The sequence below is a fragment of the Microtus oregoni genome, unplaced genomic scaffold, assembly GCF_018167655.1.
Source record: "Microtus oregoni isolate MIOR12 unplaced genomic scaffold, Mior012 000002F_ref0000024, whole genome shotgun sequence".
Taxonomy (NCBI): domain Eukaryota; kingdom Metazoa; phylum Chordata; class Mammalia; order Rodentia; family Cricetidae; genus Microtus; species Microtus oregoni.
This window is the reverse complement of record NW_024543061.1, coordinates 73,777,638-74,025,096: the sequence shown is the minus strand read 5'-3', so window position 1 is coordinate 74,025,096 and position 247,459 is coordinate 73,777,638. Positions and strand designations below refer to the sequence as shown.

The following is a 247,459-nucleotide window of genomic DNA, read 5'->3' as shown; positions in this document are numbered from 1 at the left end:
AGGCCTTCTGCCTCCGGTGCCACAAGAAAGAAGAGGGAAAAGAGAAAGGAAGGAAGAAAGAAAAGAATACCAATAAGGCCATAAAAACTCGGTAAAGGGAAGGAGGTCTGATGAAGGAGTATCCAGAAATCTGTGACGCAGCCTCAGATAAATACTCGCTGAGCAGAGCCCAAACTGACAGACGAGAGGAAACACAGGATGTCCTGTCAGTCTGTGTCAAGAAGAGGGAACCTCGGTGGAGGAATGGCTCCCAGCAGGTCCTCCCGCTGCCGCCACCCAAGTTCGGGATACAGGCAGATGCCACCAAGTCCAGGTTAATGTTTTCCTACAGTGTCTCCTCAGATGGAACACCTGCAATTCCTTTGGGGGAAGAAAAGCACGCATTCCCTCTTCCTTCCTTCCTCACCTCCTGCTGGACCCCCACAGAGAGGCTCTGTGGGCCTGGATGCCTGAAGCCTGGCTGCTGCTGCAAAGCCTTTTCCAGGGATGCCTTGCACAGAAAGGTGCTCACCTTCCTCCATCTGCCTGCTCTCCATTCCCTTCCCTCTCCTTCCTTCAGTCTACCCCTGGCCTTTGGTGGCTCTCGTTCTGCTGGGCTAAAAGAGCACAGGTGTCTAAACACAGCCGGGATGATCCTTCTTTCTGAGGCTCAGCTAGCTGCTGAAGCAGCTGTTACCGGGAGGGAAAGGAGGCTCCCTTACAATGGTTGTGGGTGTGGGTGTGGTTGTGCATGCCTTTAATCCCAGCACTTGAGAGGTGCAGGCTGGAGAATCAGGATTTCAAAGTCATCTTTAGCGATATAGCCAGTTTGAGGCTAGCCTGGGCTACATGAGACCTTGCCTCAAAAAAGACTCTTCCCATTAACTGAAAAATTAAAAATCACTCAGCTGTTTCCTAACTTTCATTGAAGATTAAAAAAATTGACGCAAATTTGGCATGAATACAATCTAGAAATATCAGTCTTTTTAAAAAAGGTCTACCAAAGAGCTGTGTGTGTGTATTCTCTCTCTCTCTCTGTGTGTGTGTGTGTGTGTGTGTGTATCTCAGCTGATAGAGTGATTGCTTTACATGTACAAAACCCTGAGTTCAATTTTCACAATTCCAGCACTGCATAAACTCAGGTGGTGGTCTAGGCCTATACTTCCAGTATTCTGGAGGCAGAGGCAAGAGGATCAAGAGTTCAAGGGCAGCTATAGCTACCTATGGAATTTGAGGCCCCTGGCTATAAGAGACCCTGTCTCAAAGAAAACAAAACAACAAAAACCAAAAAACAAAAGAGAAAGATAGCCATGAAGTCCATTGTGTTAATGTCTGCGTAATGTGAGACTCCGTAAGTAGGCTTTCCATTTGTTTTGTTGTTTGTTTTCTAGACAGGCTACCTCACTGTGTGGTCTGAGCTAGTACTCAGCTTGTTTTCTCAGTCCCCTGCTTGACTCCATGATGTGTTTTTCCTATGTTGCTGGGCATCAGGCCCGTGGCTTTGGGGAGCAAGGTTCACGCTCTACTAGTGAGCCCTTCCCTATTCTACCTTAGGAACCGTGTTACTGAGCATCATGGATTTGGGTGTCCAGGGTCCATCCGCAAAGGCTGCTCATGGTTTCTCTTTCTCTGGCCTGTCTTTAGAGAGTGGACAGTCTGTACTGTGTGTTAAGATGTTAAAATGTTCGTGGTTTACATAATGAATTTGTACATTGTTCAAGCCATGACAGAGAGGAGAAAGGAAAGAAGGAAAATGAAAAAAAAAATTCTGATTGAGGAGAGGAAGGGGGTGGAATGAGATTAAGCGAGGAGGCGAAGGGAACAAAAATTAACCTTATCAGAGAAACCATGAACAAGAGAACAGTGCAGTATTCTCCACTTGGGAATGCTGTGTCTATTGAGATACAAGTCTGGCCCTCCAACAACAGCGTGTTATTGCTGCTGATACGGTAATCTTCGGAGGTGCGGGAGGAGAAGTGGGTGGGTCATGTGACATTCATGAAATGCTTGAGGTGAAATCACTGCTGAAGTATTAGTCATGTTTTGTTTGGTGTGCGGTTCCCCGCCCAATTTACTTGACAGAGAAGTTTTCCTCTGCGTTTGCTGTTTCCTAAAAGTTTAGCTTGTTTTCAACAATGTTTTAAAATATTCCATCTCAAAGGTTTGCTGCTGTTATAAAGATGCTTGGCAACGTGCCTTGCCCCGTTTTGGCCTACTCGAACAAAAATGCCTACATTTCCATACATACATACCTACTTAACTCTGCCTTGACTAGATGATCTGGACCACATTCAGAGTGAGCAACTATTTTGGCCTCTAGCTTTCAGAAAGAACTAAAAGGATAGGAGGAAAGAGAGAAAGCAAGCGGTGGGGGAGAGAGGGAGGCTGACAAGAACAGGGAGTATTATCACCTCTGCGCTGTGATCCCAGGACTCAGGAAGCTAAGGCAGGTTTGCCACAAATTTGAGGTCAGCCTGGGCTACGTAATGAATTTAAGGCCCATTTGAGAGTTAATATATATTGAAATTCTGTGCCAAAAGCCAGGTATAGAAAATAGTATGTACCTATAATCCCAGCACACGGTTGGCCCCAGAGAGATCAGGCTAGTATTGTTTACAGAGCTAGTTCCAGGCCAGTCAAGGCTACAAACAAGGGAGTGGCTCAAAAAACAAAACAGGAGCTGGAGAGGTGGCTCAGTGGGTAAAGTGTTTGCCGAGCACGATAGGGCCTGAGTTTGGATCCCAGCACCCATATAAAAGCCGGGTACAGCTGGGCGGGGCTGTTACCCCAGTGCTGGTGTGTTAGGGTCACTATTGCTGTGCGGAAACACCATGACCAAAGCAACACGGGGGGAAAGGGATTGTTTCACTCACACTTCCAGACAGTGAGGACAGGAGGCACACAGGACCGGAACCTGGAGGCAGGGCTGATTCAGAGGCCATCGAGGTCCTGCTTACTGGCTTGCTCCTCACGGCTGGCTCAGCTTGGCTTTTTGTTTGTTTGTTTCTTTGTTTTTTCTTCCGAGAACTCACTTTGTAGACCAGGCTGGCCTACAATTGCTTCTGCCTGGCTAGTGCTGAAATTAAAGGCGTGCACCACCACGCCCAGCTTGGCCTGATTTGTTATAGAACTCAGAACCACCAGTGTAGGCTTGGCACTGTCCACAGTGGGTTGGACCCTCCCCCGTTGATCACTAATTAAGAGAATGCATTACAGCTGATCTCATGGAGGCTTTTTCTCATTTGGGGCTTCCTTTTCCCTGGTGACTCTAACTTATGTCAATTTGACATAAAACTAGCCAGTATAGGTGGTTAGGCAGGGAATGACAGAATCCAGAGGCCCACTGGGCCACCAGCCTAACCAAAATGGCATGCTCCTGGCACAGTGAGAGAGCCTGTCTCAAAAATAGAGATCAATTGAGGAAGACAACTGGCGTTGACTTCTGACCTCCACACGTATCTATCCCCCAACAAGAAATAAATATACTATGTGTTTTTCAAAACCCTAAAAAATAAAGCCCAGAAGATTTAAAACAATCTGCTGACCTAAAGGGAAACTGAGAGCCTACCACCAGCATAGAAACAAGGAAGAGAAAACGAAGCTCAAAGAACTAAAACCTCCCCCACCCAAACCTTCTTTCACCTCTTCCTCTTCAGTGTTGTGCTAAAGCTTTGCCTCAGACTGAAGGTCTTGCTGTGTAGCCCTCTCTGCCTTAAACTGGTTCGTGGCAATTGCTCTTAAGCCAGCCTCCTCAGTGAGCCACTGTACCCGACTTATGACCTCTATGACCAGCTGTGGAATAATCCCCGTGTACACTGTAAAGATTCGTCACTCGGATTGGTTTAATAAAACACTGACTGGCCAGTAGCCAGGCAGGACGTATAGGCGAGGTGACCAGACTAAGGATGCTGGGAAGGAGAAGGGTGGAGTCAAGAGTTGCTAGCCAGATGCAGAGGGAGCAGAAGATGAATGTGCTATGCTAATAAAGGTACCACTGCAGAGTGTAAATAAGGAATAGGGATTGATTTAAAATGTAAGAGTAGGGAGGCAGGGGTGTAGCTCAATTGATAGAGTTCTTGCCTAGCATGCTGGAGGCCCTGAGTTCAAGCCCTCTCTACTTAAAAGCCAAGTGTAATGCACACGTGTATCCCCTCCCCACAAAATAAAAAAAAAAAAGGATTGAAAATGTAAGAGTTAGCGAGTAACAAGCCTGAGCTATTGGCAGGGCATCTATAAATACTATTAAGTCTCTAAGTGTTTATTCAGCAACTGGTGGGTGGGAGAGAAACGTCCGATTACGACTACCCCCTTTCTACTGGAAATACTGCTGTTTTTTATTAGCCATTATCCCCCACCCAGTAGAAAAAAAAAATAAAACATGCCCTTATTTGAAGAAACAATAGACCACTCATTTAGGTAACAAGCAACTGTTCAAAACTTTCTACTCTGTAAGAGAAGGCTCACCAGCCACTGCTGTTACTATCTGCACTACAACAGGAGTGTGTTTTCCCCACCTTATCATCTCCCTGCCTTAATACAGACTTTCGTGAGGGAGAAAGGATGAACACATGGTTTGGAAGACGGGGTAGATCGGAGAGTTCCAATGGAGTCAGAGTGGTTTGAAGTCAGTGAGCAGAAACTGGATACCTGTTGGGATGACGATGGGGATAGCAGACTGCTGACACAGTTCTGAGGGCCTGACACAGAGTGTGGGGGAGGGGCACATTCTATCTCATGGACTCACACCTGAAGCTGTGTAAGCCTAGTGCAGCCTCGCTCACAGTTCACAGCTGTTTCAGAATGCAGCTGCTGTCCGCCACACTGCTGCTGAGGTCAACCGAGTGTAAAGGGGTATCGGACAAGGGACAGCCAGATCTTATACCTTTAAAAAATATTTATTTTATGTGTAGGGGCATTTATTCCTCATGTTTGAATGTGTATCACGCGCATGCCCAGTACTCATGGAGGACAGAAGAGGGCATTAGATCCCCTGGAACCTGAGTCACCATGTTGGTGCTGAGAAATGAACCTGGGTCCTCCGCAAGAGCAGCAAGTGCTCTTAACCTCTGAGCCATTTCTCCAGCTCTGGATCTCAGAATTTAAAAAGTGAAGGGGTAGGACTCCTGGCAATTCAGAACGAAGTGTGCTTCCTTCCTGGAAGATTTGGAAGAGCGATAGAGAAGCCACTTCTTACTTTAGAAGAGGCCCACCTCTCCCAGTTAGAATGTCCATCATCAAGGAAACAATGACCACACATGCTGTCCAGGGTGTGCTGCTGGTGGAAGAACACCATTCGCTGTGGTGGGAGTTTTAACATGGGCACCACTGTGGAAATCAGTACGAAGTTCCTTGAAACACTGAAAAAGGAGCTACTACTTTGCTTATGTGTTGGGACTCTGTCACCATACCACAGAAGATACTCATGCAGCCATGTTTATAGACATACTACTTACAACAGCCAAGAAAGTGGGAACAGCCTAGAGTCCTGCCAGCAGACAGGTGGGTAAAGAAAATGTGATATATATGCAGAATGGGATTTTATGTAACCACGAGTTTAAATGAAACCATAGCATCTGCAGGAAACTGGATGCAAGTGGAAATGACATTAAGCTAAATGAGCCAAACAAATACTGTTGTCGAATATTATTTTAACTGAGCAAAGATGTGCTACCTTTGTTTATGCTGCGAACATGACTTTAACTATGTGAAGGTGTGTTACATTTGTTTCTGCTGCCTTTGTTAATGACATAAAGATGTGTTTCACTTGTTTGCCTTGTGTTTGTTTAATTATGTAAAGATGTGCTGCATCTGGTTCACCTTGCCTGCACAAGGCCCCTGATTGGTCTAATAATAAGCTGACTGGCCAATAGCTAGGTAGTAGAGGGATAGGCAGGGCTGGTGGGCAAAGAGAATCAGCAGGAGGAGAAATCTAGGCTCAAGAGAGAAGCGGGAGAGAATAAGGGAGAAGAGAGGGACACACCCAGGGCCAGAAAACAGGCTGCCACCAGCCAGCCAGACACAAGAAGCAGTGAAAGTAAGATATATGGAAGGGAAGAAAGGCAAAAGGCCCAGAGGCAAAACATAGATGAAGAATAACAGGTTAAGTTATAAGAGCTAGTGGGACAAGCACAAGAGAAGGCTGAGCATTCGTAACTAATAATTCTCTGTGCCATGATTTGGGAGCTGGTTGGTGGCCCAAAAGAAGTCTGGTACAAAATACCACTTTTTTTTCTCATATGTAGAAAGCAAATTTGTGTGCATGTATGTGCGTGTGTGCGCGCATGCATGTGTGTGAGTATGTTTATAATTGAGTACATCACAAAACTGCGAAGGGGAGTGCTGGAGAGATGGCTCAGAGGTTAAGATCACCAGTGGCTCTTCCATAGGACCCAGGTTCAATTCCCACTACCCATGTGGTGGCTCACAACTGTCTGTGAGTCCAGTTCCAGGGGATCCAATGCCGCCTTCTGGCTTTTTCTGGCCTCTGTAGGCACTGTGGTGGACAGATACAATTGCAGGCAAATGCCCATACACATGAAAATAAAATTAAAAATTTAAGATTTATTAAAAAGAAACAGCTAGAAAGGGGATCATGAAAGGTGAGAAAAAGATCTTTAGGGAGAAATGAAAGGATACCTGGATATGTGGGACAGGAAGCACAGGAAGCAGACAGGAGAACAAGGGAACAGCCCAAGGGGAGGAGCCAGATGGAGGAGCCAGTGAGGGAGAGGAATGGTGGGAAAGGAGTCACGTGTGTTGATGATGAAGATGCTAACCTAAATTAGTTCTTTTTTTTAATTTTTTTTAAAATTTTTTTATTTTTTATTTTTTGGTTTTTCGAGACAGGGTTTCTCTGTGGTTTTGGAGCCTGTCCTGGAACTAGCTCTGTAGACCAGGCTGGTCTCGAACTCACAGAGATCCGCCTGCCTCTGCCTCCCAAGTGCTGGGATTAAAGGCGTGCGCCACCACCACCCGGCCCCAAATTAGTTCTTGTTTTTAACTTTTACTTGTGTTTGTGTGCACGCCATGTGCTTGCAGAGGCCAGAAGAAGGTGCTAGATCATCTGAGCAACTCAAAATTGTCTGGCATGGGTTCAGGGAACTGAACTCAGGGGAAAAGCAGTATTTATTCTTGATGAGCCATTTCTTCATATCCCCCCATAGGGCTTTTTTTTTTAAGAGGTAGCTCCAACTCTTCCAACCTTTGATCTTTCTCCCTTCTCCCTTCTTTTCTTGAGACAGGGTTTCATGTAGCCCTGGCTATCCTGGAATTCGTTATGTAGCTGAAGATGAGCTTGAACTTGTGATTCACCTGCCTCGATGTCCTGTGTGATGGAATAAGAAGGTGTGTGCCACTATGCCTGCTGGGTTGTGCTAGGGACACTGACCCAGGCCTTCATGAATGCTAGGCAAACACTTTACTAACTGGGCCGTGCCGCTGCTCAGCGCCTCCATTTTTGAGGGGAAAAATGTAAATTAAAATGTACTACTGGAGTCTGGTGTGGTAGCTCACATCTGGACTTCCAGCACTTGGAAGTCTGAGGCAGGAGGATTACCCAGAGTTGAAGATAGTTGATGCTATGGTCTGAGACAGAGTCTCAAAAACAAACAAGCAAACAAAAACAATGAAAGTTGGTTGTGGCGGTGCACACCTTTAGTCCTAACACTCAGGAGGCAGAGGCAGGCAGATCTCTGTGAGTACCAGCCCAGCTTGGTTCAAATAATACATTCTGATCTCCCAGCAAGACCCGAGATTAACAGGGAGACCGTCTCGAACAAAACCAATTTTTTTCATTGTCTGGAGGAATAGTTCAGTGCTTAAGAATGCTTCCTGCTACTCCAGATAACTGGAGGTCAGCTCCCAACACCCTGGTCAAGGGGCTCATAATCACCTGTGACTCTAGAGCCAGGGGTCCTGATGCCCTCTGCTGGCCTCTGAAGGCACTTGCACACATAACATATGTTCATAAAAACACACACCTGAATTTAATTTTTAAAAAATCTTTAAAAAATTTACTACTGAGATCCTGTAGACACAGTTATGACCATAAATATGATTTCACAGGGCCACAGGCAGCGTTTAGAAGGATTTGAGTTCCAACAATATGTCCCGACTCAGATTCTAGCAGCATTTCATAACAGTGCGAATATTTGGATTTTTCTCCTGGAGACCACGCATTATTCACACATCATGTTTTGTTTTTCTCTTGTGGGCACAAACCAAGGGCTTGAATTTGCCGAGCATGTGATTTGCCCCTGGGTTAGATCCCCAGCCACAGATTTCTTCTTTAGGCATATTTTTCATTTCTTTAACTTAAAAGAAAGGTTTCTCTTGTCTATATCAAATTTCCATGCTAGGGATGGGTGTGGGGGCATGGACCTGTAAGCCTCGCACTCAGGAGCCCAAGCAGGAAGACTGCAACCATTTCAAGGCTATAATGGCAAAACAAATCACCAGGTATGTTACCACACCTGCACCGGCCAGAAGGGTGAGCTTAAGGTTAGCCTTGGCCAGCCTGGACTTCATGAGACCCTATTTGAAAAATATTTCCATGCTAGTATATCTCTTCAAATAGCATATATTCTTCAAATCCTTCTGATTTCTAGGAATATCCCCAAATACTTGAGTCAATTTGAAGGTATTTACTATCTGTCTTCTCTGGTTGATTCAATGATATATGGCTTCCAGGTATTGCCCAAAATTGTTGTGTTAGTATTGTCTCTTTGAAATTGTATTGCTACCTGGGACCTCACTTTTCTAATACACAACGTTTTTTTTTTGTTTGTTTGTTTTTTTTTTTTTTTTTTTTTTAGTTTTTCGAGGCAGGGTTTCTTTGTAGCTTTGGAGCCTGTCCTGGCACTAGCTCTTGTAGACCAGGCTGGCCTAGAACTCACAGAGATCTGCCTGTCTCTGCCTCCGGAGTGCTGGGATTAAAGGCGTGCGCCACCACCGCCCGGCATCTGATACACAACTTTTATTTATTTGTTTGTTTGAGCAAGTTCTTACTGTGCAGGCTAAACTGACGTAAAACTCCTGAGTCTGATTGTGTGATTCATCCCCTCTGGCCTAGCACAAAATTTCTGTCACCATGAATAGTCGTCTGTTAGAGGGCATCTTTAAGTGTTGGTATAACTCGTTCAGGTGTCAGGTTTGCTTCTGTCATTAAGAAAGTCATCCAAATCACTAACGATTACTTTTGCTTGCTATGTGAAACAGCACTTTACAAACTATGCATTCCAAGATGATCTCAAACCGGTTTCAAATGGCACCCTTTCATGCTTACTTTGTAATCCAGCCCATGTTAAATTCTCTCCTCACTGTGGATGGCTTTTCCAGACTCAGTCTTCCGGGTCCAAGGTGACTGGTCTTGCTCTGCAAAGGTCTCTCTAGTGGGAAGGTCTTAGTGCTGAAGATATAACACACATTGGTTGCAGGAGATGGAGAAATCAATCTGGATCGGACCTGAAAACCTGCTCCCCACTGACCGGTTTTTACAGTACTGTGCAGCCCACTTTTTTTTTGCAGTGGGCAGCGCCCAGCGGCTATGGCACTCATGAACTCAAACCGGCTGTGCTTACAGGCCAAGCCTCGCGTGAGATCAAGTCAGTCAACATTCCAGCACGGAGGGGAGAGGAGTTCATTCTGCTCTCCCATAGCTGAGGAACTGCTGGCAATGGATGGGTGTAGTCGATGGGGGTAGGGGTGGTCACGTTTCTGAAGGAGTGTGTGTATTGTTAGGTTACCCATGCTCCAGTGGATGGCTCCACAATCAACTGCATGCAGGCAGCACTAGCTGGGTTCAGTGGGCTCTAAAAAGAGCAGGGCGTGAAGGTAGGAGGAGAAAGTATGAGGGGAACCCAAGGGGAGTGGTGAGGAGGGTTTTGTTTCTCAGTAGCTTTGGAGCTGGTCCTGGAATTTGCTCTTGTAGATCAGGCTGGCCTCGAATTCACTCTGCTGCATCTCTCTGTGTGACGGACGAGTCACAGTTTTGCTTGTCTGTTTTGTATTTGTAGTGCTGGGGGTTAAGAGGAGCCTTGCATATGCGAGGCAAGCCTTTCCAACAGAGCCACATCCTCCGCCCCTTTTTGCTTCTGTTCTAATCTGAGTGGGATGAATAATTTCTCTCTTCGTTTTTGTTTCGTTTCGTTTTTTTGATACTGTGTAGCCCTGGCTGTCCTGGAACTCTCTCTATAGACCAGGCTGGCCTTGAACTCACAGAGATCCACTTGCCTCTGCCTCCTGTGTTCTGGGATTAAAGGCATGCATCACCATGGCCCACCAGTCTCTGTTTTACACCTGACCTGACATCATCACGGCCATCATCATTGTCATTTTGTTATTAGTGCATGTGTGCACATGATGCCACAGTGTGCATGTGGAGATTGGAGGGCAGCAACATTGTGGGGTTGAACCTCTTCCACCTTAATGTGGGTTCTGGGGGTCACACTCAGGCTGTCAGTTTTCTGTGGCAAGTGTTTTACTGGCTGAGCCACCTTTCTGCCTGACCTGGTATTTTCCTAGAGCGGAACTTTCTGCTAGGACTTTTTGGACAAGTGACCACTGTGCTCTACCTTGTGGACAGCATGTACTTTCTATAGCCACTAAGCTTTATTCCTCTTTGCTCTTTAGTTGCTCAGATAATCCCCATGTTTAGTAGTATTATCAGAACTGAGGGTTGATGTAGTTAGTTCTGTTATGGAACTCATTTCATAATGCAACATGGGATTGTTTTTTTTTTCTTTTGGGAACAGAGTTTCATGTAAGTCCCAGCTGACCTTGAACCTGTTATGTATCTGAGGATGACTTCAGACTCCTGATTCTTTGTTTCTGCCTCCTAAGTATTGGGACAGTAAGTCCGCTAACACAGCACCGAGCTTAGCATAAGAACGTTTAAGCGTGGGGTTTGTTGATCTCTGTTCTTACACACACAGATGAGGTCCAACAACCTGCTTCTCACCTTCCTGCCCAGTTATGGCTTCCAGAGGATAGATGGTACCTCCCTTTCTCATACCTCCCTGCCCTAGTCTGTGCCACACTGTGGGTCTGTCCCACGCAAGATGGAAGCGTGGACTAGCTACCCTTGGTTTACTTGTCCAGTCATGTCACATGTTTCTGCCCCACCAACTTCCCTGTTTGTATCTCTCAATTTGGACTATGGCTCTCCTGCCAGCCCAGGTCCTCTACTCCCTTATGCTCAGGTGTGAGAGAAGTTTCACTGGATACCTGCAGGGTATCTGGGTCCCCAGCCAGCCCAAGACAGTTCTCTTGTTTCCACAGGTGCTATTGCTAAGCTCAGAGGTCATTTGGGGGAGTTAGGGGGAGGCTGATGACAGAATTAGACTTTCCTGGGTGCCTTTCAAGGGAGCTGTCTCCCCAGCTTCTCCTTTGCAGTGTCTCTAGCAGACAGGTGTCCCCTTCATTGGTAGTAAATTCCCGGGTATTTTTACCCAGCACTCCATAAACAAAATGACAATGTTATTGGAGATGTCATGCAACCAGGCATATGAGTAATTGTCCCCATTAATCATTTTGCCAAAGAAAACAAGTTGCCATCCAAGCCTGTTTGGAGAGATGCTCGCTATGTGAAGTAAGAAAGTTCAGGCATTTGCCTAAGAGCTCCGTGTCAAGACTGGAATGATGGATAGAGAGCCAGTGCTCTGGTGTGTCTGAAAGTAAACCCTCCCCTGTGCAAGCCGGTGCCAGCTGTGTAGTCCACACGGAACAAGTCTCTACAGGAATCCCAATGCCAAAGCCATGGAGAGTGAGGCCCTTCTACAGGGCCTGGGGTTGTACCCAGTGTGTGGCTGTATCAAGAAACATCAGCACTACAAAGATATCCTTCCAGGTCAGGCAAAATGGCTCAGGGAATAGAGGTGCTTGCTGCCAAGCTTGGTGACCCAAGTTGGCTCTCTCTGACCTTCAAGAAGGAAAGAACAGACTCCCACAAGTTGTCTCCCATTTTTCATATGTGCACTGGACACAACACACACACACACACACACACACACACACACACACACACACCACATTTAGAGAGAGAGGAGAGAAGAAGGAAGGGAGCATACATACGCATATACACCCTCTCCGGTAAAACTAAACACCAAACCGGATCTCTACCCTCAAGGAGCTGTAGTGAAGATTTACAGGTTTGCTTACATCTTATAAATGAGTATTTAATGAGTAACTGCAGGGTAGCGTGGTAGGTTGGATAATACAGGTATAAATGAAATAGAGAGGAATCATGGCAAGTCTCTTGAAAGTCAGATCTTATAAAAGGAGCACATGCTTTTTCAGCAGGCAAGGCACAGCAGCGTGAAGTCGAGGGTGAGCGTGCAGACAGGTGGGTTTGGGTGCAGCATGGACATCTGGGAGGTAAGAACAGTCAAGAGCTAAGGGCGAACAAGGAGTCATGTGACAGGTGATGGAGCACTTTAAATGGCACGCTTAAAAGACTGGACTTGATTTGAAGGCAATGGGGACCACTGAGGATTTGAACACGAGAGTGACGGTGGAATCAGTTCTTTCACACGTCCTTAGCAGTTCCTTGTTTTACTTAGGGCAATTTTATTGTGTTAGACCATTTATATGATGGTATAGCATACAGAAACAAACACTACAGGGCAAGGGCCTGGTATATACTAACCACTCTATAACCTGTGGTGAGATTTTGTTCATGACCTAACAAAGCTTGCCTGAAGACCAGAGTGCAGAGATAGCCACACTAGTTAGCCATAGAGGCCAGGCAGTGGTGGCACACACCTTTAATCCTAGCCCTCAGGAGACAGAGGCAGATGGATCTCTGGGCTACATGAAATTGATCAGTCTAAAAGAGAAACAGAGCCAAGCGGTGGTGGCTCACACCTTTAATCCCAGTATTTGGGAGTCACCCGCCTTTAATCCCAGCACTAAGGAGGTGGAGACAGGAAGGGATATGGCTGGGCAGAGAGAGGAATATAAGGCAGGAGGAGACAGGAGCTCTTTGCAGTCAGTCTGAGGATAGGATTGCTCCTTTGGTCTGAGCATTGCTAGGGGTAAGAACTCTAGTGGCTGGCTGCTCTGCTTCTCTGATCCTTCAGCTTTGACCCCCGATAACTGACTCCAAGTTTTTATTATTAAGACCAAATTGAATTAGTGCTACAATAACCCATGCCTGTGCAGGAACTATGACGTTAAGTCTCTCACCTATGATCAGTGACTTACTTCCCTGCCAGGTGCTTTCTGTCACACTGGAGCAATGAGGAACAAAGCAACCACTGAGACATCTCCCCAGATGACCAGTATAGCTACACGACAGTGCCCAGCTTGTTTTCAGATGCTTGCTTAGCTCCCCCTTCATCCCCAATATAATCCACACTACCTTAATGTCCCTGACAGGTGACAATAGCTGTGTGTTTGTGTCTTTGTGATGGGAGGAAAATCTAGGGCCTTGTGCATGCTGGACAAAAGCACACTATCACTGAGCTATATTCCATTCATTTTTTGGGGGGCGGTGAGAGCAGGGTCTCCAGGATGCCCTTAAATTCATATGTGGCAGACTGACCTTGGGATCTTGATACCCCAAATCTGCTTGCCAAAGACTAGGGTGACAGGCAACAGCACACCCCACTATGTGCTGCTTCTAACTTCTTATTAGTCAATAATATATATTAGATACTATTCTGTATCTGTTGGCTAGGACACCATATCTTCCCTTTTGGCTTTCAGGATTCTTGCTTTACTTCATGTTTTATTAATACAGACATGGAGAACTTTAATGACACAGCTCTCCATTCCTGTGTGAATTTGTAAGATAGAGTCCTAGCGGAAGAACTTTTAGATCTCTCTCTCTTACACACACACACACACACACACACACACACACACACACACACGCACACCTCAATGCTGCAAATTTGCTGTTTTCCTTTACTGAGGTTTATTATCTCATGTGTGTAAGTGTTTTGCTTGCATGAATGTAAGTATGCCCCGTGGTACCTGGTGCCCTCGGTGGTCAGAGGAGGGCATCAGTTCCCCTTAGACTGGAGTTACAGAGGACTGTCAGCTCCCATGTAGGTGCTGGGAGTTGAACCTGGGTCCTCGACAAGAGCATTAAGTGTAAGCCAGGCATCGTGGTGTATGCCTTTTATACTTGGGAGGTAAAGGCAGCTGGATCTCTGAGTTTGAGGCCAGCCTGGTCTACATAATGAGTTACAGAACAGCCAGAGCTATGTACTGAGACCTTGTCTCAGAAAAAAAAAAAAATCAAGGGTTTTAAATAATTGAGCCTACTCTGCAGCCTGTTGTTTTCCTCCGAATTTATCACAAGTAGCTGTTCTCTCACCAATATTTGCACATGTGCTCACACGCTTATCAATGTGTTTGTGGAGGGGTATTCCTTTGTTTGTGATGGGGCCTTGAGTAGCTCAGGTTGGCTTTGTAGCCGAAGTTGGCTTGCGGTATTTTTGCCTATCCCTCCCAAGTGTGCTACGTTGCAGGCCTGCGCCACCATGCCTGCTTTCTGTGGTACTGAGGATGGAGCCCAGGCCTTTGTGCACGCTAGGCTAGCATGCCAACTCTACCACTCAGCTACATCTTCAACCCAGAAATTTCTATTTTTAAATCATATTTATTAGCAATTCCTCTGTGATTATTGACTGTTATGTTACAATCAGAGAAAGCTTTCTCTGTGACAAGATATATACACAAAGACTATATGCAAATTCATTGTTTTATTTCAATAACGTTATAATTTCACTTTTATATTTAAGTCTTTTCACCACATTTATTTATTTATTTATTTTGAGATATGGTTTTGCTATTTACCTTAGGCTGGCCTTGAACTCCCGATGTAGCCTAGGTTGCCTTGAAGTTGTAGCAATCCTCCTGCCAAGTCTTCTGAGTGCAGAATCACGGCTATATATATATGTGCCATCATGCCCTGCCCCGGGATTTTTCTTTTTATCAAAGAGAAAAATACAGACTCGTTATTCTTTTGATTTTAAGATTTTATCATAACAACACACAGCGAATGTTTTTCCTCCTGACCTGAAATGTTTCATTGCAGCGTCAGGGTACTGAACCTGGTGCTCTGTGCATACTAGGCAAGTGTTGTGCTGCTGGGTTGCTCAGCAGCCCTGGAATGTTCCTTTGATTATAAACTAATTTTATTGGTATGTGGGTTCATTTGTGGACTGTCTCTCTCTTTCCATCGATATGCCCTGTCTGCTTTTGCTTGTAAAGCTGTCTTAATTAGTGTGGTTTTAGGAGATATTTTGAAATCTGATGGGAGTGATTTCCTTTCATCATTCTCCTCTTGTTTATATTTCCAGATGGTCTATATTCAAGCTCTGATATAAAATTTAATTGTACGCTTGTTTGATCAGGGTTACAATGGCCAGTAAGACAATTTCATGACTCAGAATGGCCAGCGCCATTTTGGTTGTTGTTTCCATTCCCGATATTGCAGTGTAAACATTCCTAATGAGTCTTTTAGCCATTCCTGTTTTTCCGATTTGTTCACAATTATTAGAAGTCCTTGTGCTTCCTCAAAGTAAATGACTGGCTGCAAACCACTGGACAATATTCTCAGGTTGACTTGTCTACCACCGGGCATCCTCTAAGCTTCCTAGAGCAAGCAGCAGGATGCCTATTTAATATGGATATGAAGACTGACATCTGTTGTCCTTCTCATTCCATAATCCCAGCAGTTGTAGGGCTCTGCGGGCCATCTCTGTTCACTGTTTCTCCCAAACACTATACTATCTCCCATCTATGTATGTGATTCAAAGATGCAATTTTTCAGCCTCGCGAGAAAGGGAGGTTTGCCAAAAGGTACCAAGGAAAACACTTAGAGCCTTAATAACTGTAGATACTTTGGCTAAATTCTAATCTTTGTGTGGTTTGTCATAGACTGAATCCACCGTCTGCCTTGGCCTCTTCACTGAAGTCCCCAGGCATTCTGAAAGCCTCCTGGAACGTGTGAACGCAGCGATGAAAAGACAGAAAATTCACAGTGATTAAAAGCAGAAGGAAATGACCAGGAGCTAGTTGCCAAGCTCTGTCCTTCTTTATCCTCATCCATCCCACCGTGGTCCCCTCCAGACATCAGGCTAAAGGTTCAGTCTTCTCCGTGGACCTTGCCGAGAGAATGCTTCCCTTGGACTTTGGGTTCCTAACTCTTCATTTCGGGGCTTAAGGTAAGTGCGCTTGTCTTTGGTTCTTTTAGCTTACTCCAGGTGAGTGCTATTTATTTTAACTGCTAACCGCTGGGAAGGTGGAGGAAGAGGAGCTGCTAGATTCATGATGAGACACGGCAAGATGTCCAGAGCCAGGCGTGGCGCTACAGCCCTTTACCTCTAGCATTGGAAGAGGTAGGAAGGTTGCTATGGTTTTGAGTTCAGCCCGTTTACATACCAAGTCCATTGCCCCCCTCCCCTTATGGTTTTTGTCAAGATACGGTTTCTCTGTGTAGCCCTGGATGTCCTAGACTTCTCTCTGTAGACCAGGCTGGCCACTAACTCACAGAAATCTGCCTGCCTCTGCCTCCCAAGCACTGGGGTTAAAATTGTGCACCGCCACCACCACCCAGCACATACCAAGTTCCTGATCATCCAGGCTACACGGGGAAAAACTGCCCCAAAGAAGTAGTTATGTGCTAGAGATAAGGTTCGGCAGTTAAGAGGAGGCCATTTCCCCAGAAGGCACAGGTTTGATTCCCAGGATCCACGTGTAACTCACTACTGTTTGTAATTACAGTTTCAGGGGATCTGATGCTTTCTGACCTCCATGGGCACCAGGCATGCAAGCAGTGCTTAGACACACAAGCAGGCAAAACACCCAGAAATAATTCTTTTTTTTTTAAGATTTGTATTTTTATTTATTTTTTAATTTTTTTTCCTTTTTTTTTCAATTCCTGTCTTTTTATTTATTCATACACAACTACTTGTCTTCCGGCTTGTTGAAGCAGTAAGTCAGACAGCACTTGCCACAATAATGTCTGTCAAAGTGACTGGCCATGAAAACTCCAGCACCACATTCATCAGAAGGACACTCCTGACGAAGACAGCTAATTTTGCCATTTTCATCCACCTTATAGTACTTCAGTACAGCCAGCTTCACCTTCTTCCTCTTATGCTTGTTTTTCTTGGGGGTGGTGTAAGACTTCTTCTTCCTTTTCTTAGCACCACCACGAAGTCTCAACACCAGATGAAGGGTGGACTCCTTTTGGATGTTGTAGTCAGACAAAGTACGGCCATCTTCCAGCTGCTTGCCAGCGAAGATCAGCCTCTGCTGATCAGGAGGAATTCCTTCCTTATCCTGGATCTTGGCCTTGACATTTTCTATAGTGTCCGAGGGTTCAACCTTGAGCGTGATGGTTTTCCCCGTAAGGGTCTTCACGAAAATCTGCATCCTGGCGGCGCTGCCACCACAGATGGCGGATCGGAAAAGCTTTTTTTCCTTTTTTTATTACTTAAAATCCAAATTCCCACTCCCTCCCCTCCTCCCAGTCAGTCTCTTCCCTCTCCCTCCACAGACCTTTCCTCCACCCCCTCCAACCATGCACCCCGCCTTGTGGAAAGTCCAAGGCCTTCCCTACTGCCTCTAGGTTGAGCAAGGTTTATATCCAAAGAGAATAGGATCCCATGAAGCCGGTACATGCAGTAGAGACACATCCCAGTGTCACTATCAGTGGCCTCTTAGTCTGCCCCAGCTGTCAACCCCCTTCAGGGGGGCTTGGTTGATCCCATGCTCATTTACTCCCAGTCCAGTTGGAGTTGGTGAGCTCCCATTAGCTCAAGCAAACTGTCTCAGTGGATGACCCCGTCATGGTCTTGAATTCCTTGCTCACACTCTCACTCCCTCCACTCTTCCATTGGATCTTGGGAGCTCAGTCCAGTGCTCCGATGTGGGTCTCTGCCTCTGTTCCCCGTCTGTTGTTGGACGAAGGTTCTATGGTGACATTTAAGATGATCATCAGTTTGACTAGAGGGTAAGGTCAGTTCAGACAGCCTCTCCTCTATCACTTAGGGTCTCGGCTGGGTTCATCCCTGTGGGTTCTTGGGCATTTTTCTAGAGCCATATTTCTTGCTAACTCCATAATGGCTCCCTCAATCAAGATGTCTCTTTCCTTGCTCTCATCTCTGTCCTTCCTCCATCTCGACTATCCTATTCCCTCGAGTTCTCCTCCACCCTCCTTTACCCCCCCCCCTCTACCTCCTACCCCCCTGCTCTCAAATTTTTGTCTGATTCCAATTTCCAGGTGGGTCTATATATCAGAAACAATTCTTTAAAAGATGTTTTTAAGTGGTATGATGGTTTCTATGACCGCAAGCTGTGGTTTCGTTCAGAAATGACCGCTTCCCTGGCTGCATGCCTGAGAGAGGTTCCTGGACCGGGCGAGGAAATGTACTAAACCATCTGTGGACTGGGATCTGTATGAACTCTGGAAAGTTGGTAGCAGCCGTGCTGAATCTAAAATGTGACTGACATAGGCACAAAGGTGGAGGAAAGGGACCAGACGCCATGGCCTTCCAGGGAAAGGGAGGGGCATGAGCACGGGCTTGCAGAAACAGTGCTGTAGTTTTTCATCATTACCTGCCAAGGAGTAGGTGTCAGAGGTAATGCTGAAGAAGTAGGTCCTAGGGGTCCTGGTTACCAGGATCAAATACTTGGAGTCTAGCCTAAAAATACTTGACAGAATTTTAAGCTGATGGATGATGGGTGGGAACCAGCGGGGCCCATATATAAATTTGTAATGGTGGCCCTACTGAAGGGACTATAAAGCAAACTTGAAAGTAATCTAGTTCATGAAAACTGTAAGGTTCTTGTCCTCTGTAGACCACTAAAGGATCCAGCATACTTATCACTAGTGATAAGAAGCTGCCTCCATCCACTGCTGAAATTGGTTCCCATACAGTTGGGGCTTTGTATCAGAAGGGATGGTCCCCAGGAGCACCACAGGGGATCATTTTACGGGAACTGAGGCTGGCAGTAGGGAGATGGTAAATGAATGCCGTTGTCCAGGTCAGTAATGAGAGCATCTTGAACTAGGTTAGCAGGGTAGCTGTTACTGAAGACAATCTCCGCACGCACGTTTGCTTGAAGAGACAGAATGACTTAAAGGGCCAGCAATGAAAACATGTGATCTGGAAAGGAGCCCAAGTGAGCGGGTACTCCCCTAGCAAGTTCTGAAACTTGTCATGTTTTCATGCTGAGGCCATGATTTTTTTCTTTAAAAAATATTTATTATTTTATGTGTATAGGTGTTTTGCCTGCATGTATGTAAGTGTTCTGCATTTGTGCCTGCGCCCTTGGAGGCCAAAAGATGGCTCTGGATACCATGGAACTGGAGTTATAAATGATCGTAGGTCAACACAAGGGTACTGGGAATTGAACCCCAGTGTTTTGTAAGAGTATTAAGTTCTCTTCTGCCACTTCCATGACAAGATTCTTTTGGTTTTTTGAACAGGGTTTCTCTGTATGTAGCTTTGGAGCCTGTCCTGGAACTAGCTCTTGTAGACCAGGCTGGCCTCGAACTCACAGAGATCCACCTGCCTCTGCCTCCCGAGTGCTGGGATTAAAGGCGTGCGCCACCACCGCCCAGCCATGACAAGATTTTTAATTCCTTCCTTTTAAATTTTTTTTCTCATTTTGTTTTCTTTATTTTTTTCTCTTGAACATTGCTTTATTTGGGGGAGGGGTGCAGGGGCAGAAGGCAGATGTAAAGGAACGGGAAACGGCGCAATCAAGATAGATGATGTGGAAAAACACATAGAATAAATAAATTAGTTAAAAAAGAATATTGAGTGCTCTTAACTGAAGAACTATCCCTTTGGCCTTCTCTTTGCTTTCTTAAGACTATTGTTATTATTTATGTATATGTGTGTGTCTGTATACCTCAAGTGTGCAAGTGTCTCAGGAAGACAGGGAAGGTGTTGAGTCCTTGGAGCTGGAGGGACACAGGCAATTGTGAGTGCCGGAGGTGGGTGCTGGGAGCTGTGCTTGGGTCCTCTGGAAGCTGAACAAGTGCTCTTAAGCAGGAAGCCACTTCTCCAGTCCCTTATGAATGATTCTTAAAGCCCGCTTTACTCTGAGTCTGCAGGGTCAGCAGGGCCAGTGTGTGTCTGAGGATGAGGAACACGTTAGTTATAGGATCTTCCACTAGTGTGAAAGAGCTCTCTTACCACAGCAGGACAATCCTAGACTCTCCCTCCCTCCCACTTGCCTTTCTTCCCTTTCTTCTCTCCATGACTCATAAGTTCTGTACCTACATCATGGCCCAATGGTTCTCCTAGGGGACCCGGACTAAGACATAAGAGTGAGTGAGCTTTTGGCTTCTAGAGTCACAATAACTTGGTGAGAAACAAACTCGATCTACCTTAGGTATGTGAACTAAATCAAGCAAGAAATTTGACGTGTAATATAGTACTCAGGCTAGCGATGTGGCTCGGTTGGTAGAGTTTACTCGGCATGCACGAAGCTGTGGCTTCGATCCCCAGCACTACATAAACTAGGGATGGCGGTGCATGACTATAATTTCAGCGTTTGGGAGGTAGAAGCAGGAGGATCAGAGGTTAAAGGGCATCCTTGACTACATAGGCTAGCCTGGAGATACATGAGAACTTGTCTCAAACAAACAGCAAACAAACAAGAAACCAGTCACTCTTGGGCTGAAGGAATAGTTGAGGGTAGAATATTTGAATATTTGGTCCCTAGCATGAATGGGACGTTGTGTTTAATTCCTTTTAAAATCAAGACAGTTGTGAGGATTAAAGTTTATAAAGTGTCTTCACAGCATCGTAAGACCTTGATAAATGTTAGCCATTCTTACTAGATATGAAGAATGAAGAAGCAGGACTCAGAATTAAGTGTCAAGCTGCTTGCATTATATAAAATTATCATAAATATTTTAAATTTTAATTGTCCTTTTGTGCGTAGCAGATTTCCTTGTGGTATAAAGAGATTCGGAAATCCCTTCTTTCCTACTTCTGAAATTCTTGGCTTCTCCAGGTTTTATGATCATTGGAAAATACACTATTAACTTATATATCAAGAGATATACATACATAAACCTCCCAGGGCTGGAGAGATGGCTCAGTTGGTAAGGTGCTTGGTGTACAAGCCAGAGGTCCTGAGTTTGACTCCCAGTACCTATGCAGGAAAGCTTGGCATGGAACCAGGCACCTGTAAGTTTAGTGCTGGCAGGGTACAAACGGAAGGGTCCCTGGGGCTTGTTGGCCATCATTCTAGTAAAACTGGTGGCTCCTTGTTCAATGAGAGACCAAAAAATAAAGAGGGAAGTGATAAAGGAAGATTAATGTTGACTTCTGACCTCCACACACACGTGTGCACGCAGGCTCGCCCCCCCCCCACTACAAATTCTGGAGTTCTACAAGGTAGCTCTTTTTTTAAAATTATTTATTTATTATGTATATAATATTCTGTCTGTGTGTATGCCTGCACGCCAGAAGAGGGCACCAGACCCCATTACAGATGGTTGTGAGCCACCACGTGGTTGCTGGGAATTGAACTCAGGACCTTTGGAAGAGCAGGCAATGCTCTTAACCTCTGAGCCATTTCTCCAGCCCAAGGTAGCTCTTTATTACACTATTTCAGTCATTCCTAGTCCTGCAGAAATATTCTTCTGTACTATGCAAGAAAGACCTGTTATTTTTGAGCTTTGTCATATAAAAAGAAAATCAGTCACCCTTAAAAACCTAGGTGAATGGAAGCCTACGTTAAATTGTTTTTATAAGCAAAGCCTTATTTAGAATAGTTTAGATGTAAAAGAAATAAACACTGAAGAGGCAGGGTGGGGCGGGGGTGGGGAGATGACCCAGAGGTTAGGAACACTGCCTACTTTACAGTGGAGTCCAGGTAAACCCCCAGCACTCACATTCTGGCTCACAATCCCTAACTCCAGTCTGGGAGATCGGATCTCTTCTTCTGGCCTCCATGGGCAATGTACAAACACCATACAGACATCCATGCAGGCCAGACACCGATACACATAAAATAAAAATAAAAACTTTGGAAAGTATGGTTTAGCTACTAAACACGAGTTCTCAGGCATTCTGTAAAGTATACACTACAAAAGATTTTCTCTCTTCTCAAAAAATGTTAGTAAAATGAAGATGTTCCAAATTAAAACTCTGGACAGAAATATGGAGTTAAAACTAACAAAATGGAATTCGAAAGGCAAACTATAAGTTGAACAAAAATTTAAGAAATTTATTGGGATGGAAAAAAATTTGATCCAAGCAGTGGTTTATATGAAAAATATTATGGGTTTTAGGTTAACCACAGCTCCACCAGAGCCAATGGTGCAATTTTAGCTTGTAGAAAAATGAGTGTACTCTATTCTAATAACGAGAAACTTACTTTCCAGTTCTGCTATGTTCGGGCTATGTTAGGTGATTTCCAAATTCTTTTTTTTTTTTTTTTCCGAGACAGGGTTTCTTTGTGTAACAGTCCTGGAAGTTGCTTTGTAGACAAGGCTGGCCTCGAACTCACAGAGATCTGCCTGCCTCTCCCTCCCGAGTGCTGGGATTAAAGCGTGCACCACCACTGCTGAATTCTTTTCAGAAGTGTGATTCTCTGACCTAGAAGTTCTAGGCCTGCAGGAGGCAGGAGAACTGTTCGAAGCTGGAGTACAGCCTGACCTATATAACCTGGGCTGCATGACTGTGTGACTTTATACTCTTGGGGAAGGGAGGGCCTGTTTGTGTGGTGCCCCGACCTCGGATCCCTGTTCCGAGCAAGGTGATGGGACAGCCTTTCCTACATCCATTCCATACCATGTGGGACTTCACACAGGACTATTTTTCTTGAGTGAGGAGCTGGAGCAACCAGTTTCCCCTAAAGTTTGCCTGATAAATACATTTCTGATGAGCTGGCCTGCCATTCTGCTGTCTTGCGACAGCTCTGCAGGGCCCATCCCAAGCTGCCTGCCTGCCTGCTGACATTTGGTAATCAAGGATTTCAGTGCAAGGCATCAAGGTCAATGAGAGACAATGGGGCCTCAATGAAGCCACAAGAAGGATGAGGGCAGACATGGATACGGGTTTTGTCCACAGTGTAAAAGACTGGCTGACATGGCTTTGTGGGCCTCCTCACCAACAAGGGCCGTTTCCTTTCCATTTTAAGCTATAAACTGGCATTTCCAGACATTATAAACATCTTGTAAGAAAAAGACTGTAAAAGAGAACTAATCTTTGGGGAAAAATTCAGTAAAAATAGAATTCCAAACTGTTTATTCAGGACCTTTGTCTAGTGGACAAAGATTTGGAGGGTGGGTCACAAAGTATAGGGTCGTTCCCTGTGAGCAGGGGCAAGCCCGTTAACAACCCTGGGCCCCATTTCCTTTCTTTAGGATGAGGAGGACCCCACCTTGCTACTTCTAAGATGGGAGGAGCACACTAAGGTTGGTGGAGGACCCCTGATTAGGAGCGAGTTATATGGACAGTGAGAGAAGAACTGGTTATAGGCTTTGAGGTGACCTCGGTGACGTCAGTCAGAGGGCGGGCCCTAGACCCTCACAGCACGTGCCCGGAAGACAAGAAGCAGGAGCTGAAATCACTTCGGCAAGTCCCTTCTAGGTGTTGGCGGAACTGCTGAGTCTCACTTTCTTAATCTTGCCAGGCAAAAGAGGTCACAGAGGGTGGGGCACTGGCCAGTGTTTCATATTCTTAATGCTCTGGGAAACAGTGGACCGGGAGCAGAAACACCAGGAGTTTAGGAGGTTGTTTATTTTATTTTATTTTTGAGAAGGAGTCTTACACTTGTGATCCCCCTGCCTCAGTCTCACGTTCTGGGATCTCAGGTGAGTACCACCACATGCAGTTTCACAGAGACAGTCTTTGTAGCAAGTTATTCACCACTGAGGGCCCTCTTTGCTTTCCAGATTAAAAACCCACAGGACTCGAGGACGTCAGAGTCACAGGTACTTTTATACCCACTCAACTGTTATTATGGTCATCACCTTTCCTTAGGAAGGAAAAACATTTTAAAATTTATCTCATGTAGCATAGGTTGGCCCCATATGTGACATATAGCCAAGGCTGGCCCGGAACTCCTGATCCTCCTGCCTTTGCCTCCCAAAGACTGGAATTACAGATGTGCAAAACCATACCTGGGGGAAGGAAAGGTCTTTAACAGAAAGGACAAGCGAAGAAAAATTGAAGCGTTCATAGAGGTTTTCAGGGAATATATAGGTACTTAGATTTGGGGAGATATTTCTTAGGGGTGCAGTTCAGTGTAGAGCCCTCGGGATGGTCCGTCCTCGTGATGATGTGCACTGTTCACGCCCTTATGGGAATGAGTTCCTCATCTTTCTGTAGGACCTGTCCAAGAAGCTAGGCTTGGCTCCTCTAGGAAATACCCTAGATTACCAGAAACGACAGGAAGTTATGCAGCAGTCGTCTCTACCATTGCTTTCATTTTCATCTCTGGCTCTGACCGCTCTTTTTCATCTCGTGTTTTGCTCTGTTTTTGTTCTGTGTTGATTTCTGGCTCATTCCAATTTCTGTTTGTTGTTTTTTTGTTTGTTTTGTTTTGTTTTTATTACCTTTTAGACAGGATCTCACGTCACTCAGGCTGGCCTCAAACTTGCTATGTAGAAAAGATTGGCCTTGAATTCTTTATGGGCATGGATGTTTTGCCTTCACGTGTGTCTGTGCACCAGGTGTGCTCAGTGCCCTTGGAGGCAAGCCAAGGACATTGGGTCCCCTGGAACTGGAGTGATAGATGATTGTCAGCTGCCATGTTTGTGCTGGTGGCAATCAAACTTGGATCCTCTGGAAGAAGGACCAGGTTTTAACTACTAGGCCATCTCTTCAGCCCTACCATTGATTCTTGATGCTTCCATCTCCCCAGATCCTGGATTATAGGCATTAGCTGAAATGACCAGTGTATGCCAGGGATAGAACCCGGGGCTTGGTGGATGCTAGGCAAGTGTTCTACCAAACGAACTGCAGCCTCAGGCCCTCATACCAACCTTTACTCGGCTGCTTTTTCACAAGCCTTTGGAGAGCATTTTCCGGTCAACTGTGATCGACAGCTGCTCTCTAGCTTTTGCTGTCTACCTGCTCTCCAAAGCCTAATAAACCTGTATCTCTGAACTACCTACTGATTAGTCCTTTAGGTCATTGTCTTACAAAACAGATTGTAACATGGTTTTTATTTAATTTTGTTTTATGTGCATTGGTGTTTTGTCTGCATTGTGTCTGTAGGAGGCTGCAGATCCCTTGGAACTGTAGTTAGACAGTTGTGAGCTGCCATGTGGGGGCTGGGAATTAACCCCGGCTCCTCTGCAAGAGCAGCCAGTGCTCTTAACCGCTGAGCCACCATCTCTCCAACCCCAGGTGTAACATGTTTAAAAACAATTTCTTGTCACAAACGAGGTTGCTGTCTTTGTCAGTAACCCACTGAATCATTTAGACCCAAAGTCGTCTTTGGTCTCCCTTTAACTCTCAGCCAGTCAGCCCCAAAGACAATCAGATTTTCCTTCACAGTTTGGTCTTGTTTCTGTTCCTCCTTCTTGCCCATTTCCACACACATACCCCCTCTCACGTCAACTAGTGTTCTATCTATCCCTTCCCTCATTTGATTTCCTGTGACCTATTTTGATCTTGTTTCTGTCTTTCCCTCTTCTTTGCCCATTTCTACATATTTACCACCTATGAGATTATCTGGTGTCTTGTTTGTCCTTTCCCGAGTCCATTTCCTATGACCAGCGAGGAGAGACCTAGACTCATGTGATAGATATCCTCATTATATCTGCTCAGACTCTGACGTTCTTCTCTGTTCTTGCTCTTCTTGAGCTGTCAAACTTTTCCATAGTTTGATCCTATCCTGACAATACCTCTACCGGGTGGCTACATTGTAATGGAAAGTTTAATGGGGTTGGAACAGAGCTGCTTTCAAATGGTAGCCCTGTATCCAATGGAATGACCATGAGTAATTGGTTGACTGCTGGTGTCTTGGATCCTCATTTGTCAAACGAGGATAACGACGCCGATGTCACAGAGAACTTAATGAGGATTTAATGAGATAATATGTGTGGAGGCAGTCTAGCATTGTGCTCAGAAACCCATGTTTGAAGTGACTCACTTGGCTTACTCCCAGATTTTTCCAGTTACTAATTATGTGACCCAGAGCAAATCCCTTGACCTCTTTGGACTTCTCTTTTCCTTTGTAAAATAGATTCTGATAGTGCAGGCATGAAAGGTCTGTATTGAGCATGGGAAATCTAATATCTGCGAAGTGCTTCACATAGTATCTGGTACACTGTAAACCTTAACAGGTTAGACTGTTGTTACTTTGTGGCAAGAGACCCAGTCTAATTCATGGAATATAATCAGCACTTAGAAGCTTACTGTGTTTTAACGAATGAGAAAAAAAAATTGATACAAGGTCTTATGTAGCCCATCCTGGCCCCAAACTCCCTCTGTAGCCAAGATTGACTTTGAACTTCTGATTCTCCGGCCGGCACCTTCCGATTGCTGGGATTACAGAGATGGCCACGGCATGCTTAGTGCATGTTGGTACTTTGGGATGATCTAGGGCTTCGTGCATGCTAAGCAAACACTACCTCCCTAGTCCCTGATTAGTCTCACTTTCAGGACCGTTCCCACAAGCTCGTGCTAAGTACAGCTTCACACCACGCTCCCCCGAGACAGGCTGATGACCTCCATTTTTCAGGCATGGACATTCCATTGTTCTTGCCTCCAGTTGTGGCTTTCCTCATCTTTAGAATGTCATAAACTCTCTTCTCTGACTATCCAGATTCTTCCAGTTCTATAATGCGAATCCCAATTCTTGTCTCCATGAAACTTCCTCAGTACTTGTAGGCACGCCGAGATTTCACTTGATTCAACCGCTTTTTCTTTTTCTCCTCTCTTCTTTCTTCTTTCTCTCCCTCCCTCTCTCCTTCCCTCCCTCCCTTTCTTCCTTCCTTCCTCCCTCCCTCTCTCCTTCCTTCCTTTCTCTCTCCTTCCTTCCTTCCTTCCTTCCTCATCTGCCCTCCTCTCTCCTTTTTCTCCTTTCCTTCGTTCCTTCTTTCATATTTATTTTGGCCAGTCTTGCTATATAGTTCAGGCTTGCCTCAAACTTGCCATCCTCCTGCCTCAGCCTCCTAAATGCTGGGAATGCAACATTAGCCACCACATTGGGCTTTCATTACTCTTAATTTAGCACTTGATGGTAAACTCTGGTGGATCCACCTAGCTACTGCTTCCCGTGTGTTGGTTTGTGGTCAAATAATTTGGACAATATTTTTTAACCTAGGATTGTTTCAGAATACACACTGAACATATGGTGACTAATTTATGTCGCATCATCTTTTGGGATCAGATTCCCATATTATATTTAGGGTAGGATTTGGTGCTTAGTTTTCTAAAGGAGGGGTTCAGAATTTTGGAATATTTTTTCATACCCAGGATCTTATCAATGGATTGGCATATGAGAGCGCATAGATGCAGAATATTTTAGCTAAGTAGTTCCTTCTACATAAGTCAAGGGCCAGGAGCCTCTGAGTCAATGGGTTGACTTCCTTGAGCCTAGGCAGTGCAGGTGGGGAGTCAGAGACTGACCCTTGCTCCTACAAACAGGGAAGTGCTCCATTGAAATCTGGCTCTTGCCACAACAGGCTTTTTCTCAAACAGTTTCTCAAGCTCCTTGCACCTTGACACAACATTTGCCCTATTGAGAAACTGGTTCTGCACGAAACTTCCCATGGCTCGAAGCAAGTAACCATGACGGTGTTTGCATACCAGTGGGGTTTTACCCTCCCATAAGTGCCAATAAAGATGAAGTGGCGTTTAGATGACGTGATAGAAGGACAGCACCGCAGCTGGCAGAGCCCAGAATGTTTGAACTGTGTGAGAGGTTCAGGCCAGGATTTCACAACACAGAGAAGGCCAAGAGAGCCCAGCCCACAATGTAAGGTGAACAGCACTCTTTGTCCCCGTTCTCATGGTTTTCCTTAGCCTCCTTCCATCTCCCCTTTCTCTGTACTCATGGAGTACCTGTTATCTGAACCATCCAGCTCAGTATTGTATTATACACGTATTTTTTTCAAGGTAGCTGTGCTTCTCAGCTAGCTGTAATTTCCCCAAGGACACAAACTATGTCCTATACTTCTTTGCTGCCTGAAAAAGCCTCATAATGTAGTTTAACTAGAGGACACAATAAAATAGCATCAATAAATGTTGCTTGATTTGTTTTTTGAAATGAACATTCATTTCAAAAAAGGTCCACAAAAAGCAGGAACCAGAAGTTTTTCTTTAAATTTGTATGTATGTTGCTGTATACATGTATCTTGAGACAGGGTCTCACTCTATAGCCCAGGCTGACTTAAAACTCACTATGTAGCCTGGCCTGCCTCAACTGAAGAGGAATGCTTTGTGCTTCAGCCTCCTGAGTGCAGGGTATAACATGTTGGGTCCAGCTTGTTGGGGTTTCTTTCCTTCCCAGTTCCTGCAGCCATTTAGCCCCAAAGAAAATACACAGAGAGTCTACATTAGGTTATAAACTGATTGGCCCATTAGCTCAGGCTTCTTATTAGCTCTTGTAGCTTATATTAACCCATTATCCTTATCTATGTTAGCCACATGGCTCGGTAGCTTTCTCAGCGGGGTAGATCACATCATGCTTCTTCCGTGGTCTGGGCAGGAGTGAGAGGAATGGGCTTCCTCCTTCCTAGAATTCTCCTGTTCTCATTGTCCTGCCTCTACTCCCTGTCTGGTTGACCCACCTATACTTCCTGCCTGGCCAATCAGCGTTTATTTAAAACATGATTGACAGAATACAGACAATTCTCCCACACTACTTCCCACTCTTTAAAAAAAAAAAAGAAAAGAAAAAGAAAATATTCACAGTCCATGTTTTGGGAATGTGGGCATAGTTTTCCAGGTTACTTCCTGCTGGTTGGGGGTGCTGATAATCTTATGGGGACCTAAAGAAAATTTAGAGTTATGATCAAGTCCTGACTGGAGTATCCTGTGAGGCTTGATCATCTCAGGCAGCATCTTGAATCTGTTCTGGATGTAGAACTCAGACATCCAGGCCATCTGTTCCTATTGGAGATTTCTCAGGTCTTCCTTGATCAAACCTGATTTTTCTTAACTCACAATGAATCCACAGCCTCTCATTTCCCTTGGAAACAAAAGCAAAATCTCTTCTCCAAAGTAACATATCTTTTGACTTTAATTTTGATGTCAAGTATTTTCAAAATACTTATCTTGGATTAATTCAGCAGTATTTATAAGCAAATATTTTTTTAGCAGCTGTTGCTCCTTCCTCAGCATTCAAACAATTCAAAGAGAGCATAATAACATACAGTATCAAGATTCTCTATGTATTTTCCATCTTTATGTGGCTTTATTTTAACCTCTATTTCTTTTATTTTACTTTTAACTTTTGGCTTTTTGAGACAGGTTCTCTGTGTATCTTTGTCCTGGAACTCCCTCTATAGACCAGGCTGTCCTTGAACTCACAAAGATCCACTTGCCTCTGCCTTCCAAGGTCTGCCACCCCACCTTGAATTCACAGAGGTCTCTCTGCCTCTGCCTCCTAGGCATGGGATTAAAGGTGTGTGCTACCACACCTTGAAGTCACAGAGGTCAGTTTACCTCAGTCTCCCAAATGTTGGGATTAAAGGTGTATACTACCACACCCAACTACTCTTTTTCTTTTTTTTTACTTTAAGAACTTTAACCTTTAGCCTGCATATATTTTTAACACAGTGTAAACTATTTAGAGGTATTCGAATCTTTCTTTATTGTATATCTCCCCCTTTTTCTGACCACGTGAGCCTTTAATTTGCTAAGCAGTATGGGTAGGATTAAAGCCGTGGCTTTGAATGCTGGATCCAGCCCATTCCTTAGCTTTATGAAATTTCAGCCTCATGGCAGAGGTACTGGCTGTAGCCATGTTTATCACCACAACTCTATGGCATTTTAAGGTCCCTGCTGGCAAGCAAGCTGCAGCAGTGTCTCTACAAACCACACTCAAATGCTCTGTAGTTGGATCACCTGCCTAAAAGAGTCAGAGTTTGCCCTGGCAGGACAGCCCAGAAAGCCGGCATTTTACAACAGTGCAGCTTTTTTCCTGCTACAGCTGAGGACCAAAAGCATGTATTCAGCTTTTCATCAACACCATTTAAGTGTTTCATGGCAGGACCTTTTAATGGAGCTGTAAGGTTTTACATCTAAAGCTGAGTCAGGAAGCCTCTCTTAAATGAGAGCACTTGCCTCTAGCAAGCAGAGCATACCCTAGAAATTGCTGCTACCAAGAAGCCATGCTTTACTCTATTCTTTTCTTCCCAGAATTACTTCCTAAGCTCTATCAGGCTTTATGTGGATGCAGTTATCCATGTGGGTGCCATTCTGTAACATTCAAATGCATTGGGTGCTATTCTGTAACATGGGGGCCTGCTTGTTGGGTTCTCTGTCCTGTCCAGTCCCCCAGCCATTTAGTCCCAGAGAAAATCACACAGAGAGTCTGCATACGCCATGATTCTCCTGCCCGAGATGGACCCTGGTTAGACTCATGCCGGTAAGCCACAGTCAAGTGGCAATACACATTAATGGAAATGGGTTAATCAAGATGTGAGAGTTAGCCAATAAGAGGCTAGAGCTAATGGCCAGGCAGTAATTTAATTAATACAATTTCCATGTGATTATTTCAGGTGTAAGCTAGCCAGGCAGCGGGAAGCAGCCCGCCCTCCTTACTACAGCAGGGGTCACAGGCCTGAAGCACCCATCCTTACTGTAGTGGGAACAATAGCAGCAGTGTCCTTTTATAGAGACGGAGAATCAAAATGTACAGGTAACTGCTATGCTTTCCTAGGTAGGAGAAAAAGAGGTCCCTTTCCAACCACAAAGGCCACACATACAGTCAGAACTTGAGGCTCTCAGAGACTGTCTAACTCAAGTCCCTTAGTAGCTGGAAGCAAGTAAGAGTAGCTGACAGGGGTGGATAAGCTGCATATGGGTTTCATTTGGGTTGGGAGCTATGGCTCCTGTTCAGAGCCTATTCTGAAGAGTTCAATTCTTCCAGTTTAAAGTGAGCCTAACACAAATGACGCATTTGAATTGCTGTGGGTGTTGAGTGACATTAACAGTGCTGGGTCATATAGCTGCTTGATGCTTGTTGACTGTCTCCTGCCCTTTGATCTCGTGCTGAGCCAGCTGCCCGGCCACCAGAGAACTGGATCAGTTTTAACACATTTCCACTGGCAGTTTGTCTAAAATGGTCTTGAGTGCATCCGTGTAACTGGAGCAAAGGAACTCAAAAGATAGAAATACTGACTTCTATAGTGAAACCCAAAGGCATCAATGTTCTCTGTTAACTACAAGGGTGTGAATCCTTCACGTTCCTAAAATAGTGTTCAAGGCCTTTTACCTCCCCCTGCCCTTTGTTTTGAGGGGGGACCCACCTCTGATGTATTTACATGAACTGCCTTGCAACCTGATATTTTTCACCTGTCTGAGGACAGCCTCTGCTGTTCATTAATCAATCACTGAAGCTGAGCTGAAAACATTACTCTGAGGGGCTGTTGAAAGAAACGTGCTGTAATGGTAAAGACCATGGCTCATTTTTGTAGGGCAGTTTAGTGCAGAAGCAACATCATCATTTGTGAAAATGAATGGCCGTCTTCTCCTTTCTGGACAAGGTCTACTGGGATCACTGTTTCTTTAGAGATCTGAAGTTAAAGTTCATTGTGTTTGGTTGCAAAAATTTTGGTGTAAAGCTGTGGGTAGACTTTTTCACTGGGTCCACCAGTCAGCTCTGTCCCACCTGCTGGCTCCCAAATAACCACACAGATAATATAATTAATTATTATTAATTATGAATGCTTGTGCAATAGTTTAGGCTTGTTGCTAAGTAGCTCTTATGACTTAAATTAACCTGTGTTTTTTAATCTATGTTCTATCACGTGGTGGCACCTTTTTTCAGCATGGCACACGCTGCCTCTGGCTCGTGAGACTCAGGACTCCACTCTTCTTCCCAGCATCCTCTCAGGTTGGCTCTCCCACCTACCTTCTTCCTGCCTAGCTACTGGACAGTCAGCCTTTTGTTAAACCAATCAGAAGGTGTCTTAGCAAAGATACATCTTCAGAGTGTACAAGAAAGTTATTCCACAACATGAAGCAGAATCAGGTTACCTCAGGAAAAAAAAACTCATGAAAGAGTATAAAAATTTTCAAATTAGAATAGAGTGTTCATCATTTGATTAATCAGGACTTCCAAAGGCAGAGGGACAAAGCAGGGGCAAACTTTCCTGGAATTTTCTTTGTGGAGGGTATAGGAAGTAGAGCACAGGCCTAGCAAGATGCTGATATTCTGATCTTCAGGCACTGGACTATGTTAGGTGATAAGGAAGGAGATTGACAGTTACGAAGGGAATTTCAGTGTCTAATTGCTGGGGAGATTGGGAAAGTGCTTGCTTTGCCTTGCAAGAATGAGAACCGGAGTTTGGATACTAGCATGGGTACAAGCCCATGAGATGATCAGTGGTGGAATTCACAAGCTTGATGGTCTGAGTGCAATCTTTGGAACCTATGGTGATAAGAGAGACCAGTCCTGGAAGTTAACCTTTGACCTCAACTTACTAAACATGTCATTGGAGGGAGGTGCACAAGTACACACTTGCTGTACACATGAGCACAACAAACTAAACCAAACTTGCTGGTCATATGCATCTGTAAGTCCAGTACTGGGGAGGTGGTGACAGGCAGATCCCAAGACCTTGTTGGCCAGCCAGCTTAATTGAACTGGTAAGTTTCAGGTCCAGTGAGAGACCCTGTCTCCTCACATAGGGTGGAGAGTAATTAAGGAAGCCACCATTGTTGACTTCTTGACTGAAAAAGTATATGAACATGCATACACTCACAGGGATACACACACACACACACACACACACACACACACACAGAGAGAGAGAGAGAGAGAGAGAGAGAGAGAGAGAGAGAGAGAACTAATTAGTAGAATAATTTGGATTTTCCAGGTAGACCAATAAAATAACAAGAGCCCTTAACATAGTGATTCTCAACCCTCCTAATGTCGTAACCCTTTAATACAGTCCCTCATGTTGTGATGACCCCAACCACAAATATACTTTCATTGCTACTCATAATTATAATTTTGTTACTGTTATAAATCATAACGCTAATATCTGTGTCTTCCGATGGTCGTAGGCGACCCCGTGGATAGATAATTCAGTCCCCAGAGGGGCTGAGATCCAGAGGTTGAGAACCACTGCCTTCAAAGAACTGAATAAAAGAGAAGCCTGGACCTGGAGTTAAAGGCAGAACATGGCACTGTCCTCTGAATGAGCAGTAAGTACTCTCAACCACTGCTAAATCTTATTCTTAACTCGTCATCTGTTGTCAACATCTGTAATAACAGTAACAGCTAATTTTATTTACTTATTTTTAGACAGGGTTTCTCTGTGTGTCTCTGGTTGTCCTGGAAATCACTCTGTAGTCCAGGCTGGCCTTGAACTCAGAGATCTACCCGTTTCTCTCTCCTGCGTGCTGGGATTACAGGCCTGTGCCATCATTGCCCAATTTAACAGCTAATATTTAGTAAGAATGCATTCTTGTGATTTTGCTTATCATTTTGCATGTCATCCATTTAATCCTCTCATATTTACTACTCTATTTATTAGATGAGGTTTGGGGGCCTACGCAAATTGTTAAAGCTGAGATTTTTCGTTACTCATCTTCATGACTTTCCGGAGTATGTATCATCAAGTCCTTTCAGCTCTCTCTCTGTACTGTGTCCTGGGTTTGTCCCTTTCTTTCCATGTCCATTGCCACGGTATCAGTCTTATTTCTTTTTGACTTATGCCTGAGTTGTTGCTATAGTCCAACATGGCGTCCCTTTCTTCATAATTCCCTTTAGGTTCTCTAATGTGCTTTGATCAGACTAAAGTAACTCAGATTCTGCTTTTACCCAGCCATCTCGACATTCACACTTTTAAGATGGAGACACTCAAATGTTCCTAGAAATCATCTTTGGATAGTGTGACAATAGAACTATTTTCTACAGAAATTAAAAAAACAGTATATTAAGAGGAAAAGGAGAAAAATGTTATAATACATGTTGAAGTTGCAGGACAAGATACATGATTAAAAATAAAAATGACTGGCCGGGCGGTGGTGGCGCACGCCTTTAATCCTAGCACTCAGGAGGCAGAGGCAGGCGGATCTCTGTGAGTTCGAGACCAGCCTGGTCTACAGAGCTAGTTCCAGGACAGGCTCCAAAGCCACAGAGAAACCCTGTCTCGAAAAAAAAATAAATAAAAATAAAAAAAAATAAAAATGACTGTAGTCCGTAAATGTTTAGCTCAAAGTTGCTTTGCTTCAGTCTCAGGAAGTTAATGTTAGTAATAGGACCATCTCAAAGAAGCAGCTCCATTTGAGAGACAAAGTTTTGCATAAACAATGAGTTCCTTGGGGCTGAAGAGATGGCTCAGCAGTTAAGAGCACTGGTTGCACTTGCAGAGGACCCAGGCTCAGTTCCCAGCACCCACAAGGAGGCCCACAATCATCCGTAATTTTAGTTTCAGGGGATCTGATGCCCTCTTCTGATCTATGGGTACACCAGCCATGTAGGTGGTGCACACTTATACATGCCGGCAGGCACTCTCACACATTAAAAAATCCTTAAAAGACAAATTACTTAGTGTTTTACACATGTTTGCAAACTTTATTATGAATATTATAACAACAAATGACCATGTTAAATAATTAAACGAAAAGCAAGATATCATGAAAGAATGCTAATAATGTATGTTGATAGGTGGTTATAGTAATCATTTCTAATGTGGACAATCATTAATCCATGACACTTGAATATATATATTTGTCAATTTTGCATCAATAAAGTTGGATGAGGGGATAGAAAACACACCACTAAAAGATGTAACAATGAAGATGTTTTATCTTTTTTTTCTCAAGTAACCATTGAATGAGGTGATCCCTGTCCCCATCTTGAAACAGAATCTTGATTTGTAGCTCAGGTTGGCTTCAACCTTATTACAACTCTCTTGCCTCAGTCTACTGAATGCTGAGAGTATAGATAAAGGCCACAGAGCAGCCAAGAAAGTGCTGGAAGCCAGACTAATATATGAGTGCTTGTCCAATGAATCTCCAGATGAGGCAAACGTCCACGGGGAGAGTCTCACTCGGCCAGAACCAGTGGACTTCGGGACAGCACAGAATACTGTTGGGACCGTGTGACCTGCATGCTCTTGTCTCTTGTGATGCTGGTGATTTGGGGAGTGGTTTTAGTGTCATTTTGTCAATTATGCACGGCAGAGACTTGATCATTCCTGGAAACCCAATTTTTTTTTTCTCAGATATTTTCCCCTAACATTCTTTGGGAGCCGATGCGTCTCAGGTTTCTTGTCTGGGGATGCCAGCTGTCTCTGCAGACCCCGCGGAGCTGTTCTGATTACGTGCTGACAGCACTGGAGGCAGATCACCCCTCTTCCTGTCAATATGTTTTGAATGGTGTTGTTGTTCTTGAGAATGTGTGTCTGTGTCAATCAATCATCTTTTAGTTTTGTAAAGTCAGGATGGACCTGGCTTGATACTTGGCCAAGCTAGCAAAATGATGTAAAAGTAGGGAAAAACATAGGTGACGTATTTGTTCTTTTAGGAGGTTAAAGTTTGGAGGATGGAAAAATGTGCTTGTTTTTGATGTATAAATACAGATGGCTGGAGCTCCCAGGGGCGGTCACTTGTGTGAAACTCATCTGGTGATTGGACACTTCATTTCTTCATGCCCACGCCCCTTTCCCATCTCAGGACCTGAACCCAGGCTGTGGCTAGGCTGAGGCGAAAAAGATTTTTACTTTCTTCTTTACACTGCGTATAATCTTCTTTCTACAATGTATGTGTACAGTTTTATAATGAAAATCAATTTATCTATATAGTTTTACGATAAAAACTTCCTATCATTTCCAGCTTCGTATTCTTTGGCTGGGTCCTAATGTAATCTAGCTCACAACCATTTTTCAGACTGTTGAGTGTTCGCTTTCAACACATGTTCCCTCCGTGTCTCTGACGGTACTTGCTTTCTCTTCCTGGAATGAGCTTCCTCATTCTCTTTACCCCAGTTCAGTCTGAGGGTCGCCATCTAGGTCGGTTCCATAGGCGGCTTTCCTAAGGCGGAAGGAACCAGAATGTGGTGGTTACCACATTTGGCGCTGTACTTGGTACAGGATTTAAAGCTCACAGTAACTCAGAGAGCCCGGTGCTAACTACCTTCTCCACTTCCCCCAAGTCACCCTGGAATTTGTAGCTGGCTGCTTCCCCTCCCCCAGCCTCTGCTGCTTCCATTTGAGTTTCAAGAAGTGTATTCTAAGAGAAGCAATGCTGCTGCTGTGTTATGTGGAACTCACAGTCTGGATTTTATCTTCTCAGCAAATGGTCTCACGGGGAAACTTGAGTTTTAACACCACCTTCTTATTTATCACTTACGCGTCCTCAAATAAGCCCCTTAGTTTGCCCAGTCTTAGGGTCTTCCTCTGTAAAATCAGCAACCCGGAGTAGTGACATGGGCCTGTGATCCCAGTGTTTGGGGGAGTACTAACCGGATGATTACAAGTTCGAGGCCAGCCTAGGTTATATGAGTCTGAGGCTAACCTGGGCTACAAAGCCAGAACTCTTCCCATAAATAAACAAAATAAAAATACACAGGAGCCGGGTGGTGGTGGCACACACCTTTTAATCCCAGCATAGGCAGGTGGATCTCTGTGAGTTTGAGGCCAGCCTGGTCTACAAGAGCTAGTTCCAGGACAGGCTCCAAAGCTACAGAGAAACTCCGTCTTGAAAAACTGAAAAAAAAAAAAAAAAAAAAAAAAAAAAAGAAATAAAATAACACTCAACTCTTATGGCTGTTATAAGGGTTGACAAGCCAGTGTAAGCCAGGTGTGGTGGCACACACCTGTAGTTCCAGTACTTGGGAGGTGAGATCATAAACACAGAGGGGGAAAAAGATTTTTTCTGCACTTTATATAAATACATATGATGTTAAAAAATTTATTTATTTTTATTGTTTATTCCACTTGCCAGAAATGCCTTTGACAAGAACCCCAAATCTGGATTGCACATAATACTGAAAATAAAGTTTGGGAGGCCAGTCCTGGTGACTCACGTTTGTAATCCCAACACACTGAAGACAGAGATAGCAGCATCAATGAATTCCAGGCCAGTTTGGGCTATAGAGTGAGAGTCTGTCTCAAAGACAACACAAAACAAAAAACAACCCCAAAACCATGATTGCTGAGGTGGCTCAGCAGGTAAAGGTGTTTGCACCAAGCTTGATGACCCGAATTTGACCAATACGTCCCACACTGTAGGCGACAAGTGATTTTGGCAAGTTGTTCTCTAACCTTTACCACGACACACTTCTGTTATATAAATAAATGTAAAAGCAAACAAACACACGTACACAACCCCACAGGAGCAAGGACAAACATGCCGGGTGTGGAGACCAGAAGACAGATGGAAATCAGAAGCCCCCTCTTTCCTTGTGGGTCCCAGGTTGGAACTCAGGTCAACAGGGTTTTTTTTTCTTACCTACTGAGCCGCCGTGCTGGTGCAGCCACAGCTTCCTGGATGCCAGAATCACCTGTGTACCACACACTGGCCGGGCCAGAACATTAGGAGAAGGACACCTCAACAAAAGATGGGGCTCTTTATGAAGCTCAAGCTAGTTAAAACTCTGAAAATCCACCTGTTTTGACTTTGTTTTTAAACAGGTATAGGTCATAGCTTTCCATATTTAATTCCAACTAAATATTCTGGTGCTCCTATTTTATGCTAAGAACAGCACTAAACAGGCATGTACAGAGGTGAGATATTTATGTTATCAGATTGGAAGATTTTGGAGCCCCTCTTTTGCTGGTACCCTAAGAGTTGGAGTTCTTTGTTGGCCTTTGGGGAATCCAGCACTGAGTCCTCTAAGTGCTGAGCATTGTTTTAGTTTAAGCTTGTTAACTCTTTCTGGAAGAACTGATATCTTCACTATACTTATAAAAATACTACTGTACTGGTTCTTCCTTCCAATCAGGTTAAATAGTTTTCATGAAAATTTTATAATTCGAGCTTACAGCTTATAGACTTTTTTCTCTACATTTTGTTAACTTATGCTTTAAAAGTTCATATTCTTTGCTGGACATTGTGGCCTATGCTTACAGTTCCATTCACATGGAGGCTCTGGAGTTCAAGGTCATTTTCAGTTTGAGGTTAGTCTCTGGTACTTGAGTCTCTGATTTCAATACAACAACAACCAATAGGTTAATGTTCTTTGGTGCAACTGTAAAGCACTATGTTGTGAGGAGCTGCGGGTTGCATTCCGCCACCTACCTCCCGCCACCAGCTAGCTTTACCCAAAATAACAACACACAAATTGTATTCTTTTAAACACCGCCTAGCCCATTAGTTTCAACCTCTTAACCCATTTCTATTAATCTATGCAGCACCACGAGGTGCGCTTACCAGGAAAGATTCAGCATGTCTGTCCTGGTGGCTGGCTGCATTGCGTCTGCCCTGGAGAGAGCTGCATGGCGTCTGTCCGAGGCGTCTTACCTCACTTCCTCTTCCTCCCAGCATTCTGTTCTGTTTACTCCACCCACCTATGTTTTAACCTATGAGGGCCAAGCAGTTTCTTTATTTTTTAACCAATGACCTTCCTCCATCAGCACTAAAAATGTTTTTCTTCTTCTTCTTCTTCTTCTTCTTCTTCTTCTTCTTCTTCTTCTCTCTTTCTCTCTCTCTCTGTGTATGTGCACGCACGTGTGTGTTCAGTGAGGGAAGAGAGATGGAAAAATTCAGTAAAGTAAATTTGCTCAATGGTTTTTCTTTACCCTGCTGGTCTAGTGTTTATCCTAACATTCAAGTGCTTCTATTACGTACTTCTGAATATCTTTAACTTGACCTCATATCTAATTGCTAAAACCCAAGTCTCTTATTATGGGGAGGGTCTACTCCTTTGTCACCTGAACACGCATTATTCATTTCATTTCCAGTTCCACTTTCATGGAAGCCATGGTGGCTCATACCTATAATCCAGTGCTTAGGCAGCTGAGGCAGGAGGATGGCTTTAGTCTGAGATCAAACTGGGATATACAGTGAGTTCCATATCAGCCCCGGCTACAGAGGGAGAACTGTCTTAGAAGGCAATAAATAAATAAACAGATAGTCTTTTCACTGAGTCTTTTTGTTGTTGTTGTTACAAACTAATCCTTAATTATTCTCTAAGGAGGTGTGAACTGTTCCTGAGATGCCTCCCCCTAAAAAAGCCACAGCTGGACCTGGTGGTGTACCCTTCTAATCCTAACACTCTGGAGGCAGAGGCAGGTAGACCTCTTTGAGTTCAGGGTCAGCCTGGTCGACAGAGTGAATTCTAGGAACATAGTGAGACCCTGTCTCTGTCCCACCCTCCCAGACACCCTTACATATCTCAACTCTTTTTTCAATTATTATTATTACGAATATGATTATTATTCTTTAAGACTAAAATGTTGGCATGGCTGGCCTGGAAATCCATATGTAGACCAGGCTGGACTTGAACTCAGATCTGCTGGTCTCTTCTAGTCGAGGATGAGATTAAAGTCCTGCATCCCCACGCCAGGCTTTATTTTTATTTTTCAGAAATGACCTCATTATGTAGTTAGTCTAGGTTGCCTCCACTTTCTGACCTTTGAACTCTTTGTTTTAACCGCTATCTTATTCCACTTAATCATTAATTCAGCCTTAGCTTTAATCCATGTCTTATCTCCTGGTTACGTCATAGCCAGAGACGATGCCCCCAGCATGGCTCCCACAGCAGCACACACAGGGAAAGCACGATGCCCCCAGCATGGCTCCCACAGCAGCACACACAGGGAAAGCACGATGCCCCCAGCATGGCTCCCACAGCAGCACACACAGGGAAAGCACGATGCCCCCAGCATGGCTCCCACAGCACACACAGGGAAAGCACGATGCCCCCAGCATGGCTCCCACAGCAGCACACACAGGGAAAGCACGATGCCCCCAGCATGGCTCCCACAGCAGCACACACAGGGAAAGCACGATGCCCCCAGCATGGCTCCCACAGCAGCACACACAGGGAAAGCACGATGCCCCCAGCATGGCTCCCACAGCACACACAGGGAAAGCACGATGCCCCCAGCATGGCTCCCACAGCACACACAGGGAAAGCACGATGCCCCCAGCATGGCTCCCACAGCACACACAGGGAAAGCATTATAATTTAATTGCATGAGTGAAGTAAGAGGCAGTAACTTTGGCGATGTGACAGTCACGGCAGAGTTTTAGGAGCTTTGGCATGCACCATCCAGTTCTTCTGACTCTTTAACCAGGGGAGAGCCACACCCCGCGCCTCTGTTCCTTCTTTCCAATAAACCCCAACACCTCTGGCTACCGGGGCTGAGGATGCAGAACCTCTTCAACTACTCCAGACTCTAAACACTGCCTTTTAGGTGGTCAACGGGTCGGCTCAGTGAAGCTGCAGTACCACGTCCTGCCACCAGATGACAGAGCTGCCGGACACGCCCCCTCTCCTCAAGCCTGCCAGAGGTCAAAGGCACCCACCCCCTCCTCTAAACTGTACGGACAGCTTCAAGTCTTCTGCTGCCCTCGCCTCCAAATGGGCTCCCTTTCCTCCCTTGGAAGATGAACTCAAAGTACCCAGAGGCACACTCCGTAATGGTTACCTTAAGTGATTAATGATTGCCAGTCCTAACGGATGCACCTTTGTTGCAGGGTTTCAAAGCAGAAGAGTTCTAACAGAACGGTATAATCTTTCTAATCCACTTTAGACTGCTCCTTAGTTCTTTTGCCAATTAAAAAAAGCCCCCCCTAGGCAGTGCCCACATCGATGTACCTCAACATACTGCCTTGAGAAGGGCTAGAGTCCCTGCTTCAGCAACCGCAAAAGGCATGTTTGGAGGGGTAAATTCTTCTTACTTAGGACTGGCCCACGGGGCCGTCCACTCGAAGTGTGCTTTTTCATCATTAATCTCATCTTCGTTATGTGATAGCCACGTGAGGCTTCCGTAGAAGCAGCACCTTCGTGCGCAAATGCTAAAAGAACACGGGAATAAAGCTTCGATTGTCTGAGTCAGCGGCTGAGATTCCTGGGTTGTCGCCACCTCGGGTCTCCAGTTTTCCGAAGTATGTAGTGTTTCAAAACAAAGCTACTTTGAAGAGGGGGGGAAACCACGAGAGACTTGGGAGTGAAGCCAGCTAGGTCTCGCATCTCTGGGAGAAAGTGAACTCTGCTGTGACTTAAATAAAGATGATGGTGTACTACCGATGTAGGAAATAGTTTAGGTGTATGGGGGGTTTGCCTGCACGCGTGTCCGTGCACCAAGTGCCCGCTCGGTGTCCATGGAGGCCAGTAGAGGGCATCGCATCCCCTGGAACTGAAGTCACAGATGGTTGTGTGCTGCCACGTGGGCGCTAGGAACGAGAAGTCACCTTTCAAGTTTTTATTACATTTTATTAATTTGGGGGTAGGGTGGGCTGGGGTGGCATAAGTGTTCTGAGGTCACCCTTCAAAGGCGCTTCTGTCCACGCGTTGAGCCATCTCGAGGGCCAGCAGAAAAGATTTACCGTAAAAAGAGCCTTCCCTTTCAAGGACGAAGGCGTAGGCAAATGTCTGCCAACACGTGTGCGTGCAGTTTTCCTTAAAGTACCTGCGACTTCCCTCTCAAGAGAAGAGCCCTGGATTTTGGATTCCAGAACCTTCTTACCAAGCGACGGCCCCAGATTCGGATCATCGTGATTTCGTTGCACGAGCGTGGGGGGTTTAGGGAGCGACCCCCGCGCGAGCGGGCGGACTGCGGACCCGCGCTCGAGGGCCGCGAACCCGGAGCGACGAGAAGCGCGCACGCGCGCGCGCAGCAAGCAGCCGAGACCGCGGGCGAGCGACCTGCGCGCGCCGCCGGGCTCTGCCTCGGAGCGGACGGTCGGTCGGTCGGTCGGGAACGTGACCCGCGCCCTCCGCCCGGAGCCTCCCGAGAGGCCGCCTCGCGGGGACGAGCGCTGAGGGGCGGGCGACGCGTGGCCCCGCCTGGCGCCCCCGCCCCCCGCCCTGCCCTCGCCTGTCTCCTCCTTTCCCCCCGGGCTCCGCTGAGTTCATTCACTGGGATTGGTTTCAAGTGACGCCATCTCTTTATTTTTAAACCAATGACCTCATCCGCGCTTGAAGTTTCCTGACCAGCGACTCTTTCTCTCTCCCCAACCCCCACCCTGCCCCCCCTGTCCCCTCCTGCGGGTATCACCGTTTGGGGGGCTTCCATCCCATTTTCCACCATTTATTCTCCCCCTCTCCGCTTTTTCCCGCGCGGACCCCCAACTTTACCTCCTCAACTCCTTCATCCCTGTCGACATTTTTTTTTTCCTTTCCCTTCTTCTCTCCTTTTCGGGGGGCGGTGGAAGAGAAAGTGAAGAAAAGTTGCAAACGCCCGGGCTCTCGCTAAGCTCTCCTCCCACCCCTCAGAGTGGAAGCCGCGGCGGCGAGGAGGACGCGCGAGCGACGGCCGAGCGGGCGACGCGGTGACAACGCTCGCTGCCCTCCGAGCGAGCCTGGAGCCTGGCGGCCCCTCAAGTAAGTGTGCGCGGCGGGCCGCGGGCTGGCGGGGAGACGCGTCCGCACCTCGTGCCGGCTGCTCCCTGCGGCCCGGAGCCCCGAGCCTTGGCGGCGGCGGCGACGAGGGGTGTGTAGGCCGCGCTGGGGGTCGGGCCGAGCCGCGCGCCGGGACGCACGGGCGCTCGGGGTCCCCCGCACCCCAGCCTGGGCGAGCCGGGTCGGGTCGAGCTGCCGGGCGCGGGGCACGGACACCTGGGCGGGCGAAGCTGCTCACTTCCAGACTGTTACACAACACGCCTGCCAAGTGGGGCCCCGGCCTGTTTCCATGATCCTAGATTCACCTTGGGTGGAGGCGGCCAGGCCACCTGGGGAGTGACGGTGGCGCTTCCTCAACCCCCCCCCCAATAAAAACCCACCCCCCAAATCTCAAGTTTCATTCTGGGACTCCCGTCGTGCTGGGGGGAAACGGTGGTGCAGCGGTGACTACTTTATTTACAGTAGCTGTAAAATGTGAGACAATAACAGTAATAATAAAAAAAGAAAACAAAAATGGGGAGACAACGGACGGTCTGTGGATCGTGTCTTTTCACGTAAGAAAAATCATTCTGGGGGACGTGTATGCAAACTTTTTAAGAGCGGGTGCTGGCTTCGTTTCCTACAGAAAGCTGATAATAAACTCGGGGAAAGTACAAGGAGATCTTAAAATGAATGGCTACTGCCGAATTCGAAAGAACTTTCTTAAGCGTCTGTTGCAAAGCTCCTTGGTGTTTTGAAGTCCTGGGTGTCTCAGATTGTTGGGAGAACGCACACCTCTAATCAGCCCGTGATTAGAGAGGAAAAACCTGTTGCATAATCGCATTTGCTGTGGGGTTGGCTGTGCCTTCCCCTGGAACCAAGAGGGAGTGAGTTGAGAGTTTTAAAACGTCGGAAGTTTTTATTTACCCAGTGCTCTGGCTGCCACTTTGCTTTAAAAGATTGTAAGTAAATACTGTGCTCTTAGAACGGAATCAAACCTATCAAACCTGTTTTGAAAATGATCAAGTATGTTTCTTGTCTGTGTGTGTGTGTGTGTGTGTGCGCGCGCGCGTGTGCGTGAGCGTGTATGCATGTGTGCGTTTGTAAGTGTAATTTGCCATCCATAAAAGACTTTCTAACCATTTGGGAAATAGACTGTCGGGAAAAAGTCTCCTGAGCCACCAGTTGACAACTGCTTCCTCAAAAGACCTACATCTTTTCATCTCCCTTGCGAAGAGACTTTTAAAGGTAAAATTTCAAGAGAAGGATTTTTAAAAGCCTAACAGTTAAGCTAATTGCTTTTTAAATTACTTGACAATCACATATATTGCTGAGCACAGTTTGGGAGGCTGTAATTAAGGTTTGTAGAATTCTGTATTTGGTGAAAGCCAGCAACGTGGAGAAGTAAATTGAAAACTGAAGTATTTGTGGCTTTGTGTGTTTTAGTCAAACTGTGATTAGGCACTGCAAAAGGGTTTTGTCTGTGTTTTAAGAATAATTTATTGTGTTTGAAGACGATTCGGGAAGTTGCTATTTCTTGTTAACATTTACCATCTCGTACCAATTCAGGCTGATTAACTGCAACTTGAATTAGTTTTTAGGTGCAGTAATTTGTGTTTATCAGAGTTCCACGAGGAGAGAAAATTAGAAATAACTTTAGAGTTTTAGTAATTAGTGAATAAGTTGCTGTTTAATAAGTATAAAGTGTTGGTAACGATATTTACAGTTTTCCTGTTTTGTCTTGGTTTAGTCTCTGGTATGTCAGCAACTCCAATGAAATACGTGACTTAAAGATGTGTTGATTTTTACTTCAGTGTTTCAGGTGGTAAATTATAATAGACAGGGCCAGGAATAGAGGTGCACAGTCTCCCAGCTCCCCTACTCTGTTCAGTTTGGAAGCTCTTGTCCTTTGGTTAAGGTTGATGAATGTAATTGAGTACCTATAAAATTTAAATGTTAATATGAAATTAACCAGAGAACCCCCTGGTCTGCTTGGTCAAAGATTTATTTATAGTGATTGAGAAGGGGGCAAAAAGGAAGAGCCTGTAACCTCTTCCCCACCCCCTTATTCCACATTAAAAATTTATTTCTGGAATGGAAAAGAGGAGGCTGAGGCCAGCAGGTTCAGAGCAGGTACGGACTAGAGTCAGGTGAGGTCCCACATTACCCCCACCTTAAAAAAAAAAAAAGTAGGTGGGCTTTGGCTAGAGTTAAGAGAAGGGCAGGAATGGTGTTAGGGTTTTAAAATATGGTTTTTTTCTATACCTGCCTGAATTAGGAAATTGAATTTCATAGGATTTTCATTATATGGATTTTATGTATTGAAGAAGCCAGTTTATATAAATATTCATTGTTAAGCCTTTTCTATTTTCAACCAATCATAAAGCCCTGCCAAATACAACTTGTTATAATTTAGCAGTGTATTTTATCCTGGAGTCTCATGTGTTCCTGGAATTTCCAACAGACAGTTTTCTGTTGTGTCTTACCTGGATCGACTTCAGTGCTGTTTAAATGCTTTGAGTTCTCAAACAGAAGATACCATGACTTGAAGTAGATTAATATAGGGAAATCTCACCTGGATTAAAATCCCCCCAAAAGATAACCAAGGGTTATAGAAAACGAGTTTTATGACATATTTAAACAGATTGAACATGGTAAAAGGGCGTCATAGGAAACACTTGGTGCTTTGCTGGCTCTACAGCGGTAGCTGCATCAGATGTAGAAGTGAGACTGATATCTGCCATCATAAAAGAAAAATTTTACTAGTGTTGGCTTAAGCAAAATCATAACGTAAATCTTGCCCAAAGCGATATATATTTCAAAGCCAGACGTCATTTCCCCCTGATGACTTGTGTAATCTGTTATTTTTATACATTTCTTTCATTCACACAGATAGATGGTTGGCCTTGTGAAGGGAGGGAGAGTCGTGAAGGCTGGCAGAAGGTAAAGAAGCAGGGTTACACTTTAAGAAGAGGGTCATTCTCTTACACAGACTGATGGAGATAGGAGGGTAGAAATTTAATCAAATGTATGACCGGAGAAAACAAGAGGGTTTCAAAAGAAGAATCTGCGGCAGATTACTGAGGACAGGCACACACAAAAATAAAAGCTTGCCAGGGTATGACCAGCATAGGAGGAAATGGGATGCATCTTGGCATGAGAGGAAAGAGGCATAAGTGGAAAAATACCCCTTGATACTTTAACAACAAGAAGATGTCACCTCCTTCCTGATTGGTATTAGTTAATTACGTAGGTCTCATGTTATCACAAAGTCAGGTTTTTTTTTTGTTACATTAAAAAAATACAATCTAGGGGTGAGGGAATAGATTATTATGATTACACAGCTCTATGAAAACATAAAACTTAATTCCCAGAGATACATTTAAAGTAGAAGGACCCACTACAGTTTTATGGCCCATTTTGAACTGGGAGAGGTAAATCATAAAATGTTGACGTTATTAAGTGAATTTCCAAATAAACTTACATGCAAATTTATTAAAAGCATGCTATTTATTTTGTTTAGTCATTTAATTTTGAGGCAGCTTTGTAGCTATGGCTGGCCTGGAATTCACTGTTTAGATCTGGCTGACCTCACACTCAGAGACATCTGTCAGCCTCTGCCTCCAGAGTGCTGGATTTAAGGTGTGCACTGCTGTGTCCCTGGATAAGACACCCTTATTTACATGGATACCCAGGTCTTTTCCCTTAAGGAGAGAAAGGTTATAAGAATGCTACGGTGCACTGTGCATGCGCGCACACACACACGTGTTCATGCATGTAGAGGGAAAATGTTCTCAGACAGTTGGTAAGGACCACATTCACTGTGTAAGGAGAAAAGAGATTGGAAGGTTCAGAGATAATAGAATTTGACGCTGATGTTAACAGGTGGCCATGTGTGTACTGTGTGCTCAGGAAGGGAATAGAGGGATTGAGGACTAACTGTTCATCATCTGCTTATTCAGCAAATTTATGACTGAATTCTGTGAACTGAAAATAAGGCTTTGCCCTTGTGAAACTTATGTCTGATAGAGGAAGACAGTAGGACAGCAATAAGACCTTCCAGGTGCCTGGCAATAAAACAAAGATTAAGGAAGTCCCGAGTTACTCTTCTGTTACCCTTTTAATCAGTTAGTTTATTTATTCAGACTGATTCCCTGTGTTGATAACCTTGAACTTCTGATCTTTCCACCCCCACTTCCCAAGAGCTGGGATTACAGGCCTTCACCATCCATCCCTCCCTGGGTGGTGCTAGGCTTCAAACAAGCTAGGCAAACACTCCACCAATTGAGGTGTATGTTTATCTCATCCACAGTTATTTTGAGTAATTTATTTTGATTATGATATTATAATGATTTTTTTGAGAGGTTCTCGTATAGCTTAGGGTGGTCTAAAACTCAGTATGAAGCTGGGATGGCCTTGAACTTGTGATCCTGCTGCCTGTACCTTTGAAGTACTGGGATTACACGTGTTGTCCCCATAGGTTTCCTTCCCCTCTCTTTTAAAAAAGATAATGTCAAAATGCTATAGCCCAGGCTAGCTTGAAGCTCAATATGTAACCCAGGCTGGTCTTGAAGCTGGCTTTGAACTCACGGCAATTCTCCCTCAGCCTCTGGAATACTGGGATCATAGGCACAAGCCCACCACATCACTGCATTTTGCCTAAGCATTCTATAAGAAACATATTGCATCTCCTTTCCTACTTTTTTACAACTTTAAAATTTGGGTAAAGAATTGAAATTGAGATAAAGAATTGAAATAAAGATTATAACGTATCCCTCTCTTTTTAAAAGAAAGTTTATTTTTATGTGTATGTGTGTGCATTTGTGTGAATGTACGCTGTGTGTACAGGTGACTGAAGAGGCCAGAAGAGGGCCTTAGGTTCCCAGGAGCTGTAGTTCGGAGTTGGAGTTACATTAGGGGGGGCTGTAAGCCGTGAGCCATGGGTGCTGGGAACTGATCTCCAATCCCCTGCAAGAGCAGAACATACCCTTAATTATGGAACCATGTCTCTAGCTCTCCGTAAAGTGTTTCTACTGTGTATCTCTCTGAAGAAGAATATGTTTCAAAAGTTACTCTGTGTGTACTTAACCAGTGTTTCTCAATGTCATGTTCGGGCACATTATAGATAAGTGTTTGAAAGAAATTTTTATGGCAAGAAGGGGAAAATTTTTATTTTAGACAGGTTCTCATTGTGTCATTTTGGCTGGTCTGACCTGGAACTTGTTTTGTAATCCAGGCTGTTCTCAAACTTGCAGCCGTCCTCTGACCCCTGCCTCTCTACTGCTGGGCTTGTAGGTATAAGCTGCCACACTAGGCAAGTGTTTTTTTGATTTTTCTCTTGAATTACTTCAGTTAGAAAAGATTTGTGGAAATAAATGCTGGGGATCTGTAGTTTGTGTGAGCAAAGTTAACCTGAGATAGCCTATTGGGTAAAGGCCTGGTGGTTCCAAATACATGTAAACCTGGCAACCTGAGTTAGATAGATCCCCAGAGCCCACGGAAAGGTGGAAGGAGGGAGCCCACTCCACAAAGTTGTCCCCTGATCTCCATGCACACCATGACATGCAAACCTGAACTTTGTGCGCGCGCGCACACACACACACCAGTTAAAACAACTAACCTGACTTGCTGCCTTGAAAATATTTACCTAGTATCTCTGTATGATAGTGGTAGTTGATTGGTACAGTTTATAGGAAAAAGGTTCACCATATATGTTTGAAAAAGCAAGGTAATTAATTTTAAATATCTCCACTTCCCCCTTTAACATTTATGAGGGATACATGTCGAGAGATACATGCTACTTGTCTACATTATTTATCTATTTTTGTAACAGGCTTTCTTTTGGGCCACCAACCAGCTCCCAATTATGGTACAGAGACTTAATATTAATTCTGAATGCTGGGCCTTATCTTATGCTTGCCCCACTAGCTTGTAACTGAATTTAACCTGTTTCTCATCCTCTACATTTTGCCTCAAGCTTTTTACCTTTCATTTTTTCTGTATGTCCTACTTTTCTGCTTCTTCTGTGTCTGTCTGGCTGACGGCTGCCTGGCTAGCCCTTGGCACCTCCCACTCTTCTCCCGCGTTCTATTTATTTCTCCTGTTTATTCCCTCTGCTCACCAGCCCCGCTTATCCCTCTGCTGCCTAGCTATTCTGTTCAGCTTCTTATTAGACCAATCAGGTGCCTTAGGCAGGCAAGGTAAAACAAATGTAACACATCTTTACTTATTAAAGAAATGCAGCGTAAACAAATGCAGCACAGCTCTCCATAGAGTAATGTCCCGCAGCATGTTTTGTTCTGTATCTTCAGTCCTGGGCATTGAGCCTGGGTCGTCTTGCATACCAGTGAAGCACTCTACCAACTGAGCAACATTCCAGGCCTTGTGTGTATTAGTCTTTTTAAATAGAGAACTCACAGCCCAGGATAGTACCTAGCACTGTAATCTTTATAAACACTTGCTGACTCCATTGAATTTTTGCCTTGTTGCTGACCTGACCTCCTCCTTTCTGAAATGGCTGATGGTTGACTGTTGTCACCTTTCAATTGTCTCACCGAGCAGCCGAGTCCTCTAGTCTCTCCTCGGAATGTTCGTGTGTATGTCACATGGTGACCTAGTTTATAGTGTGCGATTCTTGTTTTTGTGACTTGGTTGGTGGAAGAGCACGCTCAGGAAGATAGTTCTTAGCTTTGTGAACTGCATATGATCTATGAAACATGGACACGGTATGGTTCCCTTTTCTGTCATAGCTAGCTCTAGTTAAAAATGTTGACTCATTTAAAAAACAGCTGATAAGACTGCTACACTGATGCACAAATCAACCAAAATCAAAGACTTTATGAGACATTTAGGAAACTTGGCCCTAGAATTCTATATGGTATCATTATGTTAAACTGTGGTCAGTTAAAGGTAAATCTAGAAGTATATACATGATTCTTGTTTTGAAAATTTCAAGATAGGCACAACTGCAAGTATAGATAAATGAAACAATTTAATATTGTTGAAGCTTGGTAATGTGTGCTTTGGAGTTTATTCTTTTCCATCTATTTGCATGTATTGGAAATACACATAATAATGTGTTGAAGTATATATTACCAATTATCACTGCGGAGAATAAAATATAATAAAATTAAATGTTTTGGGCCTTACTTGAGAATCCCAGGTATGGACTGACCATTATCCATCATCTTGGCCAGTATTTAATAAAAATTGCTTCAAATTTGGCTCAAAACAAACAAAAAAAGATGTTTTAGCATTTGAAATAATTGGAAAATGGGGAAATTTTTATAGAAAGATAAGACTTTGGCATCTTGCAGGAATATCTTATAGTTTATAGTATTGCTTTGACATATTGTGATTTTTATTAGGAATTTTCTATTTTGTAGATGAGGAAACTAAGGCCTTGGAGACAGACACCGAGTACTCTAGTTAAATCATAAAGTAAGAAGTATTGCTAGAATTGGAGTTAATATTTTGATATTTTGTATATGTATAAATACAAAGACGATTTTTTCTGGAGTATTATAATTTATTTTATTTGTTTGTTTTGTTTTACATCCCATTTTTAGACTTCCCTCCCTCCTTTTTTTCCATCCCTTCCTCCCTTCTGCCCCGCCCCCCTCAACCCACCCTTCCTCTGTATTTGCTCAGAAAGGGGTGGGTCTCCAGTGGGTTTCAGCACAGCATGGCCTGTCAAGCTGCCGTATGACCAAGCACCTCCCACTGTGTTCAGGCTGGACAAGGCAATCCAGCATGAGGAATAGGTTCCCAAGAGCCAGTCAAAGCACAGGGGACAGACAGCCCTGCTCTCTTTGCTGGGAATCTCACATATTGACCAAGCTACACAACTGTCACATATATGCAAGGGACTTAGGTTGGTCCCATGCAGGCTCCCTGTTGTTGGTTCAGACTCTGTGAGTTCCTATGAACTGGGGTAGTGGTTTCTGTGGGTTTTTCTGCAATATCCCTGATGCCCTCTGGCACCTCCTCCCTCTCATTGGCAGTATTCCCCTAGTAGGGCCCAGTATTGGGCCATGGGTCTCTGAATCTGCCTCCGTCAGTGACTGGGTGAAGGCTCTTCAATGACAACTGTGATAGTCACCAATCCTATCACAGGGGATGGCCAGTTCAGGCTGTGCTTCCACTGCTGCCTGGAGTCTCAGCTGAGGCAGGCCATCCTTGTAAACTTGTAAACAAGGTTTTCCTTGCCTCAGACAACTCTGCAGAGCCCTCTTTCCAGTCACCTCGCTCAGCACTGCCCCCTCCAGGCTCATTTCAATCCTTCATGTTCCCATGCCCACCCTCCCTAGTCCAACTAGGGAATCTCCTCTATTTCCCCTTCCCAGGGAAATCCATACCGTCCCCCATTGGGCCTGCCTTGTTACCTAGCCTCTCTAGGTCTGTGGATTGTAGTATGGTTATCTGATACTTTTCAGTTAATATCCCCTTACAAGTGACCATGTTTTTAAAAATCTGATATTTGTCACGGAATATTAGTTTAACTATGTAAAGGTGTGTTACATTTGTTTAATTATGTAAAGGTGTGTTGCTGTTTTACTTTGCCTGCCTAAGGTACCTGATTGGTCTAATAGAAGGCTGAATGGCCAGTGGCTAGGCAGTAGAGGGATAGGCGGTGCTGGTGGTTAGAGGGAATAAATAGGAGGAGAAATCTAGGCTGGAGGGGAGAACGAGAGGGAAATGCCAGGCAGCCACTAGCCAGACAGACAGAGTAGAATGTACAGAGTGAAAGAGAGATCAAAAGCCCTGAGGCAAAATGTAGAGAAGCAGGTTGATTTAAGTTATAGTGGGACAAGCATGAGATAAGGCATTAATATAAGCATTTATAACTGATATTAAGTCTCTGTGTCATGGTTTAGGAGTTGGTTGGTTGCCCAAAAGAAAGCTTATTACAGATCTTTTTTGTTTGTTTGTTTGTTTTTTTTTTTTTTCAAAACAGCATTTCTCTGCTTGGTTGTCCTGGAACTCGCTTTGTAGACTAGGCTGGCCTCAGACTCAACAGAGATTCTCCTGCCTCTGCTTCCTGAGTGCTGGGATCAAAGGCGTGCGCTACCACTGCCCAGCACAAAGACTGTTTTAAAGACAGGGGTCTGCTTTGTAGTGCAGGTTGGCCTCGAGCCTGTGATTGACTGCTGCTTGTTTCTCTTGTGTGCTGGGATTATAGGTGCATGTGCCTCCATGCCCAACTCAGTACTCTGTTGTTTTCTTTTTGGGGAGGGGCAGTATGGTGCTATAAACCAGTGTCTTAAGACACTTTTATACTCTTAAAAATTGAGTACTACTAGTATCTTTTGTGAACTATGATAGGAAATTAAAATATTTAAAATATTTATTTACTTAATACTAACGGTTAACATTAAAATGATGTGAAAACTAAATTTTGTTTCCAAATCTAGTGGAAAATGTAGTATTATTTTTCATTTTGCTATTTAATGTACTGACTGACAGAATAGAATATAGAATGGCTCAGTTTGCATAACTATAACTTCTGAATTCAGTGTCTGACTTGCTGTTTTCGTTAAGAGTATAAAGACAAGCAGGCTACACTCAAATACACAGTTGAAAAAGATGGACTGTTTGTCTTTTTAATAAATATGGATATTAAAGATTAGCTGGATTGTTGAATCTGAGATGACATGGATTTTTTTGTATTCTGTAATATTAAATATCTATTAGTTGAGCTTGTGATTCTTGTTAATTTTTGATCGCTGTCTCATTTTGTAATATGCATGGTCATTTGGAAGGTAACGATTGCTGAGTTTTACTGACTGGTCACTCAGAATTCACATTCGATTATGCAGTATTAAACAAGCTTCACTCCTCAATATGAAATTGGAAGGAGTTGGGATCTTGGTAGTGAATTTATTTCCCAGAATTCTGAACTTTATTATTGGCTATCAGTATTGTCGGTTTTGGAGAGGCTTCACTTCATTCATTTTGGAAAAAATGAATTACTCTAGCTGTCTGCGAGTTACCCTTTTAAATCAGAATGGAATTCTTTGAGAAATACTCAAAGCTCACTTTCCCAAGTGTTTTCCCTGAAGACAGCATTGTACTTAGGTGTGCAGTGGAAGTGCTCTGTGTTCTCATTTCAGTACGCAAAACTTTAAGGTGCACTGTGCCTGTATGTACCCTTACACATGTTCATACTCATTTTATGTGCATTGTTGTTTCTGCCTGTATGTATGTCTGTGTGAGGGCGTCAGATCTTGGAGTTAGAGACAGTTGTTAGCTGCCACATGGAAGCTGGGAATGGAACCTGGGTCCTCTGGAAGAGCAGTCAGTGCTTTTAATCACTGAACTGTCTCTCCAGCCCCATACTTATTTTTTATCCATATTTAAATTAGTCATTTCTCTTGAGTGACAGGAGGGTGGAGAGGATCACATCCTTTAGTGTTTCTTGTTCTGTTCAACTGAGAGGGAGGCTGTTGATTTTAATTTTTCCAAGAACCCTGAGGGATAACTGAAAACAGACATTACAAAGAGGAAATTATGAGCTAAGAGTGGATATTCATATCTCTTACTTACTCTGCTCTACTCCTGGGTTGTGGTCAGAGAGTGGACTACGTATTGAAGGAAAGGGCTAGTGGAAGACTGCAGGGTATGCAGGGTACTGGATTGGGACACAACAGTACAGGAATGGGTGTAGCGAGAGTCAAAGATAAACATCAAAACAGGTTAAAAGTTGACTGACTAGTGTTAATTTCTTACCAGCACTCAAATTCTGTCATATCCCATGTATTCAGTAACAGCTGGGAACTCAGCAGTGTCATGAGTGGGAAGAGGTTGAAGAGTTAGGCTACAGTCGTCTGTGTCTGCAAATATGAACTGGGCAAAGTTGGAGGATCCAAACTCAATGAAACTTTAATGCTTTACTTTTTCTTAATACTAAGTTAAGACTAAAGAAGATGGGAGTTTAGTTCAGGTAGATACCATTGATCTATTTGTATTTATGTGGTGCTGTTCCTAAAAAGGATTGGAAATGGCAGAAGGAAAAACCAAGCCAATACTCAAGGCCAAATAGGATTCTGAGTATCATTTTCATCCTAGAGTATTTCCATTGATGGTGTTTATTTAATGAAGTCATATAGTCAAGCCACCACCATTGCAAAGTAATTAAATTGATCTCCTGTAAGGAGCAGTATATTCCTACATTATTATTATTATTATTTCTTCTTCTTCATCCTCCTCCTTCTCCAGTTGCATGTTGTATAAACAGAATATATTTTATATATGGGTGAGATTAGGCAGGAAGAGCATGGCATGCCACAGGGGAAAATGTTTTTAATTCAAGTCTACCTTCAGCCGTATGTTCAGAGACTCAAACCACAATATATTTATACTTGACTTCAGCATTCAGAGTTCAGTCAAGGTCTCAGCATCTATCAACTGCTTAGCAGTGTCATCAAGCTCCCTAGTTCTCTCCCGTCCTTGTCTCTATCATCTTTCCATGCTTCCTTAGCATTCTGACACTTGTTGCTACCTGGTCACAAAATGGCTGCTTTAGTTTAGACTTCACATCCCTGTTCAAAGCAGGAAGGAGGAAGAGAATACAGCTAGTGGTCCTTTCTATTGTACCTGCCTAATCAGGCTCTTTAGCCTCGTGTAGTTGGCACATGCCTGTAATCCCGCACTTGGGAGGCAGAAGTAGGAGGATTGCAAATTCAAAGACGGTATAGTTTATACAGTGAGTTCTAGGCCAGCCTGTGCTATATTGAAACGAAACCAAAACCAAACCATACTAAAACAAAATGTCTCATAGAAGCTCTTGTCTGATTTCCTCTCCAGTCTCATTTGCTTGAATTGTTTTACAGGATTGCCCCCACTCACAAGAGAGATGTTGACAGTGGATGTTGAGTAAGGGAGGCGAGTAGCTTGATGTCATTGTGTATCATCTGGCTGAGACAGCTAGTCTTCAGCTTTGATGGGACTTGGTTAGCATTTTGCGGGGAGGGAAGGTCTGCTGAGTAGTTAACTGTGTGTCTGCTGCAGTCAGGCACAAAGGAGAGGAGTGGCTACCTGTTACTGTCTGTAGTCTGGAGACTGTTCTAGTGCCCTCTTAAAACACGGCATCCCTTTTCTTTCCTTACTTCAAGGACGATTGTACAGGCTTCTATTCCAGTTAGTTGTAGAGCTAAGTTAGAGGCACTTGGGCATTGATTTTTCTCAACTCGAAAACAGAACATTGTATTTGATAATCTGAGGTAACTTTTAATATGTTTGTTTTTTTATTATTGTGTGGGTGTGTGTTGGTGTCAATGTGTGTTTTTGTTAGAGTCTGTGTGTGTGCCTGTTTCCCTGTGGAGATGGTCCTCTCCTTCCACCCTGAGCTCTGGGGACCAGAAATCTTTTCCTTCTACTACAGCTCTTTCAGCAGTGTGTGCTTAGCTCGGGCCCGTGTGGTAGGCACCTTTACTAGTGGAGCCGTCTTTTTTGTTTCTTCTGACCACTTAGGATTTTCCTCAGAAGAATGGACAGGACTTGAGAGAGTATGGTACTGTGTGGTCATCTTGACTGCTGGGTGACATCCCCAACAAAGGATGGTAAAGAAGACTGAAGTTCTTTAAAGTTGTTTTAGCTTTTGATAGTTGTTCATTACTTTTCTAAATTTTCCTTGAAAATTAAAAAGTAATTAAACGTAGAAATTAATTTTGTGACGTGTTGCATGCTATTGCAAGTGCTGTACCACTAAGCTATAACTCAGCCTCTATGTCTTTATTTTAGGAAAGGTACGTGTGTCTAGTCTATACATATCTTCAGTTCAGACTTCTAAGGAAATGTCTTCTGGTATTTTAGGCACTGTTGTGGGAAACCTGGTCCACTCTGGCCTTCTGTTGCCCATTTGTTATTTGATGATAGCATTCACGCTGCATGTTTGCTTGGACAGGGTAAAAGAGCAGCTACTGACAGGTGGTCCCTCTGCATTGTATTAAAGACTGCACCTCAGGTATCATGAAGTGCTTCTATTTCATAGACTAAAATCTGGTTCTTCACATGGAGTTTTGTCAAAAGTTGTATTAACTCAGATACACAATGAGTTGAAAGTCTTATTCTCAATTCTAGTATGTTGTGAAACACTGTGCTGTTTCTGAGTGTTTGTTAAAATAAGCACCAAACAACTAATCATATACTTAAACCAAGTCTATAGATGCACATTTTCCTTATGCTTGTGCCTTTCTTTTTGTGGTGTTGAGGATTGTTCCCAGAACCTTCCAACATAAGCCTGTGTTCTTCCAGTGTGCTTTATCTCATCCATACTCTTCCTCTTCCCCCTTCCTCTTTCTCCTCTTTTTCTTCTTTTCTTTTGTGGAGACATGATCTCTGTGTGTAAGTCTGTCCAGCTTTGAACTACTAAGTCACAGGAGTGTGTTACCAGGGATTCTTCTGCCTCAGCATCCTGAGTAGCTGTAATTCCAGGCAAATACTACGTCTGGTTCCCTGATATATTTTGTTTGTGATTAATTGGTATTGGGAAAACTTTAGCATGTGTGCCATTAACTTAAATATTTAAGAACCAAAAAATTTTGCAATTTGAGTTACATTTTTCAGAATAAGCTGTATATTTACTTAACGACTGCTTTAGATGGTGTGAGGAGGTTCTAACTCCATCACTACCTAGTTTCTAAATGCTGCCTAGAAACTACTGATGAATAACCTTTAAGTGTGTGATTAAAGCAACAATTTACATTTTTGCCCATAAATGATTTTAAGAATCTAATTAATGTGAATATTCATAAAGTTGATATTTACAGCTTCTTAGTTTTTAATAGCAACAAAAGTCATATATTGTGGAAAATCCCATTCTCTCAACTTCCCCTGCAGCCCCTGTGAATGACAGACTCAATTTTTTTGTGTGGCAAATACATGGTCATCCTCCCTACATGGTAAGTTCTAGACCAGCTTGAACCAGCCTGAACTACACGAGACACTCTCTTAAGAAACAAGACACTCTGACTGTAGCCACTAACAGCTTATGTGTGTGGGGGAAAGGACTTACTCTTTGCTCTTATTGATTGAAAATGTGTTTATGCTGTTACAAATAGAAGAGCAATGAACATAGCTCATGTCTCTATGAATAGAGACACACAAGTGTCTCTGTGGTAGGCTGTGCCCCAAGAGTGGTATAGCAGCATGTCATGTATTTTGATCAAGTCTGTCCCCAAATCACTCCCCTCCAATCCCTCCTGTATCCTCACCACCAACCACTATTTCCTCCTAATTTCATGTGTTTTTTTCTCTCTCTTTTTTAAGCTACAGAGTCAATGCTGGCAGTATGGGTTTGGGTGTAGGACTATCTGCTAGAGTGTGAGTAGCTTCTGAAGGGCCACATCGCAGATTCCCTCTCTTCCAGCAGCCACCATTGCCATGTATTACTAGATTCTTGTACATTTTTAGATCTCCAACGCTGTTACTGACATTCTGTTCTAGGCTTCATATCTGACTAAGGAACTCTGTAGAACTTTCTCCACCATTATTTCATGCTAGGGTTTGTGGTGTGTACCTTTAATTAGAGCCGTGCTTCTCCACCTTACTAGTGCTATGACCCATTTAATACAGCTCTCATGTTGTCATGACCCAACCATAGCATTATTTTCATTTTGCTTTTTCTTTTTAAAGATTTATTTATTATGTATACAACATTCTGCCTCCATGTGTGCCCACACGCCAGAGGAGGGCACCGGATCTCAGTACAGATGGTTGTGAGCCACCATGTGGTTGCTGGGAATTGAACTCAGGACCTTTGGAAGAGCAGCCAGTGCTCTTAACCTCTGAGCCACCTCTCCAGCCATAGCATTATTTTCATTGGTATTTCATAACTGTAATTTTGCTGCTGTTATGAATCGTAATGTAAATGTCTGATGTGTGACCCCTGTGAAAGTGTCATTCACCAAGTTGAGATTCTGAGTTATAGAGATACTTGTTAGGAAGGCACACACCCAAACATTTTTGGCACCGTGAAGTAGTCTGTAGACTAAAAAGCCTGAGGTCTTGACAGTCAGCTACTTTCCTATCTACTATTACAGGCTGACCAACTCTCAACAGCTTAGACCATTTGCCTACCTTATTAAGCCTTTCAATAAAGTAAACTCATTTTCATAAGAGTTCTGTTATTTTTCCTCCTTTATGGTTATGCCTCGAGGCAGACATTGCTGCCTAGAAATAACATTATTTTAATCTTGTAAGATAACAATTAGTTGTAAGACTTGGTGATGTCTTTTTTCCCCTCTGTGTTTGTAGTTGTGTTAGGGTATGACAACTGTGTATCTTGTCTGAGGAAAACAACTATCCTTTTTTCCCCTCTTTAGGTCGCTCACCAATAAGACTGAAAAAATCTGACTGCCTCCTAAAGGTGGATTGTGCTAACTGATTTCTTGTAGAAAGCAGGAGGCCTTCAGGGATAAGGCAAAGATAATTATCTCCAAAGTTAATAACTTCTTTCTGATCAGTGATGTTCTCAGTCCCCCGTGCTTCTTTTGCCTGGTTTGTGTAGTACTTTAAGGAGCTGAAGGAGGAGAATCTCATGGACTCTGCTTCCAGGCATTGTCTCTGGTCTTATTTTTTCTTCATTTCTACTCCCTTCACCCCCAAGATAGAGTTTCTCTGTGTAGCTCTGGCTGTCCTGGAACTCGCTCTGTAGACCAGGACAGCACTGAACTCAGATTAGCCTGCTCCTGCTTCCCCGATGCCATCTCTCAGTTTCATTTCCACTTTTAATGGTGTCATAATAGTTCTACATATATATTTCATTCCTCCTGTGGATTAAGAAGTCATGTCCTCCAACAGTGCTTGAGGAAAAAGCTTTGCACAACATAAATGCTCAAAAATTATTGGACTCGTGAGTGAACCTTGTGTCAGATCCACCGTGTGAGGGAAGCAGTGGACTGAGCATTTCCTAGTGTGAATTGTGTTGTATGTTACAGGTATGCTATGAGTGAAAACTGACAGGAAGGGTAGGGATGCCCCGTAATGTAATGTAGACCGGCTGCCTGGCGGCTCAAATACTGGTTTTCTTCATCATGGTAACTGGATCAGATCAGAGGGAGGAATTCCGAGGGCCTCCATGGCCCCGTGAAGGTAATGGGCTCACAGTACTGGGATATTTCTGAGGGGAGTAAATCTCTAATTTGAATTCTTACAGTGAGCGCTGTGGTGCCTCTTTCCAACTTTTGAAAACATTTCGTTGTTACATCTGTATCTAATATATAGTGAAGAAAGACTGGGAACTATATCACTTCAAGCAGCCCCAGCGTATTCTTACCACCTTTGCTCAGTAGAATACTGTGCGTCCCTCTTTTCTTGAAATTACAGAGGTGTGATGCTGGCAAACTTGGTGTCTTACATAAACATCTTTTCAGAACTTTAGAACACATTATAATAGACCAAGACCAGGTGAATCACAGTCTGACACAGGTTGTGGAATTTCTTACTGATCCTTCTTAAGTCCTGTTTTCCAAAACACAATAGGTAGTGGTTCTCATTTTTCAGAGATTGTGACTTACAGGTCTAAGGCTCGGGATATTTTAGAGTGTCCAGGTAATTTTAATATTCAGCCAGCATTTAGAACTACTGACTGTTGGGGAATATTATTTTCAGGTGTGCGACTTTTGTCTATGCTGCATTTGTTTAACTCTGTGAAGCTGTGTTACTGTGCCTGTCTAAAACAACTGATGGTGCTAATAAAGAGATGAACGGCCATTAGCACGGCAGGAGCAAGGATAGGCGGAGCCGGCAGGCAGGGAGCATAAATAGAAAGGAGAACTGAGCAAAAAGAGGAGCAAGAGATAGGAGAGGAGGACATTGGGCCAGCCACATAGCAAGCATGGAGTAAGAAGGGAAAGAAAGGCATACAAAAATAGAGAGAGATAAAAGCCCAGAGGCAAAAGGTAGTTGGGAAAATTTAAGTTAAGAAAAGCTGGCAAGAAACAAGCCAAGCCTAAGGCCATGCATAACTAAAATTAAGCCTCTGTGTGTGATTTATTTGGGAGCTGAGTGGCAGGCCATCCAAAAAGCCAAAAGAGTAAAAAATCCACAACAACTGACTAGTTAAAATACTCTTTTGTTGTTTCTATAATTATTCCCTCTTTTAGAAAATATTACAACTTATAAAATACTTTTTTAAAAAACACACTTTAATTTTTTTGTATTCTCACAGTGACCTGATACATGTGGTTTAAATAAGAATTCCCCACCCCCACCCATAGGCTCATATATTTGGTGGTCTGTTTAGGACAGATTAGGAGGTGTAGCCTTATTGGAGGAGATTTGTCACTAGGGTTGGGCTTTGAGGTTTCAAAAGCCTATGTCAGGTCTATGTTCACTCTCTGCTGCTGCTCCAGCGCCATGCTGTCCTTGCCTGTCGCCATGCTCCCTGCCACACTGGAATGGACTAGCCCTCTAAGATTGTAAGCACACCTCCAGTTAAACTTCCTGTGTAAACTGCCCTGGTCATGGTGTCACCTCACAGTAACACCAGAGAAGCAGGAATGCTTTTGCTTCTGAAGTTCTTCAGTATGTGTGCCATGTGCCACCTGCTCCCCCCACCCCATTGTGGAATAGAATATTCGTTTATGTAAGGATGTGTTGCTGTTTCACCTCTCCTGCCTAAGGTACCTGATTGGTCTAATAAAAAGCGAAATGGCCAATAGCTAGGCAGAGGAGGGATAGGCAGGGCTGGTGGACAGAGAGAAAAGGGAGCCAGGCCCCGGGCAGCCAGGGACCAGCCAGACACAGAGGAAGCAGGATAGACAGTTCATAGATGAGATCGCCGAGCTTCAGGGCAGCACATAGAGTAATAAAAGATGAATAAAAATGGGTTAATTTAAGTTAAAAGAGTTAGACAGGAACAAGCCTAAGATAAGGCTGAGCTTTCATAATTAATAATAAGTCTCCTTTGGGGTCTGGCTATCCAAAAAAACGCCTGTTATGCCCCACCCTCCAGGATAGCCCAGGAATAGCCTTAAATTTACATTGTAGCTGAGAATGACCTTGGATTTCTTATACTCCTGCCCAAACCTCTTGAAGGCTGGGGTTACTAACAGTCATACACCACTATGCCTGGCTTATTCTGTCAGCATTTTAATTTCAAATCTAATTTTGTACATTTATGTCCTTAAGGCGAGAAAGACAAAATCTGTACATTTTACCAACTGAATCAATGTGAACATTGAAAGGCCAAAGATATACTTGACAGTATTTTTGCCTGATCCTATGGACCTCTAGTGACATTTTTAATAATATGAATTCACATTTGCATTGTAGACTCAAGAATTAATCTCCAGATGTAAGACTGGATGGGTAGTTTTACCAAGTTCCCAAGTAATTCTTGTGGCTGGATGGAAGTAGGAAATATGTTATAAATTGAACATACATGGTACCCAATTAATGAAAACATTTGTACTCCTAACCATGTGCTGTTTTCCTTAGGGTTTTGCAGATTAGCAAAGTTCTAACCCCAGCACTGCTCAACATTCATTGTATTGTGCTTAAAATACCTTTGCTGTAACTTAGTGCTATGTGATACTTAAATGTGTTACTAGCAAATGATGTTTCTTTTGAACCTAATTGGTAGTTGACACAGGATTAAACAGTAAAACTGAAAATTATTCTTGAGGTCTTATTATGTCATTCACTACATATCAGATGAGATGGTGAAATCAGGTATTTTAGTGTAAAACCCTAACAGTTTCATGAAACCTATAATCTGCTTTATACCAAATTTCCCTTATGCCTTTCCTCCTAATTTTACATATGGAAAAAGAAACATTGCCCCATACCTGTCTACTTGCTTTGCTTTGTGTGTAATACACCTTTGCTAGAGAAACACTCTGAAAGGAGGATTTATTTTGGTTAGGGTTTCAGTCAGTGCTTGGTTGGCCTTTGCCTTGACATGAGGAAGAAAACATGGTGGTTGACAGGTATGGTGAAAGAGGGTGCTCATGTCATGACAGCCAGAAAGCCCGGAGACAGGAAAAGGACACGAACAAGTTTGTATCTTTCCAGGGCTTCTCAGTGGCACGTTTTCTCCACCACTTCCCAATAGTGTCATCTTATTATGAAAGTGTTCATGTCCAGTTATCCCCCCCTCACCCCAGAAAGGGTCTTAGTGTGCTTAGCTCTGAACTTGTGGCTATCCTCCTATCTTTGACCTCTGAGTGCTTGAGCTGTCATTTGTTGTTGCTGTTGAGACAGTCTCAGTTAGATCAGGTTGCTGTCCAAGTCACTATGTAGCCAAGAATGGACTCGAACTTCTAATGACTCTGCTGCTTCTACCTGACAAACGGGGGATCTGCCAATCACTTTTCAGTGATCACATCCATCAGCTTCAGACCAAGTCTTTGCGGGCAAAAGGGGCAGGGAGAGGGAGACTTCATTTTTAAATCGTGGCACATGAGTACTCATGAAGTTTGTAGCATTATTGACATAGAAATTTGTAATTAGGCAATTTTTTAGACTATCTCTTTACCATTGAATGAATCCCATGGCAATGCAATAAAACTGATTTTGGATAATGATTGATGAAGAATAACATTACTTATTTTATTGAGAAAATAGAACACAGTTCTTTAGTTTTTGTATCTTTCTTCCTTTGAACATTCTTAACATCACATGAATTAAGAGTAACAAAAAATTCAGGGCCTGAAGATGAAACTCTGTGTGTGTGTGTGTGTGTGTGTGTGTGTGTGTGTAAGAGAGAGAGAGAGAGAAAGAGAGGGGGAGGGAGGGAGAGACGGAGGGAGGGAGAGTGGGTATATAGTGTGTATTTACTTGACTTACAGAAGAGAATTGTTATGCCAGAATTTAGTTTCATCTTTTTTTTTTTAAACCAGTGTCTTTAATATAGCTTAGGGTAGCCTTGAACTCAAGATCCTTCTGCTTCAGTCTTCTGATTGCTGGGATTTATAGATGTGTAATACCACCATGCCCAACTTATTTTAACCTCTTTTAAATGCCCAGTTCATTTTATTTGTAAACAGAAATTGAATCTGGAAATAATGCTCATTTAGTTTTATAATAGCTCATCTGAAGCAGGGTCAGATTAGGGTACCAAGATCTCACAGATCTGTAACTTAACGAAGGTGTGCTTTAGTACCAGGCACAGTGCCTTGGAATTAGATCGTCAGCATTCTCTCAGTGTTTTCCTTTCTTGTCAGGCTGAGCCTCTTCTTACTCATCTAAATCATGGGGGCTGTATCTACGTCTCCTTGCTTCAGATTTCTGTTCTGTCCATTGTTACCAAGTGAAACTCTTCCAGGTATGTTTTCACTTTATATTTCATACAGTCTATAGTGGCTTTTATGGCATATGCCTTCCAGGCTTCCAGGATGCTTAACCAGCTAACCCCTTCCACCTTAACTTATTTTGTTGTGCACTGATACAGTCTTTGCTTTATAGCTGTTTGTTTGTTTGTTTGGTTGGTTTTTCAAGACAAGGTTTCTCTGTGAACAGTCCTGACTGTCATGGAACTCACTCTCTAGACCAGGCTGACCTTGAACTCAGAGACATCCACCTGCCTCTGCCTCTTTGAGTGCTGGGATTAAAGGTGTGTGCCACCACCACCTGGCTTGTAACTAATTGATTCTAATTGGTTTTAACAGTAAAAGCCTAGAGTCAGATATTAGGAGGTGAAAACCGAAAGATCAGAGAAGCAGGGTAGCCAGGCACTAGTTCTTATCTCTACGAAATCCTCAGACTGAATGCCGTTTCTAAGAAACCTCAGCCTGAATCCTGAGCTGTCCCTTCTCACCTTGTATTTCTCCCTCTGCTCAGCCATATCACCGCCCTAGTGCTGGAGTTAAAAGTGTGAACCACCATTGCTTGGCTTGTCTCTGTTTCTCTTTCAGACTGATTCAATTTTGTATAGCCCAGGGTAGCCTTGAACTCACAGAGATTTGTCTTCCTCTCCTGAGTTTGGGAGTAAAGGTGTGTGCTATCATTACTGACCTCTATGGCTAACTTGTGCGGCTAGCTCAGCACTCTGATCTTCAGGCAAGCTTTGTTTGTTAAAGCACAAACAAAATATCACCATAGTACTCCAGCCAGGAAAATCTGTTTGTGTCTCCCTTTGTGTTCATACATTTATTCCATTTGGAACTTTCTTCCTCATCTCTCTCTGGGTTCATGTCCCAATTTTCCTCCTGAAAGTCATCTTGAAAGTAAGATTTTTCTAGGAAGGCTTTCTTTTTTTATATTTGTTCAAAATGTCATTTCAGCTATAACTAATTATTTTATACTTACAAGAGATTAGCTGTCTCTTTTGCTTTTCCCACAATGCCTTTTATTACTGTAAGATAAGCCAGTGCTGACATTGATGTTTTTCAGCTGGAAATTGAAACTTGAGCAGTATTTGCTGTATATGGCATGTCTGAACCTAACGTCACCTCTGGGTTATAGAGGGCAGGGCCATCTTGCTGTGTGAAGATGACTGATGACCTCTTAGAAAGACAATTACCTGAAGAATAGAAAGCGGAAATGACATCCTCTCAGGCTTGCATTGTAGGATAGGTGTTTTCTGGACAGTCTCCCCCCCCCCCCAACTCTGCAGATATTTTCTGTGGTATATAACCTGGTATATATAAAATATGTTTTATTTTTTTAAATTGTATTGCTAGACTTGTATAGGAGTCAAGCTACATGGCTTGCAATGAGCACCTTGTGTTCTGGCCTTCTTGTTTCTCTGATTCCTTCTGGGTCAGGTTGTGCTCAGCTGAAACTAGTGGCTTATGAGAGGTTGGAGGGTCAGGCGGCTGGCAGGGCCATAGGTGCCATCACACCCTCGATGAAGCTGGTTTTGTCCGTGCATGCTCATATTTTAATAGATTGTAAACTAATCTGTGTATTGTTATTTTCTACGTATCCAGCTGTGGAAGCCTCGAGAATCTTCCTCTGAGGTTTAGGTTGAGGCCTGGCCTTGGTATCTAGATCGTCACAGTATTTCAGGGCTGATGAAAGCGGAAGACGGGGAGTTAATTTGTGGAGCCAGCGATGTATGCTGAAATTTTTTTAACCTCCTCTTTAAAATAACACTTTATTTTAAAAAATGTTTTATAGTAATAAAGATTTTAAGTGTTTTAGAACACCAGACCCATTGGTGACTATGTCAGAATAGTCTGAACAGTTGTGCTTACTTGATATAATAGCAACATAGCAAAGGCGTTGGCACCCCCCCCCCAAAAAAAAAAAACCCGAAATACCACCACAGAAAATGAATTAATGGTAAGAGTTTAACCTGAATGCTAGAGGCTCAGTTATAATAGTGAAGAGAGAGCAAGGGAGATAAGAGGAGACGACAGCTTCGTAGAACAAAGGAGAGACAGGGAAATGAGTTAGATGAGAGGCTGAAACCATCCCAGGGAAAAGCTGCACAGTGAAGAGGACGGAGTGGACAGTAGCCAAGAGGTCAGGCAGCATCCCTGGCTTTGCAAGTGTTTGGTCTCTGCTTCCGCTGTTCTGCCATTCTCTGCCCAGGCCCTGACCCTGTCACTCCATGGTTCGCTCCCTGGTGGCATAGCTTTCTTATGCCATTAAATTCTCAGTACCTACTGTATGCGTGTGTGCATGCGTGCGTACGGTGTGTGGACAGATGCAGTGATGTTAGAATTAGTATAGCCTAGGCTCCTGCAGGGGGTAAACAATGTTGCTAACCATCTTTCTGGGCTACATGGCAGAGAAGTGGAAATAGTTATTGCAGATCAAGCCTTGGGAGTCCCTATCCATAAAAGGGATGATTTGGAACAATTTCTCTGCTGGTTGTGGACCCATTGCCCCAGAGTTATCCTTTTAATGTGAGGATATAAATTGTGACATTTTTTTACATGACTTGGGTGATCAGAGCATCCCTGGCACCTTCCTGTTCTGGCTCTTTCTAGATCATAAGACGCTCACAGTGGTGTCTTTCTGTTGTTAGTGAAGTCATGTCAGATGTTACTCTACAGAGTGTACTAACACGGCTTGGGAAAGTGCAGTGGCATGTTCTGGGTGGCCACTGAGCATTTTGGTAAAGCTGAAATGAGGAACAAGGTCTTCTGAGTCCTGTCCAATTTTTTTTTCTTTAAAAAACAATACATCATGAAATCTCATTTTTATTTATTTTTTCTAAGCTCCTAGGATTAGTTTTGTTTGGAAGCTGCAAAGAAACTGAGCTGGCCTGAGTTGTGGGTGCTTGGCACAGAAACTTAGAGAAGGAAGCGTGTGTGTGTGTGTGTGTGTGTGTGTGTGTGTGAACAGTTTTATAGCTCCTGCTTTCCCTGAGTGGAGCTGAGCAAGGGGCCAGCAGTTACCCCTGGGCCTGGCTGGCCTCCCATTTTTGAGGCTCCAGAATTATTTTTAGCCCCAGGGCCTTGGAAGCAGGTGTGGTCTGTGCTTGAAGGCCATGCCTGGAATGTGTTCGAGCCTTGTTGTGCTTGTCTACTTAGGAGCTGACAATGGTGACCTAAGCCTACTGCTTTAGTTTGCCAGGAGAATTTGCACCTTTTTGGTGAGGAATGAAAAGTCATACTCTATTACATTTGTGATTTGTTTAAGCAGCTTTGCTTTGGAAACTTTTAACACTCGAAATACATTTTAAGAGTATTAGTACTTTATTAAAAGTATACCCCAACTGATTGATGTGCTTTATAATTCAAGTTTCTAGTCACAAGTATTTGCTTTAACCTTTAGTTTTCTGGGCAGCCGAGATAAAACTCAGTGCTGTAGACAGAGTTTACATTCATAAGGTTCAGGCCCTAGCAAACACACTTGTGCACACACAAACACTTGCACATATACAAACATACACACTAAAGTTTAGTTTTCACATTTATTTAGACTTTTAAAAGATTTTGTGAGTATGTGCATGTGTGTGTGTGTTTGTATATTGTTTCTTGAGATCCTTGAGCATGTTGGGCAAATACTATACCTACAAAAAAGTTCTTTTCTGAAGCTACAGCTAGGCTTTTACCCCTTGAGGGCTAACATCAACTTTCATATATTGTGTTAGTTCATCTTCCAGTTTGTCCACTCATCACCAACTTTTTTTTTTTTAAGTCAGTCTTGCTAAGAAATATAGCAAGGTAGGTGTGTGTGTGTGTGTGTGTAATGTCATTTGCTAATGCTTTCCTTTTTTTTTTTTTTTTTAAGGCAAGTTCATGTATATCTAGAATGGCCTCAAACTCCCTTCATAGCCAAGGATGACTTTTGAGTACCTAATTCTCCTGTCTCTACCGTCTAAGTGCTGGACTCGAAGGCATGTGCCAACATACTACATTTCATGGCTTGCTCCTAGGGCTGCTGACACTCTCTGAGAAGTTAAATTATGACCTTTCTTCTGTTAGACTACTTCTAGGTTATCCACGTTTGCCCTGACTTAGCACATGGTGGCAATTTAGCTTTTCCGTCAGCGAAGCATGCCTGTCTTTCTCACAGTGGATTTTGTTATGGTGAATTGGCCAAAGGTGCTGCATACCCATAGAGATTCTGAAGTTACTGTGACCAACCCCTTGAATACCAGTTCTTGAGTTACTTGATCCATCCTTTGACAAGAAGGACATCTTGAAAACATTTCTATTTTAGTGAAGAGATTTTTAAAAGTTTTTCTTATATAGATTTTTCATATGTCTATCCTGCTTAGTGTCTGTTAAATTTTACTCCATTCCTTGTCAAAAACAACAAGAAGAAAAACCAGAAACAAAAACCCCTCAAGACTCTGACTATATATAAACATTTGTGTTCTTAGAAGCTGTGTACTGTGCAAACTTGCAATCTTTCTCGTACAGTTTCTTTATTTCTTGGCTAAGACATACATTAATTTAGGAACCGCAGCGCCTTCCTTTTCGGTACTAAAGGAAGAAAATGCTTTCAGTTTCTTTAGTATGTGTGTGGATTCACCTACATACATTCTTGTATATATTTCACACTAAAGTTGAAATCTTATTTCTCTGGAAATGTGTCATTTCCAGTAAATACAGCCATAGTTTTGAAGAAAGACTGAGTATCTGCTATATCTTTTATTAGAATTTGCCTAATTCAGGATTATTTTGGTCAGTGTCTTCATTATTTTCAATTAAGCTTTTGGTGCAGAGCTGCAGTCTTCCAGGTATCCTCTTAACTTGCTTTCTCACCTCCTTCATGATTTTATTTTGGTGATCCCTTCGGAGGAAGGCTCTGGTCGGCCTGAGCCTCTTCTAGCATCTCTCCCCTCTTACCTCTGCTTTAGTTTTTCTCCATAGACTTCCCACTACCATATATTTTATTTTGCTTATTATATGTACCTCCTAGAATTTGCATTTTAAATTCCCTCCCAAAGGCTCATCTATTAATGACTTAGTCTCCAAGTCATATTTTTGGGAGGTAGTAGAACCATTCGGATGTAAGATCTTGGTGGGAAAATTTTAGGTTACAAGAAGCATGCCTTCAAAAGGGATTGTGGGGCCCCAGCTTCTTTTTGCATGCAGGTTTGCTGTGTGGGAAGTTTGCCTAACTTCACATTCTTGCCCATTGCTATTTGACATGCCCACAAGAAGTACCCAGAGCAATGGATCTGCTCAATTTTGGACGGGAGTTTCCAAAACTCTAAGCCAGATAGCTTTTTTAGGAACTGGAGAAATGGTACAGTCGGTAAACCACTTGCTATGCAAGCAGAGGACCTGAGATCAACACTCAGGACCCACATAAAATGCTGGATATATTGTCGCCAGACATTATGCAGACTGAGAGACCTTGCAACACTCAGCTCTAAATGGGATGTCTCCGTCAAATCCCTCCCACCTCCTACCCCCCAGCCCCTGCAGCAGAGGAGGTAAAAAGAGCCTAAGAGCCATAGGGGATGGAGGACACCAAGGAAACAAAGTCTTTTAAATCAGCACAAGCACAGCTCCTATGGGCTCAGGCCTGCACAGGTCTTTAGCGGGTCCTCTGTGCATGTGTTACAGCTTCCAGTGTTTACGGGATTCCTGAGTGTGGGAATGTGAGTAGGTTTCTGAATCTTGTATTTGCTTTTTGTTTTTTGGGGCAGTGTTTCTTTGTGTACCTTGGTTGTCCTGGAACTAGCCCTGTAGACCAGGTTAGCTTTGACCTTACAGAAACCCACCGGCCTCTCCAACTTCAATGTGATAGTTTTTGTTTTATCTTTTTCTTTTTCTTTTTTTAATGAATGAGTGAATGAAAATCTAGCCACTAGGGTAAAATTTAACAACTAAATAGTCACTTATCCCTGCTGGGAGAGGGAAAAATCAGTTTTCTTTAATAGAGTGACACTAGGTATATCAACCACTCCAGGACAGACCTCATGTTCAGGGGTTGATAAGGAAACATATAAGGAATTCCACAGTGGTTGTTTTGTGTGTGTGTGTGTGTGTGTGTGTGTGTGCGCGTGTGCGTTTTTATTTACCTACAATTTGGTAGGATTTTTTGTGTGTGTGTGTGTGTGTGGTGATTTTGGGGGATTTTGTTATATTAGGTTTTGTTTTGAGAAAGAACTTAAAGTTGGGTAGGTGGGGGGAGAGTATCTGGAATGAGTTGGGGGAGGGGAAGAATATGATCAAAATATATTTAAACTTAAAGATTGTTTTAAACAATAATAATAAATATTGGGAAAGATGGTACTTATAATCCCAGCTCTGGGACGGCAAAGACAGGAAGATCCCTGGGGTTTCTGGTTGGCCAGTCTATCCTAATTTACAAGCCTTAAGTTGCAGTGAGAGCCCCTGTTTCAAAAAAACAAAGTGAATAGCATCTGATGAATGGCACCTAAAGTTGACCCCTGGCACATAAGCATGGACATGCATATAAATACACAATATTTTCTTTTAATAAGTTAATTGTTTTAGTAGGTTTTTTTTAGTCGTTTGGTTTTGGTTTTTCGAGATGGGTTCTCTATAATAACAGCTCTGACTGTGCTGGAATTCACTCTAGACCAGGCTGGCCATGAATTCACAGAGATCTGCCTGCCTCTGCCTCCCAAGTGCTGGGATTAAAGGTGTGTGCCACCCAGCCAGATTTTCTTAGAGTAATGGAAAAATGACTAATTCAGCACCCCAGTACTAAATTCTAAGATGGCAAGAATTTTTTACTAGCATAATATATAACTAGATAATCCATTTACATTTATAATTTGTAACGAACAGTTATCATTTATTGCTACATTTCCAGCAGTATCTGGCACATTTTAGGTGTCCAGTAATCACTAACTGACTTGTTTACAACCTGTCCGGGAGATGCTAAGGAGGACCAGGATGTACACATTAGTCTCCTTTGACTCTAACTTGTAAATCTCTCCTCACCACCAGCTTACCTCTATCATGAAAAGCCTTCCAGAACATTTTCTGTGCTCCCAGAGTAAACCTTTTCCTCTTGCCTGGTGGCTCCCTCCTAGGAATCCTTGCATTCCCTTTCCCAGATGACCACCCCATATCCAGGCTCCCCTTCTAGTGGGCAGGACCTTAAGTTTTCAGAGTGCTAGGAGGAAGCATGAGCTGTGGGTGCAGGAGCATGGGTGATGGAGGAAAGGGGAAGGTAGTGTGGGAAGGATCAGGGCTCAGGTGGGTCAGGGAACACAGGTCAGCTAAGCAAACAGGAAACAATGCTGAGAAGGAAGACATAAGCTCCTGCTGAGCCAGTCCCGAGAGTATGCTGCTCCTGGCTAGCAGAAACTCCTTAAGGCTCCTCAGATCTGGTTATGTCTCAAAGGAGAGTTAATCTTTGAAAGTGAGCTGCTGTTCCACCTCCTCTGTGGTTCTCCGGGAACAACGTGAAAACAGCCTGAATGTGGTGACCGCTTTTAGCAGTGCTGCCTGACAGTGGGAGGCTAGGCTTTACTGTGCTTTTGTCTCCATATCTTCGCTGGTTGTCTAGGTAGAGCTGCTTCAAGCAGTCTCTTCTGATACACTGTCGCGTGTCAGTGTTTGTCTTCTGGTGAAAATGTGGACAAAACATGTTCAAGGCTGTTTTGGTTAGGGTGGGTTTTTTTTTTTTTTTTTGGTTTTTTTCGAGACAGGGTTTCTCTGTGGTTTTGAAGCCCGTCCTGGAACTAGCTCTGTAGACCAGGCTGGCCTTGAACTCACAGAGATCCGCCTGCCTCTGCCTCCCGAGTGCTGGGATTAAAGGTGTGCTGTTACTAGCATCCCTTTAGAACTCCCCTAAAAGTCTCTTTTATTTTGTAGTCTGTTTCGTCGATTTTTATTGGTGGGGGAGAGGAAATTAAGTCTAGTTTAATAGACTTCTCACCTGATTCTAACCTCCCATGACTTGCTGAGAATTTGAAGTTGAACTCTAGTCCCACAAACAAGACTGAATCTTTTTCTTCAAGAATAGGTCTTGGAAGCACCATTTGGGCATAGGGATGCTCTCCCTTCCTTGAGCATTTCCCTTTGTAAAGGAAATACTTAAAATGTACGTTTGAATGTAGAGCAAGAACCCAATTGCTCTGCCTTCTAACACTTTCCAGATGCCATTTTGAAATGTTTGTGGGGCCTCCTTTCTTACCCTGCTTGTCTTAGGCCATGTGGGTGAGTTCAAGGCAGCAGTACCCAGTAGCAGACCTTATTGTCATCACGAGTAGAAGGAAAAGGGGAATTTTTTGTAATTTTATGTGCAGTTGTGTTTTGCCTGCATATGTGTGTAAGAGAGCCAGAAGAACTGGAGTTAGATAGTTGTGAGCTGCCATGTAAGTCCTGGAAATTGAATCCGGGTCCTTCGAAAGAGCATTCAGTGCTCTTAACCATTGAGCATCTCTCTAGCACCTGGAACTTTCTAGTTTTGCAGTTGCTTATGTCCTCATTTGACTGACCTTGGAATCATGGTTGTGTTATTGGAAAGTTTAAGAGAAAAATGCTTCATCTAAGAAAATGTTTAATAGACTCATTTAATAATAATCTGGGGGTGGGGAGGTCCTAGCAAGATCTGGGGCTACAGAGCTACAACCTCTCTGGAGGTTGAGGCAGGAGAATTGCAAGGTCAAGACTGCCTAGGCTACAGAGCAAGTTCAAGACTAGTGTAGAAAACTTTACAAGATCCCCTAAAAATAGAAAGTTAAAAAAAACCAAAACAACAACAACAACAAAAAACCCAAACAAACAAAGCAAAACTAACCAGAATAGGATAATACAGCTGAGGTGAAGATGCTTACCTAGTGCACATGAGGACCCTGGGTTAAATCCCTAGAACTGGGGTGGGGGTGGGAGAGTCTAGTTGTATACACTGCTGGCTGCATGTACTGAGGAAAGTCAACTCAAATGTCTTCCTCTTAATTACGTTAAAGGCAAATAGTTGGTGCTTTTTAAAAATTAATCTTTATATTGTTCCTTTAATAAAATAAACTTTTTTTTTTTTTTTTGCGGGCGGGGGAGAGTAGTCTGAATTGGGTTATGAGGCCTGTGCCTCACCTCAGCCATTGAACTCGCGCCGCAGGCCATGAGTCTGTTCCAAGCTCAGGCGAGAGGGGCATACGCCTGCCATGGGGGTGCGGGCCTCTCCTGCCCAGTCTGCCCGCGCGCGGAGCCCTGCTCTCTGGGAACTCACCTCCCCGCTCGGGGAGGGCCGGGTTAGGGCCACGGGGTCCCCAGTCTCAGACCCTCCCAGGGGCCGGGGAGTGACGAGCACCCAGCGCGTGGCCCCACCGATGACCTTCCTCTGCCCTATAAACTCCACTTTTCCACCTTACAGTGCTCACTCACAACAAAGTCAGTAGTATGTTTGACTGATGTATTTCAGAGTTATTTATAGAGTAAATTTTGATGGATCTAAACATTAAATATATTACATAAAACTACTAAAGTTATAAATTTAAGGGGTAAGTTATTCAGTGTTTGATGTTAGCTGTCACAGCATAAATTATTTGATGAAATGTAAATTATACTAGGAACGGTATTTCTTAATCTTTTAATCTTTGTGTACATGTATGATGTGTGTGTTGGTGTATCTGAGTATGGTGCACATGCCACCACGACACGTCAGCTGTCGGAGGATGGCCTCAGGTGTGGATTCTTGCCTTTCAGACTGTGATCTCTCTTTTTTTTTTTTTTTTTTTTTTTTTTTTTTTTTGGTTTTTCGAGACAGGGTTTCTCTGTGGCTTTGGAGCCTGTCCTGGAACTAGCTCTGTAGACCAGGCTGGTCTCGAACTCACAGAGATCCGCCTGCCTCTGCCTCCCGAGTGCTGGGATTAAAGGCGTGCGCCACCATCGCCCGGCCAGACTGTGATCTCTTGTTCACGATTGCATACATCAGATTTCTGGTCTGTTATTTTCTGAGGATTCTCCTGTGTTTGCCTCCATCCTATTGAAGGGGCAGTGGGATTACAGTACCTGTTTGGTGTTATGTAGGTGCTGTGGTTCTGAACTCAGGTCCTCATTCTTGTACAGGAAGCGCTTTACCCACTGAGCTATTTCCTCAGCCTACAAAAAGGTCAGTTTGCCTGCCTGCTTTCTCCCGTCCTCCTCTTTCTTTTTTCTCTTTGCTTCTCCTTTTTGATATGAGTGTTTTGCCTGAATGCATGTGTGCATACAATGTGCTTGCCTGGTGTCCACAAAGGTCAGAAGTAGTTGTTGACTTCCTTGCAACTTTGAGCTGCCTTGTGGATGCTGGGAGCTGAACTCAGGTCCCCTACAAGAGCAGCAAATGCTCTTAACCATGACATCACTTCTCCAGGACCAAAACATAGTTGTCTTTAGTTGTTAGGTACCTAGATACAGAGCTAATTGAACAGATATAGTTCTAGGGGAAAGAGGGCATTGTCTTTTAAGTTTGTTATCTACATATTTCGTTAGATTTCTGAAATGGTATATATAGAAGACTTATGGGTATATTGATTGGTTCAGTTTCTAATGAGATGAAATGTTTTATTTTTTTATTAGTCTTGTGAATGAAAAAAAGCAAGATATAAAAGCTATAGTCGGTGAACTATCTGAACAAAGGAGAAAAAAATAACATTTTTGTTTTTTGTGTTTATTTTTAAAAAATCTTAGGAAGAACAGTGGTCTCCAGTTATGTGTTTTTAAAAAAAAAACAGATAAGAAGCATCTACAACGTAACACATTTAATAAACTTCAGAATAGTGTTAGAAGTTTCAATATTGTGACAATTTGTAACACTATCATCAAGATCCAACTTGTAGACATGTTATGCGTGCAATTTTAGATTTTTCAACCATTTAAATATATATGAAAAATAGAAGGAACTAAAAACTTTAAAATTTGGCTAAGTAGTAGGTTATAAGAATTTAGACTCAGCCGGAGGCTTCTTTGATGTCTGTGGTCAATGTTACTTGAAGGTTATGTGAATGTCTGTGGTCTGTGCTGCCGCCTGAAACCATGTTGGTGTTTGAAGGGCCGTGCTGCCAATAAGGCCGTGTCTGGGTCCGTGGTTCTGCTGCAGCTGGGGTTCATGTTGATGTCTGTGGCCTGTGTTACCACTGAAAGCTTGGCGGATGTCTGTTTTCTGTGTTGCCACCTGAAGCCATGTTGATGTCTATGGGCTGGGTTATCACTGGGGACCATATTGGTGTCTATGGCCTGTGTTGCCTAGGAGGCCATGTTGATGCCTTTGGCCTGTGCTGCCACCAAGGGTTATGCTGGTGTCAATGGCCTGTGCTGTGCTCACCAGAGACCGTGTTGAGGTTCGTAGCACATGCTGGCACTGGAGACCATGTGGATGTCATGGTCCATGCTATTGCCGAAAACCATGTGTAAGTGCATGATCTGTGTTCCTGCTGACTGTAAAGGGCAAAGAAACTACTTTTGTAATATTGACTACAGACTCACAGTTGAGAAAGAGGGACATAGAAGGCTTCTGTGACAACCCCTATCCTCCCTCACCTCCAAAAAGTTAACAGCCTAGATCGAAAACCATCGAAGAGAGCTCTTAAAATTAGTGATCAGGATGCTGGAGTATAGCTCCAAAATTGACGGCTTTTGGGGGGGTACAGGTGGGGAAGGATCTGACCACGGGGAGTTTGACCATGAGTGAGTATATTGTAGAACAAATTGGACTTTTTTTTTCTTCTTCTTTTTTGGGGCGGGGTCACAAGGGTGGAGAGTTTAAAAAAAAATAAACGAAAAGAATTTATGCTCGTGTGATTCAGTTTAAGAATATTTATTCCTTGAACTTTGAGTAGAAATTTTGAGGAGGACTGTCAAGATGGCTTATCCAATAGAAGCATTTGCTGTACAAGAAGCCTAACAACCTGAGCTTCAGACTCCAGACCCTCATGCAATGGGAGGAGAGAGCCAACTCCAAAGGTTGCCCTCTGACCTCTGCATGCTAATTGTGGCATAGTCACAGACACATCAGACATGTCACCCACAGACATGAGACAGAGAATGAGGAAGTTTGGAGGTGAAGTTAGTTGGATTGTTTTGCAAACAATGAACTATTTGCTTGCCCTTTTTAAATCCCATATTAAGCAAAAAAAAAAAAAAAGTCTGAAAACAAAGCCACCACAAATATACCTCTGATCTCAGGGTATTGGCATTCTTCAACAATAGTTGAAGAGAAATTTTAATTTCTGGATAAGCAGGTGTACTCTATCCACAGATATACCCAGCCTGAGGGGTTGAAGCAGACTGTGAGTATTTCGTTAAAATTTTCTATTGATAAAGAAAAGAGGTTAAGATCATCGATACCTCACTCTCTCCGGCCCTTTGTCAGGCTTCTGTCACATATTCAAGTTAGGACTACAGAAAATCAGATCTGGGTATAAAGGGACAAGAGAACTCCAGCTGACTTCGGCCCAGTACTAAATGTGTACAAATGTACTTCACTCTCGTTCCTGTGCTTAAGTTATATCCCGTGTTAGAGTGACTGAGCAGAGAAAGATCCTTTCTTGGTCAGGACAAGAGTCTTTCTGTATCTGCAGGAGCCAGCTAGGGCCATTTCATGCCTGAAGAACTGTCTGCTGAAGGGGAGCAAAGACGAGCATTTTCTGATTCAGCTTGTGCGTGTTTGCTATCTTCTCTTTTTGTCTCAATCTCCTAACCCAGATCCCTGCTGTGTCTCATCCTGATTTTATCACTGAGAGGAGCCAACCACACTCAGAGACCCAGTGCTGTGGGTGGAATCAGCTTGCTCTTGTTCTCAGATTTCTGCTTTCTGTGTTCTCTGGGCACCTTGTGCACAAGTCACATCATTCTTCCCCAGTCCAGAGAGAAAACTGGGTAACCCAGCAGTAGAAGCTCTGGTTTGAAAGTCAGACATCCTCAGTGTAGGGACTTTGGTTGATCTGTGTCACTGAGCAATCAGGACTGTATTCAGTCCTGTGGACGTGTTGGGTACTTTGCAAAAGTTTGTTGATTGCCAAGACAAATTTCTTGCTTTAGCTTCTTCAGCTGAACTTAGAGGTGACTCTCATTCCTCACTGACATAAAAGTGTATTGAAAATAAATATAATAAAATTAATTGAAGTGAAAGTTGCAGGTTAGTAGACAAGAGATGGACTTACAATATACTAAATGTAGGATTTGTAAAATAAGATTTCTCAGGGACCTCTTTGTCAGGCTCTGTGAGAAAGGACTGTAGGAGAGTGGGATTCTGTTTTCATCACTCAGTGATGTCTCTTTTAAAAGAAAATACTTATGTGTATCGATGTTTTGCCTACATGTGTGTCTGTGCACCACGTGTGCGCCTGGTGCTTGAGAACGTGCCAGAAGAAGGTCTTGGATGCCCTGGGAGTAGAGTTAGAGATGGGCTCTGTGAGAGCTGCTAGAGTTCTCAGTACTGAACTGTGTCTCTAGCCTTCTTGATTCCAGACACGAGTGAGCTTTGTTCACCAGTGCTGCCTCCCGCGTCTGAGACAGAGACTAACTACAGAGCCCAGACTGGCCTGAAATTCAAAATTCCTTCTTTTTCAGCCCCTTGAGTCCTAGCATTAAAGATAGGTGCTGTCATGCCCAGCTTCACCAGTGCTTCCTTCTGGAGTGCAGTTTTCCTCCTCCCTCTTTCTGATGATGGTCCCTTTCATTTATGAATCTTAGATAAATTAGGCAGTTGTGAAGAAAAAAGAGTCACTGCTGCATCTGCATTTCATAGAAGCTACAAACCCAGTACATTCCAGGCCACTTCTCTTTATAGCCTGGTCTCTTTTTCTCCATGCCCCAAGCTTGAAATTTTTTTTTTTTTTGTTTTCCCAAGCTTGAAATTTAAGTTTAAAATGAGAGAATATGACCTTAAGATGTTTGAAATCTCTACCATCTTGTTCTGAAATCAGGTAATCAAATATTTATATATAATCTTAAATTGTCCTTGGAACAAGAAAGGTTTTACTTATTATTAAAGTTAAATCGAGCATCTTATCTACAAGAAGAGTGGAAGTAAGAAATTAATATGAGCCATTTTCACCAAATGCTCATCTCTAATGACTGCTAACAGCGAATGTCTCCTTCTAGACAGAGAATATTTCATGTAAAGAAAATGGACCAGGCCGGGCGGTGGTGGTGCACGCCTTTAATCCCAGCACTCGGGAGGCAGAGGCAGGCGGATCTCTGGGAGTTCGAGGCCAGCTTGGCCTATAAGAGCTAGTTCCAGGACAGGCACCAAAGCTACAGAGAAACCCTGTCTCGAAAAAACCAATAAACAAACAAACAAACAAACAAATAAATAAATAAAAGGAATAAAGAAAAAAATGGATCAGGAGAGATACAAATCTCAGAATATGAAAGCCTAGGACCTGACCCACTAAACCTCACTTAGTGTTACTTAGGAAATGGTTCCTTACAAGACTTTGATGAGATAGGGGAAGCATTTTAAAGGCTCTGCCTGCTATCTTCAAGTTCTAGGTTAAGGGGCTTAGTTAGGGTTTCTGTTGCTCTGAAGAGACACCGTGACCACAGCAACTTGTAGAAAGGAAAACATTTAGTTCCGGCTTGCTTACAGTTTCAGAGGTTCAGTCCATTGTCATCCTGGTGGGACATGGCATCATGAAGGCAGACATGGTTCTGGAGAAGAATTCTACATCTTGATCTGCAGGCAACTGTGACACACTGGGTGTAACTTGAGACCTCAAAGCCCACCCCCCACAGTGATACACCTCCTAGTAGTGCCACTCCCTATGGGGGTCATTTTCTTTCTAACCACCACGTGTGTGTGTGTGTGTGTGTGTGTGTGTGTGTGTGTGTGAGAGAGAGAGAGAGAGAGAGAGAGAGAGAGAGAGAGAGAGAGAGAGAGATTTTCTAAGGCTAGAAGTCAATGGTTCTCCTGAGAATGAGGTATGAAAACTGAAGGGGAAGTCTATGACAGGTCAACAAATTTGAGATGGAGAGATGGGCTTGGGAAGAGATAGGCCAGGGCTATGGCTGTGAAACCAACTGCCGTAAAGCTGTGTACATCACAGGCCTTCTGCAGTGATGTACACATCAGTCATTTTTTTTTTTTTTAAATCCCTTTCTTCTTAAAGGGTAGCTGAAATTTTTGGAGCCTTGCTTTCTGACCCTTCTCGAGGGGCTACTGTTTGCACCTGTCCACTCAGCACAGGAATTCTTAAGCCAGGAGAAAAATTTTTTTTTCTTCTAATAATATGGAATTGCTAACCTAAATCTTTGCTGTTGCTCTGTGCAGGTTTTTTGTTTTTGTTTTTAGACATACGTAAGTAAAATGCAAGAAAACCATTTGGAATAGTAATACTTTGACCTGCCTTTTTTTAGCCCTTTAGTTTCATACAAATCATTTAGTTTGGGATCTCAGGTGATTATAATTATGAATGCTATGTATTGTTTTCTTGAAGTTTTTATATTTTGAGGTTAAAACTGAATTAATAGTATACTCTCTTTTCCCTCTTGAAACTTTGTCTACTTGATCTTTTTGTTTGTTCAAATGAAGCATGCATTAAGTATGGAATTAGATTAATGAAGTAAATATTATGAGTCACAACTCTCTAATCTGATACTCATTCTTATTTTTCTGACCCCGTGTTTTGTGTTCTCTTTCTTTCTCTCTTCATATAGGTTGTCAGTCCAGTGTGAAGCTGCGGAGTGAGGGAGCAAAGGTAAAGGATGATGTAATGCCCTGGCTGCCCTAAAGCATCTTTTGTTGTGGATGGTTATTCCCGTCATCTCTTTATGAATCAAATGTGAGGGGCTGCTTTGTGGAAGGAGTCCTGTGCAAGAGCGCATCGACAGGAAAGAGAGACATTCAGCTGGAGGGCTCTTGCTGAAATGGGTTTAACTCTGTGTTGCCAGTCACCACTAGCCTGACCTCATACATTCTTAACAATGGAGTGGCTGAGCCTTTGAGCACACCACCATTACATCATTGGGGCAAATTAAAGAACGAGGTGGGAAAAGAGGACTTATTGTTGTCATGGCCCATGAGATGATTGGAACTCAAATTGTTACTGAGAGCTTGGTGGCTCTGCTGGAAAGTGGAACGGAAAAAGTGCTGCTAATTGATAGCCGGCCATTTGTGGAGTACAATACATCCCACATTTTGGAAGCCATTAATATCAACTGCTCCAAGCTGATGAAGCGAAGGTTGCAACAGGACAAAGTATTAATTACAGAACTTATCCAGCATTCTGCAAAACAGAAGGTAAATTCTTTTATGACTTTTTAAATTAAATGGACATACTGAGGAAATAATTTCAATTGAAGCTTCATTTTTAGTACAAAAAGTAATTTGAGGAAATTTTGATTTCTTTTTAGATGTTAGCAATCTTGCAATACTTAAAAATAAATTAACAATCGCACTGTCACATTAAGAATATTTTAAACTAAGTCAGGCATTGTGACTTATGCCTATATGTAATCCTGACATGGGAGGTTGATGGGGAGGATTGCCACAAGTTCAAGGCAAGGTTGGGCTACATAGTAAAATCCTGTCTCAAAAATGTCAGGGGAAGACAAAATAATATTTTACATGATAGTTAATTTATTGTAATTTGGACATATACTGTATTTATTTGTATATTAATGTCTCAATGAAATCAATTTAAACAACATTTTGTCTTTCTCTAAATCCACTGACAGTCATTCTTTTCATGTGCTCTGAAAGTAAGAACTAATAATTAGAAGTGGAATTAACATTCATATGTGGTAAAACTGGTTGAGGCATTATGTTTGGGAAATTATTATTCTTGGAATAATAAAGTATTGTGCATACATGGGCTGTTCCTCCCCCTCCCCTTTTGTTTTTCTAAACAAAGTTTTATATGGCTCAGGTTGTTCTCAAAGTTGCTATATGGCTAAGGATGGCCTTGAACTCCTGATAAGTGCATCTTTTAATGAACAGCATCTTCTATCACATAGGTTTTTTTTCTTGTTACCTAGGAACCGTGTGCGTGCGTGTGCGTGTGTGCGTGTGTGCGTGTGTGTGTGTGTGTGTGTGTGTGTGTGTGTGTGAGTGATGTGCACGCACATCATGGAGGTCAGAAGAAAACCTTGGGTATTATCCTGGGAAATGTAATCTACCTCCTTTTGAGATGAAATTTCCTCCTAGCTTGGAATTCAGCAGTTTAGGCTAGACTGGTAGATCCCAGTGATTGAACTCGGATCGCCAGACTCCTATAGTAGCTATTTTAACAAACCTCCCTCCCTCCCTCCCTCCCTCCCTCCCTCCCTCCCTCCTTTTCTTCCTTCCTTCTTTCCTTCATTTTTTTTTTAAAGAGACAGGGTTAAAAAGAGAGAGACAGAGAGACAGGGTTTCTCAGTAGCTTTGGAGCTTTGGAACTCTGTAGACCAGGGTGGCCTCAAACTCACAGAGATTCACCTACCTCTGCCTCCCGAGTGCTGGGATTAAAGGCATGCACCACCACTGCCTGGTTTAACATGTTTCTTTAGGTGAAGGATTGTTATTTTTATTTTGCAAATTATAGCATTTGTCAACTTTACCCTTTTACCAAATTTTCAGCACATCATAAAAGTGGCATCAATTTTGCCTTTGGAAAAAATAATTTTTACAAGCACTTAACTGCTTCTGTGGTAATTATATCCAGTAAATTAATTGAATCTAATTTTTATTCAAGTTATTAATTGAAAACAAGTCATTAATTGTTTCAAAATCAGTAAAATGTGAGCTTTTACAAAGCCAGTGGCTTGTTAGATTATTTTTCTCAAACCATCCCTTACCCCCTAATCCCTCTTTGAGACAGTCACAAGAAGTCCAAACTGGCTTTGAATTTGTGTTAGGTGAGCATGTCCTTGTCTCCTGATTCTTCCTTTCACCTTCCTAGTGCTGGAACTGAAGGCTCACACCTTCCTTCTTAACAAGCTTCCCATTTGCATTTTAGGTTGACATTGATTACAACCAGAAGGTGGTAGTTTATGACCAGAGTTCCCAAGATGTTGCCTCTCTGTCATCAGACTGCTTTCTCACTGTCCTCCTGGGTAAACTGGAGAAGAGCTTCAGCTCTGTCCATCTGCTTGCAGGTGAGTGGGTGCAGCCGAAAGGACCTGCTGGCCTTTGTTGTTGTGTGACAGCGGTACCACAACTGGTGTGTAAGGTGAACTACGGCTTTTGATGAATGGTTCCATTGATCTTAGATACTGTTATTTCTCCACATTAAATTAGTCAGTGGTGTTTTACTTTGTTTTTTTGTTTGATTTTGATGCAGGGTCTCACTTTGTAGCCCAGGTTGCCCTCAAGATTGAAGTAGGTAGTTCTCTGCCTCAGCTTCCTAGTACTGGAATTACAGGTGTGAGCCATCACCCTGGCTCAGAGTAATCTGGCCAGCGTAAATTCCTCTTGGCATTTTATTAGCTGGAAATGTCACATAAGGCCAGCTCAGAGCCACTTGCTTTTGTCTGATGATTTTATGTGTCCCTACTGTGTAAGAACACTGAGTGATCTACATCTCGGCTCCTGTGAATTCTCTCCCTGTGGCCAGAGCCACAGCCTTACAGTGTCAAACACTTGAAAAAGACTCCAGAGACTTCTTGGGTATATGAATAATAAAATCAGGAACAAATTGTGCAGATTGTTTCTTCAAATTATTATGTAGATTTTAAAAAACTTATTTACTTATGTATTTGTGTATGTGTGTGATTTTTGGTTTTTTTTTTATGCTTAGAAAAAGGTTTTAATATATAAATGCCAAGCAACTGGGTCATTTTGTAAGGCACATGGGAAGGACTGCTCTCCCCAAGAAAGAGCAGCGTGGCAGGTGCATCTCATGGAATTAGAACAAAACTGTTCATCCTTGGCTTACTTGTTGCAGACTGGCTCTCCCTGGGGCTTGTAGAAGATCAGAGTGCAAAGCTAAACCACTAGTTAGCCATAGAAGCCAGGCAGTGGTGGCACATACCTTTAATCCCTGCACTCCAGAGACAGAGGTAGAGGAACCTCTGTGAGTTCAAGGCCAGAATTGAATCTGCCTAAAAGAGAAACAGAACTCACAAAAAGGTGATTCCAACACTAGGGAGGTGGAGACAGGAGTGATATGTCTGGGCAGAGAGAGGACTATAATATGGGAGGAGACAGGAGCTCAGATGCAGTCTGAGGATTCAGTCCGAGATGCCGTCTGAGGATTTTTAGAGACAGCAGCAGTCTGAGGATTCCTAGAGACAGGGTCACCCCTTTGGTCTGAGCATTGGTAGAGGTGAGAACTCTCTAGTTGTTGGCTTCTCTGCTTCTCTGATCCTTCAGCTTTTACCCCCTTAATATCCTACTCTGTATTCTTATTATTAAGAACAATTAGAATTTATGCTACAGGGGCAGGCACACAGAATGGTAAATACAGTTGACCAATGTGTAGGACCTTAACATAAAGCTGCTACCAGACAGATTCCAGCCATAATACCCACGAGGTTTTTTTTTGTTTTTTTTAATGTGACCTGAGAAAAGATATAGGTATTGTCATTTTCCACCTTTGGTGTTTATTGGAAGGAGGATAGAGTGAGCTTGATTAGTTATTGGTGATTAGATTAGGTCAGTTGTTGGTGTATGAATTGTTTTTAAATTTAACACTGTGAAATTCCATACAGATTTAGATAAAATCTCCGGTTCTGTCACACATTTTTGCTTCAGTTCTCTACGAGCAAGGATAGTTTTTGTTTGTTAGTTTTTGTTTTGTTTGCCTTTTCCCCCCTCAGGTCATCTCTAACCACATCTTATATTTATGCTTTGATTCTCTCGGGTCTCTATGAATGGTAGTTCTATGACTACAGTTTCTGATATTTTGCCTGTCTCTGTTTATAGATGTGTGTAATGCTTAGCAGATGTTCTAGCACTGAGCCTAATCAACCTCTGCCCTTTCACCCATCTTGACAGGCACTTTTTAAAGGGGTATATAAGAGCGCTAGCTGTAACAACTGTTCAAATTCAACTAAGGGTATATTTGGTACTCATTTCGAGTTTTTGTAGCCACCGTGATGGACTTTACCTCAGAGGGCTCTTAGTGAGTGCAAGGTTTCTTGTGATCTCGCTTCACTAACCCATGAAATGAGAGGATCACTCATGTTGGACAAGCACAGTATTTACTGAACCATACCCCTAGTCCCAGTCTTTAAAGAGTTGGTCTGTCAGGACATCCACCCTGCCCTTTTGAAACATTTTCCCTGTGGGAGTTCTGACCTGACAGCTTGGTCAACAGATAGCCATTCTGTGGATGTGTTCACAGTGAGTTTCTGGGTAGATGTCTTACGGGCCTTTATTTATTCCCTTTGCTGAAGAGCATCCCTTTGTTTTGTGAAAAGGTTATCAGTCATGTGTGACTTTGGGAGAGGTTCTCACTGGGTTACAAGGGAGAATGAGGGTTCAGTCTAGGTAGCTGGACCAACTGTATGACAGACCGAGTCAGAACACCTCGTTCCCATTTCATGTAAGAAACTTTGCCTAGATGTGTGGAGTGCTAGGTGAATGGGAAGAGAGTGTCGGTCGGGTCAGGTGGGATTAGAAGTCGCTGAAGGTAGAGCAAGCAGGATGCAGCTGCTCTGCTCTGTACTGGATCCAGTGCTCATTTCTGCTGTTTGATCTGTCGAAATAAAACTCAGGCTTGTGAGGAAGAGAGTACAAACAAGCCATTTCAGTGTTTGACGACACCTTTACTCTAAACCTTAGATATTGACAGAAGGAAGGGCTGAAAGGAAGAAAGCAAGACTGGACGAGTAAAAGCAGAGTCAGGGTCGTCTGATGGGCTTGGTGCCAAGGCTAGCACTGCCTCCTAGGTTTCTGACATCTTTATCGACACAGTCCATGAAGCTGAGAAAAAAAGGGGCTATGTTTTTACTCTGCCACTCGTGGCTGAATGTCTGTAAAAAGTCATTTAGCTGGACTTACAGGTTTTTTTTTTCTTTTCCAGCTATCAAAAAATAGATGCTTCACTTTGAGAATATTTTTGTGAGAATCAGATAGTGCATGTGAAATCTGTTTCCGTAGTCTTTTTGAAGACTGTCACCATTTCAAACTAGAAGACAATAATAATCAGTTGCTAACATTGACTTATGGATCAGCTATTTTTGGTTTTGTTAACCTTAAGAAAACTTTAAAAAACAAACTTTTTTCTTGGCTTTTACTTACCCACTGTTGATCACTTTATCATCTTAGTCTTTTTGTCCTTGTCCTTGTCTAAGTGCTAGATTTATTTCACAGAACTTAAATAAATATAGGAGAAAAGCTCCTTTAACTCTGCTAACATATATGCAGAAATGAATTAATTTGATAACAAGTAGGTTAAAAGATAATCTACAGATAAACAATACTATTCTGTTTCTTTTCTCCCAGCTTTTTTTTTTTTGTTAGTCTTGAGATATACCCACATCTGCATCTCTTGATCCTCCTGCCTCCACTTCATATCCTACCCACATGTGCTACCCCAGCCTGCGTGTGGCACTCAGTCTTCTTGCCCAGCCTCTGGAGTGTTGGAATTATGGGTGGTGTAGCCGTGCCCGGCTCTCTTTCCCCACTGAGTAGATGCAGAAGGGCAGCTTTGCTGTAGTGCAGTGGTAGCGTTTGTGCTTCACGTGTAAGGTCCCCGGTTGACTCTCATCATCCCCTTGTTTCTAGAAGGAATGGTGGAGAGGATAGGCCCATGCACTCGCTACCTTTCCTCTCCCCTCCCCTCCTCCTCATCTACCCCTCCCCTTCTCCTCATAGAAGTCAAGCATAGGGCAAATTCTGAACCACTCAGCTATATCCCTAACTCATTTCTGTCCTGTGATGAGTGACAGGATAACTGTACAGCAGATAAAACTCACAGATGAATCACAGACTTCTGCTCTTTCACATGCAAGGGAGTGGCTCAGTGACCTGAGTTTTCAATTTCTCACCATTGCCTAAGGCTCATACCTACAAGTATTTCCAGAATCTTTTAGAGTTTTCTTAAGTCTAGATTGAGAATCAAGAGTGCTTTCTCTGTCTCTCTCTCTCTGTGTCTGTCTGTCTCTCTGTCTCTATCTCTTTTTGAAACAGGCCTTTCTATGTAGTGCTGGTGGTCCTGGAATATCTAGACCAGGCTGGCCTCGGACTCACAGAGATGGTCCTGCCTCTGCCTCCCGAGTGCTGGGATTAAAGGTGTGCGCCACTACTGCCCTGCTGTATATTGAGTCTTTATGTATTTTAAATGGGTCTAGAGTGATTTAATAGCTTTGTTAATAAATGTTAAGTTTCTGTTTTACAGAATTACTGCACTTCCCAAGGAAAGCATAATAGAAATAACTTTTTTCTTGTTATAGAGTTGCTATTTGTGCTACTATTATTAATTCTATTATCTAGTATGACGTCTCTTCACTTTGAAAATGAAATAACATTTTCAGTCATTCCACACCAAAACTTGTAGCATCTGGTAAAAGATTAAAATAAATATATTTCAATAAAAGCACTCCAGTTATTCAGAATTGGTTATTATTTGTCAGAAACCAAACAAAAAACCAAAAAAAAAAAATTGAAGTGACTGAGAGTCACAGAAAATAGAAAAAACATTTACATATACAATGGAATTATTTAGCCTTACAAAGCAAAGGGCTGGGGGTTACAGCTCAATGGTAGAATATTTGCCCAACATAGTTGTTGCTCTGGGATCAAGCTCAGGATTGGGGAAAGAAAACTCACGCTATTTTCTGTACCATGAACCAGTAAAGAAAAATGCCGAGTGATCAGCTAGGTACAGAGGAGCAGTGCCGCACCAGCCGCACTCACATACTGAGTCTGGGACAGAGAGGGTTGAAGTCAGGCGTGGTGGCCTGTGCTTGTTGTCATACCTCTTGGGAAGTGGAAGCAGAAGTGTGAGGAGTTTAGGTGATCAATCCTTGGCTTATATCAACCCTGCTTAAAAACACAAACATAAACAAAGCAAAAAGGAAACAGTTGAACGGGTGCTGATTAAATGATCTGAGCTATTGAGTAGGTTTCTAGAGGTTGCAACTTGGTGAGTATAGTGAATAATATACTTGAAATCTGCTAAGAGAATAGGATGTGTTAATATTATAGCCACAAAAATGATAGTATATAAACTATGGTAATATTTTAAAATTTGTATCAAATGATTACTTATAAAAATATAAGTTTTACTTGCCAGTTATACTTAAGCAAATTAGACAAAAAAGAATCACTATTGCCTACTAGTTGCCATGGATTTGCCTGGTGCTTTCTGAATCTTAGTTTGCATGAAATTATTTAAATTAGATTGTCTTTCTGCATTTGTTATCTGCTGGTGTGTTTGTCACTTCCTAGCTACCAATGACTAAGACATAATGCCTGAGAGCATGCCTTTTGATAAATCGGGCTACAGAGCCAACTAAAGTTGTTACTTGTTTCCTCATGCTGACATTTTCACAAGCCAAACAAAAGTATCCTGGAAAACAACAGTGACATCATCTACTTTCACCCCACTTTTGCCAGTTATGTGCTCTGGAGAGATGCCAGGTCTAGGTATATTTAACTTTTTTACTACGAGCCTTCAGAATTTGATGGGCACATTTGTGGTTGTGCCCTGCACCTGGCTCTAGGGAAGGGGCCACTGGGAGAGCAAAGGCTTGTCCCTGTCCTTGAGAGTTTCCTGGCTAATTTGGGGAAACATTTAAATAGAATAAAACAAAGGGAAGCACGTGGTTATGTGCTGTGTGATATGGTGATAAGAGACAGTTCAGTGTGAAGTCTGTAGAAGTAGGGGAAGATAGGGCTGGAGAGAATGGCTCAGTGGTTAAGAGTACTGACTGCTCTTCCATAGGACCTGGGTTCAATTCCCAGCACGTGGCAGCTTACAACTGTCTGCAACTCCAGTTCCAAGGGATTCAGTACCCTCACACAAACTTACACACAGGCAAAACACCAATAAAATAAAAATAAATCTTTAAAAAAATGAAACTAGGGGAAGATTTAGTTACGGCAATGCAATTTTGTTGAACTTTGAAAACTGAGTAATATTTGAGTGCGGAAGTTCCTTCCGATTCAGTGGGGGGAAGTGCAGTATGCTAGCTCATTGGTAAAAACTCCTGCTACACAAACCTGGTGACCTGAATTCAATTTCCAGAACCCACATAAAAGTAAAAGGGAGAGCTAATCCCAAGGAGTTGTTCTTTGGCCTCCATATGTGTGCCATGACACACTCCCCTTCTGCAAATAACACATTATTTTAAAGCCTGGAGATACAGCTCAGGCTAGCACAGTGCTTGCCTAGTGTTCCTGAAGCTCTGGATTTAATCCTCAGTACCACAAAACGTGGGTGTGGTGGCACAAACCTGTAGAAGGCTGACGCAGAAGAATTGTGAGGTCAAGGCCACGTTAGGCTAACTCGAGGTTTAGAAACAAAACAACTTTCAGGAATGAAGATAGATTTAGAGGATTAATGAGGAGACTGGTGTGGATTTTTTCTGCAAAGGGGAATGGGAATTGAGATGAGTTGAGGTTAGTTATACAAGCTCTTTCAACATAAGAGTTCGTTTCAATGCGGTGGGCATTGTGAATGGTCATGCCTGTCATCTCTCAATCATCAGGCCTGACTTCTATCTGTAAGAAGTCTTAATCCTCTATGTCGGGGATACTCTAGGAGCCTCTAACTGGCTTTATATCCTATTTTGCCATATTCCAGCCCATTATGCACAGTTGGAGCCAAAGTTAAATGTACTTTATTGCTAGATTGTTTCACTTTCAGTTTAATAGTGCCAGCAATATTAGGATAGACTATAGAATCCTTAACTAACAGTGTCTGACATCCGTCGCCTCTCTGACTTAGCTAAGCCACATTCTCTCTTCACTTTCTTTTCTCTCCTGTTTCCTTCCCCCTCCTCCCTCTCTTCTCTCCTCTATGCTCTGCTCCCCTCTTCTGTATCATCCCTTCCTCCCTCCCCCTGACCCTTTCTTCCTCTTCCCCCCTCCCTTTTTAGACCATCAGTCTTCATTCCTTATGGCCTCTGGACCTCCACAGAAACCTTTTTCTTTTCTGTTTCAGGGTCTCTTTCCACTTAATCTAGGTGTCTCCTATAGTCAATGTAATTTTAAACCTTCTCCTGGTTACAGGTACAGTTGGTTACCACAGTTTTTTGGCTACCAAACACAATTAATTAAGAGTTCATCTTAATATTTGGTTAGAATTTGTCTCACTAAGTTGTGAACTCCAGAAATGGCCTCTGTCTTGGTCCACTGGCTCCTTTGCTTAGCACTCTGTCTAGATCACAGCACCTGCTCATTGAAAGATTTTAATTTTGTTTGTATGCTCGTTGTTTTCTTTCTTTCTTTTCTTTTCTTTTTTGAGACCTATACACTCTATGTAACACTGGCTGTCTTGAAACCCTTTGTAAACCAGTCTGGCTTCAAATTCACGAGAGATCCACCTGCCTCAGCCGCCCAAATATTGAGATCAAAGGTGTGCACCACACACCAGGATCTGGAATGATTTTTTTCTAACGTAAACATGTGTGGTTTTTATTGTTGCTTGGGTTATTGAATAGGGATCATTTTCTTCCTTTGCTGTTTTTTAAAGTCTCCTATGAAATTGTGAAGTTGGTCAAAGAGGACAGGGTTTTGTTGTTTGCACTACTGGAGACTGAACCTAGGGCCTAATGCATAGTAGGCAAATGCCCTGTCACTGAGCTGTACCCCCAGCTATTACCTTTTTACTTTTGAGACAGGGTCTCACTAAATTGTCCAGGCTGGCCTTGAGTCAGCAATCTTCCAGACTCAGATTCTAAATAACTAGTCTATCAGGCCTACTCCACCAGACCGAGCAGAGTGCGTAGGTGGCCTTGGTGGTCAAGAGGTGTGAGCTGCACACAGAAAGGCGCTGAGAGGACTGCCTGTGCGCTGAGCACTGATGACTGGTGCTAACAGTTGGATTTGAGGGGACCCTTCTCTGGAGAGGAGACTTAGGCTTGCCTTTTATCTTGACACTTCCAGCAGCCCCCTCATCCTCCTTGGGGTGTGATTGTAACCGCTGTCCTAAAGGTTTTGTAAGGTGTTATGCCCTTGATTTCCTGAGCCATAAAGATAGACTGGGCCACTTAGGATGTCTGAGAAAATTGGCTTGCTGTGTCTTTGTAAAAGTTCCCTGGGTAAAGACATGAGGCTACAGTGTTGCTTTTGGCTGACCAAAATGGCAGTCACTAGATGTACCTTTTTCCCTTTAGGACCGGAAAATTATTTTCTTGTTCTGTGCCTTTTTTCTCATCTGAGAGTCTCTGGGACATTGTCATCTACAAATAGGAAACAGGCTTTTTGCCCCACCCATGCCAGCTTAACTTTTGTCTTTGAATGGAATCAGGAAATCCTTTTTGAATACTAAAAATATACAAAACTTGTGTCCATCAACAGTTATTCATTGTAACAAAAAAGGATTCAATAAACATTTGCTGATTTCTAATTATATGCTAGGCACTTTGTTAAATGGTGAAGTGATTATAAGAATGTTATTCACAATGGATTATAGATCACAACGCACACACACAAATTCAGTTACCAGGTTAGTCATAACTCTGCCCGATAGCCAGTATGAGTTTTATAGTTTCTAAGAACGTATGAAGTGAGCATTGACTTGACAGAGCCCATCCAAATAGGCATATGTAAGATGGCGATAGGGGCGGTAGCCTAAATATTAGACTGGGATTAGGTTGTTTGCCACATATTTTAGATTTTAGGAATAGTTAGGGAATAACATCAAAACATTATTTTGTAATTTTTATCTGGCAGCAGAGTAGAAATAGATTACAAAAAAGGAGAGATGAATTTGAGGGAGTTCTGAGTTTATTCAAGTATGAGGCATATGCAGTTTTAAACTTTGTAGTGTGGTAGAGCGGAAGAGAGAGACATTCTGTAGAATTACCGTTGGTATCCTCAGGTGACTGGGGAGTGGAGCAAGCACTAACTGGATACTGAAGTCAGGAGGGAGATTTGGCTTTGAACTTATATTTAGGTAGCCATAGATCCTTTTATTGAAGTGATCAAAGGAGGTTGAAATGTAAGCTTGGAGGTTAGGGCATTAAGCCTAAAAGTTCAAGCTAAGAACTCTGCATTCCAGGTAACAAATGAACATATGATTCCCCTTCCCTGCTGTTGGAAGCAGAGTCCCCCCAAATCTGTGGACTCCGCTGTTGTCTTCTCATCCTAATTGTACTGGAGGATGGGACAGTTTTCCCTGTGAACTTGGTTCTCCTATTTATAGAACTTGTTGATTTTTACAGTGAGATGATGGATTTGGGTTGTCTTATTTTTGATTATTTTTGTTTCATTATTAAAAACTTTAAAGATTTATTTTATGTGTATGGGTGTTTTGCCTTCACATATATCTATATTCCTGGTACCCTCAGAGGCCAGAAGAGGGTGTCACATTCCTTTGAAGCTGGAGTTAAAGATGGTTGTGAACAGCCAGGTGGGTGCTGGGAGTTGAACCTGGCTCCTTTCCAGCCCGTGCCGTACTCTTTTCAAAGATCTTTGCTTATTTGAGGCATTTGTTAGAAACCCTGGAGGTGTGTATTTAAGAGAAGTTGTTTCTAGGTCCAACTGTGCATTGACTGACAGGCCAATGTTCAGTAAACTAGCTGCCACTCTGCATTTTCTGGGAACTGAAATCACACTCTCAATATGACTAGAGTATATTATATGCACGTGTATAGAGAGCATATGCATCCCATTATTTTATAAGATGAATATATGCTAAGCCCAACAAGAGCAAACCTAGACTAGTAACATCTCTAGAGGTGACGAGTGCTTCAGTTTCCTCCTACATCCTAAAATAATCAAACAGGGATTCTGCTCATGTCACAGAAAGGTCTGCCTATGGGATCATCAGGCTAGAAAACTGTCTTAAAATAATAAAAATGAAGTATATGAAAATTATTTAAAATTAAAGTTAAATTTGCTTATTATATTTGGAAAAAATGTTTTCTAGAAAGTAAATTTTCTTATAAATGCCATTTCTGCACGTAGACTTCATTCAGAATATGGAGTGGGTGGTTCTTTTTAATTCTGCCTCCCATGTTAGGCAACTCTATCGGTTAAAGCTCCGGTGACTTCTTGTCTGTTTGGATGAAAGCGCTCTTTCTCCCTATAGAGAATTAGCCTTAAAGTAGTTGACATCGTATTTAGTTTGGTTAAAGGGACATGGCTTGATTTTTAGAATTCGAGACTTAGAAAAATTGTGAAGCTAGATATGCTTATATATTCATAGTTATAATCTCAGGACTTGGGATGCAAATGCAAATTTTAGGTCAGAATGGTCCCTATGGTGAATTTTAGAACTATATTATTACCCAGTATGATCCTGTCTCAAAAATAAAATAAAAACTAATTAATTAAAAATGAAATGTTACTGAGTTATAGTGAAGTGTTACTTTTGTTAATTATGTAATTTTTTTGCTTTTAGACCATAACTTTTATAGCTGATTACAAATGAGCCAAGAAAGAGAAGTAATTGGAATTGCTTAGTGGAATTCTTTTGCATCTTATTTTATTTTGCATGGCATATTTCCTCCCACCATAATGTAATGGCACCTCACAGTGATTTTTTTTTTGTTTTTTTTTTGTTTTTTTTTTTTTTAGCAGAAAATAATACCTTTGATTGGTGTTATAAAGGAGGTGCCCTCAGAGAAGAACTTTCTCTTGGCTGAATGAGAACACAGTGGCATATAAGTGATACATGCCTTTGAAACTATACCAGATGTTTTCTCTGTCCAAAATAATACGTTCTTATTTCTATATATGCATTCTTTTGGTTGACTGGTGAAAGATTAACTAACAGCACCCTTGTAGTGTGTCTGTTATTCTCTCCCTCTCCATTTCTCTCCAAACCAGAAGCCTCTGACTGCCACGGGGACTAGTGCTTTTCTGAAGCTCAGCTGTGTGTCAGGGAAATACATGGGCGTTACTGCCATCTCAGGTTTTCTGCATTCCCAGGTGAACAGCATAGAATGTAGGGAGCAGAGTAGTATCAGTGAGACCGTCCATGATGACTCTTAAAATACCGAGAGTTTTAAGTATGGTTTTTCACAGGGAAAAGTTTAACAAAATGCTGATATGGGTATTATAATACACAAACATTGATTGCTTAGGACAGCGAGCCTTGTGGCAAGGTCAGATAGTTCTCTGCTTTTAGTTTGTATCTGGCAGCCCTTTGGAATAAAATGTACATAAATATGCTGTGTATGCCTTTCTCTTGATGTAGATATTGTTTGCAAGAGAATCTTTGAAAGGAAAGGGGACAGTTTAGATAATTTGAAACTTGGTTGCTGATGAGGCTACAGACAGCATGGGAAGTTTCAGGGTAGCTCAGCGTCTCATCCGTTGTTAATCAATGAAATGAAACTGGAGTCGCTAGAACATACCAGTGACTGAGTGGTCGGTGGGTGGAAAACACTCGGTGAAGGCGGGAGTCAGCCAGCAGAATGGATGCCGTCACAGATAAAGAGCAGGGAAATGTATTCTTTGACAGATGGAGGAGTTTCTGGAAGTTTGGAACATTTCAAGCCAGACTGAGCATTAAATGATGTTCCAATTTCATTGAAAACTATTAAATATTTCAAAGTTTGGCTATTAGTGTTTGTACTAGTTGAAATATTAGTTGAAAATACCCAACAAAAGTATGTTTATTTAGCAACAAAGTCTTACTATGTAGCCTTGGTTGGATGGAACTTGCTGTGTTGACCTAGCTGGCCTGAACTCAGCCGCCTGCTTCTGCCCCTGTGCTGGCATGTATTAAAGGTGTGCACCACCTCGCAGGGCTTCTCTGGTTTTATAGAGCATTTTACCATGTATTGTTGGTTTGGCGTTTTTGTTTTGAGGTTGAATAGTGGTTTCTGTCATTTAATTCCTTGCCATGGAATTTTCTAGAACCAACCATACTTTTGAGGTGCATTGAAGTTAAAGTGACTTAGGGTCCCTGTACTAATTAATGGTACAGCTGGACCCTGAACAGCTAGGCTGACTGACTTAATATGATTGAAAGTTGTTTTTGGAGGATGCAGAAGTGTGTCCCTCTGAAAGACAGCCTGTGGAAGCTAAGACAAAGCTTTTGCTTAACTGTCAGCTTGTGAATCTGATCATGAACAAACCATGGTGTCTTGATGTTTTAGCTAGTTACTTGTGAACTTTATTATGGATTCCATGTGAGTTGTTGTACATGACTATCCCCTAAGCCATGTTGCCACTATCTTCAGAAGTTTATTGGGTCACTTTGCCAAAGATCATCTTAGCTGGGCTTCTTGATGGTTGACATTCCCTTGTAGAAGTAGGGGGTAGGCAGGGTCATGGGACCTTCTTTTGAGTATCCCTCTACCCCTTACAAGCAGTTCACACAATTCTGTTTTAATTGCTTGTGGCTTCTGGGTCCTGGGAAGGGCTAGAGTATATAGTTTGAGAACTAGGGGAAGGGATATGAGGGGAGTATTCCATCATACAAACCTTCCAGTGTGGCTGCCTTAGGGTCCATAACCCCTCACCCATTGCTTTGTAAGAAAGCCTAATAATAGACATCGTTTACATCTCCCCCAACAGTTGTATTTAGTAAGTCTCTTATCTCTGGTCATATTAGATATACTTCTCTTTCTTCTCTCTTAGTGAAACTTCTGCGACACATATTACACACACACAGAGACACACCCTTACACCCTCTCTTTGGGGAAAATAAGACTTTTCATCAGTTTGGGGAAGGGCTATACCCACTGTTGGACTCGCTCTGAGAACTAGCCAATGAGAGTTGTAAGCTTGGAACACCATAGGTAACAGTAAGGCTGTCCCTACACACAAGTTAGAGGATTTACGAAGTAAACTCATTCCATAGCTCAGCTAATTACCACAGAATGTAATTCTGAGCCTCTGTGTTCTTGTATGCAAATAGGAATAGTGATGACATTTATTTCATAGCATATGATAAAGATTAAGACAATACCTGTAGAGCTAAGCATGTAGGCCACACCTGTAATCTCAGTACTGCTTGTCATAGTTTTTGTTCTGTATATTCTGTTGTTATTTTTCAGTCTGATTATTTACAAATTTAAAGTGTAAGTCAAGAGGTGGTTTTTGGATTTTCATTCTCTAAAAATATTTTACTGGAATGTGGTTTTGTTGTCTTAAATGACTGAAGTAGGATGCTTAAGAGAAATCCTACACTAGCTCAGAATTGAGAATAATAGATGGTTGTTTGTTTAGGGGTAGACTCACAAATCAGAATCCTCTTCTGGACCAGAGAACAGCAACCGAATTCTGCAGCCAGAAAAGAGGCCAGCTTTACATCAGCATAAATAGTGTAAGAGGCTACTCCCCAGTGGCCGGGTAACTTAGAGGCTACTGGCTGTAGGATTTCCTACAGCAAATGACAGACTTCCTATGAACTGTCTTGGAGCCAGAGATTACTCCAAAACAATTCTTAGGTTAAACAACAACATATAGATAGTAAAATTTTATCATACAATTAATTATAATCAAAATAGTGCCTGCCTGTCAGTTGGCATAAACTGAAGAAAGGAAAGTGACAGCCTTTACTGTGCTGCTGTAGACCCACCCGCAGGGCCCTACCTTACAGAAATCCATCTAAACAGTGGACAGCATGGCCCGTGCTGCCTGCCTCGGAGACCATTCGCGGCTACACTTAGATGGAGGCAGTTCCAGCCTAGCGTTTACTTGTATAGAATGCCACCATCGGCTAAAGATTTTAGAGGGATTTCCATGCTTAAATCAGTTTGGAAAAGCTTATTTGTCTTAAGTAAATTAAGACATTTTCTTTGGAGGTAATATGTTTGGAGTCCTTATTGTGCTATAGGAGCTGTGACTCTCTCAGGGAGATACGTGCAGTGTTTTACTTTCTGGACAAGTCCTGTCTGTCAGCTTCTTTCAGGACGCCAGTGCTCTGACATACCCTGGGGAAATGTAACCTTAGATTCTAAGGCTTAGAGGCTCTGCCTTCTCACTGTGTGTCTTAGGCAGATCCTAAGGAGGTGCCAGGGTCGAGGATGGTTGCTGTCGTGGAGTAATAACCACGGATACCTGCTTGAGTGCTTGCTGTGTGCCACACGCAATACTGCAAGTGAGCTAAGTTAATACTTTTAGATGAGGAAACTCGGAGTTGGATTCAGTAACCTTAACCACATCAGACATCTAGAATGTGCTGGGCCTGGAGTGAACCTGAGTTTAGGGGCTCGTATTCTTGCTTTCCCTGCTGTGTGTGTGTGTATGGTGCAGGGCAGATCTGAGGGTTCATTGTACAGAGTAATTTGAATTTCTGCAGCCAATCTGATCTGATCCACCAGTTTAGTTTAAGACCTTTCAATTTCTCATGTGTAAGAATAGCTTTAAAATTACAGTTACTTAGACTGGAGATAGGAATGTTGACTTATTTTTGCTATGGCTTAATTGCTTTGCAAATTCTGTTGTCTCTCACTGGTCCTGGACCCTGGACCCTGGATTGCACATAAGTAGAAACAGGGTCCAGCTGGATTATGCTTGAGCTGAGCAAGTATTTCCCATAATTCTAATCTTCAAGGTTCCTGAGTTGAGATATTAAGAAGTAAGGGTTTGGGTAGTAAGGAATTTATCAGAAACAGTTTGGTTCCTGTGTTTTAATTTGGATAGGAGTGTTTACTTAAATTGGAAACCCCTGTGAAGACCTTGCTCACATTTGCCCTCTTCAGAGGAGTCCACGGATTTTTCTCTTTTGAACTGTGGCCAGACTCTGACACTTCATGAAGGCCATAGGCAGTTCATTAGAAATAGACACCTGGGACCACAGCACCGGCACTGGTGAGGTGGCCTAGTGGGGTAAGGCTTTGCTGGCAAACCTGATAACCCGAGTCCCATTCCCGGAGCTCACGTGGTAGAAAAAGAGAACTGACTCCAGCAAGCTGTCCTCTGGCCTTCGTACCATCCCCCTAAACACACACACACACACTGACACATACACACACACTCACACACATACACTGACACACACTGACACACACACACACTCACTAAATAAATATGTTTTTTTTTTTTTTAAAAAAACCTGGCGGGGGGATGAGGGACAACCCCAAGTTCTAAATCTGAACCCAGGACTCTTGCCACGGGAATTCATATACTATAGATGATCTAGGCTCTGTCAACATTTGTTTTAGTGCTTAGGAAAATGAACAGTAGTGATGATGGAGCCTTGACTGCCTGCAGAACTGTAATGACTTGTTATAAAGATAAGTTTTAAGGTTAAGAAAACTGTCCAGGCAAGGGTGACCCAGGTTGGAGGAGAGGAGCTCAGGGCCATCCGCAGCCACATCCTGACTGACTGAAGCAAACAGGCTTACTCACAACCTTGTCTGTTTTGTTTGTTTTTTGAGATGGGGTTTCTCTGTGTAGCCTGGGATGATCTGGAACTCACTCTATAGACCATTCTGGTCTCAAACTCAACAGAGATCCGTCTGCCTCTCCCTTCCCCCAGTGCTGGATAAAAGGCGGGTGCCACCACTGCCTGGCTCATGACCTTGTCTTATCCCACCACCACTACTACCCAGAATCCTGGAAGAATTTACAGCATTATTTTTACTCTAAACGAGTAACACTCAATTTATCACTTTTTAAAATACCCATTTGTTTGCTATTGTGAATAATTATTTTTGACTTCTTTGCTATTGACTTAAAATCCTTAATGTCCCATAGATAACATTTTTTATGGAGAGAGAGAGGGGATCACATGTCATAGAGTATGTGAGGATTAAGAGACTGTCTAAGGAAGGCAGTGATTATCTTCAGGGCCCTTGGAACTTGCCCGTCCATACTACAGCCTTATAAGCTGGAGTCAGCGCTGGATTCTACACCAGTTTTAGCATCAGCAGCTGTAGGAAGGATGCCCATAGGCAGTGTTACCTGCTTGGGTCTGTTTTAAATGGTTTTAGTCAAGTAGTTCCAGAAGGCTGGTTTATTTTACATTGTACATGGCATAATCATACAATGTTTATTCTTAGGTGGGTTTGCTGAGTTCTCTCGTTGTTTCCCTGGCCTCTGTGAAGGAAAATCCACTCTAGTCCCTACCTGCATATCTCAGCCTTGCTTACCTGTTGCCAACATTGGGCCAACTCGAATTCTTCCCAATCTCTATCTTGGCTGCCAACGAGATGTCCTCAACAAGGTGGGTGCTTCCAAACGCCTTTCTGTATGTGTCTGTTGGTAGCAGCTGGAGAAGCAGCGGTGGAACATTCTGTGATCCCAGAGAGGAGGAGCACTGTTAGTGTGCTGGCGACGAGCTCCCTCCCACAGGGGTCGCATTATCTTTCTAGTATTGCTTTGGTATTACTTATTGCCATAGAACACCCAAACTGTTGCTGTTTGTTTTCCTCATAGGTCCAAGAAACTTGAAATAAGATTTCTTTCTTTCTTTCTTTCTTTCTTTCTTTCTTTCTTTCTTTCTTTTTTTTTCATACCATTAGCTTTGTCTTCTTGGGCTGGTAGTTTTTGTATTACTGTAATTGGGTGTCCTACACTTACAATGCATTCAGGTCAGGCCTGGATTGAGGAAGGTCCTCATGGTGACAGCTGGCAGCAGAATGGGGAGAGATGATCAAAAATGCCAAGGACAGAGACTCAGAAGTGTGCTCTGTCAGTTCCGCTGTGTTTGAAGCTGGCTGGAACAATTTGCAGAGAGATGATTATGGATTCTTGCTGAAAAGCTGTGGATAGCACTGAATAGGCATAACCTGTAGAAACGCAGATTGGATGGAGGCTTCTGTGCTAATGCACAAACACAACAATAGTAGAACTATGATCTGATTCTGCAGCTTACATGCTCTTAAGCAGGAATGCTAAAAAATAAAAGTTCTCTTCCTGTTTGGAAAAGAGAATTTTCTCTAAAAATGTCTTAATTTACGGTGTTACTAATTGAAGAAGCATGTGGCGATCTGAATGCAGCTCTTGGTGATCTGAGAACGCTGCCTGATGAAGGCAGCGGTTACCCTTAGTGTCTTCTGGAGTGATGGGAACCGTCAGACTGGCTGGAAAGGACATAGTGGTCTTCTTAGCAAATAGAAAACAAATGTTTTAGGAGGAAAAATATTGTCTTTGTGCATCGGTGAGGCATTTTCACTGTTTTTACAGCACAGCCCCTGCTTCTGTAGGATTTGCCTCCACAGTGTGTTATTAATATTTTTGCTTTTTACTGAGATCTGCCTACTTGAGATTTGACAGTTTATGTATGAACAGAACCCCTCTGGTGGGGTCACAGTGCCTTTGAGCATGTGGCTTACTATTAATCCTGTTTTACAGATTAGTAAACTGTGTTACAGAAAGCAAAATTAATTTTCTAAAGTTACATGTGTTCCTATAGCAAAGCTAGAGATGTTTGGCTTCTTTAATCCAGGTTAAAAACAATTAAAACACTAGTTAAGGTTTCTGTTTATTCTTGGTAAACCTTAACCAGTTAGTACAAATAGTTACAGAACATTGTATTATTTATTTTTGACAATGACACATTGAGTTTTCTCTGTTCCGTTTTCACCCTAACAACTGGGTGAGGACTCATGGGGTGAAGGCAGTCAGCCCAGAACCTGGATTGAGAATCGGGAAATGCACAGCTTTCTGGTGTCACTTGCTGCATGGACTTCTAGGTGTGCAGTAAACAGAGAATGTAGAGTCTTTGTGGGTGGAGAATGGACTTAGAGAAGTTTATGGGACAATAGTTTCAGCAGAAGTCACTATGGAAGACTGTCACTAAGGTGTGGAAGAGAGAGAGCTGAAGACGCATTGGAAAGCTGAGCAACTTCGAAACACTGGACAGGAATTTGTTTTTGACTATGAGGTTCATTGTTGACAAGAATTTTTGAGCTGAAGATTTTAGAGATTTAGTTAGCCACTTTTATTTTGCTAGGTGAGAAAATTGTTATTCCAGAAGTGTTAAATGAACTCACAACATGACCCCGTTTTGGTTTTAGTTGTTTAAGTTTCATTTTTCTTAGGGTCCATAAGCCCTGGTTAGTCTTGAGCTTTTTTAGCTGAGGCTGGCTTTCAATTTCTGATCCTCTTGCTACTACCTTCAGAAGGCTGGGATTACAGATACATGGCACAGATTTACTCTTTCATAAGCATCATTGTCTTAATTAGGGTTTTTATTGCTGAGAAGAGACACCATGGCCATGGCAACTCTTATAAAGGAAAACTTTTAATTGGGTGGCTTACAGTGCCTAGGTTTAGTCCATTGTCATGATGGTGTGCAGGCAGACATGGTGCTGGAGAGGCAGCTGAGAGTTCTACAGCTTACACAGGCAACAGGAAGTGGTCTGTCTCACTGGCCGTGGCTTGAGCATGTGTGTTGGGGTTAGGGAGATAGCTTGATCAGTAAAGTGCATGCAGCACATTTATGAGGATTTGAATTCCATCCCCACCACCTATGTTAAAAATGGAGTACTGGTCTGTGTTTATAATTCCTGCATGGAGGAGGTGCAGACAATTAGATCCCTGGAGTCCACTGTGCAGCCAGCTTAGTCTTCTCAGCAAGCCCTAGGTCCTGCTAAGTAAGAGACCCTACCTAAAAAAATAAAGTGGATTGCTATTGAGGAGTAACACTTAAGGTTGACCTCTGGCTTCCACATGCGCATGTGAGCATGCTTATATACACACAAACATATGCACAGTACACGCATGTGTGCACACGCATTCATGTGAATATGCATATGCACACACAAAATAAAATGCCACCAAAATATGTTAAAAGCACAGCTATTTTCTTAGGAGGCTCATAGTTAATATAATGGAGGGAGTATAATGCAATGCTAAGTTGTTGAAGATAAGTTGACCCCAAATTTCAATTACATGCTACTATATTTAAAGTGCTTGGCTCCTAGGAATAATGGTTTACATCTGTAATCCCAACATGCACCAGCCTGAGCTATATAGTGAGGTCTTCAAGCTCTGACTGTTTACATTGTTGTGTTTAATCCACATAGGATTGGGATGTAGCCTGGCCCCAAATTGTTAAGTCATTCACCCAAGATCTTGTCATGGGCTTCAGTGGCAGAGATCTTAGCTGTTTTCTGGAAAATGGAATTCTCTGTATCAGGCTGTACAGAAGGACTGGCAAATCCCATCAGTCTTTGGGATCATACTTGAGTTCTGTCTCCTTCTGGTTTTTTTTTTTTTTTAACAACCAATTCTTCATCAGTGATTTTCAGTAAAAATATAATACAAGTCACATGCATAATTTAAAATATTCTAGTAGCTTTATTTAAAACGTTGACTACAATTTAGAGTTAATTTTAATTAAGTCATTCACTTAAGTCAATATTTTAATAGTCAGTATAAAAATGTGTTTTATGTTCTTTTCATTGTATTAAGTTTTCGAGGTCTGCCATGTGTTTTATACTTTACAGCTCAGTTTGGCGTGGCCACACTTTAGACGGTAAGAGCTATATGAAGCCTCAGATATCTTAGTGGACATTAAGGTCCAACTGCTCGCATGAACTAGTTACTTCTCACATTCTAGAGGTGTGCCGTCTGTTGAAAACCATGAGAACTCACTGGCTGCAAAGGATCCTTTTTCTTTCCCTTACACTGTACTGTTTGTTTCTTATAATCTGTTCTCTTGTTCTCTGGTCTTTACAGTTGAAATGAGAAGCGTTGATTGTACTGTATTAAAGTCATTGCTGATGCCTTTTTCTTATCTGGACTGAGAGAAGTTTGAGATTCTCCGCTATTTGAATGATTATTTTTCTTTTCTCTTATAACTCTGGAACCTTGTGTGTGCTGGGCATGTGTTCTGCCGCGGAGCTGGTTGTCCAGCCCTCAAGTTCTTTGATTAGTTTCCTCCTTTATCCCATAAAAGTAAAAGAGTGCTGATAAAATTACCTACTGTGAGTAGCCTAAAACTGTTGTGTCTGGAGCGACCCACTGTCAGTAAAGTATCTGCCATCAGCGTGTGTGTGTGTGTGTGTGTGTGTGTGTGTGTGTGTGTGTTCTGTTTGTTTGTTTTCTGAGACAGTATCTCTCTATGTAACAACTCTGACTGTGCTGGAACTCTATAGACCAGGCTGACCTTGAACTCAGAGATCCCTCTGCCTCTGTCTCCCAGGTGCTGGGATTAAAGACTTGCTGTTACCTGGCTTGCTGCTTTATGTGGTGCTTTTTGTTTTATTGTGGCCTTTTAACATGCAAAATTGATTTTTCCCACACTGTTTTCTTATGCTCCTGGTAGGACTTGTGCTGACGTATTTCTTTTGTGGAGGTGCTGGTTAATAGCCTGTACACAGCATTGTCAAGGGCTGATTTGGGGGATTCTCAGAGAACGGTGTGAAGATGACCAGATTATCACTAAGAATATTGTAGGTCCTTGTGTAGAACACCATGCAGTGTTCATTCTGGCTGTTTAGAGGAGAACAATAATTCACACGACCCGGCAACGCAGCCTGACTTGCAGTGCTGAAGCAGCACACACGGTGGCTGAGAGACAGCTTTGGGTAGAAACAGTTTTCATGTCAGTTCTCCACCTAGCCACTCTGTCACGTTGAGTTGCTAACCCTTGGTTTCTTCCCCTGAAAACTGATAATTTCCAACTCTAGTCCCCATGTAATGCTCAGATGAAATGGTGGGGGCACATGCAGTGAGTGGTCTGAGAAAGGGTGGGGGAGGAGGAGGTAGAACTTGAGGTCAATGTTGAATGCAAATTGACTTCAGAAAAATTAAAGTAACATTAATCAGAGGTGTAATGCCTGTATGACTCAGTGAGATCTTCTGCTCTCAGACTAGCTGAACATAAAGAACTTGTGTGTGTAGGGAGACAGTCTTAGTAAGGCCATCTTTTCATCAGTATCCATAAGACTCCATGATCTTATGAACAGATTATAGACTTAGTCCTAACTATAGAGAGAGTGTATTTCTTACTCTAGGACATAAACTTTTTTTTTTATTGAGAAAAGGAAAAAAAAACAAGTTTCCGCCTCCTCCCAGCCTCCCACCCATCTCCCCCTCCTCTCACCCTTCTCCCCTTCCCCCCACTCCTCTCCCCCTCCCTCTCCAGTCCAAAGAGCAGTCAAGGTTCCCTGCCCTGTGGAAAGTCCAAGGTCCTCCCCCCTCCATCCATATCTAGGAAGGTGAACATCCAAACTGGCTAGGCTCCCACAAAGCCAGCACATTAAGTAGGATCAAGACGCCGTGCCATTGTCCTTGGCTTCTCATCAGCCCTCATTGTCCGCCATGTTCAGAGAGTCCGGTTTTATCCCATGCTTTTTCAGTCACAGTCCAGCTGGCCTTGGTGAGCTCCCAATAGATCAGCCCCACTGTCTCAGTGGGTGAGTGCACCCCTTGTGGTCCCGACTTCTTTGCTCATGTTCTCCCTCCTTCTGCTCCTCATTGGGACCTTGGGAGCTCAGTCCAGTGCTCCTGTGTGGGTCTCTGTCTCTATCTCCATCCATCACCAGATGAAGGTTCTATGGTGATATGCAAGATATTCGTCAGTATTGCTATAGGATAGGGTCATTTCAGGTTCCCTATCCTCAGCTGCCCCAGGAACTAACTGGGGACATTGCCTTGGGCTCCTGGGAGCCACTCTAGGTTCAAGTCTCTTGCCAACCCTAAGGTGGCTTTCTTAACTAAGAATTGTGCTTCCGTGCTCCCCTATCCAACCTTCCTTTATCCCAATCATCCTTTTTCCCCAAGTTCCCCCCATCCTCCCCTTCTCCCTTTTTTCTCCCCATCTCCCCTTACCCCCATCCCACCCCACCCCCAAGATCCCAATTTTCTCCCCAGCAATTTTGTCTACTTCCCATAGCCAAGAGGATAACTATATGTTTTTCCTTGGGTTCACCTTCTTACTTAGCTTCTTTAGGTTCACCAATTGTAGTCTCCGTGACCCTTATTTATGGCTAGAAACCAATTATGAGTGAGTACATCTCATGTTCATCTTTTTGGGTCTGGGTTACCTCACTCAGTATAGTGTTTTCTATTTCCATCCATTTGCATGCAAAATTCGAGAAGTCATTGTTTTTTACAGCGTAGTACTCTAATGTGTATATATTCCACACTTTCTTCATCCATTCTTCCATTGAAGGGCATCTAGGTTGTTTCCAGGTTCTGGCTATTACAAATAATACTGCTATGAACATAGTTGAACAAATGCTCTTGTCATATGATAGGGCATCTCTTGGGTATATTCCCAGGAGTGGTATTGCTGGGTCCAGGGGTAGGTTGATTCCGAATTTCCTGAGAAACCGAAACACAGATTTCCAAAGTGGTTGCACAAGATTGCATTCCCACCAGCAATGGATGAGGGTACCCCTTCCTCCACAGCCTCTCCAGCAAAGGCTATCATTGGAGTTTTTGATTTTAGCCATTCTGACAGGTGTAAGATGATATCGCAAAGTTGTTTTGATTTTCATTTCCCTGATCACTAAGGAGGTTGAGCATGACCTTAAGTGTCTTTTGGTCATTTGAACTTCTTCTGTTGAGAATTCTCTGTTCAGTTCAGTGCCCCATTTTTTAATTGGGTTAATTAGCATTTTAAAGTCTAGTTTCCTGAGTTCTCTATATATTTTGGAGATCAGACCTGTCCACTCTCGCCTTACCTCTTCAATATAGTGCTTGAAGTTCTAGCAATAGCAATAAGACAACATAAGGGGATCAAGGGGATTCGAATTGGAAAGGAAGAAGTGAAACTTTCGTTATTTGCAGATGATATGATAGTGTACATAAGCGACCCCAAAAACTCCACCAAAGAACTTTTACAGCTGATAAACACCTTTAGTAATGTGGCAGGATACAAGATCAACTCCAAAAAATCAGTTCCCTCTTATACACAAAGGATATGGAAGCAGAGAGGGAAATCAGAGAAGCTTCACCTTTCACGATAGCCACAAACAGCATAAAATATCTTGGGGTAACTCTAACCAAGGAAGTGAAAGATCTGTTTGACAAGAACTTTAAGGCATTGAAGAAAGAAATTGAGGAGGATACCAGAAAATGGAAGGACCTCCCTTGCTCTTGGATTGGGAGGATCAACATAGTAAAAATGGCAATTCTACCAAAGGCAATTTATAGATTCAATGCAATCCCCATCAAGGTCCCAACAAAATTCTTCACAGATCTTGAGAGGACAATAATCAACTTTATATGGAAAAACAAAAAACCCAGGATAGCCAAAACAGTCCTATACAATAAAGGATCTTCTGGAGGCATTACCATCCCTGACTTCAAACTCTATTACAGAGCTACAGTGATGAAAACAGTGTGGTACTGGCATAAAAACAGAGAAGTCGACCAATGGAATCGTATAGAAGACCCGAATTTTAACCCACAAACCTATGAACACCTCATTTTCAATAAAGGAGCTAAAAGTATACAATGGAAGAAAGAAAGCATCTTCAACAAATGGTGCTGGCATAACTGGATGTCAACCTGTAGAAGAATGAAAATAGACCCATATCTATCACCATGCACAAAACTCAAGTCCAAATGGATTAAAGACCTCAATATCAGTCCGAGCACACTGAACCTGATAGAAGAGAAAGTGGGAAGTACCCTACAACAGATGGGCACAGGAGATTGCTTCCTATGTATAACCCCAGCAGCACAGACATTAAGGGCAACATTGAATAAATGGGACCTACTAAAACTGAGAAGCTTCTGTAAAGCAAAGGACACTGTCACTAAGACAAAAAGGCAACCTGCTGACTGGGAGAAGATCTAGGAGATAAACTTTTAAATGAAATAAAAAGTGTGACGTGCCAAGAGTTGATAGTGCAGGCAGGCAACCCCTGCACTCTAGAGGCAGGAGAGCTGCCAATCAAGGCCAGCCTGGGGGATACAGAACATTCCAGGCCAGCGCAGGCTACCTGCTGTGTATAGCAAGACCTTGTCTCAAAGAAGTAAGTTAATGGAAATTACAATAACAGAATTAAACATTCTCTTTTGACTCATAAATATGACTATCTTTGTTTTGTTTTGAGGTAGAGTCCTGCTATGGAATCCTGACTGACCTGGTACTTACTATGTAGACCAGGTGGTTCATGAACTCAGAGAGATCTGTAACACCACACCTGGCCATAAATATTATTTTTGGACATATTTAATTATGCGTTAACCATTGTTTAAGTTCATGGTTTTACTCTGCAGGAGAACCCTTTCCTAGAGCTGACCTGCTTTATTCAGTTTAATGCCAATTAAGAGGAAGTAAAATTTGAATTAACCAGGTGGTGGTGGTACACACCTTTAATCCCAGCAGAGGCAGAGGCAGGTGGATCTCTATGAGTTCAAGGCCAATCTGGTCTATAGAGTAAGTTCCAGGACAGCCAGAGCTACATTAAGAAACCCTGTCTTGAAAAACCAAAAAAAAAAAAAAAAAAAAAAAAAGGAAAAAAAAGGAAAAGTTTGAATTCATGGAAAATTTACATTACATGCTTTTTGGGTAATTTATATATAAAATTTGATATGTCACATAACTTACATTCTACCTATAAGAAAGGAGGGGGTCTCATTATGGAGCCCAGACTGGCCTTGAACTTGTGATCTTTCTTGCTTTAGCCTGCTGAGTGCTGGGATTACAGGCATGTGCTACTATGCCCAGTTACAAGCTGTTTTAAAAATAGGATAAAGCGATGTAATATTTAGTGAGACTTTATGTCACACACTGTATGTCCTCATACTGTTGCCTTCATTATGAAATTCTCACCACCAGCCTTAATTAACAGGACGAAATTAAAGCTGAGGGAGGACAGGGAATCAACCCAGGACATTGTGGGACTGAAAATGTGCTGGGCTATGCTCTGGGTGTGCGGGACTCATTGATTATTCCATGCCACACTATCTATGAATTGTTTCTAATAAGTCTTGTGTTCATCAGCCTTCTTATTATGGCATTTGGTAAAATTCTTTTTACTTAACAGTAAGTGGGGTGGATTATGGGGTAGCTGAGACAAGTTTCTGCCATGTAGCTCTGGCTGTCCAGGAGCATGACATACCTAGATGTCTTTTCATTTTAAGTTTTGCTTTGTTCTTGAGATTGCATCCTAGTCTCTAGGCCACTAAATCCTGGAACTGACTATCTAGCTCAGGATAGCCTCAGACTTGATGTAATCCTCCTGCTTTAGCCTCTGAGGGCTAAAATTGCAGACATGAGTTGATGCATAGTAGCATTAAGACTCCTTAGTTTGACTTTAAGACATCCTATGACCTGACTGTAATTTTGCAGCTCTTCTGATCTCTTCTCTGCTTATCTTCTCAGCTTCAGAATGGACTGCAGCCAGTGCTTCTGGACACTGCTGCACTTTTGTCTTTGTTTCTTTTCTGCATTCCACTCACAGTAACTGTACAATTACCCCTCTGTATCTTTGGGTTCCATGTCTATGATGGATTTAACCAATTCCAGATTAAAAATATGCAAAAACTTACATGTGTACTGAACCTATACAAACTTCGCATCTGTCTTTCCTCCTGAAACAATGTAGTATTGCATATGCTTACATAGTGTTTACACAAGAGGATATACGCAAAAGCTGTGAATTTTTTTTAATAAAGAGATTGGACATCCAGTAATTTTATTATCTTTGTAGGTATGAAACAGTTTCCTTGGGTACTGTAGAAATGCTGTGTCTCTGTCCAAGCTTCAAATGAAGGCTGGCGTTCTCACTGAGGGTCCTTTCAGAATCCTTCCTTTTGGGTTCACTCCAGTGCTACTCTTCTGCTCTGCCATGTACACCAGACTCCTCTTGGTGTTGATATCTGTGCAACTCTGTCAGCTGTCTGCCTTATACATTGTTCATCTCTCAGTAGACGGCCTGCTCTTCATGCCCCATAACATGCTTAAAGAGCACCTTGATGCTTGATGAGCCCCTGTATGATTATTCTTCAAATACTTATAACTTTATATGTAAACAGTTGCAACCTGATGCAGGCAATTTAACTTGTCCTTAAAAACTACTTCAGCACAGCTGCTAAAATGTTTTTTTCCCATGTTGTTAATTTACTCAGAAGCCCCCCATTTTTTCTAAATAAATATGGGAATCCCAGGTAAAACAGTTACTCTTAAGTTATAAAATGATTGGATCATAGTTTAATCACATTTTATTATGCCTTCCCAAATGAACATGTTTTAGAAACATCTATGGAGATTCTTCATCAAAAGATACTAATAAAGTAGTTACTAGATCATAATTTTAGTCATTTTAAAGATATGTTAAAGATCAATGGTTCATTGATCATTTGTGAGTCTCTATTGTTTGGCAGATAGTATTCTCAGTACTAGGGATACATCTGTAAAGAGAATAGACAGTAAGTGGAGCATATAGATAAATTATATAGTGCAATCCATTATTTATTACCTGTGTGTTATGGTGATAAGTGCTTATGGAGATAAGTACCCTGACCGAATTAGGGTAAGAGGTTGGGATTATCTGTGTAGTATGGTTTTTAATGAAAAGGGCTTGGAAGCTTAAATTTATCTCACTGAGATAACTTTAAACAAATACCTGAAAGAGGTCAAAGAGCAAATCATCTGGCTATCTAGAGAAGAGGGACGCAGGCAGAAGAAGCTACTAGGAAGAGAGCAGAGTGAATTGGATCAGAGGCTAACAAGTAGACTAGAGTAGCTGGAACAGCGTGAGCATGGGAGGCTTGGCCAGAGAGGAAGACTGGGAGGGTGCAGGGCAGGACTGTGCATTAAGGCCTTGTAAAGATTTCCTCTGGGAGAAACAGGGCAAGATATTATGACATCACTTTAGAGCCAGTGTTGGAAGATAGGTTGTGTGACCTACAGGACAGAAGCAAAATGGCCATAAAGCAGGCCTGGTAGTCTGATAATAGTTGGAATCAAGTTGGTAACAGGAATGACAAGTGGTTGGATTCTGGCTAGATTTGAAGGCAAAGCTGAGAGTTTTCTGGTAGACCAGATGGCAGAAGTGAGTGAGTGTGTGTGTGTGTGTGTGTGTGTGTGTTGTGTGTCTGATGTCAAGGAGACATGGGATGCAGCTGGCAAGTGCAGGAAGGGTGCAGGATGGACACACCAAGTTTGTGATGCCTGCTAAACTTCCAGGTGGACATACTGAGTAGCCGAGTGGGGTTTGAATTCAGAATGAGGTCTTTGAAAGAGGAGGTATACATTTCAGAGTCATTAGCATGTGGCCAGTTTTTAGTATCATAAAAATAAGATTAAGAAAATCTAAGTGGAGAAGTAGATTAAGCCATAGGGCAATTAGCACTGAAAGTATTCAACCAAGTGTTCTTAGCAATAAATACTGAAGAAGGGAAGAAATGGAGACTAGTCCAGGAAGCAAGTGAATGGTCCTACCCAGAAAGAGGGTCTAATTCAGTGTGCCCGATGGTGCTGTAGGTCAAGAAAGGTGAAAGCTAAGGATTGGCTATTGGATAGGGTAACATGGAGATCAAGGGTAACATATGATCTGCATCTTGTGGAGGGGTGGGAAAGCCTGTGGGATAAATGGGTGCAAGACATAATAGACAGAAAGGAATGGAGATACCGGCATAAGCAACTCTTCCAAGGAATTCTGCTAAAAAGAAGAGCTTAAGACAAAGAGCTATTTTAAAGATGGGAGAAATGCTTTGATTGTTAGTAGAGGAGATCATCCCAGACAGTAGAAAACCGATGTAGGAGAAAAGCCAGCAATTACTAGAGTCACATCCTTGAATAAGAAAAAATTGAATTTACTTAGCAAGTAGAGGGACTGACAGCTGCTGGGAAGATAGACTAGACAGATGTGTGGCTAGTAGAGGTACCTGTGGTGGATGAAATCCATGTAGCAGGAAAACAAGATCTCCCATCAACTAAGAGTAAGTAAGGGTGAGCAGAAATCGAAGTTTTGAGGGGAAGGGACATGATGGAATGGCATGAGAGGGGACAGCACATGACGGGAAACCTTGATTGCTGAGGAGTCGGAATCAAAAGTGAAAGCAGATGATGTTGCCGAGGTTTTTCCATAGCCGCGTTAGGCGACATGAGCACACATTCAGATTCAGTGGAGGATGAATGATAACTAGTAATTAGAGTTGGCAAGCATGAGAAGTGATAGGGCGAAGGAACTGGGATAGAAGCAAGGGGGTGGCTGCAGCAGTTGCCTCTGGAGTGCAAGGTGGACAAGGGAGGCAGCTTCCATGGGGACGAAGAACAGAAGAACAGGGACCTGCATAGGATCATCAGAGGGAAGAGCATGTGAGCAAACAGAAGAGAGTTCCGGAGTGGGCTGCAGGCAGTGGGAGTTTCGTAAACTTTGTAGCTATTACCCGGCAGGCTGGAGGCCCTGAGGGTAAGCAGTGAAGGGGAGTCCAAAGAACGCAAGCACCATGACGTCAGGGATTGAAGACCAGAGCTTTATCTTATCATTGGAAGGGCACTGTTAGCACTAGTTCAAAGTCCAAGCTAAATATTTAACAGTGTAAGATGACTAGTCTAGAAGCTTAAAGATTGTGCTATTTAATTACAGAACAGAGTAATTATTCAGTTATATATATTTTATATAATGTGACAAAATAAAATGAAAATTATATAAATGTATCTAATTTATGACAAAGGCATTAGCACCCACTTATGAGGAATAACAATCATTTCACAAAATACTTATTCTTCATAAATGTACTTTTAAGTTATATCACTAAAACTTACAGTAAATGTCCTTTCTGAGAACCTAGATTTGGTTCCTAGCACCTATGTGGGCAACTCACAGATGCCTCTAACTCCAGTTCCAGGGGAGCCGACGCCCTTTTCTGGTCTCTGTGGGCACTGCATGCAGGTTGCATCTATAAACCCACATAAAAAAATAAGAAAGTTTAAATTAATATACCCTATCAGCCACTTATATGCACATTCATCAAAATATAAAAGAAACATTAGTAAAGCGAACAACTAATCGAGTTGTATTGAACTCCTAAAATGTATCTGGCTAGCGTCAGAGATCCTGTGTCAAATCTGTGTGCCCTCAGTCTAGCCGTGGCTCTCCCTGCAGCACCCTTGACACTAGAGTCTGATTAGTGTGCTTACCAGAAGCCAGCCGTCTGCCTCAGGCCTGTTTGGGCCAGTGTGCTTGTTGTTGTAATTATGTGCATTACTGATGAAGTGAGGGCGAGGGAAGAGACTTGTCTCTGAATGACCGAAGTAAACTAGGTGGGAATGAGGCAGCTGTATGTTTGGAGGCAGTCCTAATGGAGAGGTCTGTACTGACGTTGTTTCCTAAGTTCTTTCTTTCTTTTACTATGTATTTATTGTTTTTTAGTTTGGTAATAGGAATAAACCCAGAGCCTCATGTATGCTAGGCAACTTGTGCTACCACCGAGCTACATCTCCAGCCTGTGGTTGTGTTTCCTGTGGTTTTCCTAAACCCTACTCCTCTAAGGAGAGAACTTGCACTAGAAATTAGTGAATTCATGCGCATTTGCTTTACTAATTGTTTTTAGCCCAGGCTGACTTGGGGTTCTTTTTACCTATGTCGTAGTAGGTTTCATGAAGACATTTTCATTCAAATGTATCGTGTACTGTGGTCGAAACATTTTTGTCCACTGTCCTGCATAATTATTTCTCTTACTTTTCCCAGATAGCCCTGTTCTTACTTTATGCTATATATAATAATTTAATATGTAATTTTAGACTAGAAGTCACATTTCATCATTAATGATTTTCTTCTTTAACTGACATTCCCACTGATGTGGTAGCTACAAATCTATAGACAAAGGTGCCCATGGAATTTAACTTAGTAGTCAAATTGCATTTTCATCTTATGTGGCATGTTAGTATTTTGTTCGCCTTTTTGTTTTAAAAATTGACCTTACGTTTAGCAAGTTCTTATTCCCTAAGGAATGTTCAGCAGCAGCTGGTGATAGTTTTGTGGGAGGGGTGGGTTGCATGCTGTGAGTGGAGGCCAGAAGGTCAACTCTGGGGTTGTTCTTGGGGGAGCTGTCTACCTTGCTTTCCGAGACAAGTCGCTCATTGTCCTAGCCTGTAGGCTAGGGTGGTAGGCCAGTGAGCCTCAGGGATTTGGCGGCCTCTGTTTCCCCAGCACTAAGATTAAAGAAAGGTGCCACAACACTTAGTTTGTGGGTTTCTGGGGTTGTTGCTTTATTGTTCAGGCTAATTTGCTCTAAAAGGAACTTAAGTTTTGCATATTATGGGACTAAAAGGATAGTTTCTGGAGTGAGTGTGTTTGAATTTAAATCTGTGTATAACAGGCAAGACCAGCGTGTGGAGGTGAGACCTGGGATATGTTCTACAACCTCTAGCTTCAGTTTTCTCATCTGTAATGGGGACAGTACTAGCACATACCACACAGAAAGTGTGAGGATCCAGTAAACTCATAAATGTTCAGTACAGTGCCTGGCATATAGTAGGTATTAGCTTCTTAATATTTAAGATGCTATCTTTTTAATATGTACTACATATCACAGTGTTCTATTAATAGTCCTCTAATAAAGGTCATCAGTATTTTTGAATATAGGCTAAATTGTCATTTCTGTAAAGTGTGGCTGTCAGGCTGCATGTCAGGCCCCTTGCCATATTGTGTGGTCATCAGGGACTTGTAGCGTGTTTTGTCCCTAACATTGCCTGTTGCATTGGGACTGTTATAGTAAGCACACTGCACCCTTTCTAAAAGTCTGTGTCTTCATTATTGAGTTGGTAGGTAGAGCACTCTGTTTTCCTTAGCTTCTTTAAAAAAATTTAGGCCAGGTGGTGTACACCTTTAATCCCAGCACTTGGAAGGCAGAGACAGGTGGGTCTCAGCAAGTTTGAGGCCAGCCTGGTCTACAAAGTGAGTTCCACGACAGCCAAGAGTGTTATACAGAGAAACCCTGTCTTGAAAAACCAAGAAAAAAATAGATTCATTTATCTTTACGTATGTGAGAGTTTTGGCTGCATGTACAGATAAGTACCACGTGCATGCTCAGTGCCCATGGAGTTCAGAAGAAGGGTCAGAGCTCCTGGAACTGGAGTTATAGATGATTGTGAACCATCATGTGGGTGCTGGGAACAGAACCTCAGCTCAGCAAAAACAAGCACTTTTAATTGCTGAGCCACCTCTCCAGTCCCCTCATTCTGCTTTTTTTTTTTGTTGTTGTTGTTGTTTTGATTTTCGAGACAGGGTTTCTCCATAGCTTTTTTTGGTTCCTGTCCTGGAACTAGCTCTTCTAGACCAGGCTGGCCTCGAACTCACAGAGATCCACCTGCCTCTGCCTCCCGGGTGTTGGGATTAAAGGTGTGCGCCACCACCACCCGGCCTCATTCTGCTTTTTAACATAATGTAACTTAGTAATACTATTGGTAAAGAAGAGAAAAAAGTATTGCCTGCTTCCTCAAAAACATTACTAAGAAAAGCCTCAGTCCTTACCAGGGACATACGGGCCTGTTGTGAGTCACATGGTACTTAGTGTATCTGTGGGTCACCTGGAGGCAAACGGGTGTGCTCTGCCTCAAACTCTGAAGAGAAGAGGTTGTCATGAACACCACTAAGATCTTCATGGTCTGATCTTAGCTTCACCAGAGCAGATGAGCCCATCAGGGAGCCTTGTGCCCTGGTGTAAAGAAGGGGTTCGTCAATTCAAGAGGGCCACATAAGTCAAAAGGTGTTTCTTGGTGTTATCTCAGAAATGAGAAAGGGTTGCACAGACAATCTGTATCCTTTGTACAAAATAAAATACACTTGCTATGCCAAGTGTGTAAAATGAGTAGAGAGATCCCACAAGTTTCAGGAAACTACCATTAGTCTTTAAAGTAGTTGGAAAAGTATAAAAATGGTGGTATTCCAAGAAAAAGAATGACCAGAGTTGCTTAGCCTAATATTCCAGGCTTAGATGTCCTGAGAGGCCGCATGGGGAGACTCATCAGGTGGGGCTTCAGCTAGCCTAGTCATTGGATCTGTGGTAGATAATGTTTATTACATAACAAATTCGTTATCAGTGCAATTACGCAAGGAAAACAAAACCAGTTCAAGGACCTTACTCATTGTCTTACTGTTTGATGGGGGAGACAAGAATTAACTGTTATCCTGGTTTTCACCCAGGCAGCCGGGGTTCAACTCCCGATGTGGGAACCAAAAAAAAAAAAGAATTAACTGTTAATATAACATACAATGCTGGGTTGGTATAATGGTGTGAACCCAGCACTTTAGAAGGTCAGAACCTGGAATAGTTAATTGTGTGTCCATGAGAAGGAATTCATAAAGTCAGGCTGAGTAGGGAAAGTGGGAAGAAAGCCACCAGGAGGACGGGAGTAGAGCCTCCTAAACACGGAGGGAGGGTGGATCTCATGCCCGGCTCTCGGGCTGTGTGCATCAGGAGCACTTAGCCTACTCTTAGTTGTAAAGAAAGATTAGCGGAGTATGATTGCATGCACCTGTAGTCCCAGATACATTAGAGGCTGAGGCAGGAGAATCATTTTGGGTCTGGAGTTTGAGGCCAGGCTGGGATGCACAGCAAGACACTGTCTCAACAAGAGAAGAAAAAAAATTGCCCTAGTTGTTGAATATGGTTTGAAAGGAAAATGCACCCCAGATATCAGGAGCGCCCTGGTGGCTTTCTACAGAGTCATATTGAAGACTCGCTGAGTGGTGGATGGGAAGAGAGGATGAATAGAGGAAGTCATACCAAAGGGATTTGGTAGGCCTTAGAGAGAGGACTGCTGAACTTGCCTAAAGGTGAGATGGTCTTTCGGGGTTCCTGATTCATGAAAGAGTCTGCGAGACATTCTGCAGGACACAGCAGAAAGTGACTGAACTGTCTTTGAAATTTCCTGCTTCATGGAAAAGTCTTCTGGATACTATGGGCCTGAAGGCTGAAGATAGATGCCCCAACGGTACAGAGGAACTTTGGGTGACTGTCCAGGCAGTGAGATGTCTCTGTCATTTCTAGAGTTTTGGAAGTTGCTTACTTCTTGTTTACTTAGGTAATACTATATCCTTCTGGAGTCTTTGATGGAGTTGACAAATGGTTATAGTATAGTTTTCCTTAGTTATGATAAAAGATAAAATAGATATAAATATTGTAACTGTAATTCTCGCTTTATAACTGTTTTGCTATATGTAATTTTACTCTATTAAAATGAAAGCCCTCTTTTTTGTTTAAACAGAAAAAGGGGAAATGATGGAGGAGGGTCATCTGTCTATTTGTTACTTTCATTGGTTGATAAAGAAACTGCCTTGGCTTTTTGATAGGGCAGGATTTAGATATGTGGAGTATACAGAACAGAATGCTGGGAGAAAGAAAGCATAGTTGGTCACACGCCATGGAGCCAGCTACCAGGTCAGATATGCTGAATCTTTTCCCGGTAAGCCACTACCTCGTGGTGCCACACAGATTATTAGAAATGGGTTAGTCAGTATGTGAGAATTAGCCAATAAGAGGCTGAAACTAATGGGCCAAACAGTGTTTGAATGAATACAATTTGTGTGTTGTTATTTTGGGTGTAAAGCTAACCATGTGGGAGCTGGGCGGGACGAAAAGCAGGCCTGCTCACCTCATCACTACAGTAGGCCATTGGAATTGGGATTAGATTAAGAGAAAGGAAAAGGAGCCGTGTGATATTTTCTTGCCAACTGGCTGGGTGGATGTTCTCAATGTGTCATTTTCATCAGTGTTGGGATGAGAGAGGAAACAGGAGTTCAGGACAAAAAAGGGAGAAGGGTATTGTGTTTAGTTTCTGGGATTTGAATGGGAAAGGCCTATGGGACATCCCAATATCTAGTAGATGTGAACTCACTTAAATAGATGTAGCCTTCAAAAAGATTGTTTAAACCAAGCAACAAGAATGCCCAGGCCTGGGTCTTGGAGAACACCCAGCCTGGTCCGTGTGGGAAAAGGGCTGTATATGTTGTTTCCTGTGTTCTCTGTCTTCCTCTTCTCTCTAGCAATGGAGACAACTGAGGTTCACTGTATTGATCTCGTGTAGTTGCTCCTCAGACATACTATTTTAAATGACTTTTATTATTTTCACTTTCAACTTTAAATGCGTATGTAAAACAGACATTTCTTTCCCATCCATCAATTCCCAAGTAACCACTCACAGGCTTAATATGACTTATAAATGCTTGGCCAATAGCTCAGGCTTATTATTACCTAACTCTCCCCCCCCCCCATTTTTTTGGTTTTTCGGACAGGGTTTCTCTGTGGCTTTGGAGCCTGCCTGGAACTAGCTCTTGTAGACCAGGCTGGCCTTGAACTCACAGAGATCTGCCTGTCTCTGCCTCCCAAGTGCTGGAATTAAAGGCGTGCACCACCACCACCCGGCTTACTAACCCATATTAAATTAACCCATATTCCTTATTTACGCTCTGCCATGTGGTGGTACCTTTTTTAGCATGGCACGTTCATTTCCTGCTCCCTATGCATCTGGCTGGTGACCCCTGACTCTGCTCTTCTCCTTCCCAGCATCCTTAGTTTGGTCACCCCACTTAAACTTCCTGCCTGGCTACTGGCCAATCAGTGTTTTATTAAACCAATTTGAATGACAAATCTTTACAGTGTACAGGGGATTATTTCATAGCATATGTAAATGTCACTTCATTGGATTTTGGGGTTTTACTATGTGAGTAATTCTTGCAAAGAAACTGGTAATATTTGTCATAGTATTAAACATTAATCTTCCAAAATGATTCTTAGTACAATTAGTCCCTTTCTTTAATTGCTCTTTCCCTCTACAGGAACTGATGCAACAGAATGGGATTGGCTACGTGTTAAATGCCAGCAATACATGTCCAAAGCCTGACTTCATTCCTGAATCTCACTTCCTGAGAGTGCCTGTGAATGACAGCTTTTGTGAAAAAATTCTGCCCTGGTTGGACAAGTCTGTGGATTTCATAGGTATGTAGCTGAAGACCAGGGGACACGCCCTTCGAGTCATAGTGTCACGGGTAGGGATAGCTACCCCTCCCCTTTTGCCTCTTTTAGAGATTTCAAGTCTGAAAACAGTATATGATGTCACTTCCACATTTAGTGGTCAAGGGGACATGTGCCATGCCGTTGGCCTTGTGACCTACTAGCTGACTTTTAACAGCACCAAGGTTAAGCCTTGCAGGATCTGTGATTATGCGTTGCAAGTTCTTAAAAATAAGTTAAGCTTTCAGAGCTAACTCACCCTTCCACTTTGCAAATCTTTTGAAAACGTTTGATAAATCTGGCTGACTTTCCCTCTTACTTGGTGTTGTGTTTTCCCTGGGTAAAGTCAGGTCCTGTGAAAATACCCTGTTAGGTATGAAGTCCTTTTATTTGTTAGGTTTCCTGAGTCTCAGGTCATGCGTGGATAGTTTCAAGTAGTTTTTGGTGCAGTGAAATTCCAGCACATACTGTCACGCGCACGGACAGAAGCTATTCTGTACCATACAGTTCACACTAAAATGATCATAAAGAAAATTCGCCAGACTAATACTTTTTCATTGCACCTCTGAGAAGTATATGCAGCATACTATTCCATTTGTTGTCCTTAAGAAGAAACCAGCTGTGATTAATGTTCCCACTGCATGTCGTGTTGATTCAGAGACATGTTTCAAGCTCCTGCTCAACCCCACCCCCACCAAGTCCTTGATTCTGCACTGAGGCAACATAGAGAGTTGATTAAAAGGATGTACTTTGGCGCCAAACTAAGAGCCCTTCCTCCCCGGTTATCAGTTAAGTGATTGTGTGTACCTAACTTAAAACTCTCACATGCCTGGTTCCTGAAGTAGAGGCTGAAGGTCGTGGACCTTCATAGGGATAATGTAAGGACCAAAGCAATGATCTGTATGCCCCAAACCTTTACAGAAGACTTGGCTCAGAGTCAGCTCTGAAGAAATGTTTGTACTTTTCCTTTTCTGCCCTTGCTTCTTCCAACACAGGCTCCCGCTGTGTGTGAGGCTGGCCTCAGACTTTGGGCCCAGGCACTCATCCCAGGTTGCTGGGGCTGCGGGCACAGGTTGCCCTCTCTGACTAACGAACATTTTAGAGATCGCCAGGAGCAGTTCTTTTCCCCATCTGTAGGTCTGTGCTGTCACCTCCCCGGCCATCGCTTCCCTCTGTGAGCTGGGACTCCTCAGTGCTCCCTTAGTTAACTTTCCAGCCCTCTCCCTCTGTCTTGATTATTTGTTGTTGGAGACAAAGGTTTCTGTACTTTTCTGTTTAAGCCTAAACATTGTTCTTGGGTTTCTGTAGTACTAACTTGCTGTTATTTCCAGCTTCACCATCTCTGTCTTCATATTCCCCACTTCATAACTTGTAGAGGCTCCTTCATTTCCTACACAAAAATATGTCTCTTAGCCTAATGTTCCCAAGACTGCCCCCCCCCCCCAATGTTCCCACCTTTGCAGCCAGCTCCAGCTATTTCTTGGAGGGCTTGTGAGTGTCAGCCTGGGTAGGCTGCTTCCTGAGCACCCTGCTCAGGACTGATAGGGCTTTCCTGTGCACGGTTCCTTTCCCCTCTTGTCCAAGTCTTTGTGTGTGACTTCCACTTGGAGACTCGGGTTACACTCAGTCTGTCAAGACTATGTGAAATGAATCCATTCTAGAATAAGCACTTTTATGTTTAATTTTTAAAAATCAGATGAGCCAGGCAGTATTTGTTCGTGCCTTTAATCCCAGCACTTGGAAGGCAGAGACAGGTGGATCTCTGTGAGTTCAAGGCCAGAGCGAGTTCTAGGACAGGCTCCAAAGCTACACAGAGAAACCTTGTCTCGAGAAACAAAAAAGAAAAAAATTATTGTGGCTGTAAACCCAGCATGAGCATAATAGAAAAAGTTGGAGGGGAGAGGGAAACCCATCATCCACATTGCAATGTGTGTTACTGTCAGGTTTCCAAAAAACATTTGTTTACTTACTTGTATGTATTGAGTCTAGCGTGTGTGTCACCCAGCAGACCTGTCACATGAGCGTGTGTGGGGTCAGAGGACAGTCTAGGGTCAGCTCTCACCTTCTGCTTGGAGGCAGCATCTCTTCTGTTCTGTGGCTTCACTGGTACTCAGGCTGTTGCCTGTATGGCTGTCAGTTTTACCTCTTTGCAACCTCCTTCAAAATTTTTAATTTTTTTGTTATTTGCGAATGTGATGCATGAGTGTGGGCACACGTGTGCCACCGCAGAGGACAGCTTTGGGGCGTGGGTTCTTTCCCCCCACCGTAGATTTCAGGGATTGAACTCAGGCTGTTAGGCTTATGCATCCAGCACTTTTACTTGCTGAGCCTTCCTGCCATTTCCCCCATTTTTTAAAAAAAAAAAAAATCTTTTAAAAAATATGTCAGTATTAACTGCTTGTGTAATATTGCTAGTTTTGAACCATTGAGGAGTGTGAGAACAGGACCATTATAGGTTCTTATAGTCTAGTTTTTATAATCATTATTTAAAATTTTTATTTTAGATCTATATTTATCCTTTTGCATGTTTTTGTTGCATGTGTGTATGTGCTTGGTGCCTGAGGTGGTCAGAAGAGGACTCACACAACTGCAGTGTGGATGCTGGGAGCCAAACCCCAGTCCTCAGCAAGAGCAACAAGTACTCTTCACCACTGAGCCACTCTCCAGCCCAGATCATTATTAGCATAATAGAAAATACACTCAACAGTAAGAAAGCTGAAACCGATGGTTTTAGTGTGTGCTGGGAGTGGAATTTGGAGCTTTAAACATGGTGGGCAGTGGTCTGCACTGCATTTCCCCCGTAGTGCTTCCAGGCCGGGGTGTGGAGCAGCGTCCAGCTAGGGACTGGGATGAGTGTAGACACATTTTATACCTTGAGATAGAAAAAAGGGGGAAGAACCAAATTACAAGAAAAGTACAGTGGCTGTGGCAGAAAATCGGAATTGCCATTAGGTGTAAACCGTAGCTTTGAGTTTACATCCCACGGGAAAGAAAGAACATGGAGTAGAAGATAAATGTGTTGCTAATACAACAGGATTTATATGCAGGCCATGTGTTATTTATGTCAGCCTGGTTCTGTGTGTCAGTGTGGGTCGTGTTCATTTGTTCTTGTATGGCTTCCTTTTCTAGCAGGGACACTGCTTGTTGCTTACTCTTAAATGATAATGAATATACATATACATATTTATTATATATATGAATTATATATATGAACGAGTATATAATGAATAATAAATCGCATCTACTAGACGTCTGTATCACAGGCTGCAAGGCTGAACCAGCTTTATATTCATTAGCCAGTGCAGGTTCCTTGTGTTCTTATAATTTTAAGAATTTCAACCTCGCTGCCAGTGGTGGTGGCTCACACATTTAATTCCAGCACTTGGGATGCAGAGGCAGGCAGATCTTTGGGTTCAAAGCCAGTCTGGTTTACAGAGCAAGTTCCAGACTATCCGGAGAAAAATCCGTCTCAAAAATTAACCTCAACATTGACTAATAAATGGAAAGGGAAGGATTTGGCTCCATGGCTGAGCACATGTGTAGTTGTTCAGAACAGAATCAGTCATGGCAGTTGCTTCCAGGCCATTTGGGATACTGTCATCTGCTCCTACATGTAAGCTTTTAAAGCTCCTCATCAGCAAAGAGGGCAGCACCGGGTGCATCCCCTGGCTTTGCTTCTAATGGTATCCACGAGTCTCTCTAACGTGTTCTGGGGGATTAAGATGATGCAATATGTTAGTAACTCCTGCTTCCTATTAGTGAGCTCTGGTCCAGCATACACATGAGTTTTGAGTTAATAAATAGCTGGGGAGATAGCTCTGCCTGTTAAAGTGCTTGCTGTGCAAGCGTGAGGACCTGAGTTTGATGTCCAGAGCCCACAGAAAGATGATGGGCACCGTGTATTTGCCTGTAATGCAGTACTGGGGAGCAGAGACAGAAGAACGCCCCGAGGCTTGCTGGCTAGCCAGCCACCTACCCTAACCTACTTGGTGAGTTCCAGACCCGTGAAATAGTGTCTGAAAACCATACATACACCTGTGCTCCTTTTTACACCTGAGGAATGGTAGCTGCGGTTGATGTCTTCCACTCTGTATTCTTACACACATACATACATACATTCTCTGTACACACACATGCATTCTGCATGGTAAATGCTCTGAAATAAGAACCAAGCAATCTGAGGTAGTAACTCATTGCTTATTAGTAATGCTTTGGGATCTTAATGGCAAGAGAACTGCCTTTCTTCTAATAAGCAGCACTAACAGATAACTAGGAGGCTCCGTACGTGAGCCCTGCTTTGAAGTTTCAGGTGAAATCACTGACGGTAACATTCAGGGTAATGCTTAGTATAAGATTTCCTTACTGAAGGAATTCCTAGTGACCTTTCTTAAATTTGCTCCCATAGAGAAAGCAAAAGCTTCCAATGGCTGTGTGCTGATACATTGCTTAGCTGGAATCTCTCGCTCTGCCACCATTGCTATTGCCTACATCATGAAGAGGATGGACATGTCTCTAGATGAGGCTTACAGGTAAGGGCAGAAACATGGCTTATGGAACATGCTTTTCGTTTTCCCTGAAACAGGAAGACCCGTGAAGGCGACTGAGTAGATGAAGGCAGACCAAGATGATTCTGGTCACAGGTCCTTGGTGGCCATGGCCTTACAGAGATGGAGAAAGAGTGTGGTTTAGGGCGGGGTGGCGCAGGCCTTTAATCCCAGTACTCGGGAGGCAGAGGCAGGCGGATCTCTGTAAGTTCGAGACCAGCCTGGTCTACAAGAGCTAGTTCCAGGACAGGCTCCAAAACCACAGAGAAACCCTGTCTCGAAAAACCAAAAAAAAAAAAAAAAAAAAAAAAAGAGTGTGGTTTAGCTGTCGTTCTCTCTAGCCATATGTTCACCCTCAGCTGCCTTTTAGTAACAATAGGTCAGTAAAGTGTATTCCCTTCCCTTGTTAGAGAAGCATGGCCTTTTCTGATTGGTAAGTGGGGAAAGTGTCTCTTGCACAGTGCCCACCAGTGTTCTGCTTGACCGTACTTCCTAGATGAAAAAGTCTGATGCACTCATTTATAAAATCTGAATAAAACTTCCTGTCCTGTCTAACTGGCCAGATTTTATAGGTAGTATCTGATTAGGCTGCTTCTGTTATTTCAATGGGAAAAGCAAGAAGTGGCAGGACTGTGAGAACAGGCGAGTCTGAGTTCACCCGCCCTGTTGGCAAGAAGTAATTGGTTTTCATATGAAAAACAAGAATATAGATGTGCCCTGCTGGCTTATTTTAATATTTGAGTTTCTCAAACTATAAATTCTAGAACGAAGTGAGCTGCTTAGACAGTCTTTCTTGCTGATCACTGAAGGGATGGGTCCGCTTTTGGCACCAGCTCTCTCCAGTTAGTTAGGTCTCTGTCCCTGTCATCTTTCTGTCTTGGCTGAAGCCAGGTGGGAAGGCCCACACCCTCATATTACAGTTTATTATTTGAGTTTTTATGTCTTGATGAATTTTTAACATGGTGGTCACAAAAATGGGCCCAGGCATTAGACAGTCCAGGCTTTGAGTCCCGCCCCATCACATCCAGCTGCGTTCACTTTGGGACTTTGTGGCTATCTAGATAGGCAGGTTAAAGACGGAATACGGCAGCACAGCAGTAGTATTTAGCACCCAGAGGTCAGTTTGTAGCCTATTGTTCTGTCATTCTGAATATAAAAAGAACTGTAGAATTGAGTGCTGTGATGCTTTGCCATCTGGTGCCATCTCTGGGAGATGTGTGTATAACGGGGCAGAGTTGAGCAAACAGTCCTCTTATCCACTGCACTGGAAGCCTTGGCTTCTTAGAAATAAGGAACCTGGAGGCTGCCCACTGGCACACATCCTACCACCCACATGGCTCCCCGAGTAAGGTATCTCACCTTGGTCCTAAACTTGTAAATGAACCCGATTCCAAAGCACTGGGAAGGTGTAGTAACGCCTCACTTTCTCTTAGTGCCCTCAAGACAAAGTGCAGTTGTAATATTCAGGGGTTTTGCTTTGTCCTCTCTGTAGATTTGTGAAAGAAAAAAGACCTACCATATCGCCGAACTTTAATTTTCTGGGCCAACTCATGGATTACGAGAAGACTATTAAGCAGACTGGAATGTCAGGGCCAAAGAGCAAACTCAAGCTGCTGCACCTGGACAAATCCAGCGAGTCTGCAGCCTCGGAGGGCGGACGGAAGAGTGCGCTGTCTCTCAGTCCACCCTGTGTCAGCTCTACCTCAGAGGCATCAGGGCAAAGGCTTGTGCATCCTGCCAGTGTGCCCAGCTTACAGCCGTCACTCTTAGAGGACAGCCCCCTGGTACAGGCGTTCAGCGGGCTGCAGCTGTCCTCAGAGAAGCTGGAAGACAGCAATAAGCTCAAGCGCTCCTTCTCTCTTGATATCAAGTGTGTTTCGTATTCGGCCAGTGTGGCAGCATCTTCTCATGGCTTCTCGTCAGAGGATGCTGTGGAGTACTACAGGCCTTCTGCCACACTGGATGGGACCAGCAAGCTTTGCCAGTTCTCCCCCGTACAGGAGGTATCAGAGCAGACTCCAGAAACCAGCCCAGATAAGGAGGAGGCCCACGTTCCCAAGCAGCCCCAACCCACCAGGCCTTCAGAGAGCCAGAGCAAGCGATTACACTCAGTGAGAACCAGCAGTAGTGGGACCACCCAGAGGTCCTTCTTCTCACCACTGCATCGGAGTGGGAGTGTTGAGGACAATTACCACACCAACTTTCTTTTCGGCCTTTCCACCAGCCAGCAACACCTCACCAAGTCTGCTGCAGGGCACGGTCTCAAGGGCTGGCACTCAGATATTCTGGCGCCCCAGTCCTCTGCCCCCTCCCTGCCCAGCAGCTGGTATTTTGCCACAGAGCCCTCACACTTCTACTCCGCTTCTGCCGTCTACGGAGGCAACACCGGTTACTCTGCCTACAGCTGTAGCCAGCTGCCCACGTGCACTGACCAAGTCTATTCTGTTCGCAGGCGGCAGAAGCCCAGCGACAGAGCTGACTCGAGACGCAGCTGGCACGAAGAGAGCCCCTTTGAAAAGCAGTTTAAACGCAGAAGCTGCCAGATGGAATTGGGAGAGAGCATCATGTCAGAGAACAGGTCGAGGGAGGAGCTAGGCAAAGTGGGCAGTCAGTCTAGCTTCTCAGGCAGCATGGAGATGATTGAGGTCTCCTGAGAAGAAGACCCTTCTGGTGACGTTTTGTTTTGTTTCCTGTTCACAAAAAAATATTCCCTGTAAATCTGAAATATGTATATGTATATACATATATATTTTTGGAATATAGAGCTACGGTGTAAAAGCAAAAGATGGATCAACACAGTTATTCTCTCAGCACCTGCACTGAGAGCAGCTAATTCTCTCAGAAGAGTGGAAGGGTAGATGTTAGAATTCCCCCAGCCAGGAGAAGAGATTTTGTTCAGTGAATTGCACATCTTGTTCCTACAAAAGCGAGGGTTTTTGTTTTTGATGTTAGAGGGCAAAATCCCTCCTATTTTCATGTGCAACAGAGATCTTCAGAACTCACCTCTGTCCGGGCCCTTCCCTGTGCACCTTAGCGCTGAGACTGAGCCAGCTGTGGGTCGGGGGAAAGACCCTCTTAGGGACAGACCCTAGTGGTAAGTCCAAGAGCAATGATCCTGTCCAAAGCTGAGTCATAAATTCAAGCTTGATTGGCAGCTGAAGGACACGGGCATCATTCTGCTGGATGAACTATTAGGAGCCCTGCCCAGATCTACTCAAGCAATCCAGTACCTCAGACAGGACATTTGGGGCCATCACCACTACCATGTCTAGGAGCCCATTTTCTAGGCATTGTGAATAAATAACTTATCACTTTCCAGACAAATTCATACCATTTGTGCACAAAATCCCAGTGTGCCTGGATGGGCAGCTGCCATTGTACTCTTCTTCTCAGCTTCAGAAGAGGGGAAACCAACTAGAGTTCAGCATAGCTAGAGACTGCGCAGTCAGGTAGCTTAGAGACTTAAGCCAGGGATGGGACAGCAAACATTTGATTATAATAATCAAAGAATTATCTAAAGTGGGGTTGTTAATCCTTAAATCGACCACAGACTTGGGTTAGAGATAAATGTGAATCACTGGGCTGGTTAGCAGAGTGACAGCGCCCTCGGGTCCTCAGCCAGAACAGATGCTTTTCAGTTCTGTCTCATGGCACACAGGAAGATTCGAGAAGGTAAAACTTGAAGCAGGAAACAAATTTCCTTGGTGTCTTTTTTTCCTGTGGTATGCAATAAGGGTACTATTTCTAGAATCATCTTAGACTTCCAGACTTACCATGGGCTTTGGCAAGCAAGACCTATTCAGAATAAAACATACTACAAAAGTCACAAAGGGGTTGTTGGATTTTGTTTAGTTGTGAATGCAGGAGAGCTGTGTTCAAAAGCTGTCCCAGCAGGCTAAGGAAGGGCCATGTCAGATGGAGGACCACGGTTGTTTCTCAGTCTCTGGCGGACAATCACCGTGTGGACGTAATCCTGGCAGCGGAGAACAGAAGGTAGTAAGAACAAGTGTGCACATGATCGTGCCTATCTGCCTTTCAGCTCCCTGGCTTGTGTTTTATCTTCCAGAGTACAGTCCTTCTCAAGGCCTTAATTCACGTCAGCAGGGTATGGGTGGGGCAGGTACGGTCATTGTTCTTTACTGTAAGTGTAGCAGGGGCTGACTCACGTCTCAGGTTTTTCTCTGTTTGTGAAATGGACAGTCCTTTGACTAGGATGTGACTTAATGTTTCCTGTAGTGATTGTTAAAACCAGCATAGAATGACATGGTTCGAAGCTGATGGGCTTGATCAGGAGGATTATAGTCCTCATGGACGTCCTGTACAGATAAGCTGTGTCTGGACACAGACGAAGGCAGAACACTGCACGGGGAACAGGTTGCCACTCTGTGGAGGTTCAGTTCAGCAATCTGTGTTTTTGATATACATCAAAATCTCTTATGTAATCAGAAGTTCTCAATGCTTCACAGTAAACTTCAATACACACACTAAATGCGTAAGAGCCCACCCTCTTAAAATCTGCTCACGCTGGTAAGACATCATTTAAACATGAAAGCAGCAGCTCCATCATTCCGTGTCTGGGTGGTGCGCTGCCTCTGCCATGTCGTGTAGGGCTCCCTGGGCCGTGGTCCCTTCTGTAGTGACACCTCTGCCATGTCGTGTAGGGCTCTCTGGGCCATGGTCCCTCCTGTAGTGACACCTCTGCCATGTCGTGTAGGGCTCTCTGGGCCATGGTCCCTCCTGTAGTGACACCTCTGCCATGTCATGTAGGGCTCTCTGGGCCATGGTCCCTTCCGTGTAGTGACACCTCTGCCATGTTGTGTAGGGCTCTCTGGGCCATGGTCCCTTCTGTGTAGTGACACCTCTGCCATGTCGTGTAGGGCTCTCTGGGCCATGGTCCCTTCTATGTAGTGACACCTCTGCCATGTCGTGTAGGGCTCTCTGGGCCATGGTCCCTTCTATGTAGTGACACCTCTGCCATGTCGTGTAGGGCTCTCTGGGCCATGGTCCCTTCCGTGTAGTGACACCTCTGCCATGTCGTGTAGGGCTCTCTGGGCCATGGTCCCTTCTATGTAGTGACACCTCTGCCATGTCGTGTAGGGCTCTCTGGGCCATGGTCCCTTCTGTGTAGTGACACCTCTGCCATGTCGTGTAGGGCTCTCTGGGCCGTGGTCCCTTCTGTGTAGTGACACCTCTGCCATGTCGTGTAGGGCTCTCTGGGCCATGGTCCCTTCTGTGTAGTGACACCTCTGCCATGTCGTGTAGGGCTCTCTGGGCCGTGGTCCCTTCTGTGTAATGACACCTCTGCCATGTCGTGTAGGGCTCTCTGGGCCATGGTCCCTTCCGTGTAGTGACACCTCTGCCATGTCGTGTAGGGCTCTCTGGGCCATGGTCCCTTCTATGTAGTGACACCTCTGCCATGTCGTGTAGGGCTCTCTGGGCCATGGTCCCTTCTATGTAGTGACAGTCCTTCTCTACAGCGGTCAGTCTTCACCACTAATGTCATTTTACCCGATGTTGGGGTCACAACTGCTGCACTGAAAGGGCTGCCTCTGCGGCGCACTGTGGGTGGTGTGGTGTTGGCTCTCGTGAGCACAGGGAAGCCTGGAGTCTTCTGCAGATGCAGAGCAGTGACTTTAATGAGCAAAACTAGACTCTGAGAAATGCTGGAACTGTTGAGACCGTGTGCAAAGTCAGAGTGGAAAGACTGTATAAATGTGTAATATGAATATAGTGTTGTGTGGAGTAAGGCAAGCTGCTGAATGGTTCGGTTGTGCATTTCTCATTTTGATGTCATGTATGTTAATATGATGAAATAAAATTGAAACTGGTACCTGTTTATACATAAGTGTGAGAAGCAACCTCTCCTTGCAGGTCTTACCTTGATGGGAGCCATCCTATTTGTTACAAAAGAAGGGGGTCACAGCACCACAGATGAGAGGTTAGCCTTTTAAAATGGAAGTGGCGGGTGATACATCACATGGAACTGTTTGCCAAGTGCACACTGTAGAACCTTCTTACCTGCCTGATTTCAGGGTATACAAGTACAGCATAGGAAGGAAAAGACAGGTGCCTGCATGGACGTTAGCACAAACAGGATTCTGTAGTCCTTCAAGGACAGACACACTGAGGAAGGGTAGCTCTTACACGGTCCTGGGAGGCTGGGATGAGGCTCATGTGGGACAGCGCTGACTTTGATCCCTAGCACCACATAAACCAGACATGGTACACAGTGGATCCCAGCAGCAACTTCAGAGTTTATGGTTATCCTTGGCCACACAGTGGGTTAGGAGGCTGGTCTGTACTTCATGATACACTGTCTCAACAACAAAAATTTGTTCTCCATCCTATATATGCCTCAATGACTTCTACTTAGATATTTAATCATATGAGAAGCTTAGCCTAACCAGTTTAAAAGTACACACTAGCCGGGCAGTGGTGTCGCATGCCTTTAATCCCAGCACTTGGGAGGCAGAGGCAGGCGGAGAAATGCTGTTCAATACAAGGCAGACAGAATGGGTATAAAGAAAATCGTTAGCCAGTGAAATGGCTCAGTGGGTAAAGGTGTTTGCCATGCAAACCTGGCAACCTGATTTCAAGATTCCCCAGAACCCATGTCAAGATACAAGAGAAGAACCAGTGCCACCGTTCTGTGAACTAACACACACACACACCATGGAGAGTCCAGGCCATCCAGGACCACACAGAGACTTTGTTGCTGGGAATGGAGCCCGGCTGCAGAGTGCCTAACTAGCATGTGCAAGGCCCTGGGTTTGATTCCCTAGCACTTGAACCAAAGAAACCACAAAACCCAAACAAAATGGAACCATTCTTCTGTTCTAGCCTATGGTGTTCCTGAAACTGATTTCATCAAATATTTACTCTGTAGGTATCTAGGTTCACGGTATATTCTATATTCTGAGGCGTTAACTTGAAAAGGTAAGAAATCAGACATGCATCGAAGCACATATATATGATTACTAATGATACAACCTTGAGGGAAACAAAGACATGTCCTAGGGTTGAGCTGCTGTGATGAAACACTATGCCCAAAAGCAGCTTGGGGAGGAAAGGGCTTATTGGGCTTACAGTTGCATATTACAGTCCATCATGGAAGGAAGTCGGGTAGGAACTCAGGCAGGGCAGGAACATGGAGTCAGGAGCTGATGCAGGGGCCATAGAGGATGCTGCTTACTCGCTTGCCCTCCACAGCCCGCTCTCTTATAGAACCCAGGATTACCAGCCTAGGGGTGGCACTGCCCACAGTGAGCTGGACTCTTTCACATCAGCCCAGAAAATTACTTCAGATTTGCCCATGGGCTAATCTATTGGGAACATTTTCTCAATTGAAGTACCCTCTTCGCAAATATTCTGGCTTGTGTCAAGTTGACTTAAAAGTAGCCAGCAAAAAGTGAAACCTACAATGCCCTAAGAGTATAACGTGTGTGTGTGTGTTTGTGGATATTGAGGCTGTCCTTGAATTCACAGTGATCCTCCTGCTTCAGCCTTCCAAGCATTGAGCCTAGACGTGTGCGCCACAGGCCTCATTAGTACTGGCTTTAATGCCACTCCACAAGTATGAAAACATCTGCACATAGAACAAGAGGTGAAGGCCAGCTTCAGTTGCCTTTCACTGTAATAAAGAATCTGCAGTCAGTGTTCTGTTTGTCCCTAAATACAGGTAAGTGCATCACAGGGAAGCAAAGCAGGATCTTAGAGGCAGGGTGGAGCCCTGGTTTAAAAAGCAAGGAGGAAGGGAAAGAGGGAGGGACACCCCATGCAGGGAGCTCACAGTCTAAACAGGTAAAGATGCTCTCCAGGTGCTGGGTGTCTGTTATCCTAGCACTTAGGGAAAGAGACTGGTGTAGTGATAAGAGCAGTGGGGCTGCGTCCCCGGCACTTTATACCTGAAATAATTACACGGAAACTGTATTTTTTAAACACTGCTTGGCCCATTAGTTCCAGCCTCTTATTGGCTAGCTCTTACATATTGATCTAACCCATTTCTAATAATTTGTGTAGCTCACGAGGTGGCTTACCAGGGAAGACCTTAACTTGCGTCTGTATGGAGTGGGAGAACCATGGCGACTCTCTGAATCTGCTTTTTCCAGAATTCTGTTCTGTCTACTCCGCCTACCTAATTTTCTGTGCTATTAAAGGGCCAAGGCAGTCTCTTTATTTAACCAATGAAATTAACACAAAACAGAAGACTATCCCCCATCAGACTGGACCATCAGAAAGTTGAGATCCTCAGCTACATAGCGAGTTCAAGGCCAGCAGCGTGGCTTCCGTGAAACTCTATCTCAAGAACCAAAACAAACAACTAGAGTCAAGTATCATAGACTTCACAGTGGATGGGAAGTGAGAGATTGTTCTCTCAAGGGCATGCTTGCCAATGACCAGACTTCCTTCCACCAGGCCCCATCTCCTAGGTCCCCCTCTTCCCAACAGCACCATTTTCTGGGGACTGACTGGGCTTTTCGCATTCATGGACCTTTGAGGGACATTAGCTCCAAACTATAGTATTGAGGCTCAGGGAAATAAAAATGGCTTACCAAAAAATTAAACTTCCATCCAGGGCTCTCTGACAACTCCAGGCTATTTCTTCATTTCCACAAAAACCTGTACTGGCCACATAGGATAGCAGTCATCCAAGAGACATAGCATGAGGATGTTTTGATACATCACTCGCCTTCCCAGATTAACTTGGAAAAGGACCCCAGAAACCCTCGGCAGCTTCTCCTCACACAGGAGCTTTCATCCAGGTGCAAGGATGCTCTGAAGAAGCCAACACTCCCCGGGCTGGAGCAGATCCCAGTAGCCGTGTAGAAGACGGAAGGGGGCACCCTCTTCCAAATCTCACGGAACTTTGCTGGTGGCCAGCCTCACCCTAAAGGAGACCAGAAGGGGCTTCTAGAAAATAGTTCAGCGCCGGGCGGTGGTGGCGCATGCCTTTAATCCCAGCACTCGGGAGGCAGAGGCAGGCGGATCTCTGTGAGTTCGAGACCAGCCTGGTCTACAAGAGCTAGTTCCAGGACAGGCTCCAAAACCACAGAGAAACTCTGTCTCGAAAAACCAAAAAAAAAAAAAAAAAGAAAAAAAAAAGAAAATAGTTCAGCTTAGCCAAGCTCACACCACCTTCCCCACCCCACAGCAACACGTTAAACTAGGAGGATCCCCAACACAAGCTCTAGCCTCGCCCTAATTTCTTGAAGAAAGTGAGCTGGCTGCTGCAGCTTCTTTCATCCCCGACCCTTCTGCCATGAAATGAGGAGATGGCCGGAGCGCGCAGCCCTCGGGCTGAGTCTGCGCTGCACTTCAGGGTTCACTACGCAAAGTCAAATTGATGGCAGCAACGGAAGCCTGCACTGTACACACAGCTCCGAACGATTAGCCCTTCTTTCTTTGAAGGCTTAGGAGAATCTCTGCATAGAGCTGGGTTCTAAATATTCCAGAAACTCAGGGAAAAACAATGGTGGAGGTGACTGAGAAGAAGCCCCCAGTCCATGTGCACCTCCTGCAGGACTCTGCAGCTTTCTGCCCATCTGAAACTTTGAGAAAAGGAAAAAACTATTTCTGAGGACAACTCGGGCTTCATTTAGCTACATCACATATTAAAATGCTTTGTGGAAATAATATTAAAGCAGTATGAAAAAATCAAAAATAGAATGAAACGCTATGGGAGAAAAGATCAGTGGAAAAAGAGCAAACTTAGTTTGGAACTCCAGTCTCAGTTATCTGACATCTGAGCATGCCCAGGAGACAGAAGGCAAAGCACTGGAAACACTGGCGGGATTATTCGATGCAGGCTGCCATTCCTTCACCCAGGGCACGCTCTAGAACCATCTCAGGGTATTTAGTAGGATTTATGCTACAGAACATCTGCTTTACATTGTAACTCCTGGGAATTGCTCTAGAAATGGCTAAAGCTCCAGTCATGAGAAGAAATATGTACAGACCACCTTCACTGGGGGCTCAACACCCAGCTCGCTGCTGCAGCTCCCCAAAGCTCTCTCAGCCCACCTCACCTCCTTCCACATGAGGGATGAAGACATCAGCCCCTTCCAGACTACGACCCAGAGGCTACCCTGGAAGTGGTAGGTCCTGTCTGGGTTCTTCCAGCTCCAAACAAATGGACAATCTTTATGTATTCAGTCATCTGGAACATACTAGACATACTGGGAATGGTGAAGTCTGTAACCTTGGCACTATGGACACAGAGGCAGGAAGTGGCCACAAGCTCAGCCTGGCCTAGGAGTGAATTCCAGGCCAGCTACAAGTATACAATCATGCTTCCTCTGCCATTCAACTGTCTTATGCCCTACATTTTAGTTGGGGTTTTAAAAACATTATAAATTAGTATCTGATCAAGAACCAGGATTTTTGTGGGCCTGGTTAGATGGCTCATTGAGTAAAGATGCTTGTCATGCAAGCCAAGAGACCTGAGTTCGATCCCCAGAGCCCACATAAAGGTGGAAGGAGAGCTCCACAAATTTGTCTTCTGACCTCCAAGCATGCACTGTGACAATCCATACACAACACATCATATATACAATCACAATAATAATAAAATTAAAAATAAAAAAGATTACAATCAGATCAAGTTTAGCTGTTACACAATAAATTAAGCAGATTAATTTTAATCTTATAAAAACACTGAAGGCTCTTCTGGCTCCTGATACTCTGGGTCCTGGAGGAATACAGGGAGCAAGGTAGTGGCTGCAGGCTCCAGCCCCATCTCTCCAGACCCCAGCTCTTCTCTTCAGGCCTGTCCCGCATTCATTCCACTCCTCCTTCCCTTGGCCTTTCTTCCTTGAACTCCTAAGATGGGCAGAAGTTCTTTTCTCACCTTCATGATCCACAGCAGACAGTGGAAGGCAGAGGCTAGGTAGCCCAACATGTCCCTGGAGCATCAGCGGAGCTCAGCGGGTCTCTGGGTACGATCAGATGTTGGTGCAGACCTTGTTATGGAGGCCGAGGTCTGCCCGCGGTCACAGAAGGCTGAACTCCGTATGGGAGAGCAGCTCTAACAGACGACAACTTCATGAGTGGGTGAAGGGCGCCTTCAGTTTCCAGCGGCCCACAGGAGGGGCAGGTACCTGGAAACAGGCAGTGTTCCGGGAGGGGGAAAGGACACTGCCAGACAGCTCCCTGATGTGATGGCAGCTGTCGTGGGGACAGAAACTAGACTTAGATCTTATATTTACGACCACAACCCAGAGAAGCAGGAGTCTCCCGGGTGCCAAGGAGAACACAGTTTCTTAACGCTTTCTCCAGTTTCATTGCAGGAGCTAGTCTATATACACTTTTAATTAAAAAATCTGAGCAAAATAAAAATAACTCTGGAGGCAATGTTCTTTAAAGAACTCATAGGAATTCAGCTGTCCCAACTTCGGGAATCAAGAACGACCACCTGGGAAAGTCGGGTGTCGGTCAACCGCATCTAAGCAAACACTAGGGCCCGGCGAGGCTGGAGGAGCTGCGGCCAGGGGGGCAGGTGCCTGCTAGTGCCGCTCCCGCTCAGGCCGCATGCTGAAGGGCTCCAGGCGCTCAGTCTCGGGCAGCATGCTGTTCAGCCTCTCCATCAGTGGCACCGTCTGGTCGATGCCCATCTGGATGCGGCGCAGTATGGCCGACATCTCGTTAACCTTCTGGATCTGCTCTGCATACTTGGCGTATCTTTTCTGGCGCTCCTGCATGAAGCAAAAGAGGGTTTCCACGGACAGATCCATCTGTAGGAGGCAAACAGAAGCAAAGACACACATTATACCCTGTTTAGCAAGTGTCTAGATTAACGGTTTTTCAACCTGTGGGCGCGACTCTTGCAGGGGTCGCATATCAGCTATTTAAATAGCAATATCATCACAGTTATGAAATAGAAACAAAAATAATTTTACGATTGGGGGTCCCCACGACTTGAGGAACCGTATTAAAGGGTCGCAGCATTAGGAAGGCTGAGAACCAGTGCTCTAGCACAGCAGTGAGCCAGTAAGAGCTGCGTTTTCAATACTCCTATGCCACTCTGTGTACCCGAGTGCTGGTCATGGATGTGCCCGGCAGCCATTTTGTGTGTACCCGAGTGCTGGTCATGGATGTGCCCGGCAGCCATTTTGTGTGTACCTGAGTCTGGACATGGATGTAACTGGTGCTTATTTCACTGGCATACCACATGGCCATGACCAGGCAATGGGGGGTTTCTATCTGCTAAAGTATTAGGGACAACTTCATAATGGCTGAAGCATTGCACTGTGCTCAGTGGGTGACCGAGATGGTGGAAGGTGAGAACTGACCCCGAGGTGTCCTCTGACCTCCACAGGCACACTCTGGCCCGTTTGCACATGGGTGAGGCTGTGTACACCCAGAGGAAATAAAACATAATTAGTGATCAAGAAAAAAAACTGTGTAGTTTTCTTCTTGCAGAGAAGGGGACAGAAGGTATAGGTTCCAGCAGCTCACTCGACCAAGGCAGTCAGCTCCTCCATTTGGTGCCTACACTCAGGATGCTCGTTTGTTTTCAATTGTGTGTACTGGGGTGTTCCTTGTGCCGTGCTGCGCTTGTGGGGGTCAGAGCACAACTTGGGGAGTACAGGTTCTCCTCTTCCACCACGAGGGTCCCAGGAATCAAACTCAGGTTATCAGGCTTGGCTGTAAGCACCTTTACCCACTCAGCCATCTCACTGGCCCCAGGATTCTTTCACAGAGAGAAATCTCAACAAGGAATGAGTAAGACAGACTCCCAAATATCCCAGGACGGGTCTCAATAGTCCTCAAGATGGTCACTGCCTCTGACACTAGTCAGCTTCCTCTAGAGTTCCACCCGGACACCCAGCCTTCCCAGTGGCTCTCAACCCTCTTAATGCTGTGACCCTTTAATACAGTTCCTCATGCTTGACCCCAACCGTAATAAAACTGTTTTCATTGCTACTTTGTAACTGTAATTTTGCTGCGATGTAAACATCTGTTTCCTGATTGTCTTGGGTGACTCCTGTTAAAGGGCCGGCCCCCAAGGTGGTGACCCACAGGTCGAGAACCTATGCTAGATGCTTTGTCTCTGCTTTACAGAGAACTCTCAGAGAGAGAGAGAGAGAGAGAGAGAGAGAGAGAGAGAGAGAGAGAGAGAAGGAAGAAGAAGAAGAAGAAGAAGAAGAAGAAGAAGAAGAGAAGAAGAAGAAGAAGAAGAAGAAGAAGAAGAAGAAGGAGAAAAGGAGGAAGGGAGGGAAGGAGGGAGGAAAAAAGAGTTAATTGCAAAACAGACTCAGATAGGTCTCTGGGAGAAAAAGGCTTCATCCTCTCAGGAAAGGACAGCCCTGTGCCTGTCACTGCCCACCAGGACCATCAAATGGGACAAGCTGAGGACCGGAAGAGTGACACCAATGAGCCTCGCTCTACCCTGAACAGGGCCAGAGAGGTGATTCACAGGTGCTGAGCGCTAAGGCTCAGATCCAAGCACCCACATGGCAGCTCACACCCACCTCATACTCCCATCCCAGGGAGTTTTCTGACCACTAAGGGCCACTGCACCTGTGTGGTGCACACAGATACACTCAAACACAGTCATACACATAATAAAAGCAACTTTTAATAAAGTTTCAAAGGTAACATTTTAAACTACTAGGAAAAAGCTTGCAGAATATGGCTATGAAGAGAACTTTGCATAGCAGTACAATGTGCATTTTAAGTTAAGTGTATTACAGAAAAAGTTTAGCCAAGCACATACCTTTACTAGAGAGTTCCAGAACAAACAGGGTTACATAGTAAGACCCTATCTCTAAACAAAAAGCAAAGGAAACAACAAAAAACCCTAAGAGTTTATAAAGTAAAAGCCCTCTAGTAAGCTAAAACTAATGTATTGAGGAAACTTTTTTTTCGGGGGGGGGGGGATTTCAAGACAGGGTTTCTCTGTAGCTTTGGAGCCTGTCCTGGAACTTGCTCTCTAGACCAGACTGGTCTCCACCGGTCTCTGCCTCCTGAGCGCTGGAATTAGAGGCGTGCACCAGCTCTGCCTGGCGAGGAGACATTTTCTATAAGGCAGTGTGACCTGTGTCCAGTGTAGTCAGGTAGAGTAGCTTCCTCAGCGCTCACTGGGCACCCTGCTCTCTAGCTCTATTGCTGCATTGTTGATGTTTGGCTTTGTGGAAGTGAGCAGACCCTTGCCACAGTGTCTCCAGCTGACATCCAGCCCCAGAACATGCTGTGCAGGCTGCAGCCGAGGACTCACAGGCACTGCCCACAGCCTGAGTGTGTTGCGGCTCCACCATACAGCGGTACATGCTCGCACTTCACATGCCATGAGGAAATTCCCTAACACAGTTCTTAGACCATCTATCTGTCATTAAATGCCACACCTGTCTTTACAAAGTTGTGGGAAAGAAAATAGTGCACACAGATATCCAACACAGGATTTTTCAAAACCTGGTCTTCATCTCTCTTCCTCCCAGAACGTTTTAGTGAAGCTGTGATCAGTCAGGGGAAAACTTTAGGGGAAGTCACAGCTCCTAGGCCAGGACACAAAGTGCTAACTATACCTCTAGACCACGTGGAGGACCAGAGCACCACGTCAGAGCCTGAACACTCTCTGGAATGCCCCTTCCTCAGCTGCAGAGATATCAGCTGGAGGTAAGGGAGGGCATCTCTTGTGCTTTATACGCCTGCACCCCTCTACAGGGACCCCACATCTACAAATGACCCCTCTCTTGACCAAACCCTTACAAGATGCTCATCTCACTCCAAACTTCTGAACACTACGCTCACTCCTCCTGCCCCTCTCTTCCTATTTACTCCCTTCTGCCTCCAGCATGAAGCACAGAATGCCTGACCACGTCGAGCCTCTGAGAAAGGTTTTCACAAAAATGGGAGATCCAAGCCAGGCCTGAAGAATGCCAATCCTTCTACTTTTCTACAGTGAAATGGGGTGGGGCATTATTAGGACCTCTTCAGTGATTTTCCAATGTTCAGGAGACAAAGAGGAGCTGGTGGGAGGGGAAGAACAAAACAAATCCACCTGAATGGGAACTCAGTGTCAAAGTTATGTACCTTAAGAGGACGGGCACATGAACTCCCTAGCTTTTAGGAAGCACTGTACCAGTTGCTCAATGCTCCTAAGGGCTGGCCACTGGGCCTGCCAAGATGTCCCAAAATAAACCTCTTGGGAGGGGCAGTGGTAGTGGGAAGGGATAACCAGCACAGCTCATGCAACTGCTCATACTGTAGAACTTTCTCCAGTTATCACGGAATACCTTGCTAGGAGATCCTCTGCTCTCCATCCTTGATACAACCACAGAGACAGACAGATGAAGTCAGATATAGGAGGTGACCTGAATTGATCCCCCCAGGCTCCTATGGGTCATGGCAAAAGTGCTTGGCAATCAACTCATTGATCCTGACACGCATGAAGCTCAGTGGTTTTCCAGGCAACTTGTAAAGCATTTGTGAGGATGCACACACTTGCAAATATGGCCCCATATCCAGCAGGTCATGTAGATACTGCAGGGGAGGTGACACTTCTGGGGGTGAACAATGCACATGCCATTGCACATCAGTTACTCTTGCTACATGCCATGCGCCATGCTGGCTCCCAAGGACAGAGACACTCAAATCCCAAACTCCTTCCCTTGACACCATTGCTGTGTACATTAACATGACTTTACTCTTCCAGGAAACACAGGCAGGCCCAGAAAGAGAAAAGTGGCAAGTTACTAGGTTATGGGAACTTCTAGAAGAAGCCCTAACTTTTTAAATAAACAATTTGATTTTCTAATAAATAGTGAAGAGCTTGTGTTTTAAAACCCTTCCTCCTATGGTCACATGCCTGTGTCCTGGTCTGTTCTGGTGGATGTATCAGGCACAGCAGCCTTGAGTAATGTTTCTCAGCTCAGCTGGTAGTGAGCTGCTCCCTGTCTGCTTAGTTCCTCCATCCTCTCTGCTGCAGCTGAGGGAGAACATGTGAGTCATGCCCATGGCTTGGCAGAGAGGGAAGCTACAAGAAGCCCAAGCCATGGGGCTTCTGTGGTTAAGAGCCACTGTGCTAGGCCAGGGAGAAACAATTATTGTTGCATAAGCCTCTGCGATACTAACACCACAAAGAGATAACGCTGCCCTCAAGATCTCACCATTCAGTAAGCCCCCTCTTCAAACTTTGTCCCCCATCACCACATGCTGTCTCTGACAGCAGAATGTTTCAAAAGGCTACTCTGTACAACATGGTATGTGCATACCCCACACATAAATAAAAAAATAAATATAAAACAAGAAATGAAAAAAGCAATGCACACACAAAGAAAATATTCACAACATATATATTTGAGAGATTTGTATCTAGAAAAACAATTAGTATTGTCAATTTGTATTAAGAAAACCCATCGCCGGGCAGTGGTGGCTCACGCCTTTAATCCCAGCACTCGGGAGGCAAAGGCAGGCGGATCTCTGGGAGTTCGAGGCCAGCCTGGTCTACAAGAGCTAGTTCCAGGACAGGTTCCAAAGCTACAGAGAAACCCTGTCTCGAAAAACCAAAAAAAAAAAAAAAAAAAAAAAAAAAAGAAAACCCATCAAGTTCTATCAGGACACCAGGGACATTCTGCACAGACACATGAAAGGTGCCTGGTGTGGGAGGTCCTTCTGTCTATGTGTTGCTTTTGTTGGTTAATGAATAAAGAAACTGCTTTTGCCTATAGCAAGGCAGAGCTTAGCTAGATGGGGAAAACTAAACTGAATGCTGGGAGAAAGAAGGCCACTGCCAGAGACAGACACTGGAACTGGATAGAACTTTATCTGGTAAGTGTAGTGAAGAGGCAAGCAGGCCTGCTTTTCATCCTGCCTGGCTCCTGCACGGCTAGCTTAGCCCTGGAAATAATAACACGGAAACTGTTATTCATTTAAACACTGCCTGGCCCATTATCTTCAGTCCCTTATTGGCTAACTATCAAATATTGATCTAACCCATTTCTAATATCTGTATAGCACCACAACCTTACCGGGAAAAATTCAGCATGTCTGACCTGGCAGCTGGCTCCATGACGTCTGCCTCACTGCCTTCTTCCTCCCAGCATTCTGTTCTGTCTTCCCCGCCTACCTATGTTCTGACCTATCAGGCCAAGCCGTTTTCTTTATTAATTAACCAATGAAAGTAACAGATAGATAGAAGACCCACCTACATCCGGTAAGCCACAGCCATATGGTGATACACAGATTAATGGAGATGTGTATTAATGGAGATTAAATTAAGATGTGATGGAGGAGGGTCATCTTTCTATCTGTTGTTTCATTGGTTAATTAATAAAGAAAACTGCTTGGCCTTTAATAGGATAGAAAATTAGGTAGGCGGAGTAGACAGACAGAATGCTGGAAGAAAGAAGCCGAGTCAGGCAGTCACCATGATTCTCCCACTCCAGACAGACGCAGGTTAAGATCTTTCCTGGTAAGCCAGCTTGTGGTGCTACACAGAATATTAGAAATGGGTTAGATCAATATGTAAGAGCTAGCCAATAAGAGGTTAAAACTAATGGGCCAAGCAGTGTTTAAAAGAATACAGTTTCCGTGTAATTATTTCGGGTATAAAGCTAGACGCTCTTACTACAACAAAGATGTAACAGTTTACAGATACACAATAAAGACAGATTCAGATAAAAAAAAGGACCTCTAAATGGGTCACAGTGTTGGATAAATATATATGTAGACCTGGGAGAGAGAGGAAAAATACTATAAAAGGAAGTAAATTGTTTTAAAAAATAAAGCAAAGTCTTTCAAGAGACAGAGTAAACTTGTAGAAGAAGTAATAGGAATAAAGAAAAATAAGCCATGTAAAGATGGAATATACACAGAGAGTCCGGATTATATACATTGTTGTATTTTCTTTGAATTTTTTGACTGTGAAGTAGCTAATTAACAAACATATATAATTTAAAGGTATCTTGTCTTCAAAATTTGTGTCTAAGGATATGTTGTTTTAGAAAAGAGGTTCTGCTTTTGTTTCCACAGAGGATGAGAACCTGTGTAATCTTTCCAGACTAATATGGTTTGATGGACCAAGATCCCCTGAAAGGCCAATGAACACCCCTGAAAAATTACTTCACCCAACAAAAAGCAGAAAGCATTTGGAGAGAACTATGCCCAAATTCCCTAAATGACTGTTTATAAATGTTTGATTATATTTAAAGGGGGGGGGGACACACTATAGAGATTTGCATTGGTATGGATCTTGCTTTCTTGATACAAAGTTAAAGTCCATTTTGTTATATGTATATTTTAGCTCTTAATTAAGGTATTGTTTTGTGCAGCTCATTTAAAAATGTAATGTATAATTAAGAAATATAGGTTAATAGTCATCTATAATAATCAAGCTTGTAGTCTTGTTAGATTTTCTAGATGTATAAAGGTATATTTCATATGGATAGTTATTCTTCAAACCTCTCAAAGACTACTGAATATGGCATTTAAAATGTTTTAATAACTTAAGACTTTCATAAAAATGAGACGCATCTGTTCCTGGCAGCACCAATTACTTCAAGAGGAAGATGGGCATCGAAGAGGTTCCTTATAGAGTTTGCTAGCCATTTGGGTAAGAAACTGCTCTTGCCTGGACTGCTTGATGTTATGCTGTATGAACTGGACATGCGGGACCCATGGAGAGATGACTGCTGAACTTGCCTAAAGGTGAGATGGTCCTTCAGGGTTCCTGCTTCATGAAAGAGTCTGCCAGACATTCTGCAGGACACAGCAGAAAGTGACTGAACTGTCTTTGAAATTTCCTGCTTCATGGAAAAGTCTGAAAGATACTATGGGCTTGTAGGCTGAAGATGTATGCCCCAGTGGTACAGAAGAACTCTGGGTGACTGTCCAGGTAGTGAGATGTCTCTATCAATTCGAGAGTTTTGGAAGTTGCTTACAATGCATTTCCTGTTTACTTAGGTAATATTACATCCTTCTGGAGTCTTTGATGGAGCTGAATAATAGATAGTAATAATATAGTTTTCCTTAGTTATGATAAAAGATAAAGTAGATATAAATACTGTAACTGTAATTCTTGCTTGATACTTGTTTTCTATATGTAATTTTAGTATGTTAAATTAAAACCTTCCTTTTAGACAGAAAAGGGGAAATGGTGTGGGAAGTCTTTCTATGTATGTGTTGCTTTTATTGGTTAATGAATAAAGAAACTGCTTTGGCTCATAGCAAGGCAGAACTTAGCTAGGCTGGGAAAACTAAACTAAATGCTGGGAGAAAGAAGGCGAAGTCAGTGATGTAATGATCATTCTGCCTTGTTAAGAGACAAGCCATGCCCATTCCCTCCCCTGTCTGCTGAGACAGGCTGATCTTCAGCTTCTAGCCTGAGTTCTCTCTCTTTTCTGGCTCCCTCTTGGAGAGGCAGCTTCGGTCTTTCCTCTCTCTCTCTCTCTCTCTCTGCCCTTCTTCTCCCCTTCTCCCTTCCCTTCCATAACCACTAAATAAATATCCAACCTCACTCTGCATGGTGTGCCTATCTGTCTGTCTCTCACCTGCTGCTGCCACATAGCTCGCCGCAGGGGACGCTGCCAGGGACCAGCCACCTTCAGAGACCTGCCACATGGTCTCATGCACCATCCCTGCCTGGGATTGGCTGCTCTTGGGACCCCCTGCCCACTGCCTGCTGCTGCTGGGGATCCTGCAAGCAAGCTACTCAGGGGTCCACAGCAATTTCTAATAATCCATTACGAGTGAGGTGCCATGTAGTTGCCACCAGAGACAGATGCTGGATGGAACTTTTTCCGGTAAGCCACAGTCATATGGTGATACACAGATTAATGGAGATGGGTTAAATTAAGATGTAACAGTTAATAAGAAGCTATAGCTAATGGGCCAAGCAGTGATTTAATTAATACAGTTTTTGTGTGGTTATTTTGGGAGTGTGGGCAGCTGGGAAATGAACAAGCTGCCTTATACAACAGGTGCCCTGAAACTTAGGTGACCACAGTGGAGCCTGAGCAGAGCAGCCCTGGAGGGAAAGACAAATAATACCTGACTCCAAGACGTACTGTGAAACTACAGAAGTCAAAACAGACACATTGACCAATGGACTGAACACAGCCCAGAAATAAAATCCACATGTTTACAGCACTAAGAATACACATTAAAAAGAATAGTCAGCCTAGGCACTCATCAAGAGATGAGTGGTTCTTTCCATCCATCCAGAGAGTTTGTTCAGCTAGAAGAATGAATAATAGGAGAATAGAATTATGTCATCTGCTAGGAGAATTGATAGAACTGGAGACTGTCATTGTACGCAAAATAAGCCTGGCTCAGATGTTGCATGGTTTCTCACATATGAAGAATCTAGATGATTTTCTTTGTGCTATACCACTATTTAACTTTATATAGTTTTTATACCACTAAAAACTTCACGAAGCTGTTACCAAACTAAAATACGACATTCAGGGTAAGCTGAATCTGTGTTCCCAGGCCACAGTCGCAAATTTTTGGCTTCAGAATAAACTATCTTATTCTCTGAGGTGAGAGCTGTGTTTTTATATGATCATAAAATAAGTCACTAAGGAGTGTGCCTCTGTTTTGTTAAACATCAAGTGAACCTGGGGTGGGGGGAGGCAAAGCAGCAGGGAGCCAGTGAAGACACTGGAATGGGTCATTGGCCTGGAGGGAAGACCCAGGGACTGCCTGGAATAGCTCCCATCCCTTCAGGGGAGCTAGGGGAAAGAGGCTAAGAAGAGCCAGCGGGCACAGGGTGGGCATGTTTAGGAAAGAGGCCCAGCCAGATGCTATCATGCAGCTGTATTAAGTGAGCCCTGGGAGCCCTGCCACAATGAGGACAGCAAAAAGCTATGCTCGGTTTACATCTTGTTGCTTTTATGTGTTTATGATGTGTGTGTGTTTGAGTGGCTTGTGCCACGAGGTATGTGTGGTTAGTGGACAACCTCAGGCATCAATCCTCACCTTCCACTTGGTTTGAGAGTCTTTGTTTTCCTTCTGGGTACACCAGGCTAGGTGACTTATGAGCCTCTAGGTCTCCCCTGCCTCTTCCTCCCATCTCACCTAGAAGTGCTGGAACTACGCACTACCATACCTGGCTTATCTGAATTTTTGGGATTAGCACTCAGGTCCTCTGCTCAATTTTCAAATCACTCTGCAGACCCTGGGGCTTCCAGGCTCATGACTGTCCTTTGTCTCTGAGTAGTTCCTCCTGTCAAATGTACAGTGGCCACTGATGGTTCCTGTGTCCACTGGGCTCACACATCCAGCCTCAGAAGGGGCCTGCTCCAGTGGTGCTGTTCCTCACTGGGCTGAGATTCCCAATGGTTCACCTCCCACACCTGGACAGAGCTCGACTCTGAGTAGGTCAGCCTTCCAGAGCCTGCAGGTGGCCTATGCAGACACAAGAAAGTTTTTCCAAGTTCCAAGCTAGGGCTTCGGAGCATGGAATGATGAGAGAAGTAACCACAGGAACAATACAATGATCAGGAGGCCAAGGAGCCATTCCAATGTGACATGCAGACATACAGCACCTGTGTCTAAAGACTGGGTTCACATACGGCCGATTACCTTTGGAGGCTTCAGTTACTTAACAGCTCTGAACCTCAGCTTCTTAATTCCTCAACTGGAGATAGTAAAAGTGCCTTCCCTAAGGGTGGATATGAGGATTACAGGACAGAAGGTAGGCAATGTCTATAAGAGGCAGAAAACAGGCTTTGTAACAATCATGTGAACTGAAACAGGAATCCATGCTGTGGGATAATGCTCTTGTACACTCTAAAGATTTGCCACTCATATTGGTTTAATAAAATGCTGATTGGCCAGTAGCTAGGCAGGAAGTATAGGTGGGGTGACCAGACTAGGAGAATTCTGGGAAGAGGAAAGGCAGAGAGAGTCAGTTACCAGCCAGACACAAAGGAAGCAAGATGAAAATACTGTACTAAGAAAAGGTACCAAGCCATGTAGCTAGACATAGACAAGAATTATGGATTAATTTAAGTTGTAAGAGCTAGTTAATAATAAGCCTGAGCTAATAGGCCATTTTATAATTAATATAAACCTCTGTGTGTTTCTTTGGGACTGAACAGCTGTGGGACCAAGCAGAACAGAAACTTCCATCTACAAATACAGTCCAGAAATCTCTTCAAGACCGAAAAGCATCCTTACAGGGAAAGTGATGTGCAACTGAAGTGTGCAGACCCTGTTGCAAAGACGGAGGTGTGTGTGTCTCATCTCCAAAGGCCAGAGCCATTCTCAGGCCTTGGATCACAATACAGTTTCCCACTGTGGGTCTCCCCAGACTTAGTCTTTGGTATGAACTTCTGACCTATAAAATCTTACAACTTGTTCCCCTCCAAGTTTCCCAACAGAACTAAACTATCACACACTACCAAGGACCCCAAGATCTAGTTACCAAAAAGGCCTTCCTGTCCTTTATTTGTTATCAGTTTGTAGTACCAGGGATGGGACCCTTGACCAATACTGGGCATATGCTCTGGCCTTGGCCTCAAGTCTTTTTAGTTGCTGTCTTCAGCTATGAGTATAAGCAACTCTTACAACTGCTTAGTCAGACCCAATATGATAACAATAAAAACATGTAAGTATGCATAAGTACATATGTTTTTAGAAATATTTTATCAGTACCAGGAATTGAACCCAGAGCCTTATTCATGCTATGCAAACCTGAGCCATATCCCCAGCCCTTTATAAGACATTCTGAAAACATGCCAGCCACAGGGGCACACACCTTAATCCCAGCACTAGAGAGGCAGAGGCAGGCAGGTGTCTGAGTCCAAAACCAGCCAGTGATATAGTGAAAGCCCAAAATAAAAGCAAGCAAACAGCTTCCTTTTTTCTCCAATACGTAAGTAAAAAGGAAATGTGAGCTGGATATTGTATTATACAATGTAGTCTCAGCACTGAAAAGATAGGAAGATTGGCCAAGCTCAGGAGACTGAGGCTAACCTAGCAACATAGCAAAACCTTATATTAAAACAAAAAAACCCTTATGGACTCAACTAAGAAAATATACAAAATTGTTTGTTTTTTTCATCCTTTAAAAGTAATGCTTTAAGAAGTAATGTTCAGCTTTTAATGTGATGTCCCTGTTAACTTCAGCTTCAAGGTCAGTTGTGACTTGATCTCAAGAGGGAGCTCAACTTCTCTGCACATAAATCCATTTCCCAAGGAGAACACATTAGGAATATGGCTTTAGGGAGCAACAGGCCATGGTGGACAAGACCAGCAGCTTCCTGTCATCTTTCCAGTCTCACCTCTATCCCAGCTTTATCCCTCTCCAGATGGCTAATGCAAGAACATTCAGGGATACATGACTCTGCTTGCTTCCTGAAGAGCTAAGTAGGAAAATGACAATCACTCCCTTAACAAATTCTGAGGTCATTAACAGCCTATTGAGACTTGACTGTGACCAGATTTGTCTATTTGGCCCTGGGCACTGTCAACACAAAACAGCTTTTACCTCAGAGTTTGTTCTGGAGCCAAATATGAGTGATTGTGGCCTGAGAACAGTGTTCTACTGTGGTCGTCATCTCATGAAATTTTTATAGTTAAAGGTAACAAAAAATTCTAAGTTGCTGTGGGACAATGGTCTTGTACCCGGTAAAGATTTGTCACTTGTATTGGTTTAATAAAATGCTGTTTGGCCAGTAGCCAGGCAGGAAGTATAGGCGGGACAATGAGAATAGGAATTCTGGGAAGAGGAAAGGCTCAGACTGTAGTCATCACCCTGACACAGAGGACACAAGATGAGAATGCCTCACTGATAAAAGGTACCAAGCCATGTGGCTAACACAGACAAGACAGGTTAAAATGTTGAGCAGAGAGCTATCCGTAGTCAGCAGTTTAATTCCCAGGAAAAGAGATGAGGAGACCAAAATATGTATAAATGTGTAAGTTTATACATCAGTGCTCACAGCTCCGTTCATCACAGAAGGCAGACACAGAAATAACCCGTGTTCATCAGTGTAGGAAGGGAGAGTCAAAAAAAAGAGATTATATCCATAGAGCAGAGTACCATTTGGACATGGAGTCAAATGAAGTGTAAAACTGTGACTTGGATAAACTTCAGAAGTGTCACATTACGTGAAAGAACATGACACACGCGGTCCTATATGGCATTCCTTTCACATGTAAGGCCCCACGTGGGCATCTATAGAGAAGGACAGTAGGCGCGTTGCCAGGCGGCAGGGCAGTGAGAGTAGGAGTGGCAGTGTGTGCCCCTTTCTGGGTAGGGCAAGTGTTCTGGAATTGGCTACGTTCATTATGTAATCTTCCACTCACACTAAAGACCATGGAAGTGTGCCCTGTAAACAAGTAATAGACTCAGATGTGAGTCTTAAGAAATAAACAAACCTGCTGGGTGGCAGTGGTGCACACCTTTAATCCAAGCACTTGGGAAGCCGAGGCAGGCGGATGTATGTGAGTTTGAGGCCAGCCTGGTCTACAAGAGTTAGTTCCGGGACAGTCCCTAAAGCTACAGAGATACCCTGTCTCAAAAAAAGCAAAAAAGAAAAGAAAAAAGAAAGAAAGAAGAGAAAGAAATGAACCCAACACCTGAACTTCCCTCCACACCTGTAATAGCACTAGGATCCCTCGAGGCTATTCTGGAGTCTGACTTAGACTGGGAGCCTATGCTAACACTGGACTCTACGTGGCCACTTGCAAAGGATCAGAGTCCACAATGATGAAACCTGTTTGACAGTCCTAAACTAACACTGTCCAGTGGCCCTCAAACAAACTGCTGCAGACAAGAAAAAGATTACAAACCCAAGGTGGACACTCAGGCCACAAGAGCAACCATCCAAGGTAAAAGTTGCATGTCCAGCCCATGCTTTACTGTGACAGCACCAAGCCACAATGAAGAACCCGAAGCACCCACCGCTCAGCATCCCTTCCTTCTTGTTCTGAAAGTGACTCATATTGGCCACATTCTTCTTTTATTTTTTAATAAAAACCAAATATCAAAGGAGTACAGCATAACATCCTGACTATATGACACAGTGAGAGGATTCTGGCAGGCAGGCTATTTCTGTTACGCTCCTGACTGGAGACACCGTCAATGTCTCCATTCTACACCCTGGGTGATTAGGTTCCTTAGCCGGCGTCCATCCACTGCCTGTCTCCACTTCAGGGAATAGGCAAGCCTGCTGTCACTCAGAGCCAGTGCACTCTGGCCTGTCACCATTCTTCACTCCTGTCACACTTCCACTTCATGACGTCTTGTGGGGATACGGACAATCAAAAGGCTGGAGTAGGTCAGGCTCAACCCAGAACCTTTCAGGGCCACCTAAGTGTTCTCTGGCCTCTTCCGTTCCCACAGAAGACTCAGCATTCTCCGCAGGAGTCTTTTCTGGAAGACTCTCTCTTGCACAATTGACAAAGGATAGATGTTTTCATTAATTATACCACAGGCTGAATGGCACCAGTTACCACATACTGGTATTCTGAAGTGAGCCTGTTTCCCCAGTAGGAGAGTTCTGAAGAAAACAGTTCTGAACAGGCTACAACAACAGCTTTCAGAATAAACTCCAGCCATTTGTGCTCATGTGTATCCTTTTACTCTGGGAATAAGACAACAAAACCCCATCCCAGTAAACCGCAGTTGACTTGATATAGAGAAAACAAAACACACAGTTGGAACTGCGTCTTTTGGTAATCCCCAAACTGACTTGGAAGGTGGAATCCAGTATACAGTGCTCACTGGTTCACGCATTTTTCTAACAACCGTGATAAGGTCCTCCGCAAGTCAGAGCTACTGTCCCCTGAGTATCTGCTAACCACTCTAGATGCCTTACTTTCATGTCCCATGACAATCCTCAAGGGAACTATAATTTTTCTGCTAAAGATGGTAAACTGGGGATTCTGGGAAGACAAAAATGTGCCCAAGGTCACCCAGCTCCATCAGCAGAGACTTCTCCAATAGACACTTCCACTTAACTTTTGCTCCTCTTTTCTACAGAAACCATTAATTCAAATGTAAGCTGATTTTGATTAAATCAATACCACACCGAATGAGGTTTGTGATGCCTCTTCAAAACCCATAATGGATGGATTTTTCCAGTAGAACAAGAAAACACTGGGCTTCTAATATAAATACCAGCATTAACTTTTTAACAAACACAAGCAATACATTACCAGATCTGAGGTGGATATTTACAAAGCAAATCTGAGTGGATACTGCAGACGTGGCTAGCCTCTCTTTATACACTGCACACTGACAGCCATTCCACCTCCTAGACCTCAGGGGCCTCATGGCAAAGCATAGCAGAGTTGAGAGTCCTGCAAGATGTCACAACCCTGCCCTTCCTCTTAAAGAAGAAGCCTGCTCTAGGGCAGCAGCCCCTTGTCTTATGTCCACAGTTGGTATGGACAACCAGCACCCAACTCCAGATCTCCTGACTTCAAAAGCCACCATGGCATAGTTTGAGTTAAGTGCACATAAGCAGCCTGCTGGCTACATTTTCTTTTCCATAATTCATTCTGCCTTGCCACTGAAATATAATTGTACAGGATCTAAAACTAAGTTTCTCAGGACACCATTTTTAGCCATAAGGGAAACAAAATCTATTGTTAAATAAGGTCAAAATCCAAACAACACTCTCAACAATTGAACATCTCTGCATTTGTTAAGAAAAGGAAGGCACTCAGGTGAGCCAAGGTCTGTAGTCAGAAAGCTGCTGGCTGAGCAGAGCTCTGGCCACTTCCTTCTGCATTACGTAAACCTTCTCCTTGGGCTCCCCAATGCCCTGCCACTTCCTGTTGCGCAAGGACAAACAATGGGCAGACTGTTGCCAATGTTTCCATTAATTACACCACAGGCCGGGTGGCATTGATTACCGCATACTGGACATTTTGAAATGACCCCATTTCCTTTGTTCAAATATTCTACCCAAGTGTTTCAGTAATGAATACAGTTTACTCATGTCTTTCAGAGAATGAAGAGATACCAGCAGCTGGGGAATCCAAATGGCATCATCATTCTGTTCTGGTCATTATTTTATGCTCTCCTTATGATGGCTTCTCTTCTGCATTATGTCTTGCTAAGAAAGAAATCTCAAAACCTTAATCAGTCAGTTCCCCCAAACAAAACATGTTAAAAATCAGGCAGATCGTGCCCCCAGCCTGGGCTTTAAAAGGTATAAACAGCAGCAATAAAGGAAAACGTGTGGGGCAAGACAGGTCAGACAGACAGCCGACCGGCAGAAGCTGTGGGCTCAGAGCAAGTCTCAGAGTCTCACACCATACTACGATTCTCAGCTTGAGGCCGTAAGTCTGAGACCCTGGGGGTGGGGGGCTGTTGCTAAATCCTGAGAGTCAAAGGCCAGAGAGGGAATTGGTGAAGGCCATCAGACAGATGAAGACCCCCACACATGCAGAGTTGTCATTCTAGAACTCCTTGCTCCAATGTCTCTGATGAAAAGAAAGTAGAAGTCTGTATGAGTTAAGCAACACTCTGGTGTGTTGACACCTGTGCTGACGTCTATCCAGTGACGAACTGGATTAGCTAAGTGCTCCGTGGTCTCTTCTAGGGCTCTCACAGTCTGAGCACTGCCCTGTGACCACAGTAGACTTCAGATGTGCTAGAGATAAGAACCTCACTAAACTCCTCCACCATCAACCTGAAGAATGAACTTGAGTGTTCAACATGGGATGGTGGTCACAGACTAAGGATTTCACATGCTTCCCAGCAGCAAAGAGCATCTTACAGTAAACTGGATGGCTGCTCATGACCTGGGAGCCTGATGAGTCCAGAGGCCCATATAATTCCCCACTCAGTGTAGGTAACTATGCTACGTTACTGTGAAACTTGATCCAGGAAACATTTTCCCCACCCTAGGGAACAGACAAGGGAAACTAGGATGGCTTCCTATGGTTAGGCTGCTGGCCTGATGGAGGGCAGGTGCCGCAGAGAGGTGGGACATTGGTTATTCAAGCAGAATGGATATAGCAGAAGCCACAGAACTGAATTTGGTAGACTTTGGAGACCTTGATTATGACCATTACACATGAGATGGAAGGCAGGCATGTATCTGACTACAGAGAATCCAAGTCTTAGCGAAATAAAAAGGAAAGAAGTGCATGGCTGTGGTATTCTGGGCTATGGGAAGAAGCCCTCATGGAGGCCACACTCTAATTTCTATGGAATACCATTCTGCACTCCATCTCCACGTGCTCCACTGCATTTGAGGTAAATAAGCTTTACTCCAGAAATTATATTTTTGTTTTCAGAGCTCTTTTAGGGTCCTTTGGTCTGATCTGGCTGTCAGCATACCAAATGGGCAATTCCAAGCAATGATTTAGTCCGCCCTTAGACAGCGAAAAGCTCTCCTGACCAGTGTGCAAAGTGGGAACTGTAGAGTCCCACCAAAATGTCAACCAAGCCTTAGGGTATCAGCGTGCAGTCTGTTAGCATGGGCAGAAGCAAATCAACTGCTGCCCCAAGCTTTGGAGCCAAGTCCTGAAGAAATCCTTTAGGAATCTTCGAGGTCGGGAAGAAGTAGGAGATGCCTTATTGGGGGCGGGGATAGGTCTGCGAGGGTCCTTCAGCAATAAAGGAGACTTCAGAATGTACAGGTCGGTGCCGCAGTGAAAAGACCAGCAAGGAGAAGACCCCTGGGCATTGATTGACATTGGTCAACAAATTTGGTGACTTTCAAGTAGAGATAGTTCCAGGTCTTCTGATGCTCTCTTGTATTAGCTAGGAGGTCTAAAAGAGGTTTCCTTCCAGGAAGGCCTGCCCAGGCCCCTGTGTCTATAACTTGTAGCCCACTGACAGGGCACGGCTTCCCTTTACCTTATTTAGTAATTGGTAACCTTCATCTCTTTACACGCCATCTACTTTGCGCCCCCTCCCCCTTTTCTACTTTTCTTATCGTCCGTTTCTCCACTGGAGTAGAAGATCTAGGAAGGGTTTTTCCTGTGTGTTTAGTCCTAATTTCTTGATATCTACAACAGAGCCCCGGTGCAGAGCTTCCAGTTCTTTCACCTAGGGCGTGGAGAACGGGACGTGTACAGAGTTCCGAGCACACTCTTCGTGACCTAGTTTGCTTTCTGCTGCGGTGATTAAAACACTGACAGAAACCAACTCAGAAAGGCAAGGGTTGATTTAACTTACTTTCCGTGTCACAGCCCACTACTGAGTGATGCTAGAGCAGAAATTCAAGCAAGGACCTGGAGGCAGCTGAAGCAGAAACCATGAAGGAACACTAATTAGACCCTTGCTCTCCATGGCTTGCTCAGCCTTTCTCATATATCCCAGGATCACTGCCAGGGGTGGTGTCACTCACAGAGCTACGTCCTTCCACATGGATCATTAATCAAGGAAATGCCCCCCAAAGGCTACCCAAAGGTGGAGGTAAATCGTCAGTTAAGGCTCCCTCTTCTCAAGTGACTAGTTCATGTCAATTTGACAAAAACTAAAACAGCACATTGGTAAGGAAGAAAAAAAAATCCGTACATAGGGAGTCAGAACTCAGACGGCTGATACACTTGAAAGAAAAAAAAGTGTTCAGAGATAGGAGAGGTGAGTGACACATGTTTAAGATGACAACTTTGTAAAACAGAAAATACAGATAGGGAGGAAGAATCATTAAGAATCCCATCACTAACATGCAATGTAATCAATTAGCTGTCATGTGCCCTTTCTGATCTTTAAGAGTACTGAACACAGTTGAAGTCATGTTGAATGTACAGTTCTATGTCTTGGTTTTGTTCAGTGATCTTTAAGAACATAGTGGTTCCCCAAACAACTGTCTCACTCCCAGTAGGACTTAAAGCCTGTGGCGTTTACCATGTGACCTGACACTTTGAGGCTCAAGCTTTGCTACACATATGCTGTAGGAGTAGAAGCCCAAAGATGACACAGATGCTCCGCCTATGGATCGGAGTTGAGTCTAGCCATGAGCACACACCCATTCCCAGGCTCCTATGGATCTGGCCACATAATTGAGTTCGAGCCAGCGTTCTGTGAAACTGGTAGGTTCAGCCCATAAGACACTCCCAATCTTTTCCAGTCAGATGCTGTGGAGATCACAAAGTCACAAATGTAAGGAATCTAATAACCTGAACTCAACAGAGAGCCATCTGCTAACAAGACGGTTTTACTCAGAACAGTGGCACAAGCTATAATACTTCTGTATCATCTGAAGGTTACACAGGCCAAGAGTACAGCTGCAGCCTGGCCTACTAGCCCTAACACAACTCTCACAACTGTTATTTTTCCATGACAGAATTAAAAAGCCTATCAATTGATAGGATGAAGTAACTGAAGACTCTAGGAAGCTGTTCATTTAACAAGCACTCATTGTTTACTACAAGCCAGGCATTATTTTAGGCCCTGCAGCAGTGAGTCAGCTTTCCATTACTATAAAAAACAAACCCTGATATAACCAGATTAGATGTTTATACTAGTCTTTAAATTTGTGCCACAGTAACTTGAAAGACAGGAAGCATAGAATTTTCTGGAAATGCTGTTTCCTGCAGCAAAGCTGGCATATTAGAGCTTGCAAGAGAGGACAACTCCTCACTCTGGCCATAAAGGAAGAGATTAACACTACACAGGGTAGGGTTTCTTTGGAGGGTTTGGCATCCATGAACAATCTGGGGATTTTTTTCTGGGTGGCTCTGCCACCTCCCAACAGTGTGACCCTGGGAACCCATTTGGGCCTTTGGTTGACATATTAGATCTAAACTATCATAGCACTAATGTTCAAATTTACTAACATTCCTTATTATTTTAAATGTAGGACATGGAAGATTTTGTTTTGTTTTGTTTTTCAAGACAGGGTTTCTCTGTGTAATAGCCCTGGCTGTCCTAGAACTCCTTCTGTAGACTAGGATAACCTCGAACTCACAGAGATCCACCTGCCCCTGTCTCCCAAGTGCTGGAATTAAAGGCATGTGCCACCACCGCCCAATCTGGGAAGATCTTTTTAAAGCTCCAGTTCTGTTTCTATAAACTATGTGTCCTTAATACTACCTATGCACTAACTTACAGACTATAGGCATTCTCTGGGGTTCCTTACAGGGGAAGGCTACCACCAAAGCCTCTAATACTGCCAGTCTGTGAAAGAAGGAGACAGAGACTCTGGAATCTGGTATATGTGGCTAACACCAGGAGAGCTGACAGTAAGTAGGGCTGCTCACACAAGCTCAGAAGTCAGTGTCCGGAATGTAAAGGGAGTTAAATCTCAGGAGCAGGAGCAGTCAAATAACCAGGCTGTACTCGTGCCTAGCCAAAAAACACAAGCCTACATTTCCAACAGGCAAGTAATAAATTCGACTCGGCCCTCTTCCAGGATTTCTGTGTCTTGGCAGGGCAGGGATGGTAGAATGGAGCATGGAGCCAGGCCTGAGGAAGCACTGTGCAGCATGCCTTACCGCCAGAACTGGAGTGCACCCAATCTCCCATCCACATTTCCTGCTGCCCAAGGAACCAGCTGTAATTCCTACTGCAAAGAAAGGCTGTTCAGAGGAGAGGTTGGGGGGGGGGGGGGCGGAGATAACTACACTGTACAGTCTCAACCTGGAATTTATATCAGAATAATGTGTGAGACAGAAAAAAATTGTGGACTTTTCTGGAAATTCTTTGTCTCAGTATTTAGACAAAAGGAAGTCAGCCATCTAGCCCTTTCAGCCTATTTTATAATTTCAGGTCAAGAAAGCAGAAACGGAGGCCAGAACATGTTCGAAGCAGGGACAGGAATCAGAATGTTATCTGCAGAAGGTTCGGTCTGCAGTGGCAGGCAGAGCTGCCTGGCCAGCCAGTAGTTCACACTACTCAGACTGTAAGATGAAGGCACAGCGAGTGAACATTAGTGCCAGCGTAGACGAGGGCTCTCTGCACCATGGGAACCACTCCTACTTGTGATCAGTCTTTACCTGCAAGGGCACACAGAGCAGCACATAGTACAGAGCTCACACTGCAAGTATCTACATCCAGGTCTATATTACAGGAGGACACCCCTGCAGGCTCCCCTTACCCTGCCCCCATACCCTATATTCTAGGTGTAGACCCAGAAACAGTAGCTCTGATTAGTACATATTTCTTCACACTTCAATTGTCCATGGTGTAAAAAAGAAAAGAGCAACTAAAAGTGAAACGACAGGTTCCAAACAAGGAGAATATAAGTATGTGTTTCTCTTAGATGATATTTGTACTCAAAGTACTTCAGATTTTGGAGTTTTTGGTTTTTTTATTTGGAATATTTGCTCATCCCCAAACTAGCAATCTGAAATTGTAAGTGTTCCCAAACCTAATACTGTTTGCTTCTCAGGTCAATGCTCAAGAAGTTCCATATTTTGGAGCATCTTGGATTGAGATAGTGGATAGGATGCTCACCTCATAGGAGAAAGAGTGGAAAAGAATAACAGCAATCAGAAGATCCATCAGTCAGTAATGAGCTTGCCATGCAGACAAGAGGCCCAAGTCTGACCCCAACCCACATTCTAAAAAAGCTGGGAGTGGTGATGTATGCTTGTCCTGCCGCACTAGTGATCCCTGGGGTTTGCTGGCCAAACACCCTAGCCTAACCAGGGAGGTCCAGACCCTGTCTCAAAAAACAAGTTAAACACCTGAGGTTGACTTCCGGCTTCTGCACACTTGCATGCATACATGTACACATATAAACATACAATTAAGCTTTTAATATCACTTTAGTCATTAATTAATAGAAAAGTCTTGGGCAAGTCCTAAGTAAACTTTAAGGACTGAGGTTTCTTGATCTGTGCAGTGAGTTAGAAACTTCAGAGTCTGTTTCCAATCTATATAATCATGTGGCTTGAGCAGGGACTGCAACTCTTTCTTCACCAAAACCCCTTCCAATGCTTCTCAGCATTTTATGTTAATGGGACATATTAATGCCAACACACCTAAGAATTAAAAACACAGGCACTATCAGAATCAGACCGGGGTTTATTCTTAAGTCTTTAAACAAGAACATAATAGCATCTTAACTGCAACAAAATATGCCTAGTAGCTTTATTCTGGGTAAAAAGCTATGAAAATTGTCCAGGGACAGCAGCTAAAGTAGAAATGTGACCAAATCACAACCCAAATCAGTGTGACAGGAGAAGCTCCATTATCTCAGTTGCATCTTCTGCCACTTGCCTCCTCCCTAGTTCCTCATTGTTATTAAACATTCCTTCCCTGAGAGAGACAGAAACAGTAAAAAGCATCTACTCCTCCTCCTAACATCCTAAGGACAAATCTGGATATGACTCCACTAGTTCACCCTGGGGAACCAATGAGCTCACCAGGCTTCCTTACGGAGAGCGGAGAGCGTGGGTGAAGGGTTAAAGGCAAAACCATAAGTGGCCTTAAGGCGTGGCTTCCCCAAGGTTGCATAGGTGGATCCCGCTCTCCTTGTCATTCCCCACCTATATCCTTTAGCCCCACCCTCAAGGCATGTACAGTTAATGCAGAATTGATTGCATGTGCATGGTTGAGAGACGTGGCAGGATACTCAGGTGAGGGGCCCATGACCCTCTCCACTCCCTCCTTTTATGAGGGCAGAAAAATACAGTCAACAGGCACAGCTGTGATGGTCTTTTGCAAGCAGGCCCACCAGAATGCCCAAAGATGTGGCAGCTTTGGCCGGAAGGTACAGTCTTGTTCAATCCCAACCCCAAAGAAAAACACACTAGTTGGTAAGCAATCACCTTCTCTTTTGCCTTTCAGTAAACCCGAATTTCAAAGATAGATGTAGCTTAAAATGTAAAGTGTTTGTCACCTTCCATCTTTAACGAAATGACAAGATACCAAGCAAACCTCCAAAGGTGATCAGAAGTGATGTGTCCATTGCTTAGAAGCCAAAGACAACTATTTTACCAGCATCTATTTCTACATCTCCAGAAGACCCAAGCTTCCTAGGGAGTGAATTAGTTTTCTATTCCTAAGCATTACTAGAATCAGACTAAAAAGATAAGTTAACTACAAACATTACAAAAGTCACATATTTCTGGCATTAAATAAATCACTCAGGGTTTGTGGGAAAAAAAAAACCACAGTTCTCAGAAAATATCTGCCTTGTTTCTATCACATGGGTTGTTGAGGGCAGGGTTCTAAATGGGCCAGTACTTAGTCTGCTACTAGGATCAAGAAACTTCACATGAAGCCGGGCGGTGGTGGCACACGCCTTTAATCCCAGCACTCGGGAGGCAGAGGCAGGCGGATCTCTGTGAGTTCGAGACCAGCCTGGTCTACAAGAGCTAGTTCCAGGACAGGCTCCAAAACCACAGAGAAACCCTGTCTCAAAAAAACCACAAAAAAAAAAAAGAAAAAAGAAACTTCACATGAACCAATTCATGGCAAGGTCAGGCTTTCTCTGTCACCACACGTACTGAAGACAACGGCTGACACTGTAGTATTGACTGACTGTACTGCAGGCCCAATTCTAAGCATGGTACCTCAGGTAACTCAGTTAACCTCCTCCAACCTGTCTGAGGCAGGTACTGTTCTTATATCTCTGAACAGACCAGGAGACTGAGGCTTTTAAGGATTGAGTAAACCAGTCTAAACCAGTCTGAGGCTACACAACTCCTTGCTGTGTGGCTCTAGTGTTCACAGAACTATTATGTGAAATGGCTCACAAACGCAAACACCAGAGTTCCAACACGGCAAACCCCAAAAGAGAAGTGACTGCTGTAGTTCTCTCAAATGCATCTCATGTGAAGTTTCCAGCTCCATATTCTCTCTCTCTCTCTCTCTCTCTCTCTCTCTCTCTCTCTCTCTCTCTGTCACACACACACACACACACACACACACACACACACACACACACACACAGAGTTAAAAACATAAAAATTCCCTTCAATATTTTTTCACTTGTATTTTAATTTTGGTCACTATATTATGACTATGGGTAGGCTGCTTTAACTGACTTCAATTGATGTATCTAAATAATGAGATACTCGACCAGGGGATCTCAGAGGTCCTCCAAATGCCAATATGCTGTGGTCCTTATTGCAGAAATATGACAGTTTCACCAAAGCCCAAATCTATTTCTTCACTGTCCCTGAAGTCCCAAAGCTAATTTTTCTCTAAGACTGTCAAGCTGTCTCCCACCTGTCTATACAGACATCTATCCTAAGACCCATTTTCTCTAATACTTCACTTAGCCTCAATTGCTCCAGGATATCTTGATCTCTCACACAGACATTCCATTATACGTTGCAACTGAATGTTCCCCATTGACAGCACTCCTCTGACAGTGTTTCATTGATAGTGATGTAGCTTTCATATTTTTGTCCTGTGTATTTTCATATCCTCAACCAGACTAATCTTTCAGAGAATAGGGACTAGGTCACATTTCCCTTTAATCCCCAAGGGACCCCCCTCTAAGTGGGTATGTCACAGTTGCTCAGCAATATTGGTTGAGTGATGGATAGGGAGTCACCATACAGCCAGCATGTGGTCAAGATCTACCATAAGGCTGTTGTGGAACTTTTGTTTAACTATGCAAAGATGTGTTGCATTTGTTTAACTATGTAAAGATGTGTTGTTGTTTTGCCTTACCTGCCTAAGGCACCTGACTGGTCTAATAAAAAGCTGAATGGCCAATAGCAAGAGAGAAGGTATATGTAGACCTTCCAGGCAGAGAGAGTAAGTGAGAGGAATTTAGGCTCAAGGAGAAAGAAAAAGAGATTACAAGGAGATGACAGGGGCCAACCAGTCACTTCATGGAGGAAGCAGAAAAGTAGGACTTACAGAAAGAAAGGAAGGTAAAAAGTCCCAAGGCAAAATGTAGATGAAGAGAAACAGATTACATTAAGTTAAAAGAGCTAGTGGGACAAGCCTACGTTAAGGTGGAGCATTCATAATTAATAGTAAGTCTGTGTCTTTATTTGGAAGCTGGTTGGTGGCCCAAAGAAAATGTCAGTTATTCAAGGACTTCTTGAATTTTGCATACAAATGGATGGAAATAGAATACACTATCCTGAGTGAGGTAAGCCAGACCCCAAAAGAGGAACATGAGATGTACTCACTCATATTTGGTTTCTAGCCATAAATAAAGGACATTGAGCCTATAATTCGCGATCCTAGAGACGCTAAATAAGAAGGTGAATCCAAAGACAAACATATAGGCATCCTCCTGAATATTAACCTTCATCAGGCGATGAAAGGAGACAGAGACAGAGACCCACATTGGAGCACAGGACTGAAATCTCAAGGTCCAAATCAGGAGCAGAGGAGAGAGAGCACGAGCAAGGAACTCAGGACCGCGAGGGGTGCACCCACACACTGAGACAATGGGGATGTTCTATCGGGAACCCACTAAGGCCAGCTGGCCTGGGTCTGAAAAAGCATGGGATAAGACTGGACTTGCTGAACATAGCGGACAATGAGGACTACTGAGAACTCAAAAACAATGGCAATGGGTTTTTGATCCTACTGCACATACTGGCTTTGGGGGAGCCTAGGCAGTTTGGATGCTCACCTTACTAGACCTGGATGGAGGTGGGTGGTCCTTGGACTTCCCACAGGTCAGGGAACCCTGATTGCTCTTCGAGCTGATGAGGGAGGGGGACTTGATCGGGGGAGGGGGAGGGAAATGGGAGGCGGTGGCGGGGAAGAGGCAGAAATCTTTAATAAATAAATAAATTTAAAAAAACAAATAAATAAAAAGAAAAAAGAAAATGTCAGTTATAAATGGTGCCTCACACAGGGCACCAAATGTTTTAATTTTGGCACAGTGGCTGCACCTTAATCTACTGCTATCTCATCCAGCAATTACAACTCCACAGTTACTGGCCTTCTCCTCTAGTCTGGCAAGAATTCTGCTCCTGCAGGCACAGGCCCTGTCACTGCCACTAAAAGCAGCTTTAACTAAATCTCTATCATTTTAATTATGAATAAGGCTCAAGATTCAAAGGCTGGGGTGAAAATCTGTGAGCTCAGAGAGGCTGAGTAGCAACTAGCTAACCCTCTTTCTTTGCTGGCATCCATGGAAAACCTGTGATTCTGCTTCACCAGACCAGAAAAAGCTATGCAACTCCAAACCACAGCTACTACTTCTCTAAATCTTCCAGATGCCCTCTGATGCTCTATGATTACTTTCTGTCAACTAGCTGCTAACACATCCTCCTGACCCAAGGTTAATTTTATTTAATTAATACAAATGCAAACCCAGAATTCACAGTGTGATCAAATATCCCCCAACAGGCTATGAAGGCAGCCATCTCCATTCTTGTTCTCCCTTCTTAGATGTATGTATTTGTAAACATAAATTTATCATTCAAGAGAACCACCCAATTTTCATATTAAAGGCTTATCTAAATTTGATATTCTTTAATGTGAATCAAAAATGGTTAAGGTTGGTTTCCTTTTGATATGAACAAAGAGATCACAGGGGCTGTAGCTTTGTAGGTGTCTGCTTATCTGCTGCATATTCTTGGTGATCACTAAGTCTTTACTTTTCAACACACACGGCATTATGTCACTTCTTCACACTTCCAACCCAAATCTTTAGGAAGCATCTGGGGTAAGAGCAGAGAGTCTGTGCTTGCTCAAAATTACGTGTTCTGTCTTATTCATCTGGAAGTGACTAATTCCAACCCTTGGGTTTGCAGGGAGCAGAGACAGATGCATGTTTCAGGGGTTTGCTAACACTCACTTGCTGAAACACAGAGGACATATGACATCACCAACGAGATCCTGAAACTGTCCCTCCCACTGCCCTACGAGCTGCTGAGGTACTGCTCAGCACTGTAAGAACTGCTCCTTATTTTGTAATAATCCTGAGTGACGAGAGATTGACTATTCCATCTCTGAAATGCTTGGAGCCAGAAGTGTTTCAGGAGGTTTTAGTGTTGATTTGGGGATAACTACATAAACATAATGAGATATCCTGTGGATGGGACCTAATCCTAAAAATGAAATTTACTTATACTTCATATGTATCTTACATACACAGCTTCAAGATGATTATACATGGTATTTTAGCATGTCTATGCAGTATTTGTTTGCTTGTTTATAATGCTGGGGATAGAGCTCAGAGCCTTGACCCAACCCTTGGGTTTGCAGGGAGCAGAGACAGATGCATGTTTCAGGGGTTTGCTAACACTCACTTGCTGAAACACAGAGGACATATGACATCACCAACGAGATTCTGAAACTGTCCCTCCCACTGCCCTACTAACTGCTGAGACAAGCTACATCCCCAGCTCTCTGCCTGTGCATTGACTGTAATCATCACATTAATTCAGATGTAGGATTTTACACTTGTGGAAACCTTTCAAATTTTAGAGCATTTCAGATTATGGATTTTGCACTGGAGATGCTCAATATATCCTGGCTACTCAAACTGAATTTCAAAGTTCCTCAAAGAGAATTTTAAACTCAGTTTAATGTGTTTATGTGAGTGCTCCAGAGCACTGGTTCTTAACCCTGGCTCCATATGAAAATCATGTAGAGTAGTTTCATAAATATTAGCCCCTAGCTTCCCCTCCCTCTGGCCAATGCCCTTAAAAGAGTTTGATCTAATTAATTAGAAAGGGATTGGGCATCAGCACTTTCCAATCAGAAAATAGTTGGCTACTCCCATCACATTCAGGCCACTATTGTACCAATAGGCATAGCATTGCTGGCTGGTTGGTACTGTAGCTCACAGAGCTCACAGCTAGGTAAGATTTGATGACTAACCCCCACTCCCATCCCCCAACAGCCTATACAGCCCTTCTGGTACTTTGAAAGCCAGCTAGAAAGGAAGAAACTTCTAGATCAGCCCCAGCAGACAGTAAGTGACTGTGGAGTTCTTGGTTCTAAATGGACATAGGTATCATTCCTACTCCCACAAGGCTCATGGAACAATACAAAAGAGGAGGCAGAAAGAGTCTAAGAGCCAGAGGTTGGGTAGGACTGCTGTAAAACAGTGCCCTTGCATTCATGAACTCACATCAGCTGTGATTATCTAAATAAGAACAAGGCCGTCAACATTCCGGCATGGATGGGAGAGGGTCCCATAAAGCCCATCTCTGGCTGAGGAGATACTGGTAGCTGATGCCTCCTGGAAGAGGACAAATCACTGTTCTTCAGGAGTGTAGCTCTGGAAGGGGCTGCTCATGCTCCAGCAGATGCCCACACCCATGCACACATGGGCAGCACTAACTGCGACTCAGTGGGCCATAGAAAGAAAAGGAAGACATGAAGTTAGAAGCGTGCTGAGGGCATTGAGAGAAGGGGATATGGGATGGGTATGATCCAAAATACATTGTATACCTCTCCAAAATTAGAGAATAAATAAAAAATACTATTGAAAATGCATTAAGACAAGAAAATGGAAGGAAGCTACTTGAAAAGGGTCAACAGAGGCATGAAGGACAAACAAGCAAGGGTAACTGAGAGGTGAACATGATCAAATTATAGGGTACACATTTATGAAAATATAATGAAACTGGTTATTTTATAAAGTGAATATGTGCTAATAAGAATCTTTACTTTTATGGGATGTAAACAGATGTTATTTAAGACAAGTGTTTTGAGGTGAAATTAGTTTGGAATGTATGGGTTATATTTACTGTGAGACTCCTAAGAACTTTAAGTGTCTGTGATATGAGTTTCCAAGGTGTGGTGATGAATATGCAAGAAGCTTAACCTACATGGGATGAGTTTTTAGGACTTGTTTTGGAAAGTAGCCCTTTATAACAGTGGTTCCCACATCCTAGCTAATGAAGGACAGCATTAGGTATCATTTGGCAAGCTTATTAAAACAATGATTCATGGGCCACACCCTAGGGGAGGGAGAATGCATCATTCAAATGAACAAACTGAAGTGATGCTCATGCATACCCGCATTTGGGGATAAGAGCTCTATGGATTATACTATAGAAAAGTAAATAATACTTGAAAGGCCAGGGCTGGGAATATAGTTAAACTGGTAGAGTACTTGCCTAGGCTGCCCAAGGCCATAGGTTCCAGTCCCATAGGTTCCAGCACTGCATAAATTGGGAGTGGTGGTGCACACCTCTGATTCCAGCACTTAGAAAGCAGAAGCAGAAGGACCAGAAGTTTAAAGTTATCCTCACTTATGTATCAACCTGTACTACATGAGACCCTGTCTCAATAAATACATTTAGGGATACATCAATGCCAAGCAGCAAGGAAGGTCATATTGAATAGAGTCAGATAATAGCACTTGCTATGATTTGGACATGAAATCCTCCTCAAAATGTTCCTGTTTTGGAGACTTGTCTCCAGCATATGGATCCAATCACTGGAAGGTAACTGGATCGTGAGGGCTCTGACATAATCAGTGGATTAACCCCTTGATAGCTTGATGTCATGTACAGGAAGATGGGGGCCTGGCTGTAGGATGTATGCTGCCACTGGAGGCATGCCTTTGAAGGATGCTTTATCCTTGGCCCCTGCCTCTCAGCTACCACAAGCTGAACACCTCTACTCCACCACATGCTTCCTGCAGGCTACTGTGCCTTACCATGACCCAGAAATAGTGGAGCCAAGTGGCCATGTACTGAAACTAGAATCAATTTGTGTCAGGTATTTTGCCACTGTGATGTAAGTTTGATAACCAAGTTTTCTACTCATGAAATAAAAATACGTATTTTCATATCATTTATGAAAAATAGTGCCAAATGTTGAAAAGTACTACTATAGCAAATGACTACTTCAGAATCCCAATATGCAGGAGGTTAGGACAGGATCAGAAGTTCAAGGTCATTCCCTGCTACATAGCAAGTTGTAAGTTAGCCTTGATACATGAGGCCCTATCAATAAATAAATAAATTTAAAAACATGGTACAAATATGTAGTTACCAATAACCATAGTAGGTTCATGGTTTGAGCACTGAAATAATGTATTGACCACACACATTTTTGAGAGAACTGAGTAATAAGCAAATATACATTCTAAAATTTTCAGTCAAGGAAGAACTAATATTCCTGCTGTGAGGTAGTATCATATGAAGGAAATTTTGAGAGCTTTATCTAGGAGAAATTACTCAGGAGGATGGTACCACTGGGTTTGTTCAGTTGGCCATGGGCCATCAACTCTGATAAGAGAAGATGAACATGAAGAAACAAACAGTTGAAGGGTTGCCGGTCACTATACATTGCTTTCCAATTAGTAATAAAGATAAACAACCAAGTCTGTTTTTAGAGATTCTGAAGTAGTCATTTGCTATAGTAGCACTTTTCAACATTTGGATCAGCCATATTCAGTTTACATCTGGGGATGGAACCCAGTGACTCATGCTTGCTAACCATCTGCAGCCCCAGCCTGTACCAAGCTCTTTGCTTGTAGGCAATTTCACATGAATGATACTGTGTCTGTAGTCACAAAAGCATCTAGGGTTAAAAAGACATAATCACTTACTTATAGCCAATAAAAACCACTGGACATTTCATGTACTAACACTGTGAAAAGTAAGAGTAAAGAATACACCAAGTCTCCTACATTAAAAGTAAATAATTTTCTACTTTGAGAAATATAAAAATTATACACAAGAAAAAGCTAAGCACAGATATAACTAGAGCAAATGTACAGTGGCAAGACTTTGTAAATACTAACACAGCTACCAACCACGGAGCAGCCTACTCTGCCTTGCTACCACTGTTAGGGCCATTTCCTGTGCTTAGAGGAATTAAACAAGCCTGACCTTGTTTAATAAACAGCTGTGAACCCGGAGTCAAACCCCGGCAGTTCTCACCTGGAACATCTTTACCAGATGACTTACTACAGTCATAAGTCTGGGATAGTATCCCCCACAGGGATGTTACCTCTTTGATTCGCTTGACTAGAGCATTCTGATCAAAAGCAACTGCTTCTGCACACTGGTGCAGGTGATCTTGGTACCGTAGGCAGAGCTGCAACACCTGCTGAGAGTCCAGCTTCTCCAGTTTGGCATTTGTTGGGGACGTCTGTCCACTCAAGAGCCCTTCAGAGGAGAGAGGGGAAAATGAAATGAGAATTACTGCTGATAAACTTGGGATTACCTAGCTGAAGTTCATGGAGGCTGGGAAAGAGACACTTAACTCAGCATCCTTTCTCTACGCAAATGAAAGTCAATGCAACTACCCCTGGCAAGGCAGCAAGCACTCCCCAGCCACTTTTACCGTGTGCTTCCTCTGCATTACTTTCTTAGCCCTGTTTTCCACATGACGGAGCCAGGACACAGGCTGAGCAACTTTCTGATCATCACAAAATGAGCAGTGGCTTCCCTCAGACAGAGCTCCTGGCCTTAGCGCACTACTTCAACGTATTGGGAAGACATGCCTCTTCTTGACTGAAAAGAATGGAAGATGCATTTACTTAATTTTAATTATTATTGGTTACTAATATGGCTACCTGGAAAATGTATAAGGAAATTACTAGAATATGATACCAAAATTAAAACAAAAGCCAGACTGCCAGCTAACGGGCCTGAAAGGCTGTGTCTTTTCCTAACACTGGTTGGCTTAGCTGTAGTACACCAGTAAGCACAGGGGACTATGTTCTCAAAACCTTCACACTGAACCACCATGCTTTCCTATAGGGGCATATGTCAGGTAAAATCTGCTTCAGAAGAAATCAGTTCAATTACAGAGGCTACTACACTTGCCTATGATCAGAAGTCCTGACTAGAACTTAAGCCCATGGACATTTGGTTACCAAGGCAATGCAAGTGTGATATGAAGCAAGCCCCTCCTACATATTCCCATGAATTACTGACATTGTATTTACTGTTGTTAACCTATTAAAAGTTAAGACTGATGAAATTCTTTAGTGTTAAAAAATGCATGCTTCTCACAAATATTTGAAATAATAGTTAATACGTCACAGGTTAACATATAACCGATTTTGAGGAAAATATTTTTATTTTCCAAAACATAAAAGTCAGAAGGGTGATGCTGGTTTCTATTTTCACAGGTCTTTTTAGTGGTTTGCTTAACAGAAAGTGCTGGATCCTCTTAGCTCCCCTGCTTGTAAGTCAGCGTCTCTCCTCACAGAGTCTCTGAGGAACTCCACTATACATCCACTATACACTTCTAAGACTGGCACTGGTGTGCAAATTATGTTCGAGTAGTATCACAAAAATAGTTTGACCTCAGAGACTCCCTTGTGACACCCGTCCTCCAGCTGGCACATTCTGAGAATCATTCATTCTGTCATATTGTCCTGCTCTTAACACTAGAGCACAAGGAATACCAAACATACATGACCCTGGGCATGTGCTGGGCCTCCCATGCCAAAACTCAGCCTGCCCTTCCACCATCGGGCCCTTGCTGTTCTCATACATGGAAATTCGACCCAAGGTTTTTCCCTCGCCGGATGATGTGCAGTGGGCCATGCAGCTGTGCTGTGTCAAGAATCCTCAGGCATGCTACACAGTGCTCACATCCTCAAGGGACTCAGCCCTTGGAGGTGGAAGCATGAGGATCCATAATGAATCCAAGGTCAACCTGTGATACACGAGACCATGTCAAACAAAATAAAGAATTAATTATATTTCAGGGTAGAATTTATGTTTTAATAATTAATTTGTAAGTGGGATTTTTCTTTTTTATGTTTTATTGCAATATAATTTTCAAACTATAGGAAATCAGGAAGTAAAAGAATACCCAAACACATCTATGTTCCACAAGTCACATTTTATAATACCCAGACCTTCTCTGAGTCATTAAAGGAAAAAAAAGCAGACATTAGCCAGGCAGTGATAGTACACACCTTTGATCTCAGAACTCTGAAGCAGAGGCAGGTGGATCTCTGAGTTTGAGGTCAGCCTGGTCTACAGAGTGAGTTCAGGACAGCCAGGGCTATACAGAGAAACCCTGTCTCAGAAAAACCAAAAAGCCAGAAAGCAAAATAATAATAATAATAAAGCAGGCATCATGATTCCTCACTACATAAAAGACATCTGTCCATGTTTACTGAGCTCAGACCTGGGCTAATGGACGCCATTTATTATGTGGTGCTTGCGAACGGCAAACACTGGTCATAGTTCTTAAGAACATGCTGAAGCTACTCTCTTTATACAGAAGTGAGGAGTGGGCTCCAAGGACTGGGTGAGGTAGGGATCCAGAGAGACATTAATAGAGCCAACAAATTGCCAACTATACCCATCTCTTAATGTAAAGTGTTAAGGGGAAAAATCATGGGGGCTAGAAATTCAGTTTCCATTTTTCTGAGTTATTTTACGTTAAACATTGTAACAGTTAAAACATAAAATATAGTACAGAGCCATGTGCTTATTAAATTAGGCCATTGCCAAACTGAATGTCTCAACCCTGAGAGCTTAGTTGTAAAATTAGAAATTAACAGTATAATGTTGGACACATATTTTTTAAATGACAGAATCTAGAAAGTAGACTCTAATATTTTGGCGAAAGTTACTGGAAAGGTATAATTAAATAACATGCTATAAAAAATGAAAAGAACCCCCTCTGTGTGAGCTAAATGCTAATGTCCTCACCAAATTGCTGTTTGAAATCCCACAGTACCTGTTTCCACATCCCAGCACTAGGATTACAGGTGTGCACCACATCTGGCGCTGTGTGTGTGCACATCCTACTGTGTGTGCGTGCATAGCTCAGTACTACTATGAAGATCAGAGGACAACTTGTTTGATATAAACCTTTAAAACTTCTTTAGCTTTTAATGTTTTTATTAATCTTTTGAGAATTTCATTCATGCATAAAATGAATTTTGATAATATTCATTGCTTTCAGACCCTCTTCTCATGTCCCTCCTAACTTCTTGTCCTTTTTATAAGTAACCCATTGAGTCCAGTTAGTTCTGCTTATGTACCTCTGAGTGTGGGATCATCCACTGGAACCTGGTCAACCAACCAGGAACCACACCCTGAATGAAAACTGACTCCTTCCTCTAGTAGCCATCAACTGTCAAGAGCTCTAGAGTCTGTCTCACCCAGCACTAACTGGGTCCTAGGAACCAAACACAAGCTGCGTACAGCTCTCAGCAAGCACCTTTACCTGCTGGATCTTCTTGCTAATGCCATGCCTGTCATTTTCTGTAAGTTCTAGGAGCCCAACTCAGGCCCTCATGGTCACACAGCATGCACTTTACCCAGGAGTCAACTCCCCAGCCCCTGATCTTGCCTTTTCTAACCAGAGCTGTTTTCTTGCCTTTATTGTCAGGTGTGTGTGTGTGTGTGTGTGTTTGTAAGTAGACTAAGTGCCTTACCCTGCTTTCCCACCTCATCAGTCCTACTCGTCCCTTTCTAAGAATTAGAATGGTAGGGCTGATGGTGGGGCTGAGAGGTGGCTCAGCTGGTCCAGTGCTTGACGAGTGTGCACAAAGCCCAGGTTCAGGCATAGACTAGGCATTGTAAACGGAGACTGCTCGTTGGTTCCCGGTAGCCCAGACCCAAATAATCACACAGAAACTATATTAATTACAACATTGCTTGGCCAATAGCTTAGACATATTCCTGCCTAATTCTTATATCTTAAATTAACCAATTTCTATTAATCTGTGTATCACCACAAGGCTGTGGCCTACTGGTAAGGCTCTGGTGTTCAGGCTGCAATGTTCTCCTTCGGCAGCTATATGATGTCTCTTTGACTCCGCCTACTTTCTCTCTCTACTTCTCTGTATGGATTTCCCACCTGGCTATACTCTGCTAAGCCACTGGCCGAAACAGTTTTATCCGTTAGCCAATAAAAGCAACATATATACAGAAGGACTTCCCCACATCAAGACATGGTGGGCAGGACTAGAATCCCAGCATTATTTTGTAGGTAGAAGCAAGAAGACCAGGAGTTCAAAGTCATCCTTTCTACACAGCAAGTTGCAGCCTGGGCTGTATGAATTCCTATCAGTGCCAGACAAAAGTAGTGCATGCCTTTAATCCCAGTACTAGGTAGGCAGAGGCAGGTGGATCTCTGTGAGTTCAAGGCCAGCCTGGTCTACAGAGTTCTAGGATACACAGGACTATTATATAGGGGAACTTTGTCTTGGAAAACTAAAAGAAAAAAAAGAAAAGAAGAAAAGAAATCCAATTCCCCCCCCCCAAAAAAAAAACATCAAGAACTTTGAAGTGGCACTCAGTCCTTAAGAGAAACTGTGGCAGGGCAGGGCATGGGAAGTCTTCCTTCAGCCAAGTCTCAGTGCTTATCTGGACAACAAAGTACATACAGCTGTTCCACAGGTGATCAGTGGGCACAAATCATATACCTCAGTGTCATCAAGAAATGTCCCCTCCAGTTAAGAACTTAGCATTTCACCATCTCCCTTTCCATCCAAATAACTAAGTCAAATATTCGAGTCCTCTGATTTCTTGAACAATCTCCAGGCTCACAGGCTTGTTCTCTATTTGAATTCATCTGGTAGGAAACAGAGACACTGAGGGATATGGCAAAGGTGTGAGCTCTGCGGTCAGGTAGACTCGGGATAATCCAGAGATTGCACTGAGTGCTATGTGGTGGTGGTGGAGTCATCACACTTCTCCACACTCGAGCCCTGCATGGCCTGTGACATCTACATGGTGCTACATCTGACACATTACATATGCCATTTATACCTTTTCACTCTCTCTTCCAAAGTCTCCAGCTCCCAACTACTGCAGGAGTCAAAAAAGCAGGGCTACAAAATCTGTCTGTAGGGCTGAGCTAGCTTATCATACTGAATGTGTTTGTGTGTGGGGGGGGTGCATTTGCTAGGCACATATCACTGTGGGAACTCCTTGTAGGAAATACCAAAAATACAATTCCACTTTCCAAGGTGACTACTAGAAGAAACAGATAATAAATACAAGAAGGCAAAAAAAAATTTGCCGGGCAGCAATGGTGGCACACACCTTTAATCCCAGCACTTGGCAGGCAGAGGCAGGCAGATCTCTGAGTTCGAGGTCAGGCTGGTGTACAGAGTAAATTCCAGGACAACCAGGGCTACAGAGAGAAACCATGTGTTGAAAAACCAAAATGCAAATGAACAAACAATAAACCAAAAAAAAAAAAAGTAAAGAAGGTAAATTAGAACAGGAACTAAAATAAAAATAATTTTAAAAATCCAACTTAAAGAGGAATTTCTCAAAATAAATCTTAAAAGGGCCAGTCAACAAAACAAAACATATAATCTATAAAAGATGCCAGACGTAACTAATCCAACAAAACAAGACGTAAGCCCTGCACTTGGGAGATGGGGAAAGACGATCAGATCAAGGCAAGCCCTGGCTACACAGCAACTTCAAGATCAGCCAGGACAGCATGAGATCCCGTTAGAAAAAAAAAATCACACAAAACAGGACAGAAAGTAGGGACAACTGGATAGCCAGGTGCAAAATGGCAACAAAGGGGCACAAAAAAAAAAAAGGTAAAAAAGTAGTAGTATGATAGTATGGTGCCTCCAAGAGTAAGAACTCCAAAGGACAAAAAAATGATGATCCCGAGGAAAGAGACCAGAAACAAAGTAGTAACCCCGTTTTTGTTTTTTCTTTTTTTTTTGGCCCTTCTACCCAGCATGATACTAGAGTTCCAACCAGAACCATTAGGCAAGGAAAGAAAAAGCAGGTGTTCAAACTGGAATAAAGTGGCGTCTGATCATGGGGATGATGATTTTATATGGAGAAATCCCTAAATATTGTAGGAATTAATAAACAAAATGCAGTAAAGTAAGATGATACAAAGTCCACGTGAAAGACAGTTGCATTTCTGTACTAATAATGCAAAACCCACAAAGCACAGAACTCAAGAAAGCAGGGTCAATGACAATCACATTGAAAGCCTAAAGTACTTAGGAGTTAACTCACAGAAGGAAGCAAAGGCCTTGTTTAATGAGCATAAGGCTGATGAGGGACAGGGTGGAAGGAGAGACCTGACTCCTGAGGTCTGTCTCAGAACATTACTCAAACTTAGTGAACCTCAAAACATTTCATTAGTTGAATTAAACTAGAAAAGAACAATTCCATTTTCATGAAGTTCACAGAACAGTGAAACTCCTAGAGAAAAGAAAGAGCATAACGGTTGCCACAGTAGATGGACTTCGGAGGTTAATGGCTTCAGAGTTCAGTTTGAGATTGTGGAAAAGTAGAGGGTGACAGTCATGATGCTGTATAACACTGGGAATGGACTGAAGCCATCGAAGCCAGCCTCAGAAAAAGGGTGACAAGATACATGTTAGGTTTGTATAGCTAACGTTAAGTCAGGTTGATTGTTGTGCAAAAATCTTTTTATACATTGTCAAGATGTGTCGCTCTGATTGGTTTAATTAAAAGCTGAACAGCCAGTAACTAGGTAGGATTTCTAGACAGAGAGGACATTGGGAAGAAGAAGGTGGAGATGCCAGGAGACACCAAGAGCAAGCAGGATGGGCAGTGCAGAGATGAGGTAGTAATGCCACAAGGCAGAAAGTAAATGAACAGAAATGGGTCAAGTTATAAGAGCTAATAAGAAATAGGCCTAAGCTGAGGCTGAGCTTTCAGAATTAATATCAGTCTCTGTGTCTTTTTTTTTTTTTTTTGTGAGCAGGCAGCCCAAAGGAAAGTCTAAACAATTAATTTTAGATTTCACTAAGTAAACACGTTCTACAATACTCCTGTAATAAGAAGGCCAAGATAGGAAAGGTGATCAACAGGAAACAAAATGAAAATTGCATTTCCTTGCCTGGAAACAGAGTTCTTGAACCAAGCTTTCTTCCGATTTTCAACTTCTTAAATTTTTTTTGCATTTTATTTATTTTCTGTAGGGAGGGGCACAAATAACGCAGGGCTCGTGTTTGGAGTCAGGGGACAACTTGGGGAATTTGTTTTCTCCTTTCACCATGTGGGTTCCAGGGACTTAAGCTGTCAGTCTTGCAGCAAGTGCCTTTATCCACTGGCTCACAAAAATTCATTTTCTTTTTCTTTGTGTGTGCATATGTATACAATAGTTATATACAGATATATATGGTATATATTCACAACTATCATATACGTACACACATATATACATATATATGTATATGAGACAGTATTTCACTGTATATTCATAGTGGACCTGAAACTTGCTATATAGATCTCTAATTCACAGAGATCCACCAGCCCCTGCCTCCCCAGTGCTGGGATTAAAGGGATGCACCACCATGCCTGGTTATTTTTGCTGTTTTTATGCATAATAATGTTTGTCTGAATATATGCATTGCACCATGTATGTATCTGGTGCCTTCAAAAGCCAAAGGGTATTAGAACCCCCAGAAGTGGAGTTACAGGTGTTTCTAAGTCTGAGAACCAAATCCCAGTTTTATGAAAGAGCAGCCAAGTGTTCTCAACCACTGAGATCTCTCTAGTCCCATCAAATTTTCATTTTTAAATATAATTTATTTTACTTTTTTATATGCATTGGTGTGAGGGTATCACATCCCCTGGAACTGGATTTACAGATGGCTTTGAGCTGCCATGTTGGGGTTGAGAACTGAGCCTGGGTGTTCTGGAAGAACAGCCAATGAGTGCTCTTAACTGCTAAGTCATCTCCAGCCCCACAGGTTTCTAAAGGCAGGGTTATCTACACACTAGGTGCTTAGTATAAGTCTGAATATGTCCTCCAAACTTGTAACAGTATATGGAAGTAGAGCCTTTATGAGGTTCCTTTCTTAAAGGGCTCAACAGAGGAAGTCTCTTACTGTCTTTCAGCTTCTGTGGTACAGGATCAGAGCAAAGCCTGAGCCCTGAGCCCTCACTAAACAGCTGTGAGCACCGTATCTTGGGTAGGCCAGCTTTTAAAATTGTAAAAACTAAATGTCTGTTCCTTATAAAGTATGCGTTCTCAGGTATTTCATTAGAGCACCACCAACAGACTAAGACAACACTCTCTTGGGCCAGGGCTCAAACTACCAACATCTAAGAAGCTTAAATACCCACCATCCCACTCCATTTGCTCAAGCAAAGCTCTGGGTTTAAGTTTATTTATTCTTTGAGCAGCTGCACATGTATTTGTGAGAGAGTGTGTGTGAGAGAGAGACAGAGAGACAGAGAAAGAGTCAGAGAGAAAGATTTAGACAGGGTCTCACTCTGTAGCCCAGCCCAGGCTGGCCTTGAGCTCACTATGTGGCCCAGGCAATCCTATGAGTCTGCTGCAATCCTCCCGCTTCAGCTTTCTAAGTGCTGGGATTATAGGTGTGCCTCCACCACAGCCAGAGTGTATGACATATTCACTCCTTTTATATAGCACAGAAATGAACTCATTCCTGTCTCTGAAGTTAGCTTATGTCACCCTTACTTGAAGATATGTGTAGTTTCTAAGTGAGACCTTATCTATAAATTGTTTGACTGCAGCCTTTGAAGATGCAGAAAAGCGGTTATATGGAACCACAAGATAAAATGATACTGAAGATCAACAGGACCACATATTAAACTTTGCTCCTTCCCCTAGCAACTACATGGAAACACACAAATACATCCCGTCATCATCCAGTCAGAGCCTGAGTGATCTACAGCAATAAACGACACATCTAGCAGGTCCTTTAGCTAGTTCTCTGACCCCTGGCCCCAAGTTCACTGTGATAACATATCTAAATCTCTATGAAACCATAAACACAAAGATCCCCACCGTCGTGCTGGAAGAACCGGATGCCACATTCTAAGTCCCTGAACACATGCATCAGTACTCTATCTGTAAAAAACACTTGAGCTAAAAAGATTCAGACGTGCCCCCCACTGTCCCTACGGCACACAGCTGTGAAAACATGCTTCTTTGTAGAAAATGTGGGTCAATAACATTAAGAAGAAACATCACGTGATGCTCTGTAACTAACCCTTCTTTCCTTTTGTGCTTCAGTTTCTCCAGAAGTAGAAAGGCATTACAAAGAGACAGGGAGAGCTGGGCCGCTAGAGAGGTTACATTTTGATGTCCCCAGAGCAGGTGAGAGTGACAGGGAGAAGCCAGCAGAAGCCAGCTATCTCCTGAAATCACACCCATGCTGCCAGTGTGACAAAGTGACTAAGCAATCTAAAACAGGTATTTTGAACAGGCACATGTATAAAATTCACGCTGAAGTTAAAGCAATTAAGGTTAGGGAAACAGGTTTGCAAACTGATTACATCAACAGGCATTAGAACTAAACTTGTGTTTAAATTTCAGCTCTGACTACTCTTTCAGTCTCGGCAACTCTTGTTAGCAAATGAGGAAATGCTGACCCAGATACTTCCGAAGCCATTAGATGAGATCATGTATGTAACGTCTTCAACCAAGAAAGGAAAGGGAAGACAGGAAAGAGCAGTTTCTATTGTCAATGGAAAAGGAGAAGTGTGTGCACAAAAACCATTTCTTACAGATGACTTCTAAAACACACTTTGGGACCTGTTTACTCACTGAGTATGAAAAAACATGGGAAGTTTTCCTATCCTACCGTATTAAATTTCCTCTAGAGACAAGATAAAACAAAATACATTGGAAGAAAATAAAGAATTTCATGGAAGCAGGCTGGGGAGTTGGTTCAGCAGTTAAGAGCGCTGGTTGCTCTTCCAGGGGACTTGGGTTCTATTCCCAGCACACACAAGGCAGCTTCAGTCCCAGGGGATGTGTTCTCTTCTGACCACAGAAACATATGTAAGTGGGCATACACTCATACATGTACACATGCAGGCATGCACTTTTACAGAAAATAATAAAAAATAAATCTCAAATTTTTATGAATTTAAAAGCAAGCCATGCAAACACATGTATGTTTTTATGCTAATAACAGTAGAAACCAATACAAAAAATACATAAAGTAAAAATATTTCCAGAATTATTTTAGGGAACATCGAGGAGAATCTGCATTGACCCCAAAGTCTTGTGCATAAATGTGTACTCTACCTCTAAGCCACACCTTCAACCCCAGGTAGTCTTTCATTATAAAATAAGACTCAGTGAAGGCTATATAAAATCAGTTTTAGGTTCATCTGAAGGAAAGGATTCAAAGTTGTCCAATAAGGAAACAACTGCCCTGTATTTCAATGAGCTCTCTGGCCACACAAGGCCAACAGCCCACTTCAATAAGGAATTCCAAAACAGACATCTGTGATGGCTAATACTGTTAACTTGACAGGTCTTAGAACCAAATAGGAGTCAAACCTCTGGGCAAGGCTATAAGGGAGTTTCTAAATTGGGTAAGGAATGAGGTGGAAGACACCAACATGTCAGGACTGAATAAAAAGGAAGACGCAAGCTGGAACAAGCACTTCCTGGCTGGATACAATGGGCCCAGCTTCTGCCTTCTCTTCCCTGCTTTAATGAATTGTATCTTCAAACTGCAAGCCAGTGTTAGGTAAACCAACACTTATTTAACTTGCTTTTGTTAGAGCATTGAGGAAAAAGCCTTCTCTCAGAGGCCCAGGGACTAAGAGTGCTTCCTGCCCTTCTAGGGGACCTGAATGCAGTTCCCAGCACCAACACTGGGTGCCTCATAATCTCCTGTAGCTGCAGCTATAAGAGATCTTCTAGCTTCCTCTGCACTCACTCACAGAAAAACATACATACATACATGCATACATACACACATTAATAAGATAACAAAAGCAAATCTTTTTTTAGAAAGGGAGGGAGGGAGGGAAGGAGGAAGGGAGGAAGGAAGGAGTAATTAGCATACACTCAAGTCAGAAACATAGTCCCTTCAGGCTGAGATCCTATGAGCCTTGTTTGCTACAAGACAACTAGAGCTAGTAGAAGGATGGAGTTTCGCTCTAGTACTACCCCTGGTAACAAAAGGATCTCCAGACTGAAGCCAGATACAGATTTACCACTCAACTCAAACAGGAGAGGTGAATGGATGCCCTGATTCTGAAGCATGTTTTTTTTTTTTTCTTCTTTCAGCGTGTTTTCCTTCTTGGATGCTGTGCTCACAACCTATTGGATCCAAATCTGTCAACATTCCCTGGCCTCTCCTACTGAGCTATCCCAGAGAAACAAACATATAAGATTTACACAGCCAGATTTTTTTTTTAGGCTCCAGTGTTACTTGAATGTCCTCAAAAAAGAGAATGATTAAACTAATATATTTGCCCAAAGTTTGCTATTATGCTGGTGTTTTCATATAATATCCAAATGATATGGAGAAAGCCAGAATGCAATTTTAATCAAAACTATAACATAAAATACACACTCAGTACAATTCGAACTATAAGCAAATGCATGCCCTAGTGTCTGTCCATATGACAAGTAGGAAACATATAACAAAACGTTAATGATTATTCCTATATGGTAGAATTTTTTAATTTTATTTTTTGTAATTGTTTCTCCATTTCTTTAAAGTAATCATAATCTTTTGTTATCAAAACATGAGCAGGAAAAGCTATGTAATAGTTACCTTGGATTTGTAACACAGGAAGTAAAATAAATCCTTTCAAAGGAGATGGCTGGAATTACAAAGTCAGGTTCATATCAGCCTGTGTTTGTGGTGGTTGCTAAGCACACTGCTACCTTTAAATTAATTGGTAAGCATGGAACAGCTGGACAATATCGGCTTTTATTGAGGGCATGGGACAACAGGAACTCAACACAGGAAGCAAGGGTATGAATTGGCATAACCACTTTGAAGGGTAATTAAGTGAAGCAAAGTGAAAATGTTGGGACAAAATGAAAGCCATAGAACAAATTAATTAATTCTCTACTATTACAGTTTGTTTTTGAGACAGTATCTCATGTACCACAAGTTGGCCTCAAACTTGCTTTTGCTGAAGTTAGTCTTGAACTCCTGATCCTGTCTCTACCTCCTGATGATTAAGATTACAAGCATAAGCCACCTGGCCTCTAAGAGTCTCTTAATCTAATCAAGCTGACAATCAAAATTAGCCATTTAAATTTATTTGTTTCTTTTTTCCCTTGAAAGGACAAAGGGTCTAAAATAAATATGGCAAAATTATTAAAATCTGATAAAATGAATTAACAGAGAGCATCTGTTACCTCTTCTATATGTCAAGATACTACAAATGAAAGAGAAGTTTTAAATAATAGTATGATAAGCATTAGTGATCCCTATCAAGGCAATCTCTGTTGAGGACAAGGCTCTCTGTCCCCAGCAGGAATTCTTAAACTCTGGGATATAAGAGTTTATATGTATGCCATGGTGCCACTTCCCAAGGAGGGTTTGATACACTTGCCCTCAGCCCTGGGCAACATTTGGGGATAACTATGAACTCTCTTTAGCCATGTGGTCGACCAGGTAATTTCTATTTGTGGTGATAGTTAGCAATCTTGGACAGTTAATGAGATGGTGACACACTGGGTGCTCAGAGTAATAGCCTGTGACACAAACAAGACTTTCACTTGAAGAAAGACTGCTACAGTGACAACCAGCCAAAGTCTTAAAACCCAGTACTAAGCATGCAACTGAAGGTCTGTCTGCAGAACCGAGTGAATGCTGGGAAGCAATCCAAGAAATGTTCTTAGGTTCAATTAGGCCCTGGTGCAAAACCAAGGTTATAAGTTGTAGCTGATAACAAAGATTAGGGAGACTTGCTCATATTTCACAATTTTTTCCTTTATTTGTGCATCTTATTTAATAGCATTTCATCTGGCAAATTTGAAGCTAATGTTTGGCTAGTGTTTGTACATCATAGCTTTTCCAATAATGCATTACATGACTTTCAGAAAGTCTAGCTCTGTGGGAAACTATGACTCTCTGGGTCAGACTTTATAAAATCTCAGGGTGAACAGCTGCTGAGACCTAGAAACCAAAATGAAAGCAAAGACACAGTGTACTAAATGGTGGTTTAACATCTAGGAAGATACATGTCTTTTAATGGTTATGCTCATAAGCTGAAGCCTGCAAAGGGACCTGGAATACTGTATTCTGACGTGCAGGTGTCATTAGCTCAGAGGGTTTTCTCTTAGAAACTCTAGATCTGTGGCATTTCAGATTGTTCCAGAAGTACCACTGTTCTAAGCTGGACATCATCACAGGAAATCTCCAGTTCCTTTGTTCCCATCTTTCACTATTTTTCTGTCTCTGTCATACCAATCCCAATTGCTTCACCATGCCTGCCTCTTTCCCAAGTCCTGGATCTCTTGTCTCCTCCAACCCTTTGTCTCCACCATGGAGGAAGCACCCACAGGACTAGACAGCTGGTGCAGGCTGGGAAACAACAGGCTACTTAAGAAGCTATGTACCTTTTTCTCTCTTTCCTGATAATGTCTTTCCTGCCATCCATTTTTTCAAACTATTTTATCCAGTTTTTTTTCCCTAGAAATAAAATCCATTCCAAATGAAGGCTATGTTACATTTCAAGTGTGCAGTTTCCTAAAACTTCCCAAGATGTTTATATAAACAAACAAAAAAGCAAACTGTACTGTTTGGTATGATATCCTGTCTTCAGTTTCCCCTGCCTCTCGAGAAAAATACCAAAGAATGAGAGCCTCTCCTGTCACAGAACTGGAGACACTACTGGTGTTTAGTGAGCAGAGAAACTCACTAGTTCCAAAACACAGCACAGTGCACACACAATGAAAACTAGTCCACCCAAGATGCCAGTGGTATGTTCAACTGCAACCCACTCCTCCATTCTAAAAATGGGCCATGGCCATGTATTGAGTCAGATCATACAGGTAACTTTGCCCTATATTTGGTCAACACTGATACTGCTGAGTTTTAGAAATATGGACAATGAGGCATCTGAATCTGGCTGTCCAAATTTCTAATAACCTGGGAAGGAGTAGAGGTGGCGGCACTTCCTCCAGGGTTTGAAAACACTGCTCAAAGGACTGCTCTGAGTTCCACATTACCATGGTTCAGAGGCTTCTTCACTTGTCATTATTACAGGACTGTTTTGAACCAAAAGAGCCACAGAGGCCATTCATCCTAGACAATGAGTCAAGACAATTTCATAGCCCTCTTCCGGGATCAGCACACAGCAGCCCTGAGCCAGGAGAGGACCAGTACACATCCCTCCTTCCTCAGCTTCTGCCCAAGGGCAGACTCCTGTAGAAAAGCATGGCTTCTATACCACAGTAACTCTACTCACAAGTAAATCATTCTTCACGTTCCTTCTCTAGCTTATTTCCCCTAGAAATCTTTTCCCTTTGCTTTCACTCTCTCCTCCCCACCATGTTGTTCTATTTGTATGAAGAAAAAAAAAAAGCTGCTTCTGGCCAACTGTGACATCAACTCATTCTTATTCAGTGATGTCCAGCATGAACCTCGCTCTCCCCAAACGTTTGCTCAGTTCTGAAGCAACAAAGATGATTAACTTCCTTCTGTTTGCTCTTCCCATGTTCATGATGTATCCGCAGATCTTCTGAAACATTTCTATGACCTAAGGCCCTATACGTGTGCACAAAAAAAACTTTCCAGGCAGTCACAGCAAGACAGAACACTGCCCCTGAGTTACTAAAAAAGGATAACATCACTAGATGACCTGACCAATTTTAACTCCTGAAAAGATATTTCTGTTTGAGTACTGTAAGAAAGAGCTAATAGATCCTACACAAAATGCAAGCCCCAGACTAGATCTATTCTAGATCACTCTTTTTACTTATGAAATGAAAAACAGAAAAGATGAAAATGAAGGATGCATTATACTCCTTTCAACTATACGCTTTGGCAAGGCACCATTTAAGTACTTTTGAAAGCTAACCATTTTATTCTACACATGGAACAATCTAAAATTCAAAGTGCTTACTAGAAAATAAAGTTCTGGTGTTTAAATGTAGCCAGAAGTGATGGAACTAGCTAACTATGTCAGGTTCGGATCCTGCCTTGCAAAGTCCCCTCAGACTCAACTCCCGTGTAAGACAGCTCCTTCCATATTAGAGCAGAAACTGCCTCCAGTGCTGGCCAGTTCTGTCACATGCTGGGGTGTACACAAGGAACCTAGCCCACAGGGCTCTGACAGGACATGACACTAGCATTTCTTTTGGGGGTTCTCGGGGGCATGCTAGAGGAGTTAATTTAGAATGATTGGAGCCGCCATTCTGAGCCCAGTAATCTTTCTGTTGAGAGCTCACTTTTTGTGGATCCCAACATTCTCAGAAATACAAATTGAAATAAACTAAAGAAGGAACAAGAATAGACAATCTCTCTTCATCTGTAACTGTGACTACTGACAAACTCCCAGGATATGTTATAGCTTAGTAGTACAGCACTTGACTAGCATGCAGGAGGTCTTGGGCTCCATCCCTGGCAACACACACACACACACACACACACACACACACACAGACAAACACATTTATAGAGAAAAAGAAAATCATAGGTTGCTGCACTGCTGTGGCTGCTGAGTTTGTTTTAAGTTAACCTGAAAAAGACAAAGGAAGCAGTTCTGAAGGTTATAATTACAGAAAATTGCTCAGGTGACTTCATCCCACCCACAGGCTCTGATGAGTACTTTATAAGCTAGTATTCCAGAAGGGTACAGCTGCTAAGCATGGGCTCCATATGCTCCATTTAAAACATTATTTTATCAACACAATTGTTAATGGCTTCTAAACGAGGGTAGCAATTTCCAACAAGAGTGCCATAAATTCCTATTAGTAGTCACCCTGGGTTTAAAGGTGCAGAACTACACAGATGGGTTGTCCCCTGGCACAAACACTAAAATAATAGTACAATGATCTCATAATCCAACCCCCTTCCCAAGAGCCTTGCATGTAACAGCACATGTGTGCTAAGCACATTTTGAAGAGTGTTTGTCATGACTGGGAGACTGCCACCAGGGCAAAATCAACTCAGAAAACCATCAAAATATACCTGCTGCCCTTTCTTTCCCAAAACACCCTCACCTCATTGAGACCTCATTCATGACCAGAGAAGCACTTCAAGGTGCTAGGCCTTACTGTTCAGCCTACATTACATCACTAGAATTACTCTACTAGCTGTGGTTCAGATGAGCCAATTTAACAAACTAATCTCTCCTCTCAATTCTGCCATTATTCTGCTTCCCCAATCAGGTATGTTTTCTCTTGCTTTCAGTTCTCATCCTCCATCTACCCGGTCTTTCATCTCTTCTTCGAGATATTTCAGATTTACTCCTTCTGCTATCCCTAACTCAGCCAGGACTTTGATCAGTTTAACCCTAGAAAACTACAGTGGCTACAACAGCGTTGGCCATATCAGACCACTGCCACACCAATCACCCAAAAATAATGTGAGAGTGTGTGCAACTGTGTGCAAATGCCCATGGAGGCTAAGATCCATCAGATCCCTTGGAGGTGGAGTTATAGGCAGTTGTAAGTTGCCCAGCTGTAGGGGTGCTAGGATCTGATCTCTGGTCCTCATGACAGAGAAGTAAGCACTTTTAACCTCTGAGAAACACCCCTCCCCACAAATCCCACATGGTTGAATGTGTCAGCGTCATGTTTCCTGTTGTAACAAACAAAACCATAAGAGTAGTTGTTAATCTCATGGTATTGCTTCCAAATTCCTTTCTTTAGCCTGAAGAGCCTCCAGCAGTCATTGGGGTCAAGTACTCTGCCTACGACCACTTTCTAAACTTGAGACAAATAAAAGTTTACACTGAATTGTCATTGTCATTTGTACCATACCCTTGTATGACTGGTTATTTTTAATTTAAATGTATAAGTTGACATACTGATTTTAAATGTTATTGTGATGTCAGTCTGTCTTTTGAGTCTACTGAGACCATTTTGACCCTCAGTTCTGACAACCATCCATGTTAGATAATCTATTCAGTATCATCTACAAATGTGATTCATGTGTCTCTACCTCTTTAAAGTTAATCAACAAAGCTCCAGTAAGGGCATAGTACATCCAGCTTCTTCAGGTAATAGCTAAATTAACTGGCATGACATTGAATAAGGTCAAGGTGGAAACCCTCCTATATCTTTTGATTTTCTTATGGGCTGTGGTAGTTTGAATAGATATTGTAATGATCTGTCCTGTCCCTTTAAGAGACAAGCCCAGCCCACTCTCCCTCCACTGAGGCAGACAGATCTTCCTGCTTGCAGCCTGAGTCCTTTCCCTTTCTGTCTCTCCCCCAAGAGGCAACTTCTGCCTTGCTCCATTCTCCCCACTTCTCCCCTTCCCCCTTCTCTCTTTCCCTCCTCTTCTCCCTTCTTCCCTTCCCTTCCATAATCCACTAAATAAATATTCAACCTCACTCTGCATGGTGTGCCTATCCATGTCTCTGTCTCTTGCCCTCCTGCCTTGAGCTCCCTGCTCAGGACCAGTCGCCTCTGGGGGTCCTGTAGTGTTTCTGCCACTGCAGCTGCCAGGGATCCGCAGCATTTTACCTAATCCGTTACAGGGATGGCCCCATAGAATCATGCATTTGAATGCTTGGCCCATAGGGATTAGGAGGTACAACCTTATAGGAGGAAGTGTGTCACTATGGGGCCAACTTTGAGGACTCAGAAGCTGAAGTCAGTTGCAACAGGAAACTTGACACTGACACATTCAAAGCTGTAGGATTATTTTTTTTTTTGGGGGGGGGTGCTGGAAAGATGGCTTAGGTGTTAAAAGTGCTTACTGTTTTATCATGAGGACCAGAGATCAGAGTCATTGTCTGTGGATCAAGATGTAAAACTCTCAGCTCCTTCTCCAGCACCATGTCTGCCTGTGTGGTGCCATGTTTCCTGGCACAAAGACAATGGACTAAATCTCTGAAACTGTAAGCCAGGGCCAATTAAATGTTTTCCTTTATAAGAGTTGCTGTGTTAATTGTATCTTTTCACAGCAATAAAACCCTAACTAAGACATGGGCTTACTTTGAAATTTGTTAGTTTGTAAAAGACAAAAGAGACTGAAGACACTGTCTTGACAAGGCAGCAGACTCCAAAGGTAAAGAGAGAAGGATCTGATATATAGAGGTTGCCTAGGGTCCCTCTGGAGTCATCTCCCTGCTCTAACTTCCTCTTTCCTTTGTCTGAGCTTTTGGCATCTCTCCTGTTCTCCACAATTCACTAAAAACCATAGTTTAATAATTCCATTCACAAACTCTTTCACTACACTGGAGAGCAGGGATGAGGAGAGGAGGGCAACCAGAGAGGGAGAGTGCAGAGGAAGTGAGGAGGCAAAAACCCTCCATCAGCTCCCTACACTTCACATGTTCTATCTGGGGTTTTAGTGACTTGTGTCCTACCGTTTTCAATTAATTACCTTGCTTTATGACAGACAATATGGAAGAAAAGGAGGTGTTACACAGTTCTGCTCTGTCACCTTGGAATGACCTCAGCAAGCCCATGAGGCTGACTAGGCCCCTAATCACTGCTTTCGCTCTGATCATATACTCTCCTTCCTAATCACTCTCCATGCCCATCACCCCAGCAGTGTCTGCTGACCCCAGCTCTGATAGATCCTGACTCTATTCACTCATATCACCATTTTCTAGTTGCCTTTGTTACATTTTCTTCCCTTTACACTTAGGACACATACTTTAAAATCAGAGTTTTAACATGCTCCTTGCACAACCAAAGCAGCCATCTCAAATATCTTCCCCTTTCCCTTTTGTGATTTACTTAAATATGTCATTAACGATCTGGAGAAGGCAAAAAAAATTTAAAAAGTGTGAAGAGGGAGGCAGGTTAAGAAAAACTTCCATTCTAGGCTGAACCATTAAAATGTAAGTTCTAGCACTAGAAGTAGTGGCACACACCTTTGATCATAGCACTTGGGAGACAGAGGCAGACAGTTCTCTGTGAGTTTAAGGCCAGTCTGTTCTACATAGTAAGTTCCAGGACAGCCAGAGCTACATAGTGAGAACCTGCTTCAAAAAGAGAAAAAAAATAGATAGAAAGAAAGAAAGAAAGTTAGTTCTAGGAGAACAGAAATGAGCTATTTTGCTACAGGCACATCAGCCAGGACACATAGTAGCCCCCATGTGTGTACAGATCTCCATCTTAAAGGAATGGTAAGAATTGAAAACCCACTGCGATTGTTCTTGAATTCTCAGTATTTCTCATTGTCCGCTATGTTCAGCTAGTCCGGATTTATCCCATGCTTTTTCAGACCTAGGCCAGCTGGCGTTGGTGAGTTCCCGATAGAACATCCCCATTCTCTCAGTGTGTGGGTGCACCCCTCGTGGTCCTGAGTTCCTTGCTCGTGCTCCGTCTCCTTCTGCTCCTGATTTGGACCTTGAGATTTCTGTCCGGTGCTCCCATGTGGGTCTCTGTCTCTGTCTCCTTTCATCGCCTGATTGGGAGCCTAGGCAGTTTGGATGCTCACCTTATGAGACCTGGATAGAGGTGGGCAGTCCTTGGGCTTCCCACAGGTCAGGGAACCCTGATTGCTCTTCGAGCAGATGAGGGAAGGGGACTTGATCGGGGGAGGGGGAGGGAAATGGGAAGAGGTTGCGGGGAGGAGGCAGAAATCCTTAATAAATAAATTTAAAAAAAAAAAGGAATGGTAAGAAGACAGCTTCTATCAGAGTGCAGGAGTAAAAGGCTTGCAAGACAAAGATAAGAGGTAGCTGCTACTTTGCTCTGGAGCTCAAGACAGAAGTAAGCAATGGGGAGAAAGGAAATGATCATTTGAGATTTTCATATCCAGTTAAGGAGCTTGTGCACAAGTATAGCAGCAACCCAACACTCTAAGGAGTCATACTGTTAGAGCTGTTAGAGTTAAGCTTAATGAAGATCCCAGGAAAGGCATGCAAAATTGCATACTGGGTATGGTGTTACATGCCTTTAAGCTCAGTATCTGGGAAGTGCAGGCAAAATCACTGCAACTTCAAGGCAAGTGGGCTACCTATGAATTCAAGTCCAGTCAGAGGTATATAGAAAGACCTAGTTTTAGCCAGTTTCAGCGCACACCTTTAATCCCAGCACTCAGAAGGCAGAGGTAGGTGGATCTCTGTGAGTTCGAGGCCAGCCTGGTCTACAAAGTGAGTTCCATGACAGCCAAAGTGATACAGTAACATTTTGTGTTGAAAAACAGGGAAAAAGAAGAAGAGGAAGAAGAGGAAGAGGAGGAGGAGGAAGAGGAGGAGGTGGGTAAGGCTTGAGCATATATGAGACCTCAAAGCCCACCTCCACAGTGACACACTTCCTCCAACAAGGCAATACCTCCGAATAAGACCATTCCTTTTGGGAGCTATTTTCTTTCAATTCACCACACCCTGTTTCAAAAACACCAGCCAACCAAACAACTAGCAAAACAACAACAAAATCAACTAACTAAACATTGTGGTGGAGCCCAGTGGTGAATGTATATGGTTAGCATGTGGAAAGTCCTGTGCTGAGTTCACCTGCACAAAAGGGAAAAACTATAAATGCATAATAAAATATATTTATTTGGGAGGGCTGGGTAACTAGATCAGGGGTAAAGTACTTTCTGCATACATGTGAAGACCAGGACCCACATTAATAAACAAAAGCAGCTTGGGTACGGCAGCACAAGCCTGTAACCCAGCCCAGTGGGTGAAGACAGGAGGATCCCAGGAGCTGGCTAAAAGGGCAAGCTTCAGGTTCAGTAAGAGACCTTACCTCCAATAAAATACATAAGGTAGAGGGCTGGGAGATGGGCTACTGGATAAGAAGAGTTGCTGTACAAGCATAAGGATCTTGCGTTTAGAACTCTTGTTAAAAAAAAAAAAACAATCAATCAAAAAGGAGCTGTGCCTATGCCTAGAACCCAACACTGTGGGATGGAGAATCACTAGGGCTTGCTGGCTGCCAGCTGAACTCCAGGATCAATGAGAGACTCTGTCTTGGGGAATAATGAAGACAGTAATAGACCAGGATACCAGATTCCTCCCCTGGCCTCTATACTTACCTGCACACACACATACACCATATATAAATAAATACAAATTAAAAATAAGGAGAAGTGATTGAGGAAAGACATTCCAAAGTTAGATTCTGTTTTCCATACAAAGTTGCATGGGTGAGCACACCCACATACACATAAGTGCATTCACATACCGTGTGTGTGTGTGTGTGTGTGTGTGTGTGTGTGTGTGTACGTATGCCTGAGCCTAGGAGAGTACTTTGGCCAGAGATGTTCTCTTTCTGCATGCTTTCTAACTGAACTCATAGCATTTGTCTCAGCAACCTGTGTTTTATCCCTAAGCTGAAATGACTGAGGCTCAGTTAAATGTTACCAAAGTCAAAATTGGAATAAATCAAGGCTAAAATAAATAAGCCTCAGAAGTATAGCTCCTTGCCAGAACTTACTGCACACTGCAAGAGGACTGACTTCAATCACTGCTAATCAAAGAAAGTTGTGCTCCAATCTAAGAATGTTTTTTCCCATTTCCATATGACGCCCTTCCTGTATGGAGCTGCCTGTGTTTCAGCGTCTTCTAGACACTGTCGGGGAACACTGCAGGGTCCTGACACCTATCTGGCCACGGTGTTAATATTAGCCCTCCCTGGTGCTCAGAGCAGTCTCAAATGGCTCTTACCTGTTCTTATGTGTGTCTTCCTTGTACATCTGGTTTCCTTTCATTAATCATTGATCCTTCGTCCTGTTTCCCCTTACTGTATAATTATGGGCTGTTGTCTGACCAGGTGGTGTTATTGATAGACTTATCTACCACTGATCTATGACTACAAACCAAAAACAACAGTAGTTGTCATTATTAGATTTACTTTGTTTACAGATATATTTCTTTTGTTGTTAGATATCAATGATCCATCACCAACCGTTCCTTTTTGTTGATACCGTATACTCTAAATTGTTCAAATTATTTTTCCTATTTGATGTTTGGAGCAGGTCTTAAAAGCAACTTTTTACTCTTTTCAACAGTGTGATTTTCATCTCTCTGGTTACTGTCACTGTGTTTAAGAAGTAGGGCACATACAATGGCTTAAAGTCTCAGGGGAAAAACACCTGTGTTTTAAGTAAGCATTGTCCTAGTAATAAATATACAGAATGGTAAGGAATAGGCTATCATAATAAATCCTGCATTGATGATAAGCAGAATAAGCACAGTGTTGATAATAAAATACTAAATGGAGTCTCACATGAGCTGGGGATAGAGTTTACGGATAGAGCACTTGCTTAGCACACACAAGGTCCTGAGTTCAATCTAAATGCTGTAGGAAACAAATAATCTTCATCTTCAGTTTTACAAGGCACAGTGGCACAGGCCTGTAATCCCAGGAGTTCAAGGTGAATCTCAGCTACCTAGTCAGTTTAAGACTAGACTACATAAGACTTTTCTCAAAAGAAAAGAAAAAAGGGGAGCTGGAGAGATGGCTCAGAGGTTAAGAGCATTGCCTGCTCTCTTCCAAAGGTCCTGAGTTCAATTCCCAGCAACCACATGGTGGCTCACAATCATCTGTAATGGGGTCTGGTGCCCTCTTCTGGCCTGCAGTCTTACACACAGACAGAATACTGTATACATAATAAATAAATAAATAAATATAAAAAAAAAGAAAAGAAAAAAGAAGAGGGTCTAAAGATAAACCTTGATTGGTAGACTGCTTGCCTTGTACTCAAGGCCCCGAGTTTGGTCCCCAGCACCTCGTGAACAGGGCATAGTGGCTCAGGCCTGTAGTCCCACACTGAGAGATAAGGCAGGACAGTGGAATGCTAGAGGTCACCCTCAGCTATACAGTGAGTCTGAAGCCAGCCTTTCAGATTCTGTCTGAAAACTAAGGTAAAAGAGAGTCTCAATAAATAACCAACATTACCTCCTACTGGTTGTATATAATGTAGCAATATCTTCCCAAAATTCTAAGTCAAACTTAGGTAAATTCTTTAAAAAATTCTTATCAGACAGAAAGAGTTCTCACTCTGTAGACAAAGGTATTGTGTGAGCTCCAATGGCTCTCTCACCTGGGTTCTGCCCTGTTAAGCATTTTAAGATCATTAAAATAAACCCATTTAGAATGTTAGTTGTGGAAATCATAAAAAAAGAAAAAGTTTCGACAATATAAAAACATACTGCCCAACAGAGTTGAATGAATATTTACTTTACACTAATGATCTAAAAATGAGCTGTAAGAACAGATGATGGGGAGGTTTGGCTTAACATCAGGACATGTGAAAAAAGTTGTAGGGTTTTAGATGACTCAAGTGAAGGTGCTGCCAAGAAACCTTACAAAACTTGAGCTATACTAAAAGGAATACAGCATGCAGAAGAAGACAGAGGACCCAGCCTGCACTTGGAATACTGTGCTCAGTTGCATAGTCCAAACTCTAGAAGGACCAACATGGAGTGCATGTAGATCTCAAACCAGAGGGCTGAGTGACACAAAATCGTGTTACACAAGGAACCAGATCAGCTTAGGGAAAAAATGTTTTATAATTTCCAAATAAGTACATAGTATCTTATGATGAGAATAGAAAACATTTCCATTTTGGAAGAAAAAACTCTTAACAATGCTGGTGTTGAAGAGAATATTATGAAATTGAATGTTTAGATAGTCTTTGTTTAACTGTACATTGGTTCATTAAATTTTTTTTTTAAAAAAATAGTTTCTCTGTGAAGTCCAAGCTGTACTGGAACTCACTCTATAGACCAGAGTGGCTTCAAACTCAGAGATCCACCTGCCTCTGCCTCCTTATTGCTAGGACTAAAGGTGTGTATCTCCACACCTGATTTCATTAAATATTTTTAAAAGCAATCCTGGCATACATTGCAACTTCAATATAACTGATCTTAATAAATAGTGGCTTAGTTTATAATCATCAAGTATTTTAAACATTCCAAATTTTCTCCAACTAGAAAATGTACAAACTGTGGCTCATCATCATCAAAGTATTGAAATAGGTGCATTTTGCTGCATTTAAATTATATCTTAATTTTTAAAAAATTTAAAGGAAAGTTGTTGAAGTTAGACACAGAAAACAGATACCACAAAAATAAAAACAAGAATTATTTTTGAAAACTGAGGAGTGGGCTAGAAAGACTGCTCTGTGGTTAGAACACTGGCTGTTGAGAGAGCCCAGATTCTGTTCCCCCCCATCTTAGCGTTTTTATTTCTGTGAAGAGACGCCATGACCACAACAACTCTTATGAAGTAATTGAGGTGGCTTACAGTTTCAGAGGTTCAGTCCGTTATCATCATGATAGGGAGCATGGTGGTGTACAGGCAGAAGTGGTGCTGGAGTTGAGAGTGCTAAATCTTGCAGGCAACAGGAAGTCAACTGTCACACTGAAGGAAGCTTGAGCAAAAGAGACGTTAAAGCCTACTCCCATAGTGACATACTTCAACCAACAAGGCCACAGCTCCTAACAGTACCACTCCCTTTGGGGGTCATTTTCTTTCAAGTCACCATGCAACCCCACATGGCAACTCACAACCATTTGTAACTCCAGCTCCAAGGGGATATGATACCCTCTTGTAGACATTTTGGGCACTGTGTGCTTGTGATGCAAAGACATACATGCACATAAAATAAAAACTAGTATTTCTTTAAAAGAGTAAAGTTATAAATAAAAACTAAAGAGAAAATGGACTTTATAAAAAGACAAAAGACAAAAGCCAGTCTTATTACCAGCAGACCTACCCTACAGGAAACACTAAAGGAAGTTCTTTCAGCAGGACCATGATGACAGATAGAAATCTGGATCTACCCAAGGAAAGAGAGTCTCCAGAAATGACTGAAATGAAAGTAAATATTCAACATTTTTTCTTATTTTTAATCACTCTGAATCACTGAATTCTGAAGTGGGAGTCAATAAAGCATGATCCAAGGACCGAGTCTCGTGCATTTGGGGTTTTTATAAGTCAAGTTACATAGGAACACAGGTACACTCACTCTTTCATCCATCATCAATGGTTGCTATCTTATAACAAAAATATCAGGTAGCCTACAAAGCCCACAATACCATCAGACCTCTGAAGATGTTTGCCAATGCCTATCTAAAGCAAAAGCAGCAGTCACATGTGTGTTTATAGTGTACATGCAAGAAAACTATACGACAACAGAGCACGGGAGCTAAAGAAGGAACTAGAGTGTGCTACAGTAAAATGTACAAGGTGGTGGTTAATTGAAGATAGGTGCTGAAGTGAGGCAGCATGACCTAACTAAGATTCTATCTCAAATAATAAAAGACAAAGACAAGTATTGAGATTCTAGAACAACCAGGTGCTGTGGGCCAACCCTTTTCTACAGTATGAATATGTATTATTCTCATTAGTTAATAAAACGTTGGCAGGCAGGTAGCTGGGCAGGAAGTTAGGAAGGAAAGCCAAACTGAGAATGATGGGAAAAGCAATCAGGAGAGACACCAGTCAGTCAGTCACCCAGGAAGCAAGACATGCTAGAGGACAGGTAAAGTCACGAGCCATGTGGCAATACAAAGATTAATCGAACTGGGTTCGTTTAAGTTGTAGGAGCTAGTAAGTAACAAGCCTGCGTTATTGGCTGAGCATTTATAATGAATATAAGCCTGTGTGTGGTAATTTGAGAAGTGGCTGCTGAGTATTTGCTGAGTATTGGTCAGGACAAGAAACATCCATTTACATATCTGTTTTTAAATCTGAATATACATTTTTAAAGCCTCCACTGAAGATTAAAAGCCAGACCATAAAAAGACATAACCCTAAAGCACACAGAAAAGAAGGGGAAAGGGATAAAGGAAACGAAAAGCAAAATTTATCCAATCAAAGTGAAATTAAACAGTGCTAAAGAAAGCATTTGAAGATACAGATTTGGAGGCAGAGTGAGACAAGGTCTTCCTCTTTATTGCAGTCAGGCCTTGAACCTGTCATCCTCTTGCTTCAGCCTCCCAAATGCCCAGCCAGGACATATTTCATATGTTCAAAAAACAGACTTGGCCACACTTGGTACATGCCTTTAATCCCAGCACTTAGAAGAGAGTAAAGTGTTTACTAGCACCCCCATTAAAAAAAAAATCCAAGTGTGGGCAGGCACTTATGATCCAGCACTAGGAAGGCTAAGATAGGCCATCTCAGGCCCAATGGCCAGTCTAATTGATGAGCTCCAGGTCAATGAAAGACTGTCTCAAAAGAGAAGGATGAGATCAACAAGAATGACATCTTCTTATGGCCTCCACCTGCACAGACAGGAACATGTGACTACATAGGCATGCACACACACACACATAGGCACAAACACTATTTGAAATAATAGTGAGGGAAACTTCTTTCTGAAATGGATTGCAGTTAATGCAAAGATCCATAACTGGTTAAAGTACTGAGAACAGGTAACTTGTAGTAGGAGCTGCGGGCTGCGTTCCGCCACCCAGCTCCCGCCACTGGCTAGCTTTACCCGAAATAACAACACACAAATTATATTCTTTTAAACACTGCTTGGCCCATTAACTCTAGCCCTTAAAGGCTAATTCTCATATCCTGATCAACCCATCTCTAATAATCTGTGTAGCATCAATCTTACGGGGAAAGATTCAGCATGTTTGACCTGGCAGCTTGCTTCATGGCGTCTGCCCTGGAGAGGGGAGCATGGCCTCTGAGCTCACTTCCTCTTCCTCCCAGCATTCTGTTCTGTTTACTCCTCCCACCTATGTTTTAACCTATGAGGGCCAGCCAAGCAGTTTCTTTATTTTTTAACCAATGACCTTCCTCCATCAGTAACTGTTAAATGCTCAACTCTAAACTGGACATCTCTATCACCTCCACCAAGGCTCAAGGAACACCCTGGAAGAGGGGACAGAAAGAATGTAAGGGCCAGGAGGAGTGCTGTCAGACACCAGACATCATAGTGCTGCTAGAAGCACAAACTCACAGCAGCTGTGGTCATCTGCAGAAGACTTACACAAAGAAGAGCCCCTCAGCATTCCAGCTCATAGGCCCCACCCCTTGTTAAGGAGCTATTGGCAGCAGTTAATGGCTATTGGAGGAGAGGGAATAATTTTCTTCACTGGTGTAGACACTGGTAAGAACCCCATGCTCCTGTATATAACCTTATACCCATGCTCATACGAGAAACCCTAAATAGTGGCGAACACACACACATAAAGACATGAAGGTGGAAGAAGGGCTTGCTGGAAGACGGCTCCAGAGACAGAGGAGCGGGTGGTGGGTGAAAGAGTAATGGATGGTGTCATGGTTAAAATATATTAGAGACATATAAGGAGTTGTCAAAGGATCAATAAGTACTTTAATTATGAGCAGGGGTACACCTCAATGGTAGAAAAGGGCCCTGAATTCCTTCCCACTATGGAGAACCTGAATGACAGTATATGCTGGCTATAAAGAAACTTTAAAATGAAGATGTGACTCTTGCTAGAGTCAAGTAAGAAAAAGAAGTCTTCTCCACAGAGTAACTGTAAAGATGGACAAAATTAATTGTTTGCTTTTTCAAGACAGGCTTTCTCTGTGGAGTCCTGGCTGTCCTAGAACTTGCTCGGTAGATCAGGCTGGCCTTGAACTCACAGAGATCTGCCTGCCTCTGCCTCCAGAGTACTGAGATTAAAGGTATGAGCCACCTCTGCCTGGCATAAAAATTTTAAAAACAAATTGATTATGAGCCTTGACTGTGAGTTCAAACAAAACCCGAGCAAGCATTTGAGAGACATAGTGGGCACTTCTGGCTTTCAGACCTGTGGCATCTCTCATTGCTTATGCCTCAGTTGAAGGAAAAGTTGTACCAGAATGGAGCTGCTTACAAGAACTAGCAGGAAAGATCTCTGACCATCAGGAACTTTACATCACTGCAATCAAATCACGGCACTGAAAAAGGCAACTACAGGGAGGCAGGCTTTACTATGTTCAGGGTATCTGAGCTTTCAGTCCCTCGTGCCAAGGAGGACATTATGGTGGCCAGGGAGCAGTGAGATCATCTCAAAATAAACGAGAGAACACTATGCAGATAAAAAGCTTGCATAGGAAAGTCTTGGTAGGAAAGATCCAAATCTTAAATGCCCAATTCTCTTTTTAATTATTAAATACATTTTCAATTATGTGTCTATTGTGGTGGGTATGCACGTGTGAGTATAGGGGTCACAAAGCCCAGAGGCATGAAACCCCTAGAGCTGGAGTAACAGGTGGTTGTGAACTGTCCAAAATGGGTGCCAAGTCCTATGGAAAAGCAGCAAGTTAAGATGGCACTTAACCATAGAGCCATCTCTCCAGGCCCCCAAATGTCCAGCTCTTACCAAATCTTAAAGCAGTACATCAAAAGAAAGAACATGTGAATCACACTCAGTGGAGAAGACAGTAATGGAAATAGCTGCTGGTTCCTAGCTGTGAGATATGCCAGACAAAATTTCTAAAACCGCTATTATGGTAGATAACCAAAGGAAATCATAAGGAAATAATTGAATAAACATATGAACATAATGAATCCACAAAAGGAGATTCTCAATAGAGAGCTCATGTGTGCGCATGCGCGCGCGCACACACACACACACACACACACACACACACACCAAATGGACACTGTGATTGTGAAAAACACAATAATGGAGCCGAACCACTCAGAGCATGAGCTTAGGATGGCAGGAGAAGAGTAAGAGCCTGGAAACAGACACTCTTTATCCTAAAGCCCAGGAAGAAAGCAGAGTTCAGAAAAATTAGGACCTCAGAGATCCATGCAATGTGATACATGCCAACACACACAATGAGAATTCCAGAAGAGAAGCTTACAAAAGCTGATGAAAACGTTAATACACAAAATCAAGATGCTCAATGAGTCCCCCATGGGACAAAGACAGAGCCAACAACTATCCACAGCACAAACTGCTGAGGACCAAAGTCATAAACATCTTGAGCATCGGAGAAAGGCAATTATCTAAAGTGACAGGAGCCTGGAGTAACATGGACAAAGGTGTGGGGAAGATTCTGTCAACTGAGCATTATATATCCAGCAAAATAAGGGGGTGAGAGATGGCTCGGTGACCAAGACCAAGGTTTGATTCCCATCATGAACATGATGGCTCACAACTATGTGTAACCTCCAGTTCCAGTGGATCCGACACCCTTCTGGACTTCATAAGCACCACACATACATGTAGTACAGAAACATACACATTTAAAATAATAATAATCTTTAAATTTTTTGAAAATGCAAAGAGAAGTCACAGCTTAGAATGAAAGTATGTGTAACCTGATAAATGTGATGTTGGCGGTAGTGGCGCACGCCTTTAATCCCAGCACTCAGGAGGCAGAGGCAGGCGGATCTCTGTGAGTTCGAGACCAGCCTGGTCTACAAGAGCTAGTTCCAGGACAGGCTCAAAAAAAACCACAGAGAAACCCTGTCTCGAAAAAAAAAAGAAAAAAAAAAAGAAATTCTTGTATAAGCTAAAACAATTTTTAAATGGGCATAAGATTTAAATAACTATTAATTTATAAAGAATCATTAATAGTTAATGAAAATGAAAAGAATCTTATCATTAAAGAGATATAAATGAAAGCCACAATGGCATACCAGTACATTATCTACTCCAATGGCTATATTCAGAAAGACAGAGGAAATGGAGTACTTAAACCCTGCTCAAAGAATGCAAAATAGTACAGTCAATCTGGAGACAGTTGGCAATTTGGTAAAATTAAACAAAAGTTTACCATATACGACCTAGCAAATCCACTGCTAGGAACTAACCCTAAGCAACATATAAGCACATGTATACAAAGACCTAGAGCAACACTTGCTTAATGGTAAAAACCTCAGCACAGGAGCAGGGATGAGGCTCAATTGGTAGAGCATTAGCCCAGCATGCATGAAGTCCCGAGACTGACCCCCTAGCTAGCCTTGAACTCACTGTGGGTTATATAAGACCCTGTCTTAAGAAAACAGAAACAAGCCGGGCGGTGGTGGCACACACCTTTAATCCCAGCACTTGGGAGGCAGAGGCAGGCGGATCTCTGTGAGTTCGAGGCCAGCCTGGTCTACAAGATCTAGTTCCAGGACAGGTTCCAAAGCTACAGAGAAACCCTGTCTTGAAAACCCAAACCAAACCAAAATAACCTTAGATGTTAGACTCAAGAAATAGTTGATCCTAATAGACTTGGGGAAAGGAACTCACTGCTTGTGACCCTACCAGACTCCAAGGGATAGTTCCAATCTGATGGTCACATGGATGGCCCCAGTTAAAGCAAATTCCTTACAAAACCAAACCAAAAATTAACTCTGAAAGGAGACAGGGTATTTGAGACAAGGGAATGAGAGAAGATAAGAGAGGGTATGTTGCGGGAGGTCCTTCCGCTCCTCCAGCCAATAGCTGCTGAGATACCAGCCCATTGGGGCGTGGTCTCTCTCTCTTTAAAAAAGCGGTGTCTTCCCTCCTCACTCTCTCTTACTTCCTGCTCTGCTTCGGGTGACTAGATTCCTTCCTGGTTGCGCAGAGGGCTGTTGTCTGGGACGTGATCTGTAAGTTTTTTCCCCTTTAAATAAATACCACCTTAATAATCATAATTCCAAACTGCTGTGGGATTGTTTGTGACTTACGCCTTCAAGGGTATAGAAAGTGAGTAAACAGAATACATTATATACATGTATGAAACTGTCAAAACAACTAACAGTAAACAAAATAAATGACAAGACTCCACCTACACCCAATATCCAGAAACTCAGGTCCAAAGCTGCCTAGCCCGCAAGGGAGAGCCAAGGATAACCTGCAAACTTATTTCACTAAACCTCTTGATTTCTACTTGGATACAGTCTTCCCATCTATTTTCCCTTCCACCCTGCTGAGGGGGTCTTCTCTGATTTGGGATGGCTCTCCTGAATCCATGCATCAGGTTTTTGCAGTTCATCCATTAGCTTCTTTTTAGTGTTGAACAATATCCTATTCTAGTTCTTGGACATATGTGGACATGTGATATTTTGTTGATCCACTCACTGCAGATAGATATTTAAACTGTCTCCAATATACTCAATTATTTCTTTGAGCACAGTGAGAGACTGAAAGGAGATTTCTACACACAAAATGCAGGTCACTACAGAATTTCCTGTGATTAATTTTTTTTTCCTTGTCTGTCTTGATAAACACTAAAGAAGCAATTATAGGTTGCTAGTATGTCACAGAACATGTATATTTTTCCAACTAACTTGCACTTGAAATGAGCTATGACCTGGTTCTAAGAGAAATCCAGATGCTTTGGAGGCTCTGTTCTTAACAAGAGTCTGGAAATACTGAGCACAGGGAGCAGACACTTCTGTGGACAACTGCTTTAGTCTAGTGACATCTAGTGGCAAAAGTGCTGTCAAAAACAGAACTGCTGGATTGGTTGGATGGCTCAGAGAGTTAGGGTATCCACCTTCAAACCTGAAGACTTCAGACTGATCCCCAGAACCCAAAGTCCAGTAACAAGTTTCCAAAATCACATCTCTTAAAAAAAGAGTCTAGGGGCAGAGGAAGAAAGCCCTATGGTACAGCACCTGCTAGGATGCCTGAGACCCTGGCTTCAATTCTCAGTACCACAAAGGAAGAAAACCCACTGAAATCATTAGCTGAAAAATGTAACAGTTTTGTGACAATCAGTAGAGTTCAAGTTCATCATCTTCAAACATTAGTTTTCCAAGGTGTTACCCACACACCCATTCAGAGACACTTAAAATGCTAGTGTAATAAACAGATGACTTATATCTCAATTACTGGAAATGAATCTGGAGCCGGGGCCTGATAAAAAAAAGTTTCACCTGGTAGCTTCTTTTTTGGGGGTGGGAAGACAGGGATTTGAAACAGGTTTTCTCTGTGTAGTCCTGGTTGTCCTGTCTGTAGACCAAGGTACCTCAAACTCAGAGTCCACCTGTCTCTGACTCCTGAGTACTGGAATTGAAGGCTTGCCACCATACCTGGTAGCTTCTTATGAATAGTAATACTGTGGAAATAATTACAAGTTGCACCAGGCAGTAGTCACACACATACACCTTTAATACCAGCACATGGGAGGCTGAGGAGACAATCTCTGAGTTTGAGGCCAGCCTGGTCTGCAGGACAAGTTCCAGGACAATCAGGGCTACACAATGAAACCCTGCTTTGGGGGGCAAAAGCAGAGAATTATAGGTTGAGCATTCTTAATTAAAAAAACTAGAAATGCCCCAAAATATGAAACTTTTTGAACATGATGTCAGTGCTCAGAAGTTTCAGATTTCAAAGTATTTTAAGCCTATGAAATACTCCCAAATATGAAAACTCCAAAACCTGAAATGCTGATGGAAGCATTTAGAGTACAGCGTGCTTAATCCACACTAGCAAGATCACTATTAGAAGTCCTTCCACATTGTTCTGATTCTCACCCACCACAGGCTTACACTGAGTCTTTACTATGTGCTACCGTGACAATTCCCCCAAACACACCAGCGACTCTTCATGGAGCACAGTAATGGTTTCTGGCTTTGGATCTCTAGCCTAAAAACATCTGATGAACAGAAAGATGAATACATTTGTTTAGATGAATGGATAAATATTAAATAAATATTTAGCACCATTCTAAATCTAGGATGTGACTTCCCTCCTGTTCAGGAGTTAAGAACCTTATCAATAATCAACTCTGAATACTGTTAAGACTGTTATCAAAACAAGCTTTCCAATCATCAGTTAAAATTTGGGACGCAGAAGGAATAGAATTTCTTTTTTTCAATTAGGGAAATACTTACAAAGTCTCACTTTCCCTAGATTAACATTTCACTCCTAAATGTTAGTATGTACAAAAATAGCTTACATGAGGGTTTTTGAAAAGTAGAGAAACTTAAAATGACTGATAGAACTGTCCACTTTTACGTATTCAGGCTGTGAGAATCAGACAAACTGGAGCTTCAAAGAAAATAAATAAATAGCATCTATTGTCACACTTCAGCAGTTCTTTAACCAGCTCAGACCGGAAATTATATTGTTTACGATAACTTATCTCCAGGTACTTAGCTTTGTTTAAATTCAGAATATAACCCAAACTACAAATGTAAATAAAAAGAATGGATAATTAGCATATATGCCTGCAATTAGTCTACTGTGTTCTCTCGTTTGTTTAAGAGAGGGGTTTCACTATGGAGTCCAAGTAGACCTGGAACTTGCTATGCGGCCCCGGCTGGCCTCTAACTTATGCCTCTGCCTCCAATGTTACGGGAGGTCCTCCCACTCCTCCAGCCTATAGCCGCTGAGATACCAGCCCATTGGGGCGTGGCTTAGAATTTACAGGAGCAACCCACCATAACCAAGCTGAGCTAACCATAAGAGTAACTGGGGCTAAAATCAAAGTTTACTGCTGACGTGGATGGATGGCTCAATGATAAAGTGTTTTTCTATCATTGTCCAGGCTATACGGGAAGAACTTACCTGAAACCTGGGGAAAGAAAAAGGCCTAAGCTGAAATCAGAATTTTACCTCCTTACCTATGATCTAAATTACAGTATATCCCATATATAATTTTATCAAAGAGTTATTTTGACTTTATATAGCTTCTTTTTACTTATATCAAAAATTTTAAGACTAAGAATGTCTTCCCTGATTCTCTCTTTATATGGTAACTTCTCACTCATTGAGAGTCCTTGGAGTCCACTCCTTCTGCAAAGCATACTCCAAATTCACAGGCTAAATTAATAATCCTCCCCCATGCATGCCTATTCTTTTGAGTATATTGGCAGTATTACTCATATTCTATGACTATGAGCTATTTTGCCGCTTAAGTTGTTCACAGAACTACCCAAGCTCCTAAAGGTGAGCGACCATGTTGTATCACTTGCATGTGTGCTGTCTGAACACTCTCAGACACTTGGAAGTGTGGTGCAGAAATGATTTAAAGGCTACAGGCATGAACTTGAAAATAAAAGGTTAAAAAAAAATAGAAAAAAACTTGGATTAAAAAGTTTATTTCTACTTTTGTAGAAATTGCTAATTTCTACAATGAATTAACTACTATTATGCCCTCCAGTCATAAATAAATAGGAAGCAGATGAAATGCGGGAGCTTCCCTTCAGACGCAATACAACGGGCAAGGCCAGCCTTTGGTCCCTGATAGAAGGAAAATAAAGCCCACTGTTTCCCTAGCTCATGGCCTAAAGGCAGTTTCCAGGATGTAGACCAGGGAGGTGACTCAGCCGTGCAACATAACCAGAACAACATGGATGGGTAGCTTAAACAATACATCTTTCTTTCTCCTAGTTCTGAAGCCTGATATCCACGGCCTGAGAGCCCAGAGACTTCGTTCTAGTTTGAAGATGGCAGTTTGATTATTATCTCGTCACCTGGCAAAGACAAGTATGCTCTTCTTGCCATCTTCTCTTGTAAGGGTGTGGCTGTCACTTCTAGGGTGTCACTCTTATAATTAAATCACATAGAGGCCCGCGGCCCCAGCTCCTTATACCATCACAGGGATTCCATAGCAAGCTCCAGTCTGAAACTGATAAAGACATCCAGGTCACAGCAAAAATGGATCTCTGAGAAAAGCCCAGCTTCCGTACAGAGCTGGAGAAAGGGAACAGTTTTGGAAAAACCAGAGTCTCAAACTGACACAGCAGAACGTGGGAGAGGCAAGACCTTAGTAACTCTGCAGCAGGGTGCCCGGGAATCTCCAACTAACACTAATACATAAATGTGCAGAGTAAATAGAATTCCATGAAGTTGAAGAAACAACGACAGGAAAGTGGAAAACCAAACAATTGCTGGATCTCAGACAAACCAAGGACAGTTCATATTCCCATTAGTCAGAGCAGAGAAGTTCAGAGAACCCGGGGCCACAGGTAGAGTTTTCTCGGAGAGTGCTCAGACTGTATCTGCAGGGTAGCAAGGATACAAACCCTGAGGACTGCACTAGCTGGGGTGGCCCATACCTGTAATCCCAGCACCCGAAAGGTAGAAACAGGAGGGTCAGGAGTTCAAGGTCACCCTTGTCTACTTAGCAAGTTGAAGGCTTGCAGACTCTTATCTCAAAAACAAAAGCCACAATTAAAGAGACTGCTCTGGAGAATAGAACTGGGGAACAGAAAAGTCTAGAAACAGTCACACTGGTTATAAGGAACCCACAACAGATCTTGGCATGGTCCATGCCTTGAATCCCAGGACTTGGGAGTCAGAGGCAAGGCCAGACTGTTCTATAATGTGAGTTCCAGGACAGCCAGGGTTATGTAGAGAGACTGTCTCAAAAGGAGAAAAAAAAACAAGTAAGTTTAAAAATTAACCAGCAACATATATGACAGAGCAAAGTCTAGCTTCCTTCAAAGGAACACAGAGACCAGAACCATAAAATGTGTAATGTTTAGCCTATAAGAAACTTCCAGTTGACAAAATCCAACACCCCTTCACAATAAAAGCCTTGGGGAAATCAGGGATATAAGAGACATACCTAAACATAACAAAAGAAATTTACAACAAGCCTATAGCCAACATCAAATTAAATGGAGAGAAACTCATAGAAATTCCACTAAAATCAGGAACAGGACAAGGCTGTCCACTCTTTCCATATTTATTCAATACAGTACTTGAAGTTCTAGTTACAGCAGTGAGAAAACTAAAGGTGTTCAAGGTGATACAAATTAGAGAGGAAGAAGCCAAAGTATTGCTTCTTCCAGATGATAAATAGTATACATAAGTGACCCCAAAAGTTTTACCAGGGAACTCCTACAGTTGATAAACACCTTCAGTGAAGTGGCAGAATACGAGATTAACTTTAAAAAGTCAGTATCCTTCTTATATATAAACAATAAAAGGGCTGAGAAAGAAATCAGGGAATCAACACCCTTCACAATACCACAAATAATAAAAAGCATGTTGGAGTAACTCTAACCAAACACATGAAAGACTTGTATGACAATAACTTCAAATCTTTAAAGAAATAAATTGAAGAAGATATCAGAATATGGAAAGATCTTCCCATGCTCATGGATCAATAGGCTTAACATAGTAAAAATGACCATCTTACCAAAAGCAATCTACAGATTCAATGAAATTCCCATAAAAATTTCAAAACAATTCTTCATAGACCTTGAAAGAACAATACTCAAGTTCATATGGGAAAAACAAACAAACAAACAAAAAAACCCCAGGATAGCTAAAACAATCCTGTACAATAAAAGAACTTCCCAAGGTATCACCAGCCCTAATTTCAAACTGTACTACAGAGCTATAGTCATAAAAACCACACGGTATTGGCATAAAAACAGACAGGTTGATCAACAGAATCAAATCAAAAACCCAAATGTAAATCTATACACCTATGGACACCTGATTTTTTATAAAGAAGCCAGAAATATACAATGGAAAAAAGAAACTATCTTCAAAAAAATGATGCTGGTCTAACTGGATGTCAGAATGTAGAAGAATGCAAACAGATCCATATCTATCACCCTGTGCAAAACTCATATCCTAGTGGATCAAAGACCTCAACATAAAGCCAGAGGCAATGAACCTGACAGAAGAGAAAATGGGGAATAGCCTTGGACACACTGGCACAGGAGACAACTTCCTGAACAGAACACCAATAGCTCAGGGACTAATGACGATTAATAAAAGGACCTCATAAAACTAAAAAGCTTCTGTAAAGCAAAGGACACCATCAATAGGACAAAACAGCTGCCTACAGAATGGAAAAAATATTTTCACCAACTCCACATCTGACAGAGAGCTGATCTCTAAAATATATAAAGAACTCAAGAAACTAGACATCAATAAACCAAATAATCCAATTTTAAAATGGGGTACAAATCTAAACAGAGAATTCTAACAGAGGAATGTAATGGCCAAGAAACACTTAAAAGAAATGTTCAACATTTTTAGCCATCAGGGAAATGCAAATGACTCTGAGCTTCCATCTTATACCTGTCAGAATGGCTAATAGCACAAACACAATGACAAACTCCTGCTGACCCTGATGTGGAGCATGGGAACACTCCACTGGTGGGTGGAACACTGGTGCACTTCAAACTGGTACAGTCACTTTGGAAATCAATATGGTAGTTTCTCAGAAAACTGGGAATTGATCTACCTCAAGACCCAGCCAGCCGGGCGGTGGTGGTGCACACCTTTAATCCCAGCACTCGGGAAGCAGAGGCAGGTGGATCTCTGTGAGTTCGAGGCCAGCCTGGTCTACAAAGGGAGTTCCAGGACAGGCTCCAAAGCTACAGAGAAACCCTGTCTTGAAAAACCAAAAAAAAAAAAAAAGACCCAGCCATACCACTACCAAGAAGGCTCCATCCTACCACAAGGACACTCAACTACTCAACTGTGTTCACAGCAGCTTGATTCATAATAGCCAGAAACTGGAAACAACCTAAATGTTTCTAAACTGAAGAACTGATAAAGAAAATATGGTACATTTACACAATGTACATTTACATTTACTCAGCTGTTTAAAAAATGACATCATAAAATTTGCAGGCAAAAAAAAATCATTTTGAGTGAGGTAACCCAGACCCAGAAAGACAAACATGGTATTTACATACTTATAATTAGTTGTAAAGTAAAAGATAATCATACTATAATCCACAGACCCATACAGGCTAAGTAGCAAGAAGGACTCAAGGGGAGATGCATGGATATCCCTGGGAAGAAGAAATAGAATAGATTTCTTTGGTGAACTGGAGGTGGCTGGGGATGGGAACAGGAGGGATCAAGTAGTGGGGGATGGAGGTAGAGAGCACTGAACGAGACAACTGAAACTGGGGGAATTTTGAGCCCTGGAATCTACAAGGGTAACTCTAGCAAAGATTCCTAGTAATGGGGGATACTGAGCCTGAACTGGCCATCTTCTGTAACCAGGCAAGGCCTCCAGTGGAAGGGCTGGGACACCAACCCAGCCACAAAACCTTCGACCTACAATTTGTCCTGCCTACAAGATGTGCTGGGGTAAAGGTGGCACAGAACTTGTGGGAGTGGCCAACCAATGACTGTCCAAATTAAGACCCACACTGTGCCACGAAAGGGAGCCCATGCCTGACACTGCCTGGAGAGTCAGGAACCAGAAACTAGACAGGCCATAGAGACCTAGGATAGAACCAAACACAACTCAGGGGGTGGTGTCAATTAAATTATTCCTAATGATATTCTGCTATACTTGTAGACCAGAGCCTAACATAATCATCATCAGAGAGACTTCATCCAGCAACTGATAGGAACAAATGCAGAGACCCACAGCCAAACATTACATGGAACTTGGAGAACCCCTCAGAGGAGGAAGAAGGACTGCAGGAGCTATAATGGTCAAAGATATCACAAAGAACACAACCCACAAAATCATCTAATCAGGGCTCATAAAGGCTTACAGAATCTGAAGTGACAAGCAAGAAGCCTGTATGGGTCTGACCTAAATATGTTATGGCTGCATGGCTTGTTCTTGAGGGACTCCTAACAGTAGGAGCAAGGACTATCTATGACTTTTGTCACTTTTGGGACCATCTCTTTTTTTCCCCTCCTACTGAGTGGCCTCATCCAGCCTTGATATGAGGGTTTATGCCTAGTCTTATTGTAACTTGTTATGCCATGTTTGGTTGATATCCCTGAGAGGCCTGCTCTTTTCTGAATGGAAATGGAAGAGTGGATCTGGGGGTGGGGGTGCTAGGAGGAGAGGAGGAAGGGGAAACTGGTTGGAATGTGAGAGAAGAGTAAATAAATAAATTATATTTTTTTAAAAAAAGATACTTCCAGTCATGCAAAGAAGCTATGAAAGAGGACTTGTAACCAAGAGACTGTCTGACCAAAAAAAAAAAAAACAATACAGAAAAAAACGAGAAAAAGTGCATATAAATGCACTCAGATTTTCAAAACAGAGAAAGATAGTACAATAAGCAGACAAATGAAAGAGTTTCAGGGTGGTTATCCAAAGCTAAACAACACAGAATTTGATTTAAAAATACTGTGGATGAGCCACCACGCAGGTCCAGAACCAGGGCTATGAGTTGCCGCACCCCAATATCTACCTCATCTATGAACTATTGGAGCAGGTGAAGAGGGCAAACCTACAGATCCAGAACAGCAGGATCTCCACGACACAAGACAACAACAAGAGGAGCCCCAGTGAGAGAGTACAGGAAAAGCTAGAGGCCTGGAGCCAGACACTTGGAAGTAAAGATGCATGGACTAAAGGACAAACTGTGACTCAAGGGGACACACTATAGCTACCTCAACAAGTTCAAGACTCTCTCTCTGTCTCTGTCTCTCTTTCTCTTGTTTCCTTGTTTTGTTTGGGTTGTTTTGTTTGGGGGGAGGTTACAAGGGCAGAGGGTGGATGTGGGGGGACTGGGAAAGAAGTACGATCAAAACACATGATGTGAAATCTACAAAGAATCAGTAAAAATATTTTTTAAAAAATACTTTGGATGGATTGGATTTAGAACAGTATTAACAAAAGAGAAATAGACTATTAACATTTTGAAACATAGCAATGAAAATAATCCAAAAAGGGTAAAAAGGAGAAAGACTAAAATTAAAAACTGAGAGCTGTACCAGAGGTGGAGATGGAGACCTGTGGCAGTGTGCCTGTTTGTTAAAGCCCAAGCACTACAGAAAGAAAGCAAATAGGAAGGCTATGTGTTAGCAGCAGCCTGTAACCCCAGCATCTGAAAGCAGCTTGTCCTACATGATACATTGTAGGCCAACCTGGGATGGGCTATATAGCAAGACTCTAAAGACTCTATTTAAAAGAAAAACGGGGGAAGGAAAAAGGGGAAGGCAAGAAGGGAAAGGGTCAATAAAAGCCTGGAAGGCAATATCAAGGCTCAAAGCAGTTCTTTATTCATTATTCTAACAGACCTACTGAGTCTCACAGAAAGGAAAACATGGGAGCAAAATATTAAAAGAAATAATAGCCAGTGATATTTAATTAAAGAAAACAAACACGTATGAGCCAGGCCAGTGAGATGTCTCAGAAGATAAAGGTGCGTGCTCTGCAATTTTGTGACCTGAGTTTATCCCCAGAACCTATGTAGAGAAAGAAGGAGAGAACATACTTCACAAACTTATCCTCTGACCTATACACACAGAGTGGCACATGCACACACACACACACACATACACACACACAATTTAATTAAAAAACTATCAGGCAATATATGGCACATATCAGTATGAACTCATTATTTTTAAAATATAGGTAAAAACAAAACAAGCACATACTGGTGTAAGCATGTATATTCCGGTAGATACACATACATGTATTTCCTAGCTAAATCCACTGGGGAGATGTGAGGACAGTTCCTTGATGTTACTGTCCACTAGAAGATCCAGGACGTACTTTGAGAAGTGCCTGACTCTAGGATTAGGGTCAGGCAGGACAGCATGATACTGCTCCAGAAACTAAGAATGCATTCAAGAAAAAGCAGGATTTAATGAAAGGGACATGAAAAATTAGACTAAAAGTGTGCAGCTGAACACACTTGGAACACCTGAAGAATGAAAATAATGGCTTTACTAGAAAAACAAAAACAGGAGCCCACTGTTCTACACTTATTTAAATAATGAAAAAATAAACAAATGGGAAAAGAAAGCTCTTCCTTATAATAGTCTGTAAGCTGGTCACTGTAGAAGGAATGATAGTATAAGGAAGGCATTGGGCAACCATGACAGTATAATTACTTCCAAAGAAAAACCCCAAGCTGGGCGTGGTGGCACATGCCCCCATGCTAATACTAGGCACTTGGCAGGTGGAGACAGGAATGTTTGGTCGGAAGCACCACCTCAGCTCCCTAACACCCCTTTATATAAAAACTCTGGATTGTTTGTCTGGGGGCTTCACTCCAGCTCCTTGGCATAAGCTCCCTCCCCTGGGAGTTGCCTCAGTCCAAACTCCACCTGAGAAAGCCCTCCAAATGGTGACCCCCTCCCCAGGGAGGCTCAAGAAAGCCCACTAAACAGTAACCCCTCCCCAGGGAAGAGCAAGACCATTCCCACAGGCTATTTAACTGCCCCCTAGAGAATGAGCACATAGTCTCCGGGTTTTGTGTGGTCTTCCCTTCTCTCTCTCTTCCCCCTCCATGTTTTCCTGGGGTCACCCAGGAGCACTCCATTAAACATGGGCATCTTTAATTTGCTCTGATTCATGAATCAGATTCACGAATCACTCTGATTTAGCTGTGGCTTACCAGCTAAAATTCCCAGCATCTGTCTCTGGTGGCTCCATGGCTTCTCTCTAACTCCGCCTTTCTTTTATCCAGCATACAGCCTAGCTTTCCCCACCTAGTTCTGTTCCCCCTTGCCATAGGCTCAAAGCAGTTCTTTATTCATTAACCAATAAAAGCAACACAGAAGCAGAAGGAGCTCCCACACCATTTCCCCTTTTCTGTTTAAATGGTGATGTAGGAGTCCCCTCTGTGTGCTGTGATTACCATTAATGAATAAATAACTGCTTTGAGCCTATTGCAGAGCAGGGCAGGGCAGAGCAGAGAGCTAGGTGGAAAGGACGGGACTGAATGCTGGGAGAAAGAAGGGCGGAGTCAGAGAGATACCATGGAGCAGCCACCAGAGTCAGACATGCCAAAACTTTGCCAGTAAGCCACTGTCACATGGCAATACACAGATTAGTAGAAATGGGTTAAATTAATATGTAAGAGTTAGCCAAATAGAAGTTAGAACTGATGGGCCAAGCAGTGTTTTAATTAATACAATTTCCGTGTGATTATTTTGGGTCTAAACTAGCTGGGTGTCTGGGAACCAACAAGCAGCCTCTTACCACAACAATAAAAAAAAGAAAATCAATGGATTTTATAAGCAGTAAAAGAGAATGGGTTGGAAGATGAGAGTCACAGTCTTGCTGGAGCTATTCAAAAACAGTGAATACTTTTTTTTTTTACTCATTTTTCAAGGATTTTATAAAAGCCTGGATTTAAAAAATGACATTTTTCAGCTGACCTATACGGCAAGATACACTAGAATTTTTAGACTAACAAGAAAATAAAATCAGCTTGGCACGGTAATCCATGCCTGAGGCAAGAGAACTGTCTCAAGTAAAGCCAGCTTGAACTACAGAACAAGATGCTGTTAAAAACAAACAAACAAAAATAGGGGAAAACTAAAACAGAATGCTAAAATATTCAATTGATCTAAGAAGGGCAGAGGAAACATATGAAAGAACAAAAGCACAAGGCACAAATAAAAAATAAACTAAATGGTAGATTTAAATTTCCATAGTCAGATCACGTTATACATGATTTAAAAGCAGACCTAACACAAAAGCAGCGACCTACTACTAAGTTGGCTGTCTATAAGACATACACTTTAAACATGAAGGTATAAATGGATTAACAGTAAAAGAATGGAAAGAGACTACACAAGTATAAGAATTAAGTAAAGAGAGCTGGGTGAAACAGGCTACACGATGAGGCAACAGCACAGAGAGAAATTTCATAATGACGAAAAAGATCAATATGTAACCACTACTAAACCTAATAGCAGACTCCCAAACTACACAAAGCAAAATAAGGGGGGAAAAAGGCAAATTGGCAACCATATCTGGGTATTTTATACTTCTCTTTTAATAAATGATAACATTTAATAAATCAAAAAATACATATACAATGTGAACCCTATTAAGTATGCTTTGACCTAATTGGCACTTAAAGAACTTGACACCCAACACTTACAGAACCCTTTCTCTTCAAGAAGACATTCAAGTGTACATTATCACCTGATTTTAAAAAAAAGTCTCAGGCCAGATACAGTGGCATGAGCCTTTAATTCCAGTACTCAGGAGGCCGAGGCAGGTGGATCTCTGTGAGTTCAAGTACAGCCTGGTCTACAAAGAATTCCAGGACAGGCAGAGCTACATAGTGAGACCCCGTCTCAAAACAAACAAAAACAAAAAACACCAAATAAAAAATAGTCTCATGGGACTGGAGAGATGGGTCAGTCAGTGAAGGTCTTGTTTTGTAAGCACGAGGATGTAGGGATAAGTCCCACCCCTTAGGGGACGTGTTCGCCTTGGGCTAATGCTTACCTATAAATCTGGCAAGCATGCTCTCAGCCCTTGCTTCGGCTTTCCTGGTCTCTGCAGGAACGGTGGTTCTGTAAGTCTATTTCTCCATTAAAGCTATATATATATATATTTTTACAATCTGTCTGCATTCGTTTACGCCGTTACACGAGGATCTGAATTGCACATCCAGAACACATACTAAAAACAAAAACAAAAAGGAAACCAAGCAAGAGTGATGGCAAGCACTAATAAAGTAGAGAGAGGTAGTTAGTTCCTGGGAACTCACCAGTCAGCTGATACACGGTGAATTCCAGACTAGTCAGAGACTTTGTCTCAAAAGGAGGAGGACAGGCACTAGAGAGATGGCTCGGCAGTTAAGAGTGCCTGCTGCTCCTACAGAGGACCCAAGTTCAGTTCCCAGCACCTATATTGGCAGCCCACAAACCCTTGTAACTCCAGCTCCTGGGTACCAATGTCTGCTTATGACCTCTGCGAGCACTAATACATATGGCAATATACAACACACACACAAATAGAAATGATTTTTTTTAAAAAAAAGTGAGCAGTACCAGAGGAATGGCACCACAGTTGCCCTCTAACCTCTACATACACATACGCATAAATGCACAAACACCTGCCTAAACACACAAATTTAAGGAAAAAAAATGGTGTTAGTCTGGCTGGAAGTGTAGCTCAGTGATAGAGAGCTTGCTTACCTGGAATGTGCAAGGCCCCGAGTTCTACCCTTAGCACCAGAGGGTGATGGGGGCTTTCTATGTTTATTGAGTAAAGTGAATAAGTACCTAGCCACACAGGCAGAGATGGACATACTGAATTTAAAGGATCAGTACATAGTCCTGGAGAGATGAGTCCCTTGGTGTACAGACCTACAAGTTTGCTTTCTATTGCTATGATAAACACCATGACCAAACTTGGGAGGAAAGTATATATTTCAGCTAACAGCTCATAGTCCATCACTGAGGGAAGTCAGGGCAGGAACTGAAGGAAACCAGGGGAAATTGCTATTTACCAGCTTGTTCCTATGGCTTGCTCAGTTTGCTTTCTTTCTTCTTTTTTAAGATTTTTAAATTTTATTTTTATGTATGTTTTCCCTGTGTGTATGTCTGTATATCTTTTGTGTGCCTTGTGTCTACACAGACCAGAAGAGGGTGTCGAATCCCCTGGGACTAGAGATACAGGTATTTGTAAGCTGCTGCGTTGGTGCTGGGAATCCATGTCCTCTGGAAGAACATCCAGCACTCCCCAGTCCCCACTGTGCTTTCTTTTTTTGTTTTTGTTTGTTTGTTCATTTTTTGAGATAGGGTTTCTCTGTAGCTTTGGAGCCTGTCCTGGAATTCGCTCTATAGACCTCGAACCTACAGAGATCCGCCTGTCTCTGTCTCCCGAGTGCTGGATTAAAAGCGTGTGCCATCACTACCTGGCTTTTTTTTTTTTTTTAATATATAAGAGACCTCGTGATCCTTTGCCTGTGCCTCCTTTAGCAAATTCTACTGGCGTGTGCCACCACAACCAGCCAATTCGATTTTTTATACAATGGCCCAGGACTTCCTGCCCAGGGATGGCACCACCCTCTCACATCACCGATAATCAAGAAAATGCCCCAGAAACTTGCCTAAAAGCCAATTTGATTCCCTCTTTCCAGACATGAGCTGGTGTCAAGTTGACCAAACAAACAAACAAACAAAATCTAATTCACAAGCAAAACATCCATACACATCAAGTAAAATAAAAATAAATTAAATTTAAAAAAGGAGGTGAGCCTGGTCTACAGAGTAAGTTCCGAGACAGCCAGTGCTATCCAGTGGAACCTTATCTCTGGAAAAAAAAGAAAAAAGAAAAGGGAGGCTGGGTAGTGGTGGCACACACCTTTAATCCCCGTACTTGAGAGGCAGAGGCAGGCAGATCTCTGTGAGTTTGAGGCCAGCTTGGTCTACAGAGAGAGTTCCAGGACAGCCAGGGCTACACAGAGAAACTCTATCTCAAAGACAAAAACAAAAAACAAAAAAGTAAACAAAGGAATAGTACAGGGCTAAAAAGACTGGTTCATAGCTAGAGAGCTAGAGCAGAAAGCTAAAGCTGATGCCTACATTTCAAAATGCAAAAGCAGGAGAAAGGGACAGTAAGTAGGTTCAGCAGCAGAGATTTAAATAAAAGATCAAAGCATGGTAGCTAGGAGGGACAATGGAACCTAAACAAAGGAAATTTTAAAGATCCTTTCTGTATACATCTGAACAAGAGAAAAGAGGTACACCAAGTCAGATGGCAGTGGGAAGGAAAGACAGCAGCAAAGGAAATGTGTGTGGAGTGCTGCACTAGAAGACAGGCATCTCTGAGAGGTGATGGAAGAAACAAGCAAGAATGCAGGCCCACGGGCTTGTGGGAAGAGCAAAACACTGCTGCTGCTCTGAAGACAGCTTCACCTTCCCTCGATGGAAGCAACGCTTCTCCTGGTATTTCCTCTCACTCATTTAGGCTGGGTCTTTTTGGTGAATAATTCATGTTGGAAAGCTTAACCCAACAGCTACTAGACAAAGGAGTCAAGAATAAGCTACCAACTTTTTCAACATGGCGTTTGGGAGAAACTGGGAACACTTTAAGCTATTCAGAGAAGCCTGTCTGATTAAGACCCATTCTCGGGTAGGATCGGGGTGCATGATGTGAAAGACACAAACAGAAAGTTTTTAAATAGAGATCCATTCTCTCAGGCCATGCTGCAGTACACCATTTTCCAGTTCAGGGATGTCTGGCAGCTGGTGGAGATAGATGTCTATCTTTGAGTGACAGGAGCGGCGGTACATGGTAGCGGAACTGATCCTAAGAAATTCCACTTCCTCTTCCTCTTCTTCCTCATCCTTTCCCCCAGCTAAGCAGAGTTCTCAGTGTTCTGAGAGTTCCAAGAGTTCTAAGGGTCTGAGACCCTTTACTGCTGCTCTATGTCATTTAGCTCCACCAGGAGAAAGACCAAAAAGCTGGCTTTGTTTTTGTTTTCCTTTTCTTTGTATTATCTGCCCAGGCTTGCCACAGCTATCTCTCTGCCTCTGCTTCCTGGTGTTAGGACTACAGGCATGCACCCCCTCACCCAGCTCCAAGCTCTTTAATAATCAGAATCCACTTCACATGCCTTCTGTTCTTAACACCCACTCTCAAAACACCAACAAAGCTGCTTAGTGTCACGTAGCATCTGTGTTGTATAACCGAGACCTCCCTGGCTGGTAACAAGGACAGTCCTTTCTTAGGCTCTAGGACAACCCCTTATGTTATATCCAAGGTCATGAACAAAAATGGCAGGTCAGTCACAAACAATGTTGTGTGTGTGTATGTATCTATTCATCCACCAAAAATGAATAGTATATTTTTGTAACTTTGACATAAAAACAATATTGCATTTCTCTTGCGAATGTTTCATTCCTATAGAATGATATAAAATAGAGTCAGCTTCATTTAAAAAATAAGTGGTTGAATTTTAAGTAAGAATGTGTAGGGCTTATTTAATTCATTGGAATCTTAGTAACGTACATGAAATCAACAATTTGCTACTGTGTTCTGTCATGGCCACATTGCTACTTTCAAGTTTTCTTCCCTTTTCTAGTAAGTGTTTCACATATGAAAATAAATTGCAAACTCAGATGTTGTTATGAAAAAATAGAAATTCTTTGACTTGAAAAAATGCTAGGAACAGATATTTGTATTATAAACTATAAATGATACCCTGGTATATTTACACAAAAGAGTTAAAACCAAAGACTCTGCTTGCTTATTAAAATGCAAACATTACCTCAGTCATACAAATAGCCCCAAACTCGCCCAGTCTCTGCCTCTGCAGATCACCCACCAGCAACAGCTTACCTCATATGACATTACGGAACAATAGTGAACTCTGTAAGAGTTGAATATATTGTTTTGAAAGAATAAACTGTCATTAACTTGAATAAAAGCTTTCTGAAATCAAACCTGGCGGGTATAGCCTTCACTGGGTGGCCTTTTTTTTTTTTTTTTTTTTTTTAACTACTTTAAGAAACTGCCTCACCCTGAAAGCAAGCAAGGCGGGGAAGAGAAGGGGCAGTATAAAGGCAATAGTACTGAGTTGCCAGCAACTCCTACAACAGCCCAGCAGGCAGGGGCCAGAGATTTAAATTACCAGGAAGAACAATGTCAAAGCAGGAGGCTCTGCAAGAAATTTGGCACCTAAAATCCAAACAAGCTCTCTCTCTCTCTCTCTCTCTCTCTCTCTCTCTCTCACACACACACACACACACACACACACACACACACACACCTCCCTAGGATAGCTGTGATTTATAGAACAGCTTGTGCTACAATGGGAACAAGTTCTTCTCCATGGTTGGTATGTCCCAATACCTTCTGAAGAGGGGATACTGATACAGCCAGTGATATTAGGCCGGGAATTTAATGTGAATCCCAATGTTTAAATCTCTCGTAGGGAAGTACTGAGGGGAACTGGACACATCATTGTCTACTCAGTTTTCCTGTTGCCTGTCTTTCCCAATCGCTGTCCAAGGGGTTTCTTGCTTACAGATGACACACAGCATCTGCAAACACTCACTGCCTTGTGGTTGTGCCTGTGGTCTGAGCACAGCTTCACACCGCCATTTCCAATCACGTGAGCTCTCTAACTTCCTTTGCCGAACCCAGGTAAGTACTCAGAGTCACCTGGCCCTCCCCAGCTTTCCTCTCCGCTGTACCAGCTCTCGATGTAGTACAGCCTGGTTACTAAGGTAACCAAGTCCAGGTGGGCACTTACTTGTATCACAATTACCATTCATGCTCCCAGTGAATGACCTTCACTCCCGGTAGCTTCCCTTCATCCCAAGTTGTCTCCTAGGTGCTTTCCCTACTGGTCGTTTATTCTCACGTGAATCATGTCAAATGATTAAACACCTCATCCTAGAAAATTTTTATAAATATCTCAAATTCTAGTTTGCTTTTAGTATTACCCTAGGGCGAAGAAGTCAAGAATAAGTCACAGAAGACCAGTGAAGGACTAGAAGACTTTGGGGACTGAGAAGAAGGAGTTGACAGGAAGCAGGCATGTGGAAATTGACGGTGGACAGTACTCCAGCAGATCCAGGGAGGGCAGAGTGTGGAACATCAGTATCTGTTATGTTTCTCAAGATTGGGCAAATTTACATGAAGGTGGAATTTCATTTGGAAGGCTGACTTCTTTGGAGAATCACGCTACTTTTCAGAATAAGGGAAAGGCATGAGCAGATGGGTAAGCAGCAGAATGTAATCCACTCTTTCGTAAGAGTAGAGGGGTTACCAAAGTCTAGCCTGGTGGCCAGAACAGGGGAGAGTGAAAGTGTAAATGGTCTCCAGTGTACAGCAGATAATCGCTGGGAAGAACACAGCATGGAATGGTGTAATTCGAGCGAAGACACTTCAAGTGCAGTCTCTATCTGCCAGATGTCTGATCTTGTACACATCACTAAAACATGAAAAAATAGTGTGTGTACATATGGGGGGAGCAGGGTACATTTAATACAGATAACTATATAAGATGCTTTACTAGAGCCAGCTTGCTCTTGTCTGGGTGTTTGTCACCTCTAAAGTTCATTTTGAAACTTACTCCCCACAAATCACAGGCTAATGGGGTTTGCAGGCGGGACCTTTGGAAGGTAATCAGGATGGGATGTGGTCATGAAGGTGAAGCCTTATGATTGCATGAATGGCTTTATTTGATGAGAAAGAGAGATCAAGTTAGCGCTTGCTCAGCCGTGTGAAGTGATATCTCCCTTCAGGACATGACCCAGCAGGGAGACTCTCAGCAGATGCCGAGAGGATACCAGAGCTATGGTCTTCATCGTGAAGTGTAAGGTAAATTAACCTCTTTTCTTTATAAATTTCTCAGTCTGTGGTATTGTTATAAAAAATGAAGAAAGATGCAGGTTACGTAAACCACAACCTTATTTATGCTCATTATTGCTTAGGTTTTGTTTTGGGTGTTTTTGTGGGAGTAGAGGCAGAGAATCTGAGGAACTCATACAGCAGAAGCACTGTTCAGTTAACAGAAAATCATTCCCAGGAATAGGGAGACCCTGTTTCAGAAAACAAGGTGGATGGCTCCTGAGAACAACACTGGAAGTTGACCTACAGCTTCCAAACATGTACACACACAACACTCTCACACACAAAAGATAAACAAAATAAACTCCACTTAATGGAGACACAAAAACAACAAAGTTATGGTCTTCATATAAGCACCTTGAAGTATGCTAATCGGGTAGGAAATCTCTCCTCTCATAAGCATACTTTTCTCTCGTGTAAAGCAGTTGCCAGAATTAATCACCAGTGCACCAGTGGTGACAGAACCTTTCTAGGAGTATAAACTAGTCAATCCATACCACAGTCTAGATCACAAATAACGAAAACCTTTTCATGGAATTAAACCAGTCAACTGAAGGACTACCTCTAGTAACACCAGTTCATTCATTAAAATACTTGATCCTTGTTTTATATCAGTTCTATCTTGGGGGCTGGACTTCAATAGTGGAAGAAACAGAAAGTTCCTGTCATCATGGAGCTCACATACTAACAGAAAAATAGACAGTAAACTTACTGGGCTGGCAAGATGGCTCAGTAGGTAAAGGTGCCAAGCCTGATAACCTGACCTGATCCCCAGTACCCACATGATGGCAAAAAAGAACACACTCACAAAAGTTGTCCTTTGACCTCTATATGCAAACTGTGACATACACATACATACACAACAAATAGACACGTAAAAATGTTTTCTATTTTACAATAGGTCAGAGGTGATTAGGTGCTACAGAAAAAAAGTCAGGGAAAGAGACTCCACTTTCAGACAGAGCAGTCAAGGAAGACTTTTCAGAGACGATGCCAAGGCATACAGATATGTGGGGAAAGAGTCATGGGGCCATATATAAACCTCCCCGGCAAGTCCAGGTAACACAAAGTATAACCTCTCACCTTTTAAAAGGGGCTGGAAGGTTGGGATCTCTTGCAGCTTGATGACATCAGGATCATTGCTGACATTTCTGGAGGCCTGAGAGCCCTGAGCTACAACCACGATATCATCCATCTTGGCCCGATGTTTCGCTGGAGATGGGGTCACTGCAAAACAAGTGACACAGATCAGGAACTGCATGGTGGAGAGCCACCACTGCCCACCACCAACACAGCCACCAGAAAGAGTAGTTCACACGACATACAGATTTTCTGATCTTAACATACGTGCTTCTTGTCAAAGCCATCCCTATTTAAAATGATAAACTATTTCTTCTGAGAGTAGTACTGGCTGCTTTTTGTCTTTGAAATGTTGAAGTGGATTAAAGTTTAATAACAAAACAAGAACAACAACAAAAACAAAAGGAAATGCTGGTACGGTGGTGCATACCTTTAAACCCAGCACTTGGAAGGAAGAAGCAGGCAGATATCTGTCTACATAGTGAATCCCAGGACAGTCAGAGCTACATAGTAAGACCCTGTCTATAAATAAATAAATAAATAAATAAATAAATAAATAATAAAACTAAATAACAAAAGACTACGAGGAGATGTAATTCAGCTGGACATCAACTGGACATGGTGGCTCACTTCTCCACACTCAAGGCAGAAATAGGAAGATAACAATTCAACAACAGGGTCTGGAGATATGGCTCACTGGTTAAGAACACGGTCTGCTCTTCCAGAAGACCCTGGTTCAAGTCCCAGCACCCACGTGTTGGTTCAAAACCATTTGTCACTCTAGTTCTGGTGGATCCAGTACCCTCTTATGGCTCCTCAAACACTACATATATGTGGTACACAGACAAGCATGCAGGCAAAACACCTAAATATATAATAATAAAATAATTTACAGCATTGGGAGCATAGGTAAGCCTAGACTACATAAAGCACTGTCTCAAAAGAAGAAAAAATGAATATTTTACATAAAAAAATGTCATTACTTTGTAGCGGGAGCTGGCATAGGTAGATTATAGGGAACTTCTCATTTCTTTTTTTGTGGTGCTAGGGATTGTAACCAAAGCCTCTCAAATATTAGGCAAGTGCCCTACCACTGAGCTAAGGCCTTAGCCTAAGAAATATACATATGCATGTGTATGTATATATACACGTATGTACACACATATATACATGTATATATATTAAAAAACCAAAACTTTCAAACATATAGAAACATATAACATGTATGAAATTCTTGAATGGCCAAGCATTTTGTTATTCAACACACAAATTTTTTTGAATGTCTCCTTTTTTGATTGTCCTGATCTCCCGATATATGCCCATAGTTTACAAATGAAGGAACAAAACTGTCTGGGACTTGCCCAAGATCAACAGCCCTAGAAACAGAATTAGGAAAGGCACTGAAGGTCTTTGGGACCTTAGTACAAAATCCATTCCTAAACCTCCAGTGAGTCTTAGTGCAGTATTAGTGCAAAAAGAACAGAAGCAATCAACAGGACCATTTCAGGCTGTGGCAACCTTCAGAAAATTGGAGGGCGCTTCAGAGGCATGTCAATTCCAGGTTCCTTGGGAGGGAAGGGGTTCAGTCCTCCAAGGATTCCCTGAACAAGACATCGCATCCAAACATTTCCTGGCTGGAACAAGAATGAATCCTGTAGAACCTGAAGGTTCTAGTATTCATAGGCTTGTATACTCAGGCTCTTCAGTCTGATCTGAGGATAGATACCACAGAACTACTCTGCCTTCTGGAAACTAGCCTCTCCTGATGCGTGGTGGTCGTCCTGGGGGCTGCACTCTGGGAGTGTGTGGGGGGGGATCTCTGCTACTTTTATTGCTTTTCAGAAACAGTTTATCCCAGCTTGGTAATTTATCTAACATTTTACAGAAGTAGTACCAAAGCATCTTTCCTGATACAAATTCCATGGTTCTCCTTTCCCCAGACTCCAAAGGGGATGTCAAAGCATTCTAGTTGATTTCTATTATTTCATGTATAAAATGGGTAAAGATGTGTGTAAAAATGGGGACACTATAAATACTGCACATAAACATGTGCAAGGCACCAGGCACAGGAGAGGATGCAAATACCCTCAGAAGTAAGCCTATGCTGTTGGTTCCTGGATGAGCAACAGGGCGCCACGCTCCTTCCCCTGAACTATGCTTCTGGCTGGGCATACAGGCAAGAAAGCACGAGATGGCCATTATTGCGGTTTTGTTATAAACAGACACGACACTCTGGGTCTTCCAAGGAAACAAAACACAGCAAAGCCAGTAGACGCAAGTTCCCAGACAGCAGGCCTCAAGGAATTGCCCTTCTGCATGAATCACCCCCGACACCTGTTAGCTTCCACATTTCCGCAAATGGTACCAAGCAGCGAGCCATTCTGAAAACTCTTTTTAGGTCTGAGATCTTAATTTAAAAGGCTTAGCAACCCCTGAGCTTACCTAGTGCAGTCTCAGAGGTTACCTAAGTGGGTAGGAAAAAAAAAAAAAAAAGGGACCAAATGGTTTTCGATCACAAGCTGTTTTATTGAGCGCTCACTAAAGGTCTAGCAAAATTCCCCTCCGATTCCTACCTCAAACTCTTAGAGAAATCTAAAAAATGATGACAACAGGAGATACACCAGACCCTGCCTGCCACCTGGTCAACTTCATTTTAAAAAGACAGACCCGACACCTGAATGGAAAAAGCAGTTTCTGGTAACATTTGCACGCAGCGCTCACAGGTCCCTTCTGAGAAGGACACCTCGTTTTTTTTTTTTTTTTTTTCAGAAAGCCTGATCTTAGAGGTCCTGGGAATTATCCATCCGCATGGAGCCAAATCTCGGCGTGAGTGCCGAGACCTGGAACCGACCATCCACGAGGTCGTCTTTTAAAGACTAGCGCGAAGGCGAGCGTGCCGGTTCAGGGGACCGGGCTGGGGCGGGAGGCCACGCCTTCTCTGTGTTCGGAAGCACGGTGGGCCCGCCGGCTCCGCCAGCAGCGCCCGGGCGGGAGGTGAGGCACCGACCTGAGGCGTTCAGATCGCCGGGGCGGCTCTCGGCCTCCGCGCTCTGCTCGCTGCCCATGGCGCCGGCAGCGGAGGGACAGCGGGGCAGGGGCCGGGGAGAGCCCGCCGGGCCACGGACACGCGGGGACGCACGCCGCTCGCCTAGCTGAGGGGCGCGCTGACAGGAGGCTCGGGACACCGGCGGGGCCGCGGCCGCGACCGGCGGGCGGCGCTGCTGTCATTCACTGGCTCAGACGCCGAAACGAGCTCCTTCCGGGACGCCGATTGGCCGCGCCGGCTACGCGTAGCCGTCAGTTCCGGGTTCGGAGGTTCCCGCCCCCAAATCCGAGGGGTGGGGCGCGGAGACGCGCGCTGGAGGTTGGGGCGGCTCTGCCTTAAAGGGCCAGGCCTCCTCAAAGCCAAAGGTGTCCAGAGGTGTGAAGCCCTTTCCTGCGGATCCTGATGATCTTCGAACAACTTTGCAAAATGAACTGAGTTTTTGCTTTTGAGATAGGGCCTCACACTGTAGCTCTCTGGTGGCCTGGAACTCTGGGCGATCCCCCTGACTCAACCTGGGATTATAGACGTGAAAATACTTAAAAATAAGTATTTTTAAGCCGTTTTACCAATGGAGAATAAAGGGGGTCTATAGACCTCCAATTTCAAACCACACTTGTACAGAAGCAAAGCTCTTTTTTAAAACTTTGGAAGCAGGGAGTTTAGCAGTGGGCAACCATACAGAAAATGCAAAGACACTGGGGGGTGGGGGGAGCGGGGAAGGAGCTAAAATTGAGAGAAAAACTGTTAGGGTATGCTGCTTTATTCTTGAACAGGAAGTGAATCTAGGCACTTCCTGAAGATTGACCGCTATTGACAGGTCATTATGGAACTGCCTATGACGAGGAAGATGTACAGATGATACAAGAAGGAAAATGCTTATGTGAGCAAATCGGGTATGCAGGCAGTAACCCGACGCCTTCAGGGGTTCTCTCAACTGCTTCAAGAAATTGCAAGCTCTAGTCTCTGTGGTGTGTGCCCATGTTGCTAAAATGCCTTCCCTATGGAAAATATAAATACGTCTACACCCTTCTACAGTTCTGACTACCATCAACCTTCATTTTGAGGATGAGTTTATTAGATGTAAAAGCAGCCGATATACTGGAAGTTCAGCACCCCACCCCTTAGGGTGTAGAGCCCCCACCCTTCACTCTCCACCTTTACACTCTAGTCCTCCACCCCCAAGGCCACTGGCAATTAAAGCAGAATTGCATACAAGTGGTTGGGATGAGTGGCTCCAAACTCAAGTGATGGTTCCCCATCCTCCTCAGCCCCTCTTTGCTTCCAAGAGGAAAGGTCATAGTCAGCAAGTCCAGCTGTGACTATCTTTGGTGAACAGGCACTGCTGGAATCCTGAAGACGACAGTACTTTGGATCATGGTCCTATTATCCAACACTCAGAGATTGGGGTGTTGGAAGCAAGAGGATCAGGGGATCAAAGTTGCACTTGGGTACTTATGAAGCTCAAGGCCAGTCTGGTCTACATGAGACCCTATCTAAAAATTGAAAAAAGAAAAAATAGAAGATGTCATAAGATTTTTGTGTATAAATATAATCCCAAGGGGACAAATTGACGGACTGATTTTTAACTTTCTTGTGCTCCCTATTTCATGTCATTTAACTTTCCCAACTCTAAGGTCAACAAATAGTTAATTTCCAAAGGTAAGAAGTCGGATGATTTGGGACTATGGCTTCAGAACTGGCTCTTGCTTCAATCCCCTTTACAATGTGATGAGCTGAGCGCAAATAGATTTGCAAGCTCAGGATTTTGTAGGAAGATAAAATCTACCTAGAGATCCTCATAGGCTCCTAAAATATGAGAGGTTGTTTTGCCTTGTTTGGGGTTTGGTGTGCTGTGTGTTTTTTGAAACAGGATCTCTCTCTCTCTCTCCCTCTCTCCCTCCCTCCCTCCCTCCCTTCTTCCCTCCCTCCCTCCCAACCTCCCTCCCCTCTCTCCCTCCCTTCCTCCTGCCCTCCCTAGCTGGTCTAGTATTTGCTACACAAGTCCAGGTCAGATGATCCTCCTGCCTCAGCCTCCTGAATGTTGGGATTACAGGTATGTGCTATCATGTCCAGGTCTAGAAAGGTAAGGGAGATGTTTAAGTGTCTTCCTCATCCTCCTCTTCCTCCTCCTCCTTCTAGATTTTATTTTATTTGGAGCAGGGGATGAGACAAGTACCAGAAGAGAGCATCCATCTCTGGGGACTGGAATTACAGCCAGTTGTGAGCTCCCTGATGTGAGTGCTGAGAACTGAATTCAGGCCTCTACAAGAGCAGTGCACAACCGTAGCTGCTGAGCCACCTGTCTCTCCAGTCTTTGACGCACACACTGTAAATGTGTGGGCTTAATGTAACATGGGATTTAGTATGTCCTCGTTTGCTCAGCATTTACTGGGCACCTGTCAGGTGTTAGGCACATGTTAGAGGTAAGAAGAAAAGATTCAGCAAGACCCTCACAAAACCTGCAGTCCAGTGACAAGAAAGAAGAATGAGCATTTGTGTTGTAAGTTTTCTCCCTTTGTGATATGCCTCTTAGACTCACTGACATGTGATTACATCTGTGTTCCATGTATGAACAGCCTTTGAGCATTTATGTCCCTTTCATATATATGAGTCTTATATTACATCTTATAGAAAAGCTTTCTCTTTTCTGTAGTTCGTATTGTTATTGTTTGAGACAGGGTCTTGCTGTGTAGCCCAGCCTCACTTTAAAGTCACAGTGATTCTCTTACCCCGGCCTATCAAGTCCTGAGACCATGAGCTGTGCCAACATGCCTGTCTGAGAAACAACTCTCTTGATTTTCCAGTGAAGTGTTTAATCTTTTTTTTTTTTTTTTTTGGTTTTTCGAGACAGGGTTTCTCTGTGGTTTTGGAGCCTAGCTCTTGTAGACCAGACTGATCTCGAACTCACAGAGATCCGCCTGCCTCTGCCTCCCGAGTGCTGGGATTAAAGGCGTGCGCCACCACCGCCCGGCCGAAGTGTTTAATCTTGATCGTACAACAGAGGTGTGATATACTCAAGATGGAGGTTTTCTTGTCTTCTTTGTGCATCCTCCAGCCTGGCTCCTCCTCCTCATATCACCCAGTACATCCATCCAGCTGTCTCCTATCTGAAGGTTTACTCGGCCTCACCCATGTATCCAAGCAGTCGCTAAGTCCCGGAGAGCTTGTCTCTTTAATTTCTCCTTATCTCTGTGCCCAGTTCAAGGCCTCATCGTTTCTTTCATTTCTTGGAAGTCAGAAGGCCTCTGACCTCACTTCCTTCAACCCATTCTCCATGTAGCAAGCAGAAAGAATTTTCCAGAATACTAGTATATTCTGACTAATATTTTTTTTTCTTGATGTACAGGCAACTTTCCTGCCAGATGGGCTGATTCCTGAGCGCTTTGCTTCCTCTCTCTGGATAACTCATTCTTGTTGCTCCTCTTCCTCCTTATCTAGCTAGCTGAGCTTCTCGGTTTTTGGATCTAACACATATCCCTCTTCTTGGAAGACCATCCTCTGTGATTCCTTAGTTAGCCACTTCTATCATCATACTGTTCTTCTGTAGCCATCAACTTACCTGTCCCACTCATCGATCTAGAAGCACTTTGAAGTCAGACCCCGTGTCTTATTCTTTGATTTCCTCCTGAAGAACATAACAGATATTTTCCTAATAAAACACTTAAAAAAGAAAAGTGCCTCCATGTAGATGGGAGTTCTCACTCTCAGGGAAGAGGATCAAAAATCTTTCCCGGTGCCAGACCCATGGAGTAGCAAAGCCTTCCCAGGTGGGGCTCGGAGGGATGGCAAAGGCTTTCTCTGGTTATAGTTCGGATGCCGTTTATGTAGGAACTATCTATCAACCATAGCTTCCTCCTCCAGGATGGCTGCCATCTGGGGCTGCTCCCTACAGAGCCTTTCTATCAAGATTTACTAATTCTGCTCCCTTATTCAGCTGTGAGTCACAGACCAGCCTCCTTAACCAGAGCATTTGCTTCCTGGGTTGCTGTTACAGTTGTGCTTGGTGTCTTCCATCAGAGCACGTCATCCCACTGGATCCCAGATTTTCTGTACATATGTCTGTGTGTCTGTCCTACCTTCATTTTCTCATCACCCCAGTCAGACATTTTCTCAGCACTCAGGAAGCTAAGGAGGGAAGGTCTTGAGTTCAAAGCTAGACCGGACTTCATAAAAAGACCCCATTTCAAAACCATAACAAAACCTCACTCTGCAATGAAATAGAGATGGATTTGGTTTCTTTTTAAACATCTGTTTCATATCAACAGAATTGTGAAATGTTTATTTTATAGATTTTACTATTCTGTGAATTGAAAGTAAGCCATTGTATATGCTAAGAAAGTGCTCTACCAGAGATATATAGTCCTTAATGGTCTATGTGATGGAGAGATTATTCAGTGGTTAAGAGCACTATTCTTGCAGAGGACCCAGGTCTGATTTCCAGCACCTACAAGGTGGCTAATAACCACTCTAATTCCAGTTTCAGGGGATTCAATACCCTTCTCTGTCCTTCCAGGGTACTGGGCATGCTCACACGTGGCATATACATACATACATACATACATACATACATACACACATATTCAGGCAAACATTCATATACATAAAACTGAATCTTTTTTTTTAATGAGACAGAGTCTCATTATTTATCTCTGGCTGTCCTGGAGCTCACTCTGTAGAGGAGGCTGTCCTCAAACTCACAGAGATCCACCTGCCTCTGCTTTCTGGGTGTTGGGATCAGAGGTGCATGCCACCATGCCCTGAAAAAATAAATCTTAAAAAAAAAAATTTAGTAGGCAGTTGTTAGCTGGTTGATGTGGGTGCTGGACACCACATCTGGACCCTCTGGACACCACATCTGGACAACACATCTGGACCCTCTGGCAGAGCAGTATGAACTCTCAACCACTCAACCATTTTTCAAGCTCTTAATAATTTGTTTTTTATTTTGAAACAGGACCTCACTAGATTGCCCGCTTGCTTAAAAATCGCTCTGCAGCCCAGACGGGCATTCAGTTTGTGATTCTGCTATCTTAACCTTTAGTTGTGATTACAAGCCTGTGCCTCGAGGCCCAGCTCCAGGAAGTTTGGTTTAGTCAATATTTCCGTCAGTGACCTTGTTCACTGCTGTAACTGAGACGTCCAACAAGTGCACTCTAGCAGAACACTAAAGCTGACATTTCTTTGTCATTTGAAACAGGACCCCTTGAATTCCCGGCTGTGCAACTGAGGGTGAGTTTGGGGGTTACAGGCAGGTGTGGAGACCCCCTGCAACCTGAAATTTCTAACGGCGGAGAACTACTCAGTAGTTCCTCTCATCCCCCAACCATATCATCTACAGAGATGGACATGCATACACGGAATCTTGTCGCAGCAGGAAACTTATTCCGGTGCAATAATTAATCCACTCCGGAGTCTAGTTTTCCTTGGCAACTCTTTGGTACCAAGCAGTGGCAACATTACAGAGCCGGAAAGTAGGTCACCCTCTACCTACCAGGAGCTGGCTTCACACAATGGGCCATTGTTCACAAGCTTTCTCTGGTAACATATACTTCCTGCAGCGATTGGTTAAAGCTGGGCTTCTATGGTGGCTGTACAGGCTAGAATAATTACCTACTACTGCAGTATGAAAACTTTCACAGCAGCCAAAGGAAAGATATTGCTGGAAGTTAGACCCAGTTGCACCAGTGTTTTAGTGAGGTTTCATTTGTCTGGGGTTATATGCCAGCAGGGGGAAGGGGAGCAGTGGGTGAGAGCTTCTTTAACCCGCTATGCTCATTTACCATTCATTCGGCAGCAAGGACATTTTAGTTAAATACATTTAACAACTCTAACATGCAAAGCCCTGTGCTAACTGTTGAGGGACGCCATTTTAACAACAGCAAAGGACATCATCGCCTTTGTCATTATTACCCACGCCCATAGGCAAATCACAGCTGGACGTGCGCTCCTGTGATCGTTGCACTTCGGGAGGTAGAGGAGGAAGATCAGGACGTAAAGGTTCATCCTCAGTTATATACGGAGTTGGAAGGCGGACTGGGAAGAACCTGTCTCAAAGAAGCAAAACAAACAAACAACACACTGCCACAACACACAACAAACCAGTAAATTCCCCCAAAGCCAAATGCTTTCCCCTAGGGTTGCCTGACAGAGTTATGGGTGGGGGGGGGAGCTGCCAGGAGGCCCCCTTCTGCTCTCCAATCATGGAAATAGGATTCTCCTAGTTATGCCAAAATAGGATGCACTGTGAACTTTAACCAAGAAGGTATTCTTGAGCCAGCTGTGGTGGTGGCACCCCTGTTACACCTGCACTTGGGAAATAGAGGCAAGAGGATCAGGAGTTCAAGGTCATGCTTGCCAACTCAAAGAATTACAAGCCAGCCAGGCCTTCAGGACAGCCGCTGACAGTGGTTGCTTGAGAAGCGAAGGACAAAAAGATTGCTACTCTAACGTGGGGAGGAGTACACCTGGGTGAACGACCCAATTAACACCCGTGAGTTTGTTCTTCAGGGCGCGGCAGCACAGCTGCAGACCCTTGGTGACCCTGAGGGTCCGCACTTCTCCCTTTAGTGGCTCGCCCTGTGCTGGGTGCGGTGGCTACGCCGGGAGCTGGGGACCTGCAGTCGCGCGTCCTGACTGGGGCGGTCAGGCTGGATGTTCCTGGGAAGCAGCTCCGGGTTGCAGGGCAGGAACGCGCCCTTCCCCCGTGCAAACTTTCAGTCACTGCGACGGAAGCAGGAACTTGATCACGACAAAAATCTGCGGGGCCCGTGCGGGAGCTGCGGAGCATCCTCCGCGACCCTTTCCAGACCCTTGCGCGCCTCGACGGTCTTTAAGCGCCACGGGGACCACAAGGTAAAGGCGTCTCTTCCCTCCCCTGGCTGGCCTCGGTTAGAGTCCGCTCCTGCCGAGGGCAACTCCGTTCCTTTCCCAGGTCCTGCTTAGGCACCCACACCAAAGCGATCCCAGGGGCCAGGTTAGAGCAAAAAGGGGGCTGATCTGGAGAGTGTGTCGCTGCAATATCCCAAAGCAGATAGCCAGGCGAGCTTGAAAGCACCTGCTATTAATGGCACAAGCTCCAAGTTGTCTGCAGAGGGAGGCCAAAGCGCTCAGGAAGCAGCATGCGGTTTGTTCAAAGGGAAAAGTTCTGTTTTCTCTTAAGGTTTGTCTTTTCCTTTTTCAACCTGCTGTGTGATACTCTGTAAAGGTGTGTGTGTGTGTGTGTGTGTGTGTGTGTGTGTGTGTGTGTGTGTGAGAGAGAGAGAGAGAGAGAGAGAGAGAGAATTATTGACGTCTTGATAGCATGCTGTAAATGATTCCCAACAATTGAAATAGCTCCGTACAAGTTAAGTTTGAGTGACTCTAGGGAGACTGGAGTTTCTCTCTTTCATCTGTGCCTGTCCTCCTTTTGAGCAGGATTAAACCCAAATAAATAACTGACTAGATAACTTATGGGCTGCTGTGTAGCTCAGGACTCTGGGTTCCTGCCCTAGGACTGTGCTGATATGCAATCCTTAATTGGGGACCAAGTAAAGAAAAAGAAAGCCGAAGAGCTAAGTAACCAGTTGCTGGGTATCTTTAATGAAAATATTTTTTAAACTTTAATTAATTACATTTTCACTGTGTAGCCCTGACTGGTCTGGAACTCATTATGTGGACCAGGTTGGCCTCAGACTCGCAAGATCTCTTCCTCTGCCTCCTGAGGTATAGCAAGCTTTCTTGCCGGACTGTCTTTGGACCGCCAGCCCACAAATAATGACCCAGAGACTTATTATTAATTATGAAAGCTTGGCCTTAGCTTAGTTTTTTTCCCAACTAGCTCTTACAACTTAATTAATACACACACACACACACACACACACACACACACACACATATATATATATATGTTCTGCCACGTGGCTCAGTTACCTCATCTTAGTACAGCAAATCTGACTTGCTTGAGTCTGCTGGTGAAATCATGTGCCTAGATTCCTCCTCTCAACTTCTCTCTGCCTATTCTCTCCTGCCTAGCCTTTCCTGCCCAGCAATTGGCCATGTAGCTCTTTATTAAACCAATCCAAAGGCACTTAGGCAGAGACAAACATTCTGCAACACCATGGTTAAAGGTATGTGCCACAGTGCCAGTATCTTTGTTCTTAAAATTTTTTAAAAATTACACTGTTGCGCACATGAACACGTTTATACCCTGGTGCATAGTGTACGTCAGAAGACAACCTGTGGAAATGAGTTCTCTCCTACCCTGAGAGTCCCAGGGATCGAGCTGTGTCATTAGACTTGGCAGCAAGTGCCCTTACCCACTGAGCCCTCTCTAGGGATGTTACGTCCTGCACCCCGAGAGCACAGCCCCTGCTCCGTCTCCTTGTACAATTCAGGTATCTATGCAAGCACACGAGGACAGACTATCCCAGACTCTCCCACTCCTCCCTTCCTTCCCCCTTTCCATGGCGAGAATTCAGGAAGTCTGTGAACTTTGGGGAAATGCGTTATTTCCTAGCCTCTCACTGAAAAGCAGCTTTCATAGCCAAGTGCTGGGATTTCAGGTGTGAATCATCATGCTGGCCTACCCTGGGTTTCTTGTGAGGATTTCAGGGCGTGATCTGTATAAAGTACAAAGAGGCTGGCATGTGAAAATGATACATGTTTCCATTTTACGGTACACAGAAGCTGGATGTAATAACAAGGAAAATAGCACACTTGTGTTCTATTATCATAGACCGGCTTTGTTGGTTAACTAACTGAAATTCATTATTCACATAGGGTTCACGTGAAGTGTTTTACAGTTCTATGGGTCTTAGTAGATATACAATGATGTGTCCATTACAGTATCATGCAAAATCAATTCACAGCTGTAAGCAGCCTCTGTACTCCAACCTCTTCCCCTTTTAGTAAGCTCTGATTTACTTTTAGGACTTTAAGTTCTTCTTTTTTATCAGGTATGGTGGGACAAACCTTTAATTCCAGGACTGGGAAGATAGAGACGGGCAGATCTCTGTGAGTTTGAGATCAGTCTGGTCTACATTTTGAGTTCTAGGACAGCCAGGGCTCTGTAGAGAGACCATGTCTCAAATATATATATATAATAAAAATATATAAATATGATAAAATAAAAATATATATTATATATATGAAAGAAAGAATAAAATTCTCTTTTTCCTTTTATGTGTATGGGTGTTTTGCCTGCATGTATGTCTGTGCCTCACCTGTGTGCACTCTCCAAGGAAGCCAGAAGAGGGCACCAAAGCCTCTGGGCCTTGAATTACAGATAGTTGAAAACCACCCTGCATAGGCTGGTACTAGAACCTGGGTCCTCTAGAAGAAAAGCCCATGTACTTAACCTCAAAGCCATCTCTCCAGCCCCAGTTCTGGTATTTTTGATTTGGTTTTTCCAGACTATCAGGATATATTCTGAGTCAAAGTCAGAGTCAAGTCTGTTCAGAGTGGCTTCTTTCACTTAGCAGTATACAATTGAAGATTTTTCCTATCTTTCTGTTGCTTGATAATTCATTTCCTTTTATTGCTGAATAACATTTAAATATATGATGGTGTCTTATTTATCCATTTGCCTGTGGAATAGCATCTTAGTTGTTCCTAGCTCTGAGAAATTATGAAAAATGCTGCTATAACATTCCCGTGAATATTTTTTTTGTTTAGAAGCAAACTTTTCAAGACTTTTAATTGTAATTATGTGTATATGTGCATGGATGGATGGGTGTGTGTGTACGTGTGTGCATACTGGTTTGTGCATGAGCCTATAGTGCCTGAAGAGGTCAGAAGAGAGTATCAGATCCTCTTGGAGCTGGGGCTTGACACCTCCAGAAAGGCAGTATCTGTTCTTAGTAGCTAAGCCACCCCTCCAGCCCCTAGACAGTTTTCAATGCATTTGGATAAATACATGTAGGACAGTTGCCGAACTCTATGGTGAGACGACCTCTAAGTTTTGAAAGACACCACCACATTTCTTTCAGAGTGGCTCTACCGTTCGCAGTCTTACCAGCAAGGAATGGAGTTCCTGTTGCTCCAATCTCATGTTAGCTTTTAGTGTTGTCTGTTTCTTAGAGTTTTTTTTTTTTTAACCATTCTAATAGGTGTGTAGTGGTGTCTCAGTGTTGATTGAAATTACAGTTCCTTGATGATATGTTGAGCATTTTAGGATGCTTATTTGTCATTGTGTGTGTGTGTGTGTGTGTGTGTGTGAGAGAGAGAGAGAGAGAGAGAGAGAGAGAGAGAGACATCTACTCAGATATTTTTCCCATTTTTGAGGTTTGATTTTGGTTTTGGTATTGTGTCTTTTTTTTTTCTAGGATTTTGTTTTTGTTTTTCTTTGGACAGGGTCCCACTATGAAGTCCTGGAGCTCAATATATAGATTAGGCTGGCCTCACACTCCCAGACATCTGCTTGCCTCTGCCACCCGGGTGCTGAGGTTAAGGGTATATACGGCCATGTCTGGCTCCCTTTTTAGTTTTTCCTTTATTGTTGAGAATCTTTGGTATATTTGGAAGCCAGGCCTTTAGTGGATAGGTATTTTACAAATATCTTCTCTGCAGCTCGGGTGGGGGAAAGCTCTGTGGGTAAAGCAGAGCAAACATGAGGACTGGAGTTTGGCTCCCCAACCCTCACAGATGCTGGGTGGGCTGAGCAGCCTTTGAAAGGCAGAGGCAGGATCCTGGAGCAAGCTGCCTAGAGAGACTAGCTGTGTCAGCAAGCTGTGAGTTTGATTAAAAGCCCATGCCTCAATGAAGATGGGAGAGCCATTTAGGAAGATCCTGAACCCCCACAGACACATGCACCGCCCCCATCCCACACACACAAGGGAAGAACAGTGGCTTTTGTGGAGGAGCAGTTTTTGGTTTTAATTAAAAATCACATCGGAACAAGAGACATGGCTCAGTGCTTAAGAGTATTCACTGCTTGTGCTCTCTCTCCTTCTGCTCCTGATTTGGACCTTGAGATTTCTGTCTGGTGCTCCAATGTGGGTCTCTGTCTCTGTTTCCTTTCCTCGCCTGATGAAGGTTAATATTCAGGAGGCTGCCTATGTTTTTCTTTGGGTTCTCCTTCTTATTTAGCTTCTCTAGGATCACTAATTATAGGCTCAATGTCCTTTATTTATGGCTAGAAACCAAATATGAGTGAGTACATCCCATGTTCCTCTTTTTGGGCCTAGGCAGTTTGGATGCTCACCTTACTAGACCTGGATGGAGGTGGGTGGTCCTTGGACTTCCCACAGGGCAAGGAACCCTGATTGCTCTTTGGGCTGATGAGGGAGGAGGACTTGACTGGGGGAGGGGGAGGGAAATGGGAGGCGGTGGTGGGGAAGAGACAGAAATCTTTAATAAATAAAAAAATTTAAAAAAAAGAGTATTCACTGTTCTTACAGAGGACCTGGGTTCAGTTCCAGCACCCTCATTGTGGTTTACAATCAACCATCTATAACTCCAGTTTCAGAGAGTGTCAATGCTTTTCTCTGACATTGTGGGCTCCAGGTATGCATTCACATACATACATGGAGGCTAAATACTCATACACATAAAATAAATGTAAAAAAAAAAACTCAACTTTTTTTAGGGATCTTACTTTTGCTGTTGTATCTAAAACCACATCATTTAATTAATCAAAGAACATGAAGACGTTTCTTCTCTCTATTGCCTGGAATCATATGGATTTGTGATTTACACTTATGGCTGGGATCCATTTTCAGCTCATTGTTGTGAAAGGTTAAAGGTTTGTTTCTCCATTTATTGTTGCAATAGGACCGCTTGTTTTTTTCCCCGACTGCTCAGCCCCGAAATAATCACACAGAAACCATATTATTTGCAATACTGTTTGGCCAATAACCTAAGCATATTTCTGGCTAACTCATATCCTAAATTAACCCATCTCTATTAATCTGTGTATTGCCACGTGACTGTGGCTTACCAGCTAAAATTCTGGCATCTGATCTACATGGCTTCTCTCTGACTCTGCCCTTCTTTTTCCCAGCATTCATTTTAGTTTTCCCCCACCTTTCTCTGTTCCCCTATAGCTCTGTTATAGACCCAAAGCAGTTCCTTTATTAACCAATGGTAATCACAACATACGAAGGGAAATTCCACATCACCTCCCCTTTTCTGTTTAAATAAAAAGGTTTTAACTTTAACATAGTAAAATTAAATATAACAAAACATTTATCAAGCAAGAATTACAGTTACAATTTTATATCTACTTTATCTTTTATTATAACAAAGGAAAACTATAACTGTAAATTCTTCAACTCCATCAAAGACTCCAGAAGGATATAATATTACCTAAGTAAACAGGAAGTGCATTGTAAGCAACTTCCAAAACTCTAGAATTGACAGAGACATCTCACTGCCTGGACCCAAAGTTCTTCTGTACCGTTGGGACATCCATCTTCACCCTATAGGCCCATAGTATCCAGCAGACTTTTCCATGAAGCAGGAAATTTCAAAGACAGTTTCACCTATATTGGCAGTTTGTCAGTCACTTTCTTCTGTATCCTGCAGAATGTCTAGCCGACCCTTTCATGAAGCAGGAACCCTGAAGGATCGTCTCACCTTTAGGCAAGTTTAGCAGTCATTTCCTGCATGTCCAGTTCATGAAGCAGTCCAGGCAAGAGCAGTTTCTTGCCCAAAGGCTAATAGACTTCATGAGGAGCCTCTTTGGTGCCCATCTTCCTCTTGAAGTAGCTTGGTGCTGCTAGGAGCAGATGTGTCTCACTGTCATGAAAAGTCCTAAATTCTTAAACATTTAAATGCCATATTCTGTAGTCTTTGAAAGGTTTGAAGAATGCCTATCCATCTGAAATACATCTCTGTACATCTAGAAAATCTAACTAACATGACTATAAGCTTGACTATTATAGATTATCTATTAACCTATATTTCTTAATTATACATTACATTTCTAAATGAGCTGCACAAGCACAATACCTTAATCAAGGTCAGAAACACGCATATACAGTATAAAAAATTGATCTTAACTTTGTATCAATAAAACAAGATCCTTACCAATGCAAATCTCTATAGCATATCCCCTTTAAGTGTAAACAAACACTTATAGACAATATTTGGAAATATGGGCATAGTTATCTTCCAAACTTCTTCCTGCTGTTTATTGGGTGAAGTATTTTCAGGGGTCTTGGTGCATCAAATCATATTAGTCTGGAAACAATCCACAGGTTCTCATCCTCTGTGGAAACAAAAGAAGAACCTCTTTTCCAAAGCAACCTATCCTTAGACCCAAATTCTGAAGTCAAGATATCTTTGTAATATACATGTTGGTTTAGCTTAGCATCCCATATAATGAAATATCTCTCTGTACTTAGCTCCTTCACAGTCAAAAAATTCAAAGAAAACACAATAATATACATAGTCCAGACTCTGAGAATTTTTATCTTTCCGTGGCTTATTCTTTGTTTACTCCTTTTAGTCTATGACTGTCTGTACGTTGTCTCTTTAAAGACTTTACCTTTTTTTTTTTTAAAAAAAAAGTACTTCTTTTTTTAACTGTCTATATTCCTTTTCTTCTCTCTCCCAAGCCTATGTACATTTATCCAATGCTGTGACTCATTCAGAGGTCTTTTATGTCCGAATCTGTCCTATTGTGTATCTGAAATTCTTTTCTGTCTTGAAGAGCTTTTAAAACGGTAAACAGCTTGGTTGCAGCAGCTCTGGATGCTGGCTCTGCCTCTCTCCACTTTCAAAATGGTGGAGGTACCATTATGGCCAGGTCTGGGACCACCAGGTAGGAGCCGTGCTCAGCACTTTAACTCTGAGAATGAGCTTGCAGCACAGAAACCCTTTTTATCTGAGCAATAGCTAAATATGCCCTGCGGAGCATTGCACAGCCTGGAAATATCTCTGTGTATGGCAGCAGGAATCCACCATGCTCTCCTGCCTGGGCAGTCTTAGAAGTCCTGATCCTGCTGCCTGCCCAAGGGTGGATGCTGAGCTGCGGGCGTGGTCTCAGCTACTTTCCCAAGTGGGCACACAAGCACCCGGGTCCACAAACCCCATTCAAGTGCTCTATAGCCCTTCTCTTACTGGAGCCAGACTGTTCTCCATTCTAACTGACCAGTTCCTAGAATTCAATCATGAGACTTTCTTCCTCTCACTTGATATTTAGAGAAGCAACTTTCTGCCAGGCTGGTACAAGGACTCAAGAGGGGAATGTGTGTTTGAGTCTCTTAGCACAGTCAATGTCTGCCTCCAGCAGATATCTTTAAAGGCTAAGTGCTGTCACTGAGAAAAGTGGTGTGCTGAGCTCTCAGCACTGGCAGTTTTGTGGCCTTTCTCCTCATGTTGGCAAGGAACCAGAAGATGAAGGACTCTCAAACACACAGGCAGTCTTTCATTTAAACTTCTTCACAGGTACTTTCAGCTTTTATTTTTTATTTGCTTTTTATTTTTTTGTTTTATAGTATTATTATTATTTAAAGATATGTTTTGTTTGCTTTGTGTGTATGTTTGTGTCTGTTTGTCTTTGCTTTTTATTTTTTTGTTTTATAGTATTATTATTATTTAAAGATATGTTTTGTTTGCTTTGTGTGTATGTTTGTGTCTGTTTGTCTGTCTCTGTGCCAGTGCCTATGCAGAGGTCAAAAGAGGGTGTTGGATCCTTAGAGTTGGAGTTACAGGCAGCTTGGGAGCCACTGAACATGGATGCTAAGATCCAAACCCCTAGCCGGGCGGTGGTGGCGCACGCCTTTAATCCCAGCACTCGGGAGGCAGAGGCAGGCGGATCTCTGTGAGTTCGAGGCCAGCCTGGTCTACAAGAGCTAGTTCCAGGACAGGCTCCAAAACCACAGAGAAACCCTGTCTCGAAAAACCAAAAAAAAAACAAAAAACAAAAAACAAAAAACAAAAAACAACAACAAAAAAAAAAGATCCAAACCCCTGTCCTCATAATAATAGGACTTGGCAAATGCTATTACCCACTGAGCCTTCTCACACTGTAGCCCAAGCTGCCCTATAACTCACACTACATAGCCCCAGCGGGCCTTGAACTCATGGTCATCTTTCTGCTTCAACCCCTCCGCAAGGGTCATTGATATGTTTCTATTTTTGCTGTTTTTCTATAGAAAGAGTAACCTGTACAATTTTCCTGAAGTAAACTGAGACAAGAAGAGTCATCCTTGACCTCTGAAGAAAGATCAAGATCAACAAGCATCCAGAATGCTCTTCCAGAAGGAGCAGAGCTTGGCTTATACTTTGGTGGTCATTTGCTTCCTGACACTAAGGCTGTCTGCTGGTCAGAAGTGCCTCACTGAGAGTCTAGAGGATGTTGTCATTGACATCCAGTCTTCTCTTTTAAAAGGAATCAGAGGCAATGAGCCCATCCATACAGTAACCCAGGAAGACTGCATCAGCACCTGCTGTTCAACACAAAACATAGCGGGTAAGTAACACAACCTGCTGTAGCTTGTGTGTTTTGTGAGCTGTGGCCTGCGTGTTTTGTGAGCTGTGGCCTGTGTGTTTTGTGAGCTGTGGCCTGCGTGTTTTGTGAACTGTGGCCTGTGTGTTTTGTGAGCTGTGGCTTGTGTGTTTTGTGAGCTGTGGCCTGTGTGTTTTGTGAGCTGTGGCTTGTGTGTTTTGTGAGCTGTGGCTTGTGTGTTTTGGGACAAGATAGTTGGAGGGTGTGGCTGGTTAGTTTGCACCAGAAATTCTCAGTGGAGCAGAAAGACAGATTCACTGGGGAATTGTCCCTAAGTACATTCCACCATCCCTCCCCAGAGCTGTATTGTGGTTGCTGATAAGTGTGTCCATATAACCCTTAGATGGGTTCAGGGATGAAACTCAGGTCACCAGACTTACACAGCAGTCTCTTTGCCAGATGAGCCATCTTGCTGGTCTGGAAGAGAGTCAATCTTATACATTTATGCAGAAGAAAACGTAGGCTTGTAGGTTTAAACCAAACATTTCAGGCTTCAAACTGGCAAGCTGAAAAGAGAAGTGTGTGTTTAGAGCTGGCAGTGATTCTGTTTTGCTCATGACGCTGTCTGCATTCTCTACGTGAAACAATGTTAACTTTGTCGAGTATGCCACACTTTGCTAAGTGCTAGAGTGGGCTTATAGGATGGAAAGACCTCACCCATCAAGGAGCATGAAACAGAGCTGGGCAAGATGCTAAAACAGGTGTCTGCCCTTGAACTTCTTTTTCTGTGATGCTATGGCATAAGGAATGTATATGGAGTCTTTGTCTCAGGTCCTTATTTTTTGGTGGTACTGTAACTAACAAAACCCACAGCCTCATGAACATGTAAGCTAGGTAAGTGCTCTCCCACTCGGCTCTATTCCTCAGTCCTCTTTCTCTTAAAAAAGAAAGGTTTGTTTTTATCTTATGCATGTGGGTGTTTGCCTGAATGTGTGCATGTATGTGCACTATGTGTGTACAGTGCCAGGGGAGGCCAGAAGAGGGTGTCAGACCTTCTGAAACTGTTACAGGTGAGCTCCGTTTGGGTGCTGGGCACCAAATCTGGGTCTTCTGTAAAAAGAGCAAGTGATCTGAACTGCGGAGTCATCTCTCCAGCCCCCTCTCTTTGTTTTGTAAATTCTCAGGCTGCCCTAAACCCATTCTGTAGTCCAAACAGGCCTTGTGAGTCTCCTGCCTCAGCCTTCTGGGTAGCTGGGATGGCATAAGGCATAGAGCTCCTAAACCTCAATGTACAGTGACAGGAGCAAGTGTCATGATTGTAAGTGCCTTTCAACTATAACTCACTCATGCTAGCTGAGGCCACTTTGACAGGCCCACAGACTGTTTTAGATGTCACTGGTCATCAGAAAGAGCAAACTCTAGTCGGAAGCTTGGGACATTCAGACCTGTGCCCTGGTCTCCAGGGAGGGGTACTCTGAACCAAAGGGTCAGTGATTTGAATTGATTATGCCTATACAGTGGACAACCTCTGAATTTGCAGTCAAGTCACAGGGTTCGGAAACCTGAGCCCTGACACTTGCCGCTGATTCTGAGAGGACAGCGGGCTTGCAGGAAGGAACCCTTGCCTATGGAGTCTGGTGCTAACCCCAGCTGGTTAGATTAAAAATGGGCCGACCTGAACTGTAGGATATCCAGTTATTGGCAGGGGTTTGCAAGAGGTGGCGTGGAAAGGAAGTAGCCCTTTGATGACCTCAGATTGAGAAGTATGCTTTCTGGTGCTGTGGTTTATAGAAACCATAGTGATTTAACTTAAATTCCTACCTTTTAAAAACATATGAATGTTGATGTAGAAGCTTCAGTAGCACAGGGGTTAAAGCACTGATCTTACAAACGCTGAGATAAGCATTGATCTGACATAGGTGGGCATGGTTATGCGTACCTGAAATCCCAGCCCTCAGAGAATCGCCACTTCCATAACACCCTGGATGTGCCTAGACGGATGCCTCTGGCACTGAGGGCTCAAACAGACCTTTTCTCCCTCTGGTTGCTTACATCAGCTATTTTGTCATAGTTATGGGCTCCTGGATAAAGTAGTAGGTCCAGAAAAACTCCAAATCACAGGCAGAATGTTGTGTGCTTCACATTGACGTTCATTTTCCTACAGTCTATGACTACCATCAAATTATTTTGATAATTTGCTTTAAAACTGTAGTTTTTACTTTAACTGCTGAATAAACGAGGGGGAAGGACACCACGGGAAGGCTCACACAGTCAGCTAACTTGGGCTCATAAGAGCTCATTGGAGACTGAACCAAGAACCAGGGAGCCTGCATATATGTTTCGGTTGTGTAGCTTGGTCCTCTTATGGGACCCCTAACAGTGGGAACAGGGCTTGCCTCTGAATCTTTTACTGGCTTTTGAGACCCTACTCCTCATATTGAGTCGCCTTGTCCAGCCTTAATAGATGGGGAGGTGCTTAGTCTTACTACAACTTGATATGCTGTGTTTTATTGATGCAGGAGACCTGCCCTTTCCTAGATGGAGATGGAAGAGGATGGGATTGGTGGGTGGGAACAGAGAGGGGATGGGGTAGAGGGAGTGGGAGGGGAGTGGGAGGAGGCTACAGCCATGTTGTAAAATAAGTAGATGAATGAAAACAACAAATAAAAAAGTAAATAAATAAATGTAAAACAACAACAACAAAATCTGTGAACTAAGATCTATGGGTGGCAAATCTGTATGAACACTTTCACTGTAAAATAAGGTAGGAAACCCTCAGTTCTTGAAATTGATGACAAATGTCTGGTTTTCTGTGCTGTCAGGAAACACCCACATATCCAGCATTCAATCCTCACAGATAATATTTATATTTCACATAAATTGTTTTGTTGTTTTTGTTTTAAACAGTGTTTCACTGTATAAACTAGACTACCCTTGACTTTGGGATGATCTTCCTGCCTCTGCCTCATGATTACAGGATGTACAGCTATGCCCAACTTTTGTTTGGGGTGGAGTATTATGTAGCTCAGGCTAGCCTCAAACTCATTGTGTAGCCATGAACTCCTGACCCTCCTGTCTTGGCTTCTGAAATGCTAAGATTACAACCCTGTGCCGCCTGCCCAGTTAGCATTCTCCCCCACTCCCCAGGCCTTGTATTCTTTCTTATCCAGGTTCCCAGTCTAATGGACAATGCACCCCCAGTCAAGGCTGGTCTTCCTGGCTAACTTAATCCTTTCTGAAAACAGGCTCAGAACACACCCAGAAGTATGTTTCACCAAGTGCTAGGTGCTTCTCAGACCTATCAAGTTGACTGTTCCTCTCACTTCCAAACGGTCCAGGTTTGAATCCCAGCATCCACAAGATGCATTCACAAATGCTACGGCAGGCATCACATTGTTGGAGAAGGAAAAGCAGAGCTGCGTCGGGTCGAGTGAGCGATGGAATAAGAAGCAGTAGAATCCTGGCAAAGGCTAACTCTTTTTTCCTATCTACAGGGTTTGGTATTTTGAGATAGGGTCTTTTGTAGACTGGCCTCAAACTCACTCTGTAGTTGCAGGAGGATGGCCTTGAACTCCTGCTTCTCCAGCCTCTACCTCTGAGTGCTGACACTATAGGCCCGTACACCTAGCTAAACCATGGGGTTTTTCTGGAGAAGGGTTTTTTTTTTCATATTTATTTTTATTTTATGTGTATGTGTGTTTTGCCTATATATTTTTATCATGTATGTGCTTGGTATCTGAGAGGCCGGAAGAGAACCTCAGCTCCCCTAGAACTGGAGCTGCAGATGGTTGTGAGTGTCATGTAGGTGCTGGGATTCAAACCATCACTCGAGCCCCTAAAAGCTGTTTTAACAAATAGAAGATTTGTCTCTAGAGAACAAAATGTGCTGCTAAAAGAAAATGGTGTGGGGAGATAAAGAGATGGCTCAGTGGTTCCAAGCACTGGCTGCTCTTCCAAATGGTCCAGGTTTGAATCCCAGCATCCAGATGGTTAGTGCTCACAGCCGTCTTTGACTCTGGTTCTAGAAGATCTGATGCTCTCTTCTGCCTTCTGCAAGCACTGCATGCCCACAGCACACAGACATATGTGTGGGCAAGACACACATGCACAGAAAATAGATAATAGTAAACTTTTAAATGAAAAAAATGGTTTTTCCAAGATTTACTTGGGTTTATAAACCAAATCAATGTCTTTTAGAGTTGCTTTATGTCACTAACCTAAGAAGAAGGAAATGGTCTAAGGGGACAGAAAATTGAACGGAGCACTCTGGAGCGAGTAAGGCTCCTCCAGCTTGTCCTTCTCTAGAACATTCTATTTTGAAATCATTCTCCCAAGTCTTTCATTGCAGGGGACAAAGTGTGTAACCTCATGATCTTCGACACCCGGAAGACAGCCGGACAGCCCAACTGCTACCTGTTCTTCTGTCCCAGTGAGGAAGCCTGTCCGCTGAAGCCAGCAAAGGGACTTAGGAGCTACAGGCTCGTCAGAGGTAACAAAGGCACTGTTTTATTTCTTTCATGACTGAATTATTTAAAGCTCCGGTTTCTGTGGTAGATTTCCTGAAAGAGACTAAGAACCAAATGAATTCAAAAATATTTGATGACTTGAAATTAATTAAACAAAAATACATTTTCCTATAACAGCATCTGGCACTATTTTGTTTGTTTTACCTTCATATTATTAAGCATATACAGGTCTGTGATGAAACCTTTTATTTTCAAAAAAGACAAAGTGACCTATGTAGCCCAGGATAACCTATGAGAGAACTGTTGATTGTTAATATTCTATTTTTTTAATTTTTTTAAAAAATTTATAGAAGAGGGCACCAGATCTCACTACAGATGGTTGTGAGCCACCATGTGGCTGCTGGGAATTGAACTCAGGACCTCTGGAAAAACAGCCAGTGCTCTTAACCACAGAGCTATCTCTCTAGTCCCTCTTTTTTCATTTATTAAATAAATAGCAAGTGTTGTTTAGCATTTCCTATGCATTGGCACACTTTTTATTCTCCAGGGGTGAAGCGCTGAACATGAAACCCACAGTTCTTATTTCTGAAAGTGACTTTTGCGGTAGAGATAATTGCCATGATGCATGCTCAAGAAGAATGTAGAGGAGTCACAGCGCTGTGCAGAGCTGAGATTACCCAACAGAATGGTCATCAAGGGATCCCCTAAGTTAGGTGATCAGTGAGAGGTAACCCCTAGATTGAAATCTGAAAAGCCAGCAGCCAGATATGAGAGGGGAAGATCTCCCAGGATGATAATGATCCTTAGGCAGAAAGGATTTGGAATGAAGACCAATCGTTCATTCTGAATTCCTGGAGGCAGAGAAAGCTGTGTAGAATGTGTGGAGGGGAGAGGCAGGGAGACAGATCACACTGCCTCTGTCATTCAGAGGAGGGAGGTTTCATACTAGGTGTACAAAGGGGATCCGTGGAAAGTTTTTAAGGGTTGTGTTAGGAGCAGCGGGCATGGCTAGCTTATGCCCCGAAATAATTACACGGAAACTGTATTCTTTTAAACACTGCCTGGCCCATTAGTTCCAGCCTCTTATTGGCTAGCTCTTACATATCGATCTAACCCATTTCTAATATCCCTGTAACACCACGAGGTGTCTTACCAGGGAAGATCTTAACCTGCGTCTGTGTCCAGTAGGAGAATCATGGCAACTCCTTGACTCAGCTTCTTTCTCCCAGCATTCTGTTCTGTTTACTCCGCCTACCTAATTTTATGTCCTATTAAAGGACCAAGGCAGTCTCTTTATTTAACCAATGAAATTAACACAAGCCAGAAGACTCTCCCCCATCACTTAAGTAGGCATGTTCCATGGTGTCTTTTTAAAAAGTTACTATTATTGCGTGTATGTGTGTGTGTGTATGTGTGTATATGTGTATGTGTGTGTGTGTATGTGCGTGCATGCCATGCCATGCATGGAGGTCAGAGAGAGGTCTCATAGACTTAGTTTTCTCTTTCCACCTATGTTTGCATTCTGCATATCTTCCTCAGGTCTCAGGTTGCCAGGCTTATGCAGTAAGTGCTTCCACCCTCTGAGACATCTTGTTTCCCCAAATAATTTGTTTTGGTTTTGATTTTGTATTTTTTAATGATTTATGTATTCTTTCTTTATGTGCATTGGTATTTTGCCTGCATGTATGTCTCTGTGAGGGTATCAGAGCCCCTGGAACTGGAGTTACATGAAGTTGTAATCTGCTATGTGGGTGTTGGGAATTGAACCCAGGTCCTCTGGAAGAACAGCCAGTGCTCCTAAACGCTGAGCCATCTCTCCAGTCCCTGCTTTTGTTTTTGTTTTTTTGTAAGACAGGGCCTCCTCTCAATTTAGTGTTGATGGCCTGACACTAGCTTTGTAGACTAGCCTTGTTTTGAACTCACAGAGGTCTGCCTTCCTCTGTCTCCAGAGTGCTGGGACTGTGGTGTCTTTAAGGACTGTTCACAAAGATCACTGGTGACTCTTTGGGGGAACTTCCTTGAGGCCACAGAATAGGGGGGGATGGAAAGACTGGTTGATGGGAAGCAAGATATAGGCAGAAGATGATTTGGGGGGGAGGTGGTAAAAAGAGATGGAGAGAGGTAGAAGGTGAGGTGTAGACAGAAGATGGTCCAGAGAGATGGTAAAGGACATGGAGAGAGATAGAAGGTGAGATGTAGGCAGAAGATGGTCCAGAGAGATGGTAAAGGAGACGGAGAGAGATAGAAGGTGAGATGTAGGCAGAAGATTGTCCAGAGAGACCTTAAACAGTAGTAAAAAGCATAGCTTGTTTCAATGATTTGCTGTGGTGACATAGATTACAATTGAAGGTTAAGTCTTCCAGTGTTCATAAAACTTCTGTAGAGTTGTTGCTTTTTTAATGTGTAAAAGAAGAAGTACAAGGTAAAGATGCTGGCCAATGGAGACAAGAGGAAAGGGAAGTGAGCCTTTGTAGGAACCTTTTAAGGGTGAGTACACCCTGGAGGAACTGGAATCAAGCTGTTCTGGTGGGAGCCACCAGGGGGCATCCTGAGCACAGAGCAGGTTCCTGGCAGTGACACCAGATCCCGGACACATGCGGAGGACTGTTTATTCCTACAGGATATATACAAGTTATGTTTTTAATTCTATTTATAAATACACCCGTGTTTATGGGCTGAGTTATTCCATTGATCATAAATTATCCTGTTTGAACTGAACTGAAATGTAAATATCTGTTTAGTGGTTTGTTTCTGAAGTAACTTTTATTTCCTGTAACCAACTGGCTAATGTTTACAGACTGACACTTTGAACGATGGCAGTGGACTCTGCTCGGTCTTCAAAAAATACTGCAGCTTAGCATCAACCTGCCTTTAATAGTTTAGCAATATATCTTTTCTACCAAGCATTGTAAGAATGGGTGGGTTCAGAAAGCCAATAAATTGGAAATCTGTTTGCTTAGCTGGTTTCCAAAAAAAGTCCCTCATTTTTTAACTCAGTGAAATCCCTTGAAAAATGAAACTCTAAGAGGAGCGGAAGGCCCAGGGCTATTCCCCAGCTCCTGTGACTTGTGTCCACAAAAAGAACCGCCGCCCAGTGCAAACAGCAGAGGGCGAGGTGAGAGGAGCAGGTGTGGAGGATTCTGTGTGGTTCCAGGCTCCTTGCCAACACATGCATCTATCGAGTGGGACTAGCGCTGGCTTTTCACTGTAGCTGAGCGCACATGCTTGAGAGCGCACACAGCTGCTTTGGTCATTCTCGCCAATGGACATATCTAACTTCTAATACCACACAGACTGCAGGTCAGTTAGCTGAACAGTCTTGGTTTTTATCTCTCTCTCTCGCTCGCCTTTTACTTTAAAAGATTATGTAAAGTTTTTAATATAACGTTTATGTAGTCATTGTGTGTGTGTGTGTGTGTGTGTGTGTGTGTGTGTGTGTGTGTGTGTAGCTGTGCTCACCATCTTGGTAGTGTGGAGGTCAGAGGGTAGCTGGTGAGACGTGGTTCTCTCCTGCTACATAGGTCCAGGGGACTGGCTGAACTCGGGCTTTTTAGGTTTGGCAGCCCAGCTGAGCCATCTAGCTGACTTTCTTTAACTTTCAAGTGAAACATGCTAAGGTGTGTTTTGTTTGTTTCATTTGTGGACTTGAGGAATCGCCTTGGGACCTCATGCATTCTCTAAGCTATACTCCCAGACATCATTTTATTAAATACCTAACCATACAGATGGTGAGGCTATGAATGTGATGACGTCATCTGTAGTAATATATATAATATATATATATCAAAAAAGGATGAAATTTAGAGAGAGGGAGGAAGGGAGGGAGGGAGGGAGGGAGAGAGAGAGAGAGAGAGAGAGAGAGAGAGAGAGAGAGATCTGCCTGCCTGTGCAGTTGGAAATGGGAAACTCATGCACCCAGATTGGTGGGGTGGGGGAGTTGGAGGTGAAGTGTTATGGGCATCACCACCACACTCAGCTCCTACTTCTATTTTAGAGTAGAGTACAGTAGCCTAGAACATGTGTTGGCCAACTTTTCTGTCTAGAGTCAAACAGTATTTATTTAGGTTTTGGAGGCCTGTGTTTGAGGTACTCTGGCCATATGCAACCAGTTGTACAATGGTATTGATACAATGGTATTGATACAATGGTATCAATGTACACCATTGACCTTATAAACACTGCCACAGGGACTATATAAATAAATGGACATTCTGGACAGCACTAAAACTTGATTGGAGAGCACTAAAATTCAAATAGAGTGTGGTTTTTCACATATCAAAAATTCTATTGGTTATTTCCAGCCATTTAAAAATGTAAACTTCATTCCCAGTTTGCAAACCCCAGAAAGGTAGAGGGCAGACAGGATTGGCCATTCTTGTTAAATGCTACATGAATCAGGTGGCGGTTTTAAAGACTCATGTAGTTTAGTGGGGTGATACATGCCTGTAATTCCAAAAGAGTGGAGGCAGGGGGATCAGGAGTTCAAGATGAGCCTTGACTATGTATCAGATTCAAGGAGACCTGGACTACATGAGACTGTCTCAAAAAAAAAATAAAATAAAAGAGAGAGAAAGAGAGAGGATGGAAAAGAAGAAAATAAGAAAGGAAGGAAGGAAGGAAGAAAGAAAAGAAAGGAAGGAAGAGAAAGAAAGAAAGAAAGAAAGAAAGAAAGAGGGCCAGCAAGATGGCTCAGTGGGTAAAGGCATTTGATGCCAGACATGATGACCTGAGTTTGTTCCCTGGGACCTGATATAGGAGGTCCTTCTGTCTATGTGATGCTTTCATTGGTTAATGAATAAAGAAACTGTCTTGGCCTGTTGATAGGGCAGAGCTCAGGTAGGTGGGGAAGATGGAAATGAATGCTGGGAGGAAGAAGGGCGGAGTCAGAGAGAAGCCATGGATCCTCTGCCTGAGACAGACGCCCATTAGAATCTTTGCCAATAAGCCACTGTCATGTGGTGATATACAGAATAGTAGAAATGGGTTAAATTAATATAAGAGTTAGCCAATAAGAAGCTAAAGCTAATGGGCCAAGCAGTGTTTTAAATAATACAATTTCTATGTGATTATTTTGGCTCTGGGCGGCCAGGATGAACAAGCAGGCCCTCCTCCTACAAACAGGAAGCCTATCTGTTACAGGGACCCACATGATAGAAGGAGAGAACAGGCTTCTACAAGTTGTCCTCTGACCTCCACACGCACACGTATCCCATAAATGAGATATTTGAAATATAATTTTTTAAAAATTAAATAAATAATAAAGAACCATGAAAAACTGTGAGGGTTCGTGAGCAACCCCCAGGCTATCAGCCCTCTTCAGTTGTTTCTGGATCTGGTAGGGGTGATGGCAGGTCTACTCTGGAGACCAACATGGGGGAGCCGTGAAGGCAAAAGGGAGAAAGGAGACTGCGGCCTCCTGTGTTTCCTCTGCCCTGGCTCTCTTTAGCGTCTGAGACAAGGTCTCATGCACCCCCTGGTGGAGCTGACCTCTCTGTGGAGCAGTAGAGAATGGCCTAGAACATCTGATCCTCTTTCCTTCACCTCCAGGGTGCTGGGATGAGAGGTGTGTTTCCTTGTGCCCAGTTCGTGGGAAACTGGAGGTTGAGCCTTATCAACCAAGCTACCTTCCCAGGCCCGACTGCAGTTCTTTTACTATCCGAACAGCTAAGTAGCAGAGTCAATACTTAGCGATTCGAATTATCCCTCGCTGCCCTTGATTGTCTTAACAAGCTTTTCCAGTTTGAACTGTGATAAAAAAGCTCTGAGGAAAACCTGAGCAGTCTCTGGCAGTCAAATACCCATCTTAGGAGTTGGTATGAACAGCCCTACTGTGCCCATCCAGTAGGGGACGTTATGATTTCAAACATCATACTCACAACCTAAGGCATTCGCTCTAAGCTTCGAGAGTCCGAATCAAGTCTCCTGGATAGGCTCCCTCTTCTGATAACTCTAGAGAGCCAGGGACCCCTGACTTTATTTGGTAATGGTATCCTCCTTACGCTATTTCTTTGGTTCAATGTTCTTTAAGGAGTCTAGACCCTCCAAGCCTCCCCCTTTCAGTCAAACCCTCATCACTGGTAAAGGCCTGTCACTAGGATTCGGGGAGATGCCTCATTTTTCCAAGCTTCTATTACTCTTGTCCCATGTCCAGGCTGAAATGTCTGTCCCCATGATTAGCTGTCATGAGCAGTTGGCATGTCTACAGGAATGCTTGTCTTCCACCGGCATTTTTCCTGCCAACCCCGATCCTGCTCGGGCCACCCTGGCTCCTCCGTCCCCTGCCTCTGCCCTCAACCATCTTTAGCTTCCCAAGCCTCCTGCTCTCTACATGGTTCTTTTCCCGGCCTCGTTGCTGCTCCTACTTATTCCTCAGTCAGCCTGATACACCCTGCTTTTCTCTTCTTTTCTGTCCCCACTAAGCTAGAAATAAGCCACACCATGATGTTGAGAGTCACTGTTGTGATATTTTATAATTGGTGTTTTCTATTTTATATATGCTTTGACGAAATATCCAGGACCTGAGGCTAGGGTGTAGCTCAGTGATACAGTCATGATTGATGGGTACAGGATGGCCCTGTGTTCATTTCCAGCTTGCATGCACAAGTAGACACAAAGATAGAAAAAGAGAGAGGAGAGAGGGGAGAGCGAGAGAGAGAGAGAAGTTGTCAGTCAGTATTAATTTGCTTTCTAGAGTTTGGGGAGGAGAGGGTTGATTCAGCTTCTGCATCCTCATCGCTGATAGCACTGAGGGAAGCCGAAGCAGGAGCTGATGGAGATGATCATGGAAGAAAGCTGCTTACTGGCTTGCTGTCCACGGTTGGCTCAGCCTGCTTTCCACACACAAGCTAGGACCACCAGCCCAGGGATGGCACAGTGGGCCAGGCCTGCCAATATCAGTCATTAACCAAGAAAATGCCTTGGCAGCCTGGCCTCCAGGCCAATCTGACAGGGACATTGTCTCACTCGAGGTTCCCTTTTCCCACAAGACTCTGGTTTCTGTAAGTCGGCAAAACAACAACAATGAACCCATACCAGCATCAAGTATCAACCATTTGTGGGGGACATGGTAAACATTTGTATTTTTAAAGATTTATTTATTTATTAGATATACAGTGTTCTGCCTGTGTGTGTGTTTGCATGCCGGAAGAAGGTACCCGTTCTTGTTAAAGATGCCTGTAAACTATCGTGTGTAGTTGCTGAGAATTGAACTCAGGACCTCTGGAAGAGCAGCCAGGGCTCTTAACCACTGAGCCATCACTGTGGCCCAAACATTTATGTGTGTGTGTGTGTGTGTGTGTGTGTGTGTGTGTGTGTGTATCTTACCATGGACATTTTAACTCTCCTTTTCGTTTTCTTTATACCTTCAGATTTTCCATTGACCCGAGTTACTTCCCCACTCCAAAAGTTAACACAAGAAGAATCTCCCTTATTTGGCCATACCTCGCCAGCAGTCTCTTCCCGAGTCCATCCTCCCATGGGTTACCCGGTGCCCACCAGCCTGTTTTGGAGAGACGTATCTTCTCAGAGGCCTACCTCTTTGGCTCACTCACAGAACCCCATCAAGATGGACGAAGCGAGTACCCATCTCCCTGTTTACAAAGAAAGAAGCCATTCTCCGAGTATACAGCTTTCCTCAGAAGGAAACATGGCTCACCTGCTCCCTACAAATGCAACCCCCCCTTTCACCACCGTGACTGTTGCTTCTCTCCATAACGTCTCTGCCACTCGGGAGCCTGCGCTTCTCGTGGCCAGCGCGTCAGTGACACCTGTGACTTCACAGCAGATGGCAGCCACCACAGCTCCACCTCTAACCACCGTGACCGGGAAACGCCCTGCAGTCCCCATGTCTACAAGTGTTACACAAGCAGTCACTCACCAGGCAGCCCGAAGTGCCGTCTTTCAGGCCCGGACCTACTCAAACCGCATCATAGAAACAGCGCCCTTTCGAGGAGGCTCCAAGCTAACCTCAGACATGGTGCATGGGAAAAGCTCTGTGGTCCTTTCTCTGTCAACCTCAGGGTCTTCCGTTACAAGCGAGACTGCTTCCAGGGAGATTGGAAAGGTCAGTGTAGGCAGTTCATCACTGAGCAAGGTTTCAAAAAGCCAGCATGGCCTTTCCTTTGAGAAGTGGCTTCTCATTGGGACGCTCCTCTTTGGTGTTCTGTTCCTGCTAATAGGCCTTGTCCTCTTGGGTAGGATGCTGGCAGAATCCCTCCGTAGGAAAAGGTATTCGAGACTTGACTACTTGATCAATGGGATCTATGTTGACATTTAAAGATAAATTGGGCATCTCTTAGTTTGTGTAATAACTCGTTGCCAAATGCACCTGTGTTCCGTCTGTCCAGTTTGTCTCAGTAGAAACTGTATCTAGAAGGATGCCTCTACTATTTTTCTTCGTTTTCTTTTCCTATTTGAGACAGGCTCAGGTAGCTCAGACTCGTCTTGAACTCCTACTCTTCCTGCCCCTGCCCTCACCCCCAGTTCAGGGGTCACAGGTTTTCACTACTATGTCTGGATTTTTAATTAAAAAAATTAAAATTCTTTTGCAGCACTAGAGGTCAAATTCGGGGCTTTCTGCGTGCTAGGCCCTTCTCGTGCTCCTTCTGAGCTAAATCCCAGTCCAAGCACTATCTTTTTTGTTTGTTTGCCTTTTTGGGTTTTGTTTTTCAGAGGAAGAGAAAGGATTAAAAAAAAAAAAAGCTAGGCTTATCTGTAAAATAGTAGCTGAAAATAATTCCTAGCTGAAATGGTAAGTGTGCTTGAGTATAAACTAGAGACCTGTATCTGAGCATAAGTCTAGGCCATCTGAGTTGCAATTCCTTGCGATTTCTCATCCCAGATAATGGCGACTGTTTGATACTAGTTTTAATGGATTCTCTCTTCTTTTTTTATATGAATTCCAATAAAACTCATTCCAGATGTATTTCCCTCCAATTAAATATTTGAATAAATCTCTTGTTACTCAGTATTGTTCTAAGCGACACGGCCAGCTGGATAACTTTCAATTTCTTTCCACCAGCAGAATGATGGAATGATGAAAATATGTGTTCCACGTTAAAAAATGACAACCTCTCTTTTCCCGTCAATGACCAAAGGAGATCCTTTGGGACAATTTTAGCAGAATATTAATCCACCGTGGAGACAATGATGTTGTTTTTGTTATTTATTTGTTTAAGACAATGTTTCATGGAGCCTAGTCTAGCCTCAAACTCTCTACGGACCCAGGGATGATCTTGAATTCCTGATCCTCCTGCCTCCACGTTCCAAGTTCTGGGATTACAAGAATGTACCCCACGCTTAGCTAGTAAATTTGTTCTAATGCACAGCCAAGCCAGCCCATTTGGGATTCGGCCTAACTTCTAAAGTGTTAACGTTTTCTAAGATTGTACCAAGTTTAAAAATTACTGATATTATTTATGACTCTCTAAACTGGAGCAGCAGTCAATTGCAGGTTTACTGGGGATAATATTAAAAGCACTATATAGCATTTTGATTAATATGCTATATTTTTTGTTGGTTAAGTTCTGAAATTTCTGGGAAATGCTTATAAGGAGGAAAGTTTTCCAGACAAATGGGCTTAGGGTAACTAAGTGTAGAAGACCGTCTGGGTCAGTTGGATGCTTCACATCTGAGCTGCAATCTGCTTATTGACAAAAGAATGGTCGGCACATCTGGATCTAGACAGGTCTGGACATGTTTGCGTGTGCGCATGTACATGTATGTAGGACTTAGAGGCCAGAGCTGGGCGGTCATCTAGTTTGATCCCTGTTCCTGTGGTAAACACCATGAGCAAAGCAACTTAGCAAAGAGTTTATTCGGCTTACACTTCTGAATGGAAATCATCCGTGAGGGAAAACAGACAGCAGCTGAAGCAGGAGCTGAAGCAGAAGCTGTGGAGGAACCCTTCTTACTGGCCTGCTCCCTTTCTTATCCAGCCCAGGCCCTCTGTCTAGGAATGAACTGCCCGCCGTGGCCTGGGCCCTCCTATGTCAATTACACATGTCCAGAGACCAGACTGATGGAGGATGTTCAGCTGAGCTTTCGTCTTTCTAGGTGTGTCAAGCTGACAACCAAGATGAGCTACCACATGTTATTTTCCTCCAGCATTCTCCCCTTTATTATTTTTTAAATCAAGGTCTCACTGAATATGGAGTTTTACCATTTGGTGAGACTGTCTGGCAGGTGAGCTCTGGAAATCCTCCTGTCTCAGCTCCCCAGTGCTAGGACTACAGACACGCACCATTGCACCTTGCTTTTTAAGTGGCTGCTGGGACCTGAACTTAGGTCCTCTGACTTGCACGGCACCACTTTCCTGACTGAGCTATATTTTCCAGTCCCTAAACATGGTTTTTAAAGATAAAAATGGGCTTCAGGAGGCTGGAGAGATGCCTCAACAGTTAAGAGCACTTGCTGTTCTTTCAGAGGCCTGGGGTTCAGTTGCCATTACTTACATGGCAGCTCACAACCATTTGGAACTCCAGGTCCAAGTGATTGAACACCCATCCCCTTCTGATCTCTGCAGGTACCTACATGCACATGCATATACAGAAAATCATGCACACAACACACACACACACACACACACACACACACACACACACACACAGAGGAATGCATGCAGACGCTGAACTTTGGACTTCATACGCAAACTTTATAGCAACCACTAGAGGGCAGTAGCTGGTTTACAAGAGTAGCCATAAAGTTGAAAGGCTAAAATGACACAGGCTTTCTCACCCCCTCTCTCGCCATCTTTCTTCCCCTCCATCCTCCTAATAACCCCCCCCACCCCCACCCCCACCACCATGGTCTAGGCAAAACTCATTTAAGAGAAAAGCTGGCCCATTGAAAGTCCTGTTTTTCATGTATTCTCCAACTTAACGGCTTGACACAAATCTCCAAGGAGTTTACATAAGCTCTAAGTAGGTTGAATAAATAAAGCCTGGAGATAATTTAACAAGCATGCTTTTTTGAATACCCACTTGTAGAGCAGAATCAGATTGGTAGCCAGGTGCCTTGGGGTTTGAAAATGGCTCTTCTCTTTGTTAGTGGATTTTGAGAGTACAGAGAAAGACTTTCTCTTTCTCTGTGGAAGCTTCCTCCTCTCTCCCTGTTCCACCTAGCTGCAGCCTTTCCTGGGATGGAAAGGCTTGCTTTTTTTTTTTATTTCTTTCTTTTTCTTTTCTTTTTTTTTTTTAAGACAAGGTCTCACTTTGTAGCCCAGGCTGGCCTCAGGTTCTCAATCCTCCTGCCTTCCATTTAGAAGTACAGGATTGCAGCCATACACTACCACGACTGGCTTAAATGTCTCCGTTTCCTCCTCCTCCCTCTCTTTCTCCTTTCTTTTCTTTTTCTTTGAAATAGGGTCTCATCGAGCCCAGGCTGGCTTCAAACTAGCTATGTAGCCAAGGATATCCTTTCCCGGGGTCCACCCTCCGCTGGGGTTCAGGTCCTGAGACGGAGAAAGTGCGTCGGTGCAAGGAAAACTCCTGACCACTAAGTGGATTGCACTCAAATGGCCCCAATAACTCGAACCATCTTTATTTATGCTTCTACAGAGTTTTTCTTACCAGGGTTACTTGAACAGCTTCATTACTGTCTCCTATTTTTGAAATATATCATATTTTAAGGAATACATTGTAATCATTATGAAAGCCTCCATTGTTCGCCTTTATGCTTCCCCAAACAACCCCCCCAACACACGCACACACACAACCTTATTCTAGACGTAGACGTAGAGCTCAGCATTTTTGCAGGCTTAACTATCGAGCCAGACACATCCTGCTCTTGGAGCACTTAATGTCAGCTGGCAGCTCCTTGTGGTTACAAAGTTAAAAGTAATAGACACGGGCACAATGCTTTAAGGACGACAATATTCAAACCCAGACAATTATTTCATGTCTGCAAGATGTATTTTTATACAGTTCCCTTTTCTACAGAGGGTGCCCTGCCTCACTCTCTCTGCAGAAGGCAGACTTTGAAAAGGCACTCTTTTCCCATCTCACTACACCACGCTTCTCCCACCAATGTAAGCTCCTGTGTATGGTAAAGATAGAGCTCTCTCTCCATCCCATGTTTTACACTCTATCTTTCCCTCTGGAGCAGACCAGATCCTACCATTGAGTCTGTATGCTTTGTGTCCAGGCAGCTTACTCTCAACAGTTGGCACTGTGTGTATTCCTGAGACCTTTCCCTATCCCATGTATGCGGGCCTTACTTTCCTTTCCCGAACTGTGAGACAAGGCTAAGCTTCCAAGTGTTGTTTTCTCATGTGTACCTAACCATCTCTATTGAGTCAGAAAAGTTCCCAGGGTTGGGAGGTGTAGTTAGTAATTCCAGATAAGAGATTTGGGAACCATTAGCCTCTGTTGAATCTTCAGGGAAGATATTCAGAAAAGAGGTTTGGTTTTATGCAGAGCTAGGGTGGGAACTCCGGGGCTTTGTGCATGCTAAACACGCATTCCACTGACTGAACTATATCCCAGTCCCCTTCCTTCCTTCTTTCTTTCTTTCTTTCTTTCTTTCTTTCTTTCTTTCTTTTTCTACCACTGTGCTACCCTGCCCTTTCCTTTTATTTTGAGACAAGGTCTTGCTAAGCTGCCCCAGCTAACTTTAATTGCAGCTCTACAGCAAGACAAACTGTGCTTGTGATCCTCTTGCCTCAGTCTCCTTAAAAGCTAGAAATATAGGCCTGCACAGCACAAGTTTCCTTAATATTTGCTCTCTATGGAGGCTGTACCCAAACATAGTCCAGGTAAGAGACACTGCAGGGCCAGACTCTCTCTGCCAGTGGCCATGGAATATATGTCTTGTAAGGAGCAATTGGATTTAAGATGTCCTTGTTTGTTTCATTTTTGAGGCTGAGTTTCAGGGAGAGTAAGCTAGCTTTGAAGTAGTATGTAGCTATGTAGCTGAGGCTGGCCT

The 247,459-nt window shown here is 43.2% G+C and overlaps 4 protein-coding genes across 6 annotated transcripts; 2 read left to right on the top strand and 2 right to left on the bottom strand.

The window, feature by feature from the left end:
* Positions 1-16,861: 16,861 nt before the first annotated feature.
* On the bottom strand, positions 16,862-17,401 carry LOC121441777 (ubiquitin-40S ribosomal protein S27a-like). The gene has a single exon (XM_041643065.1). It carries the CDS (start codon positions 17,365-17,367, stop codon positions 16,897-16,899), a length of 471 nt encoding a protein of 156 aa, XP_041498999.1. The 5' UTR covers positions 17,368-17,401; the 3' UTR covers positions 16,862-16,896.
* A 24,915-nt stretch (positions 17,402-42,316) lies between these two features.
* Positions 42,317-126,044, top strand: Dusp16 (dual specificity phosphatase 16). Of its 3 annotated transcripts, XM_041632732.1 has the most exons (8): positions 43,506-43,553; positions 43,746-43,839; positions 78,510-79,092; positions 80,789-80,927; positions 96,849-97,012; positions 115,488-115,647; positions 120,068-120,191; positions 121,699-126,044. In XM_041632732.1, the coding sequence occupies exons 3-8, from the start codon at positions 78,865-78,867 to the stop codon at positions 122,858-122,860; spliced, it is 1,977 nt and encodes a 658-aa protein (XP_041488666.1). In that variant the 5' UTR covers positions 43,506-43,553; positions 43,746-43,839; positions 78,510-78,864; the 3' UTR covers positions 122,861-126,044. The 3 variants fall into 3 exon arrangements, with proteins under 3 accessions (XP_041488656.1, XP_041488666.1, XP_041488675.1); XM_041632722.1 differs by lacking the exons at positions 43,506-43,553; positions 43,746-43,839 and adding an exon at positions 42,317-42,594; XM_041632741.1 differs by lacking the exons at positions 43,506-43,553; positions 43,746-43,839 and adding an exon at positions 55,063-55,151.
* A 2,248-nt stretch (positions 126,045-128,292) lies between these two features.
* Borcs5 (BLOC-1 related complex subunit 5) lies at positions 128,293-214,948 on the bottom strand. Its single transcript, XM_041633327.1, has 4 exons — positions 214,664-214,948; positions 211,660-211,803; positions 161,911-162,068; positions 128,293-131,935 (listed from the first exon to the last, which is right to left on the bottom strand). The coding sequence occupies exons 1-4, from the start codon at positions 214,719-214,721 to the stop codon at positions 131,708-131,710; spliced, it is 588 nt and encodes a 195-aa protein (XP_041489261.1). The 5' UTR covers positions 214,722-214,948; the 3' UTR covers positions 128,293-131,707.
* Positions 214,949-221,186: 6,238 nt separating this feature from the next.
* On the top strand, positions 221,187-243,504 carry Mansc1 (MANSC domain containing 1). Its single transcript, XM_041633312.1, has 4 exons — positions 221,187-221,554; positions 229,780-230,096; positions 234,421-234,561; positions 241,906-243,504. Exons 2-4 carry the CDS (start codon positions 229,874-229,876, stop codon positions 242,811-242,813), a joined length of 1,272 nt encoding a protein of 423 aa, XP_041489246.1. The 5' UTR covers positions 221,187-221,554; positions 229,780-229,873; the 3' UTR covers positions 242,814-243,504.
* Positions 243,505-247,459: the final 3,955 nt, after the last annotated feature.

Bases quoted from the DNA above. Each gene is read 5' to 3' on its own strand.
- LOC121441777 (XM_041643065.1), bottom strand. From the start codon at position 17,367: ATGCAGATTTTCGTGAAGACCCTTACGGGGAAAACCATCACGCTCAAG.
- Dusp16 (XM_041632722.1), top strand. From the start codon at position 78,865: ATGGCCCATGAGATGATTGGAACTCAAATTGTTACTGAGAGCTTGGTG. The intron at 97,013-115,487 runs GTGGGTGCTTCC...TTCCCTCTACAG, and splicing joins AACGAGATGTCCTCAACAAG to GAACTGATGCAACAGAATGG. The intron at 115,648-120,067 runs GTATGTAGCTGA...TTGCTCCCATAG, and splicing joins CAAGTCTGTGGATTTCATAG to AGAAAGCAAAAGCTTCCAAT.
- Borcs5 (XM_041633327.1), bottom strand. From the start codon at position 214,721: ATGGGCAGCGAGCAGAGCGCGGAGGCCGAGAGCCGCCCCGGCGATCTG. The intron at 162,069-211,659 runs GTGAGAGGTTAT...TCTCCTCTGAAG, and splicing joins CTTCCAGCCCCTTTTAAAAG to GGCTCTTGAGTGGACAGACG. The intron at 131,936-161,910 runs GTAACATCCCTG...TGCCTCCTACAG, and splicing joins TAGTCAAGCGAATCAAAGAG to ATGGATCTGTCCGTGGAAAC.
- Mansc1 (XM_041633312.1), top strand. From the start codon at position 229,874: ATGCTCTTCCAGAAGGAGCAGAGCTTGGCTTATACTTTGGTGGTCATT. The intron at 230,097-234,420 runs GTAAGTAACACA...CTTTCATTGCAG, and splicing joins TTCAACACAAAACATAGCGG to GGGACAAAGTGTGTAACCTC. The intron at 234,562-241,905 runs GTAACAAAGGCA...TTATACCTTCAG, and splicing joins GAGCTACAGGCTCGTCAGAG to ATTTTCCATTGACCCGAGTT.